The following is a 252,425-nucleotide window of genomic DNA, read 5'->3' as shown; positions in this document are numbered from 1 at the left end:
CCCTGCGCTTGGATTGGTAGTGCAATGCTTTAGCCAATTCCAGTTCCCTCCCTCCTGCCAAAGAAGCAGGGGGTGTGATCAAGGCTTGGTTTTATAAACAGCAGGAGAACACAGTGCCCTTTTCATTGTGCATCCTCCCCACATAAGGCATCTGAAGACAGATAGTCATTGAGACAGCATCTGGTATACCACCACCTCCTGCACTTGATAAATGTCCCAAGTGCCTTGTGAAGTCCAGGCTGGCTTCCAGGCAAGGAACTTACCTTACTTCAACTCACTGGAACCCCAAGCAATTGGATTCCGCCTTACAGTGCAGGGAGTCCCTGGCTGTTGGCTGCTTCCACCACTCATGTCCATCAGAGCAGCAAGGCTTTGTGCAGTATGGGCGCCTCCTCTCTCTGCTAGTAATCTGGAGGGTGACCCAAGATTATTTTGGAGCTGGGGGGAGGAAATCCAACCACACCCTTCCCCTCTCCTTCATCCTTAATCTCCTGTGCATGCATCACTGAGCAGAAACAAAAATGAGCCAGAGCTAAAGAGGAGAAGGATGAATGCTCAGCCCATTACAAGACCAGTGGTCTGCATTCTCAGGGAAGAAAGAAGAGCCAGCTCAGAGGTGCCAAATAGAATAAAATATGGGGGTGGGACGTAACAAGGTGCACCCACATCATTTGAATGGCAATGGCCTTCAACTTCGGGGGAGTCTCCGCCTCCTCAAATATTTTATTGTGGGGTCCAAAGGGACCTTGACCCCCTAGGAGTTGGCTCCTCTGGCCCTGCCTGATTAGACCAAAGGCCCTTCTGGTCTCACAGGGGCCAAGCAGATGTTCCTGAGAAGCCTCATCAGGAGGTCAGGAAGGCGGTTTCTCTCTGTTGCTGTTCGTCTCCACTGGTCGGTTTCCAGAGGCCTCTTCCCCCTCTGATCCTGGGGCTTCCAAGGGCAGGGAGGTGCACAGCCCCCAGGGAGGAGAGCTTTACACACACCCTACCCACTCCTTTCCCCTGGGACCAGAGCAGCCAGTGGGCTGGAGGTAGCTCCCCCACCCACAACCCCCCTGCAGAGCTGAGTCACACGTACTTCCGTCATCCTTGCTGGGCAGTAATCGGCACCAGATTTTCTCCGTTAAGACCCTTTCAAAGGCTGGACATTGTCTCCCTCCCCACCTCCACCAGTCAAAACCACTTCCAAAGAGGAGGAAGAGCCTCCAGCAGCTTTTATTTACTGCAGCTGGGGGGTTTCGAAACCTTTCATAAACATAGCTGTAAAGGTTATGGTGCCTCTGGTTGTGTGCAAAGCCCACCCTGGGTGAAAATGAGGCAAGAGAGGGAGAGGGTCCCAATAACAAGAGAACTGCTGGATCAGATCAAAGATGTTTCCAACAGTGGCTACCAGAGGCTTTGCAGATGAGTGAAATGCCGGCAGGGTTTCTTTGTCTCTTCTTTTAAACCTTTTTGGAATTGGTGTGTTTGTGTGTATGTAATGGATGCTCCTCGGTGCCCGTTGGGACTGCTGGGGTGGAAGGCAGGGAGGCCAACAGTAGGGGGCTCCAGAGCTAATGACAGGCTCGCAGAAGCACCCCCTGGACTGGTCCTGAGAAAGAATGCAGGTGGGGGGTGCTAGTTGAAGGCACAGTGATGCTAGTGGGGCAGTGCCCCATTTGGCCTCCTTAGATTGGCCGGGGGGGGGGGTGGGTGAGAGAGAAAGAGAAGAAGAGTGTGACAATGTGGTGATCTGAAGAGAGAATGTAGACAGTAACTGAACTAGGTGAATCAATGGACTGACCTGCTGTCTACACACCACACATTTAAAGCAAAACAATACTGGGAACTGTAGTTTGCCCTGCATGAAACTATAATTCCCAGAACTACAATTCTCTATTTTCTTTTTATTTTCTTTTTTAAACTTTTTTTCATTCAAAATTAAAACAACACATATCCAGAAACCTATCATCCTTATTCCCCCCCCCCATTTTTCCTCCCTCCCTCCACCCTCTCACACAAAACCCACCCACCCCCACCCCCAGCTTCTTTCAGTTCCAGTCATTGATTTCTCTAAGAATGCTGTTTTCTGCATGTTACACAGTTGTATAGATCCTCAAACTAGCTGATTATCATCAATAAAAAAGTTTGTGAATGTTTATTCAAAGCCAGCCAAGGATTCCAGTTCGCTTTGTTACGTCTTCAAATATTTTATAAAAGGTTCCCATTCATCTTTAAAGTCACAGTTATCCTTGTCCCTTAGCTTATACGTCAATTTTGCCAGTTCTGCATAGTCCATCAATTTTTCTTGCCATGATTCTTTAGTTGGGGTTTCTTCAGTCTTCCACCCTTGTGCTATTAGAACTCTTGCGGCCGTTGTCACATGAAGAAGAAGAAGAAGAAGAAGAAGAGGAGGAGGAGGAGGAGGAGGAGTTTGGATTTGATATCCCGCCTTTCACTCCCTTTAAGGAATCTCAAAGCGGCTAACATTCTCCTTTCCCTTCCTCCCCCACAACAAACACTCTATGAGGTGAGTGAGGCTGAGAGACTTCAGAGAAGTGTGACAAGCTCCAGGTCACCCAGCAGCTGCATGTGGAGGAGCGGAGACGCAAACCCGGTTCCCCAGATTAGGAGTCTACCGCTCTTAACCACTACACCACACTGGCTCACAGCCGACAACAACTACAATTCTCCATTTTCTTTGCAAGAAGGCATGTGCTTTAGATGTAAGGTACTTATACAGCTTGAAAGGCACCTTCCTACATCCTTGCTCAAGATGGCAACCCTGGGATAACTGAGAACGGCCTTGCAATTACAGTGATCTGCCCTGTCTTGGGCAGCGAGGGCACACAGAGGTGGCCTTGGCGCTAACCCACCATTGCAGAAAACCTTTCAACATCTTCCTTTGCAAGCCCTGTCTTATTTATTCTGGCTCTTGGAAGGTAGGGTTGAGCCAGCAGGGGTGAAGCTCTTACTGTGTTGCTGTGAGTCATGCTGTTGTCTTACACACAGGAACATCTCTCCATCGGCTTGGCAGAACCTTGCCCAGTGATGGGAGCAAAGCTGTCAACTTTCCCCTTTTATTGCGAGGAATCCTATTCGGAATAAGGGAATTTCCCTTAAAATAAAGGAAACGTTGGCAGCTATGGATGGGAGGCAATCTAATTTAAATGGGCACTTGGGCTCTTCCAGGTACCTGGAGAACCAGTAACTAACACACACACACACACACACACATTTCATTTGCCTGGCAGTAGTAAAGATTGTGGATGGAGCAGAGAGAGGAAGGAGGCTGTGGGAGGTCTGACAATTAGAACAATTAATTGTCCCTCTAAAGGGGGCCAGAATTTTAAAGAATATTTGGCTAAATATTCTAATATAAGATAAACAGAAATTTCTTGGAAGTAATAATTAGGCTTAGGGGTAGAATAAGAATACGTTGTTAATAAATATTAAGGATTAAAATATTAATAAAGGAGAAGAAGTTAGTAAATGAAAGAAGTTAATATTGTTAGAAATATGAATTTGGAGAACTGCTAAAGAGGAGATTTAATGAAATTCAGAAGAGATTTGAGGAAGTCGGTTATCAATGAAATGATTTTAGGATTTGGAAGTAAATAAATCTTTTGTGTGTGTTTTTTCTAAGTTGTTTTTGTGTATTGTAGTGTTTTTCTTTTTTCTTGTTTTTTCCCCTATGTAATAAATGTGAAAATCAATTTTAAAAAATTGGGGGGGGGAATAAAGGGGGCCAAGCATTGTTACTGGATTCCTCTTTGGAAGGTACACCACAAAATGTGGACTGCTACTGAGAAACAAGCAGATACGCCCTTGGACTTCTCCATACTGGAGATTACTGTGTGTGTGCAACCAGGGGTGGACTTTGGTAATATGGCAAAAGTTGACACCCCCCAAAAAAATATCTTCACAATGATTCCCTTTGGTACAGTTGTTTTTAGGGATCTTCTCAGTAGGTACCCATATAAATATCGTTTATTTTTTTAAAATATATATATTAATTTGTGCCCCTTCAGCTTGGTGCCCTGTGCGGGGGACGGGGATGGGGGGTCTGAGAGAGATGACAGGAAAACAGTGTGTTTAGCAAGGTGTACTGGGAAGGGGGGGGGGAGAGACAGGGATCCATCTTGGGCAGACTGGCTGAAGGCAGGCTGGGAGAGATGCCTTGGACTCCAGCACTGCGCTGCTATTGGGAACAAACCCCTCTTGAGATGACCATGCTTTAAGAGCCGGACTTCCTCCATCTAAACTCAGGTGTAAATATGTGAATGAATCCTATCTCTTTATGCCATGGCAGCACCCGCCATGCATTCAGTTCTCCAAAGGAGCACAGACTCTGGTTGAAGGCCAAGACCCCTGGAACCCCATGCAAGGCTTGGCAAGTTGGCAGGGAATGGGGTGGCCAGTAACAATACTGACAGTTGGGGAGGTGCCCATAGAATCATAGAACAGGAAAGGGATCTCAACCACGGCCTAATTAATTCTGCTTAGTAGTACAGTATCCCTGATAGGTGTCCATCCAGCTTCTGCTTTAGGACCTCTAAGAAAGGAGACTCCAGGATCTCCCAAAGCCGTCTGTTCCACTTGCAACCCGACAACCTGCTTTTTGAGCATCTATCCTGATTTGTTTTCAGGGAAGTTAGGCAAGTGTCATCCTATACTTTCTAGTGCACTGTCCTATCAGTTTCTTCACTGCAAAAAGTCCACTGCCATTGCACAACCTGAGCTTGTTGGTATGCAGTTCAATCCCACTCAAAAGCAGTGACAGCCTGGAAGCGTCCACACTGTCAGGAAGTTCTTCCTAATGTTTAGTCTAAAGCCTTGTAATTTGAAGCCTTTGGTTTGGGTCTTACCCTCTGGAGCAAGAGAAAACAAATTTGCTCCATCCATCTATGTGACAGCCCTTCAGGTCATTAACTGCTGTGCCCCCTTAACCTGACTTTTTTCGTGCATTACTCAACCGTCACTCCGGCTAATCTTTCTCTACTTCCTGAAGTTTCTGCCTGGGCTTGACAGCCAGGCACTCCCAACCTATGTTTCCCTTCAGATGATCCCTCCCACCCCTCTTCTGCCAGCTTTTATGGGCTCAGGGCCTGGATTCCTGTGCTCTTACTCCTCTACAGCTACCTGCCAAAACCTTTGGCCCAGGGAAGTTGGCACAATAGCACTGGGTATGTTGTTAGACTATTACAATGCGTTGTCCTGGAAATTAATCAAGTCAAATGAATTTTCCATTGACGTTGCAAATCCACACTCTGGTCAAAATACTTAATGGGGAGGGAGAGAACAGCCCTCTATCTCTGCCCTGGCAGGGTGGTGACTGCAAAGCAGTGGTGAGCTGTCATCATCGCTGAGCAGTGATCATGCAGGCTGGGACTGGTGACAGAGCATCTGAAGGGCCAGAGAGGTGAGCCACCTCCGTCTTAAGACACACACACCCCCGTCTCAACACCTGGCATCTATTATTATGCAAGGGTGAAAATAACACTAACTCAAACTTGACTTTACAGCAGCGGGGGCTACCTGCCCCCCCTGCATATGGTGTTGGACCAGCCTCAGGGATGATGGGAGCTGTAGTCCAGCAACATATGAAGGGCCAAAGGTTAGACACCCTGAGAAAGCCCCACCAGCTGACTGGTGCAGTTATTGCTGCAATGAAGGGCACAAGAACAATCTGCCTTTAGGTCAGTTGGCAACCCTACTCTTTATTGTGCCTTAGTCTTCCTGTACTAGTCAAAACGCACACACAAAGGGTTTGGGGTTTTTTTTAGGTTTGTTGAATGGCTTGTTGCCAAAGGTGGAGTATCTAGCTGGCTAAAAAAGCAAACCCAAACAAAGAAAGTCTCTTGCATTTGAAGCCTTTTGTGCATCCTGAAAGGAAAATTTCTGCCAGCTGGGCCTTCCTGCCTGCTGGGCTTCCCGTATGCCCTTCTCCTGCTACCCCTTGTGTGAAGCTGCATTCTGCAAAGCAAGGGAGAACTGGGGCTGAGAGGGAGGTCTGACGGCCATTGCAGGGCCTCCACAGAGGCTCCCCGTGAGCAGCAGACAGGCTGGCTCCCTCCCGCGCGGCAGCGAAGGCCACAAGGCTGGCTCTGTGGCTCCTTGTCGGCATGAATCCCAGCAAGGAGACAAACCTGTGGCCCCAGTTTTCCTTCCCATGCCCTCGCCTGCTTTTCTGCTTCTCAGAGACCCCGGAGAGCAGCCAAAATCAGCAAGTGGAACCTACTTGCTTATATAGAGACAGAGAGTTTCCTGTGGGGAAGGAAGGAAGGATTCGTCTGTGTTGTGGCCCTGAAGTGCTGCTTTCTGAAAGGCTGCTGGCTGCTGATTCTGCAGATCAGGGAGCAATAAATTCACTGCTCCCTGTTTGCAGAATCAGACACACCCATCCCCAGACTTTGCACATGCACATCAGTGGAGACTGGCGCATTAGGGCACATGGGGCAGCGTCCCACAAAGCTTTGCTCTCAGCCAGCCTCCACCTGCCTGCCTGCTTCCTCACAATCGGTTTAGGGTCAGCACTGCCTGTCAGCCTCGTCAGTCTCCAGCTATGTGCACATCATGCATTTAAAGCACACACACACAGAGAGAGAAAGAATAATGGGAACTGTAGCTAGGGAAAGGTGCTGGGAATTGTCGCCCCATGAGGGGTAAACTACAGTTTCCAGGATTCTTTGGGAAAAGTCATGCACTTTAAATATATGGTGTGTACACTGCTTGTGTTGCTTTTGTTGAATTCAGCAGGGAGGAGGACAAAACCAGAATTAGCTAGCTCTGCCTGCCATTGGCTCTGACACCACCTGATCGTAGTCTCCCTGCCAGGGAACTCTGGATGCTGGGATTCTTCTATGAGAAACCCTTAGGCTATGCAGGGTCACGACCTAAGGGTCCCTCATAGGCTCAACAGCCAAGACCTTGTATGAACCAAATGCTGTGGAATCCTTTGCAATGCACAGAGCCATCCAGAAAGCCGTTCCTCTGAAGCAGGCAAGTTGAATGGAAGACTTGAAAACCATTGGTCTAAAGGAAAGGTGGGGAACTTGTTGTGGTGCTGCTGGTGCTATTCGACGACAATTCCCATCAGTCCTGTGCGAGGCCACCGTTTCCCCATCCCTAGCATAGATGTTGCAAATCAGTTTGGAATATTTCCTGAAATTTCCTGCAGCGTCAGGAGGGATCAAGCGTGGTTTTCCAAAAGCCACCGATAAACAAACAACCGTTGAGTTGAGCAAAGTTGATTTGGTGTGAGCTTGGCTGCCCTTCTCCTGTTGTGGAGCAGTTTGCTATTCCAGCTGGACGAAACAACCAAACAGAATCACATGACTCCAGATGTGACTGCGTTAATGAAGACAACAGGGCAAAGAGCCATGGGATTCTTTGGGGCAGATTTAGAAATATGTGCTGAGAACTATGCAACCAGAATGTTCTGCAAAATCCTCTGTAAACAGTTTGCCAGAAACGGCCTATTTTAAGGGTGAACTCTGGACGATCTTGAACTTGAGACCCGGCTCCATGATGAGACCCATCTCCTCCCTTCCTGTCTCACCATGGCACCAGCAGGGACTTTGGGATTGGTTCAGCACTTCTGAATCTTATTTGTTGCCTTGTTTTCTCTTCTTTGAGGTTAGGCGGTGACTGTAAAGGCAAGCACTCCCCCCCTTGTGCAATGACAATGAACAGACGGACGCCTGGAACTTGGTAATAAGCTTCTATCCTTAATGGCCAGGCCAGCCGCTATCCGCCTGGCAGGCAGCAAATCTTAATAATCTGATTGGGAAGCTATTCTGCTTGTTGTCGATATCCGTTTCATGTGGGCAATGTCCCACAAGACGCGGACACTGCTGAGTGAAGTAACATTATTTTGGTCTCAGAGATGACCTTCAAAGTAGGTAGTTTATTTCAAAATATAACCTGAATTGAATCCACCCCACACCGTCGCTGATCCCTAGGGGAGGGCAAGTCTTGCTCTGCTGGCAGCGTTGGCCCTCAGGGACAAGCAGCCCATCAAGAAAGAGGTGGTCTCAGGAGCCCCTCTTGAGGGTGGCCAGGGCCACTGCGTGGCTGACTCACCTCCTTTCATTCTGATTTTTTAATCGTTTTCTCCCCATTCAGGCTCAGCCTGAGTGTTTGTGATAAAATTCTATGAGTGCCAATTTATCTCTTATACACTTCAGACCAAATGGCACCTCATGTATGGGGTCTTTGTTGGAGGCCTCCCTGCCTGCTACTCCCCAATTCCTTTGTTCCAACTGCAGAGCACCTTGTTTTTCTTCGATTGCTTTTTGCCACTCACTTTACAAGTCTGACGCATGAATTTGCATGCACAGTTTCCCCAATTCCCCCAACAGTGCACTCACATTTGTGGGCCTGATCACAACCCCTCACATGCACAGCCAATTGTCAAATGAATATCATTTATTACGGCCATAGGCCCATACAGGTAAAAACAACACATAAATAACAGCTTGTGCCGTAAGGAGAAAAAAAAGCAATCGCTAAAACACTACTATAACAATAAAATACTATAAAATGGAAAGGCATACTACGCCTTAATTAGCTTGTAGAGCTCCTTGGCGTCGCTTTTGGGAAAGGACAGCAACTAGGAGGAGGAGGAGGAGGAGGAGTTTGGATTTGATATCCCGCCTTTCACTCCCCTTCAGGAGTCTCAAAGCGGCTAACATTCTCCTTTCCCTTCCTCCCCCACAACAAACACTCTGTGAGGTGAGTGGGGCTGAGAGACTTCAAAGAAGTGTGATTGGCCCAAGGTCACCCAGCAGCTGCATGTGGAGGAGCAGAGACTCGAACCCGGTTCCCCAGATTACAAGACTACTGCTCTTAACCACTACACCACACTGGCTCTCCTAACTAGGAACCTAGCCACCTTCAGGGTCGTGTGGGTATCCTTGTCCTGCAAGATTTGGGCAAGGTGGAATTTTGGTGGGGTACCCTCTAGTTTCTGTATGATTGATCCCAACAAATTTGCCCGTAGCACATTAAACAAGGGGCAAGTGAACATAATGTGCTGGAGCGACTCCGGCGACACCTTATCACATTCGCACACGGCGGGGGCTTGACCCTTTGAGAACCTATGTCTCAGGACATTGGAGGGAAAAACGTTAAACCTCGCTTTGGTGAAGGCCAGTCTATGTGCAACAGTCGAAAGGGAGGAGAGGTATGATGGAACGCAGTAAGTTAAAGTGATACCAATGTTCTGGGGCGAACAAACACCTCCCCCCAGCGTATAATTTCGCTGTAAATCGATGTCATCCAGTCTTTGGCGGATCAGTCTCTGAGCAGTGATTTGGTCTAGTTTTAGGGAATCTGAGGGAGAGATTCCATAACTCAGGAGTTTGGCATGAATTCTGCTAGTCCAAAGGCTGGAGAATTCATCTCGCCATAAGCATTGGGCAAGGTAATGGTTTGGTAATCTATGCCACAATGATAACCAGTAATTGAAGACTTGCTTCCACAGGCAAGTTTCTAGGGATGCGACCTTCAATTCTAGTCGCATGGCTGCGTTGCTTACGCACAGGGGGAGCATTAGGAGCCAACGTAGGAATTGGCTTTGCAGAGTCTCAAGGGGAGCAAGATCTGTCATCACGGCCCAGAGCGGGGCAGCATAAGCAAGCACGGCAACCACTTTTGCCTTGAACACCTTTAGGGCCGAGGGAACATGCAAAGCTCCGTCCGAAAAGAAGAATCGGAGGAGCGCATATGACAAGGTTTTGGCCTTATTAAGTAGGTGTTGAATGTGAGCTTTCCACCCCAAATTGTATTGAAAAATGACTCCTAGGTATTGAAATTTTAGGACTTGCTCTATTTTTGCCCCACCAAGCTTCCATTTGTATAATCTCCGGCTTCTGGAGAAGATCAGGATCTTGGACTTGGCATGGTTGATGGTTAATTGATTGAGTTGACAATACGTGGCAAAGATCTTCAGAGCTCTGGTTAGTCCAACACGTGTATAGGATAGAATTACCGCGTCGTCCGCATATAAAAGGAGTGGGCAGCGGTAATCCGCTAGTCTAGGCGCGTGTGTACTTGGAGATGAGTTGACTAGGGGTGCTCGCATGTCGCTGATGAATAGGTTGAATAGGCAGGGAGCCAATATACATCCTTGGCGCACTCCCTTGTTTATTGGTATCGAGTTTGTAAGGTCGCCCGCTGGAGTGAATCTCACTCTGGCAAGGGTACCTTCGTGGAGCTGGCTTATGAGCCATAAGAGTCTTCTATCAATGCCCTGTTTCGCAAGTTTCTCCCAAAGAATATTTCTAGGAACGCTGTCAAAGGCTGCCTTTAGATCTAAGAAGGCAGCACAGAGGTAGCCCCGGGGGGGGGGGGAGTACTTCCGTGCCAGATGATAAAGAACTATCGCATGATCGGTTGTAGAGCGTTTAGTTCTGAACCCTGCTTGTTCATGGCCAATCTGGTTAGTCTCATCTACCCATCGCAATAATTTAGTCATCAAAAAGCTGGCATAAATTTTCCCTATAATCGAAAGGAGGCTGATGTTACGGTAGTTTTCCGGCTCCGTTGGAGAACCTTTTTTATGAATTGGTACAATAATGGCCTCCTTCCATGTTTTGGGGATGAGACCGGAAGCGTTGATTGCATCGAAGGTTTTGGCCAAGATGCCGGCCCACCATTGTGGGTGTAGTTTGATGGCTTCAGCAGGGATCAGGTCGGGCCCAGGGGCTTTGCCCGGTTTCAGCTGAGCTATTAACTTGGCTATTTCATCAGGATCGGTGGGAGGCCAAATAGGTAGGTGGGTAAACAGGTGCATCAGATGGTCGGAGGGAGCATCTGCCTGTGAGAAGCATTTCTTCAGGAACCGTTCCCATGTCGGTGCAGAGATGACTGTCCTTGGGGAATTCCTCCCCCTTCTGTTAATCAAAGACCAGAATTCCCTGGATCTGTGTGGTTTTGAAGCAGTAATCAGAGCCTGCCAACGATTATGTTGCCACTCACGCTTGGCAATTATCTGCGTGCGTTTGTAAACTTGCTTGGCTTGTGCATAGCTAGCTGGCAGAGTAGATGCATCAGAGGTCTTGTATGCATTATATATAGCACGGAGGCGCTGTCTTGCTTGTTTGCACTGAGAATTATACCAGGGAGCACCGTGAGTATACTCGTTTCGATTTAAATTTTTGGGTGGTAACCTGAAGAAGGACGTAAGATCAGTCATATGATGGTAGAAGCGCTTCAATACTATGCTATGCTCGTCTGAGGCAGAGCCTATGTTGGGATAGGGCCCGAGGATTTCTTTTTGAAAGAATTCCAGGTACTTTTGAGCCTGTGTCTCCGACCATTTGATTCCTCTTACTTGGAAAGATTCGTTGGTTACCATCTGAGTCGCATGTCTATGAGCCTCCGGCTGCCAGTTCAGGGAAAGCTTAGCAACAAGGGGAAGGTGATCACTAAATTGTACATTCTCGATCTTAAAAGTGGAAATACACTTAAATAGATCCCTAGAGACCAACAGGTAATCGAGGACGCTGTTTGATTTAACGCTCAGGTGGGTGAAATCCCCTGGAATATCGGGGAGGCATGTGCCATTTAAGGGGACCAAATTCAAACGGATGGCCATTTGATAGAGGAGTACTCCAGCCTCGTTTACTCTGTGGTCCTTAGAAGTTCTCTTCATGATGTGTTCCAGGTCATAATTATCAAGGTTTGGGGTAACCCACCATTTGGCTTTGGTCAACGAGTCCCAATTTGCTGCCGTACGGGCATTAAAATCACCACCAATTATGGCCGGGGTGTTAGGAAACTTAACATAGCATGAAAGCAAATGCTCTTCTAGCGAGCCCCATTTAGAGCCCAGTTCAAGGGAAGAACCCCCAGGTGGCAAGTAAACATTTGTAACTAGGAGCGAGATCTTTTCCCCCGCAATCAGCCCGGTAAGGGCGTAGGGAGGCAAGGCCTGTACAAGAGTAAATTTGGAATGTAGGTTGAGGGAGATGCCTATTATTAGGCCCCCTTTAGGGCGGCCTCCTTTCAGGGAGGGGCAGGCAGGGAGTTCTAGAAGCTCAAAGCCATTTAGCACAATTTTTTCTACTTCCCACGATTCTTGGAACAAAATGATATGAAACCGATTGATATACTCCAAGAATTCTGGCTCATGTTTTTTTCCCCTCCAGCCCGCAATGTTCCAGCTGAGGACTGATAGGGGGGAGTTCCTGTTGTGTTCAATTCGCTGTCATTTCGGGGAGAGAAGTGGGTCCTTTGGAGGCAGGGCAGACCCCACAAAAAAGTCAGTTATTTTACTTTGCATGGCAGGCACCTGCTGGAGGTACCTAATCTTGGAGTTGGTAGTGGGGTGTTCAGACTGGGACAACAGAGCGGGTCTCCCGCTGGCTAACCCAAGGGTGGCCACTTCATTAGGAGGCTCCACAGGATTTGCAGAGACTGCCCCACCGCGAGGTCTGAAGGTCGCCAATGAAACCATTTGATTTATATGTCCGGCCGGGTCTTCAGTCAAATCCGGATCATTTTTTGATGTAGGTGGAACGCTCCCCTGACCTGATGCTAGCGAAGGTACAATTGTCAAATGGGCGCTGGTGCAAGTTCTCCCAGCGCCTGCAACGCAAATTTGGGGGATTTCAGGTCCGTGTGCAGCTGCCTGAAGGTAGCTAGAAAGTAGCTTAAGTTTAGAAGGTGGAGTCCAGTTCACAAAATCTGAGACCCTCTCTGGTGCAAATTAAATCCAGGTTACAATGGCTTTCTGTGTGTGCCTTTGTGATGCATTTTGAGCATCCTGTTTTTACTGGTAAACCCCCACTCACCTCCAACCTCAAAGGGCAACCATACCTTCCACCCAGCATATCACTTGGGGTGTCATTTCTTGCTACACCTGGGAGAATATTTGCTCTGCTCTGGACTATATCATGCCATTTTTATGCTTAGGAGTAAAAGAAAAAAACCCTGTAAAGGAGGAAAAAGGGGAGGACGGCATGTCAGGAGGAAGACTGGGAGTCCGATGAAGAACAGGATAGAAGCAATGAAGCAAGGGAGGACGAGGATTCAGGAAACAAGCAATTTTATAGCTATGAGAGCAGTGTGGTCCCAGTCCTCAAGAGTTGTTAGATTCTGGGGCTTGGGGGAAATGAATCAAACCCAGAGGGGTGAATAGCTCTCACACTGTGTGGGTGGGGGTGAGAGAGAGTGCACATTAAACAAATACTACTGGCAAAGATATCTAGTTGGCTCCAAGTAATGCCCTGTAATTGAACTGTTGTTGAACTGACACTGTCATAAGGCCCCTGCCCCGCATTATAGTGTGGTAGACTGGTTATGGATTCTTTTTTTTAACATTAAACATTCATAAATTGAATGAATGAACGAAGGAACGAATGAATGAATAACAACCTCAGAGCAGGCTGGGAAATGCTGGCATGCTAGATATAAGCTGTTTGTCTCTGGTCTTTGCTGCCCTTGCTTTGAGCCGCTCTTAGAAAGAACCTGCCCTCCTTTTGCAAAGCTGCCTTACAGCTCCACCCTTTCTCTGTTCTGGGTTGTGTGGGTGGCTAATCCCCAAAGTGCTCTGCTCATCTTTCTTTGGCACCTGACCTGGCCCTTAATCCTTTTGGTGCTGTAACCTGGGGTCCTTTTTCTTGCCACACCTCTTCACCCAGAGTGAGCTGGTCATTCCCAGGGTAGGTTTGTTACACATCCTGACCTTCTGTATCTTCTTCTGTATCTTTGATAACTGCAAAGTTGTCAAACAACAAAAGTTGTTTTGTATCAGATGGGCAAAGCTGTGTCTGGCAGAATTTCCCCTTCTGTGCAAGGCTTAAGAGATACAAGAGCCTCCTGTGGGCCTGGACTTGGCAACTTTCATATTAAAATACAGTGGTACCTCTGGTTACGTACTTAATTCATTCCGGAGGTCCGTACTATTTCTGGGTTAGCGGAGTCTGTAACCTGAAGCGTCTGTAACCCGAGGTACCACTGTACTTACCTTTTCCCTATATGATGCATGCATCCAGAAGGCTTCTTCTTCTTCTTTTGTAGGTGGTTTTGTGCTCAGTTACAAGCCAGAAAGTGGGAAGCAGGGAAGCTGCATCTTCAACAGGGCAGAAGTTGGCACCTGCCATGCTTGGGCAGCGGCTGCCCACCGCCCATCAGCCTGGCAGGGCCTGCGGCCGAGGTCTGTGCTGCGGTTGCTTCCAGAGGACTTATTTATTGAGCAGTCATCCCTGATTTGTTTGCAGAGAGGCAAGATGCTGCTGGCTAGTTAGTCAGCACTCATTTTGGTCTGGTTGCAGGGAGGTTATGTGATGTTGGGTCAAAGCTATTGTTATCCCACACTTTCCATTGCACTTTCCCGTCACTTTCCCTATAATGAAAAGTTCAATGTCTTGTGGGGGGGGGGGGAAAGCAGGTTACTTTGGTGCAGAAGAGCACTAAATCCACTCCACTTTCACAACCTGAATTTACTAGGCATGTGATTGAATCTCACCCCCCAAAACAGTAACTGTCTAGAAGTGCCGCAAGCCTCTCTATCTGTTCTTCACCTTGCCTAGTGTTCTAAGCAGCACCTGGAAGGTGGGTCTAGGTGTCATTCCATTTCCCGCAATGCCTCTGCTGTTGTGTCGCTCTGAGGAAGTGTGAGTAATTGTATGCAACCTGCCCTGGGACCTTGTGATCAAGGGCGGGTTATAAGTTCACACAATAAATAAGTTTAAAATTAATACGCCAGCTCTCAGCTGCCGTTGCAGTCGATCCAGTGGCGTAGCGTGGGGGGTGCAGGGGGGGCCGGCCGCACCGGGCGCAACATCGGGGGGGGGCGCTCACTGCCTCCGGAGACGCCGAAGAGCCTCGGGCGCAGGCTGTAGCAGAGCCCCATGTCTCGCAGAACCGACGAGCTGTGCGCGCGTCCAGGCTGAAGGCGTCCGGCAGGCAGCAGCTCTCAGCGCTCGCCGCGGTCCCCGCGCGTCAGGGCCGCGGAGGGCACGCCAGGCAGCCCCTCCTCACAGCCCCGCCGCCGCCGCTGCTGCTGCAGCTGCTGGGCCATGTTGCATTTTCCTCGCCTCTCTGCCCTCCTCCTCCTCCGGGCAAGCGGCGTCGTTTGGGCAGCAGCGCCAGCGGCAACTCGCCTCAGATCACCTGACACAGACCCGCCGCTGCCGCCGTGGCTACCTTACCGTAAATACCCCAGCCCAGGCAGCAGCAAGAAGAAGCTGGCAGCGGCGGCAGGTTAGGGGTTAGGGGGCGCAAATTACTTGCCTTGCCCCGGGTGCTGACAACCCACGCTACGCCGCTGAGTCGATCTGCACTGCTTCTCTGGGCTCCCTTCAATACAGACCTGGCCCAGGTCTAAGGCATTCTCTCCTCCTCCATTTGTTAAACTTTTAGTACCTTGCATTTAAACTTAATCTGGAGCATGTTGCATTGTTTGGATGCTCCATTTGACTGTATGGTCCATCCCGTGTCATGTCTGGCGATACAACTAAGTGCATGGATCCAATCACAATCACTCATGTGCACACTGTTTGTTGAAGAGACACTAATGGTGTACATTTTCATGGGCATGAGTGCGCACACACACAAGCTCCCCTAATGCCACCAAAGCCCATAATCAGGTCAACGCTGCTAGCTTTGCAAGTGAAGATGAACAGTTGGTACTATTGATTTCCGTTGTTGAGCCTCAGACTAGCAAGCACCAAGCCTAATGCTCCTCCTCCCCCTCCTGCCTGCATTGTTGCCTGCCATTCCAGGTGGGGTTACCTGCCCCTAATTACTTGCCTGGGTGGGAATCTTCCTGGGAAGCAGCAGGTTTGTGGGAAGGGCCATAGCTAAGTGGTAGAGCACCTGCTTTGCATCCAGAAGGTCCCAGGCTCAATCCCAGGTAAGGCTGGGAGGGATCCCTGCCTAGAGAGCCCCTGCCAGTCAAGGCTCATCCACACTGACTTTTCCTCTGCACTTTCCAGGCACAGTCCGCACTTTGAAGCTCCATGTCTGAGCCCTATTTTCTTTGTTCCACAGCTTTCCCTGCGAAAACCCGCTCTTTATCACCCAATAGGAGATAGCTCAGTTGGTAGAGCATGAGACTCTGAATTTCTGGGTTGTGGGTTCAAGCTCTATGTTGGGCAAAAGATTCCTGTACTGTGGGGGTTGGAATAGATGACCCTTGGGGAAGTGGCGGAGCTTCATGCTCCAGCACCGGGGGACGGAGAGCAGGCGGGGGTGGGGCTGGCACGCGTCCTGGGGGTGGGGCACGCTGCCTGCAGGGGTGTGGCGCCCAGCGCAGGAGGGGGGCAGCTGCAGTGGCACCCCACTGGGATCGCGCTGCCCCCGCACTCCTCTTCCTCCGCCAGTGCCTAGGGGTCCCTTCCAATTCTACAATTCTGCAATCCATGGAAAACCCAAATTGCCATTTGTTGCACTTCAGATTTAAGGAGCAGGTTTTTGCAAGTAAAGTTCAGAGGTGAAAGAAAGGGTGCTTGGACACAAAGCTTTGAAGCATGAGCCTGTACCTGGAAAGTGTGGGGCAAAAGGTCAGTGTGGATAAGCCCTCAGTGTAGACAATACTGGTCTAGATTAACTAATAGTATGACTTGGTATAAGGCAGCTTCCTATGTTCCTCCATTTCCCTCTCTGCTGAACATCTGATCCCCTAAACTTGGACTATCTGAACACATCCTGAACCACCTGCAGCATTTGGCAGAGCTCTTTGCAAATAGCTCTATAGCTGTGCATGTCAGCTCCATTGTCAGAACCCCCAGCCCTCTAACAGCTGCACTGTCCCCGGTGGGATGTTGCTGCTTCCTCCTCCTAGTCAAGTAAGAATTTGTCACTTGCAAGCCTGGGGATGCCTTTGTTTGTAATGGTAATTAATACTTGCCTTCCCCCTTATTGCTAGGGACATGGTGGGAGGACAGGAAGGATGTCTTTGGATAACACGCTTTTAAATGCAGTATTAACTTCGGCTGAATTTAATTAACACCCAGTGATATCCACTTGTAGATTCCATGATGTGCATCTCACAGGTTGCTTTCCAAATTTCCACATCCCCCAAATTAAAACTGGAGGCACGTCTCAGTCTTATGTTCAAAGTTAGTGTGTCTGGGAGCTGAGTTTTGGCATAAATTGCTGTTCTAGGGCATACCTCAGAGGGCAAGCAGTCTGCTGTGTCTCTCTCTTTCTGGAGCAATTGAATGATCTAGTCCTGGGTTAGGCAACCTAAGGGCCGGGGGCCGGATGTGGCCCAATCGCCTTCTCAATCCGGCCCACGGATTGTGTTTTTACACACACACAAATATAGTCCAGCCCTCCCCAACTTTCCTCCAAAGAGCTCAAAGTAGGGTAAATAGTTCTCCTCCTCCCCATTTTATCATCGCGATAATCCCCTGAGATGGGTTAGGCTTAAGAGTGAGCGACTAGCCAAAGGCCACTCGGTGGGCATCATGGTTCAGTGGGGATTTGAACTCAGGTCCTAGTCTGACATGCTAACCCATGAGTAGGCAAACTAAGGCCCGGGGGCCGGATCCGACCCAATCGCCTTCTAAATCCGGCCCACGGACAGTCCAGGAATCAGCGTGTTTTTACATGAGTAGAATGTGTCCTTTTATTTAAAATGCACCTCTGGGTTATTTGTGGGGCATAGGAATTCGTTCATTCCGCCCCCCCCACAAAAAAATATAGTCCAGCCCACCGCATGGTCTGAGGGACGGTGGACCGGCCCATGGCTGAAAAAGGTTGCTGACCCCTGATCTAGTCACATCTGATGCAGAGACAGAGGAGAATTATTCTCCATCCCTCCACCAGAGGCTCATTGCAAGAAGGTATGGCCAGAGAGCACCGGTGAATCATGCAGGGAGGCAGCCGGCCCCCTCCTCCTCACAGAAGCCAAAGTTCAGTTAAAGAATGAATTAATTCCTACCTGTGCACAAGTATGCCCTGTTGCACAGCTTTGGTATCACTCATCTAGCCCCATCTGTGTGCTATGTTTTGAGTGACTTGTTTTTGTCTGGAATCGTAAATCCTAAGAGCGAGCTCAGTTCTTCAAGTGCTGCCTCTTATGCAGCCGAAACACCCAAGAAGGAGTTACTGGCAGACTAGGAAAGAGTTCCAAGGTTTGGAGAACCCTAATCACACTCATCCTAAAGCTGGGGAATCTCCCAAACAGCCCAGTGTAAACTGAACACACTTGGTGGCCACGGGAGGCTGGCAGGCTATTGGAGAGGGGATGGAATGGAGCCTCTTAGGGGAAAGATTATGGCAGGCTGGCTGGAGCCCTAAACAAGGGCACTCACACTGCAACATTTTGTTACAGGTCCTACTTGTGCTTATCATTAGCAAGGGAAAGGCACATCCGTGACAGAGGAGTAGAGTAAGAGAAAGCCTGGCAAAGAGAGACAGGAAGTTCACTCCAGGTATGGTTGCACATGCATATATTCCTGTTTAGGAAGTGGAAACCCAACTGCTGTTGCTGCTTTTTCCTCCCCCTCCTGAGATGCAGGCCCTGAAGCTGCTGACCCAGAGCACCAAAAGCTGGAAGGAAACAGGATACAGATCTGGCTGAATGGTACACATGTCTCTTTGTTACTCCAAAGCTGCTCGGGAGGGATTTTCCAGGGGATAATATGTTTCCAATTATCCCGTTACGCTCTTTGGAGTGCATGTGTTCTGACAAGGCATCCTCCCCATTTCCAACAATATGTCATCTCCCCCTGCGTTTCCCTCTCCGTGTTATTCCATGAAAAGGTTATGACCTTCTTCTCTGTATGTGCACACACACACACACACACGGCATACTAATCTACCTACAACTCAGGGGGCTCCACTTTGCCACCTGTTTACAGACCCAGTTTTGCAAACTCACACAGCTTCATGTGGCATGGCTAAGTTTGCTCTGGCACTGAGCTAAATATTATTAAGACTCTGTGTGTGTGTGTATGTGTGTGTGTGTGAGAGAGAGAGAGAGAGAGAGAGAGATGGAGAGCAAGGGGGTGGAAAGAGTGGGACAGGGAGGAGGAGTTTGTAAGGCAAGGCAGTTCTAAAGATCCAGAGAAGGGGGGGAAATACCCACAACTTTTGCCGGAGAAAGAGAGAGAGGAAGCAGAAGGGATCGTATGGGCTGGGAAGGAGGGTCCGATTGTTGGGGAACGGATTGCTGCTCTGCACCCCGGGGGAAAGGGAGCCCAAGAAGCGCCACAAGAATGCAGTTGACCAAGGTGTGTTACCTAACTCTCTCTCTTTCTCTCTCTCTGCACAGGCAAGCATGGAATTACAGGCTGCGTCATCTCATTAAAATTATTCAGCCAGAGACGCTGGCTGTTTTGTGGCATACGATGGCAAGGGGCGTGAATGTATGAGTGTCTAGATGTGTTTGTGTTTGACTTTCTGGCTAGAAGCATGGATGGAATGAATTCATCTCCAAAGTTTCATAGAGACTAGAAGCTGGGACACTTTTGTCTCTGTGCAATGCAGTCTATTCCGTTCCCTACTTCTGCCTCCTTGCTTCTTGTATTCATTTATGCCTCTCTCTTTTTGCTGTTCCTGAATCAGGGTGTGTTAGTAAACAGTTCCTAAGAGAGCTTTAGTCAGAGTGACTGAACCCTCACAATGGCTGTGATTGTGCTTCTGCTAGAATAAAGCACTTAGCAGTTCCTGGCAGGGTGGGTGGCAGGGAAAAGGCGCACATCGGTGCTAGTGTCCATGTGCCGGCCGTTTTTGTGCATGTGCACTAGAGTCAGTTTTCATCCCACTCCCACATAGTTTTAACTTCCAGAGGCCCAACTTGAGCCTGAGACTGCAATCCTCAAGTCTTTCTGGAATAAATGGGACTTATGCTCAGAGTAAACTTGCCTAGAATTACATTGTGTGCATATACACACACACACCGTATTTTTCTGTGTATAAGACGCCCCTGTGTATAAGACACCCCCTATTTTTAGGGACACCAATTTAAGAAAATAGGGGGGAGATGGCCCAGTGTATAAGATGACCCACAGTTTTTCACATAATTTTAAAGTAAAAACTAGTCTTATACATGGAAAAATATGGTATATATAATATGTATGCATGCAAATAAATAGTTAGAAGGGCATCCCCAGAGGCTAAGTGGGAGCTCTGTATTCTGCTCTTCTCAGAGTGGGTTGTTTGGACAACTATTCTCAGTTGTGGACACCACACATCAGAAAGTCCATTGCCTCCAGAGGTTGATGTTGATCACAGGGGCATGGAAACCTATGATGTATGATTGAAAGAGCTGGATATGTTTTAGTGTGGAAAAGAGCAGATTAAGGGGAGGCGTGATAACTGTCTTTGAATATCTGAAGGGCTGTCACATAGAAGATGAAGCAGGCTTGCTTTCAAGAACAGGGTGAAAGCAGCAGAGTTTGTGGAGCAGACTTGCATCAGGAGGTGAGGGTGGGCTCTCCACAGCTGGAGGTGCTCAAGCAAAGCCTGGACAGCTCTCTGCCAGGGATGCTGCAGTTGAGCAGGGTCCCCTTCCAATTCTAACATGCTGTGGCAGTGCTTCACAAGGAAGAGGTGCAAGAAAAGAAGGACTGGTAAATGGGAACAAGTGGGTTGTATGAGAATCCCTCCCTACCCTGCCCCACAACCCACCCACTCACCCCAGAATTACAGTATAGTGGTCCACTCACTGCATCTGACAGGAGACGACAGCTCTCTTGCTTTGAGAGAACAGCTGAATCTGCCACTGTGTCCCATGTGTGTGAAATGAGGTTTCTGGTCAAAAGACACTTTTTAAAGATCATTGCAGACAGCTTTAGGAATGACAGGGGCAAAGCTTTCCTTAGCTGTGCACAGTCTTGACCCATTAAGAAGTAACTGTGCAGCAATTGCAGTTTCCCTTAAAAAACAAAAAACTTTTTGCTGCTGCGTGTGGTGATGGGGAGCATCTTGCAGCAGTTGACAGCCAGTGGCTACTGTTCTGCTGACCCACCCTTGCCCCTAAATTACCCTAAAATGGCACTTTCCAGAGGGATGTTGAGGGAGAGGGGGAAATGGTACCTGCAGAATGGAAGAGCTGTACTATTAAAGGATGTGGCAGAAAAGAAAAGGTGCCACTGCAGTTATGAGGGCTGTGTTCCACCTCCCCTGTTGGGGGCAGTATGCCTCTGAATCACAACTGGAGGGAATGCTTTTGTGCTCAGGTGCAGCTTGTGGCTTCCTCTGGGGCTCTGGCTGGCCACTGTGAGAACTGGAAGCTGGACCAGAGGGACCTTTGGCCTGACCCAGCAGCCAGGCTCTTCTGATCTTCTTATGAAAACATTGTCTCCTGGAACTTCTGAAATCAAATGCTCCCTTTTAGCCATATGTGAATCAGGGTGAATTCAAGGAAGGGAATGGGGGAGAGATTTCATTTCATCTCTAAAATTGTAGATAGCTGTCAGTTTTATTTGCTTGGTGCTGCTGTTTTGAACATGTATCAATATGGGGTTTTAAAATTATAAATAAATACATGAAACCAAAAAGTTTATATGTTGCCTCTTGGCCCTAAAGAGGGACTTCGAGGTGCTTTACAGCAATTGAAGACTAGTTACATTAAAAAAATAAATTCACAGCATTAAAACTGGTAAGACCAAGGCAGTATCCCACACCATACATTTACAACACACTTAAAACATATTTCCCTCCCTCCCTCAAAAAGAATCCTGGGAAGTGCCGATTAAGAGTGCTGGGAATTGTAGCTCTGAGTGGTAAACTACAGTTCCCATGATTCTTATTGGTGGGAATGTGCTTTAGATGCACCGTGTGTATGCAACTTCTGGTAAGATTAGAATACACTAAAAGCTGAGTGGAATACAAATGCCGCAACCAATTCATTAAAAAAATTGCAGAGAAAGGGACCAAATTTCTCTGGCTTGATTCTTAATTTTTGGTCTTAAAAAAAATAATGTTCTGCTATTTTGAACTTTGATGCAGAAATAGAGTAAATTATTCAGGGTGGTGAACATCAGCCCCAAGGGCCAAATCTGGCCTTAGAAGAAATATGTGTGAAAATGTGTATGAATTTCCATCCAGACTTTTTTTTTTAATTGCATGTATCTTTGTTACATTTCTAAACCTAGGATTAAAAAAATTAGAAACTGAGAGAAATAAAAATTGAGACACTGGCCATCCCTACCTGGCACTGTAAAACTCATCAGACTCAATAGGGCTTATTTTTTAGAAGACCCCTGGAAGAGATTGCACTATATTACCGAGCAAATGAAGAGCCTTTGGTGATGGGCAATAAACAGAGGGGAGGGCAGGCAGGAGCTTAGCAGTGATCTTCAAGGTGAGAATGGAAGGTTTTCAAGCGCGCAAGAGTGTCTGTTCAGCTGTGAAATGTGGGAGGCTATGTAATTGGTAATAGGCTTATAGGCAGGCAGGCATCCCAGGAGTTCCCTTAAGGGTGGGTCACAAGGCCACTGAGATTGCGGAGCGCCAGCAGCCCAGTTGCAAGTCTAGCTTCTCTGACCCCTTTGTATTCAGGTCCAGCCCAAGGCCAGCCTGAGGAAGAGCAGCAAATCCCTCCCCCCTCTTTGTACAGTACATAAGGTGGATCAACTTATTTTATCACCTGAAGCAGAAAAATCTCACAAGCACCTTCTGTCTCTCTGGCGGTAGAACAAACCCAAGTGATTGAAAAAAACACTTACTGACTTTCCATGACTTCACAAATCACAAATCAGAGGCAACAGCCTTTCTTGGCCCCTGGTTCTGGGGCTGGAAGCAGTGCAGGGTGGAAAGGAACCAGTAAGAAGGTGCTGGGGGGGGGGACTACGTACACATCATGCATTAAAAACACCCCCCCCCCCAAGAATCCCAGGAACTGTAGTTTGCTAAGGGCATTAGGAATTGTAGCTCTGGGGGGGGGGGTACACAGCAGTTCCCAGGATTATTTTGTCAGGGTGGGTGTGTTGTGTGCTTTAAACTGTATGCAGAGAGATATTTAAGGCATGTAACACCAAGATGTCTTACCTGTGTTTATAAAACAGTGAGCAGTTTACGCTGGAGATGTAAAATACTCAGTGCTGACATCTTACATATTTTCTGGACCAAATAAGGAAGCTTTGGATTGATGTTATTAAAGGAATTGAAACAAGTACGGGACATATATTACCAATGGACCCACTAGCAATTTTGTTTGGTTATATTAAAGATGTAGGGCCAATGGTTGGTAGAGAGATGGCCCTTTACTTATTGACTGCAGCCTGTATAGCTATTGCTTATAACTGGAATAAATTTGATCTCCAACCCTGGATGATTGACTGGCTAAAGTTTGGCATATACGGTAGCTTCCATGGCTAAACTGACTAAAATGATTCAAGGTCAAAGTGGGTAGACAGAAGTATGATAAATTTCTTTTAAAATAGGCTGATGCAACAAAGTACAAGAAAACCTAAATCCACGTGCTTTGTTGGGAATATTGTGAGATTCTGATGTATGGATTTAGAAAGGTTTCTGGAATAGTAGGATGAGAGTCACCTAATTAACCCCGTCAGCAGAAGCCTCTCCCCACACTCATGAAATTGGCTCCAGGGGGTGGAGTCAGAAGGAACCCCCCCCCCAACAGCATGCTTGTGCAGATGGAATATTTGTAATAGTGCCACACTGAATTCCACCCATGGTTAGCGTTTACCTTGTTTAAATGTACTCAATTTTTTTCAAAATTATTATTAAATGTTTCTCCCCACCCACCTTTGCTTGCATACTGTTAAATACAAAAAAAAATGCCCTCAAAAGATACAGAGAGAGAGCAATTCTGCTGTCAGGGCAGGCAAATAAATGGCTTGTCAGACCAGAGCCTCTCTTTCAGCATCTACATTTTCTTGCCTCCCTTCCTGAACTGGATGTGTGTTATTTTCTCTGCCACCCCTCCCCACCCATCTTGCTTGCTATAGAAGCCCCTCTCTCTCCCTTCCTTCCTTTCTGTTCCTCTGTGCTTGTTGGCTTAGTCCAATTCAGAGGACGTTCTTTGCATTTTTTGAGGTTAAAACTTCTGGTGGGGGGGATTTTTTTGGACAGAGCAAGGGCAGCAAGTTGGGTATGAGCACAGCTCAGAAAGATTGGCTCAAGTGGCGAAAAAACAAACCAACCCACAGGCGCCTAATCCATGTGAATGAGGAACAGAAGGAGCCTCTGGAGGGGCTGATTGGCAGGGGAAAGAGGGTTTTTGAGAAGATCGGTGTAGGGATCAGTCACTGTGGCTACTGAAGAGCATAATAGCATAAAGCAGCTTTCTCCCAGTGTGGTGTTGTTGGACTCCAACTCCCATCAGCCCCTGCCATAAGAATATAAAATGTGTCCTGCTGAATCCAGCCAATGGGCCATCTAGTCTAGCATCCTGTTCTCACAGCGGCCAACCAGGTTCCTGTGGGAAACCCACAGGCAGGACCTCTCCCCTCAGACAGTTTCCAGTCCTGCTTCCAACTGTGGAGGCAGAGCATGGTCCTTGTGGTGAGGAGCTGTTGATGGCTTTACCCTCCATGAATTGGTCTAATCCTCTCTTAAAGCCATCTAGGTTGGTGGCCTCCCATGTGAGCGAGTTCCGTAGTTTAACTGCGCTGTGTGAAGAAGGACTCTTGCATTCTGGAGTAAGAGGAGGAGACTTTGATACAGAGAAGCATCCTAATGCCACATGGAGCATCTTGTCTTGTCCTGACAATTCTGCGTCACTTTGTGGATTGCTTACATTGTAATATGATTCTCCTGAGTCGGCTGGACATGGGCTACTACCATTTTATAGTTCCCAGAACTCCATCTGGGTAGTTAGCAAAGCAGTGTGATATGCGTGTGCATTTGGCATTTCCTCTCTTTAATCCTTTCTGTCACCCACACACCCAGACTCGCGTGCTCTGTTTGCTGCCTGCTTTGTGGGATTCTGACTTTTCATGCTAATCGGTTTTTGGTTACATAGCAGAGACGTGGTTACTCAGTTCTGGTATATGATGTCATTTATGACTTGCCTCCTGCTTTAATTAAAAAGACCCAGGGGAATAAATATATGATCTCATTATCAAGATGGGACATTTGAAGTTTTCAAAGATGAGTAGCTGTTTTTATTTGTGCCATGCTCTACTAATGGCCCCATAGGAATCAGGCAGACCACTCCACGGAGCAGAAAGCCTGGGCACCTCCCTTCAGAAGAAGGGCCACAGCTCAGTGGCGGAGCACCTGTTCTACAGGCAGATAGTCCCAGGTTCAATCACCAGCATCTCCAGGTACGACTGAGAGACAACCCGGCCTGAAACACTGGAGAGCTGCTGACAGTCAGTGCAGACAACACTCGGCTCAAAGGATCGATGAGATTAGGCAAATTCCTATGTTCCTGTGCAGTCATTGCTCTGCTGCGAACTGCACCTTGATTTCGTTCAGACTTGGTTTTATCAACCAAAGGACCCTTATGCAGCAGGGGTGGGGAGCCTTTGACTCTCCGCTGATGTTGGACTCCTTCAGCATACCGCACAACTGTCCTGTTTTAAGTGGGACATCCCAGAATTACAGAAGGTGCCCCGGCTTCTGAGTGTATCCTGGGGTGTCCCGTTTTGGCTCCCATGCTCTGACACACGTTTTTGGTCTCACACTCTCACCTTGTGCTTGTGTGCCACCTCCTCCTCTTCCTACTTCTGGAAGCTATGCCAGCTTCCAGAAGTACAATGGTGGTGGGCGGGCAGTCATGGGGGGGTGAGAGGGGATGGGGCCTCCATCAAGGTCATGTCCCAATTAGCCTCACCAGGATGTTGGAGGGTATGCACCAGCCCCAGCTGATGGGCTCTTACTGTTACTCTGGAGCAGCCAAGGGGAGAAAAGGAGGAGGCTGGGCTACTTTAAAGGGTGTGGCGCACTGTAAACTCACTGTGTTGTTCCATCTTGGACACTTTGAAAATGTTTCATTAAGAGACATTTAGAAGTCTTGAGACCTCCTTCTTATTGACTGCCTGAGCCCAAGCAATAAAACATTTGCTGAAATACTCTTTATTTTGCTATGTATGCTATCTCTGCTGCTTCTCTGCAAGAAACTACCTTTATTTTGTAAGAGTTTTTTCCTAGAGACTGTCTAGACACAGGGGCGTTCCGAGGCGGGGCCGGGGGGGCGGTCCAACCCAGGGGCCATTCCAAAGGACGGGTGACAAATGATTGGCGGCATCTCCGGGACATGCGTCACTCACCGCACATGGCCCCTGGGACACGCACCATGCCCCCTGGGACGAGTGCCACTCCGGGTACCAGAGCAGGTTGCTCTCCCTCTGTCTAGACTGCTTGCTAATATGCTAAGCTGGGTCAAGAACCCTTTTTCAAGAAAGTGAAGGGAGCCAAGCACCTTGAGTGGAGCAGGAAGGGGAGTCCCGGGCCTTAAAACAGTTCACAGAATGGTGCTTACAAGATGCTAAAGCTGAAAATGAGAGGTCTTATTGCTGGAGGGACCATGTGCACGTACGTGCCAAAAACAGTAAAAAGGGGAGAATATTTTTAAAAAAAACAAAACAAAACCCTTTACATCAAAGTTGAGAACCATATGTTGTTGGACTCCAACTCCCATCAGCCTCAGCCAGCATAACCAATGATCAAGGATGATGAGGTCTGTGTAGTCAAGCAACATCTGAAGGGCCATAAGTCTCCCATCCCTGTCAACCCAGAGGCTCTATTTTACAGAAAAACTGCACTGGCAGCCCTGTTTAATTAAAAGGGTTGCTAGTGTGTCTGCGTGTGTCTGTGTGTATACATATACTGCAGGTGACTCTTTATTTGCATGCTAATTGATTATAAAGAATGCAAACCTGAAATCCTTCAGCTGTCATGTACTATGATGGGCATTTGCAAGTTGGAGAATTGTGTGCACCCATCCAAAAGCAACTTCCTTTATCTTACATAAAGAACGGTTGTTTTTCTAGTTATACCAGGTGTCTAGTTGCCAAAGAAGCCTCCTTTGGGTAGAACTGGATACATTTTGTGTAAGATTTTTAGGAATATTTAATAGTGGACCTCAGTTCAGGATGGGTTTCCTCCTTCTTTCTCCTACAATCATGAGATGTCATAAGGTTGTCATGTGAGTGACAGGTGGGCAGCACCCACAGCTCAAATTCGACCTGTGATGCCAATCCTGATAAGGATCTGGCCCATGGAGCCAAAAAGGTACCCGCCCCTGTCCTGGATCTTGTGAGTTACTTCCCGGGCTGGATACACTCTTGTGCTGAATCCAGCTAAGTCATTGCGTAATGGAGCAACTTCTGCAAGCGCAGTGGAGCTTTGCCCTCCTTCTCCCCGTGTTCTTATACAATTTAGGAACTTTCACCATTTTGGAACTAACCTAAGTTTTGCTTGCCTGTGTCTTCTGAATACTGTATGGAAAAGCACATGAAACCATTTTTAACCTACAAAACATGTAGTCTTTTTCTATGCTAAAGGAAGAGGAGAACTTTGGAAGAAACTCACAAGCGCATATTTTAAAGGTCTAATAGCCTGCATTTCCATGCTGTACTTGGCTGCATGTTTTGTGATTTTAAATCTCTGCTGGGGTTCTCTCACCAAAGAGTACTTGCTCCAAACCTGGATCATCCATGGAATTCTCCTTTCTATGTTTTAATTTTTCCTTACCAACCAACACTGAGGAGAGGAAGGGGCAGCTCCATTGCGCTCATGGAAGTTGTTCTGCACATGCAGTGATTTAATTAGATACAACCCCATGATTTTCTGAAAAATAATATTTTTAGGGTCATCGAATTCTACAATAAAATCTGGCCTCCTGTATACGTTATGCAAGTTAAGCAAAGCCACATGATCCACAGCAACTGTACCTGTTGACCTGAGGCAGCTGTTAACATAGTCTGTAATAAGAAGATTAGACAACTTCATAGTGGATAAGGTGATCTGTGATTACAACTTGTGATGGCTCTATGACGCCTCCGAGAGCAGAGGCAGCGTGCCAGTGAATACCAGTTGCTGAGGAAAAACAGCGTGAGGGGGCTCCGTCGCCCTCATGGCCCACCAGGGAAATAAGATGCCTGGTAGAAGGACCCTTGGTCTGGTCCAGCATGGAAACTCAGTCTCTTGTGTTAATGAGAAACTCTGGAAAGGTAAATGTCAGGCGTCTGGGAAGCCAGCTTTGGCTCCTCCTGCTGTTCTTAGCTGTATGGTTTTAAAGCTGTACTATTAGGTCTAACTTAGCCAAACTAAGGGGCTAATGGAGAGGGAAGCTGTGTGTGTGTGTGTGAGAGAGAGAGAGAGCAATTTGATTCCAAGGGAGCCTCTCAGGACCTGGACTGCTGCACTCATTTTCCCAGTCTCATTTGTCTGAAGTAGAAAAGGAGAAATTGGAAATGGAATTCCTGAGGCCTTGTTTCTTATTGGAATTCAGTCGTGATGAGCAGCTCAAAAACCCTCCCAAACGCCAAACTGCTGCTGCAACCCCCTGCCTGAGACAATGGAAAAAACTGCAATATGCACGGCTTGGACTGTAGCCCTTGACTGGGAGTGAGTGAACCAAGCGAAAGATTTGCCTGTCCCTGCTGTGAGACGTCTCCGTCAGCCAAACTAGGAGTCATCCAGTCCTTGATTCCTCAGTTCAAGGAACCAGGCCCCCCCACAAGCCTCTGGCCATGGATCTTGGCCTTTACCCAGGGAGGAGGTACGGAGCACTGACACATTTCAAACATGTGGCTCTCCCCAAAGTACCCTGGGAAATGTAGTTTATCCCTTACAGAGCTACTATCCTTGGCACCATAAACAAACTTCACTTCCCAGGATTCAGGAGGGGGAGGGCAAAGTCATGCGCCTTAAATATGCCTTAAATGTACAGTGTGTGTCAGAAGCAACACCTTCTCTGGGGGATTAAGATTCTTCTGAAGTTGTGCAGGGGCCCCTCAGAACACCGAGGGGCCCCAGCCCCTTCCAGGAAAGGTTGGGGGCCGGGCACAGGGCCTTGTCAGGGTTACAGAGCAGAACAAAAGCAGAAGCACATTTCAGCCCACAGGAACATATACCGAGCATGTCGTAGCCTTGAATTCCCGAAGGGTAAGGGTCCTGTTCCTCGAGTCAGTGTGGCGTGGAGCACAGAGTGCTGGACTTAGGGCTAAACTAGGCATTTCTACGTATACCTGGACCTGGTGAGGAAAATCACCACAGCGCTTCTGACTTTCCTCCTCATTGCTTGTGGAAAATCTACCTGGTGGCCTGACTCTGCAACAGTCAATATGTTTCCTTCCTATCCCTGCTTCCCCTTATTTATTTATTTATTTATTTATTTATTTATTTATTTATTTATTTATTCTTTACATTTCTATCCCACCTTTCCTCCAAGTAGCTCAGGGTGGTGTATATAGTTATCTCCCCTCCCCATTTTAGCCTCACAACAGCCCTTTGAGGTACTTTAAGCCGAGAGATGGTGACTGGTCTTTGTCCAGCCAGCCCAGGACATTTTGGCACCTGAGGCAAACCACAGCATGGTGGTCCCCTTCTCACTCAGGAAGAAACAGGGAGTGAAGACCCACACCAGGAACAAAAGAAAAACAAAGATCTGCTTCAGATCCTGCCGCCTGAGGCGGTCACTTTACCTTGCCTCATGGGATCAGTTCATGTTCTAGAATCTAGACATTGCTGAGGGTAGGGGCAAATTTACGGGATGGCGTTTGGTTTAGCCTTTGGTCTGGGGAGACTGAGCTTTAGCAGGGTTAGCCTATAACATTTGGCTGCCTGAGGCGAAGGAAAAGATGGCTCCTCTCTCCATTCCACATACAGAAGCAGACCCTGCTGGCGGTTGAATCTTACTTCAACAGTGGCCGTGGGGCACCACCTCTGATGCTCCTGAGGGCCAAGGGCTACCTCAGAGAAGACAAGGCACACACCGCTCTGTCTGTTCCGACCCCTCAGCATATGGCACCTGAGGCATCTGTCTCCTCTGCTCAATGGCAGGGCCGGCCCTCAGCTTCAGATCCCTGCTTGGCATCGGTGGCCCTTGCCCAGATCTCACAGGCTGACAAACCATAGGTTAACAAGCAGAGAACAGGCTGTGTTCCCACATGCTTCCTCCTCATCTCATCCTTCACACACCTGGCTGCAGCGCTTCTACCTGGCTTGTTAGGCCACAGTTGCCCATGGCTCTGTTCCCTGTCTTAAAGCTGACTGCGTTTTTTCCGGTTTTATAACCAGAAGTTCAAACTGTGTGCCATGTTAGTCTTTTTCTTAGCACCTCTGAGTTTTAGCAGCTATAGAAGGGCTTTTTGTAGATTGTATGTGTCTTGACAAGAGTTGGTGAGGCCTCTTTAATGGTTTGGTGCTTAAGGAAAGACGGTGTTGAGTCAAGGAAGGAGAGATATCGTTGAAGAATCACGACATAAGTAAATTCTTCACATTCTCATGAAAAATTGTAGAAATATCATTTCAGGTTCACATTCAGGCTATGATGCCTGCGCACCCAGCTGCAGAATGATCTGCCTGAGAAGACTGTGGAATAATCTGAGGAGAAGTCTAGGCCAGGGGTCAGCAACCTAAGGCCCATGGGCCGGAAGTGGCCCACGGAGGTCATTTGGTCGGCCCACAAGCTGCCCCTGAACTGAGATGCCCGCTCAGGCGCTGTGCTAAACTGGCACAGCATGGCACGGGGACTCGCTTCCGTGGTGCCGAAAATCACATCTGTGCAGATGCCAAAAATCGCGGGCGTGATCCAGCCCACAGAGGGATCTCTGTGGGACCAGCCCAGGCAAGATAAACCTTGCTGACCCCTGGTCTAGGCAGTGCCATAAGACCTCTCAGGACGCAAGTACAGGGGATCCCTGTTGCTTCCCTAGCGTGCTAAGTAAAAAGCAGTTACCTTGCCCTGACAGAAAGGTTTAATACAGTGGTACCTCGTGTTATGTACCATCCTCCTTACGAATGCTTCGGGTTATGCGCTCCGCTAACCCAGAAGTAGATGCCCCTTGTTGCGAACTTTGCCCCAGGATGCGAGCGGAAATCACGCTCCGGTGGCATGGCAGCAGCGGGAGGCGCCATTAGCGAAAGTGCTCCTCATGTTACAAGCGGTTTCTGGTTACGAACGGACCTCCGGAATGGATTAAGTACATAACTGTACTGCTGTTTCACTGCAGTATGGGAATATGGGATAGTCCCAATTAACAGTAGCACACTTGAGCAAAAGTGTCTGAAATATCATGCCATAGGACATTTCAGGGCTCCTCCAGATGCCCTGTTTATTGAGCATTTATCTTGATTTACTTCCACAAGCATATTTGGCGTGCAGGTTAAATTATATCCTGTCTTTATTGAGCATTGATCCTGATTTGCTGGCACAAAGTTTATTTATGTGGAGTGGAGGTTAGATTATATCCTGTCTTTATTTGATTTGTTGGTGGGTAGGGGTTGTTATATGAGAATGAACATTCATTCTGATTTGCTTGCGGGGTGTTTATACATCTTCCCATTAATCATGTCTTCATTCTACAATTTTCAAGGGATTAAAGCACTCTGTCACTTAGCACGACAAACCTATTTTTAAAGCAAACAGACTTTTTGTGGTTAGGAAATAAATGGCAAAATGCACCAAAAAGTCTAGGATGAACAAAGGATTAATGGGAAGACTCCACAAGCAAATCAGGATGAATGCAGGATGAATCCTCATTCTCTTTGTAAACAAATGAAAGCAAAGGCTCAGTGTAGACTGGGAACAGTCTAACTACCACATAATCTTTGGGATGAATACTGAATGAACAGGTTGTCTGAAGTGGCCCTAAATATCCCAGCATGTGTTTGAATTCCTTCCTGCCAAAGACTGAGTTCAGAGCTGCCCTTAGCCTTCAAGGGGACACAAGACACTTTGTGTTTTTCAAATGGAAAGTCCACGGCTCATCAGTATTACATCCAGTCCAGATGCATTGACATCATAGATGGGAGATATTGGAGGATAAGGATGGGCCAAGGCCCACTGGGAAAACTATCCTGCTCACCTTTTGACCTCCCCTCAGCTGGCAGAGTTTTATGACAGAGTAAAGGTAAAGGTAAAGGGACCCCTGACCATTAGGTCCAATCGTGACCGACTCTGGGGTTGCGGCGCTAATCTCGCTTTATTGGCTGAGGGAGACGGCATACAGCTTCCGGGTTATGTGGCCAGCATGACTAAGCTGCTTCTGGCGAACCAGAGCAGCACACGGAAATGCCGTTTACCTTCCCGCCGGAGCGGTACCTATTTATCTACTTGCACTTTGACGTGCTTTCGAACTGCTAGGTTGGCAGGAGCAGGGACCAAACAATGGGAGCTCACCCCTTTGCAGGGATTCGAACCGCCGACCTTCTGATTGGCAAGCCCTAGGCTCTGTTGTACTAAACATATATACTTGCAATTATTATTTACTTCTGATAAAGCATTGTTATTTGTTTGCCTCACTCTTCCTTCAGAAGGCAGTAAAGTCACTAATCCTTCATCTGTCTCTATCCTAACATACTCATTAAGCTCTGGTGTGTATCTCATTCCAAATCCTCGAGAGAGATTCTGAACTATCAGGAGAATATTTCAAGTCATTGGCTCTTATTGTTCAACCAATTGTCCTGGGCTATTAACATGTTTTTTTTCTAGTTAAGTTTTTATCAGCCTCCTTCACACCTTCTTTCCTATATGGTTTACATAAATTATTTACAATGTTTTTAGCTCTTCCTGGAAAAGAGGGTAAATCGGGCTAACAAGAAATAAAGATTAAATCTAAAAAAACATACATGATGATTCATGGTTAGCTATATACAAAGGAATTTCTTCTCTTCCTGTCAAGCACTTCAGGTCATTGCAATCAGTGTCCCAAGACCAATAAGCTTTCTAAAGAAAACATTCCCTTTTCAGGCTATTACATGCAATAGTCACCATTTGCAAAACAAAAGGCAACATTTAGTCTTTTATACGAAGCTTTCTGTGCCGCTCTCCTGTGTGCACTTGTTCACAGGATAGACATTCTTCTCCACAGCTCACAAATACAACTAAGAATTTCCTTGACCATGGTTCCTTCCTGGTCCTCAATTAATAAGGTTGTTTGCTGAGATAGATAGAGTTTTATTTTTAAAAAAAAAATAATAAAAGATATTTAAAATATATTTATTAAAGTTTTCAAAAAATAGAGAAAAAACAAAAAAAATTAAAAAACACACACATAGAATTTGCATTCCTTACTTTCAATAACATATTTCCCTGACTTCCCCACACCTCCCCTTCTTGTATTCCAGTTCAATTTTTAGTTCAGCAAGTTCTTATCCCCAAATTTTACCTTATTATATTTAATTCATTTTAGTTAACCAATTTTAACATGAACCTCAGTCTTTATACGTCAGTACTTATTCTTAATATCTTTTTCTAAGGTCGACCCCAATTCCCTTTCACGAGTTCCCCATTTTTATATAAGTAGCAAAACAAAATACAAAGAAACAAAGTATAATTGTACACCCTTTGGATTCCCAAAGCCCCACTCCCCGCCTTTCCCGGTTTCGAACCCCAACAAATGTCCATCAGTCTATCTGCTGTCAGCCTGGTGACCTCACGTCCGAGGCTCTTAATTCTCTCTCAATTCCTCTCTGCCGGTTTTTTTGATAGTCCTTTGTATTGGACACCAAATCTCGGAGAAGCTCTGTCCCAATAAGGTCCATGTTTCTTCCAGCCAGACCTCCATATTTAAAAGTGTAGCCCAAATCTTGTTTCTTACTTCTTTTAAGTCCAAATGTCCCAAAAATTCCAGCTTCCACTTTAGTCAAGTTTGTAATCCATAGGTCTTCAGATCTCCACATGAGGAGATCTCTCCATTCCTCATTCTTCAATTCAGACCAGATTTTCATGATCCCATTCTTATTTTCCTTTATATCCATCTTAACAGGCCTCTGGCTTTCCTTAATCATCTGCGGCATTATAGCTCCTCCTTCCTTTCCCTCCAAATCTTCATATATCTCTTTCCCCACTTTCTCAAATTTCTCAGATTTCTTTTCTTGTTCAGCTGCAAAGATTTTTAGTTCAGCTACAAAAACTTTTTGTTCAGATGCAAAGACTTGAGTCAAGTCCCTTCCAGATTCAGCAAGTTTATTTACTGTTTCATTCAATGTTGTGACATTTGTAGCCAAAACATTACTTTGTTCTTGTAACTTTCCGAAGAGAAAGAAAGCCCTCTCCAGTTCAGTCAGTATTTTTCCACTTGCAGCCATTCTTGTAATGTCCCAGAGCCCCCTCTAGAGGAGTTCTGGTTACTTAGTATTCCTTCCAGTTCCAATCCAAAAGTCAAATTAGCTTTTTCTCTTTATTTTCAACAATTTATTACCTGAATGTAACAAATATAACCAGCAAAGACAGCAAAAACAAAGTTCTCTTTTTTCCCCAACTTTGACAGCTAGTTTGACAGCTGTCAAAATCTTCTATGTCTCTTCAACAGGCTCTCTCACGGATCGCTCCCGGGTCCTGGGGGGGGGTGACGGTTCCACTCTCAAAGTTAACTCTTATCCTCCAGCAAAATCGCTTATACTGCCAAAACGTGAAATTAATTACTTTTATCCTCTCAAGAAGAAGGTGTTCTCTCAACCTTAGTTATCTAGTCCTTGCTTTAAAATGTTTACAAGGCGGGGAGACAGACTTCCTCTTTGCGCCTTCCCCGATCGTGCCTAATCCAAAAAAGAAATTTTAAGTCCAATTTCCGTATTACTCACGGGTTGTTACTTTTAGTCCAAATGTTCAAAGGAAGAAGTCAGCGCTCTCCGACCATGGCATGCGACTTCACTCCGTAGGGGAAGCAGTCGACTCACAGCACCGCGCCGCTCCCTGTCCCCCGTTCCGAAGCCTTTAAAAAGGCTCCTTCGCGGGTCGGGGGGCGCAAATGGTGCCCGCCGAGTCACCAGGTCCACAGGCTTCAGCGCCTGTGGTTTCTGAGGGTCCCCGCGTCGCCGCCGCGGCAGGACCCGTCCCCTACTGAGCAGATTCCCTCCGGAGCTCGGAGGGAATCCGCCATTAGCCGATTGCGCTAACCCAGAAGTCCGATAGATAGAGTTTTATTACGGTAGGGCCAGGAATGTGTGTTGGACCATCAGAGCTACATTTCAGAAAAGAAAAGAAAAAACCTGTTTCACCTAAGACTGACATTTGCTAATATGGACCAGTGGTTAATCGGGGTGCTGGACTTAAGACCAGGGAGGCCTGGGTTCACATCCCCACTCAATCACAAAGGTCACTGAGTGAGCTGGGTCAGTCACTCTCAGCCACTTCACCGTGCAGGATTGTTGTGGTGATAAAATGGGGGCGGGGGACACGTGTATCTCTGAGGAGGGGGTTATGCATGTAATAAATTTATAAATAATTTTTCATTTTTTCCAGTAGTCCAAACACCTACACTCAAACATTCTTGCTGCATTAAAAACACATTTCCCAATACAGATGAAATATCCTCTCTTGGCACAAGGACACTTCCTTCCTTGGACTTCCACTCACTAGGATAACGATAACCTCTTTGTGGCCAATTTTATTGCCAGCCTCTTAAAAAAGGTACTTTCCCCACTAAAGCAGCAGTCCTAACTGTTATGTACTGAAGTTCTCACCCTGGGCCAGCAGGGGGATACTGTAGATAGTTATGCAAATGAAGGATCGAAAGTGACGTTCAGTGATTGGATAGTTTGTATGCAAATGAAGGATTGAAAGTGACGTTCAGTGATTGGCTAGTTACAGAAAATGGTTACTGTTGCATTCTAGTGGAGCTCTATATAAGCAGGCTGACTGAGCTCCTCAGTTCAGTTCTGTTCCAGCTTACAAATAAAGAGCTGCTTTGGAAGAATCGCTGTGTCGTCTGATATGTTCGCCCACAACCTAACACTAACGTGTCTACTCAGAAGTAAATACCATTGAATTCAATAAAGCTAAGGGAAAACCTAACAACATGGTAGCAGGGCCGGATTTAGATGGCGAGCGGCCCTCGGCTACTCCACTTGTGAGGCCCCTCCCAACCCCCCACCCTCACGACAAAACTGAATGAAGCCAAGGATGATGATGGGCATTTAAAATCCTGCAATTCACAATTTCTCCTCTAAAGGACATCTGAAAACTTCATCAAAATTTGTTTGTCTAAGTTTGTCACTTTCAGTGTACAGAATGCTCAGTGCGGACAACCTCTCTTGAGACATTGTGGCCCTTAATTCATTTTTAATTCTTTTGAGTCTTGAAAAACTCCTCTCTCCTGAGCAGTTAGTGACCATAAGGCTAAGAAATAGCCGCAAGATTGCTTCCACATTAGGAAAGGCCATCTGAATTTTTTCCTTGTATATAATTTGATAAAGGTCTGTATGAGACAGAGAGTGCTCTGCTGTAAGCCTATGGCTTTGTGTCACGTAGAGGTGAAAGTCCAAAAGTTCATCACTAAGTTTCAGGTCAATATCTTCTGGGTATGCTTCCATCAACAATTCAACACCTTGCTTAATTTCTTGGTTAGATGCTGTCAAAGTAGCAAGAATGGCAAACAATTGTGCAACATCACTGTACACAGTACTTCTTCTTTTTAAATTGGCTTCAAGTGCATCTAATATAGGAATAAAGGATTTTATTCTAAACCTATCTCTTGGAAGATAGTGCATCTAAGGCATCAGGTGCACTTCTGCCATTTCTTTGCCGTTCCCTCACTCTTTGTCTCCTTGTTTCATAGTGGACATTTGGCAAGGTGGCTTTTGCTTGTTTCTCAAGCTCATCAGACGTGAACTGTACAAACTTGCACCAGAACTCAATAACAGGCCTGATTTCTAAAGGGCTTTGCTGACCTTGTGAAAATGACCTAGCACACGGATTTATATCTCTAAGATTTTGCAGACTTTGGCTATGAACTGGGGCCCCACAAAAAAATTTCAAGGTGGGCCCCAGAGTTTCAAATTGGACCGCACTGGCTGGCCCTGAGTCTCATAGTTGCTGGGCCCAAGTTGCCCTGCCATCGCATGAAGTCTTGGGTTTGCAATTTGGGGTGAGAGGGGACTGCCCACTGTGGGGTGGGCAGGCTGGGGAGGCCCCCTAGATTTAGAAGCCCAAGGCTTCAGTCTACTGAGCCCTTACATAAATCTGGCAATGCATGGTAGCTATTTAGTGCTGATAGCACAGCTAAGGGTGCTTCCTGGCAACCTATTTATTGCACATTCATCCTAATTTATTTGGAGGGAGATTAGATGGCCTGGGTTATTTAATTGGCAGCGGCAAGAGTCAGTCCAGTACAGTCAGTCAGTCAGTCATTCATTAAGTCTCAATCTCTAGCTCCTGGATGCAATTAGTCCTGCTCTAGTTAACTCCCTCTTGAACACAAGCCTAGTTGCATCCCTCATGTGTGGGTGTGGTTTTTTTGGCATTTTCATAAAAAAACTCAACAGTTTTGGGGTCTTTCTAAAGATAGCTCTTTCGGGGGGGGGTTGCGATTTTTACTTTGTTAGCCTAATGACTGTTGGGAAGAAAGTTATTAGATGCTCAAGCAGCACAGCAGAGGCAAAGCTGCTGCAGCAGATTGAATAGGCTTACCTGCAGGAAGGAGCCCCAGATCACTGGCGTGGTGGCACATTCATTTTTATCACAGATATCCTCCCCATAAATGACAAGTTCTTCCCCAAATTTATAGGCTCTTCTTAACCTCTCTCCAAACTTTCACATAATTGTCTTTTAAAATATTGATATTCCTCAGTGTTAAACACACTCCTAAATATTTAATTTTCTTTTCAATCATTAATCCTATTGATAATTGTAGATCATTTTTTATCTGGCAATTCATATTTTTCACCATAATTCTTGTTTTATTTTTGTTAAGTTTGAAAAGTTTGAAACCTGTTTTCTCTCTGAATTCAGAAATTTGTTCTAAATCCCTTGGTACACTGACCATAGGTTCCTCTACTGCTGTCATCACATCATTGGCAAATGCCTTGAGTTTATATGCTCTCTGCCCCACTGTTATTCCTTTGATCTCTTCATCAGATCTATTTCTTCTAGCCAGAACCTCCAACACCAATATAAACAATAATGGTGACAGGAGGCAGCCTTGTCTTGTCCCCTTAGTGAATAATGCCTCAACAGAAAAATTTAAAATAACTATCAGCATAGCATGTTGATTAGAATAAATTGCCTCAATTGCTTTCAAGAATATATCTCCACAATTTATTTTTTCTAAAGTTTTTGTCATAAAAGTCCATGAAATGTTATTGAAAGCCTTCTCTGTGGCTTCCTGATTTGTTTCCCTGCTAAAGCAATGGGAGGAACAAAGTGCTGATTGTTGAACAAGGTTTGCTGACCTGGCAAGATCTAAACAGGCAGGAGATCTTCGGTCATGATTCATGATAAATAGCCCAACGGCGTCATCAACTCCTTATGTGGTGGCAGCGGGAGGCAAATGCATTGTTGGGGATTGGTAGGAATGAGGGGTTAAAAAATGAATGGTATTATAATGCCTTTATATATATCTATGGTGTGGGCACATCTGGAATGCTGCATGCAGTTCTGTTGTTGGTTTGCTGCATAGACAACTTTTTACATGAGGCACCTCCTCCTGCCACGCCACGCAGCAGGCAGGCATGCTTATCTGTGAGGTAGGAGGAGACAAAGGGTGCTTCAGGTCTCCTCTATTTTCAGGTGGGATTCAACCACTTCCCCACAAAACTGGACTTTTAACAGAAAGTGACAGGGAAACTGGAGTGGAAAGGGTGTGGCAACACTTGCTTTGAAGCAAAGTCATCCAAGCTGTCCACAAATAAATCAGGATGAATACTCAATAAACAGGTCATCTGGAAGCACCTGCAAAGAACCCCCCCCCCAAACCTACATTGCCTCTATGTGTCCCTACCACTTCCTTGCCCTTCTTTTTTATATATTAAAAATACCCTCTTTTTGGGTGTGGAGATCTGTCATCCCTAAACCTCTGACTGCTCTCATACCTACCTTCCCTCCCTTTTACTTCAAGGGATAGAACAGATTAAAGTTCCCTAAGAAAGCTGCCCTTTAAAAAAATGGAAAACAAAAATCCCTGCAATTAATTAATTAATTAATTAATTGTGCCAGTCAATCAACCCAACGAACCAATCATAAATGATACTGACAGTGCAGCCAGACCACTCCAATTTTTCCTCTCCAGAGAGTTTAATCTCCCTCTTCTGGACAGAATTTTATAGGCGTAGCCAAAATATTGTCCTCTTGCCAGGATGAGACAGCATGGGGGAGGTGGAGAGAGGCCCCAGCAGACCCATTTTTGCTGTTTAAAGCATGTGCCTGGCATGCAGTGCTTTTTTTCTAGAAAAGAGGTGCAGGAACTCCCACTATTTTTGACGGACAACCCTAAGTTCTTGAGCTTTTTTTAGGGGGGAGCCAAAGCCAGCCGTGCCACTAAACAGCTGCCAGTAAGCTACAAAGAGGTGAAAAAAGCCCTGCTGGCCCATCATCACAGCATACGCACCAGCTCAGTATTGTGAAGGAAGAGGTAGCATTTTATTGAGAGTGGGGAGAACTTTGTTTTTTGCTTTTGTTTTAATAAATTTTTATTAAATTTTTCCACCATAATAACACAAGCCACAAAGCAGAATAATACACAGAAACAGAAAAGGAAAAAAAGAAGAGGAAGAAAGAAAAGAAAAAAAGGGGAAGGGAGGGGAAAGGGGGGAACAATAAACAAATAAACAATAATAACAAACTTAATTCTTCACAAATCCAACTTTTTAAACATCTTGATTGACTTCCTCAAATCCCTCCCTTCTGAGTTTCCTTGTAATTTAAAAGTAACAGCTTTCCAATATCATTATTAAACTAAAACAATTTCCAATTATAGTCATCTTATTCACTTTTCTTGACATTCTGAATCCCATTTATTTAATTATAACTTAATTTGTCCTAGGCCTATTTGTTTCTTTCAAGTAATTTCTAATTTTTTATATTACAATATTTGTTCAAATAGTCTTTAAATTTCCTCCAGTCCTCTTGAAACTCCTCTTCTTTCTGGTCGCGGATTCTTCCAGTCAGGTCAGCTAGCTCTGAAAAGTCTATCATCTTCATCTGCCAATCTTCCACTGTTGGTAGTTCTTGTATTTTCCAATTTTTAGCAAGTAATATTCGAGCGGCCGTTGTGGCATACAAAAATAATTTAACATCTTTCTTGGGCAATTCTAAACCTGTTATTCCAAGGAGAAAGGCCTCTGGTTTCTTAATAAATGTATATTTCAACATTTTTTTCAGTTCATTATAAATCTTCTCCCAGAAGTCTTTCACCTTGGGACAAGTCCACCACATATGGAAAAAAGTACCTTCTTTTTCTTTACATTTCCAACAAAGATTATCACTTTTGTGATAAATCTTTGCTAATTTTACAGGGGTCAAGTACCATCTATACATCATCTTCATAATGTTTTCCTTTAACATCGTACATGCAGTGAACTTAACCCCTTTCCTCCATAGCCTCTCCCAGTCCTCCATCATTATATTATGTCCCACATCCCTTGCCCAATCAATCATGACCGATTTAACTTGTTCATCCTTTGTATGCCACTCCAACAACAAACTGTACATTTTAGACATATTCTTATCATTAGTATCTAACAACTCCGTTTCCAATTTGGTTTTTTCTGTTGCAAAACCATTTCTCTTATCCATCTTATATAATTCGTTAATTTGATATTATTGCAACTAATTCACTTTATCTTTAATTTGTTCAAATGGTTTTAATTTAAAACCTTCCTGATTCTCTAACAACAAATCTGAATACCTCAACCATTTGTTTTCCATATTTAACTTTTTTGGGGCCTGTGCTTCCATTGGTGAAATCCATTTTGGTGTTTTTCTTACTAAGAGATCTTTGTATCTAGTCCATACATTGTATAATGCCTTTCTAATTACATGATTCTTAAAACCCCTGTGGGCCTTTACCTTGTCATACCATAGATATGCATGCCATCCAAATTGATTATCCAGTCCCTCCAAGTCTAACACATCATCATGGTCAAAGGCCTGGAAACGATGCCTTATGAGGAACGGCTAAGGGAGCTGGGCATGTTTAGCCTGGAGAAGAGGAGGTTAAGGGGTGATATGATAGCCATGTTCAAATATATAAAAGGATGTCACATAGAGGAGGGAGAAAGGTTGTTTTCTGCTGTCCCAGAGAAGCGGACACGGAGCAATGGATCCAAACTACAAGAAAGAAGATTCCACCTAAACATTAGGAAGAACTTCCTGACAGTAAGAGCTGTTTGACAGTGGAATTTGCTGCCAAGGAGTGTGGTGGAGTCTCCTTCTTTGGAGGTCTTTAAGCAGAGGCTTGACAACCATATGTCAGGAGTGCTCTGATGGTGTTTCCTGCTTGGCAGGGGGTTGGACTCGATGGCCCTTGTGGTCTCTTCCAACTCTATGATTCTATGATTCTATTATCATTCTCTAATTGAATCCAATCCTTGATCCAGCAGAATGCAGCAGCTTCAAAATATATCTTCAAATCTGGCAGGGAAAAGCCCCCTCTTTCTTTTATATCTGTAAGTAATTTATATTTAATTCTAGGTTTTTCCCCCGCCAGATAAATTTAGACAATACCTTCTGCCATTCTTTAAATCATTTGACATTATCGATGATTGGTAAAACTTGAAATAAGAACATCTTCGGCAATACATTCATCTTAACCACCGATATTCGGCCCATCAATGAGAGTTTTAGATTTGACCATACCTCAAGATCTCTCTTAATTTCATTCCATAATTTTTCATAGTTATCTTTGTAAAGATTCAAATTCTTTACCGATAAATTCACACCCAAATATTTAACTTTTTTCACCGAAACAAGGCCTGTCCTTTCAAAAAGGTTTTTTCTTTCCTCATTATCTAAGTTTTTTTTCTAAGACTTTGGTTTTGCTCTTGTTTAATTTAAATCCTGCATTTTATTGCGAGTGGGGAGAACTTTGTTGCTTTGGCGCGGTACAGTGGTACCTCTAGTTACAAACTTAATTCGTTCCTGAGGTCCATTCTTAACCTGAAACTGTTCTTAACTAGAGCATAGCTGTCAACGTTTCCCTTTTTAAAAGGGAAATTCCCTTATTCCGAATAGGATTCCTCGCGAGAAAAGTTGACAGCATTGAACTAGAGGCGTGCTTTCACTAATGGGGCCTCTTGCTGCCCTGCGCTGCCGGCACATGATTTACGTTCTCATCCTGGGGCAAAGTTCTCAACTCGAGGTAACTCTTCCAGGTTAGTTTGTAACCTGAAGTGTTTGTAACTTGAGGTACCACTGTATTTGTATATATCTTTCTTCATCAACATTTCCTACCTAGCAATTTTCCCTACCTGAATAAGCATTCCCTCCAGGCCAGCCATGTACACATTAGTGTCTTGAAACACATCAAGTTCATCCCTCCTTCCCCGGCTGTCTTTCACATCTCACTCTTATGTTGCTGTACAGTCCAGGAAGGGGGCGGGGGGGGATGGCTGCACATGTGCAATGACTGTCTCAAATGTACACACCTCAGCCTAACTTCCATTTCCAAACTGATACAGTGGTGTCGGGGGGGCAGGAGGCCAGGGCCCCAGATGCAGAATCTTGGGGGGGCACTAACCATGTGCATGCAAGCACCCACCCATCAGCTGATGGGTGCTGGGTGACCGCAGCACCCGCCCCACTTCTGCCCGCCAGCTACAGGCGGGTGCCCATATGCTGGGTGGGGGCAGGATGCGGAGGGTGAAAAGCAACCTCTGCGCCCCAGCAATGGCAGGGGCTTGGGGAGTGCAGAGGGTGCTCTTCACTCTCTGTGCTCCCATCCCTGCGCCCACCTGGCATGCAAGCGCCTGGCCGCCAGCTGTCAGGCTGGGGCTAGCGTGCAGGGCAGGAGCGGGGCACAGAGGGTGAAGAGCACCCTCCATGCCCACCCTGCCCTCGCCCCTGCCTGTCAACAGCAGGGGCTCCCTCTGCACTCACCCAGTTTCCGCCACTGATGGGGGGCGGCGGGCGCTTGCGAGCCAGGCAGGGACAGGGCACAGATAGAGTCAAAATGGTTTCAGGATTGCTCTCCTGTACTATTTCAGACACGTGGTTTATATACTTATGTATGTGTTTGCCTTGTAAATTTATGAACATTTAATTTATATATTTGAGATCTTACATTCTTATAACAATTGCATTTCCCCATTGGTTTGCGGGGATGAACAAATGACTAAAGGCCTCACAAGCAAATCAGGGTGAATGCAGAACTAATGTTGATTTTCATATAACTGTGCTGCTATAAAGAAATCAGAACCAGTGAAGACCAGGCAGATTCCAACCACCATGTACACTTTGCATAAGCAAATCCGGATGAATGCTGAATGCTGGAGGTCATCTGGAGCAGGGGGAACAGAGCAGTAAGACAAGCACCACCAGATCAGACCAAAGGAACAGCTCAGTCAGTAGAGTATGAGGCTCTTGATCTCAGGTCAGGCATTGGGTGAAAGATTGCTGCATTGCAGGGGGTGGACTACATGACCCTCATGGTCCCTTCCAACTCTACAATTCTATGCTTCTAAGTCCAGCATCCTGCTGTCACAGGGGCCAGCCAGATGCCCATGGGAAACCCACAACTGTAACCCCCAGCAACTGGAACTTGTGCATAGTTCCTGCGGTGCAGTTTCCACTCCCACCCCACTTATTTCCCCCCTTCCCCTTTCCCATTAAGAGGCCTGGGAAAGAAGTAAGTGACTGCCCCAAGCCCCTAGGAGCCATTGTCTGCTTGGGGGGTCCTGGAATCACACAGGGCTAGGAGACGTCTATGCTAGACAGTTGGAAGCTGCCAAAATATCCCCCCTTCCTCCTCCTTCTCCTATCACAAGGGAACAGCCAGAGGTTAACTCTCCATTCACCCAAATAGCTGTGTTAACCCTTTAGCAGCCAGCACCATCCCCATCACCAGACTCTGTGCATTTAGTAAAAGGTTGTGGTTTAAGGATTAACTTTAGAGCTCTGAGGGTAAGAGTCAATTCAAATGTGGATTAAAATCTTCTTCAGCCACCACCAAAGATTAACTGGGAAGGGTAATAAGCAGAAAACATTGGGGCTCTTGATCTTTTGAAGTGCCCCCATAGCTAGCCGGCCACACAGAAGTGATGCTCTCCTCTCTCTTTAAGAATGCACTTGAAGGCAGATTTCCCCTTCCACTCCATAACCACAGCCAGCAGAAGGTTTGCCTTAGGCCCAAATGGTCAGGGTGGCAACCCAATGGTCCCTTTAAATGAGGAGAGTGGGAGGCAGAGGAGGGAGGGTGGGTGCAGGGAAAGACTTAATTCTGCCCTCCTCCAGCTTCCCTTCTCCAAGTTGCTCCCCCCCACACTGCACAGTGGGAACATGGGCATAGCCAGGATTTATGTTAGGGGGGGGCAGGCTTAACTAACTCAGTTAAGTATTTTTATTTATTTACTTGATCTTAGGGGGGCAGCTGCCCCTTTTGGCTACGCCCATGGGTGGGAAGTCCTTGGCAGTGCAGTTTGGAGGGGGGCAGAGCAGACAGGGGGAGGGTTAAGCACTCTTCCACTTCAGCCTCATGCACTGATTCCGCCCCCCCCTCCACACACACACCTAAGCAGCTTTCAAAGCATAGAAGCGAGCATCTGGCTGCAGATAAAGAGATAATGGAAGATATCATTTCATCATTTCTCCCGAAATAGAAGTTCCTTCTGGGAAGCAGACCCACAACCAGTGTTGTGAATGACAGGGCGGAAGGCAGGAAGGTCAAGGGAGGTGGAGTCAGAGGCACTGGCAGTAACAGCAAACATATTCTAGCTCCATAAAAAAATAAAAAAAAATAAAAATTGTCTAGTAGTACCTTATAGACCAACTAAGTTTGTTTTGGTATAAGCTTTCGTGTGCATGCACACTTCTTTAGATACTCCTTCATGCAGGGGAGGGGCTTGGGGAGAGAGGGGGAGAGAAAGAAGTCCCCTCTGCCACGTGCGTGTGCGCAGTCCAGCCCGCCACTAGGTCTGGGGGATGGTGAACCGGTCCCTTCCATAAAAAGTTTGCTGACCCCTGCTCCGGATGATCCCGTTGTTAAACATTCATTCTGCTTTGCTCTCACAAAGCTTACACTGTGGTTAGACAGTACCCAGTCTTTATTGAGCATTTGTTCTGATTTGTTTATGAGCCAGTTATATGACTGTGAGCATTCATCCTGATTTGCTTATGGGGCATTTATACATCTTTCCATTAATAATCCATACACTCCAAACTTTTCAATGCATTTTCAATGCCTCAAAAAGTCATTCTTTTAAAAAGTCAATTTGTTGCGCTAGAGAGACAGGACACTTTAAGCCACTTAAAATGCACAATCCTAAAGTTCTGGTTTGTGCTTGAATCCTTCCTGCAAAATAGTGGCATGTATCAGGCCTTCTCAGACAGAAACAGCTCAACATTTCAAATTAACTGCTCAGTCCTGTTGCTGGTCAGATAGCTTGTTAACACTACAAGATGAATAGCTGATGTTTCATCAGTGGGAGCTAATGACAGGCGATATTCTCTCTCCAGCTTTTTGAATGTGATGCTCTAGGAAAAGGGAATCTTTTTGGTTCCACAATGACAAATATTTATCAGGATCTTCCTTAAAGGCCAAATTTGACAGATGGGTGAGTCCACTCACCTGTCAATCATATGATGTCACAAATAATGCCAGGGGATTTGGTGCTTTGAGGTCGCAAAGTTGGGACTTCAAAGCACCAGCACACTTAGCATTGGGTTCAGGTGCAAAAGACTCATGTGTCCCTAGACCAAAAAGGATCACTATCAGTGAGATAAAAACCAATTTTGAATATATGGGACAACTAATAATTAGGCTTAAATTAGGAAATGCAGTAAAGATATTACTAATATAAGCAATCTGATGGCAAATCAATATAAGAAAGGGAGAGGGAGGTCAAAATGGGGTATTGAAATCTGATGTAAAACAATATCTTTTTTGCTTGATTTAAAATGGAAAATGATAAATAAAATTAAACAAACAGGTTCACTATCCCTTCACATCTATCAATACTGGGGCAGGGCATAATCTTGCTTAGTGCTGAGCTCCTGCTTTGTGCAGCACTTGAAGGACTCCTGACAGATTGCAGGGTGCCTTGGAAGTTGCTCAAGTGGGCTCTGGAGAACCTCTGCCCTTTGGGCCATGCTCTGCCCTTAGCATGTAGGACATCAGGTGTAAGGGGGTTGGGCATAGCTTGCCCAGATGGTCTCATGGGCCAAATGGGGAAGGCTGGCGGGTCAAGACTGAGAGGCTGATGATTTTGCAGGGACTGGTTAGCGGCTTAAATCTGTGAATGTTTGTAACAGTTTTTGGCACTTCCTTACAGTGCCTCTTGTGGTTGGTGGCGGCTGTGTGTGGTGCTGTGGTTTTTATCCCTGTTTGCCACTGTACAGTCATTTGCTGCTTGTGCACTACAAGCTGAGTTTATGGCCAATCAAACTTCATTCTGGATGTGGGAACCTGCACATAGCTACTGTTTGGTAGATACTGGGGGTGGTGTGTAGCCTTTGTAACAATACATTACACTGATGATGATGTTATAAGACTTTCTATTCTCAATGCCCAAGACTGGAGAGTAGAAAGTGGGGGAGCTGTCTATATATTTGTGCTCCCATGTTTTAGTGCAAAGCCAGCATGACATCACTACATCTTATTTTTTAAAGAAGCAGACTCCAGCTATAAGGAAGGGTGCAACCCCAGACGCCACCTACGACTAATGATCTTCCATCACCCCCGCGGCCACCCCCACTGCCTGGACCAATAATGCATTGCCACTCCAAAGCTATTGTGTTCATCATTGCAGAAATGGCTACAAAGCTGGGTGGGAAATACTGTGCAATGCAGCAGTCTGATAGTATTGCCATCTGGATAATAACTGAGTTGGACAAATGATAAGCATTCCAGAGAAGACAGCTAGCACGGAAAAAGCGTTCTCTTCCAGCGTCATTTATTCCCAGTGCAGTTTGGTACCTGGCCAGAAGGTGGCGCGCTCTGATTTCCACAAAGGCATTCATGATCTCTCCACAGCAGCTGTGAGAGGATTCCGTCTACCCCTTTGGCCATGTTCAACACTAGAAGTTAATGGAGATGAATAGACTCAATATACACTGATATTTGAGAGGGGAGTTTGGGAAAAAGGGGCAGTATTCTTTCTGTTATAAGCAAATGAAGAGAGTACTGTACTCTTCACCTAGGAGAATGTAGCAAAAACATGGAATTTACTGTATTACCATCATGGAACAGAGCAGTGATGGCAAACCTTTTAGAGACCGAGTGCCCAAACTGCAACCCAAAACCCACTTATTTATCATAGAATCATAGAATCATAGAGTTGGAAGAGACCACAAGGGCCATCGAGTCCAACCCCCTGCCAAGCAGGAAACACCATCAGAGCACTCCTGACATGGTTGTCAAGCCTCTGCTTAAAGACCTCCAAAGAAGGAGACTCCACCACACTCCTTGGCAGCAAATTCCACTGTCGAACAGCTCGTACTGTCAGGAAGTTCTTCCTAATGTTTAGGTGGAATCTTCTTTCTTGTAGTTTGGATCCATTGCTCCGTGTCCGCTTCTCTGGAGCAGCAGAAAACAACCTTGCTCCCTCCTCTATGTGACATCCTTTTATATATTTGAACATGGCTATCATATCACCCCTTAACCTCCTCTTCTCCAGGCTAAACATGCCCAGCTCCCTTAGCCGTTCCTCATAAGGCATCGTTTCCAGGCCTTTGACCATTTTGGTTGCCCTCCTCTGGACACGTTCCAGTTTGTCAGTGTCCTTCTTGAACTGTGGTGCCCAGAACTGGACACAGTACTCCAGGTGAGGTCTGACCAGAGCAGAATACAGTGGCACTATTACTTCCCTTGATCGCAAAGTGCCAACATGGCAATTTAACCTGTATATCTCATTTTTTCTGTGAGTTTCACATTTCTTCTTTAGGGCTGCTGTTGCAATAAATAACCCTTCATAAAAGTTATTGCATTACATTCTTCATTAAATTATCTTTCCACTGATATATAATTTCAGTGCTTTTTTTCTAAAAAAATGTTTAGGGGTACTCTCATTTTGGCTCAAGAAAATCACCACCAGGGAAAAATAAATAAAGTTCAAATTGGGAAAAATAAATGTAGTGAATTTCTTCTCCCGTTAAATTCACAAAATATTTAGGGGTATGCGTCCCCCTGTGTCCCCACAGAAAAAAAGCACTGGTATTACTCCCAAACAAAGTGGTGTTATGGGCCATCAAATCTCAGAAATACATTTTTTTCCAGCAGGTTCCACAATTTTGGCCACTAGTGTACACTGGAGGGCTGTACTAAGAGCCACCTTCTTCCAATTTTTAATATGAGATAGTGATTGTCTGCATGTGCACATACAAATAAATAAACACAGCCAGATGGACAGGGTATAATTATAAGTAGTAGTAGTAGTAGTAGTAGTATTATTATATTTTGCTGTTTCTTCGGCTGCCATTTGATCGCAGGCTCCATGGAATGAATTTCTCTGTTGGCTTCCGCGGGAAGCCCAGCAAACATGCAAACCCAGCAGCCCAGTCTTAGGTTGGCGTCTTTATATGCTTACTGACCTGGGAGTTAAGCCCTGCTGAACTCAAGGCGGCTTACTCCAGAGTAGGAAAAAGAGACTGGCAGGAGGCCCTGCCGCATCAAAAGTCATGCCTGCTCAGCCCCTCGCTCGCCCCCAGGCCCTGGTGCCGCAGGCTTTGGACAGCACACGAGACCCCTCCTCTCCTCCTCCTCCTCCTCCCCCACCCCCTGCTGGGGCGATGGCGCACGTGCCCACTGTTATGTACTGAAGTTCTCACCCTGGGCCAGCAGGGGGATACTGTAGATAGTCCACATATGCAAATAAGGGATTGAAAGTGACATTCAGCGATTTGATAGTTACAGAAAATGGTTACTGTTGCATTCTAGTGGAGCTCCATATAGGCAGGCTGGCTGAACCCTTCAGTTCAGTTCTGGCCTGTGAATAAAAAGGAGCTGTTTGAAGAATCGCTGTGTCGTCTGATATGTTCACCCACAACCTAACACCCACAGAGAGGACTCTGAGTGCCCTCTCTGGCACGTGTGCCATAGGTTCGCCACCACTGGTATGGACACATGATTTGGGCTTTTTCATGCATCATAATGGAATTGTAGAATATCCACACCAGAAATTGGCACTGGGAACAAAATTCAGCATCTTGGTAATCTAGTTTGATTTTAAATGAAAAAAGTTTCTGGTCCTTATTGAATTTGTCATAAATTTGTAGTGAAACCTGAAGGCAGAGCAGTAGTAGGAGAAGATTATTAACATTTTCAGTGGTCAGGGTAAGGCTTAAGGGCCATGTGTAGCTCATTCCACCTCTGTATGGTAATTATTCAAAGCAATTAAGTGCCTGCAAATGTGCTTATGCCACAAAATTCTGCAGGCTTCAGTAATTGTCTTTCCTTGACACACAATTTCAATTTCTTTTTGAAGACCTTGTTAAACATAGGGGAAGTTTTAAATCCAGTTCATAACCCACACTATGTGTGAGAGAAGTCCTGTAACTATGTTAAACAAACCCTCCCTTGCTCCTATTTCTTTATCAGCAGAAGGTAGTTTAAAGAAACCCCCACTATATTTATATAATAACTAATCCCCTCCAAGTGATTTGAAAGCAGATTAGAAAGCCAACATCACACCGCTAAAATGAGCCGGATTTTGTTTCTAAACAAGAGAAACAGCAGCATAACATCTTTGTTTACCTTTGTGCTATGAAAAGCCTCCTTGTCTAATGTCTGCAGATCAGGATGCTGTTAGAGGCACCAGAGCAGGCTGGGCTTGTTCTTTCTATCAGGTGGCAATACTACAGGTATAGGAAGAAGGGAGGAAAAACTCAGCACTCCAGTCTATCTGGGAGCCCCAATGTGAATGGATACTCCCAGTAGTTAGTGACTGATGTTGAAAAGAAAGCACTCTGCACCCACTCCTAAGAAGAGCTCTGCTGGATCCAGCCAGTGGCCCATCTAGTCCAGCATCCAGTCCGGTTCTCACAGCGGCCAAGCAGGTGCCCCAGTGGGAAACCCACAAGCAGCAGCTGAGTGCAAGAGCCCTCTCCCCACTCAGAAACACTTCTGTCCATTAATATTGAGCCATGATGCTGAAACTGAAAGCAGTCCCTAGAACCATTCCCTGGTCCAAATGAAGCCCTGGTGTCCCTTTAAAAGCAAAAAAAATTGAGCTGGCATGCTGGTCGCTATAAGAACGCAGTATATGAGCATAGAAAATCCACAAGATGAGCAAGGCCAGAGGCAGCTTTCTCTTGAGCCCTGCAGTTGGGAACAGCTGTTGACAAGAGCTGTGACTTAGCCTTCTCCTTCCTGACAGGGCTCAGGCCTTCAGCTTCCTGGTTCAGCTGGTTCTGGACTAAGGATTCAGGAAAGGAGGGGAGGACTCTGCCAAGGGCCGGAGCCCAGGGGAGGAAAGGGTGTGGGTCTCCCGAGTGCTATCAGCACTTCCTTTGCCTGAGGACAAGAGGCCAGGCTGAGGATTGGAAGGCCACTTGGGAGTCACAGTGAGCACCAGGCATGTTGCACTGGTAGTGCAGTACTGAAGGGTCCGCATCTGTCGAGGCGGCAGAGAATTCAATGCAGGTAGGTAGGAGATGGGTGGGAAAGGACTTGTTCATTCACAAATACAAATGGAGCAGACAGGAGAGAGAGAGAGACCTGTTAGACACCAGGCTGTGTACATACCAGATATTTAAAGTGCATTCAAAGCACCTACATACCCACACCAAGAATCCTGGAAGTTGTAGATCGCCCCTCATAGTGCTACAGTTCCCATCATCCTTAATAAACTTCAGTTCCCAGGATTCTTTGGAGGGGGGTTGTTTTAGGAGTTAGCGAAATCCAGGATCTGATTAAAAGCTGCTGTGGCTGTGCACCAGTGATTATGTGGGGGAGGCCTTACCGTATGCTGTAAAACCTTTCAGTTTTGTGGTATTTTAATGGGCCCAACCCAGACTTCTGCTACTTTTAAAAAAACACCAAGAGCATTGCTCAAGGCTGGTTTGCAAGCTACAGAATGCCACAGGGAGGCTGCTTTTAAGTTGCCCTGGGAGGCTCCATTTTAGCACAAGGGAAGCTGTTCAGTGTGCAATTACGCATTGTGCAGCAGGAGAAATTTTCCTTATGTCAGCACCAAAGTCCCCAAACATAGACTATGGCAACCCTGGTGGGGTCCATTAAAATACTCCATGGATGTGCCACACTTCTCTGGATGCTGTTGGATTTTTTGTTTTTTTAAATGGTACCTAGAAAGCTGTATTATACTGTGTCTGGCAATTGGTCCATCCAGCCCAGTATTGTCTACACGGACTGGCAGAAGCTCTCCCAGATTTCCAACAGGGTTTCTCTCCCAGCCCAAACTAGAGAGACCTAGGATTGAACCTAAGACCTTCTGTATGGAAAGTGGATGTTATTCTATATGCAATTGCTTGTGTCCTACTTGCTTTTATTTGGCTACTGTTATTTGAGAAGGATTTGTGATTGTAGGTAATGTAAAATGAGAAGCATGACCATTCGTTCTCAACAGCTGAATTTGTGACCTTTGGCTTTGCATATGGGAGACCTGGGTTAAACAGCTGCTTAGCCCTGACAACTCATTGGGCAGCCTTGGATCAATAACAATAAAAATTAAGCATTTCCACAACTAAATCTTAACCCCAACAAAAACCTCTACACCCAGCAGCCTCTAAGCATTCTGGTTAGCTGGTCTTGCAAGACTCACAGCAAAGCTGATCTCTGGACACTTAAGCTCTAGCAACAGCTAGTCAGTGAGGTCCCCGCCCTCCCAAACCAGGTGGAAACAGATGGGCAACCCAGGGAACGAGTCTTGCAGGACTTACAGCAAAGATGGTCTCTCTGTGTACCGTATTGCGTTAGATACACCAAGCTGGTCTGATTCAATAACAGGCAGCTTCTCATGTTCCCCATCTGAAGCCTCAACCTGTCACCATTCAGACATGCTGCCTATCACCTTTTCATTCCTCTTCATGCCTATCAGGGTCACCAGAGCCTTGGGGAGAGGAGGCGGTAGAGAGTATATGGGCTCTTCTCTTACCTTTGAGAGCTCCTTGATTCCCAAAATTAATAAGGTTGGCCTCATTGGCAGAGTAAAAGTTTTAAAGCAGAGTGGGGGAACCTCTGGCCCTCAGATATTGCTGAACTACATCTCCCATCCACCCAGGCCAGTATGGGTCCTAGTTAAGGCTGATGGGAGTTGTAGTCCAGCAACATCTAGAGGGCCATGGGCTCAGCCCTCCTGTTTCAAAGCATGAAGAACAGTATTATCACTTCTTAATTGCTATAGCTCATGCAGCTGGTAAAAGTGCCAGACATGACATGGTCTAATTCAGAAGCAGGCAATTTTTATTGTAGCAAGGGGTTGGTATGCCCTCTGTACTGAAAACTGAACCTTTTGCACTAATGTTATCCAAACTGAACCAGAAAACCAAATTGTTCAGCCTGTATAGATTTGACAGACTAGCATCCATTTGATAGTTTCAGACAACCTCTTCAGCTTTTGCTCATCGGGGATCACTAAAGCTTTGCCTCTGACCAACAGAAATTTATCTCTCTTCCCCAGCTCCCTGGCTTCTGAAATTTCAGTGGGTGTTGCTTATATACTTTTGAAGTCCCCCTTTTTTGCAGCTGTAAGGGCCACAATCTTACTTTTATTTTTAAAAAGTGAATGGGTGTGGGACAGAGGGAGTTTCTCAGGATGCTGAATGGAGTGTACAGCCCTTGTACTCGAGTGTTGGGGGCATATGGAGGAAGCATTGCATAGAAAACACTGGTGTATAGAATCATAAAATTATAGAATCATAGGACTGTAGAGTTGGGAGGGACTACAAAGGTCATCTGGTCCAGCAGTGAGTTTGGAAAGTCCTTGTTTGCTGGAGAACAAGTCTGTTCCTAAGTAAGTCCTGCTATGGTCAACAGAGTTGACTCCCAGGTCACAGCAGACTTTAGCCAAAATCTAGGATGTCCATCCAGCAGCCCATGAATTGCCTCTAATATACCAGAGTTTATTCTGCCACCAATCTGAAAGTGTTTTGCGCCCACCCTGCTTCAGAAGCTAGCAGGCCTGCCCTAAATCATAACCATGTAGGCAATCTCCCCAACCTGGCCCCCACGTGGGTTAAATTGACTGGGAGCTTAGATCCTACCAAAGCCACTTAAAAAATAATGATCAGGGTTCAGCCTTGAAATGAGCAAGCAAAGTAATAAAAATGCAGAGTGCTTTGCAGAATGTATGAAGTGCCTTTTCCTTCTACACTGAACAAGCCCAGTCAGACCCACCCAGTTAGAGAAGAGTGATTTCCAGACATGGTCAGCCCCCTTCCACCCCCAGACCCTTCTGCTTGGTTAACGGAATCGGCATGGTTCATCTGTGCGTTATATGCGCCGCTGCTACACTGACTGACGCAGGGCTATCAACTCTCCCTGCTTTCTGCAGCAGCTGTTGACTCGCAGAGCTGATTTCCCACTCTTTCTTCCTCTCTCCCCTCCCTTTCGACGAGATTTCATACTTTCAGCAGGAAACGCAGTTTGGGGGTGGTCATCACTCCCTGCATTAGGAGGGTAGGGAAAAGGGTCCGGGAAAAATCTGAGAGGGAGGGAGGGAGAAAGGAAGGAAGGGAGGGAAGAGAGAAAAGGGAGGGTGTGTTTCTGCTCAGGCTCAAGAGACACTCAGGTTTCTTTACTGCAAGGAAGTTTGCAGCTCCCTTCTCTCTCAGTAAGAATCGGGCAGAGGGGTTTTAGATGGAGGCCAGCTCAGGGGCTGCCACCAGTTTTGCAGCGTATTGAGATGCCAGCCCCAAATCAGACACCATCAGAATCCATGAAGGTAAGCTGGGAACTTTCCCCTTTCCTTCCCCTTACTGCTTGTGACACCGGGTTAGGGGGAGCAGCTTCTTGCAAATGGGCTCCAATGGCTGGAAACACAATCTTCTCCCAGTTTTTTAAGGCTGTGGCGGAGACACAGGATTGCTCCAAGAGTGGGGGCGTGGATGGACCAAATAGGCTTCAAAGGCAGCCACAGGAAAGGGGAAGAGGGGAGCTTTGATGGGATGCTGGCCTTTTGGAAGGGCTTGCTTCTGACTTCACTAGACAGCTTGGAGATGTGGCTTTTGAAGGATGGCTTGTAATATTTTACAAACAAAATATGCTTTATCTACCTTATATGGGTCTGCAGGGGGCAAGCAGCTCATTTCACTTTACAAAAAAGCCCATGCAGAAGCCAGTGCTTTAAATGTGAGTATGTAAAAGCAGCCCTGCTGGATCAAACCACGAATCTGCTTAATCCAGAATCCTGTTTCTAACAGTGGCCAGCCAGGAAGCACATGAGCAGGCCAGGAAGGCAACAGTCTCTCCCCCACCCTCGCCGCCCATGTTGTCTGATGTTCAGAACATGGAAGTTTCACTTACTAGCTGTCCATGGCTAACAACCTGGGATGCACCTATGAGTAAAATGGGAGTGGGTGGAGCTCAGCCTTGGCGAGGGAAGGCAGCCCTCTGAGCTTTTCTGTCTAGCCCTCTGGGCCACATGCTCTTTCCCTGGGCTCCTCTCCCAGGCAGCTCCCCTCCCCAGGCCTATTCTGCACCCTTATGGAGTGCCTTTTGACTGGGAAGCGTCCACAAACTCTGCTTGCCTGGATGGAGAGGGGTGTGTACTCGGAAACCTCTGACTTTCGTGTGGCTGGAATGTACAGTGGTACCTCAGGTTAAGAACTTAATTCGTTCCAGGGGTCCGTTCTTCACCTGAAACTGTTCTTAACCTGAGGTACCACTTTAGCTAATGGGGCCTCCTCCTCCTGCTGCTGCCGCCACACGATTTCTGTTCTCACCCTGAAGCAAAGTTCTTAACCCAAGGTACTATTTCTGGGTTAGTGACCATCAGTATTTGGCAAATGACTAAGCTGGGCTATGTTTGTGTGTCTCCCCATGATAGGGGATTTCACAGTTTCCAAAATATTGTACCAGATTAGCTGCCGCTAAGGGAGGATCCAACATCCAATGCAATTTTGACACTTTAAGAGGGCTGCCAACTGAACATGGCCTTGGGTAGGGCGCCAGTAGCTGTGCACATGCTGTACATTTAAAGCACATGCCCCCCCACAAAGCATCATGGGAACTGTACCAGTCACAGACTACAGTTCCTGGATTCTTGGCAGGGAGGAGCTCCCTATATCAGCCATGTATTCTTGCCCTGTACAGTGGTACCTCAGGTTACAAACACCTCGGGTTACAGACTCCACTAACCCAGAAGTAGTACCTCAGGTTAAGAACTTTGCCCCAGGATGAGAACAGAAATCACGTGGCGGCAGCGGGAGGCCCCATTAGCTAAAGTGGTGCTTTAGGTTAAGAACGGTTTCAGGTTAAGAACGGACCTCCGGAATGAATTAAGTTCTTAACCCGAGGTACCACTGCATATGGCCAGAGTTGTGAGGGGTTGCTTGTAACTTCAATCTTTGCTCAATACTGATCTGAACCATCCAGGAGACGGCATTGCTTAAGACGCCAACAAGAATGTGTGTCTTGCATCACAATAAATTAATCCTACTGATCAAATAACGGTGCATATTTATTGAGTTGTTGCCTCTTGCTTCATTAGGAAAGACAGTTTACAAAGTCCTGAGCTGCAGCCACCAGCCTTGGCTTGTATGATTGGAAGGGAACAGCTTTCACTGTTCAGTCCCCCTGTGAAGCCATATCATTTCCTTCTTGCCTCAGCAGATATGCTGAAACCCAAGCTGGTCTAGTTTCACTTTTGTTTAAAATGATATTATTATTTTTAAAATGATATGACTATTTAGCAGCCCTGTTTGCGTAAGAGTGGCACCATGTTGCTGTTTTTGTATCTCTCTACCAAGAATTTTTAAAAAGGTGGTTCCCAAGATTCTCTGGCACTCCAACATGGCCAAGAAACAAAACTCGTACGGGGGACGGAGCCACGCTAAGTAGGTAGTCTAGGCAGATGCACATCATGCGTTTGAAGCACATCCCCCAAAGAATTCTGGGGACTGTAGGGTGCTGGGAATTGTTGTTGTGAAAGGGGGAAACTATAGTCCCAAACTTTTTGGGGAGAAATTATGTGCTTATGCATTTGTTGTGAATTAGCCTCTACTAGGCTTGATCCTCACATAGTTGTAGTTTTGTCCCCTGCTTTGTTATGAATGAATTTGTTCCTCTGTTATCACAATATCCTGTCAGCAGAAGCTAGGCCACTCCAGGCTGGAGGTAGTGGATGGACATGCAATGCATTGCCCCAAGTGCACACCATCACTTTCTGACATATAAATGATTGGCTGCCATGCTCTCTTTGATGTGCTTGCGCGACAGTATAACCATGAGAGCAGACCCTGCCATCCACCCCTGACAGTGGGAAGCCTGGATCTCATGGCACGGGACCCTCCCAAGGGGTGCTGTTCAGTGGAGGTATATACAATTATGCATGGTGGGGAGATGTGGATATAAAACGTTCCCCCCCATGTTTCTAGAACTCGGGGACATCCAATGCAGCTGAAAGGTTAGAAGATTCAGGGCAGACAAAATTAAGCACTTTTTCACACACCTTGTACTGTGGAACTTGCTCCCCCAAAGAAGTGCTGTACTGATTGCACCAACTTGAATGGCTTTAAAAGAGGATTAGACAAATCCATGGAAGAAAAGGCTATCAGTGGCTACTAGCTATGCTAGCATGCTCTCCTTCCACTGTCAGAGCCTGTATGCCTCTGAATACCAGTTGCTGGGAACTGCATGAGGGGAGAGGACTGTGGCTTGTGGGTTTCCTGCAGACATCTGGTTGGCCTCTGTGAGAACAGAATACTGGACTAGATGGGCCTTTGGCCTAATCCAGGAGCACTCTTCCTACGTTCTTATGTGTCTGAGTTTACATACCCTGCAAACATCCTTGAAAAACTGGGACATCTCATTTCCCCTTGCGAGAGCATGGCAGCCATTTTGGGCACTGTGATATTGTGCAATCGTGATAAGCGCTTTTGGGGGGCTGTGATCTTGTGCAGCACCCCAAACACGTGTTTTTGGGTGCTGTGAGGCATGACCCCAAAAAAGCATGTCTTTGGAGCACAGATGAGAAGATGCAACATGTTGGAGGGTATGAGTATATAGTACATTTCACCCCCAAAAAGGTCCTGTCTCTACACCACATTGCAATGGTGGGTATTTTGTTACTGATCTCTCTCACAGAGAGAGACACACACAGACAGTGCCAGCTGCTGGCTTCTGTCACTTAATCACGCTGAACTTAAATGTGTGTGCATTTTCAGCATAACCAAATCCACTGATAAGCCAGTGTGTGGCAGAAGAGGCAGCCAGCCAGGCCAAGTGGGCCCACTGCTTGCTTTCTCGCCTCAGTGGCACTTTGGCTTGTAACAACCTTGCCCCCACAGCTGCCGCTCGCAGGCCGTGGCTGACTCATCTCCATCTCTCTGACCTGGCAAGGCCAAGCTAAGAGTAGCAACTGAGTCTCTTGCTCACTGCTTTTGGCCTGCTCACCTGGTCGGTTTGCCCTCCCCAGCTGTCAAATAATTAGATGTGCTTTTTATTAGCTCTGAGTAATCCCTAAAACGCTCCTTAAAAATGGGAGGAATGCTTTACAACCCTTTTATAGTGGGTGGCTAATAACACTTTCATTTGAGGGCAGCAGGGAGATGGTGAGTTGACTCAAGCGGATCCTGGCATTAATGGTTGGGTAAACACAAAAAGTTGTAAGTGGTGGTTGTGTATATCAGGGCAGGCAGAAGGCCAGTTGGGATCTGATAGAGATCTACTGACAGATCTCTGGGTGATTTGTAGTAAGAGGTTTTGATTCCCAGTTGCTTCACAGTGGTAGCAACGAAATGACGTTTTCCCCACCTAATTTATGCTGCTGAAATGAAGACAACTAACTTGTAGCAGACTTTTCTGCAATGGGATAGTAAGCTGCTCGGTTCAGTTTTGGTGCTGAAGAAAATCTCTAGACTCAGACTATGCTCAGAGGCCACCCTGTTTTTCAGTTCTAATTATAATGTCATTTGTACCGGGCTCTCATTAGTAGAGATTGAGGTTCTATTAAAAATAGGGCTGATCCAACAAGACTTGATGTCTGCCCACAACAGTGTGTACAATTTGTGTTGCTATATAAATGTATGTACAGTGGTACCTCGGGTTACATACGCTTCAGGTTACAGACTCTACTAACCCAGAAATATCACCTCGGGTTAAGAACTTTGCTTCAGGATGAGAACAGAAATCGTGCTCCGGTGGTACGGCGGCAACAGGAGGCCCCATTAGCTAAAGTGGTGCTTCAGGTTAAGAACAGTTTCAGGTTAAGAACAGACCTTCAGAACGAATTAAGTTCTTAACCCGAGGTACCACTGTGTATGAAATCTGCCTCAAGGTAATGTAAGTTCTGCAGCAAGAAAAGCTGGGTGCTGCAGCCTGAATGGCTTGTGCAGATCTGCATATATTTTGCTTATTTTTTGTATAATTTAGTATTGGTTAGTGGTGGGGAAACGGTAAATAAAATGTTATCACGCTTTGACTGATGGAAAGCCTGCCCAGGATCACACACCCCTCCCCACACGCATTTCTAATCAGAAACGTGTTTATCAGGTGCTGCCCATCTGCTGCAATGTTTGTGTTGTTTTTTTAAAAAGAATAAAATAATTCTGTCCTGCAGTAACAAGGAGGCAAGTAGAAGAATCTTAGATGAAGCTGCAGCTGCATTGTCTCCTGCAGCCCTCTCACATTTAAAGATGGAGTGCAAGATTGTGATGTTGCCATATGGTAGGGTTGGGGGAACCTGTGACCCTTCCAGATATTGCGGGACTCCAACTCCCTTCAGCCCCAGCGGACATAGCCAATGATCAGGGATGACGGGAATTGTAGTCAGGCTTTCCATCCTTGCAATATTTATTATTTTTAAAATGAAATTTCATATACTGCCCTTCATCCGAGGGTCACAGGGAGGTTTACAATATAAAAACACAAAAATACAAAATATGGTGATCATGGTTCAGAGGCACTGGTTGCTTCCAGATGTCCTGCTTATTGAGGATTCACCGCAATTAGTTTGCACACAGTTTGGAGGGGAGGTTAGATGATGGTGGCTTTTTATGGAGCATTTGTTCAAATTCCTTTGGAGGGAGATGATACAACATTGCACCAATCAGAGTGGCTGGGTATAAATAATAAAAATAGTATTATCCCTGTCACTTTCCTTATTGCAAAAAGTCCTCTGTTTTTTAGTGTGGGGTGTGTGCCTGTTGCAGAAAAGCTCCAAATCCACTTTCATTGTGCAACCTGAGTTTTGTCAGTATATGATGCTAGGAATACATGCATACATATATATACATAATTTTATTTGTGCGCCACCTTTCCATAGTTAACAACCATGTTCAAGGCGGCTTACAACATGAAAAAATTACATAATTACAAACATAACAAAAGTCATAAACAATAAATAAAACATAAAAAGTACACAACCAAATTAAACAATTTCCACATAAATCACAATAAGATCTAAAATAAAGATACAAAAAATCAATATCACAAACAGCAACAACCTCCTCCCAAACAACCCACCCCTAAGCAATATCCCATTGATTTGGACTTACTAGTCTTTTACAGAAAGGTAGCCGTGTTGGTCTGCCATAGTCAAAACAAAAAAAATTTTTTTCTTTCCAGTAGCACCTTAAAGACCAACTAAGTTAGTTCTTGGTATGAGCTTTCGTGTGCATGCACACTTCGTCAGATACCATTCGTATCTGACGAAGTGTGCATGCACACGAAAGCTCATACCAAGAACTAACTTAGTTGGTCTTTAAGGTGCTACTGGAAAGAAATTTTTTTTTTTTTGTTTTTACTAGTCTTTTGTTACCTAAGGAGGACTCCAGGCGTCTTACATTTAAAAATGTAAGGGAAAGAAAATCGAAAGAGATGAATGTCATAAGCAGATTAACATTTTTGTGATTCCAAACAGCCACTCCCAACAGAACTGAAACCCACCCCAAAAATATTAATATTATTACATTTATATTCCACTTTCCCTCTAAGGTGCTCAAGGTGGCATACAAAAATCTCCCCATCTTATCCTCACAACCCTGTGAGGATATGAGGCTGAGAGGCAGAGACTGTTCCAAGGTCCCCCAGTGGGCTTCATGGCCAAGGAGGGATTTGAACCAGGGTCTCCCAAGTTCCAGTCCAGCACTCTGACCGTGACGCCACACTGACGCTCATGGACACCATCTGGAAGTGCAGTGAGAAAGAGCTTTCAGAGCAGCAGAAGCAAAGATCAAAGGCTGCTGTGGGTCCCACTAGAGGTCAAGTGGTAGAAAAGCAACTCATTTTAAAAGTATTTATTGTGAGTATTAAAAAAAACTTTTTAAAGTGCCTCAACATTGCTATAGCTGTCAAGTCACCAGAGGAGGAAAAGGCATCGTTTGTACAATGCAAAGCCTTTCAATGTAAGACAAGAACTCTTTCAGCCCATGCAGCACGTGAATTGTCCAAGGAGGAGAGACACTTCTGAAGGACAATGAGCACATTTATTTTAATGGAAATTTCTATCCCACTTTCCGCTCCAGCAGCAGAGATGCTCAAACAGTTCACCGTGTGCAGCAGATATGATCAAAAGAAAAAAAAGAGCAGTAATCCCCATCAGTTTAAATAATGAAATAATAACAATTTACCAGACTTTTAAAAAAGCATTAAAAGAACTCAGGAGAGGGAAGGTAAGAGACAGTAACGTAAAACAGCAACGGAGTTAAAAGCTTTGCTGGAATCAAATAAGAGAGCTCATCTGAGAGAGCTCATCTTGTCCTGCGCTTTCCAGGCACAGGGCAGCACCTTTAAGCTCCGGGTCCAAATGATGTTTTTATCCGCGCGCCCCCCCCCCCAAGAAAACTCATGTGTTACTGCTGAATCAGAGCAAATGTCAATCCATAGAAAACCCAATGGCGATTTGCTCCAATTCAGCAATAAGACATAGGTCTTCCTGAAGAAAGTGCCAGGATACAGATCCACACACACAACCAAAACCACAAACCTTTTCGGACATGGAACTTTAAAGCCCGGACCTGACCCTAGAAATGTGACACAAAAGGCAGTCTGGGTAAGTCCAGAGTCTGGGAAGCATGTGTGTGTGACATAGATACTGTGACAGTCCCTTCCAACCCACACCCCATTGGTGGGACCTCTGGCATAGCATTGGGCTCAAAGCTTCACCTGCTCTTGCTCTACCACGGCAGGTGATGCCCCAAATGAGCCTGACTCATTTCCCTCTTCACTGGTGGGACAGCTGCTAATTCAGTGGTGGCTTGTTCTGGCCTTTGGGTGAATTTGGAATGCAATCCTTGCTTTGCCACAGGCTTGGCTCTGGACCTTGGGCATGGTTAAACTTGGATGTGTTTTTTCTATAGGCTGCGTCATGCTAGAATTTGGGACAAAATATAATTACGCTGTTACTTTTTTTCTTTTTCTTTTTGCTGGTTGTTATCCAGGGTTGGCTACAAATAACACCCAGAATTTATAGCTCCATTTCAAACTGGTGTTTGTGTGTTTCATTAGGAAACTTGAAAGGAGGAATGGGTAGCACTGGAGCCGCATGGACGCAAGCTTCTGGTGTGCCAAGAGGGTGCCATTTGGTTATGGAGGTCCGTGGCACTGCGCTTCTAAGTAAAAAGTTGTGAATGTCATGGGTGTGTCCCCCCCCACCTCTCCCCTGCATTGTGACCACATCATCTGTGCCATACTGGCTGCATCCATTTGACCCAGTTCCATGGCAGAAGTTCAGCTTCCTCAAGGCAGCTCTGGTCTGACTCACTTTAACACCCACCCACGGTTGAAAGAGGCCAGCAAAGAACCTTGGAAACATGGAAAAGGCAGACTCTCTTCTCTGGGCAGTGTCTGGTCAGCAGTGTTCTGCCCAGAGAGGAAAAACAGGAGAGAACAGAACTCTTTGCTTTCCCAGTGGGGTATTGTAGTAGTTTCTAAAGCAAAAACCCCTCCATATTATGTGGCCATTGCTTCTCTATATGGAACATTTCCACATGGTCCATAGCTAAACTATGGAATTTGCTGTGATGGCCACCAACTTGGTTGGTTTTAAAAGAGAAGTAGGCAATTTCATGCTGGATTATTCTATCAATGGCCTCTAGTCACAATGGCTTTGTTCTACCTCCACCGTCAGAAGTGGAGGAGAATTCTCTTGCCCTCATATCTTGCATAAGGGCTTCCCATCAGAGTATCTGGTTGGCCACGGTGAGAGCAAGATGCTGATCCAGCAGGGCTCATCTTATATTCTTGCTATTTAGCTATCCGTTACTTATGGCTGAATGCTTCAGTGGCTTACAAGTGTCTCAGCTAAAGGTTTATCAAGCAGCCTTATCTGGGCCTCTGAGGAGCACGGAATGGTCCCTCTATTGACAGATCAGAAGAAAAAGAGGCTTTGTGGAAACGAGAGTCAGTGCTGAGGCAACAGGGCTTGGTCTTTGGGACAGCTGGAGTGCACAGGCCTCGCACTTTCTGGACTGTCGGCTGAATCTCCCTTCAGCATTGTAACGGGTATAGTGTAAGTGTTGGGCTCGGGGCACTCCAGCCCTCCCAAGGAGCAAACCGATGCCTTCAAATCAGAACCTGTTGGATAGTTCCACACTGTGGCTTGCTTGCCTCTGGTTGCATCTGCATCATACATTTAAAACACCTTTCCCTCTCCCCCACCAAAAATTCATGGGAACTATGATTTGTTACGGGTGCTGGGAGTTGTAGCTCCGTGAGGGGTCAACTACAGCTCCCACAATTCTTTGTGCTTTATATGTATGGTGTGCTTAGTAGCCTCTGCCCCTTTTGAGTGCCTCTGCCAGACACTTTCCCATCCCTGGCTTCAAGGGGTGACCTGGGCTCCTCTGTTTCTCTGCCAGGCCCAGCTGTCCCTCCTTCCCGGTCCATCCTTTTCCATTACCTCCGCGCAAAGGGAAGGAGCTATTGTGTGGCAGGAAACAGCAGCTCCCTGCCTGCCCGCCTGATCTCGCAGCCCAGCCTTGGCTCCTGCCTCATTGTTTCCAGCTCCACATCCTCCTCTTTCACACACTCCCAAGGGCTGAGCTGGTTTGGGAAGCTGGATAAAGCAGATCCACCACAGCCACGGATGCCGTGAGTCGGGGCAGACCCCGTCCCTCTCATGCGGATTTGTTCTCAGCAATGCCGACCTGACAGTGTTTCCAAGGCAATTGTGGGATTAATGTGCCGTCACCATCATCTGTAACCATGAAGCCCCGAAACACCATGGACACTCTTCTGAGAGTGCTGGGAAGAAGAGAGAGCACCCGAGTACCAAGTGGCCGCCGGGTAGGTGTACAACAGAGACGGAGGGTAGACACTGCAAGGGGAAGAGAGAAAAGGCGAGGCGGGCTTTTCTTGCAAGCTGTCCAAAGTCTCTGAGGTCACTTCCAGGTGGCCCATTTATTGAGTATTCATCCTGATCTGTTTGCATAAGTTTGCGTAGACTTAGGCTGTGGATACACCATGCATTTAAAGCTCATGGCTTCTCCCAATGAATCTTGGGAACTGTAGTTTGTTAAAGTGCTTTAAATGTATGGTGCATATGCTGCCTTGGATTATTTATTGAGCATTCATTATGTTTTTGTTTCCAGAGAGGTTATATGATGCCGCATCAAGCAATTATTACCACACATTTTTCAGTGTGTTTCCCTATTGCTTTCCTTATTGCAAAAAGTCAGGGTGGGGGGCAGGGTTGTTGCACAAGCATGCCAAATTGGTTTTAATTGCACAACCTGAATTTGCTGGCATGCCACTGAATTCTACCCCCCAAATAGCGACAGTCTGGAAGCCCCTGTTGTGCATCTGATGAAATAGGCTGCAGCCTGCGAAAGCTCATGGCAGGGTGAATCAGTTAGGGCCAAACAACACATTTTAATAAACTTTTTAGAAAGCATACTTCTTGAAGAAAAAACAGCTTCAGGGTCCCGAGGGGCAAGGTTCAGCTTTGTGGTGGGCACTTGCCCTGCATACCCAGGTAAGACTAGGAGTATTCCCGGTCTGAAACAGTGTAGACTGTGCTGGATGACCACTGGTCTGACAGTAAAAACCAACTTCCTCTGTTCCCCGCTCCAGAAGGTGCTCCTGATCTAGGAAACCCCACACTGGTTTCCTACAAACACCCCCTACCCCAACTTCTGCTTTCCCCCATGCAGTTTGCTGCAAAAGAATTTCTGTCTCTCTCTTCAGAAAACTATGAAAAGAATCTGTTTTGCTTGTTTTTTCTTCTTCTTCAGCTGACTTAACGTGACTACTCTTCTGGAGTATGAAGAAATATTTCCCCCTTCTTAAAATTAAGGGCAGTTGACTTTAGTTTAATTTTTTGTTCTCCTTGGTACTGCAAGGGACCTAATGAAACTAAATTACTGGGGGCTGAGAGGTTTGTCTGATTGATAGTGCTCAGAAGCTTAGGAACCAATTTTGACATTTGCTTTTTATTGACACAGATCTTAAAATCCCAGATGCCAGATGGGTGAGAGCTGGTTGGCCAAATACCACAGCAGCCTGTTTGAGCCATTTCTGAACATGCATCTTCAGCATGGAGCAGCCCTGTTTCCTCTTTCACTCTCTTTCTAAAGTGCTCTGGGAGGAGGCAGCTTCCTATGACCCCATGTCTGATTTTGAAGTGCGTACTCTGGCATGGCAGTGATACAAAAACAGCTCTGGTTCAGTCACGGGATTTCCATGATGCCAAGCGATGATGGCTTGCCCACACTGAAGGCACCATCAGAGATCAAATCCCCGCAGGTGGGACACAGCCCCCTCTCACCTTTGCAAACACAGAATTAGTTCACGCTGCCAGTTTGCACATACACGTGCAAGCCCTGAAGTGTAGAGAAAGCAAGTGATGGTGTGTGTAAACCATCCCTAGGATGTGGGTCCTGTGTTGGATTTGAGGACACAGCTACCACCTGCCCTCACACACCCCATTTTTTGCCTAAAGTACACAGGGACATCGGAAGTTGCCTTATACAGTGGTACCTCGGGTTACAGACACTTCAGGTTACAGACGCTTCAGGTTACAGACTCCGCTAACCCAGAAATAGTACCTTGGGTTAAGAACTTTGCTTCAGTATGAGAACAGAAATCGCGTGGCGGCAGCAGGAGGCCCCATTAGCTAAAGTGGTGCTTCGGGTTAAGAACAGTTTCAGGTTAAGAACGGACCTCCGGAACGAATTAAGTACTTAACCCGAGGTACCACTGTACTGAGTCAGACCATTGATCCATCTTGTGAGGGGCTGAGGAAGCAGCAGCAGCAGCAGACATTTTGTTCACAGGCTTATTTTAAAATGTTTTTCCACCAAGAGTTCATTAGGCATGGCCTTTCTCCCCTGGCAGGGAAATCTTCTAGCCAGCGTTCCAGAAGATCTGGGAATGCTGAGTAAACAGGAAATGAGACTGCAAATCTAGGCTGGTTTAGCTCCTTCTGAAATGACCCTAAGGGCGCAGCCATCCAATCACACACACACAGCAGTTGCTTTTGGTTGACCATTGGTCAGCTTTGTGGCCCTTTGTGGAGAGGCTATGTGAGACCTGAGTGCAGTTTTCACAAGTGTGGCTACTGTGAATGATGCAGCTGTGCCGGGGCAGCTCCCGTGTGCGAGGCTTTGCATGAGTCAGTTGTGGCAGGTGCAGGATGGGAGGAGGAGCCCAACCCTCTCCCTGTCAAGAGTCCCCCTGTCTTTGCACTAGTGCAATATTGTAGTTAGGTGCCAGCTGGGTTCTTGGATCAGAGGAGCTAGTGGTAGGGACTCCCAGCTTCTTGGTGTCGCTGTAGGAGCTTGCAGAAGGAGAAAGCTCCTGGGCAGCTATCACTGCTGATGGCCAGAGTGTCACATTGCAACTACCAGTTTGGTTGAGGTCAGATGGCACAAGGGGACAACTGGAGTCGTGGTTCCAGGCAGCTGCAGATTCTAGCATGACCCCTAAGACTGAGCAATGACCTAGGCAGAGGCAGAGGTTTGCTCCTCTGTGCCTTTTAATGCATATGTGCTTGGCTCCTTACATACAACCTTCCTGGGTTTCTCCAGGCTATTGGCTCTGACAGTTGCAGCCACAAGATTCAAGGATTATTCTGGGGAAAGGAGCACTGAGGGAAAACTTGTATGGGCTGAGCAGACTTAGGCCATACATTTTAAGCATGAGGCTTCCTGCAAAGAATCCTGAGAACTGTAGTTTGTTCAGGGTGCTGGGAATTGTAACTTTGTGAGGATCTACAAGTAAACAAATGAAGCAAAGATGTTCCCTGCATGTTGATGCTAAGGCTGCCAAATGATTAAATATATTTAATCTTCATGGATGAATTGAACTGTTGGCTGATTAATATACATTGCTGCATATTGCAAGACCTCAATGAAGATGCCTTTGGTAGGCCATTTCATATTTTAGCATGGCAACAAACCAGGCTGCATTTACCCCTTGAGTGTTCATTTGACAGAGTGCAGCCTGTCTTGGCTCTGTGGTGAGAGTAGGCCCAGTGGCCCATTGGTTAGAACTCAACACCACACAAATGTTCCATCAGAGCAAACATTGCAGTTGCTAGATGCAACAGTCCTCCTCCTCCCTCGGGGAGTGCAAGGGGAGAGGAGAGAAGGGAAGGCCCATTTGTGAGCTGGAGTCCCTGTGCAGAACTATCACTGATGGGCTGCATTAGGTGAATCCCACTCATTGTATGTTAGAGTTATGATTTTCATCTTTTAAGTGTATGCTTATAAGCCATATTATGTGAAGTGGGAAGTATGCCCTTGGAGAACCTGCAAGAAGCAGTTTCTCTTGGGCTGAAAATGCTGACATTTCATAACTTTCATTGGCTGGGTTTGGATGCAGACCAGAAGGGAAATCCTTCTTTACATTTCTTTTTCAACTGATCTGGGACAGGAAGGCTGGCACTGGCACAGCTGTGTGGCCAGAGCTGCTGGTCCGGGGATTTTTGCTTCTTGTCAGGTTTACCAGTTAATTGAGAGGGTGTGTGCGTGTGTCAGGATTTTAATCTGTGATTAATCGATTAATGTTGTAATCCTAAACATGCTTATTGGAACTCAGTGACACTTTAAAAAAAAACATGCATAGGATACTGCTACCTGGTTGGAGTCCTATGCACACCTCCAGGCAGCCTGATGAATTCAGCATTCATTCTGATTTGCTTCCACAAAGCTTATATGGTGGTTAGACTATGGGGCTGTCCATACCTGGGTTTAATGTGGTTTGGGAATGCCTTGTATCTCCTTTAATTTTCCCTCATTCATGTAGACCACATAACACCAGTCTTGAAAGACCTACATTGGCTCCCAGTACGTTTCCGAGCACAATTCAAAGTATTGGTGCTGACCTTTAAAGCCCTAAACGGCCTCGGTCCAGTATACCTGAAGGAGTGTCTCCACCCCCATCGTTCTGCCCGGACACTGAGGTCCAGCTCCGAGGGCCTTCTGGCGGTTCCCTCACTGCGAGAAGCCAAGTTACAGGGAACCAGGCAGAGGGCCTTCTTGGTAGTGGTGCCCGCCCTGTGGAACGCCCTCCCACCAGATGTCAAACAGAACAACAACTACCAGACTTTTAGAAGACATCTGAAGGCAGCTCTGTTTAGGGAAGCTTTTAATGTTTGATGCATTACGGTATTTTAACTTTTTGTTAGAAGCCGCCCAGAGTGGCTGGGGAATAATAATAATAATAATAATAATAATAATAATAATAATAATAATAATTATTATTATTATTTATTATGCTGTTCTCATCCAGATATTGCTGTCCTTCATTTTCTACTCCCTAAATCCAGAGATTCCCTATGCTTTGAAAAATCTGACTAAGAAAGCTACATCAATTGCATAGGGACACTCCAGATTTGGGGAGGAAAAAGTAGTTGGAGGAAAATGTCACATGGAGATAAAGGAGACACAGATGGTTCACAATCCACATTAAACCTAGCTATGGATGGACCCTTAGTCCAGTATTTATTGAGCATTCATCCTGATTTGCTTTCAGGGTGTTTACACATATTTCCATTAATTATTCATCCCACACTTTTCAGTGCATTTTCCAGTCACCTTCCAAACCACAAAGGAGCCCTCCAGGTTACCTATTTATTGTTTGCTTGCCCTGGTTTGCTTGCAAAAGGCTTACACAGAAATTGGACTACTGTATATCTAGTCAATATTGAGCATTAATTTTTATTTGTTTGTGGGACAGTTATATGACAATGAACATTCATCTTGCTTTCATCCTGATTTGCTTGTGGGATGTTTGCACATCTTCCTGTTAGTCGTTTGTTCATCCCATTCTTTTCAAATGTGTTTCCCTTGCAACTGTTGTTGCTTTCCCAAAAGCCAGGTTCTTTTTAAGCAAGTGGATTAGTTGCCCCAGGGCCACAGAGCGCTTTAATCTACTTTAGATGTGCAAACCTAATGTTCCAGTAGGTGCTTGTATTCTCCCTGAAAACATGAGTAAGATTGAGCTGGAAAGGTGGCCAGCCCGACTACTTATTACGTATTGAAATTGTAAAATCCTCTCACCGATCACTCTGCCATTGTGGTAGCTGTTTCTGAACAATTATGTTGAATTTCCTGGGAATGTAATTAAAGTGACAGTCTTTCAGACAGACTTCCAAGGCTTTGATTTAGGCTTCATGTGCAAAACATGGGGTTTTGCTTAACCAGCAATTTGATGCATAGGGTTTTGAAGCCAAAGAAAAGAAGACATTTCCAGGTTCTTAAAGACATTCCCACATGCTCACTAGCTCATTCCAAGCAGTGCTGGGAAACCTACACCAGGGGAAAGAGGTGGGTGGGTGAGAACCAGGAAATGACAATAATCATAAAGCAGGAAAGGGAAATGGACTCTCTTGGTTTTCCTTTTTTGTGATGAGATATATGGGGGTGGGGTTATTTCCAGCAAACTGATCTGCAGGGCACAATGAAGCAAGCAGAATTTAGTTTTGTTCTCAAACTGTCAGCTGTGCTGGGGAAGCGGTTTTAAAAGCACTGATATCTTGACAGATCCTTAAAATAAATAAAAAAAGTCCTGTTCCTGACCTCTGGAGCCCAGCCTGCTATTCTTAAGCCTTGACCAATTCCCATCTGGTTTCCTGAGTTATGGAACACTCTGTTCTGCTGGGTGGGAACCTCCCATCCCTTGCAAAGCTCTGCAGCAACGCAGAAGGAGGTCAGAGATAATGTGCTGTAGGTCCCCATGAATTAGCTGATTGTCATAGATAGGACATACGTACATAGTCTTGGCTCACTCTGCAGCAGGAGCTGGGGACCTCAGGCCTTGTGCAGGATTATGGTCAATGCAGCTCTCTTTTTCTGGCCCCCAGGATTCTCCCCCTCACAAGCCCTGCTCTGCATCCTCCCTGAGTTTATTTTGCCTGGCTGGAATAAGTAATTGAGCTCTGATAAATGCCTCTTGTTTGCCTGGATGAAGAACTGTAAGAGTGTGTGTGTGGAACAAATCAACAAAGTTAAACTTGCATAGCTGTTGCTCTACTCACTTTTGCCTCTGGCTCCTTCCATCGCTGGCATGGATGTTGCCCTCAGGGTAAAAAAGGTCTCCCCACCCCTGCTCTGGAGGATCTGTGGCTCTGGTCAGCAACTCGGTTTTTTGGAAGGCTACTTTGAGAAGAGCCCATCTCCCATTGTGGCCAGATTGCTCACTGGGGCAAGACGGTTTGAGCATATTACCCCTGGCTGCCTATTAGTTTCCAGGTGCAATTAAATGGCTCCGAACCGCTGTTTCTCAAGGACTGCCTCTACCCATATAAACCAACCTGGACTCTGCATTCATTATCTGAGGCTCTTCTTTGGGTGCCTCCTCCATGTGACATCTGGATGGCAGCAACACGAGAACGGGGCTTTTGTGTAGCCCCCCCCCCCCCCCCAGTTTGTGGAATGCTCTCCCCTTCATTATATATCTTTAGGTGCCAGGCATACACGTTCCTCTTCAACCAGGCCTTGGGCTGATTGATATTCTATAGTCTTTTAAATGTGTTTGTGGGATGGGGAGCTATTATTTTGTTGTTTTAACTATTTATTTGTGCTTTTAACCTGCATTTTTACCATATGAACTGCCATGAGATATTGTGATGATGGGCGGTATATTTTATTTTATTTTAGTGGTTGCCAAGCAAATCCTATCTCTATATAACTGCCTCACAAACAAATCAAAATAGTCAATTAAGTTGAGATGCAGTCTTAAAGGTAAAGGGACCCCTCACCATTAGGTCCAGTCGTGACCGACTCTGGGGTTGTGGTGCTCATCTCGCTTTATTGGCCAAGGGAGTCGGCGTACAGCTTCCAGATCATGTGGCCAGCATGACTAAGCCGCTTCTGGCGAACCAGAGCAGTGCACGGAAACGCCGGTTACCTTCCCGCCGGAGCAGAACCTATTTATCTACTTGCACTTTGACATGCTTTCAAACTGCTAGGTTGGCAGGAGCAGGGACCAAGCAACGGGACCCAACATCGGGAGCTCACACCGCCGCGGGGATTCGAACCGGGGATTCGAACCGCAAGTTCTAGGCTGTGTGGTTTAACCCACAGCACCACCCGCTTCCCTTAAGAGATGCAGTCTTAGGGGTGCACAAAAATCATACCTCTCCACTCTGGCTAGAAGCCAAGGCTCCAGTGGGCCACTTGGTGGAGGAATCTGGTTGCTGGCAAGGGCCGTCGCAGCAGTCCTGCAGGGGCCCCTCAGTTGGCCAGGCAAACTTTTTTAGTGTCTGGTCCATGGCGTCTCCTGGCTTCCGAGGTGCCAGTCCATCTACTTGCAAAGGGTCAAGGTTGCCTAGGTCTGCCTCTGCCTCTACATGAACTTTTGTGCAAGCTAATCGGGATGAATGCTCAATAAATTGGTTGTCTGGAGGAGCATGAAGTGAGTTTCTCAGAGGCTTCTGCAGCTGGGGCCTCAGACAGCTTCCAGACAGTCACTATTTTGTGTGCAGGATTCAAGTCTCATAACAGCAAGTTCAAATTATGCAATTAAAACAGATTTGGCTTTCCTTCGTAACAACAACAACAAATTATTATTAATAGTAGAAGTAGTAGTAGTAGTAGTTACTTATATCCTGCCCATCTGGCCAGGTTTCCCCAGCCACTCTGGGTGGCTCCCAACAGAATATTAAAAATAGAATCAAACATTAAAAACTTCCCTTAACAGGGAATCTGCCTTCAGGTGTCTTCTAAAAGTCAGATAGTTGTTTATTTCCTTGACATCTGATGGGAGGGCGTTCCACAGGGTGGGCGCCACTACCAAGAAGGTTCTCTGCCTGGTTCCCTGTAACCTCACTTCTCGTAGTGAGCGAACCACCAGAAGGCCCTCAGAACTGGACTTCAGTGTCCGGGCTGAATGATGTGGGTGGATACGCTCTTTCAAGGTATACTGGGCCAAGGCCGTTTAGAGCTTTAAAGGGCAGCACCAACACTTGGAATTGCTCGGAAATGTACTGGGAGCCAATGTAGGTCTTTCAGGAACCATGTTATAGGGTCTTGGCGGCCACTCACATGCTATTTGTAGTAAAGAAAGTGGGATAAAGAGATGCGCTGCAAAGTGTGGAATAACAATTGCTCAGTTTGATGTGTAACCTCCCTGCAAACAAACCATGATGATGCTGACAGTGGTGTTGCATCCTTTGCTGGTGCCCGGGGTGTGCATGCATACATGTGCGCACGCTGGGCAGGACTGGGGGCAGAGCATGGAGGGTAAACAAAATCCACCACGCCAGCCCAGCCCTTGCCGCCAACACTGCAAGGTGGGCACTGGGCCTGGAGGGGTCACGGGGCTGCGCTACGCCGCCTGCCTGCCTGCCTGCCTGCACAGGGGGGAACCCAACTGGCTGGCGCAGCGCTTGGCGGCTGCATCCCCCCCAACACTGGCCAGGTGGTCATTCAGTGAGTGGGCCGGGGGTGTGGCAGCAAAACCAGACTGGGCTCTGGGTCCCAGAGACCCCTGCTAGCAGATAGGGCAGGGCGGGGTTCCTTGTGGGGGGCATCAGGTTTGCAACCCCTCAAAATTCTGTGCCTGGGGCTATACCCCCCCTCCCCCTTCCCATGCTACATCCCTGGATGCACTCATGTGGCTAGTCTGCTAGAGAAAAATTAGGGGCCTCCAGACACCCTTTCTCTCGTGCCTTCAGGATTATTTGTACTCATTATGGGGTTGGGGGGTCATATGCAACCCTGCTTTTGATCCTGTTTACGCCTCTAAAATTTGGTGGGCAGGCATACTGCTTCATTTCCGCTCAGGGCACGTCCTGCGGCTTCCTGCTGAAATCCCATCACTTCTCATCCCGCAAATGTTCGTTCTCTCTCTCTCTCTCTCTGTGTGTGTGTGTGTGTGTGTTTATTTTTGTAACACTTTCGTTGTACTGTAGTGCAAAGGTGCCCCTCCTGATGGCAATAATATGTAACACTGGAGAATCATTGCAGAACTAATAAAACAGAATGATGCATGGATGGTCCAGAATAAATTCATCACTGATGCATCCACTGCTATTGCATCTGTGACACGTAGAATTATATACTCAGCCTGGAGGGCCCTGTAAAAGAAACCAAATGCCACCACCACTCCCATGAAATGTTTTACTGGGTGGATAAAGAAAACACCAGCTAGATTTCTGGCGTCTGCCACCTTTTATTCCTTTGATAGGTTCAGTATTGCTCTACTTTCTATCCTTCCTGACTGCCTGGGGGAGGGGCAGAGGAAACTGGAGTTATTCACACGTTTAAGAGTTGTTTGAGCATTGGGTTGGTTTCAGAGTCCTCATCCCGCACACATCATTTCCGCCAAATTTCCAATTCCTTAATTTGTGCCCTTTGCACTAATCTTTCTTGCCCCGAGGGAAGAAGGGCGTGCACAACACAAGTCAGTCATGTGCTTTTGCCCTCAGGCCCTGCTTGTGGTCTTCCCATAGGCACCTGGTTGGCCACTGTGAGAACAGGATGCTGGGCTAGATGGGCCATTGGCCTCATCCAGCAGGGTTTTTCCTTCTGTTCTGAGGAATCCGACCGTTGGTTTCCTCAGGGCATTTGCCGTGCACTTTGAGTGGCAGCCGCTCTCCAGGGTCTCAGGTGGAGAAGGTTCTCCCCAGCACTGCTACCCAACGTACTTTTAACTGGAGATGCCAGAGATTGGACCACTTACAGTTGAAACATGCGCTGTACCATTGAGTCACCTCCCTTGATGCCTTCCTGCTTCCATCTATTCCCAGTCTGAATAGCCACCTCCATCCCCTTCAAAGCTCACTTCCTGAGCCTTGCCATACCATTCTGGATTCTTAATAATAATAACAACAATAGGATTTTCAATTTTCAATTATTTTTCTAGGAAATGCATTACAGTATAACAATATGAACAATAAAAACATGAGTCATGTGAGTTACAGAGTCAATGTGTTGTCATATTCCCAAATACGCCTCCAGAGTTTAACTCGCCATACAATGAAAAGGTTCTGCTAAGGCTGTCTTTTAATTTCCATAACTTACCCAGAATGTAAGATTTCTGTTCCTTTGGCACCAGATTTGGATTGGTGTGCATAGCAGTGTAAACACAACCCTTCACATGACTGGGATGTTGTGTAGCTGGGGAAAGCACCTCTCAACTGGCACACAATAGCGGGCAGTCATTGCGCGGCACTGTGTGGCTGAGTCAGTGAGTAAACATGTTGTTCTGGACTCACTGAGTGCAAGGAAGGAGGGGGAATGGATGCTGCAGCAGCTCCTTGTGGGCCCTGATTATGTAAGAGTCACTGCCCAGCCAGTTCCTGCTTTGGTGAACCTCCTTGCCCGCCGGCAGAGGCTGTGGCCAGGACCAGCCCACCATCCAAACAGATGGTTTCCTTCCCCAGCTTGGTGCAGATTTCAGCATGTTGGTAAGAGATACTAGGTACCTGATTTTGCCATTGCAAAGATGCCTAGCTGTGTTGTGTGTGTCTGTGTGTGTCTGTGTGTATGCGTTTGTATATGTGCATATTAGGATGGAAGAACCGGCCCATTTTGTTTTTCTGTGTCTCGTTTTCCCAGTCTAAAGTTTGGTTCTCCACATTTCTGCAGCAATTTGTGATTTATTTATTTAATTTTCATGAGCATGAAAAATAAATAACCAGCATTTTCGTGCAAATTTCTTGATATAAACATTTTTTTTTGTATGTGGTTTGATGTACACCCTTGTGCAAACATTTTCCCCATGTATATGCATTTTTGTGACAGTGGTTGGACAAGTGCATTGTAAAGTTCAGACAAGTGTGCATGTCGGGAAGTGCAAATTTGGAAGATTCTCCTTTAAAAATGAACGGAATTGAATCCCCCCATCTCTAGAATGCACAGTTTCCGCATTTTAATGACGCTTTCAAAGGTTCCTGACCCAGTCCCTTTGGTTCACTTTTTGCACTTGTGTGCACACTGTAAGGGCTGTTTAGTCCATTACACTGAGGAAAAACCAGAAGATGTACCAGGGCTTAATTCTTCCAATGGCAGAATTTTCATTCCATGAGTTCATGGATGAATGGATGCCAGTTGCAAAGGGTGGCATCCAGCAAAGTAGTTGCACCAGCGTAACAACTTCTGCCCATGCAGGGGAACTTCCACTCTCCCTCTTCCACCCTGCATTGCCCCTGCACCTTCCCAAATCTGCTCTAGAAGGTTGGAAGAACACCCAGGGAAGATTTGGGAGGGGGGTGTGGAAACCAGCAAAGGTAAAAGGTGCTGCACTAAGAGGGAGAGGGGAGGTTTGGCACTGTGCAAATGCACTGGTGGAACCAATCTGGTTCTCCTGCTGGTGTGTTTGCACTGCGCCAATCTCCTTGCCCTCTCATCCCTCCTCTTCCCAGTAGGCAACAGCGACCCACCTGCTGTGAAGCAAGTGTTTCAGCTGCATGCCACTCTACCTGGTGAGCCACCTCTGTTTAACAGGAAGGCATATAAACACCTGCAAGCAAAGCAGGATGGTTCTTAGTTGTATAACTGCCTGCAAACAAATCAGAACAAGTGCTCTATGAAGTCCAGATATAGTCTATCTGCTGCATAGGTTTTGTACAAGCAAATTGGGTTGAATGCTGAATAAGCAGGTCATCCAGAGGAGGCCTTTCAGTTGTGAGACACACAGTTCTAGCTTCACCAGAACACCTGTGCTCCCAGCGCATAATTTGCTATGGGTAAATTATGAATTCTAAACCGTGTTCGTGATGGTGTTCACTGGCAATTATTCCAGATTAGTATGGAGATCGTGTGTGGTGCAGAAGAGGTTTGGTTTTATTTATAAAAAAGGAGGTGGGTCATACTTAAGGGCCTGGTGCATTTGATGCATTTCAATGTATGCCTGGTTTAGGACCTTCCATTTTGCAGGCTTGTGAGGGCAAATGGGGTGGGTGGTGGAGGAGGTGATCTATGCATCCAGCATTGAGCTCCTTTGGGGGAACGACAGAACATAGGTGGAAAAAATGAATTTAACTTTGGATGGGGTTCCATGTGACTCGCTTCCTATTTTGGGAACTCCCTGCTTACCATCTAGGAAATGCCTCTGAAGGGACAAGGGGCTTTCTTGGGAAGCTACACATCAGGGTCCAGCCCAGCCCCCGAGGTCTCCATAACCGGCTTCCAGTGTCACAAGGACACTCCCGCCTGGCCATTTTCTCCCCTGTGAGCCAAGAAGGCAACAGCAAAGGGGACTTTTTCAAGCACAGCTCTGCCCACATTAACAAGAGCAGAGGCTGGTAAGCATTTTCTCTTCTGTGCCCCAAGCAGGCACAGTGGAGAAAGTGAAGTGTGCATGGAAAAAACCTTGGCAGAGCCTCTGGGACTGACCCAGCAGAGGCAGCGACAGAGGGGCAAAGAGCCCTTTGCCTGCGTTCTCAGGTGAGCCTGCATGAGGAAGGGATGGAACTGCGGCAGGAAGGGGTGCACTTGTGTTGTTGGGAAAGAGGGTGGAAAAGCAATTTGCAGCTTGGGTTTTACAGGAGGGAAGGCGGAATCAATAAGTCTCTTGGGCAAATGAGTGCTCCTAAGGGCACATCCGCTGAGAAAGCAAATGCAGGGGCAGAGAGTATGGAGGGCAGGGCATTTGGAGGGGAGAGTACGTTGCCGGAGGCAGAACTTCCCACAACCAAATCCCTCAGGTGACACAGAAAATGCTCTTTCTCGCTCGCTCTCCACACCGATTTACTCCCAGCCAGCTTTATTCTGGTTTTGGAGCTCACCTGGAGATGTCAAAGGGCTGGGAACAAACGTTTAAAAACAGCCTTGCTGAAAGCTTGCGACAGATTATTGGTGGGTTTGGGAAAAGGTGAACCCAGCCTTCACAGACTACAGCTGCCATCATGGAGGGCACCAGGTTGGCAGAGGCCGGGTGAAGATGTTTGTGCTTGTTGACTGCATTGACCGGGAGTGGAGAAGCATCTGACCATGTTGCCTGCTGATTTGGGCCTTGTGACTCTCGGCCTGTCAGTTTCGACACAGGGCAGGTCCTTCCTGCTCATCTGTTAGGAGTTCAGTTTGTTTCTTTACTTTTTGGGGAGGGGGGTTGGAAGGAGGCCTTTCCCCTGGGAGCTTCAAACAGCCGCTTCTTGCTGGGCTCCTGCCCCCTTGGCCTCTCACCTGGGCTGGCCAGCAGCTCCTGCGTCTTGCCCTTTTAAACAGATAACTTGTTTTCACAGTTAAGAACCCCGGCAACAAAGCAGGCGATTCATGGTTATTTATAGCCCCGCCGGCCATGCTGTGGCCCAGTGTGAATTGGCTCATTCAGTAGGGCTTATGTACACACGCTTTGAAACAGAGCCCTCTTCAGCTCTCCTTGAAAGAACTACATGTCCCAGGAAGCCTTCCTTCTTTGCAAGGCGGGCTTGCAATTTGGGCAGCTTTGCCTGTTCCTCCTCTTTCGGGCCTCATTTAAGCAGCGTGCAACTCCCACCACCGCTAGGAGCTGGGTGTGCTCTATTTCACCCCCACTTTACAAATTCTGCAGCCTGACTAATCCTTTTCTTGCTAGGAGTAAATGTTTCTGCTTTTAAGATTCAAGTCCCTACAGCAAGCCTTCCCCAGCGGTTGCCTTCCAGATGTTTTGGACAGACTGCAGTATTGTTATAGAAAAAATAGGGGGTTTGGCTTTTGCTGTCCAACTCCCCAAGGGATGTAAAATTCCCTCCGGATGGGCATATAGGACCCCCCAAAAGAGGACATGTCTGGGAATTCCCAGATGTGTGGCAACCCTACCATAACACTGCCCTGTGTGAAGAAGACTTTTTGTAGTTTTCCCTCTAAATCTCCCACTGCTCTGTGATGTAGGATGACTTCAGGTTCTCGTGTGATGAACGAGTGAGAGAAACTTCCAGCCACCTTCTCCACACCATGTGCAATTTCTATAAACCTTTATTAAACCTCTCCTTATTTGCCATTCCTCCCCTGAACCAAATATGCCACTTTTCCTTCTAGGGAAGTTGCTGCAGTGCCCAGTTTTATTGAAAGATTGTAGTCTTTCTTTAACCAAAGAAAAACCACGGCCGTAACAGGCCACAACAGAGGCCCCATGGTGGAAGGACAGGCCCTAGTCCAGTTGCCTCTGGAGCACCGGAGGTAATGCAGCAGGGTGCAGTGGTGGGCGGTAGGGGGTGCTGGCAGTGGGGGGTGGAGACCGGGCACCCACAGCAAAAGCTTTGTGGGGTCCCAAGCCCCCAGAGCTCTCTGGAGATGGTGCCAGTGGGGATGGTTGTACATGGACCTGCTTTCGATACTGTTTGTGCCTTCAGAGGTTTTGGGGCAGACATGGCTTTCTTTCCAATCAGTGCATATCCTGTAACTTCCTGCTAAGATCCTGCAACTTTTTTATACCACATATGTTCCAGGATTATTGCTGTTGTTTGTTGTTGTTTTGGTCTTGCTTTAGAGCTCCACAGTGCAAGGCTTCTCCTCCCTCCAACTGCAATAACGCAGTAACATTGGGGAAGCATCGCAGAGCAATTAGATAAAGTGGAATGAAGTGCGGATGGTCCAGCCGAAATCCACCACCACTATTGTGTCAATAATACAGCCAAAAACACACCCATCTGGGGGGCCCCATTGTAGCATAAATGAATTCCAAATACATCAGCAAAGCAAATGAGAAAGGAGCCTTAAGCAACATGCTATAGCAGAGGGAGGTGCGGTTCGCAAAGTGATCTGGGGCTGAGAATGGAGGTGGGTGTCAATTTGCAATCATGTCCCTATATTCCTCTGACGTGTCAAAGGCACAATGCAATTGCTTGGCTTATTGTAGCTGCAGGCAACTTTAACGGCAAGAAAACTTAGTAGCTGGTGAGATTCCTAAGAAGAGGTATGATTATGATTTCTGAGTACAGATCCCAATATCTGAAGGTGTGTTTGTTGTGACATCTCTCACACACGTGTGTATACTGCTCGGGTTGCTCATATTCTATAATGCACCACATAACATGCACACTTTCCTCCCTGCATCATATGGAGATGTGTGGGAGGGAAAGGGAAGCTCTGCTGGTAATCCATCCATCCATCTCTCTCTCTCTCTCTCTCTCTCTCTCTCTCTCTCTCTCTCTCTCACACACACACACACACACACACACACTGCCCAATTTGCATGACTGGAATGCAGCTCCATTTCCGGCAGGACAGCTGTTGCATTTCTGGGTAATCCAAGCTTCAGTGCCCTCAGAATCCAGGAATGGGGATTTTGAGGGGGGCGCTGAGAAGGGGAGAAGGCTAGGGAAGGTCATTTGTAAAACTTGTCAGCTGAGGAATTCCTACTGTCATGGATGGTGCTTGTAAAAAAAAAACAAAAACCCTCTCTCTTTACATAGTATTCTCTAGACTCAGGGCTTTTTTTCAGCTGGAACTCTGGAACTGAGTTCCAGCACCTCTCAGATGGGCACCATTGCCATTCTAAGAGAATGAGGGAGGTGTTCATGGTGAGTTCCAGAACCTCTTTTTCTAGAAGAATAGCACTGTTCAGTCCAGGGGTTGTCAACCTGGTCCCTCCCGCCCACCAGTGGGCGTTTCAGGATTCTGGGTGGGTGGGAGGGGGTTCTACGGCACAAGCTGAATCCTCCTTCCATCAAGCACCGGCGGGCAGTAAGGAAATTTTCCCATCAAGAAAGATGCATTAGTGGGCGGTAGGTATAAAAAGGTTGACTGCCGCTGGTCTAGACTGTACTGTTCTCTTGAATATAATTTGCTTTAATGCATTTGAATATTGTATTTTAAAATTGTTGTAACCTTCCCTGGGACTTTGTGATGAAGCGCGGTAAGATATCTAAACAGCAGCAGCAGCAGCTGTCAGGGAATAGGAATACTTTCCTTTCCTTCTTATATATATTGTTCATTGCTAATATTTATAAATCGCAAATCTTTGAGCAGAAACAGTCTCTCTTACTGATGAATTGCAGTGAAAGTATTCATTCCTTCTGATCACTTTTGGAATTTTCAGAAATAAACAAGCTGAGTTTAACTTTCAAAGAATATGAGTGTGCTCAGTTCTGAACAACTGCAGATAAACAGCAGAATGTGATACTGGAAACAGAATTCAGCTTCCTGAGAAACTCATACTCTTTTCGGAAAGATGAATGGAATCTTTTCACCCATTTCTCATCCTTCAGGTTTCTAGCTCTCTTCATTGCAAATATATGCTTCAAAGCATTTGGGCAAGGCTGGGGCTCCAAAGCTTAGAGACGTTGCGCAATACTATTTCCAGTTGACAGCGCTTGAGCTTCTGTGCCTCATGGCTGACCATGATTAAGAGATGCAGAATACTTATTGTTTTAATGAAAATTAACCATTGATTGTTTATTACTGGAATAGGATGCATGCTTCTACTGATGTAAACCTTGTAATTAGGCTGCAGCTTATGCAGTTACCTTGGAGTAACCCCATTAAATACCATGGAATGGACTTTTGTGTAGGCACACAGAGGATTGCATAGTCTTATTACAGAATGATGATTATATGTTATGGTCAAGGAAATATTTGCATTCATGCGACTGTAATTACCTGTACATGCCATCATTAAAGTAAAATGTTTCAGAATAAATTAAAATGGAACAGAGAAACATGAATTATGCAAAATAATGGAAGAACAACAATAAAGTAGACACAATTGGATTCGGATAATTTATATCACAGAATTTCCTTGGAACGAATATGTTGCTTTAAAGAAGGGAGAAGGAAGGGCATTGTATACACAACCATCCACATCAGCCCAAGAAGGTGAATCTGATAAAATTGCAAAGCAACTTATGGTGTATTCAAATTGCAGCTTAGTACTGTCATATCTTGAAGTATGGTATATCACTCAGGGATTCCTCAAACCAGCTTTCAGTTCCTACTAATGTGTAGAAAGGAGATTCACTTTTGTTTATAGAGCCAAGAATTGTGATAGTGTGGCTGTTCCAGTTTATTTAAACCGGAGTAAAATATTGTGATTTTGTTTAAGTTGCTCTTAAGCATACCCAGATGACTATTTCTCTTCAAAGCAGTTATTCATAAGAATGGTAAGGTTGCAAGACCCCTAAAAGGCCACCTAGTTTATCCCCCTGCCATGAGTCAGAACTCGCCGTCCACCAGCATCCCACAAGAAAAAGCAAACTACGCCATTCAGACCACAAGGCGAGCAGAACACATCTCTTGCAGAAAGCTGATTACAGAGTGAAATAGCCTGGCCCAGTGAGCCAAGTTTAAAAAACAAAGCATACAGGGGCACTGCCAAACTGACCTGGGGAGAAATTCCTGTCATCCCCAATGTATTTGTTTGCTTGCTTCTATGTATACATTTAGATGTCTTTTTTCTGCCAGGGGCACTCAAATCAATTTACAATGAATCCGTAAAAAAAAAATACCACCCCCCCACACACACCTGAAAGCCATTGTAACAAAAGTTCAGCCTCCAGCAAAGTCATAGGAGTAGTAGCTAAAACAAATAAGCAAAAATAAAAGCACCACTGGAAGCCAACTAAATCGTGGAATTATAGTTGGAGGGGGAGGCAGAGGGCATCTAGTCCAACCCCCTTCAGTGCAGGAATCATTTGCCCAACATGGGACTTGAACCCACAGCCTTGAGATTAAGAGTCTCATGCTCTACCAATTGAGCTATCCCAGCACTCATGTTTTTTTTTAAAAAAAGATATATCTTGTAAGGAGTAAACTACATGCTGCAGAAAATGTGGCGCTGCAACTGATAATGTCTGGTATAGACTCCCAACATTATCCCACTGTGAATTTCTCTGTTGCTTGTGGTGATGGGAAAATTGCTTTGTAATGACCATGTGTAAGTTGAACAAGACGTTTTAGAAAGGGGAGGAGACTCTACCCCGTTCTGCCGTTTTCAGCATAGGCTGCCTTAAACTGTGCAAGACAATTGGTCCATCAACACTGACTGCCAATGACTCTTTGGGGTTTCAGACAAGGAGTGCCCCCCCAGCCCCACCTGAAAATGCTGGGGATTGAACTCGAGACCTGCTATGCGCAAGGCAAATGCTCTAGCACTTAGCTGTGGCCCTTTCCAATCGAGCCCTCACTCATTTTAATGTGCAGTTCTGCTGGAAATTGTTCATCAGGGCAGGGGCATGGTGTGGGGAGGACCAGGGGGGCTGTAGCCCCAGGCACATGGTTTTAAGGGGGCATGAAGCAGGTGCCCCCCACAGGGATCTCCCCCCGCCTGCCACTGGGGGTCTCTGGGCCTCAGGGCCCAGCCTTGCTGGTGTACCCCTGGTTCCCTTGCCAAGGGTCGCGTTGGCCGCCCGGGTTCCGCCCTGCATGGACAGGTGGGCAGGCAGTGCATCGCGGCCCGGTGAACTGTGTGCCCTGCGCCTGGCAGCAGCGACAAGGGTTGGGCTGGTGCAGTGGGCTTTGTTCACCCTCCACGCCCAGCCCCTGGTCACTTTCAAGGTGAACGTTGTCATCTGCTCTTCACTCTAATTTCAGTTAGCGAGGGAAATCACTGCTATCTTCCGTCCGTGTAGTCAAGATTATACATTCCAAATGAGTGTAGGTATTTCTTCCACGTTCCAGCAGAACACTGAACATTGACCTGGCACCCGCCATTCCAGGAAGATTCATCTAATGGACCCTTAGCATGCACATTCCTTCTATCTGTAGAGGATTAGGCTGGGCCTGCAGCTTATGGAGGAATGTTCAGCAAAGTTCTGCGTGTGTCACAAAAGTTCATTGCAGTCATTGGACTTTTTTTGGGGGGGGTGTCCTCCCCAAAGGAGTGGACTGATTTTGTTCATGTTCTTCAGTTCCAACTCTACAGTTCTTTGATTCTATAATTCTATGATTCTAAGAGTCTGGGCCTTACACACACACAGAAATGCTCTCCTCCCCAGCAGGAATGTCTGAATGTGATTAATTCATATAAAGATGGTCTTGCTGGATCAGATCCATCTCTAGTTAGTTGAGAGCTGCAACAGTTTAACTTGCTTGGAAGTAAGTGTCATTGAGTTCTGCGGTGCTTACTTCCTTGTAAGTGGGTTTAGCTTTACAACCTTTGTTGGTTAGATCAACCAATTCTAAAAGATTGTTTTCATTCACTAAAGAGGATGCTACCCTTTCCTTACAATGAAGTGAATTATTTGTTAATATAAGACGTATAAAAACTGCAGATGTCAGGTACCATCTTAAGAGGCTTTCCCCCACTAATACATTCATTTTAATGCACAATTTCTCCTAACATATGCATTTTGTACATAGTACATAGCAGAATTTGTAGAAGTGCTAATTTCGAAAAACAGCTGTGTTCATGCATTGTTTCAGGAAGTATTAATTATTTAGCTTTGCATTAAAAAATGAACCAACAAAATTTGCATGGAGGTTATATGATCCAGCCATCAAGTGATTGTTATCTTGCCCCTTCCACTTTAGTCTTCTGACACTTCTTTCAGTAAAAAAAAGTCCTTTGTATTTATTTATTGGATATGGGTTTGTTGTGCAAGAGCACACTGTTTTGTTTTGCAAAGGGTGTATGCCAACATCTACCTGAATGTGTAAGGAATTAGTGCAGAAGTGTGACAGTGAGTGTGAGTTGTGCCTGTTTCTAGTGGTGGCTGGTAGGGTGGGAGGCCGGCAGACTAACAGTAGGTGGAGCCAGCCAACTAGGAGACAACTAGGTCTAGACAGAGACAACTAGGTCTAGCCTTGGTCCCATCTTCCTCCCTGCTGAGTTCTACAAGAGCAAGACTGAGACTGAGGAGGAGGAGGATGAAACTGACAGCCATGACCACCCCCTGGACTGGAGGCAGGTGGGCACTTGCTGAGAGGAGACTGAGGTTGGTGGGGCAGTGGCCCCTTTGCCCAAATGGACCAGCCCTCACTGCCTTTTGCATTGTCCATGGTATCTGTTTGTGCAATGAACAGATATTCCCCCATACTAAATCCCTGACCCTGTGTTTGTCATTTCAGCCTGGGAAGGTGTCCGAGCCTCACACCTTCAAAGAGAAAGTATTTAAGAAGAAGAAAAAGGCCTGTGTTGTGTGCAAGGAATCCATTGAGACCCAGGGTCTTGTTTGTAAAGGTAAGAGCTGTCCAGATATTGTCCTCCCAGTCTTCCTTATCTTTCATAGCAGAGAAGCAAAAGGCCCAGTCAATATGAATAATTCTCCATCTATTTAAAAAACACAGAAGCCAGGGTTGTCATTCAGTTAACAAGAGCATCCAGGACAGCAGAATTAAAAGGAAGCCACGTGGTGATTAAATAACCACACAGTGCTCTTCAATGTGCTTTACTGTTGTACCATATCCCTTATTGTTAACTGCACATCAGAGAAAGTCCATCTTTAAGGTTACAAGGTGTGCATCTGGAATAGCTTTTCTGTGTGTGTTTTTTTCTTGCAGTGTGCAAAGTGGCAAGCCACAAGAAATGTGAAGCCAAGGTAAGCGCAAAGAGGAGTTTGGTAGAAAAAATAGGGGGCACGGTGCTGTTTAGTGGCATATAATAATCACTTCAGTTTGCATTCTGTGCACATAGATGCGTGTTCCTTGGGAGTTTTATAAGCCTACCCCACCCCGTCACAAAGGCCCTTCAAGTGTGTGAAGGAGCAGCAGCAGCAGAAACTCCCACAGCCCAACATTCCATTCCATTCCTTGCTATGTGTGGGTCTTGTTAGCTTAGTGCTGGCGAGTGCATGCCTCCTCTATGAGGTCACCACTCTGTCCTATGTTTTGACTGTTTGGTGTCAAAATGCCCTGTTTTATAATGGAAACAGGGTGCCTTTGCCTGTACTTGTGAAATGTCAGCCACCTGGGTGGAAAGATCTGAACCATTTTGGAGTTGCCGTTCCCAGTTTGAAGGATGGTATCCTCATAATCACCACTCTTTATATGGCACCAGCCATATTCATGGCGCTTTACAGAGCACAAGAGGGCAAGTCCCTGCCCTGAGGAGCTTCCAACCTGAAACTGACACACAGGAAGCAGAACCAGAAGGGGGTGGGGTGGGCAGAGTTAAAACAAGGTAGGAATCTGTGGTTGTTTCCGTTCTATGTGCTTAGGATTGGTTTAAGGCGAGGGTGAGGAGTCTGTGGCCTGTGGGCTAATTGTGACCCTCCAGCCGCATGGGGCTGCCAGGAATCTCCCCATGTCACACCCTTCTCTGGGCCTGCTCCCCAGCAATGCCGTGTTGCAATCAGTGGCGTAGCAAAGTCAGGTGGTACCCAGTGCAGTAAATTTCTTGTCACCTGCCCCCGCATTGAAATTATTAAAAGAAGGAAAAATAAGATGCTTACACTTGCAAGTGTTATTTTCTGGTTTTTTTACTTAACATTGTGAGCATAAGCACTTAAAACCGTTTTCCCCCTAACTTTGTTCTCTGCAAATTTTGAAATCACATCATCAAAATCAATTCCTTTTGCTACTTTGTTTTCAGTTGACAAGATGGCCAAGCCAGAGAGCCGAGCTTGACGCATAGTGGACCTAAGACAACTCTTGATTAATTTTAGTTTTGAAAAACTCCTCTCACATGATGTCTAGCAACGTAAACCGAATTTTAGAATAACTATTCAGAGATTTGAAATAAGGCTCAAAGCAAACAGGAAATTGCTCTAAAAATGGCAATATAGACATATATTTGTGTTTACCTTTTAGGCTGTGTCCCTGTTTCAGCAATTCACATAAGCCTCTAGTAAAAATATCATTTATGGAAATAGCAGGAGTTATATAATCAGGTCTTACTCAAAAATGTCAGGAAGCTACTTTGCAACTACTCACTTTTAACCTAGGATTGCATCCTCTGCAAGGAGATAGAGCAGTTTCAAGCCTATCTGCCTAATGATAGAACCACCTTGTGCTAGTTCATGTCACCCTGTACAGCAGCTGCACCTTGTGTTCATTGATAAGGTGCTGAAACCCACAAAGTACTTAGTACTTCAGTACTTAGCAAGTGAATATAAAGTAAATCACCAGGGACTTCATGCCTCTGTAGACTAATTGTCAAACCCAAGGGGGGGAAAGTAGTCTATACATTTACTTGAGAATTGCATGCCTAATAGCACCTGTAGCATAATTGCTTCTAATTTCTATTGCTTATGAGGATGACTTTTCTCTATACTTTTCATACACAGCTATGCTGCCTCTACAATACAATACAAAAAAATCACCAGTATGAACTGGTACCTGGCACCGGTTCATACTTCAATGACTATTTCAATGACTAGTTGGGCTTGAGACCCAACTAGTCATTGAAATATTTCTTGGTAGTGGAACGCCCTCCCATCAGATGTCAAGGAAATAAACAACTATCTGACTTTTAAAAGACATCTGAAGGCAGCCCTGCTTAGGGAAGTTTTAAATGTTTGAAGTTTTATTCTGTTTTAGTATTCTGTTGGGAGCTGCCCAGAGTGGCTGGGGAAACCCAGCCAGATGGGCGGGGTATAAATAATAAAAGCATTATTATTATTATTATTATTATTATTATTATTATTATTATTATCATCATCATCATCATCATCATCAAATAGATTTCTAGCAAATACTTCTATAAAACTTGAGCAAATTATGTCATATTATTTTTTGTCATCTGAATGAACTTGAGAATGGTAGCTACTCCTAGTTCAAACTTCATGAAAAATGGCACCTAGAAGGACATATCTAGTTTTTAAAAAAATACTATTAATGACTCTATTGTTTCAATTCATTTTATGCTCCTTTACATCCATGTTTCTAGCTTTCATTTCCCTCCTCTACTCTTTCCCTGCTCCATATCATAAACCCAGATAGCATAACTGCATAGTTTTACATATATTTATTGATTGCATAGCATGATCTATTGATCATTCACATTGTCAATTAATCTTGGCTCTGTTAGCCTATGTTTGCAACTAAGGCTGTAATCCACCTGTCCCATTCCGCTTGTCAGTGGGAGATGGAAAGCAGAGCTCACTCCATCAGCTCTGCTGTGACAGACCTAGCCATGGCTACTCAAAAAGCAGTTCCATTTAATTCAATGAGGTTTACTCACAGTTAAATGGGGTTGGGATTACAGTATAAGACTGCAATCCTATACCCACTTACTTTGAGGCACATCCAGCTGAACTTGGGTGGGAATGACTTCTGAGTAGATATGCATATATTTCACTGTAAAGTAGGATCTCTCTACAATTGCAACCCTGCCTCCAGTTACTCAGGTATAGAACTCATGCATAATTAAGGGCAGGATTGCATCTGCAGCTATCACACAGAACTACCCCTGGGGATGCACACACGCCATGGTAATTTCTCTGCTCATAGAATCCTATCCCGAGAATGTTAGGCTACAGTCCTACACACACTTACATTGAAGTAAATCCTATTGAACTGAATGGAATTCCTACTAAGGAAACATCTTTAAGAATGCACTAGTAGTTTCACTCAACATTAGCTGTGATGTGATCCACTTGTCCTATGGATTTCAAATGACCAAAATGTAACTTTCTCCAAATTGGGGCCATAGAACTGCCACATATTAAATGTAATTAGTACAAACTCCTTCATGACAGGAACATTCACCTGCACATACACACCCAACTCTACAGATCAACCTTTCTCAACCTTGGGTTCCCAGATGTTGTTGGACTACAACACGCATTATCCTAGCTAGCAGGACCAGTGGTCAGGGATGATGGAACCTAGTGGCAAGAAGCAGGGGGTGGGGTGGTCGGCGAGAACTTTAAAATAAAGAGGTGCATCTTGGCCATCAAAGATGACGGTCCCTATTCCACACAGAGGAGGGTTTGGGGGTGTTACAATCTGAAGGTGGTGGGGCACGGAAGGAGAGGAATCAAATGCAAGCATGAAAATGATGGTGTTGGAACTGACCTGTTTGTGTGTGTGTTTAGAGGAGGCATGGGTGGGGGCAGAATGGAGAAGATCGAGGGGAGGAGGATCAAGGCCCCGGCAGCTCCCACATAGTTTGGTGCGCGTTGATGAAACACGCTCCATGGTGTGTAGGAGGGAACGGCATGAATGAACAGGGGAGGCAAAGAGGAAAAGGAAGGCAGCAGCAGCAGCCACCGCAGCTCACTTGCTTTGGTGCACAGGTGCGCAAGGCTGGATGGAGGAATCGCTGCCCTCCGAAGCCCCTCAGAGTGACCTCTAGGGGCAGAGCCTCCTTAAAAGGGCAAACAGGATTCTCTGGGTCCCACCAGCCTTTATTTGTGCAAAAGGGGTTTGGGTTCAGCCGGCATTATGACACCCAGGGCAGACTGCACCCCACACCCCTTGGTTGCAATGCAGAATAGTGCCTCAGTGGTAGGTTTATGTTGGACTGTCCATACTTCAGTCCCACCTCCCCTTTTAGTTTTCCTGCGATGTTTCACCAGTGTTACCACATTATTGCCACTTGGAGGGGCGCTCTTGCACTATAGCACGACAAATTCGGGAAAAACTCCACCCCACCGCTGCCCGGAATATGTGCGATATAAAAATAGGTCACAGCCGGTTTCAGCAAGAAGCTATGGGACACTGCAAATGCAGCAATATTTATTTATCTGTTTCTTAAAATTTATATACCGCTTGATTGTAAAAATGAATCATGAATGCACTACAGTGGTACCTTGGGTTAAGAACTTAATTCGTTCTGGAGATCCGTTCTTAACCTGAAACTGTTCCTAACCTGAGGTACCACTTTAGCTAATGGGGTCTCCCTCTGCCGCCACCACGCGATTTCTGTTCTCATCCTTAAGCAAGTTCTTAACCCAAGGCACTATTTCTGGGTTAGCGGAGTCTGTAACCTGAAGCGTCTGTAACCCGAGGTACCACTGTATTTATTTATTTATAGTCTCAATGCCTTCATTTATTATCTTATTTTTACTTTTTAAAAAATATACATTTTTATTAGTTTTTACATATATTTTCCAAACAGAACATTTCATCTCATCTCATCTTATATAACATTTTGGGTATTTTAGCCTGAGACTTCCATCAACCACGTCTAATGATTTTCAGACCTCATCTCTTAATCTTACATTTGTTATCCTAACTATTACTTTTAATAATCCATAACTTAAAATCCATTCTCATAAATCTTTTCTGCAGTATTTCATATAGTTCTCCTTACAAAACTTCTTGTAGTCCTACAAGCATAGTTGGTTGGTTACAATTGTCTTTCAGATAACTTGTATATTTACTCCAGTCTTTCAAGAAGTTCTGGTCCTGCTGGTTTCAAATTCTCCCTGTCATTTTATCCAATTCTGCATAGTCCATCAATTTCATCTGCCATTCCTCTTTGATTGGTAGTTCTTCCTGCCTCTATTTCTGTGCCAATAATACTCACGCTGCAGTTTGTCGCATATAAAAACAGTTTTTTATCTTGTCTTTTAATGTCAGTGCCTACAATACTAAGTAAAAATGGTTCTGGGTTTTTTTATAAATGTATATTTCAACATCTTTTTCATCTCATTATAAATCATTTCCCAGAAGCCTTTCACTTTTTTACATTCCCACCACAGATGATAAAAAGTGCCTTCCTTTTCCTTACATTTCCAACATTTATTACTTATTTTATACATTTTAGCTAATTTCGCTGGTGTAATATACCATCATTTTCATTACATTTTCTTTCAAAGCATTACATGCAGTAAATTTTGTTCCTTCTTTCCATAATTTCTCCCGGTCTTTTAGCTGTATATTATAACCAAAGATGAATGGACTATTTTTAAGGCCATCTGCAGAGGCCCTTTGCCTCTCTAGACACAGTAGCACATGCTACTTTCAGCCCCATTTCAAGCCCTGGAGCATCCCTGAGATCTGAGAGGAAAAGAAAGTTGCCACGAATGGGAGATGGAGGCTTCCCCTGGCTCTGTACTGTCCTTTTGTGACTTCTCTGTAGATAAATGTGCTCTCCGGCATGCCAGTGGAGGCTGCAGGAGTCGGGGAGTTGCTGAGGAAACACAGGTTCTGGCTTGAGCCTGGCCAGCTTCCGGGAGGGAAGTGTGGGGTGTGTGGCAAGGGGCTGATCTCATAAGGGCATATAGAGGGGTGGTCAGAACAGGGGCAGCTGCAGCTCATGGGGGGGGGAGCCAGGTTACGGGGAAAGGGTCAGAAGGCCTGACCTGAAGAGGATCCCTTTGGGGTTGCATGGCTACTTTTGAGCATAGCTGGAGCCTTTAGTTCTATGGACAGGCCTACAGCTATGGAAAGAGAAATCTAAAAACAAAGGGGGGGGAATTATTTTAATGATCAAGTGGAGCAAATGCAAAAATGGCAAAAGATTAAGGTTTTCATTTGGGGGTGGCAAAGCTGGCTTTAGTTTAGGAGATGGAATGGGCAGGGCAGGGCCTTCTCTGTTGCAACACACATACATCCCAGTGGAGTTAGTTACGACTTGTTACTATAGATATTTAAAAAGTGATGGCAAGAGATCTCCCTCCGCTCTTTGGCTATGGTAGCAAACAGGGAACAGGGAGGGAGAGAACCCCTCTCCACTGCCCTCTGGCTCTGCAGTCTGCTGGGCAAAGCCATAAACAGCTCCTCAAAAACTGAATGGGTTAAGTTGATTTAGGAGAAGGGCTGCAGCTCAGCTGGTAGAGCATCTGCTTTGCCTGCTGAAAGTCCCGGGTTCAAGTGCACAGCGTCTCCAGGCAGGGCTGGGGCAGACTCCATCTGCATCCTGGAGGGCCACTGCCAGTCAGTGAAGGCATACTGAGCTAGATGCTGCAATGGCAGCTTCCTGTGTTCCTAAATCTTGCAGTCTTAAAAAGAAACAGAACCAAACACGTTTATTACTGACAGCATATAGAGTTCCCGCTTGGGCACCCAGTCAGGCCCTGATCTGCTTAGTCTTAGCAAGGCATTGTGCACCTGCTTTTCACTGGGGCTTCCAGTGACCTCCTTTGTGGGTAGGTCCACATTGGCCACACTCCTGTGCACCATTATCCAGGCATGATGAGCCCTGGAGGCGGACCCTGTGACTTCTGTGAGATCCAGACCTCTGGCCCTTTAAGCCTGCACGGGGCCGCTCTTCTGAGTTGTGTAATTATGGAGCGGAGTTTGCCTTGGACCTGGGCCAAGGGCTGCAGCTGGAGGAGAAGCCACTTAACTCCAAGCTGCTGCTGTTCTGGGACTAGTCCTCCCCCCGCTCCCCTTTTCTAAATAGCGGGATCAGTGGCCGTTTCTGCAAACACAGCTCTGCTCTCAGGAAAGACGCGACAGCAAGTGGGAGAATGCGGGGAAGGGAGGAGGACAGCTAGGAGGCTGGAGGGTTGAGCAGGCTTAGTCCCTCATCCATGGGACAGCTGGGGCCTCTGGTTTCCTCTGTGTTGCTGGTGCCTCTTTTGGGAGGCTCCCTGTTGGGCAGAGAGAGAGAAGAAAAGCCGGCACCGATCGCTGGATTGCAAGCAGGGAGAAGAGCTGCCGCAGCAGACCTAGTGCAGAATTGGTATCTTCCAACAGGTGGGCTGGAGGCGTGCACGGTTCTGCTAGCAGAGGTGTGTGTTCTTCCCTCGCCACAAGGGGGCAGTAGTCCCCGGAAGGAGCACTGGTCAATGGACACTGTTTCAGGTGAGGGATTAAGGATGAAAAGGTGGGTAGAAACCCCCATTGCGGCCGAAGGGACCAAACTTATTTATTGTTATTTATTATTTTGTTATTTATTTATGCATTACATTTATTCATTTACTTGTTATGATGTATTCATTAATTAAGCTATACACTGCCCACTGACCAGGTTTGAGCCACGATAGGTAAATGGGAGGCATTTGCTGTATTCTTTTGTTTTTTATGGGTGGGATTCAACTCACCAGCCCCAGGAGTGGAAGCTGCAACAGGACTTCCTCGGGGATTTTGCCTCCTTTCCTCCCCTGTGCAGCCCGTGCTTGGTGGGAGGGGGTGTTGAGAGAACCCCCAGGACAGCAGACAGGGAGGGGGAGGGGAGGAGAGGGATTTGCTCCGTCTGGCACCTGAAATGTTTGCCCTGATGGAACGATTGCCACAAAGCTGCCTTGAATTCCTCCCTATGTTTATAACCTGCCGTTCCTCAGGGTGACCCAAGATGACATTTGTGGTTCTTCCATGACTCCTCTTTGTCGCATCCTCACAATAACCCTGTGAGATGGGTTAGGCTGAGAGAGAGAGTGTGTGTCACAGGGCCAAGGTCTCTCAGCAAGCTTTGCAGCTGAGAAGAGGTGTGAACCTGGGTCTCCAGAGTCCTGGCTCAATGCTCAAACCACTACACCATCTTGGGCACCAGATGCTGGGGATAAGCAAGGAGAGAAGGCCACTCTTGCCTTCATGGCCTGTGGCCTTCCAGATATGTCTGTCTACTGCTGGAGACAGATTGCTGGACTAGGTGAACTTTGGTTTGGATTCAATAAGGGAGTCCTAACATTAGTATTCATTAGGTGCAGGGCAGTTTACAACCACAGTGTACATTGGGTTGGATCCAGACTTTGCCTCCTGTGAAAGCAAGGGCACTTTCCAGTCACGGAAGAATCCTACTGGCAGAACACGGAAGGAGCCGATTTTTGCTGAATCTCCTCTTCTCCTGAAGCCTGCTTTTTCTCCTGAAATTTGGCTTGGGGGGGGCTCTAGAGAGTGTGGGTCTTTCCCCCCTTTCTCTTTCTTTCTTTCTTTTGGAGGAGAAGACATTCTCAGCTGCTCGGAAGCAACCTCTGTTTTCCCCTCCTATGTTGCTGGCCTGTAGCTCCAGCCTGCATGGCCGACAGTCAAGGTTGATGCAAGTCATAACCCAACATTTGGACAGCACCAAGTTGCGGGAGGTTGTTCTAAGCAGAACCTGAGAAGCGGGGTATGAAATGCATAGCTCTTGAAAAGAAAAGTTCGTAAGTTTTTGCCTCTGCTGTTTATTTGGAGTCTCCCCTTCTTCTCTCTTTAAGTTGCCCACGATTCCCCAGCGGCATATGGCTTAGATCTTGCGTGACTCGTCCAGAGCAATTTGTTCTGCAGCCTCCTCCCTGGAATCTCTCCCCCTCCGCTGTTCCCCTGGTGGGGAGAGTTTCATCCTTGGACTCTGGCTGGTGGGAGGCCATTCAGGGGAGGCATCAGGGACAGGAAGAAGGCTGCCCTGCAAATCCCTTTGGTGGGCTTTCCTCGCACACAGGGCCTGACAGATTAACGTACTTGGAGGTGGTGTGGATTTCCACCCCTCCTGCAAGCCACAATGCCCTTTTTGTCTTCCCTTATGTCATGTTTTGCCTTCCCCTATAGCGAGTGGATTGGCTTGCATCCAAAAGTCATCTGGAACTGCTTTGCCCTTGTGAGCTCATGAGAGGTACCGCCTTGCCGGATCAGACCAAAAGCTGCATCTAGTCCAGAATTCAGTCTCTGTCAGCCTCTGGAGAGGGTGAGCAGAGTGGGTGGGGCACATTTTTTGAATGCTTCCCTAGCTAGCGAAAACAAAAACTCCCTACCAGTAGAAAAGCAGTGCATCAGGAAGATGGGATCAAGCTCAGCCTGCTCCTTCCTGCGCTGATTTTCTGCATGCAGGGAGATTTTTGTTTTAATTCACTTCCTTTAGTTTAAAGTACTCGTGTAAGGGTTCCCATCACAACCTACTAAAGGTGATATAAAGAAAAAGAAAATACACTTCAGCAGGAAAATGGCCACAACTTAAAACTCAGCTTGCAGTTCTTTCAATTGAAACCATCAATTTACTAATTAAAGGGCCTTTTAAAAAGTTGATAAAGATGGGGCTAGACGTACTTCTTCTGGGGGAGAGTTCCAAGAATCCAAGGCCACCGTGGCAAAGATCCTGTGGCTCCTGCCTGTCAGCCTGACGGAGGGACTGAAAGCAGAGCCTCAGAAGCCGTCTCAAGGCCTAGGCAGCTTCACGTGGCTGCAAGCCGGCCTTCAAGCAACCTGTTTCCAAACCCTTTATGCCACGGGCAGGGAAGCTTTCAGCCCAAGGGCCACGTGTCAGTGGTGGGCGGAGCAGGGGTGCAAATTTTACCTTTGTCCAGTAGGCACGCTCCCACACACCCCTCTCTGTCCAGGCAGGCTAAGGGCATTTTCAGAGTCCCAGGACATGTTCCAGCCAACCCAAAACACTTGGGCCAGTGACGGGTGTAGCCTGGGGAGCATTCTGAGAGCCAGCTAGAGTGGCCTCATGGTCCACATTTGGGCCCCAGGCCTGAGGTTCCCCTTCCCAAGTTTATGGCTTCAAAGAGGGAGCCTAGAGCTTCCAGTCAGACCTTTTATATTCCTTTAATGTAGAGGAGCATCAAAAATGTGATCCCCTGCAACCTCTCTAGCATCACCTCCTTCATGCATAGGTCCTTAGAAGAGGCATAGGGAAGGCTGAGATCCAAGGCAGCCCAGGTTTGAAGACTGGTGCATAAATGGACCTGGCTAAGCTCCTTTCCTGCTCTGTGCCTCACCCCCCCCATCCCGCTGCTGCCTGTGGCATCTGGAAGGAGGGGAGTACAAAGCCCCCACCCCTCCAAGCTCAGAGGCCTGTCTATCCTTTGCAGATGTGCCATAAAAATGCAATGTCTTCCTTTTGCTAAGAAGCAGCCCAGCTCATCCGGCCGTGAAGCCTGCTAGCTGTGCAGTTGGCCTGTTGAGATGTACAGCCTAGACTTCCTCCTAGAGTTTCCCACATCCTGGCGACCTCCCCTCTGCCTCCCATGGGCTGGTCCAGATGTTTTCCCAGGCCAGGGCTTGCTGGAGGGATCAAGCCAGAGGGCTTGGGAGGGGGAGGCAAGAAGCTTCCTCCAGAACAGCGTGCGCGCGCACACACACACACACACACACACACACACACATCTGCTCCACATCCCAAAAGTTTCCCACAACCGAACTGCAGGAGAACATTCAAGATTGGAGGCCGTTTGTGTCTGAGAGAGGGCATGTGTATTTGGGGCAGGGTGTGGCCATGAGATGAAATGGGGCGTGAGCAGCAGAGAGAACCCCAGACTAAAGACCCAAGTGCATTTGCAGAAAGTGGGAGAAAACTGGAATATGAGTAGAGAGATTAGTAAATGAATGGTGAATTATCCTGAGTTCTTTTCAACTACTCAGGCTACCACATCCCTTTAATCTGCTTCCAGTGGGTCAATGCATGCATTAATTGTGTCCTTTTGAAACTGCAATACTGAGGTTTCAATCTCATGCACGCATGCTTGGGATCAAGGGTGCCAACTTGCCCCCCACATTGCGGAGGCCTGGCGTCATGTGATGTCATATGCACATCATGCGCAATGGGGGGGTGAACCAGGCGTTTACTAGCCTGCTGGCCCACACATTTCTCTGTTAAAAATGATGTGTGGCTGAAAGCAAAGACACACTTTTTAAAAAGCTTTGGATACTAGGAAGCTATTTCCGGCCATCTTGGTGATGACTATTTATAGGTCTGCCTGCGAGTAAAAATTACATTTGTTGGACTTCGTTCTGAGGGCCAAATTAGACATGACATGCCCAACGTTTTCCCCTCCACGGCTAATCATAGTTCCAAAGTATGTGTGTGTGATCTGGATCTGGGCCATGGCAGGGGAGCAAGCATTTGATGATCCCCTCATTCATGCCTTCCTCCATTATGCTGATCTAACCCTGTGGCTGCTTTTAGCAATCAAAAAAGGTAACTGGAGATGCATTCCTGTGTCTCTGCTGTTAATTTCTCCCCTTTCTATGCCTACATGTATTCTTATCAGTAGCAGCATTTGGTGGTATTCAGCTCCTGTGTCGCATTAGTGCAAGGATTTCCACATGCACTATGGGACTCCCCCCACTTCCCCCACATGTACCCCAGAAACACCTAGGACAGATTTAAGGGGAGAACAGGAAGGAGAGGGAGAGAATATTCTATTGCACAAACAGAAATCCTTGTGCAGACAGAATGTTCACCTAGCACTGTGTTTAATGTATTTTTAATCTTTTAATAATAATAATAATAATAATAATAATAATAATAATAATAATAAATTTTTATTTATATCCCGGCCTCCCCAGCCGAAGCCGGGCTCAGGGCGGCTAACAACAATCAAATAATCAAACAATCAAATAATCCAACATTCTAAAAACATTTCATTATAAAAATTAATTAAAATCAAATTAATGGCAACCGTTAAGCAAAATTCTGTGCAGGTTGCCAGAGGAGGGAGTCAGGCTGGACCCTGACCAAAGGCCTGGTGGAACAACTCTGTCTTGCAGGCCTTGCGGAAAGATGTCAGGTCCCGCAGGGCCCTAGTCTCTTGTGACAGAGTGTTCCACCAGATTGGGGCCACAGCCGAAAAAGCCCTGGCTCTAGTTGAGGCCAGCCTAACCTCTCTGAGGCCTGGGACCTTCAGGATGTTTTTATTTGCAGACCGTAGGTTCCTCTGTGGGGCATACCAGGAGAGGCGGTCCCGTAGGTACGAGGGTCCTAGGCCGTATAGGGCTTTAAAGGTTAAAACCAGCACCTTAAACCTGATCCTGTACTCCACCGGGAGCCAGTGCAGCTGGTATAGCACCGGGTGAATGTGATCTTGCAGCAAGGACCCCATAAGGAGTCTCGCTGCAGCATTCTGCACCCGCTGGAGTTTCTGGGTCAGTCTCAAGGGCAGCCCCACGTAGAGCGAGTTACAATAATCTAGCCTGGAGGTGACCGTCGCGTGGATCACAGTGTCTAGGTCAGGGCGAGAGAGGTAAGGAGCCAACTGCTTAGCTTGGCGGAGATGGAAAAATGCCGCCTTTGTTATAGCTGCAATCTGCGCCTTTTTGTTGGAAGCTGCCCAGAGTGGCAGGGGAAACCCAGCCAGATGGGTGGGGTAGAAATAAATTATTATTATTATTATTATTATTATTATTATTATTATTATTATTATTATTTTGGATACTTAGAATCATAGAATTTGAGGGAAGGGCCCAAAGCCTCCCCCCTGCAATGCAGGAATTGCAGCTAAGGAACCCCTAACAGATGCCCATCTAAGTTGTTGTTATTGTTATTAGTATTGAATCACTTTCCACATAAATCTCAATCCTATAATAAAAACAAAGTAGAACAGTTTGAAAAACAATGCAAATAATTACCCAAAGCAGAGACCTAAAAAAAGGTATTCAATTGTTCCTGGAAATGTGTCTGTCAAATCTGAAGAGGAATGCTGTTCCACAAAATGGGCAACCAAACTGAAAGCCTTTCTCCAAGTTGTTGTGGAGCACCTGATGGTTCCTGAAAGCTTTTCCTTAAGTTGGGGCTTATCCACACTTCCTCTGGTTCTGCTGGGAGAAATCGCTCTTTGAGCTCAGCTGGAGCAAACAACAAATTGATTGCCATTTGTTCCGATCTATCGCTAAGAGTGGGTTTTAACTTGGAAAGGAAGGGGGCAAGGGGTAGACCACTTGGACCTGTGTCTAGAAAGTGCTTTCCAGGCATGACACAAGCAGAAGTTTGGATGAGCCCTTAGTCTTTTAAGTTGCTACAAGATTCTCTTTGTTTTGACTATTAAGCTTTTCTCCTGTTTCCCGCTCTTGACTTCACTTCCCATCAATAATGGTGTAAAACATTATTTCAGAAGGTGTGGGGAAGGGAAAGAGGGGTGGATGAGTCATTGATTCCTAGGTCTCTTATTCCAAGTCATAATCCTTACCCCTTTTTTTCAGCCTCTGAAGCAGTAGATGACTGTAAGAGAGCAGGGGTTGAGAACTGGATCATGGTGGAGGGCCCGATCCTTCCCTTCCTCCCTCTCTCCCTGTAGGCCAAGTTTGACAGTTGGTAGCAGTCACCTAAATGATAAAATTCCACAAGAATGCAGCAAATACATAAAAATCCAAAAACTGCATTCATTCCATCACTGCAAAGAATGTGCAACAGAACTTTTCCTCACTCTCCTCCACTTGTCTGCACCCTGAACCTTCCTCAGATCTGCTCAGGAAGGTTGTGGAGGGGAACTCAAAGAAGATTAATGTGTGTGCGATGGGAAAACTCCATTGCACAATTATAAACCCTTGCTCTAACTGAACAACTTTTACTTAGAGTTACATTGGATTCAACCCATAATTCACAGCCCTGTAATTTCTGGAATTGGGATTTGAAAGTGATAGGACTACGCTATTCAACTCTGGTTCCATTTTGAATGTTAACCCAGCTGTGAACCACCAAGAGGGTGCGCAATCAGCTGTATAATTTTATTCCACCAGGTAGGTGTGTCCTACCCCCAGGATTCGAGATGCCTGCTCGGCCACAAAACAAAATCTGTATATTCAGAACTCTCAAGCTTTGCTTCAAGAGGCAATTTAGATGAAGGATAGGGAGAAAGGGTGGGGAATCCTCTTTCTGCCCCAAAAGGCAAGTCATTCAGAGGGCAACAGCTGGCAGGTCACAAGGACCTGATTAGATTCAAAATGCTTATTGATTGTTTTTTGGAGCGCTAATAACAATCTGGCAAATTAAACTGTCCCCCCAAACTCCCCCAGGCTTCAGAAGAGAAGATATTCTCCATCCCACTTGGTGTTTGTTTGTTTCTTTAATTAAAGGCACAGGTCACAAAAGAATACCTTGCGTCATGTGCAACAGGCACCTCTTTTGTCTGTTTACTTAATTGCACCCTTGTTCATGCACAGTGTAATTTCAGTTGTGTTGATAGTTGGTTTGACAAAGGCACTCTGACCTGCCACTTTGCACCACATGATGGGACAGAGGCAGGAGCTGCAACTAGCTTTGACACCAAGACAAAACTACTTGGTTTGATTGAGCCCCACAGCTTTCCAGGTCTGAAAAAAAACATAGGACCCATTGAGGCAATATGTTTTGCATTTAAAAATAAAAATCTCATGAACTCAGTGGACAGAGCATGAGACTCTTAATCTCAGGGTTGTGGGTTTGAGCCCTAGAAAGATTCCAGCTTTGCAGGGGATTGGACTAGATGACCCTTGGGGTTCCTTCCGACTTTACAGTTCCATTATTAGTATCATAGAATTGTAGGGTTCGAAGGAACCCTGAGGGCCTTCTAGTCCAGCCCCCTGCAATACCTCTTCCTCTTGCGCAGCACATTCTTGTGCAGAGGGATCAGTTTTGTCCTGCAAAGGAGACTTGGCTCTTTCTGCCAACAACCAGAATCTTTGCCTGATGTTAGTTTGGAAGTTGCTTTGGAAGTTTGATTGCAGTGCAACACGGGAGCGTCTGACTCTTACCTACCTAGTTTTCATAATGTAGCCCAGGAGCAGAAATAAACTCTTCTTAGTATGGAGTGTGACCAAGATGGGAGTTTGTTTTTGTAAGGGAGCTTCTTAAGGAAGGATGATGGGCTCCAACACATAAGCACAGGGTTCATGTGCATAGTGGTAAAATCACCCTCCCCTTCCCCCCAAATGTAGCCGTTCCTTTCCCGTGTGTGACTCATGGAAAAACTTTACACATGTACACAAGCATCCCAGCTACTGTTTGTCTAGGTAGGAAGGGGAATTCTTTTTCTGTCAAAGCCACATTGCTTATGGGGGCAATCTGTTGGGGGCTGCTAAGTTTATGTGGGTGTGCCTGAATCCAGCAGTGGGCACAACCATAGCCCAAAGTGGGCATGGCCCCCTACTTTTATTTTTCCTGACATCTCCTGTCCCCCCCCCTCTCTCTCTCTCTCTCTCTCTCTCACACACACACACAGAGTTTCTGACACCCGCTTCGTTCTCCCCATCCCAAGGGCTTCCTGCCTGTGGTATTTTGAAATTAGGTTGGAAGCCTAAGAGTCTGATCTGATTCTACATCATTTTGGTGATTTCATCACTAAGTGATTAATGATATGCTGTCACGAAGAGGGCAGCTGCATAAGGAAAAATAGATAAGGGGTATTTACAGTGCATGTTAAAAAGGATGCGGGTGGCGCTGTGGGTTAAAGCACAGAGCCTAGGGCTTGCCCATCAGAAGGTCAGCGATTTGAATCCCCGCGACGGGGTGAGCTCCCGTTGCTCGGTCCCTGCTCCTGCCACCCTAGCAGTTTGAAAGCACGTCAAAGTGCAAGTAGATAAATAGGTACCACTCCGGTGGGAAGGTAAACAGCGTTTCCGTGCACTGCTCTGGTTTTGCCAGTAGCGGCTTAGTCATGCTGGCCACATGATCTGGAAATACTGTCTGCGGACAAACGTCAGCTCCCCCGGCCTGTAAAGCGAGATGAGCACGCAACCCCAGAGTTGTCCACGACTGGACTTAACTGTCAGGGGTCCTTTACGTTTACCTTTTTATTTACATGTTGCAACTCCAAAACTCAGTGCTCATACTAAAATTCTCAAGTTTAACAAAATGAACACACATAAGCCTATCCCTTCTGACAGTTCTGAACCTGGTCTTTAAAAATTTGCAGAATCTGTTTGGAACTTACAGCAAAGCATGGCATTGTGGAGGGTGGAAAGGTTAGAATTAAAAGGCTGTGAGAGATGAGCTGGTAGCTCTCCCTTGCACAACACAAAGACTTTTCCTACTAAACACAACCTACATATTACTCAAACAAGTCTTCAGAAGCAAGAGATCTAGGAACTTTCTTATATGATCCCATGGCAGAAGCTTGAGAATTTTAAGACTTCAAATGCTGTGACAGAATCTGTACAAAATTCTATATAGATGGTGTTTCATTTGCCTGTTTCGATTAGCAATTTGATTCAGTTTTGGAGATTAGTCATTGCTGATTTTACGAATGATGCTTACAGAACCTGTTGATTGAATTGTTCTTTGGGAGTTTCAAGGCTCTACTTTTTTTTCAGTTGCAGTTTACATACCCTTAATTTAATATGAAAGATGACTTGGGTGAATTTTGATCTGGAGAGGTGGCAAATAAATGATTTAAAATAACTATAATAAATAAATGTGCTTGTTGTGTAAAGCAGGGATGTGGCCTAACCCTCTTTGGACCAAGGGCTGCAATCCCCCTTGGCCAACTGGGGGGGGGGGTGAACGCCAGGAGTGGGCATGACCCAAAGTAGGCATGGCCACCCTTATCCCCCCCCCATGACGCAGCCTCTGCTCCGCAGCTGATCTCTGCTGTACAGCTGAGGAAGGAAGTTGGTGTCTGCTCCTTGCTCATCAAATGATCACTTTGATTACTTGGGAGGGAGCAAATTGCATCCCCATCAGGTAGGGGTGACAGGATCCCTCTGTTTCTCATTTCCTCATCTTAAAAATACATATCCTCATGAAAATTCCTCAGCATTTTGGTGCAAATTTCCTCTAAACACATTTTTTTGTCTGCAGTTTGTACACATTTTTGCAAGCAATTTCTCCTAACATAATGCTTTTGTGTGATATTGTCAATCTGTTAATTTTATACACATTTCCCCTTAATATATGTATATTTGTAAACATTAGTTGATTGGAGCACTAAATCGCAAAATTCAGTTAAGTGTGAATTTTGAAGGATGGCTGTGTATCTGTTCTTATATTGTTTCAGGAAGTCCAATTTTGATAAATTCAACTTTAAATGCAAACTGAGATGAATTTCTCCCCATCCCTACCATTGAGGCAATCTCTCCCCCAAACCCCCAATCATACCTTCTTTTTTCATTTTGCTGCCACTGCCAAATGATGGGGTATTTGGGGACCAGCAAAATTTGCTTGATCAGACCTCCAGGACAGGGGTTAGGTACCCCTGCAATAAGGAAGCAATATTTCTGAATAATATCTGGTTTGAATCCATCTAGCAGCCAAATTCATCAAAGAATGTTGGAAAATCAAGCTGAAAAAAAGCAATCTATAAAAATAGCTCTTAGTTAGAGTGGTATGTCTAATATCAAAACATAATTCATTTGGGGAGATTTAATGGTATAGGCACATGGTCCCTCTTTCTGTCCTCAGGGTGTTAAATAAAACCTTCCCTGTTTTCTGCTTCAAAGGGCATTTTACATGAAAGGAAAGGTGAAACAGAATCTTCCTATTTACAGGAATTGGTCATTTATGTACATCTCTTAAAGTTTGGCGTTCTTATTAGGAAAGCAAATGAATCCTCTCAGTAGAAGTGTTTGCTTAGCTCACAAATATTCTACTTAGAACTTCAAAAAAATGTAGCATTATCCTATTTCAGGTTCACATTTTGATTTTTGTACGCCCTTATAAACATGTATCTGGAACAGTCTCTGGGGCCTGGGGGGGGGAGCGGGGAAAGTGGCAGGCAAGGAGAGCATTAAGCATGCTGATGTTTCTCTGTTCCAAATTGCCCCCCCCCCCAAAAAAACAGCTTTTATCTAACAAAGTACCACGGCCACTCAGGATTATATTTGTCTGTCATGTTTAGCTCTACTCTGATGTTCAGTTTTTATTTGCTCAAGGACACATACATGCACATTCATGTGTGCGCGTGTTGAGTGAAAGCCAGCAGTTGAACAAATATTAATAAATTCCGACTCAATTATTTGTTGCTAGTAACATCCATGGAGGAGCAAGGCGAGCCCCTTGCTGACGTGGCCTCATCCCTTAGACCAGGCTGCCAGGGGAGGTGGGAGTTCTCTGTCTCCTGAAAGCAGCAGTGCCAGAACCTGTAGAAGATGAAGGAGACGGCACTTGGTCCCTCCCTCTTCTCTCATAGGTCACCCAGGGATGCAGAGGCAGCTTCACCAGGTGAGATGGGAGAGTGGCAGGGCTGAATAGCCTCCCTGTGCTCCCCTCCTGGGTGTGGGGTGCAGCCTGTTTACATTTCTCTATATATAGCAGAGCCCCCACCCCTGTGCTGCCCGCTCTGCCTCCCAGCCGTGATGAATTGCTGCCTATGTGTGCGCCGTCATTGGAAGGGACCAGCCAGGCCAAAGCAAACACCCTGATGGGAAAAAGAGGCAGATCCTGCCTCATAGAGAGGCAGTCCGAGGAGCCGAGCAAGAGTCTTTCTCCACTCCCACCACTCCTGAGCATGGAGAGAGGAAGGGGTGGTTTAGTCATTGCAAAGCCCTGTTTGTGGGGAAGCTGGCGATCTGGGAGGCCTCCCAGCTGAGCAGCCAGGGATGTGCAGCCGGACTTTTCATTCTCTGTTTCTTCTCATTTCCAGGTAGCATCATCCTGCCAGCCCCTCCCTCTACCTGAACTGGTAAGTGTGGGTGTCTAGCCGTCCACTGTATGTTTTATGCCTTCCCTGTGGCCTTTCCCCATCCCCTACATAGTTGCTGTCTGCTGTGTTTTAGTTCGGTGAGGTTGGGGATTTAGCACAAAGCATGGCAGCATGCAGCTGTATTTCTAAATTCATCATGCTTTTTTGCCTTTCACCTGGCTTCACCTCTGCAAAGGTTTTGGCAGGCATATGCATCAGCAAACCAAACACTGATTGAGTTGTCTGTCTTGCACACTCCCAACCAATCTAACATTTGTTTGGAACTTTTAAAATGATGATAAACTAATTTATGTTGACAAAACTGCTACCAAGGATGAGGCAGGAGAGGTGTATGTGATACCAGAAGCCCCCAGTCAGCCTGTGCAATGCATTGTCAGATCCTGCCCCATATCTACTGTTCCTTTTTTTTTAAATGATATTTTATTCAAATTTCAAAAAAGAGTTTACAAAAATAATAAGATAATAAAAAAGAATACAAACAATAAAAAATACAGAGTAGGAAAAAAAGACAATAGAAAAAACAGTAAAAAAAAATAAGTCCATCTTTCAATGTCTTATTTTTCATTCACTTGTTTCCCTGACCTCCTCACACCTCCCTTTTTTGTATTCCATTTCGAATGGTTAATTCAGCAAATCCTTTCCCTCTTTGTTTTTATCTTAGCTCTTTATCTTGACATATTGTATCCTTATAATTTCATCTATTTAATAAATCATTTTTACATACTCCTTTTTAACATTGTTACTAAAACTGTTTCGTTTCATTCCAGCATCATTTTAACATTCATTAATTTTTTTAATTTTTTTTAAATACATTTTTATTAAAGTTTTACAGAAAGGAAAAATAGAAATTCTCAGAATAAAAAAAAAACATAAGTTACAGAAAAAAGAAACACACAGAGATACAAGAAAAAAAATCACAACTAATTAAGAAAAATTAAATTTAAACAAAGAACAAAAAAATAAAAACAAATCCATTATTCCCAATAACCTCAAATTCATATGCTTATGTTCTTGAACTCCTCACGCCTCCCCCCTTTTGTATTCCCGTTTAGATATTTAATTCAGCAAATTCTTACCCTTTTTCAAATATTTAAACTTTATACCATGACACATTCTATATCGATATTTTCAGCCAATCATCAATGCCTTTTTTTTTTGGCATAATCTTATTTAACTTTTATCACTAGTTACCACTTATTACCAACCCAAGCACAGTTTTAGCATTCATTAATTTTATAGTATTTCTGAAGATAGTCTTTAAATTTCTTCCAGTCTTCTTCCACCAACTCTTCTCCCAGGTCTCGGATTCTGCCAGTCATTTCTGCCAATTCCATATAGTCCATCACCTTCATCTGCCACTCTTCCAGGGTGGGTAGCTCTTGTGTCTTCCAATACTTTGCGATAAGGATTCTTGCTGCTGTTGTTGCATACATAAAGAAAATTCTGTCCTTCTTTGGCACCAATTGGCCCACCATGCCCAGGAGAAAAGCCTCTGGCTTCTTAAGAAATGTATATTTAAATATTTTTTTCATTTCATTGTATATCATCTCCCAGAAAGCCTTAATCTTTGGGCATGTCCACCAAAGGTGAAAGAATGTTCCTTCATTTTCTTTACACTTCCAACATTTATTGTCGGGCAAATGGTAGATTTTTGCAAGCTTGACTGGGGTCATGTACCACCTGTATATCATTTTCATAATATTCTCTCTTAAGGCATTACATGCCGTAAATTTCATACCTGTGGTCCACAACTGTTCCCAGTCAGCAAACATAATGTTATGACCAACATCTTGAGCCCATTTAATCATAGCAGATTTAACCGTTTCATCCTGCGTATTCCATTTTAGCAGCAAGTTATACATTCTTGAAAGTATTTTAGTTTTGGGTTCTAACAACTCAGTTTCCAATTTTGATTTTTCCACCTGGAAACCTATTTTTTTATCCATGTTAAAGGCTTCTCTTATTTGAAAATAGTGTAGCCAATCTCGCACCTTATCTTTTAATTTCTCAAAACTCTGCAATTTCAATTTATCTCCTTCTTGTTCCAGTATTTCCCAATATTTCGGCCATTTGGCCTCCATATTGGACTTTTTGAGTGCCTTTGCCTCCATTGGTGACAACCACCTTGGGGTTTTATTCTCCAGTAAGTCTTTATATCTTAACCAGACGTTAAACAATGCTTTCCTGACAATATGGTTTTTAAATGCTTTATGTGCTTTAACCTTGTCATACCACAAATATGCATGCCACCCAAAAACGTTATTAAAACCTTCTAAATCCAAAATGTCTGTGTTCTCAAGAAGCAGCCATTCTTTCAACCAGCAGAATGCTGCTGATTCATAGTAGAGTTTAAGGTCTGACAGGGCAAATCCACCTCTTTCCTTTACATCAGTTAATATTTTAAATTTTATTCTGGGCTTCTTGCCCTGCCAGACAAATCTAGAAATATCTCTCTGCCACTTCTTGAAATAGTCCATTTTGTCCCAAATTTGCAATGATTGAAACAGAAATAACATTCTTGGCAATACATTCATCTTTATAACAGCAATTCGACCTAACAAGGACAGCTTCAAATTTGACCATATTTCTAGATCCTTTTTCACTTCTGACCAACATTTCTCATAATTGTCTTTAAATAAATTTAAGTTCTTAGCGGTCATATTAACCCCCAGATATTTCATTTTCTTAACCAATGTTAAACCTGTCTCCTTCTGAAACCTCTCTTTCTCAATCAGTGTTAAATTTTTCTCAAGAACCTTAGTTTTTAACTTGTTCAGCTTAAATCCTGCCACATGACCAAATTCTTGAATCAATTCCAATACTCTTTTAGTACTAGATTCTGGCTCCTGTAACGTCAGTACTAAATCATCTGCAAAAGCTTTCAATTTGTACTGTTTGGCTCCGACCTGTATACCTTTAATCAAACGGTCCCTTCTGATCATATTTAGCAAAACCTCCAGGACCGAAATAAAGAGCAATGGGGAAATTGGGCAGCCTTGTCGTGTCCCTTTCTCTATCTTAAATTCCTCTGTCACCACATTGTTAACAATTAGTTTAGCCTTTTGTTCTGAGTAAATTGCACCTATACCGTTTTCAAAACCTTGACCAACCCCCATCCCCTGAAGATTTTTCTTCATAAAACTCCAAGAAATATTGTCAAAAGCTTTCTCCGCATCTACGAATATTAAGACTGCTTTAGTGTTAATATTCACTTGCAGTTTCTCCAAAATATTAATTATATTTCTCGTGTTGTCAGACAAGTGTCTACCCGGGAGAAAGCCAGCTTGGTCTTTATGTATCTCCTCCACTAATACTTTTTTTAGTCTTTTAGCCAAAATGTCTGCAAAAATTTTGTAATCCACGTTAAGCAGGGATATGGGGCGGTAGTTCTTAAGTTGTGTCTTTTCAGACTCAGTTTTCGGTATAAGTGTAATATAAGCTTCCTTCCACGACTCTGGCGCCTTTTCCCCCTCCAAAATTTCATTACAAACCTCCTTTAGTGGTTGAATTATCCAATCTTTCAGAGACCTATAGTATTTTGAGGTTAAACCGTCCGGCCCTGGAGATTTGCCCAACTGCATATTCTGGATGGCACCTTCTACCTCCTGTTCTGTGATTTTATAGTTCAACATTAACTTGTTTTCTTGAGTGATTTTTTGTAGTCCATTTGTTTTTAAGAATTGGTCTATATCGAATTCTTTCTGTGGCCCTTGTGTATATAACTGTTTAAAATACCTCTGGAAACATTTTCTAATTTCCACTGGATTCTGAATGTTCTTTCCTTCCACTTCCAAGTTGGTAATGGTGTTAAGTTTTTGTCTTTTTTCTCTAAGTTCCAGACAGAGATTATAGCTAATGAATACAAAATTCTGTCTAAAATGTACAAGATATTGTTAGAATGGAACACGAAAGATGAAGAGGTTAAATCTGTAATGATACAGTGGGCCAAAGATTTTGGATATAATATTCAATTTGAAGAATGGGAAAAATTATGGAAGGAAAGTTTAAAATTTACTGCATGCATGGGGTTGAAGGAGAATGTCATGAAAATGTTTTATAGATGGTATATCACCCCGGTAAAATTGGCAAAAATGTACAAAACATGTAATAAATGCTGGAAATGTAAAGAAAAAGAGGGAACATTCTACCATATGTGGTGGGAATGTAAGAAAGTGAAAAGCTTCTGGGAAGCAATCTATAATGAACTGAAAAAGATGTTAAAATATACCTTTACTAAGAAACCAGAAGCCTTTCTTTTAGGGATTACAGGAAAAGATATAAGAAGAAAAGACTTTAGACTCTTCCAGTATGCAGTTACGGCAGCAAGAATTCTTTTGGCCCAGAAATGGAAACAAGAGGACATACCGACGATTCAAGAATGGAGAATGAAACTGACTGACTATGCGGAACTGGACAAACTGACTGGGAAAATAAGATATGTTCGAAACCAAAAGTTCATCGAAGATTGGGGAAAATTTGTTGATTATCTGAAAAATGTATGTGAGGTGCAAACAACGCTAGTGGGGTTTCAAGAAGCACTGTAAAAACTTTTAAAGAGGTATTGCTGAAAGTAAATAGAAAAAGGAGGGAAGACAAATGGCAATGCTATTAAAGAAATGCGCATTAAAGGGTAAAAATGGATGATTGTCAGGGAAGTTGAAGGAAGTCCAAAATATGAATTTTGTTAAAATCTGGTAAAATTTGGATAAATGATTTGAATGTATGGAAAACTAATAAAAATCTATTTAAAAAAAAAAAGTTTTTGTCTTTTTTTCATTTGCCAAGCTAACAGTTTTCCACATTTATTGGCCGATTCAAATGTCCTTTGTCTCATCTGTTTAATTTTCCATTCTATTTCCTGATTCATTATCTTCATATATTGAACTTGATATAACTTTATTTCTCTCAGAATCTCTTGTGACTTTGGTTTCGCTCTCAGTTTCTTCTCACCCTCTTTTATTTTTTCTAAAATTTTGTCCTTTTTCTCATTTTGAGTTCTCTTCTTTATTGCATTCTGTTGAATTAGAAACCCCCTCATAACTGCTTTGCTTGCGTCCCAGACTACTCTTTTTTCAGTAGTAGTGTTCATATTTATCTCAAAATAGTCTCTCGAGGTTTTTTGGGCCTTCTTAGTAACCTCTTCATCTCTAAACAGGGTGTCATTCATCCTCCATCTGAAGGAACCAGTTGGTGTTAGTTTCATCTCCATTTTCACAGCATTATGGTCAGAGCAAGTTTTAGGGCAAATTTCCACTTTTCGAGTCTTAGGAGCCAGTCCTCTAGTTATCCAAATTTGGTCAATTCTTGTCCATGTCATTTTGGCTTCAGAGAAGAAAGTTCCCTCTCTACCCAAGGGATTCTTTATTCTCCAAATGTCAATTAAGTCCATATTGTCAGTCATCTCAAAAAAGGTTTTTGGTAGTCTGCCGTCTTTAGTAACTACCTGTCTCTGTGCCTTGTCCATGTTCGTGGATACCACTCCATTCATGTCTCCCATCATAATAATGTTATAATCCATGTAGTCCAGCAATGTCTCATGCAACTTTTTTAAAAATTCCGATTTCCCCTCATTTGGTGCATAAACTCCTACTATCAGAAATTTCTCTCCTTGTGCTTGAATTTCAATTGCCACAAATCTTCCTTGTTCATCTTTAAACATAAATTTCGGTGATAGGCTTTCTTTTGCATAAATCACGACTCCCCTTTTTTTAACCTTATCCGATGAAATAAACTCTTGACCCAATCTTTTATTGATCAATACTTTCCTGTGCAGCCTTATCACATGTGTTTCCTGTAAACAAATCAAGTCCAATTGTTCCTTTTTCAATAAATGAAAGACTTTTTTCCTCTTCTCCGAGGAGTTAAAACCATTAATATTCCAGCTTAATAGTTGCAGAGCCATGGCGTGGTTACTTTGCTTTTCCTCCAACTGCACCCAGCAATTGTTCCTGGTCTGTCGGTGGTATCACTTTCTCTAAGTTTTCCAATCCAAAGGATAGTGATGATATGTCTAATATTCCTGGTTTTAGTGCTCTTAACTCTTCTTCAAATTCTTTCTGCAAGTCTTCTCCGTGATCTTTCAGAAATCTTTCTTTATCTTCCACTGATCTTATTTTTAACTTTCTTACTTTGAAAGTAAAAGATAGGCCCTGAGGGAATTCCCACCTGAAGACAATACCGTTACTTCTCAACAGGTTCACCAGGTCTCCGTAGTTAGACCTAAGATCCAGGAGGTATTTCGGAATGTCTTTGAATATCTCCACTCTTGATTGATGTATTTCCAAGGTCTTCTGAAAATGCAGACTCAATATTTTGTCTCTCTCCTCTTTTGTTTGGAGAGTAATCAAACAGTCTCTCACCCTGTTCTTTCTCCCCCCTCTTCCGAGCCTGAAGGCACTTACTATCTTAATATCTTGCTTCTCTAAATCTAAGTTCCAGAAGTCTGCAAATTCATGCATAAGAAAGTCACTTAGGTTATGTTTCTCAAGTTCAGGTACCGCCCTGATCCTTAAATTTGTCTGTCTTTCCTTCAGTTCAATCATAGATAGCATTGACTTGTGATCCTCGAGTTGCCTACATATCGGTGGTATCTTTTCCTCAATGGCCAGTGCTTTTTCCTTTGCTTCTTCAGCTGTCTTTCGAGTCAAAGTTGATTCCTGCAGCAATTTCTCAATAGATTCTGTGTTAGAATTCACCTTCTGTCCCAAATTATTGATGCTTGTAGTATTCTGATCAATTTTGGTTGATGCTTCAGCTACTTGTTTGCTCAGTTTTTCCAAAGATTCACTAATTTTGCCTAATGCCACAGCTAAAACATCTTCAGATGCCATTCCTTTTGGATCAATTTGAACAGGTGCTGCCCCTAATGGTGCAGAAGGGCCAGATGCTGATGCTCTTTGCTGCTGCCGAATTTTCCCAGATCTTGTTTTTTTTTCCTGCGGCAAGTTTGCCATAACACTTTATCTGAAGCTCAAGGTCAGTCCCACGGCCGAAATTTGTTTTACTGTGGAAAATTCCCCTGGCCAATTTGAAGTGGAAAATTCCCTGGCCTGTTGTAACAATTACCAAGTTCCTCTAGGGGGACACAGTAACAGTCAATTCTTGTTGCATTAAAGTAACTTTTCCAAATCCCCCATTTAACAAAGTAAACAACCCTTTCAATTTCAGTTTCAGTTACTTTACAGTTCCTTAAAGACCTTAAAGTCCGGAGAAGCCAGTCAGAATCAAAAGTATCTCTCTTGCAGAGTTAACTGTCAAAAAGTTACAATGTCTATAAACAGCGCGATTCACGGTACGGCAATCTTGTTAGCACTTGACAGCCCATCCCAGGCATTAAAGCAGTGGTCTTTGTTTCCTTTTCCTCTCTTTTTGCAGGCAAAAATACTTCTCACTCTTCCCTCCACTCTCCTGCAATTCAGGGAGGGAGATATTTTGTCTTGATGTTAGGATTTAAGTCCTTTTGAAGTAATTTTCCAGGTCTTAGTTTAAATAGTCTTTGCTTTGATCTGTTTACAAGAAACGGAAGGTGGACTTCCTGTTTACACCTTCCCGTTCTCGGTACCAAATTAATGCTCTTTCTTCCCTTATTTTCAAATCTTTAAATTCAACCTACTCACGGTAGTTGTTTTGATAGCCGAATTGTCACAGGAAAAAAGTCAGCGCTCTCCGACAACAGCTGTGCGGCTTCACTCCACGGAAGAAGCAATTGACTCTCAGCACCGCGCCGCTCGCCCCGTTTCACTCCGGAGCCCGGAGCCGGGTTCCTTTGCGAATTGAGGGGGCGCTGAAGGTGCCCGCCGAGTCCCACGGTCACAGGCTTCACCCGCCTGTGGTTTTTTGGAGGGTCCCCGCTTCGCCGTAGCGGCAAGACCCGATTTCCGCGAAGCTCACTCCCTCCGGGTTAGAGGGAATCTGCCATTGCCGATGGCGCCGACTCCGGAAGCCCATATCTACAGTTCCTTCATAGAATTATAGAATTCCCCAGGAGTTCCTTCCTAGAGAGAAGATTGTATATGAGCAAATCACAGTGGGTGACTCCGCTACTTAAAGCAAGGGTGGGGAACCTGTGCCCTCCACATGTTGTTGAACTAAAACTCCCATCAGCCCCAGCCAGCGTGGCCAATGGCCTCAGCGATGATGGGAGTTGGAGTCCAACAGTTTATGGGGGGACAGATGTTCCACAACCAGGAAGGCTAAATACTGGCAGGTGGGTGGATTCCAGCCGCCGCCACCACCTGCCATTGATGAAGTAGTTCTCTGATGAGCTATTCCTTATGAGCCAAATTACAGTTTAGGTTATAGGTGGGTCTTTCCTGTGGAGGTTTGTGAGAGTACTCAGTAAGGAAAGTCCTTTCTTCAGAGTGTATAGATGCGTGGATGGGAATATGGAAGGGAGAGGTGGTTTCCTGGGTTGAAAGCCCAGCTGAGCTTTGGATTTGTTGTTTACTCTTGGACACGTTCTGTTTCTTGGTCTTGGCAGTGGGAACCAAGGCCAGCCCAGCCATTAGGCAGGGTGAGGCTACTGCCTCAGGTGGCGGAAGCTCCTGAGGCAGCATTTCCACGGGCACCACACCACCTCCACCAGCAGCAGCAAAGAAGTGGCGCCAGCATTGGCACCAGTTTCAGCCAAGATCAGGGCTATTTGGGGCATGATCTTGCCTGAAATTGGTGCCATGATGGGGCTGCTTCTCTGCCCACAACGGATGTGGCAGGGCACGTGGTGCAGGCAGCAGTGACAGATAATTGTGGTGGCAGGAGCGGTGGCAACAGTAGGACAGGGCAGCACTTCCTGATTCACCTCAGGTAGTGAAATGGGATGCACAACCTAGTGGGAACAGTATTAGCCCGGCTGAAAAGCTCGTAAGTGCTGCTGTGAGAATGTGAAACAACAACTGCAAGGAACCAGACCAGATTAATGGTAGCAGGAAGCAAAATCTCCCACTGAAGAGGGAATGAAAGAAATGTTAATAATGCAACTTGAGAGGATGCATTCCCTTGCTGCTGACGTCTGATGGGCCTGTTTTCTCTGTGAGGGCCAAGACAGGAGTTGCAGCCTTCCCTGTGAGCTAACCTGTTAGCAACTGGGAGGCGTTCTATGCCACCCAGTGCAAGAAGGGCCAGCTAAAGGCACCATTGTTAGCACAATGATTTTTTGGCTACTGTCTACCATACAGGAATGTTTCACAGAAATGCCAAGATACATATAAGAGGCTGTCTAACTTGCTTGCTCCAGAGGGCCTTGCAGACCCCCACCCCACTCCCAAATTGATTGTGACCTTAACTTGCCTTGAATCTGGGATCAACAAAGGTATTCTAGTGACCTCACAGGTCAGGAAGACTCAGGAGACTCAGCTCATAGCGGGTTTAGTGATTTAGGAGATGGATGGTTCCTTGACTTTAGCCTTGCAATGGAGGCTGAATGTGGCTTCATGTTAGTTTTTAGAGAAGTCAAGATAGTAAGAAAGCTGTATGTGATACTAATTATCTGTAGCTCCACTGTATTGTTTACTTTTCTCTCTTTTATTCATTGTCCTTTCTATGCTTTTCCTTGTTCTATTTGTCCTTTTTTGAAGTTTTAACTGCTTTCTCTGCTTACAAAACAAAACAAAATAAAGGCATATCAGGTGGCTTGCCAGCTTTTTGCTGCAATGACAATGAGCTTGAAAGAACAGGTGTATCCTCTCTAAAGTGCAACCAAATGTCCACCGCCTCTTCCCAGTCCTGAGGGCAGGCTCTGTTTCCCTCGCAGGTTGTCCCAAATTGAACAGACAGTAAAGGAAGTGAGAGACAAGTAGTCTCCAGGAAATGTAAAGAGGAACCAGGCTGACAACTTATTAATAGCTGTCCATTCAGTGACCAAGGTGTGGGGGGAGGGCAGGAATTGGGCCACATGGCCATTTTCTCAACACAATGAAATTGTAAGTCATTTGTGTTTGGCATGGCGAGACATTCTTTTGGCTATGCTGACATTAAAAGATTGCGACCTGCCTTTCTGGCTGCAATAATCCATGCGAAGCAAAGAGTTCGTAAGCAAGGGTCAACAATTTTTGGCTGAGCTTGTTGACCAAGCCAAAAGTGGTAGTTTCAGCTCCTAGCAGAATTTCTCGAGGGGGAAGCTGGGGGAAGCATGCATTGTTGGAGAACCTCCCACCCCAAGGGAAAAGCAAGCTTGCCAGAGGGTGGTGCCACACTCTGTGTGGTGAGTGCATTTGTTGAAACCTGTTGCCAGGACATGGCAAGCTGCTGAATGCCCTCACCCCATCAAAACAGTGTGATCTGCTTGGGCCATATCAAGCTATCGTTTTATATCAACTTCACTACCTTATGATCAAGGAAAGAATGGTCATGTAAATTGCAGAGATCACAAGGATGTGTATACTGTACTTGTTTCTTTTTTAAATTGTGAATTTGCAGTTCATTTAGGGAGGGTATGAGAAGTTAAACTTAGGGTCTGCCACTGAAAATAGTACTCCCGTATCAAGTTTTCCCTCTTCCCTTCTATAATATGTTTTAAAAACCACTCCTGTGTCGTGACATCATTGCTTTCCCTACTAGGTGTCGTGGGCAGTAGGGCTGTGGAAATGCACATTTTATGACATCAGAGGGGGGTAAGGCTAATTACACTGTAGCTGGGGGGAGAATTTGACATGAGGAAGCCATTATCAGTAGTAGCTCCATTTCACTCGCTTTTTAGTGGTACCTCTAACTCCCATCAGTCTCAACCAGCAAGGCCAATGCTCAGGGTTGATGGGGGTTGTAGTCCAAAACATATGGAGGGCCCCAGGTTGGCAAAGGCTATCCCAGTAGGAAGGTGTCGTGTCGCTGTTGCCCCTGCGTACCTCTCCTTTGGCTCCGGTTTGAGGATCAAGCCATCAAGGAATGAGCTTCAGGCCCCCCACTGCAGCTGGGGAGAGTCCCAGGCATAGAAGCTGAATGGTGCTGTCTTGCATTTAATGCTTGTCTTTGTGATTTTGTTTTGCTTTCCTAAACACTCTCCTTCTCCCCATTCTTCCCCATTTGTCAAGAGGAGGAATACAGCTCCAGTCCGGCGTATTGAGCATTTGGTAAGACTTTGCTTTCTCTAAACTCTCTTAACTCTGCCTGCGGGGCTTTCCAGTCTAAAGTTTGATTCACTAGCGACTGAAAACTGTTTCTAGACACCATGCTGATATGTAATCAGGAAGGGCATGTAAGGGCATTTTCTTCTGCTGCTGCTGCTTGTAATTACATTCATTTTTCTACTTAAAAGGTCTTTATTCATTTCATGACTCGTTCGTTAAAATCGCATTAGGTTCAGTGCACATTAGTCAAAGACACATTTGTTTCATAACTTGAGTTCATTTCTCCCTCTCTCTAACTTCTTCTAATCTCCCTCTCTCTTTTTAAAAATGCTGACGTGGGAAGATAGTTGGCTTTGCAGGCGGCCTCCGTCTCTTTCCTCCAGGTGCTCCAGAGTTCCCTGCAAAGACAGATCGATGGCTAAACCACTCTGAGAACTGTAATGCTGTGAGGAGAACAGAGGCCTCCTAGCAACGCCCGACACCCTTAACAAACTGTGCTTCTCGGGATTCTTTTGGGGAAGCTAATTAAAGTGGCATTCTACCACTTTAAACATAAATTATTATTATTATTATTATTATTATTATTATTATTATTATTTAAATTTGTATATTGCCCTTCATCCAAAGATCACAGGGCTGTTCACAACATAAAAAAAACAAAATGAGAACACAAAATACATAATAAAACAAGAACAGACCAATAACTTGCCCTCTCACAATCACATTCAAAAGGCCATAGAATGTTAATCAGCCAAAGTTTTGGTTGAAGATAAATATTTTTGTGGTACATCTTCCAGCTCCTGCAAATTCCTGACATATTTTTATTAGATATGTCAAAAGTGAACCTGTTAAGTTCACTTTTTAAAAACCTTTCTATCAAGGTGAGTCAATTAAGATAGAAGGGATGAAAACAAACTTCTCACTTTCAAAGATATCTATTTATTAATCTATGCATGCTAATCTGAGTGAGGGAAAAGATTAAGATCATTATATTTTGTTCTTAAGAGGCGTAGCCTGAGAAGGAGAGAGCCCTAAACCTATTTGCTTTTTCTACAAATCTCATCCACCAACTCAAGGAGACATTCTCAGCCCATCAGTCTTAGTAATGGCAATGGTTACCCTGTTATCTTCATATTATTAGCCCTTATATTGCAGGTGGGGACCTGAGGCTGAAACCAGTTAGTGGGTTAATACAAGAAGCATGATTCAGAACAGGGTTTTCTCATTCACAGCTCTGAGACAAACTACATCTTACATTAGTTGTGCTTTTGCAAAAGGCATTATTAAGCGGGCTGCTTTCATTTTGAAAGAAAAACACCCATGTTGAGCCCCATCCAGGAACAGCCATCCAATTCATCTTTAGGGGCAAATAGCAGTTGGCTAGTTGTGGTAAGGGTGACTAGCTTAAGCACACTTTAAAAAAACATGAATAATGAGCACAGGAACATTGGAAACTCCCTTATATTGAGCTAGGATGTGCTGCAGTAGTGAGATGAGACACAAACCTGTAGACTTCCTTCTGCTTGGGGGGATGGGGGGGCACAAGCCTACGACAGAGGGAGGCAGCAGTGCAGACGCCTTCGCTCCATGGCAGAATTTGTAGATCTGACATGGGATGACGACAGGAGCAGCAGAAGTGGGGGGAATGTGGGCACAGTACCGTGGTGGGTGGGGCTCAGCGCCCCTATGGATATGCATATTGTTCCTTCCCTGGTCATCAGATCAGTCCTTTGATGAGTGAGCTAAGGTGGGGAAACTGTATGCCAGTGTGCAAATATATGAAGGTGTGTGCCCCCCTCCCCCATATGTGGTCCACGTGCTCACTACTGGCATATGGACCCTGGTAGGCTGGCCAAGGGGAAATGCAGCTCTCAGGCAAAAAAAAAGTTTGGCCACACTCCTGCTTTAGAGCAATGAATAGAAATAAATCTGTTGCTCTGTTTCCTGCATGCTATTCGTTGCTCTTTTCAGTCAGAATCACTCTATTCTTGCTTGCTGTTTTGCTTTGGAAGTGCTTTTTTGATGGCTTTCCCCCGACTTCCTCCCTCCCCACATTTATTTTTCAGGGCTCTACCAAGTCCCTCAACACTGCTAAGCAACGGAACACGCTACCCAGGTAAGGGGTTTGCATTTAGGTTTTGCATTCTTGTCGCGCTGACTTGCCTTTGGGACCTATAGTTATCCTGTAACTTCTGCAAGCAGCAGATTTGTGCTTTGCAGAAGGTGGTAATTTAAATACCATTCCGTGATTACAAAAGGCATGTGTCTGGAATGCTCCAACCAATTCTGATTGGCCACATTCAGCTGGAACAAAGACAAAGAGAAACTATAATGTTTATGGGCCCAGGAATGGCCCAGCAATAGTTTTGAGGTACACCTGCCCTGGGCAACCCTGTCTCCCCCACCCCCTTCAACTTTTGGTGGAACCCCTCCAAAATCAGCACCCAAATAAGAAGGCAGTGTAATTTCTAAAGTATCTTTGTTTTTGAAGTGTGGCCTTATGATCTCTTGAGATCATATTTTCTATGAGGTTGTGGTGTTTGTCTCAGGAGCCTTGGCTCAGGGGTGGTTTGATATACAATAATATTGATAATGTTCAGTAAGTCAAGTCCCAATTATGTAAACTCATTTCCAATGCAAACTATAGTTGCAGTTGTTCCACATGTCAGCACAGTGCCTGTATTTGAATAGATCCCTGCTTAATTCAAGCTTAATTCATTGGGGATGGCGTTAACATATGGTAGACTTCTGCTTCATCAGTGGAACTTCAGAAAATGGAGATTGGTATATCTCACCCACATCACCATCTAATCCCCACTCAGCTAAATTCTGTGAGGCAGGAAGCACTTCCTTTTGTGCCCTGCTTCCTAGGCACAGGTCTGGGATTTCTAGGTCTGCATCCAAGTGGGTGGGTTTTTTTATCCCACCACTTTTCCTGGGAAAACCCACTGTTTACCACTGAATTGGAGCAAACGTTGATTAGGTTTTCTGTGGATTGCCACTGGTTCCAATTCAGCAGTAAACAGCTGGTTTTCCCAGGGAAAACAGCACGACAAAAAACCACCCACTTGGGAACAGACCTAGAAATCCCAGACCTGTGCCTATAGTCTGAAAAATGGACTATACGGCCCAAGCGAAACCACAATGCCTGAAAGTGCCATTATACTGTTGTGCACAAACATCATAAATAACCAGTTGGCAAATTAGAAAACATGTTGGGACATCTTTTCTGAAATCCCCTCTTTTCCATCAACATTTATTCTATTCTTTGGTCCCTTCTGCAGTGTGGTAAGTTGGGCCTGTGCGGATTAGAAAACAACCATGGCTTGCTTTCCTCAACTCTTCCTTCCTTCCTTCCTTCCTTCCTTCCTTCCTTCCTTCCTTCCTTCCTTCAGGAGTTTCAGTCTAGACCACGTGATGGAACGCAAGTATGACTTTGACCTCACCTACATCACTGAGCGCATCATCTCTGTCTTCTTCCCCCTGGCCTTGGAGGAGCAGCGTTACCGTGGCAACCTTCGGGAGGTTGCCCAGATGCTAAAATCCAAGCATGAGGACAAGTACATGGTAAAGAAGCCAAGGGAAGCCAGGGGTGGCAACGGGTAAAAAAAATCAATTAGGGGGCCATTGAAGGGTGGGCACGTGAAATCAAAAAGTGAGCCATTCTGGATACCTGGGGTTGAGTGAGTGTGTGAGGGATGCCTGCTTCTTAGAGAGATGGGGAGCAGCATACCATGTAGACACAGGATGCTCAGCACAGGAGCGTAGGGATCTTTCTTATACTGTGCCCAACCATTGGTGCATCTAGCTCAGTTATTATCTGGCAGTGATTTCAGGCAAGGGTGTTTTTCAGCCCTATCTGAGAGCCAGTGTGGTGTAGTGGTTAAGAGTGGTGGACTCGTAATCTGGGGAACTGGGTTCGCGTCTCCGCTCCTCCACCTGCAGCTGCTGGGTGACCTTGGGCCAGTCACACTTCTCTGAAGTCTCTCAGCCCCACTCACCTCACAGAGTGTTTGTTGTGGGGGAGGAAGGGAAAGGAGAATGTTAGCCGCTTTGAGACTCCTTCGGGAAGTGATAAAGCGGGATATCAAATCCAAACTCTTCTTCTTCTTCTTCTTCTATCTGGAGACACAGGGGGTAGGAGTTAGGACCTCCTGCATGAGAAACAAGTGATCTGCCCCTGAGCTACAGCTCATCCCTTGGAATTCGTCCTGTTCTCCCTGTTCCTCAGTTCAGTCTCCTACCTGAAGTATGGCATTGGAAATCTGCAAGCCGCCAATTCAGATACCCTTATGGGTATTCTTCTTCTGGGCTGTACAGACACACTTCTGCGTTTTGTAGGCTTTGCAAAGGAACAGGGAGCACAGAAGATTGATGGAACTGGTCTGGGGAGGGGGAGAAAAGTTGGAATGGGAGGATGGGGAAGGGTTGCCAATGTTTTAATTTAAAAACAGAGTCCCTGGGTTGGTGGGGTTTTGCAGCTCGTGCTGGTGAGGGGCAGAGAAATACTGGCATGATGAGTACAATATTGGCTGGCTGGTAATCGTGCCAGGGGGTCACTGTGAGTAACAGAGGCCAATGAGATGTCTCTTTGTGTCAACAGCTCCTCAACCTGTCAGAGAAGCGGCATGACATCATCAGGCTGAACCCCAAGGTGAGGGAGAGAAGGGTTGGGCCTCAAATGCTTATATTGACCTGGGGACGGAGTTTTGTGGTGGTGGATCTTGAAAATTCTCACAATGGAAACTTGCAAAATAACTGTCTGTGCCTTTCCAAACACAAGGTAAACAGATAGTGAGTCAACCTTGCAGCCGTCACTTTTGGCTGTATGCAAATCGCACATTTAAGGCACATGACTCCCCCAAATAATCCTAGGAACTTTAGTTTGTTAAGGGTGCTAGGAATTGTAGCTGTGTGAAGGGTAAGCTACAGATTTCTTTGATTTGCATTTTCATAATTAAACTTGGGTTTCCAGTAGCAGGATATAGGGAACGTAAGAAGCTGCCTTGTGCTGAGTCAGAGTGTTGGTCCAGCTATTTTCTGCATTGACTGGGGTAGCAGATGTTGTGGTGGGGCACTGCTGCTCACCAGTTGGTCATATTGTTGTTGCTGCTGCTGCTTTTTAGTGGGATTGGAGAAGGAGGAGGAGGAACAAGGTGGCAGTGAGGTCAACGTGGTACAAGACCACTGGATTGGCTCTGCCAGTGCACTTGCACTGCAACAACTCTCCTCCTGGAGGTCAGATGTGTGATGCCGCTCCACTGTCCACTCCTGCCCGGTAATGGCTCTCCAGGGTTACAGACCAGAGTCTTTCCCAGATGCTGGGGATTGAACCAGGGACGACCTGCATGCAAAGCAGATGCTCTTTCCCATTGTTCTGTAGTAAAAAATAAAATACAACCTGACTCTCTTGGCTCTGGTTCCATTTGTTCTGCCTTCGTATACGCACGTGCCTCCTTAATGCCCATGCTTCTCTCTCCTTCCCGGCACAGGTGCAAGACTTTGGCTGGCCAGACCTCCACGCCCCACCTTTGGACAAAATCTGCTCCATCTGCAAAGCCATGGAGACCTGGCTGAACTCAGACCCACAGCATGTGGTTGTGCTTCACTGCAAGGTGCAGAGGGAAATGCCCTAATTTCCCTGGCCATTATAGATGGGCATTTAGCGGAAGTGGCTGTGGATGGTGGAGATAGAGGGGACTGCAAAGACACCAGAGACTGAGGAAAGGGCTTTTGACTTCTGCAAGTCATGATCTGTGGGTTCTCACAGTCATTCCTCTGTCTCTCCCCCTGCCTCTGAGTTGGTTCCCATAGTTTTTTGGGAAACTTCTTGCACTCCTAGGCTGATGGTGCTGCTGCATTTTATGGTCCTAGCTCCAGTGTTTAATGCCTTCTCTCTCTCTCCTTCTCCCTCTTTGTGCCAGGGCAATAAGGGCAAGACCGGCGTGATCGTAGCAGCCTACATGTACTACAGCAAAATCTCTGCAAGGTACCAAGCAATGTGGGGAGGGGGCTGTAGTTGTGTGTGGTAGGCTGTAACTCTACTTGGCTTCTGTCTTCAGCTCAAGACAGAGACTCCTCAGGGGGCAGCATGCAGGCACCCACTGGCCTCTTTCCTTTCTTCCTTCCTCAGTGCAGACCAGGCCCTCAGCACGCTGACCATGCGCAAGTTTTGCGAGGACAAGGTGGCTGCTTCTCTGCAACCCTCCCAGAAGAGGTGAGGCCTGCAGCTTCACCCCCACCCCACTTTCCCCTCTTCCTCTACTGTCATGCATGTGAAAATAAACTGCAGGATGGGTGGGAAATGCACCATCTCAAGGCTTTGCAGGGGTGTGCTGTGAGAAACTTTAGGAAAACACAGAAATGGGGTGGATGTGTTTGTGTGCATGTTGCACTAGATATGAAGCCCTTGTGCCTGAAGACCATTCTGGCTATCCAGTGTGCCCTTCTACTCTCACAAATCCACAAGATCCTCAGGGAGAGAAAAGGTGCTGGTGGTGTCAGGTGCAATAGCTAAGGAACAAAGGAAAAATTCAATTCAGTTCACATTTAAAGACAAATCTACCTGGTTTGCACTTTCTGGAACAATCCACAAACCGAAACAGCCATCCTTCAAAAGTTGCAGTTCTCCGAATTTTGCAGTGCAGTTCTCCAGCTAAGGGCTCATCCATACTTTAAATTGCCCCATTGCTTTCTACTGGGAAAACCTGTGGTTTAATGCTGAATCGGAACAAACGGCAATCTGCTTTTCCACAGTTGTTGTTTGTTCCGATTTAGCACCAAAGAGCAGATTTTCTGGAGGAAAGTAGCAGGGCAAAGGCGAAACTGCTTGGATGTTTGCCTAGATTGTACGGGACAAGCAGAAAGCGGCTTGGACCCGTGCTTGCAAGGCATGGGACAAGTGGAAGTGTGGATGAGCCTGTGTAATTTGTTTTTAAAAATGCATATACTAGGGCAAACTCTGCATAAAAATGCATATACTAGTAAAAATAGCATAAAAATGCATTATATTTGGGGAAATTGCTTTGCTAAAATGTGTATGATAGGCAAAATTGCATACAAAAATGTGTATTAGGAGAAATTTGTATTAAAATGCTTATGCATTTTCATGAGGATTTAAAAATGGATTTCATGATGTGGAGACTTGAACTTAAGAATGGAAAAATGAGAAACCGAGAAACCAAAAGTGATAGATTTGCCCATCCCTCAGGACAGCCCACTCCCAATGCACCTGCAGTTAACAGGGGCTGCATAGCTGTTATCCTCCCACCAAGCAGACCTGGTCATCTGGACAGGTGTAGTAGCTGCTGCGCTGTGTTGCAGAGACTTGGAGATGGAGAGTGAAGATGGAAGAGTGGCAGTGATTCAGGGGGCTAGCTGTAAACCTCCTGTTAGCCTGATAAAGCCTGGAGGCTTTGAAGCTGTCAAAGCCAACTGAATCATCTGAATTAGCACCTGGTACAAGTGAATTTTCCCCCATATACACATAAAAAATCTCCCTATACAGAGGTAACTAGACATTGGGGAGCTGGATTCTAGCCAGCTTTTCTCCCCAATATGCTGATTTTCTAATTGTGGAGATGTTTTCTTCTTTGGGACACTTCCCACCCCATGGGCTGTCAGATGTGGTACGACACAGATAGGGACTTCCCACCTATCGGGGCTCTCGGCTGCTATTATGAAACAGGGAGTTTAGAGGCTAGGGGGTAAAGGAGGAGGTAGGTTTGAGACCCAGAATTTCTCCTGGAATCCTGTTGGTAAGCCTAAGAGCTTGTGGCTGACCCTTCTCTCTTTTCCCTGTGGACAGGTATATCCAGTATTTTAGTGGGCTACTCTCAGGCACCATCAAGATGAACAGCAACACCCTGTTTCTGCACCATGTTCTTCTCCCAGCTATCCCTACCTTTGGGGCTGGAGGAGGTAAGTGCTGCAGGTGATGTCCAGAAAATACATCTCCCCATTCAAATGCAAGATTGGCATGGGCATGGCTTAAAAGCCTGCTTGCACCTCCCGTCTGTTCTTGCACACATCTGTGCATAGCACTATTTCAGGTCAAACAAGAGTGACCAAAAGGGTGAGAAAAAGCAAGAGGGAGAGAGGGGAACTGACCTGGTTGGGTTTTATAAAATTAAGAATAGCATGGAGAGCACAAATAGGGAGATTTTTCGCTTTCTCTCATAACACTAGATCTTGAAGTTGCTCATTTACGTTGATCGACAATTCTTCATGTGTGGGACCTGCAACAAAATGTTGCAGTGTGACACACACACACACACGGTTCCTTTTTCCATTCCCTGTGTCTGCAACCCTACCCCACCTCACCCTGCAAAAGCTGTCAGCAGTCTGTGCCTGCTGGGCCTGCTCCATGACTTTACTGGTGGGCTGTTTTAACCCTCGCCTTTTAGGGTTCCCCTCCAAAAGATTTCTTTGTACTTGGGGTTTTCTAATTGTGTTGAAACCTCCCTTTTGCGGGTGGGGGGCTACCTAAACAATGGCACTTAAAGCCCAGTGAAGAGAGCAATACACTATAATAAAGTTAGGGAATTCACTGCCACCAGATGGGGGGGGAAGGGGGTGTAGGTGTGTAGTACTGGTCCTAGAACTGAAAATCAGTAGAGTCACCAAATTACATACACATGCCCAACTTTCCTTAGGAATTGAGTTTGTTGGCCTGACCCATCAGGCTTCTCTTACGTTCTCATCTTTCCTCTTCCAGGTTATCAACCCTTCTTGAAGATCTACCAGTCCATGCAGCTGGTGTACACATCTGGGATCTAGTGAGTATGAGTGGGTTCTGCCTCGGGCAAATGCCTAGGTCACCCTCCAAATTCTTCATAGATAAGGGCCAATCTCCTTGTAGCTTCCTTCCCAGCTGTACTTCTGTTTCTTCCTGTCTTACAGCAGTCTTCATGGTTCTGGTGGAACTCAGAAGCTCTGCATCAGTCTGGAGCCAGCCTTGCTCTTGAAAGGGGATGTCCTGGTGAGTGCTGGCAGGAGCTCAGGATGTAAGGTGGGAAGGCTGGACTTGGTGGGCCTCTGATCCAGCAAGGCGCTTCTTTATATTCTTAAGGAAGAATTAAGACTCAGAAACACAATTATGCCGTAGCTGGTAAAGAGATCCCAAGTATGCTCTCTTCCTTGTAAGTGTCGAACATGCTGTTACATAAGGGGTAGTGAGATTGGGGGCCTCCATATATTATTGGACTACAACTCCCATCATCCCTGACCATTTGCCATGTTGACTGGGGCTGGTGGAAGTTGGAGTCTAACAACTGGAGGCCCCCACACTGGATACCCCTGTGGAGATTCTGCCATCATTATTTAAAACAAACAAATGATCCACTCTGTCTCTGTTTTTTCCAGAGAAGGTGACTCAGAAGTGGCTCACCTCACCTTTGCCTCTGGTCAGCAGGTTTACATATTTTAAAATAATGTCTCCAAAAATTATGAAATCTGTTTGACTGGAGATGACTGAGGTAGGGGGAGTGGAGAGGAAGTGTGGGGCTGTACCCTGATGTAGCGATGACTCTGTCTCAAGCAATTTCCTTTAAAAAAAAAATTACATAACAAATTTCAATTTAAACATTTCAATCACATTCACATTTAGGATTCTCCGAATCCCTTGACTTCCCTCCGCCCTTCCATTATATTTTGTCTTTTACAAGTATTACCCTAATCCCACCAAGGTTTTTAGTTGTTTACAATGTTCTCTTAAATAAGCTATAAATTTTTCCCATTCTTTCCTGAACTTCTTCTCGTCCTGGTCTCTGATTCTCCTGGTCAATTTTGCCATTTCAGCATAGTCCATCATCTTCATCAGCCAGTCTTTTCTGGTTGGAACCTTGTCTTCTTTTCATCTCTTTCTCAAGCAATTTCCAACACTCCTAGGAAACGCTGACAGCCTTATTAACTGTAATTAGCCAATTCATCACTTCATCTGTTTCCCACACTCTTAGAGTTTCAGTTTTCTTCCAGTTTGGCTGAAGACAAAATAAGTTGATGCATAAAATAATTGCTACTGGATCTCTAGAGAGCTCATCATCCAGCATCTTCAGTCTGCATGCAGGCTTCCCACAGGCACCTGGTTGGCCACTGTGTGATCAGGAAGCTGGACTGGAAGGGCCGTTGGCCTCATCCAGCAGGATCTTCCTATATCCTGAATCAACTCAAGTACTTTCCGTCAATGTTCCTTGACCATGGAAGTAATGGTGCCACAGTAAATGTGTACAAAATCTGTGGGCTTGGTGTATGTGAACGTTTGAGCGTGCCCAGACATCTGTGTATGGTGGGTAGTAGCAGAAGCCTGCTTGCCAGCTGGGAGAGCTATGCCTCAGGTGATTATTATGTTCATTTCCCCTCCTTTTTCTTAGGTGAAATGTTACCATAAGCAGCTCCAGGGCACCGAGCGTGATGTTGTGTTCCGGGTCCAGTTCCACACCTGCACCGTCCACAGCACCCAACTGTGGTTTGGTAAAGATGAGTTGGATGAAGCCTGGAGAGGTGAGAGCAAGAGACCTAATCCTTGGGCAACAAGAAATCAAAGCAAAAGGGTGACATTCAACTCAGAGCTGACCTGTTGAAATCAATGGACCCAACTTAGTCTTGTTCATTAATTTCCCCAGGTCTACTCAAAGTCTGGTAAGGTTACTTTATTTCAGCATGAGTTTTTGTAGACAAGAACCTATTTCCTGCCACAAAATCTCTTCATATGCTTGCTGCAGCAGACCAAGGCCTGGTCTGCATGTTCAGCAAAATTCCATGGTAGAGTCCATCCCAGGCTGTACCACTTCGGACTTAAAAGAGGAGTCACATTTTGAAACTGTCCCTGCAAGTGAAAAATGTGCTGCACATGGACATTGAGGGGGAGGGTAGACCAGAACCTTTTCTCCCTGGTGCGTTGTTTATCTCCATGAAGGAGTTTTTTATTTGAAGGAAGCATTCAGAAACTGAATTTAGCCTTAAGTTGTAGAGGCCAAGATTTTGCTGAACATGTGGCTCTCCTAGAGTCTAGTTCTGCAAGGTTCCACTACAGGACGCACCTTGAGAACAACCTCAGGCTTTAGGCGAAGGGGGTTGCAAGTGCATTTCAGACTAAAGCCAGTGTTTGCGTGAACATGGCATGTGATGCAGGTAATCACTCCTGCCTTATAAGAGCCCAGGCGCAACAGTCAGGCTATTCACCTCATATCTCTGTTTTCCTTCCCTAGATGAACGGTTCCCATTTGAAGCAAGTGTGGAGTTTGTCTTCTCTTCCAGCCCCGAGAAAATTAAAGGTGGGTGGATGACAGAGTTGGAGGGATATGGTTGCAGTACCATGAACTACGCCACAAACACCTCCTGGGTCGTTCCAAAAGTCAGGTCTCAGTGCATGGCCTAAAGCAAGAATGGGGAACCTCAGGCCCCTCTGGCCTCTCTAGTCTGACCCTTGCTCCATCCACCTTTGCCTTTGGCCCCATCCCCACTGGCTTGTGGCAGCCAGAGGTGGGAGTCTTGCTGAAGCTGAGCAGGTCTTGATCTGGCTTAGATGGGAGACTTCCGGAGACCCCTACATGCACTGCCTTGAGTTTTGTATAAGAAAGGTGAGATGTAAATGTATTAAGGAAAAGAGCAGGGAGGAGGGGGAGAAGGACACCAATTTGAACTGGAACATTTGGGAAACAAAGCAATCCAGGCAAGTAGGAATTTGCCTGCTATCTGTTGTCAATGTTTGTGAGTGTGGGGGGGGGGTCTTCAAACTAGTCTGCAGAACATTGCACTGCCTTCTTGCTTCTCCAGTGATGTGGCACCAGGAAAGTGCCAGATCTGTGCCCACCCACCTCAGAGCAAGCCCAGCCAAGCTGACAGCACCACCAGCCATGAAGGGCAGCTCAGCTCAGCTGTAGTTTTCCTGCAAGATGTAGGGATGGCCACTAACCTGGGTGGCTTTAAAAGAGGATCAGACAAATCCGTCTATGCTCTACCGTCCACTGTTGGAGGCAGCATTCCTGGACATCACAAGTGGGGAGAACGCTGTTGTGCTCAGCGCCTGTTTGCCGGCTTCCCATAGGCACCTAGTTGACCACTTTAAGAAACTGAAATTGTGGCAGTTTTATGAAATACATTTTATGAAGTAAATAAAACCAGAACTTTCTTTGGTCTGATCCAGCAGAGATGTTCCTATAGGTTTTTTATTTGTTTGCTTCTCTCTTGGGACTGCAATAATTGGGGTGGTTTATCAAGCATCTTGGAAGGCCACAATTTATGGCTGGCGAAAGGAGGTGTGTTTGGTGCGTTGTGCTGATCTGCCTTTAGAGAAATGGTGTCATTTGAAAGCATCTTAAAGTACCATGACACTTTGGGGGGGGGAAGCGGGGGTGACATCTTCCTTGCTTAGAGTGATCCTTCCCCTAGACCACCAGACCAATAGAAACACCTTTTGTCCTGCAAATATTGCCGGTGGTGAAGGGGGGGTGAGCAAGCATCATCTGTCGATGGAGATCAAAGCATTTCCTTCTGCCATAAGTTCTTTAAGCTTCCCATTTCCTTGTATGGTCAGGGCTGTGTGTTTACCATGATTGCAGGAGTGAGGGTGGGCAGAACTAGGCAATGAAACCCACAAGGAAAGAGGCAAACTGCAAGAAGACCATGGAGTGGGAGGTTTATTGGAATGAAAACCATAAGAAGTATAGTTTCGATTTCAAGTCTTCTGTTGGCCAGCAGGGTGATGACTATGGGTCTTCTATTCTTTCGCTTCAAAGATAATTCATTTGGGAACCTTCTGCCAAAACTGTAGCATTTGCCAGAGTAGCTGCCAGTGGTCTTTCATCCAGGTGCTGATGAGATCCACATTTCCTTAGCTTCTGTAAAGCTTCAGAATTGGAGGGAATCCCTGACAAACCAATGTGCAGATGGAGAAAAGCAAGTTCAGCACATCAAGCCTTTATTTTACTTATTAATTTTTGGCATTGGTAAACTGCTGCTCCAAAATGGAATCCAGATGGCTTGAATTTACTGTCACTAGAATTGAAACTGAAAACCAGTGGTCAGTCAACATGACATTCTGATCCGTCTGTGATGACCCCAATGCTTTTAGGGTATTTAGGTGCAGATGTCCCATAAGGTATAGTGGTTGGAGAGTTGGACTAAGTCTAGGGAGACACAGATCCCCAAATTCCCATTTAGTCATGATGTTTGCTGGGTGACTGGGCCAGTCATTACCCCTCAATCTAACCTACCTCACAGGGCTGTTGTGAGGATATAATGGGTTTGGAGAAGCAGGTACACAGCTTGAGCTTATTGAAGGAAAGGCAGAATAAGGGCACTAAAAACCACCTTACTGGGATATATGGGAAGGGGCTGGAGAGCATTTGTACAATGCCAGTCTCTGTATGCTCTGCATGCTGATCTATTTGTTTATTTAAAATATTTAAAATACATCAAAAAGAATTCCACGGCAGGGTACAAGCAGAATAAAATATTGAACTTTAAATCTGTAAATGCATCAAATTTCGAAACAACATAAATGACAGCAGAGAAAAGAGCATCATTCTTCAAAGGTGCAGAGTGACTTCCTCAGTCCAAACAAACTCACAGCTGATATTGCATAAATGCCTGGGTAAATAGATGCACTTTGAGCTGGCAATGAAACAGGGGGGGAAGAGTGTCAACCAGACTTGAGTGGAAAGGGCTCATGTCCCATAACCAGGGGGCCACCACAGAGAGAGAGACCATAATTGCACACCCCTTCAGGATGCTGACCAGAGACAGAGGAGAACACCTGGTCTCCGGGGTAGCCAGATTTTTACCTTTACTTCAATGCATTCCCAATGATAGTGTTTTATTTTTCCCGTTGCAGTGAAAGGTAACCATTAACTGGCATAGTAGAAAATGAAGAAATGCACTCCTTACATGGGGGCTTGACGATCTATCCTCATAGGCCCATCTTGGGCAGAGTGACAGAAACATGGGAATCCAGTTTTTTAAAAACCCACAGATTAGGCTTTTTAAAAACATTGTCAGTCATGCTTGAGCCTGTTGCAGAAAATCCTAGGTTATACAGTTAAGTAAATATGCACATCCACAATCCTTTTTATAACTCTGCTGACTGGTGTGCAGCCATTGGAATATGCTATCCATTCCATTCCATACGTTATCTTGAAGACACTTAATCCTTCTAATGCTGAGATTCTCTGGCGCTTCCTGTCTCTTTCCCAGGCCGCGAGACCTACAGGAACAACGCTGCTGTTGCAGTAGATTACAACATCTCCAATCCCATAGTGCGCTGGGACTCCTATGAAAACTTCAACCTGCACCATGAGGACAGCCTGGAAGGTACACAGGGAATAATAATAATAATAATAATAATAATAATAATAATAATAATAATAATTTATTTGTTCCCCGCCCATCTGGCTGGGTTTCCCCAGCCACTCTGGGCAGCTTCCAACAAAGACATTCCTGCAGTCTCTTCCTCGCACTTACACCCTTATTGCCACACTACTTGGGCAAGACTGGGTATGTGTGTGTGTTTTCTGCAATTCCTCACTTGGACCCAGGATTTGGTATTTGCAGAACTGAGATTTTCTTGATGCAGAAGTCTGGTTGTCGTGGCACAGAATTTTGCTGTTGCATTTTAGGATGTACAGTTGAGTCACATCATGCACTGGGGTTATTTTCCAAGGGTAGTGTGCATATGCAAAAATCGTGTGCAGTGGTACCTCAGAATGTGAACGGGATCCGTTCCGGAGCCCCGTTCGCATCTTGAAGCAAACGTAACAAGCAATGGCATGTCTGCGCGGGTCGCGTTTTGCTGCTTCCGCACATGCGCGCGACGTCATTTTGAGCATCTGCACATGCGTGGGTGGCAAAACCCAGAAGTAACGCGCTCTGTTATTTCTGGGTTGCCGCGGAGCGCAACTCGAACACGCTCAATCCAAAGCACATTCAACCCGAGGTATGACTGTATAGGCAAAATTGCCTTCTTCTGGTTGGCTGCTGGCTGACAAGGCAGGGGCACAGAGGAGTCGGGAAGAGCCTTGTGGTAAGACCTTCTTGGTGTCTCCACTGCCTCCCCTCACTCCGCCTGTGGAAGGGAGGAGGAGGAAGGTGGTCCGAGAGATGAAGGCAGATCCGTCACAGCCAGAAGAAAAACTCTGGAAGGGACCCTGGACTGGAGCTGCAGCCAAATGCATATAGTTGAAATCACATAGGATTAATGCACATAAGATGTGACTCAGCCGTACACACATGCTTATATCTAAGCACCATACATTCTGCTTATATCTAAAAGTGGACAATATTGAGATTAGTTTTTGTTTTCACAAGGATGCTTCAGGCAGCTTTCTGCTGTTGGCTCTAAGGCTTCTTTCGAGACTGAGCTGTATACATACCACAATTCAATCAGCCCATCTTAACTTCCTGCATTGGTTACACTTTGAGTAGTTGAGCGGAGCTCAAAGTTCTCCCTTGATTTTTAAAGAAATTTGGTGTTTCAGAGTTTGAAACCCCAGTCTGGAAAGGATGATGGGGCTCCTCCCCAGCACAGACACATCTGGACTAAAGTGACTTTTTTGCCCCTGGGAGCTGTAATCCCAGCAGCTGGTTTTTACGCAGTCAACCCTGATTACAGTTTCCTCCTAACATCCACTTAAAGTAAACTCGTTAAGAACTAAAATAAATAAAATACCGAAGGGAGTAAGCAAATGGGAATTTAATAGTTGTGGCACGTCTGCCTCAAATGCCAGAAAAACGTCAACAGGATGGAATAAAACTCCTTCCTCCTTCCCAGCAAGAGCTGATACTTAGAGAAAGGAGGCCATCTTCTGCAATGTGTGTGTTTGTGGAGAAAGAGTGCCATAAATTTGGAAAATAAAGTATAACGATGAGTTGGATCAATGGATGGATGAGTAATGGCCTCTCGAAAGGTGTATATATGAGGAAGAAATGCACCCTTCACAGGCCCCAGTGGACCCCCCCATACACACGCTGGACAAGGCCTGATTCTAGTTCAGCCATGTTCATTAAACCAAAACTATGGCAGAAGTGAGACAGAAGTTTTTAAGAGAGGTGAAGGTGATTTCAGAGAGAGGCTTTGCTTTCTGCAATATTCACATATATTTCTTTTGACTCGCTGTAGCTTCTGGCCAAATTGGTTTTCCAGGATTTTGAAACAAAATAAAGGAACCTAGAAAACCTGATTACCAGAAATAAAAGCCGGATGCAGCCCACAAAAGGCACCACCAATTTCAACCCAGTTTTAGCTCTAATCATCTGTCTCCAGCAATGGGATGAAGATAGGCTTGATGCTTATTTTTAATTTTTTTACTTTTAACTTGTTTTTAATTTTTTAGATTTAACTGTATGTATTGATATTGTTATAAACTGCTGTGATATATTTTAATGACACAGCGGTGTTTAAATTTTTTAATAAATAAAAAATAATTAAAAGGATTTTAAGAGCGGCCAAAGCAGGTTCTTCATCATCGAAGGAATCTGGTTCCATAACTTGTACAACAAACAGGCACTAGCCAGTCAATGCTCCACTCTTTGCACATCAAGTGTGCTTGCTCACCTTTTTGTCACTGTTTTAAAGAAACACATGTAGCCTTTCTCATTTATACACACTTTGCCCAATTAAATAAACAAACTTCCTTTTAAAATAAGTTTTTTTAATTACTTGAGGAACTGGAGCACAAACTCATAGTCACAATAAATATTTCACTACTTGAACCATGCTTTTCTGAGGTAGATGGGGCCAAGTTTTTAAAGGTGCAAGGTTGTTCTTGAGGGTGGTCAGTTCATGCAGTAGAATATCTGGTCCCCAGTCCACTGTCTTGAGAAAAGAAGGCAAGAGCTGTCAAAAATATAGATTCCATAGGTGATGTCATCAGGTGTGAGGCAGGTGAAGATGCTACTGCCAATGCACCATCAGAAAGTGTCTCCTGAGGGTGCACTGGCAAGGGAAAGCAGACTTTGTCTCTTCTGCCCATCATCTGATGGGCTGTTGAGCCCAAATCTGGATCTGATGTGCAAGGGAGAGCCCCATGGGGAACTTGCTCACACACCTGATGCCTGAGCTGAGTGTGGTGCTTTGAAGTTCTGAATGCAGAACTTTGAAGCACCCAGTTACTTGGTGGGCAGCCCTACCCACCTGTCAAATTTGGCCTGCAAGGCTAGATCCTGAGAAGAATCTGGCCTGCAGAGCCAAAAAGGTTCCCCACCCCTGATGTAAAAGTTACCCATCCCCAGTACTAAACCATGAGCGTAGAGCGTGAGGCACCTGGACAAACATGTTCCAGGCACACAGGCGCAAGCCATTGACTGGGGAGACTCCAATCTCACCTACTGCTCTGCATCACCCACAGCCTTCCCTGAGTAGTTGTTTCCCTTGTCCTTTGCAGATGTCTTGCACACTCGGGGCCCTCTTGATGGAAGCCTTTATGCCCGGATCAAGAAGAAAGGGGACCTGAGTAGCTTCTCCTCCTCCTCCACCAATGGCAGCCCCGGCGGACCAGAGTCCCCTCCGCAGCAAGGTGGCCGCTTCCTGTCCATCAGCAGCGACTCGGGACACTCCTCCCTGCTGACCGAGAAGGCGGACGAGAGCACGCCACCGTCCAGGCCGCAGCCCACAGCTGCCGAGAAGGAGGAGCTGGACCGGCTCTTGGGGGGCTTTGGTGTCCAGCCTCGGCAGCCGAGTGAAGGGAGCTGTCCCCATGCCGTTTCCCCTTCCCCTACCAAAGAGAGAGAAACTGCCATTTTGGAAGATGAGCTCTCAGACATCGGTCAGCCAGGAATCCACTTTTCCTACCAAGCTCAGCGCTCTGGCCTGGCCCGCCATTGTTCCTGCCGCCTTGGGTACCGTTCCCACAGCCCTGAGAGGCCTCACAACGTGGCCTACTACAGACCAGATGGCACTCTGGAGCGGCGACAGCCCCTCTACAATGGCGGGCCCTCTCACACGCATCCCGAGGGGTACGAAGAGAAACGGCGGGTGTTCCGCTCCCTGTCCGAGGGCATACAGCCCCACGCCTACCCCTTCGGCCATGAGCCACTGCCGCCTCACAGCCCCAGCCGGCGGGAGCATGAGGAGCTGCTCATCTTGGAGGACCCACCCACTTTCTTATGCCCCTGCCAAGATTGCCAAGAGATGGCTCGGGAAGAGGCAAGGTTGCCCACGGCTGCTTTCTACAGCCTGCGCCTGGACCGGGACCCTGATCTGTGGGGGGTGGAAAACACAAGGCCGCCGCTGCTTCATCACCCGCTCCACCGGGAAGGGCAGCCAGTGCCACTTCTAATGCCCGCTACCTATGGGCACCACCATGGGCAACACCAAGCCTTTAACTTTGAGCCCAAGATGGTGGCAGGGCACATAGGTCACGCTTACCCAGCCCACCAGAGGTCCAAAATGATGGAGGAGAATGCCGAGGCGTTTCCTTACCCCCGCTATGGCCCCCCTTACCCTCCAGGGCCATCCTACGCCTACGGCCGGGGCCCAGCCAAGGCCTGCCTTGTCTCTGGATACTCTGGATCTCCCCACTCCATTTCGCCAACCAGCCCCCTGTATCCACCAACCAGGAAGCAGGGCTATGAGCCCCCAGAGAGCAGCGACGAATTCCTCCCGCCAGCACCTGCGGAAAGGCAGCGTGGTGAGTGTGACTCTCATGGAGGGGCTCCATTTCCAAGCCAGCGCAGGAGGCATCCTGGGCATTCATAGCTAAGGGTTCTTCCCCCCCCCCCCGCCACCGCCAAGGATTTCAGGTTCAGCAGTTATGGGTGCTGTATCACGTGGCTAGAGAGGAACCAGGGGTGTGGTTCTTTGTGCTAGGAAAAGGGCAAGGGCGAACATCCAAAAACCCTAGTGCAGGGACAGGGAACCTGTGGCCCTCCAGATATTGCTGGACTTCACCTCACCATGTTTACCTTGTCTGTGAATGAAATATGCAGAGTAGCAGGACAGTAACTCAGCTGCTTCTGTATACTTATATATACATATATTCTGTATATCAGTTTATCTGCACACCAGTCACCAGACAGTTTCTTTTGAAACTGTGTGTGTGTGTGTGTGTGTGTGTGTGTGTGTGTGTGTAATCACTAATTTGAGGGGAGGGCAATAGAGAACATTTTTGTGCATTAGTCTGAAAATATGCCTGCCTATTTGTACAGACAGCACAGATGATGTCATTGCGCAAACTGCTATGTACAAAAGCTCACTGTGAAAAAATGTCCCCTGTGCATTTCAGAAACCTGCTTGTATATACAGCTTTATTGCCAAACAGGTAGACCTGGTATCCAGACATTGTGCTTCTACATGCTGCTGAAACCCTCAGTTTTTTCCCTGGCCCCCTCCAGCCTTTAAGGCTATGTACACATGAACAGCTTAGAAGGCAACCAGGTGGTTCTTTTTCTAAATTTGGATTGAAGCTGGTGGGGGGGGAAGCGCATCAAAACAGATGTTTTATAAGGCAAGTCAGGATAGATACAAGATAGATATAAATGGCAGCTAATGTGCACATACCACTTCCCAAACCTTGGGGGGGGTCGGATCCCAGTGGGTGCAGAGTAAACAGGATTGTCTACACAGCCTAATTAATCGCACTGCTGCTACAATCAGCTTCACAGCCCTCCCCTTTCTTTTTTTCTATTTTTTAAAAACCCAAACCTAGGTAGCACAACTGGACTGCATTTCAGAGTTATTGTACACTGTTGTGCAAACTCCCCCCTCCCTTTAGCACAATGGGCATTATAATACTGGGTTACTTTGCAGGGCTGGTGTAACTTGTGGTTTTTTGGGTATAATCATTTTAGACTTTCATCTGCATTGGCATTAGGAGAATAATTTTTAAAATGTTTACAGACTCTGGGGGGAGTATGTGTATGTTTGAAATAACAGAGAGATTGTGGACCCTTTGCTGCTGGCTTTCATTTTTGAGTTGAAAGGTGAGCCATAATCTCCCCAGTTCTCAGCAACTGGCTCCTTTCTCCCCTTCCCTGGATACCCATGAGCCCAGCATTCTAACCATTACTCCATACTACTAAACATATCTAAGGGGTTCCGTGCAAGAGCAGAGGCAGCTATCAAATGCTGGGCTTTTGTTGCCACAATGCCTATGCAGGAGAGATCCTATGAAAAGCGATCATTGTGCCCAAGGCCCTGGAATCTGGGACCCGTTCCCTATGAATGTGTCGGCTTTGTGGTATTCCAACAGACCGTCTGCATTTCCTCTCCTTTCCTTTCCACAGAGCTGCAAGACTGCAGGGATGGCATGATGGCCTGGCATGACGGTCCCATCTCCCTTCCGCAGCATCGTCAGGAGGTACGGGCTCACTGTGCAGACATCTCTGGCTCTCCCACTTCCTTCCACACCAGCAGTCCAGTATTCAGCAGTGACAGGTGGGTGCACCACAGAGAAGCCGGCACACATTTCCTACCTGTGGCTCTTCCTAAAAGTAATCTTTCTGTCCTATTTCAAAGTCAAAGCCAGCTGTCAATCATCATCCTGTAGAGCGACCTGTAGAGCCATTGTTTGAACTGTGTTCCAGAAAATGTGTCAGATTTTTTTAAGCATATCAGGGGTTCCTTGGTGAAAAGGTCAGGAATGTTCCCTAAAAGACAGTCTAGTATTCCCTTGCAACTGGCAGCCACTGTGGCAGTGCTGTCTCTGTGTGCGCCAGGGCATGTTGTCAGGCGGCTCAGGCAGAGCATCTGGGCTATCAACCTGGCTCTGAGAAACAAGGTGCTCAAGCTGAAGTCTGGTGACTGGTGTGCAGATAAACTGGTCAATGGGTATTAATGTTTCTGGTTAACTCTTCTTATTGCAAGCAAGTCAGCAACAACTTGCCAACTCCTGATAAGTTCAGAACTGCCTCTAGGCAATGGGGCAGAAGAACTGTGCAATCACTGAGGTGGTTGCTCAGCTGAGCCAGTAAAACAATACTGTGGGCCAGTCAATCTTGTGTGCATTATGTGAAAGGCTGTAATCCCCCCCCCAAAAAAAGCCACCTTGACGATTCTCACTGGGCAAAGGCAGTACCAAACTCAAATAAGGGCTTGTCCACACTCCCGTTTGCCACTTGTTTTCTTCTGTTTGCCCTGTGATTTCTAGGCATGGGTAAGAGAGGTTTTCTTTTCATCCTTCTGCTTTCCCTGGACCCCCTGCAGTTTACTACTGAATCAAAACAAACATCAACCTGCAGAAAATCCGACTGACGTTTGTTCTGTCTCAGTGGAAAACATGGGGTTTTTCCGGGGAAAGTGGCAGACAAAAGAAGAACCTCTCAGACCCCTGCCAAGAGATCAGTACAGATCTGTGGCCCTTGGATACACTTGGGTCCCTCCCAGCCAACTACCAGTTTGAGCGGCTGTGGCTTTTCCCCTGCTTGCCAGCATGGACATCTTATTCTGGGCATGCTAGATGCTATTGTCAAGATTTATTAATGATATGCTTTCTCTCTCACAGCCCTGGCACCTACAAGCACAGCAACAGGGCCACCAACCCCCCTGAAAACGTGCTGCGGCTGAGCCCCGAAGAGCTGGCTTCTCCTGGCTGGAAAAGAGGCCCAGAGAAGATGGCTTCTTCAAGCAGCCCCACACAGATGCTCACCCCAATGCAGGCCTTCACACACCTCCCCACTTTCCGCCCACAGGCTAATGGGACTTCTCTGAGACCAGGCCTCCAAGCACCACAGCTGTGCCCACGCACCCACTGTTCTTCCAGCCCTCCACACATCACCCCCTCACCCACAGCCAAACATGGCGTCCCGGCAGAGGACCAGCCACACCAGAACGGTTCAGAGAGCTCTAGCCTCCAGGCCACGACAGTCTCCTGCGAATCGTCTGCTGAGGGAGCCTCACGGCCTCAGCTAAGCCCCGTCATGGAGAGACCGGCCCTGAGGAGCAGCTTACGGGTCCCTTGCTACAGCCAGCCTCCTCCCGGCTGCAGAACTGTGTCCAGTGCCCCAGCCTCACCTCAGATCCCAGCAGCCTACAACGGGCAGCTGCACTGTGAGAGAAATGAGGCCGAGGGGAGCCCCCTTCTCCGGTGCCCCAACAGCAGCCCCTCTCTCGGGCCCTACCCAATCAGTGTCCAGCCGCCAGCCCCTGGCTACGGTTTCGTGGACATGCAGGGCTCTCCAACCCCGGCCTTCCCCATTGCGACAGCCTACTACACAGGCGCCGAGAGCAGCCTCTCCGAACGGGACCCGCTCTGCGAGCCACAGCAGCCTCCGCTGCCTGAAAAGCATCACATACCAGCAGCCAGGACCTGGGAGAGGAGCTCACCGCCTGGCCGTAGCCCTGGCTCCGCTCACCATGTCACATTTGCACCTGGCGTACCTGATGGCAACACACCTGGCCCAGCTAACAGCTCCGTTCTTAGAACAGGTATTTGGTGTGGCGTTTGGCTCCATTGTCTCATTTTTAACCCCTTGCTGTGGCTTCCTAAATGCCCACCCTCTGCTCTGCAGCTCCCTCGAGTATCTCAATAACTAATTTGGATGTAGGACACTGAGGTGGTCCTCATTCCCTGGACTGTACCAGTTCAGGATGCAGGTGGGGACCGTGTGTTTTGAATGCTCCTGCCTGTGAAAAAATACCATGTGCATCAGGTTGAAGGCTATCCGTTAAGCCCTGCTCATGTGTTACTTACCTGCAGGGGGTTAAGTGTGAAGTTGGCTTCTAGGCTCACTCCTGACATCATCTTTCAACAGCCATGCGTTGTGTAAAAAAAGCCCAGTGTGTGAGCTGCTGCTTGTGTGTAGGGGCTTCACGCAGTCAGAATCAGGTGTCCCAATCACATAGAGTAGCAGCTTTCACGTTGGGTTTTCTTTCCACACAACTGCATGCAACACATGGTTGTTGAGAGAGACTAATTCAACATCAGGAGTCAGGCTAAATTCCACATTGGTGCCTGACATGTGAGTAACACGTAAATAGGGCTTATGAATCCTTCTCCCTGACAAGCCAACTTTCTGTGTAGAAGAGCATTTAGCTAGGCAGTCCGGCACCAGCATTCTGAAATGGTTTCTGTTGTGAGGAAGGCTCCGACACTTGGTTTCTCTAACTCGACAGTAGAGGCCTTGATCTCAAAAGTAATTAGCTGTAAGGAGAAGCAGGCTTCCTTTTGAACCAAAGTTCCCTGGGGCTTAGCCCTGAAAGCCAGGGTCCAGACTGAATAAAATATGGCACTCCAGCAACCTCAAGAATCTAAGTCCATTTTCCTCATTCCATCTAAAGCTGTTGGCTGGGATTTGTTAGGTTTTAGTATTCTGTTGATGTTGGTTTTAAATGTTATAAACTACTGTGTGAACAGAATCATAGAATCTTGGAGTTGGAAGGGTCCCAAGCATCATCTAGTCCAACCCCCTGCAATGCAGGATTCTCAGCTGAAGCATCCATGACAGATGACCATCCAACCTCTGCTTAAAAACCTCCAAGGAAGGAGAGTCCACCACCTCTCGTGGGAGACTGTTCCACTGCTGAACAGCTCTTACTGTGAGAAAGTTTTTCCCTAATGTTTAGTCAGAATCTCCTTCCTTGCAACTTGAAACCATTGGTTTGAGTCCTGCCCTCCAAAGCAGGAGAAAACAAGCACCATCCCTCCTCCATATGACAGCTCTTAAGTATTTGAAGATGGCTCTCATATCTCCTCTCAGTCTCCTCTTTTCCAGGCTAAACATACCCGGCTCCTTCAAGCGCTCCTCACAAGCCGCAGACCCCATTGATTTGGGAATAATGAGGACATGAAGCTGTCTTGTGCTGAATCAGGCCCTTGGCTCATCTAGCCCCATATTTTCAGCTCTCTGGAATCCTTACCTGTCCCCTGAGATCCTTTCGAATAGAGATTGGACTTGGGCCTGTGTTCTACCTATGACCCTTCCCCATTATAATATTGTCCTAAGAGTCACTTGGAACAGGTATGGGAAACCTGTGGCCCTCCAGGGGCTGTTGGACTCCAATTCCTACCAACCTCAGCCAGTATTACAGACGATGGTCTGGGATGATGGGAAATGTAGTCAGGCAGCATCGGAGGGCCATAGGTTCCCCATCCCTGACTTAAGAATAATGTAAGTTAAGCATGTCAAACACTCTTAATGGGCTGCAAAAAATGTTTTGTGTTAGTATTAATGTTGCACATTTTAAAAGCCATTCCTAACACTGTTGCTTGTCTGCCTTTTGTAAAGAGAGCCACACTATCTTCCATTTTCTTTTCTTCCAGATTCGCAGCAAGAGAACCAGGTTAGCGTCAAATTTGTCCAAGACACATCAAAGTTCTGGTACAAGCCTCATTTGTCCCGGGATCAAGGTACACAATTCCCAAGCAGTTTTGCCTAGTTTGGATAGGATTTAACAAAATCAGTATTTGACACATTCTCTAGAGCAGGCTCTCCCAACCTTGTTTTTAAAAAGCACCAAACAGCGCTAATTCAAGAACTGCTCTAGATCTCTCTTGCAACTCAGTTAATCATTGTGAAACATGTGTCTGCTTGAGTTGTGACTCTTCATGTTCCCACTGGGTGATCATATTTAAAACGTCTCTGCACTGTAATAGCATATGTAATCAGGGCCATAGCTAGGGGGTGGTGAGGTGGGCCCCTGCCAGGGGCGCAGGCGGGGGGACAGGACCTAAAATTGGCTGCCAAGACCCTCCACCAGGCACCCTGTCCGGCCAGTGCTCCCTGCCCACAGCCCAGACAGGGCGGGGAAGAGGGCGTGCTGGGTGGCGCCTGCTCTTGGCTGCCCCCCTCACCCCTTGGCCCTCCTGGCATCTGGGTTGGCTGGGCAGTCTGGCGGGGAGCCTGTGTGCGCCCCAAGTACCCCATCCTGTTTGGCTGTGAGGCGCCGGCTCTGCCTCTCCTGGACTTTGCTCAGGGTTGGGGCTGGGAAGGTCCACCAGCCTTGTCCCCTGGTGCTGCCCGGCCCACCTCACTGCCCGCACCCCTGCCTCTCCAGGCACCAGGGGAGAGTCGCCAGCTTCAAAGCCTGCCTACTCCAGAGTCACTTCTTTTGTCTCTCTCTCTCTCCTTTCCCTCCCTCAAGGGTGCCAGCTTGAATAAAATATATGGGGGGGGGGCAGGTAAGCACCGCCCTGCATAATCGAGATGGATCATAGAATCATAGAATCATAGAGTTGGAAGAGACCACAAGGGCCATCGAGTCCAACCCCCTGCCAAGCAGGAAACACCACCAGAGCACTCCTGACATATGGTTGTCAAGCCTCTGCTTAAAGACCTCCAAAGAAGGAGACTCCACCACACTCCTTGGCAGCAAATTCCACTGTCGAACAGCTCTTACTGTCAGGAAGTTCTTCCTAATGTTTAGGTGGAATCTTCTTTCTTGTAGTTTGGATCCATTGCTCCGTGTCTGCTTCTCTGGAGCAGCAGAAAACAACCTTTCTCCCTCCTCTATGTGACATCCTTTTATATATTTGAACATGGCTATCATATCACCCCTTAACCTCCTCTTCTCCAGGCTAAACATGCCCAGCTCCCTTAGCCGTTCCTCATAAGGCATCGTTTCCAGGCCTTTGACCATTTTGGTTGCCCTCCTCTGGACACGTTCCAGTTTGTCAGTGTCCTCCTTGAACTGTGGTGCCCAGAACTGGACACAGTACTCCAGGTGAGGTCTGACCAGAGCAGAATACAGTGGCACTATTACTTCCCTTGATCTAGATGCTATACTCCTATTGATGCAGCCCAGAATTGCATTGGCTTTTTTAGCTGCCGCGTCACACTGTTGGCTCATGTCAAGTTTGTGGTCAACCAAGACTCCTAGATCCTTTTCACATGTACTGCTCTCAAGCCAGGTGTCACCCATCTTGTATTTGTGCCTCTCATTTTTTTTTGCCCAAGTGCAATACTTTACATTTCTCCCTGTTAAAATTCATCTTGTTTGTTTTGGCCCAGTTCTCTAATCTGTCAAGGTCATTTTGAAGTGTGATCCTGTCCTCTGGGGTGTTAGCCACCCCTCCCAGTTTGGTGTCATCTGCAAATTTGATCAGGATGCCCTTGAGTCCATCATCCAAGTCGTTGATAAAGATGTTGAATAAGACCGGGCCCAAGACAGAACCCTGTGGCACCCCACTAGTCACTCTTCTCCAGGATGAAGAGGAACCATTGATGAGCACCCTTTGGGTTCGGTCAGTCAGCCAGTTACAAATCCACTGAGTGGTAGCATAGTCAAGACCGCATTTTACCAGCTTCTTTACAAGAATATCATGGGGCACCTTGTCAAATGCCTTGCTGAAATCAAGGTAGGCTACATCCACTGCGTTCCCTTCATCTACCAGGCTTGTAATTCTGTCAAAAAACGAGATCAGGTTAGTCTGACATGACTTATTTTTCAGAAATCCATGCTGACTATTGGTGATCACAGCATTCCTTTCTAGGTGCTCACAGACTGTTTGCTTAATGATCTGCTCCAGAATCTTCCCTGGTATTGATGTCAGACTGACTGGGCGGTAATTATTTGGGTCCTTCTCTTTTCTCCTTTTTGAAAATAGGGACAACATTTGCCCTCCTCCAATCTGCCGGGACTTCGTCTGTTCTCCAGGAATTCTCAAAGATGACTGCCAGTGGTTCTGAGATCATATCTGCCAGTTCTTTTAATACTCTTGGATGCAGTTCATATGGCCCTGGAGACTTGAATACATCTAAACTAGCCAAGTATTCTTGTACTATCTCCTTAGTTATTCTGGGCTGTGTTTCCTCTGCTGAATCATTTGCTCCAAATTCTTCAGGTCGGGCACTGTTTTCTTTATCGGAGAAGACTGAGGCAAAGAAGGCATTGAGGAGTTCAGCCCTTTCTGTGTCCCGTTTGCATTTCACCATCTTCTCCTCTGAGTGACCCCACTGTTTCTTTGTTCTTCCTTTTGCTACGAACATACCCATAAAAGCCTTTTTTGTTGCTTTTAACCTCTCTAGCAAGCCTGAGTTCATTCTGTGCTTTAGCTTTTCTGACTTTGTGTCTACACATGCTGGCTATTTGTTTGAATTCCTCTTTGGTGGTTTCCCCCCTTTTCCATTTTTTGTACACATCCTTTTTTAATCTTAACTCAGTTAAAAGTTCTTTAGATAGCCACCCTGGCTTCTTTAGGCACCTTCCATGTTTCCGTCTCATTGGTATTGCCTGAAGTTGTGCTTTTACTATCTCCCTCTTAACAAACTCCCAGCCATCATGAACTCCCTTTTCTTTTAGTATTACTGTCCATGGGATCTCACCCAGCACTTCACTAAGTTTTATGAAGTCGGCTTTCTTAAAGTCAAGAAATTGAGTCCTAGTATGCTTGGCTGCTCCTTTCCGCTGTATAGTAAACTTCAGAAGAGCATGATCACTCGCGCCTAATGATCCTTCCACTTCTATCCCACTAACCAGGTCCTCAACATTGGTTAGGACCAGATCTAAAATGGCTGTTCCTCTTGTTGCTTCTCCCACTTTCTGGACAATGAAGTTGTCTGCAAGGCCAGTGAGGAATCTGTTTGACCTTATGCTCTTGGCTGAGTTTGACATCCAACAAATATCCGGGTAATTGAAGTCCCCCATTACTACTATCTCCCTTCCTTTTGCATGCTTGGCCATCTGTTCCAGGAAGGCATCATCTATGTCCTCCGTTTGGCTTGGGGATCTATAGTAAACTCCCACAATGAGGTCACTGTTATTCTTCTCTCCCTTAATTTTGACCCAAATGCTCTCACTTTGGCTTTGAGGTTCTAAATCTTGGATCTCTTCACAGGTATACACATCCCTGACATATAACGCCACTCCTCCTCCTTTCTTGTCTGGTCTGTTTCTCTGAAATAGATTGAATCCCTCCATTATTACATTCCATTTTTTTTTTTAAATATTTTTATTCAAGAATTTTTTCATATAAAACATAACATACATAAACATACAAAGACAAAAAAAAAAACAAAAAAAACATGTACCATTTCATATCCTAATTTCTTGTACCTTACTTCCCCGACTTCCTCATGCCTCCCTTTTCTGTATTCCAAATTCTTATCGATTACTCAGCAAATCTTCCCTTATTTTAATTTAGATTTAAACTAATCTTCCTTATTCTCCTTGTCTTAACCATTGCTAATAGTAACCATTTACTTTCCAGTCCAACATCATTCTAACTTTCATTAACTTTGTAATATTTCTTTAAATAGTCCTTAAATTTTTTCTATTCTTCTTGCGCTGCTTCTCTTCCCTGGTTTCGGATTCTGCTCGTCATTTCTGCCAAGCCCATGTAGTCTATCACCTTCATCTGCCATTCTTCCAGTGTGGGTAGCTCTTGCGTCTTCCAGTACTTCGCAATGAGTATTCTAGCTGCTGTTGTAGCATACATAAAGAAAGTTATATCCGTCTTTAACACCCCTTGGCCGACAATACCCAAGAGAAAGGCCTCTGGTTTCTTGGAGAAAGTATATTTAAATACCTTTTTAAGTTCATTATAGATCATTTCCCAGAATACCTTAATCTTCGGGCAAGTCCACCAAAGATGAAAAAATGTACCTTCAGTTTCTTTACATTTCCAACATTTATTGTCAGGCAAATGGTAAATCTTTGCAAGCTTGACTGGGGTTATGTACCACCTATATATCATTTTCATAATGTTTTCTCTTAAGGCATTACATGCCGTAAATTTCATCCCGGTGGTCCACAACTTTTCCCAATCAGCAAACAAAATATTATGACCAATGTCCTGAGCCCATTTAATCATGGCCGATTTAACCGTTTCATCTTGTGTATTCCATTTCAGCAGCAAATTGTACATTTTGGACAAATTCTTAGTACTGGGTTCTAACAGTTCTGTCTCCAATTTTGATTTTTCCACCTGGAAGCCAATTTTACTGTCCAGTTTAAACGCTTCATTTATTTGATGATAGTGCAACCAGTCTCTCACCTTCCCTTTTAATTTCTCAAAACTCTGCAATCTCAGTTTGTCCCCTTCCTTTTCCAAAATTTCCCAGTATCTTGGCCACTTGGACTCCATATTTAACTTTTTAACTGCCTTAGCTTCCATTGGCGACAGCCACCTTGGAGTTTTATTTTCCAGCAAGTCTTTATATCTAACCCAGACATTTAATAGTGCTTTTCTGACAATATGATTTTTAAAACTTTTATGTGCTTTAACCTTGTCATACCACAAATATGCATGCCACCCAAAAATATTGTTAAAACCTTCCAAATCCAAAATGTCTGTGTTTTCAAGAAGCAGCCATTCTTTCAGCCAGCAGAAAGCTGCCGCTTCATAGTACAATTTAAAGTCTGGCAGGGCAAACCCCCCTCTTTCCTTTGAATCCGTTAATATCTTAAATTTAATTCTGGGCTTTTTGCCCTGCCAGACAAATTTAGATATGTCTTTTTGCCACTTCTTGAAACAATCCATTTTATCAATTATTTGCAATGCTTGGAACAAAAACAACATTCTTGGCAATACATTCATTTTTATAACTGCAATTCGGCCTAACAAGGAAAGCTTTAAATTGGACCAAATCTCCAAATCTTTTTTCACTTCTCTCCAAGTTTTTTCATAATTATCTTTAAACAAATTCACATTTTTAGCTGTCATATTTATACCCAAATATTTCACTTTTTTAACCACAGTCAACCCTGTCTCGTTCTGAAACCTTTCTTTTTCTATCTGTGTCAAATTTTTCTCCAAAACCTTTGTCTTAGACTTATTCAATTTAAATCCTGCCATTTGACCAAACTCTTGAATTATTTCCAAAACTCTTTTCGTGCTAGCTTCTGGCTCTTGCAATGTAAGTACTAAATCATCTGCAAATGCTCTCAATTTATATTGTTTAGCTCCGACCTGAATCCCTTTAACCAACTGGTCCCTCCTAATCATATTAAGCAAAACCTCCAGGACCGATATAAAAAGTAGTGGGGAGATAGGGCACCCCTGACGTGTCCCTTTTTCAATCTTGAACTCTTCTGTAACCACATTATTTACAATTAGTTTCGCTTTCTGTTCAGAGTATATTGCACCTATACCATTCTCAAACCCTTGGCCTACCCCCATCCCCCGGAGGTTCTTCAACATAAAACTCCAAGAAATGTTATCAAAGGCTTTCTCGGCATCCACAAAAATCAAAACCGCCTTGGTATTTATATTCACTTCCAACTTTTCCAAAATGTCAATTATATTCCTTACATTGTCCGACAAATGCCTTTTCGGGAGAAAGCCCGCTTGGTCCCCATGAATCTCCTCCATCAAAACTCTTTTCAGTCTCTTTGCTAAAATATCAGCAAAGATTTTATAATCCACATTCAATAACGAGATGGGTCGGTAGTTTTTAAGTTGAGTCTTTTCAGTCTCTGTCTTTGGTATAAGTGTGATATAGGCCTCACTCCACGTATCAGGTGCCCTTTTCCCCTCCATAATCTCATTACAGACTTCCTTCAAAGGCTGTATCAGTCCTTCCTTCAAAACTTTATAATATTTAGAAGTCAGTCCATCCGGCCCGGGGGATTTGCCCAGCGTCATGCCTTGAATGGCATCTTCTATTTCTTGTGCTGATATCTCCTGATTTAAAATTGTTTTACTTTCCTGCGAAACCTTTTTCAGCCATTATAGATTGAATCCCTCCATTATTACATTCCAATCGTTGGACTTATCCCACCAGGTTTCAGTGATGCCTATTATGTCATATTTAGTTTGCCGTACCAAGAGCTCAAGCTCATCTTGTTTATTTCCCATGCTTTGCGCATTAGTGTACAGACATTGAAGTCCATTAATCATTCCCCCGTGTCTCTTATTTAAGGATTTTTTCCTCCCACCACTAGGTCTGCGTGCTGTTTGCTCCATTTGGTCTATGACATTTGGATGATTATCTTCATCAATTGATAGACTCCTACCTTCAGGAGCACTGTCTCCCTCCCCCACATTAGTCAGTTTAAAGCCCTCCTAATGAGGTTTCTGAGATTTTTGGCAAAAACATTCCTCCCAACCGTTGTGAGGTGCAGCCCATCACTTGCCAGAAGTCCATCTTCAAGAAACTGCAGTCCGTGATCTAAGAATCCAAACCATTCCTGTTTACACCATTTGCGAAGCCAGCTGTTCACTTCCACTATTTTTCCCTCTCTCCCTGGGCCACGTCGTTCAACTGGGAGGACAGATGAGATGACAATTTGTGCATTTAATTGCTTCAATTTCCTGCCCACAGCCTCGTAGTCTCTTTTGATCTTCTGGAGGCTATTGCTTGCAGTGTCATTGGTTCCCACATGAACCAAGAGGAAGGGGTATTTGTCAGTGGGTTTTATGATTCCTTGCAGTCGTTCAGTTACATCTTGGATCTTAGCCCCGGGGAGACAGCACACTTCCCGAGACATCTTGTCAGGCCCACAGATCACTGCTTCTGTTCCCCTCAGTAGGGAATCCCCTATCACCACTACACGCCTCCTCTTAGGTCACATGCACACTATTTGAATGGCAGTGCCCATTAACTGGGGGACGGACGGCATCTTCATAATATTTTTGGGAGGGTGAAGGAACCTTGGCCCCAAAGAGTTGGCTCCCATGCCCTTCTCCCTGTTAAAGTGGGGTGCTCCCCACTTTATGCGACTTCACTTATGCACGCAGTGGCCTGGAACGTAACCCGTGCATAAGTGGGGAGACACCGATGTACCATCACGTAGGTCAGCCTTCCCCCGTCTTGGTGTCCTCTCTCTGTTTTGGCCTCCTTCAGTCAGAATTCATTACAAACAAGAATTCATTACAAGGTGAAGTGCATGAGGAATTGAATGGGTGGAGGGGGGTGGAGGAGAGGCGGAAAGAAGAGCTAATTTGTCCGTGGCTAAGGGGCGCTATCTGGATGGTTCTCTCAGGGGTGCAAGATCACCTATCTACGGCTCTGTATGTAATGTATGTACAGTGGTACCTCGGGTCAAGTACTTAATTCATTTCGGAGGTCCGTTCTTAACCTGAAGCACCACTTTAGCTAATGGGGCCTCCTGCTGCTGCCGCGCCGCCGGAGCACAATTTCTGTTCTCATCCTGAAGCAAAGTTCTTAACCCGAAGTACTACTTCTGGGTTAGCGGAGTCTGTAACCTGAAGTGTCTGTAACCCGAGGTACCACTGTAATAGCAAACACTTGACTTTTTTTGTATTTGCCTGTGTTTGGGGGAAATGGTCACTGCTGCTTCCGGTCTGCTGGAGAGGAGGCAGCCATCATAACCTGCGAGTAGCAGGTACCTTTAAAGAAGTGGGTGTCCATTTTACACAAGGAAGTACCCAGGACCCCGGTTGGTACTGGGCCTCATTCTGAAGAATAATGTAGTGTGATGGTAGAACTGCAGGCTTCTGCATACACAAGATTTGATGCACTTACATTTTTGCTCCTGAGCAGCCATTGCCCTTCTGAAGGACAAGGAGCCTGGGACCTTCCTCATTCGGGACAGCAATTCCTTCCAGGGGGCCTACGGCCTGGCTCTGAAAGTGGCAACACCTCCACCCAACAGCATCAACCACTCCACCAAAGGTAAAAGCAACAAACCAACACTTCCTGGCTTGCAGCAGTAGCTACAGCCCCATGCGAGAGAGTGCCTGTCTCCCAAGCAGTCGCTGCAGTGTTAGAAGGAAAACTCTGATCCTAAGCCTACACTGCCTCACGGGAGACCTTCGGGAGAAGAAAAGGCTGCAGAGTAAACCTCTACTCAAATATGGAGTTCCTAAGATGGTTGGTTGGTGCCTTGTAAGCCTCCTTCCGGCAACTCCTACAGCCCAGCTGGTGCCAAACATCTTGCTCTGCTTTCCTTTAAACCACATCTGTGAGGCCAAGAGGGCGGGGCCTTGTCATTTGGACAAACCTTTCCAGCCTCCCAATACAAAGAGTGATAGGCAATTTGCCCATTCTTGTCCATTGTCCTCTCATCTGTGACTGACAGACAGGCACGCTACACCCAAGGAGTAAAGCCTCCTCTCAGTATCGCACAATATGAACACAGCTGCTTCTGACATTCCCGTGCCTCTTAGCCATGTCCTGGCCATGTCCAGCCGAGAAGGGAAATGCGGAGGGGTAACTGAGAAGGCTGCTAATAGATTTCCTTCCCTCCTCTGCCCATCCCTCCTCTTCAAGCTACCCAATTCCTTCCTTAGCCTTTTATCCCATCAAGAGTGTTCTGAATTGCTGGCTCTTAAGCCACAATGTTTTATGTGATCTTTGTCCTCGTATTATGTGTTCCTGCTCCCCTTCATAGATAGGTTTAGTTTTTATTGTATTTGTGCTTTCTTAACTTTATGAACCCCCAGAGGATGTGGTTAATTGGAAGATACATAAATAAGTAAGTTTCCATCCCTGGCAAATTCTCTCTTTGCTTGAGAGAGGTTGGAAGAAAAAGTACCGGTATATAGGAGAGACCCTTGCAGCCATAACTGATGAGTACTCTGCTCTTCCTGAGAGCATGTTGCATAGGGAGAGGGTAATAATAATAATAATAATAATAATAATAATAATAATAATAATAATAATTTATTATTTGTACCCTGCCCATCTGGCTGGGTTTCCCCAGCTACTCTGGGCGGTTTCCAACAAAGATAAAAAACACATTAGAATGTCACACATTAAAAACTTCCCTGAACAGGGCTGCCTTCAGATGTCTTCTAAAGGTTAGGTAGTTGTTTATCTCTTTGACATCTGGTGGGAGGGCGTTCCACAGGGCGGGCGCCACTACCAAGAAGGCCCTCTGCCTGGTTCCCTGTAGCTTTGCTTCTCGCAATGAGGGAACTGCCAGAAGGCCCTCGGCACTGGACCTCAGCGTCCAGGTAGAACGACGTGGGTGGAGAAGCTCCTTCAGGTATACTGGGCCAAGGCCGTTTAGGAGTAGGGATGGACAGTTCATCCTATTTCTGCACAGTGTCAGTTTTGCCTGTGTTTATTCATAAAAGTCCATTCCATCCCACTTTCAGACTAATCTGTGAGTTTCATACAAAAATTTGTATGTAAGTTCATATTTCATATCCTTGTACACATTTCTAAATATATTCTGAATGTTAGAAATATGCACTTTTGAAACATTTTTTGATACATTCATAGAACTGAGAACTGCATTGCAAAATTTAAAGAAGGGCAAAACCTAAAGGATAATTACATTCTGCTTCATATATTTGCTGAGGAGATGCAAAGTAGTTAAGTTCACTTAAGAACACAAACCAACCAAAATTCTTCTCCATCCTTCCATAGGCGATCCTGCTGAGCAGCTGGTGCGTCACTTCCTGATTGAGACAGGACCTAAGGGGGTGAAGATCAAAGGCTGCAACAACGAGCCCCATTTTGGTGAGTGACTGGGATAAAGAAAAAGAGGTGGCCATAACACCTGGCACATTCTCATTTATATTTTGCAATGTAAAAAGTTATTCACATACATAAGCAGATAAGTTTTAAAGCCACCAGCTTGGAGTCTTGAAGGGTAAAGCTATCACTGGCTGCCAGCAGGATGTCTGTGTTTGCCTGTGTATGCCACAACAGTTGAAGGCAGTAAGACTTCTGAAGTCCAGTGACCGGAAGGAGCAGGAGGGCAGAGTGCTTGGGTCTTGCTTGTGGGTGTCCTACCAGCATCTGGCTGGCTACTGTCAGAACAGGATGCTGGATTAGATGGGCCATTGGCCTGATCCAGCAGGGCTCTTTGTAATGTTATGATGTACCTTGTGGGGCAAGTGGGTGCTACCTCCAGGAGCTCCTGATAACCTCATCTAGAAAAATTATGTTATGCTTTTGCTAGGGAGGTTAAGCAGTGCTCCAGGCTTGAGGGAGGAAGAGGGTGCTTGCTATGTGCAGGGGAGGAGATACTGTCAGGAGGCTGTGCAGGAGAAGCAGTGCTGTGCCCCATGGCTGTTCCTCTTCTCCTTGCAGGCAGCTTGCCAGCCCTGGTGTCCCAGCACTCCATCACCCCCATCTCCTTGCCTTGCCGTCTCCGTATCCCAAGCAAAGGTAAGAAGTGCTCAGGAAGCTTTCGGGAGTCAAATGATCTGGGAGCAGTGGGGACATAGTTTGGCTATAAATCTTGAAACAATCAAATATATGCCTTGTATGGCAGTTTCCCCACATTAAAGGAGAAAGGGGCATGGGTGTGTGTATTCCAGGCAAGTCATTATCTCTGCTGCTTGGGTTTTATCCAACTAATGTCTATTCAGAGTAGAACCATCAAAATTAATGTACAAAACTAGCAGGTCCATTGATTTCAGTGCTTCTACTGTTAGCAGGATGTAGCCAAGTTTTACAGCTCCTGTTTCCCATGCTGGTATAAGCAGTGTGATGGCTCAGAGATAGAGCTGTGGATCAATAAGTCTTCAGGTCAGATCCTGACTCTCATGAATTTACCAGGTGGTTCTTGCCACTCAGCCCCACACCTTTCATGTACCGTATTTTTCGCCCTATAGGACGCACCGGCCCATAGGACGCACCTAGATTTGGGGGGGGGGGAAATAAAGGGAAAAAAATTATTTCCCCCCCCCCAGGCGTGGGGCTGGGGCGGGGGAAGCCCAAGCTTCCCCCTCCCCCAGCCCCCAGAACGGGACCCAGAGCCATGCCGAAGCTGCGCGGATTCTGGGGGCGGGGGAAGCTCGGGCTTTCCTCTTCCCCCAGCCCTGCAAGCTCCCAGAGCGATGCCAAAGCTGCGCACAGCTTTGGCATCGCTCTGGGAGCTTGCAGGGCTGGGGGAGGGGGAAGCCCTCCGCCAGCCTCCAAACCAGGTCGGGAGACAGCGGGAAAGGCGCGCTGCGCCTCTCCCGCTGTTCCCCGAGTTTGCGGGGCTGGCGACGGGGAGGAGCAGGCTTCTCCCCCCCGCCAGCCTTCTAACAAAGTCGGGGGACAGCGGGATGGCGGCGTTCCGCCTCCTCGCTGCCCCCCGAGCTTGTGGGGCTGGCGGTGGGGCTCTCCAGGCTTCAGCGAAAGCCTGCATTCGCCCCATAGGACGCACACACATTTCCCCTTCGTTTTTGGAGGGGAAAAAGTGCGTCCTATAGGGCGAAAAATACGGTACCTTACAGTTGTAAGGATTACAAGATAATAACTGCAAAGTGCTTTCCACCCTTGGAAGTACTTCATTAAATGCTAAGGTTTATGGCAGCTGTTTATGGCAGCTTCATATTTACCACACCTGCAACCGACCTTTCTCTTAAGAAGCCCATGGCAGAAATTTAACTTTACAGCCACCCTGTAGGTTGGGACGAGGGACACTAATCTTTACAGCTGAATGAAGTTTTGAACTTTGTTTCACTACATGCAAGCCCCACATGCTGTAACCACTGTGTGCATGTTAGACAGTGTTGTCTCTCTCTTTGCCTCCCCCTCTTCAGATCTTGTGGAGGAGAGCGCAGAGCTGGCTGTTCCCACCAACATGAGCACAGCTGCTGATCTGCTGAAACAGGGAGCAGGTCAGTACCAAGGCAGAGAGGGAGGGCAGTGTGTGTCATTTTTTTCGACCAGCAGCAGTTTAGAGAATTCCACTTCTGATATTCACAGGTGAAGGGATGCATAACCACACAGAGTGCTAAAGCCCCATTATTATGACTTACTTGCATGAGATCACCCAATGTGGGGCTCGAACCCACAGCCATGAGATTAAGAGTCCCATGCTCCAGTGGCTGCGCTATCCTAAAAAATAAAGGTGGTATACAACTTAAAACTGAAAAATAGAAGTAACAAAACCTTGTTTTTTGTTCTTCATGGAAGTTGAGATTCACAAGAAGCTGAATATTGCACTAGATGTCAGTGTCACTCAAGTAGGAAGATATATTAGGCTATTTTTGTCACAAATAGGTAAGGAGGTCTGTAGGCATTCAGCAGCAGATACAGCTGTGGAGTCCTGGTCAGTTTGAAAAGCTGCAAAGCAGCAAGGAGAGGATGAAATTCACAGGGCAGAAGAAGTGATTGAGGGAAGGGTTGCTTAACCCTTTCCCTGTTTCCCACTTCCCACTGCAGCCTCTTCCCAACTATGGCTCGCTAACATCTAATTCAGACTTTGGTTTCAGCAGCGGAAAATCAAACAAGGATGAAATGGAAGGGATTCTCTTAAGTGTTTGGAAGCCTGAGCAGATGGGGAACTGGGTGGGGTCCAAGCTGTGTGGTTATGGAAGGTGCAAAGTTTGGACAATCCATCTCTTTCTCTCTCCCCCACCTCCCCTCTTCCAAATTATAGCCTGCAGTGTGCTGTACCTGAGCTCTGTGGAAACAGAGTCCCTGACAGGCCCACAGGCTGTGGCCAAGGCAGCCACCAGCACCCTGAGCGCCACTCCTCGTGCTTCTGCATGCGTCGTGCACTTCAAGGTGTCAGCCCAGGGCATCACACTCACAGACAACCAGAGAAAGTGAGTCACCCTGCCTCTGCTCTAGGGGCACCAGGATACCTGTGGGCCAAGCCCCTCCTCTCCTCCTAGTATGCTGTTGTCTTCCCTGCCCATCTTGATACGTTTTGCTCTTCCTGTGTATTTTCTTCTTCCTGTTGTCATTAGAGAGACCCACAGTGGTTTTTGCACCTCTCCTCCCTTCTTGATTCAGGAAAATTTCCTTCTACCCACAGGCTCTTTTTCCGGCGCCATTATCCTGTCAGCAGCGTCACTTTCTGCAGCACAGATCCTCAGGACCGCAGGTAACCAGCAGCTTAGCCTGGCTTTGCCACAGGCTTTTGCTTAGCTTGTGCCTTACTCAGAAAAGGCCAGTCTGCTGTCAGTGTTCTCTCTAGAGCCTTTACAGCTGTAGCTTTGAGGTTGTGGAGGAGCTCCTATAGAGGCTCGTCTGTGCCTCTTTCCTGGGCCTCTGGGGAAAATGTTAGCAAGCTGTAAGTTGAGTTCTAAGAAGAAGCTGTTGTGTAGAGACTATGGCTGTATCAAAAAAAAGTTTCAGGAAAATGCACTGTAAACCTCACAATGGGAAATCACATTGCTGAAAGATGGAACTCCACAGGGCCATCTGGTGTCACAGTGTTATAGCACATTTAACATTATTTTTCTTTACTGATGTCGCTCAGTCCTATATTTGCATTTCCTACTTTGGTGGGCTCACAAGGTTCTAATTATAAGTGGTTGTGGGGTTTTGTTTGTGTGACTAATAAAATGACCACGGTTATGATAAATGAGTTTGTGCGCATGTGCAGGAGGAGGAATTGTATGTTGTAAAGACCCCCTAGGGTGGAAAGTGCAATCACCTTGGTTGAGAACAGTGGTTGGGAGCCTTCAACCCACGAGCCGGATCAGGCCCACCAGGCCTTTTCGGGCCAAACATACCCACCTTCCCTAGGCCTGTTGTCATTGTGTTGATCGTGGTTTCTAAAGCCCTGGGGTCCAGGTATCCGAAGCAGCACCTTCTCCAAGGCCAGCCGATGTGATTCCTAACATTGGTGGAGTGGGTTTGTCTCTGCTTATGGTCCCCACTAGGATTCATGGTTCGAGATTGGATAGCAAGGCCCCCCGATTCTAGAATCATGACCCCCTGGAGTTAGGCTTGCCTTCATCGTTATTTGCATTCAGGTGTCTGTTGAAAATGCCTTTGTTTACCCAGTCCTTTACAGATCAAGCTTTTATTGTCTTATGCCTAACGTCAGCAAGTGATACTATGTTTTAATAATGCTATTTCATAGAGATTTGGGGATTTGTAATGTGTTTTATCTACTTAAGTATTTTGTTGTTTTATCTTTTATTGTACATCACTCTGGGCTTCTTTTGGAGGAAGGGGAATTCATAAATCTAATACCTAAAAACAAATAAAGACCTCACAGGCAGTTTCTTAAACTTCTGCCCTTTTAAGCTGAGTTTAAATATTTTGTGAGGGGGCTCCTTGGCATTTTTGGAGCGTGTTGGTATTAACTAAACAGCTGCATTAAAGCATGTTGTGTTATTATTCCTTTTATTCCTTTAAATTTATGTGGGTGGGAAGATGGCATTACTTAAACTGACATAAAGAGCTGCTCTAGTTAAAAGGCGATCAGCTTCCCAAGGGCATCCTGTGTGTTTGCTTTGAGTGGCCACCTCTTAGGGGGTTGTTGAAGGCTTGTCTCAGAGGATGATGGTAAATACACTTTTTCTGAAATGATATTATTCTGTCTGTCTCTCTTTAATTGCAGGTGGGCTAACCCAGATGGCACCACATCCAAGTAAGCATTGGGGAGGCCAAAGGTCATGTGGCTAACTTTTCAAAGGTCTTTGTCAGCCATTGTTTTAACATCCCTCCTGCTCAAGAGAATTTGGGCAGGAATAGAACCCCTCTCTGTGTCCCAGAGACTGTGGTGATGATGATGATGATGATTATATTGCTATTATTACTATTACTATTACTACTGCTATTATTATTATTATTATTATTTACAGTGTTTTACAGAGTACAAAAAAATATGTAGGTGTTTTTTCCTCCAAAACTCTTTGGTTTTATTCTGGTCCTGAGAGCTGAGCCCTGACTTTCCATTTTTGATGCTGCATCCAGGTGCCTTAATCAGCCTGGAGTTGGGAAGGAGGGAGAATCAGTTAAAATGGGTACCAGGACCATCTCTCACGCATGCACACAAATATTCAGCAGTGCTTTTCTCTTCCAGGATCTTTGGCTTTGTGGCCAAGAAGCAAGGCAGCCCATGTGAGAACGTCTGCCACCTCTTTGCTGAGTTAGACCCTGAGCAACCGGCATCGGCCATTGTCAACTTCATCACAAAGGTTATGCTGGGGACTCACCGGAGATGAAGGGACACTGCTGCAGATCTCTCTGCAGGCATCTTCTTCTTCCTCCTCCTCCCCACCTTGACCACTGATTTGTGCTGCTCATGTAATGCGGGGAGAAGCTGTTATTGGGCAGGTTGGCAGGCCCAGGTGGAGTCACTACTAGGGAGTTTTCTATTCCCCTGCCTCTCTCCCACCTACTGGTCAGCAAAAAGGGCTCTAGGGGGAGTGGATGTCAAGGCTGCACTCACTTCACTGGACCCCAGGAGTCTGCATTGCACTGTGTTTTTTTACTAGCAGACAAAAGTGCCAATGGATGACAACTTAGAAAAGGACTGTACAGCTTTAAATATTTGGCTGATTTTTTTCATAAGCTCAGACAAGGCTCTGCAGCACAACAGTAACTGAAGGCGTCTGGAAGCAATGACTATGTGGAACTGTCTGCATCCATTCAGAGGCAGCATGTTGTACCATCCTAGTAGACGAAGAGGTTAGAATTACTCTGGGCAGGCCAAGGGTAGCATAAGGGCCAGCTTGCAAACACCATGCTGGGGAAATCTGGTTCTTGCTTCTCCGCTGCAAAGCAACAGAAGGCGGGTGGTTCTGTTTGCAGGGTCAAAGCCCCAGCAAAGTGAGAAAAGCACCTGGGAATATGTTTGCCAGGGTTGGGGTTGGGGAGGAGACTAGTGGGCAGGTTAAGCTCTCCCCCTACTTGCTGTTTCCCCCACTCCTGCAAATCCCTTGCATATGGGCATGTGTGCCATTTTGCGGCACAGAACCAGCAGCCAGAGGTCCCAGCCCCATGTCTGCTTCTGATCATGCAGGTCAGTCCAGCCTGGCTATAAATACCCTTTAGACTTCTCAAGTACTAACCTTGTCTTCCATTAGTGAGGAAAAGTGCTCAACATGGTAAGATAAGTGATCCATTTTGGAAGTTTTAAGCCAGGTGGACAGCAGTCAGTTCTACTGTTAGCTTTCTGGATGTGTTGAAGTAGATAAGCAAGTGTTTGTGACTCCCAAGTTGTGACAACCAGAAAATAACACCCCTCCCAGTGTTACATTACTGAAACAAAGGAGATGGGCAGGGGGCTACCCAGAGTGTTATTTGTGTGTGTCTGAAAGACTGTGAAAGTGGTTAGAGGGTCTCCGGGTTTTAGTAAAAAATGGAAGTAGATCTCATAAGCCTGAAGCCTGTCCGCCCTGTTTTAAAGACTCAAGCTATGGCTGCAAAGCTGGTCTTGGGTGTTTAAGAATTCTATTTTTATTTTTTTTAATGCCCCTCCCTTCCTTTCATCCTTTGCTGTACCAATATATTTTATCAGTCTGGCAGTCTTTCTCACCATTGGCTCTGATGCTTGGATGTGGGTTTCAATTATTTCCCCACTACTTTTTGCCATTTAGAATGAAGGCCTTGCTTTCTGGATAGGATTCTAAGGCAACAACCCTTCAACTTATTCCAATCTACATCTTGAATAGAATTGAGCAGCACAAGAGGGGCAATTCACTCACACCTCTTACATAGAGAGTTTAAGCTATCGGGTAGTATTACTGGACCCCCAACTCCCATCAGCCTCAGCCATTACAGCCAAGGGGCAGGGATAATGAGAGCCGTAGTCCAGAGATATTTGGAGGCTCATGGGATCCCTACCCCTGATGTAAACAGCATCCAAAAGGACAGAACCCAGACTGCAGTAGGGAAACAGTAGGATTTGTAAATACTCAAAATTATTAACACGGGGTGGGGGTGGGTCACCATTTTAGGCCATCAGTGGGAGAAAGATTTGTAATGCAAATCAACACTCTGACCAAAGCCAGTTTTGCATTCACATTGCAGCAAGGGTCATGCATGAAAATGCACTGAGTGTGTAAATGGAGGTGCATAGTCCATAACGTCTCTGGTGAGCTACCTTTCTCCTAGTTCTATAATGGAGCAGCATTTATGGCATTAGGCAACTGTATGTGATAGAGGGGTCAAGTGGGAAGCAATGGAACCTGTTATATTGCCTGAGTAAGGATGCTTGGTCTTCAAATTACCTTGTGGCAGGAGCTGAGAGTGGCGGCAGCAATGTGTGCTGAACGGACCAGAGCACAGTGAAGAGAATGGGACCAACTGCTCTCATATTCTGATTAAAATTAAAGGCAGCAGTAACCTGGGGGTTAGCAGAGTGACGAACCAGGTTTTCTGAATTCTGCTCCTAGCTCAGGAGTGCAGAGAGACTGAGTACATGGATTTATGGCTGGATCATCTGGACCTGTCTCTGTGGGTGCTTCCGGCCAGAGGCTTGTTATTGCAAATAAGTAATTTGGGTATTACAAACAGCCAACAGGTGTGTTTTTTAAATCAGATTTTCTGCAAAAAGGAAAAAAAAATGGATCAAAGGCAGGGTGGGGGGACTACCGCTTTATTGCAGCTGCTACAGAACCTGTGCATGTATGGGCAGTACCAATCCCATGTAAGAACCTGTCAGGAAGCACCTTTTGAGTTCAGTTTCCAGTTCTCTCCAGGGCACAGTTGTAAACAAAGTGCTGTTTTTCCCAGTGAAGCAATGAAGAGAAAATTGGAGTGGCCATTTATGGACCAATCAGTTGATATCTTTGAAGTTGTATGTGGTTGCTTTCAGATGACCTGTTTATTAAGTCATCGTTTGCATGTTTGCAAATGTTGGCTGTTTTACTGAGCATTTCTTCTAATTTCTTTGTGGCGAGTTCACGTGACACCGCAACAAAGAACTGTTATTCTACCCTTCCCTGTGTATTTTCTCATGACTTGCCTTACTATGAAAAATCTGGGGTGTTGTTTTGTTCTTGGCTTGTTGTGCAAGAGCACAAAAAGCCACTTTAATCAAGCAACCTTAATTTGCCAGTATGCAACTGAATCCCACCTGAAAGTATTGACAGTCTGCAAGTGCTGTATGTTTTTGAACACAAGATTCTCTGCCAGATTAAGGAGCACCTACTAACTGTATATGCACATTTGCAAAGAGGAGCAGGGGGCTCTGTTCAGCCAAGGTCTTGGGAACACCTTAAAAAGCTGTTGAATGGGTTACAGAGAGGTGTCTTATCACATGCATTCCTCAGAGCTGTGTTGCAACATTGTGTGAGGATATTCCAAAGTGTGTTTCCTTTTCAGAGAAGCAGCAGCGTCTAGTGGATAGAGGCAGCCAGAGAGAGAATGCTATACAACAGCCTAGTCTTGCAATGTTAGCACAAGCCAACTTCTGAGGAGTAAGTGTATGTGAGCCTTTGAACACTCCTATATTCAAACCTCGCCTTTATTCTTCTTTCACTTACTGTCATTTTCATTGAGGGTAACAGGAAACCCTGCCAGGTGTGTTTCTTCCCCCTAATGAAAGGCATGTGTGGCTTCTTCCCTCCATAAGGAAATGTGCAGCCATTCCTCGCAAAGGGCGTTTGTGCCTCTTCCCTTGTCCGTGCTTTATCCTGGTTTCATTAGTGCACTAATTGAGAAGGGGCTGCTATACATGTAGCAGTTTTGCTGAAAAGAAAACCCCACTTCTTGTACCTTTTTTCCAGCACTGGAATGCCATGACAGGAGAACACGCATCTGCTGAAATGCTGCTTTCAGTGTCTCTCCCAGAGGCTCAAAGCCCTGTGAGACAACTCATCCTTTTGACCACCAAGTAACTTTCAGGTTGCTTTCCTGTGACGTGTGTCTAGCTAAAATAAGAGCAGCTGTTTACTTTGCATTATATCACGTTGTTTCATGAGAACCTAATGGAGCTGGAACTAAAACGGGGGTTGGGAACTTGGGGGAGGGAGACCCCAATATTGTTGGGCTACAGTTCCCATCATCCCTGGCCATGCTGGCTGGGGCTGATGGGAGCTGAAGCCCCCTGGAGGGACACAGGTTCCCCAACCCTGAGCTACAAAGGTGGTCATATTTCTTTCGCTGTATCACAGCCTTCCCCAACCTGGTGGACCCCAACTCCCACCTGCCCAGGCAGCATTCTGGCTGGAACTGATGGGAGGTGCAGTTCAAAACAGCAAAAGATGCTGCAATGGGCCATGAAGAACCTATTTCTGGGATGACTGAAACATACTTACTTTAAATTAGTCTGTCACTATAGCTTATGATAGCATAAAAATATTAAATCATGACCTTCTCTGGCAAACTGCCTAATCTCTCTATTTTATAAAGGTTAAAAAAGGGGTTACAGAAGGTGTCTCATCACAAGCATTCCTCAGGGTTGTGTTGTTACACTTTGGAATATCCTCACACAATGTATCTCCTTTTCAGAGAAGCAGCACTGTTCAGTCCAGGGGTTGTCAACCTGGTCCCTCCCGCCCACCAGTGGGCGTTTCAGGATTCTGGGTGGGTGGGAGGGGGTTCTATGGCACAAGCTGAATCCTCCTTCCATCAAGCACTGGCAGGCAGTAAGGAAATTTTCCCATCAAGAAAGATGCATTAGTGGGCGGTAGGTATAAAAAGGTTGACTACCCTTGGACTAAATGATCCTTGTGGTCCCTCCCAACTCTGTGATTCTATGAGAAGGACCAGGATTATCGGTCACAGGGCAAGGAAAGTCTACATGAAATACATAAAACCTAAGCTAGCAAAGGCCCTGCTTAAAAATAAGCAGACCACAGCCTGAATTGTTCTACCATTAATATGGCTAGAAAACTTTGAATGATTCTCCCCTCTAAAAATTGGGAATTGTATGATGCTGCATTAATAGCTTGGACAATTGCTGCCATTTTGATTTCTAGGCTGCTTCTTAGGTGCAATCCACTAAGCCCTGCTGTTGCTCATTGGTGGGTGCCATATGTAAACAAGTAAAAAAGAGCAACAGCTGAGCTTGGTTCTGTGTGTGTGTGTGTTGTGCTTTTTTATGCAACAAAGCAAAGAAGCCACCATTATTATTAAAGACGGCACATCAGTAGAAGAGGAGAAAATGGGGCTCAGTTAGCCCCCAAATCTTTGAGGGGGGGTTGAGTTTAGTACAGAGATCTATTTTTGTCTACTAAAGAATTTATATATGGATGTTAGCCAGAGATGTCTTGATAATATATATCTATATATAAGGGGGGAGGGGGAGCTGCAGCACTAAGCTTGGTTATTTTTTATATCTGTATTTTTCTTCTCTGTGTATAAACGGCAACACACCTTTTGTTTACTTCTTAAAATTAACACCCAACGGGTGCTTGCTCTACTTTTGTTATTTGGCACCTATGTCTGTCTTTCAATCATTGTCTTGTTTAGCTTCTCACTTTGGGAAGGGGAAAACAAAGGCTGCAGCAGGCAAGGCCTGGAGATTCTCCAAGCAGGAGTCCTTTGTTGCAATCTGAATTTCTTATTGTGCTTTTAGCACCAGAAAGAGGTCATGGCCACACACTGGATGTGCTCTAGCTACAGTTACAGGAACTAGTCACATGCAACAGCAGGTAGCCCTAGCTTCAGACGTTCCAATTCCATACACAGAAACAGATACAGCTTGCCACTTCAATATCATCATGATGCACATTTGCCACTGTTGGGCGGGGAGAAGGCCACTTCCACATGCAGCGCACACTTAAAATCACAATACTGTAGACTTTGAAGGGCCCCAAGGGCCAGCTAGTGCAACCAGTGAGGGCACTGTGAAGATATAGGGTCCAAACAAGGGAGAATGGGGCTAGGATGTAGTGAAGCATTATAAAAATAACACAGAAGCCTATTCCAGGGCTGGATAAATATGGACATTTCAACTTTATTGAATGTATAAAGATTCTTTCTACAGCGATGCAGCAGGAACCGGTGCCATGCAGAGCTGGAGAGGAGGAGGTTCTGTTCAGACCAGACAACCGTCGGCTCACACAGCCCAAGAGCAGGCTGCACAACAGGGTGCAGGGTGACAGTATTTTGGCTCTCTCCAAGGACTGCAACAGCAAAGCCTGCTAATCTCTCTCTCTCTCACTGGCATCCCACTCAAGTATTAGGTTATTTTGGTGATAGGAAGCAGCCACCAGTGGAAGTCTGCAACAGCAGCATGGATTAAGGTTGAAGATGGAGGTGCTGTCACATTTCCAAAGAGTCTGGGGTGGTTGCTGGCACAACATCAACATTCAAGCAAGAACGAACCACAAAGGGATGCTTATGTTCCCAACCCACCTATTAAAAACAGTACAATTGCAACAAAGCCAGGTAACTGGACCACAAGAGGGAGCCAGTGCAACTATTTGCAGGACCACCAGCTTCTGAGAAAACTAATAGCAGCAATAGGGCCAGGGGGGCTGGTGTAGGAGCCTGTCCTTCCCCTGTCTACCGCCCCCAAGGATCTCCTGCCATAGATTAGCCACACCTACACAAGTGACATCATGACAGATTCTTACAGTTCTGAACAGCCTTTGAATAACCTCAGAGCCGAAACAGGTAAGCTTACAAGACAGCAAGCACAACGCAGAGGACAAGGGCAGGCCTACACATCAAGGGCCAGCCCTCATTAACTTGGAGGAGGAAGAGAAAGCGCTTTACAATCAAACTGCAGGGCCCATTTCACGCCCCGTGTCTCTGCTTGCTCCCACTTACAAAATGGCAGGAGCAGCAGTACAGGTTTGCAGCAGCCTTGCGCCCAGGACAAGCACCACCCTTCCAGGGTCCAGCATCAATTATCTGAGGGATCTCAATGGCTCAGGAAAGGGAGCTGGGAAGAAGGCAGGGTGCCCTCACAACACACCTCCAGACTGGCACTGGGAAGAAGGCAGGCTAGCACAACGGCAGGAAGGGCGTTCAGCATGGATGGAAGGCCGCCTCCTTCAAACAAGTGACGTGACAGGAAGGTGCACACAACACACAGGGAAATAGTCAAAGAAAGATTTTCACCATCTGTATAACATTCCCTCATGCAATCCTCAAAATTGGTACGGGCTCCTCTCAAGCTACGTTTCAACTGGAGGAGCAAGAGTACATTAAAAAGTGGCAAAGGGATTTGCAGGGAAACCAGAAAGGCAAGATGTTGTGGGGCTGGCCTGCAGCTGGGGAGGGGCAACAAATGCCTGGTGCAATATGGGGCACAGGAGTGGTAGAGAGCCGCTGTGCTGTTACATCACAAAACGGGGCCCGTTGCATTCAGAGTGCAATGAGGCCAGGCCACATCCCAGCCTCCCTTTCAAAAGCTGAGAAGCGAGAGCCACACAGACTCGGAACATTGTGATTGGGAAGAGAGTGGGACACTGTCCCAGTAATTAATCCCAGACCTGCTTGGGAACAAGAGCCTCAGGATTGATCCAGCATCCAGCAATGGTACAAGGAGCCCAAAAGTATCTGCAATCACATAGGGGTTTTTTTTGGGGGGGGGAGACCAAGATAGGTGGCCTCAGGTGGTGTTAAGCTAGACAGGTATCTATATGATCTATATGGCCCCACAGACAAAATGCTGCCCCTGGAGGCAGAGGCTGCAAGTCCAACAGAGAACAACCTGAACAACAGGCCAGTCCAAGGAATGGCAGCAGGAAAGAGAGAGGCTCCCCACACCCCTTCATTCTCAGCCGCTGAGTGGGTGCAGATCTACCTTGACCTTCTCTCCACTGCTCAGCATCCCAATAGTGGGATAAAAGCCCCCAGACGGTACCACAGCATCTTTCTTGCCAATAATCTTCCCATTGCGCGTGAAGAACACCTGGGAGGGAAAAGGGGTGGGAAGAGAGAGAAAAGAAACACAAGACTTCAGATCAGATCAGTGCAGTTTAGCTCTGCAGTTGATTCTCCTTCTGCAGAACCAGGCTCTGGATGAAATTTCCAAAAGGCAGATTGATTTGTTATGTGCTTAAGAACAATGCACAAAATTAGATCAGCTTCTACAAACTCAGTTGACTAAAAAGGTCAATATAAAAATCTGCTTTAAAAAAGTAATAATTAAAGACTACAGGTGACAACCTAAGACAGTCAACTAAAGTCTCTTATCCAGCTCTATTCAAGCTTCCAGGCGGTCAGAGCAAAAGCAAAGTCCAGTGTCCCGCCCAAATCTATTAATAGCTATTTGTAATCCAGGGTTTCCTATAAGGCAAGGAACCAGTTCTTAGCAAGTACAAGCCCAGGGAATCTCTGAGACAAAATGCATGAACAGCTACCTTAACCTGATATGTATCTTGCTGGACTGCACCACTTCAGGCTGCAGATGGGAACATTAAGCATTTGAATGTTCAGTTTTAGAAAGGTCTCCTTCCACATACACAGCTAGAGAAAAGGTGCTACTAACTCAAGCATTAGCTGATTTGCTAGATTTGTATGTGCACAGAGTTCTGTTCCCCCTGTCCCAAAAAAATCAGGGAACATCCAGAAATTGACACCCCCTCCCCACCCTCAGTCTGAAGTAATACAATCTATAAAGAGATATTATCACATGGCATTGCTTATTACCTAATTCACTGTTCCCATCTTGATCTAGACAGTGACAAACCAACATTACCAGCAGTGCATGTCAGCAATGGGAACTTAAATATTAGCACAACGCTGGGATCTCAAGTTCTTTGCGACCCCAAATCTGGGAGTAAAGCCACCCTGGAGCATTGCTAATAGCAGCCACCAGGGGAACCTTAAACACAATGAGAAAACTGGCATAAACCAGACCAAGTGATGACGGACAAGATGATAATCATAGAGCAACGGGAGCATGACTTTTTCTCTTCCCTAGCATATACTGGGAACAGAACCGCAGAAACTCCTGAGGGGCTGACAACAAGCTAGCTGCTTTACAGAGGCCTGTAACCTATCCCTTGACAACACTGGTAGACGTATGAAACAGCTGCCAACTTAAGTGGCTGAGCTCCTGCCTGGTAGGACCCTGCCTTCTGACTGTGGACTAAGATGACAATAACCATGTGGTTAACTATGAAGTGCAGCCAACAATATTCCTCTCAACACCACGTTCAGGGAGCAGGATCCCACATTTTGCACTGAACTGTCCAGGGAAAGGCAGCTACTAGATCCTCCAGAACTGTGTCAGGGAGCACAAAATTTAGCATCCTGGGAGACATTTCATTACACTATAAGGAATAAAAGATTCTAGCCTCTATGGCTGCAAAGCTAGACCTTCTGGTACCTCAGAAACGTGACGGGGGGGGGAGCTAAAAGAAAAAGCTCCCAACTCTAAAATGAGATTCTGTGGCCTGAAGACATTTGCTCAATGCAAGTAGTTTTTCTCTAGCTACACATTATGAGAAGCAAGTCATGAGAAGAAATGCCCAGATCATTGAAAAATGTGCTTATTCTTTCCTCCCTGCTTTATATTTTAGAATTTCAAAAGTTATTGCCACATATTTATGTTTGCAGCCATTAAGGACTAGAAACCATTTTGAATAAGAAAACAAATGGAAGCCAAGAGCTGCAGGTGTTAAATGTTAAAGTGAGATACCGATACTCACATCCCTATTTGTGATCAAGTATCTTCCAAAACTCTTGTATTACCTGCTCAATAGTGGAAGCTACTTGTGGAACCACTAATATGCGGAAAATAAAAGTCAGAATTATATGCTAAGGGAACCTACATTCTGCAACCAGAATTATTCAAGTCACCAACCAGGAGGAAGGGGTACAAGCAGAAGGGTAATGAACACTGGTAATGTGCAAGTTGCAAGGTAGCCTTCCCCAAGGCCGTGCCTTCCAAATCTTCCTGGAGCACAAGCCCCATCATTCCTGAACACTCGCTGTGCTGGGTGGAGCTAATGGGAGGTAAAGTTCAAAACATCTTGAGGGTGCCCTGTTGGAGAAGGCTGTTGCAAGGGTAGGGCTGAACCAATAAACCTGATGCATGCATTTCCTAAGGGAACTTAGGCTGCTCTGTTTCTTGCTTCCAAATAGAAGCCATTCTACTTTCTCAAGCACTTCCTGATTTGGGAAAGGGACAGTTCCACTCTTCTAAATGATGTGTTTTAATTCCATTTGATCTTGACAGAAAGAAGTTAGTCTTATCAGTAACTCTTGCTGGCACTTACCACCACTTTCTTGCCTTCATGTTCTTGCTCCATGTCTTCCCCATCCTCCTCCTCCTCCTCCTCCTCTTCAGCTTCCTGGTGCAAGTAAAGGACATTCCTCACGCCTCGCGGTTTGGCCTGGATAGCCACCGTGTCACAGCTGTCATCACTGTCACCTGTAGGGCACCCACACCCCTATATAATTCTTGCCATGAATTTATGCACGCCAGTCAACTACTACAGGAAAATTATTCCAAGGGTAGGCTTGACAGCCACAAAACTGCCTCTGGCTCAGATCTACAGTCACTAAGGAAGCTTCCTCCCCTCAAACCCTTTAATGGTAAGCACAGCTTCCCTGCCCTGTTCTCTGTCTAGCACTGGCAATGAAGAGCCTTTAGAACTCTTGCTTTTAGAGAAGAGGGTGGCAGGAACACTCGGCCATCAGAATCCTCAGGGAAGAGTTCCAACTTCAGGAACATGGCAACATTGGTCACCTTGCACAGTAGAAGGACCAGGTGAGGAAAGTACGAAGATACGTTATCACAATGCCACCATGCCGGTTTAATCCAGGCTTGTAAATGAGCCAGCTGCCTTGCCACCAGTGGAACTAAAAACTGCCTCTAAGTAGCCAAAAAGTGAGTCTTACGGAAGTTAGGTTTTAAAAAACCCACCACCCCAATCTGCACACACACAAAAGTTTAGACCATAGATGACCAATATAAACATGCTAAGATTTCAGCTTGCTAACATGTCCTATTTGTCACAGTGGTATTATACAATGTACTAGAGAAAATAGATTAGTCCTAACACTACTACTACTACTACTACTACTACTACTACTATTATTACTACTACTACTACTACTATACCCCACCCATCTGGCTGGGTTGTCCAAGCCCCTCTGGGCAGCTTCCAACACTTACAAAAACATCAAACATTAAAACTTCCTGATACGGGGCTGCCTTCAGATGTCTCCGAAAAGTTGTCTGTAGAAACTTGCCAATGCAAATCAAGCTCTGTTCACACAAGCATGTTCTGACTCAGAGCCGTCCACTGCGATGTATTTATTGCTTGCTTTACTTAGTATCATGATTCACCAAGTTCTAGACACTCACCTTCGCTGTCAAGGATGTAGTCACGCGGGAACATGATCCCACAGCCCATAATGTCTCCCTTGTAGCAGCGAGGCCCAAAGGGGTCGCCCACTCCACTCCCATGAAAGATCTTGCCATCATCTGCAAAAGAGAAAAGATGCACCATTGATAAAGTCTAGGAACAAATCTGGAAGAAAATGCTGACCTCAACCAGCACATGAGACTTATGGGTATTCCTGCCTGCCCCCACAATACCAGCAAAGCAAAATGCTGATGTCTCAAAAGCTCAGGTGGAGATGCCACAGGTATCCCCTAAGCCACACTGTCCAGCCAAACCATACCTCATCGCTTGAGCTTGGAGGGGGGTGTTATAGAGCATGTATGTATGAATGAAAGAGAAAGAGAGCATATCTATATATACACACACACACACACACACACACACACACACGGGTGAGCAACCTGTGGCCCTCCAGAAGTTATGGGACTCCCAACTCCCATCAGCACCAGCCACTATGTTCCATGGTTAGGGACAATGAGAGTTGATATAAAGGGACTCTGCCTAACTTTCAATTCACTTGGAGGCTTTCCAGTGTTTACTCAGACACGCTCAAGGATTGCATAACTCTCTTGTTCCCAAGTCTTGGGAGCTCTGCTGAGCTGTGGACTAATAGCTATGGGAGTACAGTATTCTGGAACCTGAAACATCAGCCTCAGGGTTTTATTGTGATTAGTATCCAAAACATGGCCAAAAATCAGAGAAACACTTAAGATTTTCATGCAATTAGATTAGCTGTTTTAAGAAAGCTTCTCCCACCACAAAAGTTATACAAGTTCAGCTCAGCTCTATTTTCTAGGCCGTTTTATTCCAATGCCATTAAGGATACTGACAGTCAGATGCTAAGTACAAAAGGTGAGATGTAGAGAATTAGGGTGAAAGTTCACCATTTCTACATTAAGCAAGCAACTGGATGGTGACTGAACAGTGCTGATATGCAATGTGGGGTCTTGTTTGTCATCAGAGATGGGAAATCCTTTCAGCAAGACTGAAACTTCATTTAAACCATGGTCACCTTTGAGACAACAACCCCACAACTCACTTTATGTTTTTTCAATTTTTCATTTCATGTTTCATGAATTTTACACATTCAAAGGATGAACCAGAGGTAGATGCAAGCTAGAAGTATACACGGTTCTTAACATGATCAGAATTTTCTTGACTCAACTATCAAAAAACCCTAGCATGACATTCATAACTGAGAAATGGTTCCAGGAAGCAATCTGGGATTCCTTGTACATGAAGTCAGGAGTGTATATCTCAGGGTAACAGCCCTGAGGTAGGTAACGATGAATCATGATTTGTGAAGAGCCTGGTTTCAACTCCTAAAGCACATTTGGCATGATGGCTGAGTATGCCTCCCCAGGGCTTGAAGTGCTAAGAAACTTTCCCATAATGCCTGTTCACCATGCAGTCCCTCCAGGGCCAAACAAACTGGTTCATTCAATCAGGCACACTACCCTGCCAGGCCAGAGAGGGCAAACACACTATTCGACACCCATGATCAAAGACAGGCAAGTTCTGAACCTGGTGGTCCAAACAGTTCCCTGCCTCCAGGCAGACAAGAACAAAAGGGAGAAGGGAAGGGGGGACCCAGACCACTTGAAAGGCCTTGGCACTCGCTTTGTCTCTCCAAGTTCAACTATGCAGCGGATGCGGGCGCCCGGAGCAAAAGGCATGTGGCCAAGGTCCTTTGTCTCCATGAAGGAGGGAGGTTTGTTCAGCAAAAGGGCAGTAAATATTTTCCCATGTTGCCAAGGAAACTTTGGGAATAATGTTGTGTAAACATTCCAGAGTGTGTCTAAAATAATGAAGGCCGTCCAGCAAGAGTGCCTTTTAGGGAATCCCCCTCTGCTCAACAGGCACAGGCAAGGAAATCAAAACAGCAGGCTGGAGAGGGAAACGCCTACAGGGCAAAGAAGGATGAGGGATGGCCTTACAGGGGAGGAGGCGGAGGTTGAATGCACCTTCTCTCGCTAACGCTGCTGTCTAAGCACTCCAGGAAGGAGATGCAGGCTGCCTTCTCTACGCAGAATAAAGTAGTATAAGATGCAACTGGTTCAGAGGACTTCAGGCTGAAGGTGGGAATATTATTTTGAATGCTCCCTCAAACTCCCACAAATAACTAGTACAGTCAAACCTCAGTTGTCGAACGCAATCCGTTCTGGAAGCCCACTCAGCTTCTGAAATGTTCGAAAACCAAGGTGCAGCTTCCGATTGGTTGCAAGAGCTTCCTGCACTCAAGCGGAAGCCACATCGGATGTTTCAGCTTCCAAAAAACGTTTGAAAACCAGAGCGTTTACTTTGGGGTTTTCGGCGTTTGGGAGCCAAAATGTTCCAAAATGGAGGCGTTTGGGAGTCAGGACTGTAACCCAGCTCACACTTTGCAGTGCTGCTTTTCTATTTGTGGGGAGCTGTCTTTGTTTGCTTTAACATGGGGAGGAATTTAAACAACATGATCCTCAATGTACCATCTGATATGGCACTGTCCATTCTAACTCCCTATTCTGCCGCATGCATGGATCAGTTCATAATGGCTTAAGTGCACCACCCAAACTGGGACTCGGACTTACACTCATTCCTTACTAAGCTCAATATGTAGTCAGTTTTTGTTCTAGGCTACAGCTCATAGAAAGTGGAGAGAGAGCTTAACCGATAGTATTAGTTCATAGGATATTCTGAGACTAACTCAGCGCTGTGAATGCAGCACAGTGCAAGAGCAAAAAGGACTGGAGAGGAGCAAAAGCTCTTTGTGTTTGCTAAGCCATTCTCAGTTATTACACTGAGCAGGAACTTGTAGAGAGGTATCTTGAACTCACATCTATCTCTATTTCCCCTCCCACTCTTCGAACCACGTTCAAAGGGCTTCCCAGCATACCAAGATCCCAGTTTATTTTAGGCAAACTATTTCCCCTAGCAAGGCTCTGGTTATTCAGTAGCAGCAGTGGGATCCATCTCAAAAGTCTGACCAGGAATTAGGCGTGAAGTAACAAGCCAGCTGAGAGCAGAACCCAAAGACACTGCAGCCAGCAAAGTGATTAAGGAAAGGGCAGCTGGAGGTAAGGAAGGCATGTTCAGCAATGGGTGTGTGGGTGGCTCTCCTGGTCTGCTGACCAGAAGGGTTTGATTGTATATGGCTTCTTAGCCATTCAGGCTGCGAGCCAGTCAGGATATAGGATATCAGGAAAATGGCAGAGAGTTTGGTATAGGACTGGTCCATGAGCTCTGGTAAACTAACACACTTCTTAATAGTTTTTTGTTTGTTTGTTTTGAGGGGAGGCAAGTAGGGGGAGGGGGGAAATGATGGAGGTGTGTTGTTGTTTTTGTTGTTGATGTTCATGATGTTATTTTATTTGTACCCCACCCATCTGGCTGGGTTGCCCCAGCCACTCTGGGCAGCTTCCAGGGGATACAAAAACATAATAAAACATTAAAAACATCCCTGTAGAGGGCTGCCTTCAGATGTCTTCTAAAGGTTGTATAGTTACATATCTCCTTGACATCTGATGGGAGGGTGTTCCACAGGGTGGGTACCACTGCCGAGAAGGCCCTCTTGGTAAAATTATGCTTTCCGTGGAGAAAGTATATAGGGAGTTTTTCTCCCTCTTTCATAATAGCAGAACCCAGGAGCATCCAGTGAAGCAGAATTGCTGGATTGAAGCTGAATTGCTGTTATTCTTTGCAGATAAGAGTCAGTCCAGGGCAGCAGAAAAGTTTCAAACTGCTCCTTTACCAAAGCCATCCTATCCCAACAAAAGAGGGAACTGCATTGAACATGTGGCCTGCATGGTGTGCTCGCTCACATATATACAGCCTCATGATGGCCATGAAGTTACAGGGCAAGAGAGTACTGAGGATAGCACCAAACTCAAAATCAGAAGAGGGAGGAGGCAAGCTCAATACAGTAAAAAGCAGCAAAAAGTAGCAGTTTGTTTAGTATGAATGTACAATGCATTTCAACCATGGATCATCCTCAAGGCAAATAATTTTCCTATCTTGTTCTTGGAAAAATAGAGAGAGCATGCTCAATAATATGCTTTGAATACTCTTGGTGGGCTCCTTTACTGTACTAGATAAAGATGTTGATAGGCTCCAGCTCCCATCAGCCCCAGCCAGCATGGCCAATGGTCAGGAATAATGGAAGCTGTAGTCCAATGGCATCTGGAGGGTCACAAGTTGGCCAGTCCTGCAGTAGCTGAAGACCCAAGAAGACCCTTTACCACACAGAAGGATGAGTGGATTTTATTAATCCAGCCTAGAGATACCTTAGTACAAACACATTAAGCACTCTTCATGACACAAACTGCTATTTTATCTCGTATGCTTGCCTCCCAACTCTTCCTCCACTCTTATGAAGTCATGGGCCACTCCTCACAAGGCAGCCTGAGCACGAATGTTGAAGCTCCCAAGTGTGCCCAAATTCACAGCTCTCACCACCAACTTCAAACCACTTAGACTGAGGAGTGAAATCAAGAGTGCATTGAAAAGGAGAAAACATTCGGTTCAAGGATACACAGAAGAGATCACAGGCCAAATCTGCGGCAGATGGTCAAGGCTAGAGAAGCTGAGATGCTTCTGGCTCTCATAGGAAGCAAATCTGCCTCAGCCAGCTGGCCACAGAGTCTGTATCTGAGGAAAAGGCAATCTTTTTACTTTGGTTTATAGCAACAAATCTCAAATTGTGAGAAAGGCTTCTCAAAGAAGTGTGGACAGTTGCCAGAGGCGCCAATTGTTTATCCGTCTTGTATTCTTTTTATAGTGACAAGCTTTAGCAATATTGTAAGCAAAATTATGTACATTCTACCATCTGTTTCAAGAGCAGGAATCACTCTAAGTGAAGAATTCAAATTCACAGGAATCGCAGCTTTTCTTTTTTTAAGTTTCTAGCCCTTCAGCCTGGTGAGATCACACAGGCACGGAAGAAGGGAATGGGAATCTGATAAGGTTTTCCAATTGATGGAGCTTCAGTCTCCCACATTTATTTATTTAACAGGATTTCTATACTGCTTAATTGCAAAAACCTCTTAGCAGTTTACATAGCTCTTTGCCTCTTCCCATGAACAGTTTATCCAATCCACTGCTCTGAGTCATATAGGTTCTTTTTTCAGATAATTATTTTCTCATTGAAACCACCCTGTGCAAACATAACACTTAACCATAGTTCATTGCCTGTTAACCCCGGCAAAGATTCCTGATGATAGTGAAATCTCCTACCAAGCTAAGTCCTGCTCATAGAGATCATTTAGATGGAGGGATCACTAAGGCCATCTTGTCACTTTGCAACCAAGAGGCTGTAAAGTTGGGGGAACTACGTTAATCATGGTTTGATCAGTGCAGATGTAATACAATGTCTAGCCCTGGTTTGCATAATATATTATACAGATGCATGTACTTTTTTACTCTCTGCGATAAATGTATACTGGTCATAGAATTTTGGCTGTAATAAAATGGGAATAATCTTTATTTCTCTATTATTATTTTCTAAGTGCCAAAGGGTCTAGGTACTATACAAGTGCAGAGAGTACACAATCCTGCCTAAAACATAAAGCTCACAGGTCGATAACATTTCCTTCATACGTCCAACCACCTAGTGATGTGAGTTGTTAGAGAAATGGGTAACCTATGGGTCACAGCACAGCTGGGATTTGTCCTGCTTAGTGTACTATCCACATATTCTCAAGCATATTCACATCCTGAAGGGATACCTTCAAAAGCAGTTGCCAAGATCCCCAAGATGCTCAGTAGTTCCTATTTCATGCTTGTGTGATGGAGAATGTGTATTACACCAAAACCTGGTGGCAACTCAAATGTTGCACTTTAAAATCCCCAAACTGCTTAGGGCCTATCTCCTTGTGGCTATGCCTAGTCTCATAAAACAACCCTCTTTACACTCCTGGATCATTGGGGAGAACCTTGATCTGCAGGTTTCATATATTTGCTTTCATAGATTCACTTGCTGGCTGTGCAGAACAAGGGCCTCTGAAGTTGTGACACCACATCTCTGGAACTCTCCCACTCATGAGCTTTGCCTTCCTCAATCCTCAATTGCCCTTCAATCAATCAATCAATCAATCAATCAATAGCTAGCGAAGTCTTTTTGAGGAAGGCATGTGGAGAGGAGACAAGATGCTATTTTAAATATGCTGCATTCATAAAATTTTATTGAACTTGTTATTATTGCTGATTTAGACACCTGTTGTTCAGTTTCCTACTTTCAGAAAAATGGAGGAAGGAAATATACCAAATAAAGTATATCAAGAAACATCATTTAGCCACCAAACCGCTCTTCCCAATGTGCCCTAAGCTTGGCCGTTGGTGCTGATCTTCACTCACCTGCATGGTAGGCCACAGATCCCCTGCTCCAGCCAGGATGCCGGTTTTTCGGGTAGTCCTGGAACAAGAGAGAAACAGAACAAATAATGCAGCGTTACAATTTTATCACTGAAGGTTCTTCCAGCAGAAAAATGACAAGCTGTTAATGCTGTATTTTAAAAGGGGTTTCCACTTGAAAGGTGCTTGATTCCTGCCTCCCACCCACCGCAGCTGCACAGTTCATAGAATCATAGAATTGGAAGGGACAGCGAGGGTCATCTAGTCCAACCTCCTCCAATGCCCAATGCCTCCTCCTCCTTTTGCCCAATGTGGGGCTTGAACCCACAACCTTGAGATTAAGAGTCTCATGCTCTACCAAGTGAGCTATCCCAGCTTCAACATCTTGTTTACTCTCTTCAGCACCAAGATGTGATCACTAAGACATGGGTCCATGCTGAGTCAAGATTCCCCAGAGCATTACCTCAGTACCTCAGAGGGGCACATCCCAATGCTCTGGGGAACCTTGACTCAGCATGGACAGGGATTAGACCCACAAAGCTTTACGGCCACAAAACTGAGGAGGAAGAAAAGCCCTTACTGGAGTAGCCAAAACTCACAGGGTTCCAGCCTGCAGGGCATTCATTAGGGTGACTCAGCAGTACTTTATGGAGTTCCCTGAGCTCAACAACCAGGTAGTGCCTCTCTCACTAGGCTGGAAGGGACAAGAAAAAGACTAAGAAAAGGTTCAAGGAGTCTAAAGAAAAGATGCTGCAAGATCTTCAAATCTAACCACACCATGCCCTTTAATTTAACAAGTATTAGCATTCATTTAACGTGGTTTCTTATCACACTGGAAAGCTTCAGGTGGTACAAAACAAGAGCACTGCAGATATTTTCCTTCAAAGCCCTCATTGACCTGGGACCCACCTGAGTAATTTTACCAAAAGCAGACGACAGCAGACCAACATGCCTTAATTTTATGCCTTTCGTAAGAAATGTATACTTTCTTGTGTGCTCTGCAATTTCAAATGCTAATCTTAGACCTAGCATGTCTTAAGCAGCTCCAGCTCTACAGGAATTAAGGCAGCTAAGGCAAGAGTTATGCCACATCTGCAATAGCTGTGCTTGCAGCTCCAATCAAAAAAGCATCTCTTAAAAAGATGGGAAGCACAAATACACATCATTACATGTGTGTTTTAAAACACAACAGTGTTGGTTAAAAGTTGAAACACCTTAACTTTTTAACAGAAACAGCCACACTGTGTGCCAGTGTGCCAAGAGAAATAAGCATATCCTTGGAGCTCATAAAATCCAGGAAAGCTGCTGCTGCTGCCGCTGCTGCTGCCCATTGTGTCTTTGTGTGATTTACTGCTCTGGTCTTCCCACCGCCACTGTAGGCAGATCCTCCCCCATCTGTACTCCTGATGCCCGAAGTGGCAGAATTACCTACGATCAGTGAGCCATGCAGAAATGTATGCAGTGGGCTCATCTAAGGCAGGTAATTCTTACTATTTCATGCGCTAAATGCAAAATCTTTCTGGTGAAAATCTGAGGTGCTTCCAATTTTAATTCAGGAAAAAAGAAAGTGCTTTAGCTAACAGAAGTTTGGAAACACTTGTATAAGAAAATGAGCTGCACATTACTTTTTAGCCATCACACCCTATCGGTTGAGACTCATAGACTTGGCATGGTAGTCCCTGGGTTCCAGCTGATCTGGAAACAAGTCTCCTACAAAACAGCTTCTGGTGGTCACACAAACACACCCACACCAGATGTAGAATCAATAGATTGTTTAGGGGATAAGTTGTCCTCCTGTAGGGACAGGAACTCAAGGGAGGGTGAAAGGAAGTTGATCCAGTTATTTTTTCTTTTCTTTTTCTTTTTGGATCTTGTATGGCTGCTGGGATTTGCTTGTTCGCTGTAGCAAGATGAGGAAAGAATGGAATGGTGTGGCCTTGAAGGCCAACCCAGCCACGTGAATCCAGACCATGTGTTGAGGCAAACAACAGAACCAGATGGCCACATCAGACAGGAAAGGAAGAGGACAGACGCCAAACCAGCCCCAAAGAACAATCCTGCCTGCTTCTAATTTGTTATCTGGAATTCAGCAATAAGAGAGCCTGGCTCAGAAAAATCTTTGTAGCAGAAGTTGTGCAGGAGAAAGAAGCATGAAAAGACAGAGAACCCCAAGGCTGGGAGGAACCAAGTAATGATCTAGACCCTTGGGGTTCTCCAAAGCGGTTGTCCCATGGCAACACACAAAACTGCCAGGGGTGCCACAAGCACTTGTTTGATATCATGTGGCTTTTTGCACTGAGGAATGTCCTTAAAAGGAGGAGGCTAGCTTAGAGATCTAATTCTTCCCTCATTTATGCAAAGATGAGTTTGCAGGAAAATGCCACCATACCTGTGCAATATGACCATGACACCAAGACTGTGTGAAATGGCTTCTATGTGGCAGCTGAAACATGTAGAGCGCCTCACCACACCATATTGCATGCATAATTTCTATCAGCCGCTGTGTCATTCCACCTCACAAAGAAGCCTCAAACAGACCAAGTTAAAGCCAGCGTTCAAGTGCACCCAGTGAGGTATCTGCTTCAGTTTTTTTCTAACTTCCAACCATTCTTTGTTTTGCAAAAGACACCAGGCACTGCAGAGCTCTTTCCTGGGACTATGTTAGAACTAATAATTTTTCTAGTTCCAGCCTGGTGTCATACTGTAACCTCATTCACATAAGACTATGTGCAAGTGGAAATTTTCCATTGAACATGCAAGTAATCATGCATGCTACACCATTCTTAAGCAGTCCCCAGCCAAATGAGATGGCATCCTGAGCAGTGCATTTGAAGGGGCTCTATTAAGCACACAACACAGCACACTCTTCCCCCCACCACAGTTTTACCTTTCGAGCCAAGCCCAGTGCAATGTAGCATTTCTCTCCTGGATCTACGATCTCAACTTCAAAGTAGTGACTCCTGGTACTTAGTGGCTGCCGAGCTTGGGCTAGACCCACGTCAATTATGCTCTTCCCCTTCCCCACGTACTCCAGGAGCTGCAGAGAAAAGGATGACACAATGATCGGCTGTCCAGATCAGACCTGACAGTCCATCAAGCCCAATGTTGTTTTCCAGGAGGATCACAAGTAAGGCATGTTAATACCCATCCACTTGTTAGTTAGCACCCTCCACTCCAATCATTTGGCAGATTCTGATGTTGCCTTAAAAAGGGTGGGGGAATGCAGTGAAAATCTGCACTTTTCATTTCTGGGAACAGAAACCACATTTTCACAGCTGATGATAATCATCCAGAATATAGCATCATGTTTCCAAACAATTATCATGGATACATGAAAAGAATAACAAAAGGGGTGTCATTCAGCTAAGCTAATTTCACAGAACGGAGAAAGGAATGCAAGTTGGTCGGCAATGGAGAGAGAACTATGAGGAGCACAAGTTACTGGTTGAATGGCTGCATGATAGATAGCTAATTGGTGTGCCTTTAAAACATGTACAAGCAGTTCAAGACAAACTAATGTGTGAAACCATGATATGGAAAATCCTATCCCTGCAAATACTGTATATCCACTTCTGTGCATAAGCACCTTAAACATGCAAGACCACTTTTCTTCAACAAGTTGAAATATATCCAGATGAGGCAGCCTTTTTTTCCTCCTCAAATTTTAGACATATGAACAACAAATGGATTTTAATTCTACATTGTAGCTGTTTTAATTGTGGTACTTTTTATAAACTGCCCTGCTGAAGAGTGGGATATTAGTACAAACAATAAAGAAATAAATTAATTAAGTGGGAGTCCAAGACATGCAGTTGGCAAACATCCTTATCTTATTTTGCAAGTCTCCAGTATTCAAGGTATTTCAGTACTTTAGGAGATCAACATTAAAGAAAAACACTGAAATGTTTTTAATACAGAAAACATACAATTATGTTTATAGCCACAAAGATATTCCATTGTTCATAAATCTGGAAATCCAGCAATACCCCACCCTGAATCTGGCATTACAGGTGGAAAAAAATCAAGGATGGATGGAATCATTTTGAAAACAAAGATATACCATAAGGAAGCAATGCCATGAGCAGCAAAATTGTGAAATTAGATAACATAAGGAAAATAAATCATTATGCATTCCTTATTTTAGCATATTGAGCTAGAGAACTAACATTGTTATTTAACATATACAGATACAGTAAAAGCAAACCATATTTTAATAAACAAGACCACCTTCTCCCCTCTTTTTCTACCCAAACCTTGTCTGCCAGGTACATTTCAAACTTTCGTACACCAGTTTTCAAAGCAGAGTCTTCTGCACAGGTTTCAAAAGTGCTACAAGTGCTAAAAGGGAAGAACTTTTTTCACATATCTTCTCATTTTGCATAATTTATTCTGCATGTGCAGTGAGCGGCAAGGAGGCAAGATGAGCAGTGAAGATCGTGCTCAGTTGCCTCCAGTGTTCCTCTACCACTTCAATTTTTAGCAGAGAAGGAAACAAAGAGTTGAACTGAGAAAATATATGGTTGTATTGAATTCCAGGATATCATGCACCCCCTGGTATTATTGACACTGCCAGGTGTTCCATCATCGAGCTAACACTGTTCTACTAGGAGTTCTATAGCTGTAGTTGCAGCAATGATGTGATCAACAGCTACTGCAAACTTGCATGAAGTATCTTAGTCCCAAGGGCATGGGTGTGCATGCACACAGACACCCCTCATGAAGCACAACCACATATTGAACTAATCTTTCCTGGCTCCTACAGCCCTGTGGAAAAACAGACCATTGACCCTTTCCACTAGCTTTCTGCACTGCTGCCATAGGATTCCAAGAACCACTCATCCATCTAAGCACAAAGCAAACATTTCAAGCAGCTAGAACAGGAAGCAGCTCGACATAAGGAGTGACCTACTCTGACAACGATCTATCCTGGAGGAAGAACAACTCTTAAATGTGATGTTCTTGTGCAAGTTTCAGATGATGTTATTGTTATTAGTAGTTTTATTGAAGGTGGCTTTATGTACAATTTAAATAAAACAATTTAACAATAAAAAGAGATGCCAAACCAGACTGGGGGAGTGAGAATTCAAATGAGAGGGATGGGAAGCACAGGAAATTCAACCTTGGTCTGACTTGGCTATTGATACTGAACTAATGTTCTTGTCCTACATTTCCCTTCCAGATGGTACATATTACTGAGTGATTGGGAAAGTGCCTCTTATGGATGCATCTTGTCTGGATTAAATACAAGCATCTAGCTTATTCCTTCATCTATACATGACTAGTCTTAACTGCTGGTGCTGACTTCTCTTCAAGCCAGTGGACAATTTTAGGGTGCTATTCAGCTTTCTGGGCAAGTGACTATCACTGCACATATGAACTGCATTTAGGGACCATGCTTAGCTCCATGTCCCAATAATACAGCTGGTATACTGGTAGCGAAGTTTCTAGTACAATAGTCATTCTTATGCATACATCTCCCTATAGAATGGGGGACGCGGGTGGTGCTGTGGGTTAAACCACAGAGCCTAGGACTTGCAGATCAGAAGGTCGGCGGTTCGAATCCCCGCAATGGGGTGAGCTCCTGTTGCTTGGTCCCTGCTCCTGCCAACCTAGCAGTTCAAAAGCACGTCAAAGTGCAAGCAGATAAATAGGTACCGCCCCGGCAGGAAGGTAAACGGCATTTCTGTGCACTGCTCTGGTTCACCGGAAGTGGCTTAATCATGCTGGCCACATGGCCCGGAAGCTGTACGCCGACTCCCTCAGCCAATAAAACAAGATGAGTGCTGCAACCCCAAAGTCGGCCACAACTGGACCTAATGGTCAGGGGTCCTTTTACCTTTACCCTATAGAACAGAGGTAGCCAATGTGGTGTCCTCAAGATGTTGTTAGACTCCAAACATCCCTGACTATCGGCTAAGTCTTTAGGGTTGTCCTAAAAACCACGTTTCAGTTCTGGATCTAGGCATGTAATGCAAATAAAGGTGAACTTATTTTCTGCCCTTTAAATTATACTTCAAAATCTGCCCCAGTGGCAGGCCATCTACCATTCCATAATGGGCCAGCCCCAAATCAATCAATGAGAAAGTACATGGGACGATCGGTCTGCTGAAACTAAGCAGGTCTGGTCTCGAGAACCATATGTATGTCACTTTAAGTTCCTTGGCAAGATGAAAAGGCGGGATATAAATTTAAGAAAATAAGAAAGATGACCAACTAGGGCAGGAACAGGCATATATCCAGGAGCCCCTTTGGCTATAGGCAAAAGAGCAGACAAACAGGGTAAATATGCAAGGTGTGTTTACACCTAGCCCTGATGAATCACTTGCCAGGGCTGTCTTTAGAAAGCATTTAATCCCCTTTTAATGGCAGGCCTTTTAAGAACTCCATTCAGTCATCAAAAGTACAGAAGGCCTGAAACAGGAACAGGCTTGGGCCAGGCAGCCCCACCCCACCTGATCTTCATGGCCCCAAGCTTCTATTTTGTGCTGCCCTGCCACCCTAGCGCTGTGCTGAAATATGTCATCCAGTTTCTCAAAGGTTTTCTTCCCTTGCAAAAGAGGCTTCAGCTTTTTTCTGCCTCATTCTCAGGACACTTCAGAATTTCTTTAGGATTTTGGTGGGAATGCAGTCTTAAGCTTATTGTTGTGAGGTGGCCAAGACTGGGGTGGGGTGGGGGTATTTCTTCCCAGTAAACAATTATCCAGCACTCTGCAGCCCCCCTGACTGGCTGCACTTTCTCTCATCTGAAAAGCCCTGGGCAGGCAGGAGTTACCTGATGAGGGCTTTCCCTGGGCCTTAACTGAAGCACAGGCATTCGAGAAGCTTGCCAGGTGCGGAATACAGTAGAGATGATTTGTAGAACGAAATAAATGGCACAGATGAAAACCTGTTGTACACCTCATGTTTGACTGTTTCTGGGTTTAGATAACAAATGAAGTACCGCAATGCTCTCTACATGAGGTGTCCCTTGAAGACACCTTATACTCTGGAAGCTGCAGCTACAGCAGAATGTGGCTTAGCAGCTGCTGAGCAGAGCAGCTTAAAATGCTGCAAACTACTGAGCCCTTTCAAGGTGTTGGCCTTCATGTTTAAAGTTCTAAACTGCATGTGGCCCAAGTACTTAAAGAGGAGCCTCTTCCAGTACTAGCTATCCTGTCCCTTCAGATCTGCGATGGAGGCCCTGTTCATGGTACAGCTAGTAGGCACAGGACAGAGTCTTCTTTGTGGTGGCCCCTGAGTTGTGGAACTCCCTCCCATAAAAGTCCATCTCCCACTCAACCTGTCACTAATCAAACATATTTTTGAGACACACCTTTGTAGCAGGGGATTGTTATCAATCTGATATCCCTTACCTGCTGTAGGTATCCAAGAATTTTTAGTGCTATATTACTGTTATTGTTGTTTAAAGTTGTTCTGATTTATTATAATGATTGTATTTGTATTTTATTGTATGCCATCCTGGGCTCCTTTCAGAAGGAAGGGCAGGATACAAATAACAACAATCCTACTGGTACTGTTGATACAGTCACTGTGCATAGGTTTCTGGAAGCGAGAAGGAAAAATGACCTGGTGTCAAAACACACTATATGAAGCGGACCTGGACAGAGACATGGGCTGATAAGGTGCACTTCTCACAGAAAAACCTATGAAGGTGAATGGCGTCTCCACAAATGTGACATGCAAGTATAGACTTTTGAACCTGACACAAGATTAAACATCCTGGGAGTCTGTGTTTTTATCTTATTTTATTTTTAAAAAAAGTTTCTAGCCCCTATCATGTTGAAAATAAAACTTTAGACCATATAAAGGCAATGTCTGTTGTCATGAGGTGTGTTTTGAAGAGGTGAAGTGATTCAGCCTCTGTATTGTTTCCCTTCTCTCATTATAACCAGAATGGAAATTGTACCAAATCAGCCAGAAAACTGAGAATTTGCATAGTCTGTTCAGGTCACAGAACTTCACTTTCCTGGCAGGTTTAAGGACTTTTTCCTGAAAAACAGGATTCTAAAAAGGCATCCGGGGTGAAGGATTTCATTAATATTTCAAGAAAACATATGAAAGAGCCAGCAAGTTCCCAGCGGCCTGAAGAAGAACAGACTGTTAAGCAACACTGTCATGCCTTTCATAGCAGCACAATAAGCAGAAGTTCACTAGGCAATGTTTTCCAGTCTTCTTTTCCTCATGAAAAGCTGCACCTGTAAATTATTTGTCATGCAGCTGTTAAAGGCACAGATATAAGCTCCCTAGAAAAAAAGGGTGACAGTTCCACAAAAAACGGCCAGCTGCCACCTTGGTGCAAGAGGCCAGCACAAAGCGTGGATGGTGACTGGCCCTTTAGGAAACAGTTTCCATGCTGGCTTTCCTGAAAAGACTAACTGAATGCCTGAGGCTGCTGACTTCTGCCCTCAAGATCTGGTGATGCTGACTTTTACCTCAGGGCTTACTTGCTGGGGACAGAAAACTCAGGCTCATGAAAAGAACTAATGCTGCTGGATTTCTTCAGTCAGAAACACACTGAAGTGGGACGTAATGCAATATACAGGAGAAAATGCTTTTTTAAAAAATCCAGAGGAAATTCCTAGCTGAGAATAGTGTTGTTCAATGACCCCACCAAGTACAAATTCAAAAGCTAGTTAACCAAAAAAAAAAAGAGAAAAAGGAAAGAAAAAAGAGACACACTTCTAATACTACAGGAGGGTGACCATAGGAAAATAGATGGCTTCGGGCTACTGAAACTCAGACATCCAAAATTCCAAGACGACCAGTTTTGAAAAAACAGACACACACTCACTTTCAAGAGACGCACAGCAAATCCAGGCCTACCTCCCACTCTGCCAGCGTGCCGAAAACCCACGCCCAGCCTTTGAAGAGTGGGCTTTTAATAAACAAAATATTAAGTTGTCCAAAGGAAGAATGCAAGTTATGCATTTTATTTTTCCATCAGGCCAGGGAAAGAGCCAGGAAAGGGAGGGAGTTTATGTGGGTGAATTTGGCACTGCAATTCAAAGGACAGAAAGAGGAAAGAGGTTGTCCTGGAAGGATCCAGCAGTCCTCAACCCGTTTGGCTGGGTCCAAACTCAGGATAAGCAGTTCTGTGCATCTTTTGAAAGTTCAGGGCTTCATCTCAGAGGACTGCTTCACACACTAGAACAATAGGAAAGGAGCGCTTCTGCAAATCCCTTCTGTGGTCTGAAAATGTCTCATCTAAACACCCTTAACTAATTCCAAATCACCATAAGCAATACATGCTTTTGGTGTTGCTCCGCAATCAGGATGGTGTGGGTTTATACATTGCTAAAGCTGCATTGTGGGAAGCTTCCATGGATGGTTTTTGTCTATCCAGGATCAGAGTGGAGAATTCTCCCACAGCCTAGAACGGCTAACAATTCTTCCACCTATGCTCAATTCTCTCCCTCCCCCCCCCCCCATACATTTCTCAGCTAAAAATAAAGTACAATTATCTGAGGGCACATGAGATACCTTCCCCTTAAATCAACAGTGCAAAGGCTATGTAAGTACCAGAATACAGCATTTTGGGGGAGGGTTCTGCAGTCATTAAGCTTACTCAGAAGAAAAGGCAATCATCCATTTTAACCATGAAAAAGGAACCTAAATCTTGAATGGCAGAAGACCCTAGGAGTGAAAACAGCTGCATAAAGTGGGGAAAGGCAAGGGATAATTTTGAAATAAGAGAGGAAATGTAAATGGTTGGCTTCCCTGTTCTTGCAGGGAGCGGGGGGAGCCGTCTGGGTCAGGGAAGGTCCACATCTCAGACTGGGACAGGGGATAGGCATGTAGAAAACAAGGGCTTATGTAAGGCCTCTGTGGGCAATGGCTTCCATTTCAGGCATAGGGTTAAGAATGTGCAAACAACTCTGCTGGATCATACCACAGGTCCACCTAAGTCCAACATTCTTTCTCCCAGCCAAATATCTTTGAGAAGCTCAGACTGGGGCATAATGGAAATATAGTGGCACTCTGTCTGCTCCTAGTATCCGGTAAGTTGAGGATATACTAGTTCTGAACATGGGAGGATCCGTTATTAAGCACCCCAACCACTTGTGAAGCTACACACAAAAAGGATTTGTTGAGCCATCAGAGGCCTGTCTCTCCTTTAACACTTAGCCCAAAGTTGCACCTCCACCAGACTCACAATTATGAAAAAGAAATTCCACCCAGAGCCCTTCCTGATGGCATTTTACTTCAGACCATAGTTTATAAGGGGAAGCTTCCAGCAGATGAAGGCAACAACATGTTGGCCAAGCAACGAGAGCATCCAAGACAAACAGGTGAACCTCTTAGATAAGCACATGTAGGCCCCGCTCTTTCTGCTGGTCACATGAGCCGTATGCTCAGCCAACAACAGCTGAAGGAACTTAAAACTGGTAGCACATTCCAGATTTAGGCAGAGCAGAGTCTACAGGGCAGGCCGAGAAAAATTCGTCCTTAATAAACCCCAAGTTTATTCCAGCAAAGGCCATTTTGTGGTGGGGTAGATGGAAGCAAGGAATCCTGAATAAGACAGGCCCAGCTCCAAGCCAATGCACCATATATTATGGTGTTGCTGAATGGAGAGTCTTTCATAATCAAATTTGCAGAGTTTGGAGTTACACTTAACTGTTTAAAGCCAACTTACCATCCCCATAGTCCTGACCCTTCATATCAAGACCATTGATCTGGGCCATCTGCGCAACAAACGTAAGCTTGTGAGACTTATTCTGCTGAGTCACCTAGGTGAATCCAGTTATTTCTATTCACCTTTGTTAGAAGGAAGCTATTCTTCTCTGTGGCTGCCATCACCTCATAAATGACCAATGTCAAACCTCAATCCCGTGCAAAATGTTTCAAAGAACACAACAAACACAAAAATATTGTACTTCCACCAGACTTCTGAGAATCAGAGGTATTGTTAAAAGAAAAATAAAGAAGTTTCTAGTTCTTATTATTCCAGATTAGAATTTTTAGAGGTATGGGTATGCTAAAGCACCAATGACAGAGGAGAAGAGCACAACTCTTTCTGTGCCTGCTCTCATGAATGGCAACAACTTTCCCCACTGCAATTCCTGGCACAGGTGGTGCTCTGCCAAATAAACTACAACCGTCCAATGCAGTGCACATCCGCAGTCACAGGTTTGCTTTAAATATTATATTGCTCAATCTTTTATTCTGTGTGTGTGAACATTTGACATTTTCAATCACAAGATTTTGTTTTTGTTTTTTACTTCCTTGAGTCGGTTTAGCCAACAAAGGTGGAGAAACCAGAATGCTGGTGATATCAGAGTGGTTACACTGAAGGTCAAAGGGCCTGGAGAACCCTGTCAAAAGGCCCAGTGCACATCGGACCAAAAATTGTCCTGACACTAGTCTTTCTTCTGGAGACACATTTTATTTTTTAAAAAAGCAAATGAGTAATAACTTTAAAGGCAAATGGATCACTGAATTATTTTGTAGTACCAGGCTCCTCAAAAGTAGAAGGACTAGTCTTCCTGATGTGCACAAAACAGGGCATGTCAGTGAATGTACTCAAAGACCCCAGGGGCTGATATGAAGGAGTTGAAGGATGGACCATTAATTCTTGGGTCAATATACAGTCCAAACAGCAGTAATAACAACAAAAATCCTGGAGGGAGTCTTAGCCAAACTGATGCCAATTCCAACTGTGGTGGTGCTGGGAGGCAGTCTAAACAAAGTAACAGATAGATAATAGTGGAGCCTGACTGACGATAGTGGGACCTGAATGACAATCAGGACAGCTCAAGAGATAAAGGGGGGGGGGACAACAATTGGGTAGGAGCACACCACAGTTGGTATTTTGCTATATCTAAGCACCCCAGTCTCAGCAATCTTGCAACTCAAATGACAGGAAGAATTCCAAAGAACTTCCAAATAAACTAAGAACACTGATTTAGGATAGCTATGTATCAACGTCTCATTAGGGCAAGTACTGCAGCATATTGCTGGTTTGAAGCTACACCCAACAGCATTAGATAGCTAGGATAGCTCAGTCAGCAGAGCATGAGACCTTAATCTCAGGGTTGTGGGTTTGATCCCCAAATTGGGCAAAAAGATTCCTGTACTGCAGGGGGTTGGACTAGATGATCCTCATGTTCCCTTCCAACTCTACAATTCATTGATTCTCTTTGACTCTCAGGGACCATTATTCCCAAAGACTTGAAACTACAACCCTGTTCTGAGAGCACTGAAAGCAGAGCTCAGAACTGGAGGCAACCATAGCTCACTTGCTTGGGATGAATAGTAGTTATCAAAATGGTAACTGCTATTCTGAAAAAGGAAAATTTGTAGTATGGCAAGAACATCAGAACACCTATATTCATCAAAGCTGTTAGTTTTCTGTTGCAACATAAAATAACAAAACTACTTTAAATAGAAAACCAGAATACCCTCAGCTATTAGAACCCCAGGAATCAGCTGAACTTCAGAGTAATGCTAACACAGTTTTTAAAAAATTTATTTAATCATTTTTGCAACAACTGCAAAAGACACATACAACAAAAACCATAATAACACTAATAACACAATTTGACAATTCAGATTTGAATACTGATATACCTAGACAGCATCTTAAAAAGCAGAGACATCACCTTGCCAACAAAGGTCCGTATAGTTAAAGCTATGGTTTTCCCAGTAGTGATTTATGGAAGTGAGAGCTGGACCATAAAGAAGGCTGATCGCCGAAGAATTGATGCTTTTGAATTATGGTGCTGGAGGAGAATCTTGAGAGTCCCATGGACTGCAAGAAGATCACACCTATCCATTCTGAAGGAAATCAGCCCTGAGTGCTCACTGGAAGGACAGATCCTGAAGCTGAGATTCCAATACTTTGGCCACCTCATGAGAAGAGAAGACTCCCTGGAAAAGACCCTGATATTGGGAAAGATGGAGGGCACAAGGAGAAGGGGACGGCAGAGGATGAGATGGTTGGATAGTGTGCTCGAAGCTACCAGCATGAGTTTGACCAAACTGCGGGAGACAGTGGAAGACAGGAGTGCCTGGCGTGCTCTGGTCCAGGGGGTCACGAAGAGGCGGACACGACTAAACAACAAAAACATACCTATGACTACACCTTTTTAACAATTTTTCCCCACCTCTCCTCCCCCTACTTCCCACCACTGTCTGCCTTATCGCTTAAATATTCCTTCCAGATTTCTTCATATTTATCTATTCTTAATTTGTGTCGACATGCAATTTGTTCGTATGTAGCTAGTATGTCCATATTATCAATCCATGTGCTCAATGGAATCTTTTTGCGGCTCTTCCAATTCATCAATGCTAACACAGTTAACAACCCCATCCCCAACGACCAGTTCAGTGTCTCTGGCCCAATTCCCACATGTGGTTAGATATATCCCCCAACCCTTATCAGAAGATGCTACACAACTGAATATCTGAACTGCCTCTGCACTGACCACAGGTGGTTGCTTAGTTACATCTCTCTAGCCCTAAACCACTTAGGACCAATTGGTAACTTAAGGACAGCTTTCTCCTACATAAGCCTGCCTCCACATTAAAATATCCCTCAGAGGTCCCTATTCTTGTCCTACCACAGTAGAAGCAAGATAGGCAGCCAACAGAAACAAAGAGGTTCTTGGTGGTAGCCCCTCCAACACACACACGTGCACTTTGGAATTCTGTCCCGAGGAAGGTTTGCAACATGTGCTTTAATTTCTGCTGGGGAAACAAAGTGGGAGATAATCACAGTTCCCTGTATTTGGTGCCAGTTGTCTAGCTGCTGTATTTTCTACCAGTTCCCTAGTGTATAGTTTGAAAATATTAAGTTAACAACACATTTCTAACTACTGTATTGGCCTAAATATAAGCTGCACCTGCAAATAAGCTGCACCTTCAAAATTCAGAGGGGGAAAGAAAGAATACCTGAATATAAGCCGCTCCCTTAAAATTCTGCAGGCACTCACACCCATAAATGGCAAATATAGAAGAAAATCCTACAGGTACCATTCCCCCGTGCTCCTGGGCTGCTACCTGGGGGCGGGGGAGCAGCGCTGCTTTGCTGGCGGCCTCCCTCCCCCCCCTCGTTCCGACGTCTCGGGGGAGGCTTGGGAGCGGCGGGCGAGCTGGGCGCCATTGCTCTGTGCTCCTGGGCTGCTTCCTTGGGGGAGGGGAGCCACGCCGCTTTGCCAGCAGTGTAAGGTCACGAATATAAGCTGCACTTTAACTTTTCACAGTTGGAATTGGGGGGGAAAGTATGGCTTATATTTGGGGCAATACGGTATGTCTACTCAGAATTAAGCCTTACTGAATTACATAGGGCTTATTAAGTGTTGTTAGGATTGTAGCCTAACTTATGGAAGTTCATGAAAAAAGCATTACCTGTTGTGCAGGAGGTCCATCCCGACCATTCAGGGATGCTTGGGGGGGGGCACGAGAAACTTTCTTTCCATGAACTTCCTTAACATATTTAAGGATCCAAGCCAGTTTATGTGAACATTAAAATGCACTCCAATTTCTCTTGGATAGAAGGACCAAGCTTATAGAATAAAGGCACTCAGTGTGGTGGTCATGACTCAACAAACATTTTTCATGTGTTGCTATCTATTTTATCGCTGTTTCTGTACTGTTCAAGAGATTGGGGGGAGGGAGACAAGGAGGAAGAACGCAAGCCAAAAGCATCAAGGCATTTTAAAATACGAAGGGCGACAGATCCCATTAACATGGCCACACCCTACCTTTCCCCTTCCAGCTCTGTCTAACAGAAGAGTACAATGTTCAGATATTTGTGGTATAATGCAGCAGCCAGACAGTATACAGGATAGAGTTCGAAACAGCAGACAACCCAGAGTCTTGGTTGGGGCAAATACATCAACCAAAGCAGTATTGGCTTTAAGGGGCTGACCTCCAGTCACCGTTTTAATCTGCTGGTGGAACAGCTGGCTCTCTTTCACGAAAAGGTCTGGAATGTCTCTTTGGCATGTTCTCAGATGTTCTCTACTGAAGAACACCAGATGAGAGCCTGGGACAGCATCTTGTTACAAAGGAAAAAGCTGCAGTGCCTTCACCCCACTGTGAAGCTTCTTCATTTCCAGATAACAGCTTTGGGGGCCTCTATAATTTAAGCCTCGGGGCAGAGCACATGCTTTTGTCACCATGAAGCCTCCTGGAGGTACACAGCCCAACCTGGCTGTAACATTCATCACTATTCACTGTGCAAACTTTGCCCTCAGGGTGTGAGTCTCCACCCCTCCGTGTTCCAGGCTGACATGGGGGGGGGGGGAGGAGTGTGTTAAGATCCAAAATGTAATGGCATCCATTCATGTGGCAGTGACCTGCATGTGCTACAGCTGGAAAGGGGAGTAACTTGCCACAGGAAGGCCCTTTTTGGTGGCATCACTCAACCACCACAGAACATGTCATGCCTGTCAGGTAAGTTTTAATCCTACATGTTTGGAGGGCTTTAACAGCAGGCTATCTTACATGAATTTGTGGCTCTTAGTAATGATGTTTGTGTAATACCTCCATATCAGAGGTAACATGCCTCTAAATACCAGTGGCATGTCCTGTTTACAAGATTGCAAGGGGCATTGGGTTGGCCACTGCGAGAACAGGGTGCTAGATGAGATGAACTTTTGGTCTGATCTACAAGGCTCCTATGTTCTTATGCTAGGGTAGCGGTGGCCAACCTTTTGGATTCGTGAGCACATTTGAAATATTGAGTGTACTGTGGGCATCACCTTGAGGTGACTCCTTTGCTCTCCTCATAAACTTGTATGGCCACTCATGTTCTTTGCTTTGCAGAGGTCTGGAAGACCCTTCCTCCATGACTAGCACACACCCCAGGACATTCACTTGCATGCACATAAATCTTTGTACCCTGGGAGAGTTATTAAATGCAGGTTGGCACCAAGCTTCTTGCTATGAGTATTTTTAAAAAGAATTTCCCTGCATCTTGCAGAAGTCAATCTTATCACCTGCATTCAATGTCTGGGGACATATGTGATCAATATCTTGGGTGCAAGGCTACACATGGAAACAAATGAGCTTCCGGAAAGACCACTTTAAGAGGCAAACTGTTAACAGTCCTTTGCAAAAGAGTTAGCAATACAATAAATCTACACCCCATTAGATTTTTTAAAAAAACTTTCATTACAGATGAAACTGTCTGAACAATGTTCTTCTGTTAACCACACCTTGGATTAAGATTTAATGGTGGTGCTGGGGGCCAGATGCAGCCTGCCTGCCACTAGTTTATCATCTCTGATTCAACAGAAAAGAAAAGCTTTTGAAGAGATCCTGCAGAAGGGGCCTAAAGAGTGCCGGGATACAGGAAGTGGGCAACACACAGCCTTCAACAGAACCTTTTGAAAGTGTCACACAAACAAAAAGTAGTATAGAAACTTGCAGATTTATAGAACTCTCGTTTCCTAAAGATCAGCCCACAAGACAAGAATCCTCAGTGTGTGTTATTTCCATAATGCATTCCCTGTCTCACTAGAAGTAATGCAGATGCTATATCTGCAAAAACAAAAAAACCCTGCATTGCACAATGGTGGGAGGAAAGGCTTTATAAATTTTGGAATTTTGCCAATATGCATAAACTTATCAAACAAGTTCAAGAAGCATGAAAACTTGAGAAATTAATGTCCATCAATCATTTGCGTAAGCAGATATTGATGCCTAAGATAGAAATGGAAAAGGTTTCTTATATTGCTTAATTTATGGACTCTGCATTATATTAATATTGCATTAAATCATTCCATGTTAGAGATGAAAAGGCTTTTTTGGTGTTTCTCTTATTACCTTGAGAATTTTAAGTGATGATTTCCTAGTGAGTCCCAGAATTATGGTTTATTATGCATTTTGCAATTGTAGTATTCCTGTTTCTCCAACACATGCTTGATATATATCAAATACATCACTTTCTGAAATTGTTCAATAAAATATAATTTTAAAGGGGGGAAGGAAATATACTTTATGCACATAATGCATGTTATCCACCAGCTCCCCAACCATGACTTATTTCCAAGAATAAGAATACTATCAAGGTCAGAAGAACTTGGTGTTCTGAATGCATAGAAGACTGCAGGATTCAGTAATACACGCTGGGCTGCTGAAGGGTGTGTGGGTGCCAAATGGCTCCCTTACGGCTGCTATGGGAAGGACAGAATGAGAACAATTTTAAAATTATAGATGGCCCTTCCCCCACCCACCCCAAGTTATATTCTGTTAACAATGACAGCATTAGGCAACAGGGCAACTTTAGCAGGCAAGATAAGCAAATCTATCACTGGAAGCTTTCACAAATGAAGCTGAGTGAACATCTGGCCCAGATGGTTCAAGGCCAAGAGTGACAATGGTCAACACTGACAGCCATGCAAGAAACATTCCAGTGTGAGACAATCGTTTTCTGCACCACTGCAAAAACACAGAAACTTGCTCTAGTTAACTCCTGAGGACTCCAGTTTCTGGCATCCAGCAGAAAACAAGTCTGTATGATTCTAGCCCTCGTGTTGTTGGGAAAGAGATTTGAATGCAAGAACAGTGACTGAAATATGCTGATAAACCCAACTCACATGAACGTCAATATCCAGGACTAGGTGTGTGCTACAATTCTTTAAGTAATGGAGGTATGGGGAAGTCGTTGAAATAAGGTTTAAGAAAAAAAGGTTATGGAATGATACGTGTTTATATGTTTGTTTGTTAATGTGTTATGTTGTGAATTGTTAGTTTTTGTCTGTTAATATATGTTGTAAAACCAATAAAAATTTATTATAAAAAAAAAGAAATGCATATTGTTGGACACAGGGTTCAACTCACAACTAGAGCTTACAGCAGCTGGAATGTGAGAGGAAGACTTAATGTTTTCTCCCACCAATGGAAATCTGTAACTCCTTGCCATTCCTCACTACTCGCAAAACCAGTAGCATTTTATAAAATAGTAATATCCATGCAGAGGTTCTCCATTTGCAAAAACCGCACCAGTTGCACAAGTCAGCTTTCCCTGGTGCTTAGGCACATTATTTTTTGTGGCCAGAGTAGACATTGCCCTACCAATATCCCATGTGAGACTTGGGGAGCGTCAAGTTTGTGTGCTGGTAATATTACATTTTTATCCCACCCTTCTTCTAAGGAACTCAGTGTGAGGATCATAAGCCTCTGTCCCATTTTAGTCTGGCAACAAGCTTGTGAGGTATGTTAGGCTGAGTGAAGGGAACTAGGTCAAGGTCACCCAGTGAACTTTTTATCTTGAGTTGAGATTCAAACTAGTGCCGTAGAGCAAGATTCTAGGTGGCACAACATCAAATCAACTAGTAACTGATCCAAGGCTTCAGGTTCTTAAATAGCCATTTAAAAATGACTCCAGTACAAAACTTTGATATAATGCCTGCTTGGCACCCAAGGCCACCTCTTCATCCTAGGAACATTCCGTGAACTCAAAGGCACATACTGCAAGATTATTTCAGCCTAATTCTCACAAAGTGATTTTAATAGATACAATAAATAAAATCCTCTGCACACCCCCAAGATTCTGTTTTCTATATACAGGGAAATATTTGTTTTTAAAAACTTTTTTTTGTATGGAGGTAGACTGGACCATACAGATCTGCATCACACCAACAGTCAGGTTTGCCACCACAGTGAGAGCTAGGCCTTCATTTGTTGAACAGCAAGAAAGCCAGATGAGAAATTCTGGGAGAAAATAATAGCACAATCAGCATTAGCAAGGGATTAAACCAAAACATCTTCACCAAAGCCTCCTTTTGCAGCAGTAGAACCAACAACAGACAATGTGCATATCCGCGTCACAAGGAGTCACCACCATTTAGCACAGGGGCAGAGCATCTTTGGCCCTCCAGATGTTGCTGGACTACAACTCTCATCTTCCCTGACCACTGGACTATGCTGTGTAGAGATTAAAGAAGCTGGAAATCCAACAACATATGGGAGAACCACGGGCTCCTCACTCTGACTTAGTACAACAGGCTGCAGCATTACATCTGGGAGGTGCCCAGCCAAAAACAAAGTGAAAGAATGTGGTGTGAACACAAGGAACAGGAGCTCTGAAAGCAGAGCTCCCAGAATGGGTCAGAATATATGAAGGGGAGAGTGCTACTGAGAATATGAGGCATGTGCTCAAAGTATTGTTGAGCAGACAGTTGGACCCCACTTCCCAAAAAACTAGGACTAAAAAACACATCTCACTTTAGACATAAGGCTGTATTCTTCCTATCCTGGCGCCCCGAGGGAGGGAAGGCTGGTGTACTCTGCCCAGCCCTTGGGATTTCAGCAGATTCTCTTCATATGCTGCCAAGCATCAATCTGAGCCCACAGGAGACAGAAAAAATGCTTCTAAAACAAGTACACAAGGAGTCTCAGGACACCATGTGCTTAGTCAGGGTCCCTAGAGAGGAGAGCAAGCAAGAAGAGTGCTGCTGGGTTACTGGGCTGCTCACCCACTCTGCACTGGAGGGAGATGCAGAGCAGATTCAGGCCCAGACGGCTCTATTTTGGATTTCTAGAGAACTGATCACAAACTAAGAAGCCAGTCTGAAAATTAAGCAGGAAGGAGGGAAGACAGGTTCAAGATCCATCACTAAATCCATATAAGTCCATTATTTTGTCAGCACCCTTAAGCCCTGTACCTGCCTCCAACCCACACGCTCCCTTTTCCAGCACTCCCATATGCACAAGCTTTCCTTCAGCACACACTTCAGCATCCTAGTTATTCTGCTCTTCTACATCCTGCACAGCAATCAGTATATACTGACGGTATATGCTATCTCATGAGGAAATGAGGCCACTTTTGGAATAACAGAGAATTCAGAGGAGCAAAGCCACACACTCCAGGCTTTAGAGCAGCGGTTTTCAACCAGTGTGTTGTGGCACCCTGGGGTGCCTTGAATTATCATCAGGGTGACATGGGCAACACTGGCCTCTGTCCCTCCTTCCTTCCCTCCCTCCTCTGATGCCCTCTCAAGACTCTGCTTCCCAAAGGCTTGCGTGGCTGTTTGTTGCAGCAGCCCTGGCTACAAGCTCCACAGGCAAATGATGCCTATGGGCCTGGCCAGGGAGTGCTGGTTGCCAAGAATTGAGGCAGCTTTGGAGTATGCAAGCAAGCAGGCAAGGGAGCCCAGCCAGCCAGTCCGCCAGCTCTTGCTGTTGGGAATGGACAAACAAGTCCTAGGCCCCTGTGGGGCAGTGTGAGGAGACAACTCTCTTTGGGGCGGGGGGGGGGGCAGCAGCGGCTGCCCAGAGGACTCCCAAGGAGAAAGAAGAGAAGAGAAGGCTGAAGGAACACTCCACAAGGGAGGGTGTTCAAAAAATGGCGAGAGGCTGCCAGCTCTGCAGGCAAGGGATGACATTCCTGGACTCCTGAGCCCCACAGGGGTGCTGCAGAAAAATGAACTTGGTCAAAGGAGCCATGGACTCAAAAAGACTGAAAACCTCTGCCCTAGAGCATGCTTTGCTGAATGGTTAGTGCAAACTGGCTTTAGGCCAAGTGCATCTTCTCCTAATACACAGAGACATGGCATTTCAGCTTGCACTGAATCTCCCCCACCAGTCAATGAAGCCGAGAGGTACCAGCAAGAGTTATGATCTCCACATGGTTACCTCCCCAACATGATTGCAGATCTTCTTCACCAAGTGAAAAAAGGCACGTGTCTTTTTCATGTAAGTGAGCCTGCCAGATTAAGGCCAACAGTGCATCTAAACGCTTCTGGCATTCTATTACCAAAACTGGGACCCTCATAAAGCAGGACAGTAATCACACCCGTCCCCCTGCCAATTTGTCCTCAACAACCAATAATCAAAGGTACATACAGAGAATAAAAAGTGGAGCCTGCAACAGAACTTTGCAACGCATCCTGATCCTAACAAGCTATTGAGGGTTCTGGCCAGCTTGGAACTTGTACTATTCAGGGAAGTGAGTGGGAGCAGGGAGATAAGACACCTTGATTGTCCTGTCCTGCGTGAGTCCTTCCCCTGCTGTGCTATGAAGACGTAGAGGGATCTGATTTAGAGCTGTCTGACAGCACTGAACTTGGGGTGGTTATGTGTCTGTGTTTGTCTGTGTTTGGGGGAGGGTGGGTCTGGAGAGGCGAAAGGAGTCATTTTTCCTTTCCTGACTCCTGACGTTCCCTGTACGGTGCAAGGAAATATACTTTTTTGAACCATCTCCCCCAACCGTAATCCCCTCTTCAATATACTTACAAAAAGCTATTAGGGACTTAGGGAGGCCAATTCCCTGTTATTCCTTCCTTTCTCCTCTCCCACACCCTTAAACTGGAACCTCAACACCCCATGATTCCTCGAGACTCAGCATTCTTTACCAGGTTGTTTAAGCAGCTTTAAACATAGACAGTTAAACATTTACTGTATATCTAGAGCAGGGCTTCCCAAACTTGGGTCTCCAGCTATTTTTGGACTACAGTTCCCATCATCCTTGCCACTGGTCCTGCTGGCTAGGGATGATGGGAGTTGTAGTCTAACAACAGCTGGAGACCCTGATCTTAGAGTGTCCCCCAAGTATAAAGAAACAACCACCCTATTTTTGGTTGGCGTCACTTTGTTTAAGAACTGAGAGGTGCTTGATAACCCAAATTTGCAGTTGGGATGAATGACAACTACTCATGGGGCTGGACAAGTCTACAGAGGATAGGATATCCCTCCCTCCCACCCAGATACACACTCCAGAGAGCAAGTAGCTGTTCTTGGGGTGGGTCTTTGAGGCTTTCCCCCAAAGCACAGGTGCCTTACCCAGGAGATCCATCACACCCCGCCCCTCCAAGAGATGCTCACTCACTGTGCCACACACTTTCACATCGTGCAGTCGGCCCCATTCATCCTCATAGCTGTCCACCATCATGATGCTGTCATCCTCTTCTTCATTGCCCAGCTCCGCATGAAGATGGAGTCTGACCTCTTCCCCAAGTGAGTGCATTCCCACAGCTGGGAAGAGCCCCTCTGGGGAAAGTGGCATTATAGTGGAGCCCACCTGTGGGAGGAAGCCAATCTCTCCGTTATACATAGCACTGCTTCTGTTTTCCAGAACACATCAGTGTAGCGAACTGGCCAAGAACCATTCTACAGATTGCACAGAATGAAGTGGCAGAGTGAGTTGGCAGAGTTCTTGGACTGTACCACTTCAGACTGTTGGGATGGGGGAGATTTTTTTTTTTAAAAAAAACACCCCTTTGTATTCCGATAACTAGCAAGGTGGAGCAAAAGGTACAGCGTGGGTCTCCCCTTGATGTGCTAAGTTCTCTACACGCAAGGAGGGGATTATTTTACATGGGGAAGAGTTAAAAAATGAAATTCCACTCGCAAATCAAGGTTGGTACAGTCCAGGATTCCATCGCCTCATTCTCTTTTAATATGTGACAGATGACTCCAAGTTTGTAAGCCAGGAGTTCCCTGGGTCAAATCTCATTTCATTCATCAACTCAATAGGTGGCCTCGGGGAAGTTCCTGTTTCTCTGGGAGAGGAAAATACTATATTTTCTGTTTCATTTATATATCCATGTTTCTTCCTTGGGGTTCCATGGGGTTACCAGGAAGCCACCCATTCAGGAACTGACCAAACCCAGACCTGCTTAGTTTCAGCAAGGCTGCTACATTATGTGCCTTCAGGATATGCCCTGGGGCAATGCCTCCTTTAACCCCCAACAAATAAGCTACCAAACTTACCCTCTTTCCATTTTTGGTGAAGAATATCTGAGCTGTCTGGACTTCAAAAGACACTGGCTCAATCCCACAGCCGATTCGGTCCCCAGAGCTACATTTTGTCCCAAACTGACGGCCCTTGGCTCGGCCATTGTAAAGTCTGGATGGGTAAACACAGAAGCAGATCTTGAAATAAGTTTTAATGGACAAGATGTGTCATTATCCAAGGAAAAATGGACAATATTATGATGCACAAGACTAATAGGGTAACAGTAAACAGGTCTATAATCTTAAAGAACACTCTTTGAGTTTGGGAAGCCCACAGTTTAAGGTTTCACGCTAAGTTCTATCAATTTCCTCACCAAACAGAAGAACCCAGAAATGTCACAAGTGATCCTTCTAAGTTCCCTTGAAAAGAGGGAATAGCCAGAATCCCAGTCCATTATCTTATCTGTATTCTAGAATTGGCTACTTACACATTGGTATCAGAAAGGCACCAACATCCTACAGCAGACCACTGCTAGAGTGGGAGAAGACTGATTCAGAAACCACTGGCCACTGTCTATGCTGGCTGATGGGAGGTGTCCAACAACACCTGGAGGGCCAGAGGACAGCAACTCCTAATCTAAAATAATAGGTGCTGAAAATGGGGGAGTGTCAGGCCCTGCAAAGCCTTCAAGGTTGCCTTCTTCAGGGTTTCTCCTCACACGCAACTACCTCTGGTCACTCTCCCTCCTCTCCCCTCTGTGCTGCAAAACACAGAATAGCAACCCCATGAGCTTTCAAGCACAAGAGTAAGATCTGCAAGCAAGCAAGAATGGCTGCTGTAGGAAGCAAGCCAGATTCTCTGAGAAGAGTCCCGTGTGCATGCAAGCATGGACACACAGTCCTCAATACTGAGGAGCCACAACTCTTCAAAGCTTATGATGTAAGGGGAGGAGAGTTATTTCCCATGGAACTTAAGCCCTGGCAGCTCTTTTTAAAAATTGTTTATTATTTCTGAAACATATACCCTCAGCCTTCAATGGCCAATCAGCATTCCTAAGGCAGCTTTCAAAACAGTAAAAACCAACAAACCACAAGTCATCTAGAAGAAAAAGAAAGCAAAGTACAGTATACAATTCCAAGCAATGGAACTCACAACAACTCAAAAAGAATTAGAAGCTTTATAAGTTAGCAATGTTAACAACCTGGGAAAGGAAAGGTCTTCGCCTAGGAACAAAATGAAAGCAAAGCAGACACCAGACCTGGAGGGAATTTCACAGGCAGGGCATCACTCTCCAGGGGCCACCAACTATCCTTCTTATGGTGGTAGGTGCAGCAGGAGAAGACCTTCAGATGCAACTACACACTTAAGAAATGCACATTGTCACCAGGAGAAGCAGAGGGGGAAATAAAGAATGCACACCACCATGTGTGAACATTGCAAAATGTGGGTATTTTACCTACTGTAAATGCACTGGAAACCTGCTTCTAATTCCAGTTTCCCTCACATAAGAGCATGTGTGCATGTGTGTGTCAGATATACATGCAATTGTTACACATAAGAGTTCACATTGAATTATTTCAGTGGCTGCAATGTTTAGCCAACTAAAGGATAAGATAACTTGCTTAAGCCATTTGATCTACAAGGTGGGCGGCCACTGAATGAGATGATACATTTCAAAGTAACATTTTAAAATGAAAATCTAAGAGTTTGCTTCATCTTAGAACACGCTATTCCATCACATGCAGGAGAGAGCCAGCCATGGCACATGTGCATCACCTAAAAACAAGTAAAAGTATGGTTTTTATGAATGGCAAATTGAAGCAACCAAATTCTGCTGAATCAATTGACAGCCATAGTCAGTGTTTTTTTCTAAAAAAAAAATGTTTGGGGCACTCTCATTTTCCTACTCATATTGAAAGACTGCCCCTCAATGAGGCCAAACTTAGATTCACAAAATGTTTAGGGATATGCGTCCCCCTAGAAACAAAGCACTGGCCATACTTATTTCTTACACCCATGGAGGAGGAAAAACATGTAGAATGGCTCTTAAGCTCCTGAAATGTAAGCAGTTAACTCACTTGCCATCATCGGCATGGTAGGCAACTGAATCTGGTAGCCATCCGGGTTGATGGTCCAGGCTATAATACTGAGGCACCAGCCCCACTGCAATGGTCCCTCGCACACCGCTGTCCACAATTGACACCTACGAACAAGACAGAAGAAAGAATGCACCAAGACAATAGTACTTTCCTCCAAGGAAGAGGGCCCGTTTCCTGCCTGGTATATAAAGGAAACATGAGTGGGTTGCTGAGCAGATTTTAAAACAAGCTGACTTTGTGCAGAATGTAACAATAAATAATATTGGGGACTGGAGGTGAGAAATGTTATTTGACATGACAAGATAGCAGAGTCACTGTAGCATATGAACTAAGAGGAACAAGTTCCCGGCACAAATCTCTCATACAAAAAAATTATGTAGGTGACTTAAGGAAGGTACTAATCTCTTGACTTCAAATTTGCCATCTGCAACATGGACATACTACTGACACGATATAGGGTTTGTTATGAAGATTACAGACATAAGACACAAGAGCATTTTAAACTCCTTAACACACTCTATAATGGCTAAGAGCAGGGGTCAGCAAGGTTTACCTCGCCTGGGCCAGTTCACTCCAGTGGAGATCCCTCCGTGGGCCAGATCGCACGTTTTCCCTCCCGAATTTCTGCATCTGTGCAGATGCGATTTCTGGCGCTGCAGAAGCACTACGCCAGTTTAGCGCAGCAGTGGGGCCTCACCGAGCGGGCGGCTCGTGGGCCGGTTAAATGACCCCTGGTGGCTGCTTGTGGCCCATGGGCCTTAGGTTGCCAACCCCTGGCTAAGAATGACTGGATTGTATCCAACTGTGTATAAGCAGAATGGACATCCCCTTGAGCAACATGACTTCATCTTCCTCTCCTCTTTCCTGCCCATCTTCAAAATCTGTTTAGGGGATTAGGGGACTCTCCAGAGCAGATCTGGGGAGTGCAGGGGAAGTAGAGAAAGTTGAAGTCTGTTCACACCACACTTGATTCTGCCCACTATTTCTAAATTATCTACCTTCCAGGACCACACACCTCTCTGCTCACGAGAATGTGGAGAATGGGTCAAGTAGCTATTAAATATTACAAGTGGGATCTGCAACAAAATGTGGCAGTTAAGAGTGCAAGATTCTACCAACGCCCCTTTTCCAGGAAACTCCATGGCAGACTTGCTCCAGGTTTCTGCTCCCACTCCACCCCACAAGTCTGTCAGCATGAAGAATGTTCAGTCATCATTCGGCTGTGGTATTTGCGGGGGGGGGGGGGGACTCCTAAGGATCATTTAGTATTTCTGCAATCCTTGGGTTTGCCCAAGCCCATTGATCAGTTACTGCTCTCCCCTTCCCACTAACTTGCTAGTACAATGACCCCACTAGCAATGAATCCCGCTGAGCCAATGGCGTAAGGACATGACATGGCCTTAGCATCAACTGCCAGCTTCTCTACCCTGCACAGACTGTCAAAGGCACGTTAAAGGCTCTTAAAAACAGTTCTCCCCACTATGTATGGAGGGTGGCTTCGGAAGGACGCAATAAGCATACGCCCTGCCATCCCTGCGCCATTTTGCAAGTCTCACAAAATGGCACTGCACTCGCAGGGTGCTGTGAATGCACCCCTCAAAGTAGGGTGGTGTCAGCAGTGTCGGCCAGCCAGGCTCCCCAAGGCATGGCCAGGCAAGTGGCGCAGCGCAGCACCGCTAGCTCCAGTGGGCAGGCATCAATCTGCCGGCGTGCTCCACCCACCCCAGGCGCCAGTGAACACCACTGTCACTGCTTGAAGCACTTAATATGCTTAGCAGCCACTTACTGTGCCAGAGCCTCAACTTACCTAGAATGAGTTTTTACACATTCCATGACCCATCAAAACAAATGCAGTCCTGTCAGCCGTATATTATGGTCTGCCAGGTCCAGGACAACTCTGTGTTTACAGTCTTAGACAAGCAGCATTGAGAAATGGTTTAAAGGTCACAGTAGTAGACCACAGTAGATCACAATGCTGCTGGGATATACTCAGCTTGGTGGTTCTAGGAAGTACCATCGCTGATGTTTGCCATCATTAGCAGCTCTTCCCTTGACCCAACCCCCACTATTATGTTTGTCATGCCTGACTCTTCCCCTTTGATGCAGAAATCATGAAACTACAACATCTCTAACAAATGGCTGCCTAGGCTCTCCTTAAATACATCCAAAGGAAGGAGAACCTCCTCAGCCAGCCTGCCCCACTGCCAATCAGCTCTTACCATTAGGAAACGTCACCTAATCTTTTGCTAAAATTCTGGTCGTTTGGTTCTAGCCTGACCCTCAACAGCAACAGAAAACAAAACTGTTAGACACAAAAAGTGAAAACCATGGAGGATCCTTGGTGTTAACAGCATTTTGATAACTATTGCTCCAAACCCGCTGCAAAAAGAAAAAAAGATGCCTCCCAATTGTCAAGAGAGCTGAGCAAGTTACCTCAAAATAATTGTTGTCTTTGGTCAGTGGGCGAGGAGCAACGTAGCAGCCGACTTCACCAGAATTTCCATGGTAACTGCAGAAAAGATATGAGGTCAGCTTCTCCACTAATCAAAGTACAAAATGCAACCGCTTTAGAAGCAGCAGCAGATAAGAAAATTCAGGCCTAGATATCAGGCCACAACAAAAGAAGCAAGGGACTATCAACAGTAAAGTCCTAAACTTCAGCAATCACCTCCTTCCTGGAGCAAGATCTATCTCCACACTGCTGATACAGTAGTTCTTCATGGCACTGACTAGGCCAGAAGCCACCCGGAGACAGAATAACTGAGCCAGAGGTAGCCAACATGGTGCCTTCCAGATGTTGCTGGACTATAGTTCCTATCATATCTAACCACGGGTACATGCTAGCTGAGGCTGATGGGAGGTAGTCTAACAACATCCAAAGGGATTTGGCTACAACTGACCTAGGCAAAGGTGTAGAATTCAATGCTTTATAGAGACCTTCAACATTTGTTTTACAGGGCAGGCAAGTTTAAAAGCCACAAAAGGAATTAAATGACCCAGACCTCAGTTCTCCAATTTTAAAAAACTTATTTCTTTCCCTATAATTCAGGACTAGGGAACCTCGGTTTTATTTTACAACTTAGAAATATTTTCTTTTTAATATGTTGTCTGGAGAGCCACCAAAGAGATAAAATTGTTTTATTGTTAGGTCTGACCCACTCAGTCAGCTGACCAACCTATTCTAAATGACAGCAAAGTTGTTGCACCAAGTGGGTCACTAAAGGAGGAGAGGGAAGAGTGACCTATGAACTTTTTTCTTTTTTTCTTTATAAAAAGGAAAGTCAGCAGTGAGGTGGGGCTTAAATGCCATTAAATTCCTGGTGCACACAGAAATATTCTTAATCCAGTACAGCCATTCTGGGGTTTAAAACTTTTGGTGCTCTGATTGTTTCAACAACTAGGCCATCTGTCTTGGAGATCTGAGTTTATTCCACATATTTGCTATTTCCCATCAACATGCATTTAAAGGGATTAAATCCTCATATGTAAGAAGTACAAAATGTTGAAGAGGCGGTTGGAGGATGGATGGTGGTTAATAGATTAAGGTTGAATCCTGACAAGACAGAAGTACTGTTTTGTGGGGGCGGGAGACTCCCTGGTCCTGAATGGGGCAACTGTGCACCTGAAGGACCAAGTGCGCAGTCTGGGAGTCATTTTGGATTCACAGCTATCCATGGAGGCGCAGGTCAATTCTGTGTAAAGGTTAGCTGTCTACCAGCTCCATCTGGTACGCAGGCTGAGATCCTACCTGCCCGCAGACTGTCTCACCAGAGTGGTGCATGCTCTAGTTATCTCCCACTCGGACTACTGCAATGTGCTCTACGTGGGGCTACCTTTGAAGGTGACCCGGAAACTACAGCTACTCCAGAATGCGGCAGCTAGACTGGTAACTGGGAGTGGCCACCGAAACCACATAACATCAGTCTTGAAAGACCTACATTGGCTCCCAGTACATTTCCGTGTTGGTGCTGACCTTTAAAGCCCTAAATGGCCTCAGCCCAGTATACCTGAAGGTGCATCTCTGCCCCCATTGTTCAGCCCGGACATAGAGGTTTAGCACCGAGGGCCTTCTGGCAGTTCCCTCACTATGAGAATTGAGGTTACAGGGAACCAGGCAGAGGGCCTTCTCGGTAGTGGCACCTGACCTATGGAACGTCTTCCCATCCGATGTCAAGGAAACGAACAACTACCTGACTTGTAGAAGACATGTTAAAGGCAGCCCTGTTTAGGAAAGTTTTTAATGTTTGGTGTTTTATCGTGTTTTTAATATTCTATTGGGAGCTGCCCAGAGTGGCTGGGGAAACCCAGCCAGATTGGCGGGGTATAAATATTAAATTTATCACCATCATCTAATAAATGTAAATTGTGCTTCTTCAAAAGTCCAAAATAGATTCCTTGGCTTTCTCAGCACCAAAAATTACCTTAATGTGTCTCCATCAACAAGGATATGTTTGAATCTTTCTTGGTAGCGAACAGCTCGCACCTCTCGGATCTCCCGGATCCTTCTCCTCCAGTTCAGAAATCTGTAGTGCAGGTTTAAATCATCCATTATGGCTGTAAGGATCTACCTATGGGAGAAGATCATGTTCAAAAAGAAGTCTATGTTGAACTGAGTAAATGCCACATTGCCAAGAACTCAGAAGTTCCAGGGAATATACTGTAGGCATCAGTTCTGCTTATTGTGTTTAGCAAGCAGCCATTACACACATCATCATCACAACAACAGAAATACTGTTACTAATAATGGTTAACATTTCTGCTCCCCAACCCCTAGTGGAACAAGTTTGGACAAAATAAAACAAGGTTCAAACCCTCAGCTGGTCATGAAGCTTCCAAGACAGATATGAACAATGTACTAGAAAACCAGGAGTGCGATACTTGGGATAACCACTTTCCAACAGTTAGTGATGTTATCTCAGCAGCATCCATTTCAACCAAGTTGCTCCAGCCATTGCAGCAAACTGATTACCATTCCTTAATCCTACACCAAGCAGTGTTAACTCAGAATTACACAATCAAATGCCAAGTATACATTTGCACAACTCAGTTATTAAGTTGTCAAGTTGACAACTACTCAATTTCCCACAGAAAGAGGCACATGTGACAGCTAACGCATGCACCATTTTCGGTCCCACAACAGGGGCAGAACAATGTCTCAGAGCCAACCCCTATGCAAATGTGGAGTTGCCTGTATGCAGTAAACCAAGTCAGTTAAAAAGCATGACATTTAAAACAATAAAATCCAAAGTACAGGTTATGGGGAAATGCTTGGCTGAACAGGTGTGCCTTCACACCTGTTCTGCTAGTGGTGCTTGCTTAGAAACTGCTCCAACTTTCTTGGAGCAGCCACAACCCATCTACGGTCTACAGAAACCTCAAGATTCCAGTGGCTGGAATGCAATCTAAGAGGAGCAGTGTTGGAAACTGAGATATGAAAGCTAGGAACTAAATGGCACCTTAAACCTATATTATGGGTGCAACAACAGAATGTCTAGGCACGATTTTTTAATATCAAGAATACAAAGCTGAAAATGAATGAGCTGCAGCTAAAATATTATGTTCATTTTTCACACAGTCTAGTCCTTCCCCTGCCCACCCCCCTAATATTCTTGAGTGGGGAGGCAGGAAAAAGTCCTCCTTTCCCAGAGCTCAGAAAACTGTTCACGCTAATGATATTCCTGTCGCAAAATGCACCTAGGACAATGGGAATTTCAAACACTGAAGAGGAGACCCACTGGATCAAACCAGAGCCCCATCTAATCAATGAGACGCCTACAGGAAGTCCACAAAGTGCGGCAGCACCTTTTCCACTTGCAATTTCCATCAATCTGTGGTATTAGGACATGTCAATTTAGGGGATGTCTTACTTAATGTCTACAAATTCCTTCAGTGAGGGGTCTTCAAAATATGTTTTTAGCTGCGAGGAATTCAAATTTGCTCTTTTCTGTGTGGTTGGGCAACATTTAGCTTGATATGTTTGATGAAGAAGTACATTAACTGCTTTTGGAAGACCCCAAAATAATAATTTTACCTTTTGAAAACGTCAAGCAATGCTAAATAATAACTATTAATATATAATGTAACTGCAAGTAGTTGACAATCATTTAAAAGCATTTCTATGTAATTCTACACACAAAACTAAATTACATTAATTTAACCAAAGTATCTTTGGAGCTGCCAAGTCCTTTTACTACTTTTTAGCACCCCTCCTTTTCGGAATTTGAAAGTTGGAACACCCAGCAGGCCCTGCTGAGGCATCCCGAGGCCCAGCCTCTCCACCCCTGGGCAGACCTCGAGGCAGAAGCCCCGGAGCCTCCCCAGCAGCCAGGCCGCGTTCCCCACCTGGCGGGGCGGTTGTGGGGCGACATCGCCGCCGCCTCGGAAGCCCTTCCTGGAGGGAGGAGCCAGGCGACCAGGGTTCAAACAGGCTCCTCCCCCCGAGGAAGGGGGGCAGCGGCAGCAGCAGCAGTGCTTCTGAGACACATGCAGAGCGCCTGCCCTTCGCCCCTCCCAGGCCAGGGCGCCTGGCGCCCGGAAACTCACCCGGAGTTTCTCCTCAGGGAAGCGGCGAGCTGCCTCCCTCCCTCCCCCCTCCGGGCCCGGGATGTCAGCGGGGGAAGGGCCCGCCCCCCCCGGCCGCCCTTACCCCGAGAGGCCCCGGGTCTCCCTCCATGGGCCCCGCCCCGCCCCGCGCTCGCCTCTCCCTCCGGCCGCGTCCTCCTGCCGCCCCGCCAACATCCGGGCTCCGTGGCGCCGCCTTCCCTCTCGCCGCGTCGCAGAGCTCCGCCCCGCCTCGCCCCGGCTCCTCCAATCAGGAGCGGGGGCGTGGCTTCTGCGCTTTCCGGAGCCGGCGAGGCAAAGGAGGTCTGAATGGGGCCGCGTGACGTCGCTTCCCGCCAACGTGGGCGCCGTTTTTGAAGAAGGCTGAGCGAGCGCGACTGTGACGTAAGCAGGTTATTTTTGCGTCGTTGGCGCGGGAGACTCGTGCAGCTGGACGTGGTCCCTGCGGGGCGGCTTTCGCAAGCCCTTGGCCGTGCAGGAGTCTGGAGGCGGGGGATCGAGCCCTTGGCCTTATCGCACGGCGCTCGACCCCGATGAGCGGCTGACACATCTAGCCCTGCGCTGCTGACCGAGCTGTCCGGGCAGTGGAGGGATTTTCTTTTAAATGGCCGCTCAAACGCACCAAATCCCTAATCACGGTGTGGTGCATCTGTAGCAACAAATCCAGACACCTTCCTCTGCCCCAGCTGCAATAAAACATGCCTCTCCTGTATTGGTCTCTAGAGCCACAGCAGGGGCTGCAACAGTTTGACCTTATCTCTGATATTGCACTCTTCCATTGCTGAGACACAGACAGATAGCCGTCAGTTACAGTGGTACCTCGGGTTAAGTACTTAATTTGTTCCGGAGGTCTGTTCTTAACCTGAAGCACCACGTTAGCTAATGGGGCCTCCTGCTGCCGCACCGCCAGAGCCTGATTTCTGTTCTTATCCTGAAGCAAAGTTCTTGACCTGAAGCACTATTTCTGGCTTAGCAGAGTCTGTAACCTGAAGCGTATGTAACCCGAGGTACCATTGTATATATATTGCTACAAATGTTGGGCACCACCCCCACGCTCTGCCAAGTGGTAGCAAGATTCACAGGGGGGTTGCAGGCCTCATCCAGGGCTTGTGCTGCTGTGGAGAATTGAAGACATGGTGGTGTGTGTTATTCACATACTTACAGCTTCAGTCTGCATGGAGGGAGCCCAGATCTTACAGCATGGTCATTTCAAGAGTGGCTTGTTCCTCACAATAGTGCAGCATTGGGAGTCAAAGGCATCTCTCAGCCAGACTGTCCATGATCAATGTCTGTCACTGCCCTCACCCTTCTTCCCAGCACTCCATGTTAAAGACACTCTTTTCCTATCTCCTTGGCAACCTCTGTCTGCCCAGGCCCAACACCTTTGCCATGTTAATGCTTCTATCGCAGGTGAGGCCCTGGCTTGGAAAGGAAGCTTAGCCTGTATTTTTCTACTGGCCTCCAATCTTCCCTTCAGTGCTTCAAATAGTCAAAATCTACCATTTACCGGTACTCATTTCTAGGGTTTAGCGGGGGGGGCACCTCAAAACTATACAGTGGTACCTCTGGTTAAGAACTTAATTCATTCTGGAGGTCCGTTTTTAACCTGAAACTGTTCTTAACCTGAGGTACCACTTTAGCTAATGGGGCTTCCCGCTGCTGCACAATTTCTGTTCTCATCCTGAAGCAAAGTTCTTAACCCGAGGTACTATTTCTGGGTTAGCGGAGTCTGTAACCTGAAGTGTCTGTAACCTGAAGCGTCTGTAACCCAAGGTACCACTTTATAAGGCACACACACACACATGGCCAGCTCATCCATGAGGCAAAGTGAGGCACCCACCTCAGGTGGCAGGATCCACAGGGGCAACATATTCAGCCTCCAAGGACTGCATTGCCTGCTACTGGTGCCACAGTGGCAATGAGAGGTGCGGCAGGCAGTCCCCCACCCCCAGAAATGCTGCCAGTGATGGCTGGTGTCAGCTGTGGTAGTTCCTAAATTACCAAGCTGAATAGAGCCTAGCTGCCATATTAGGGGGCTACAGTGGCCTCTTGGCAAATAGGAGGGGCTGCTGGTCTCCTCCCACCCTTGTTCCCAATGTAGATCATTATTCCCTCCCCCTTGTTCCTGATGCAGATCTTCACGCCCTCTTCCCTGCCAGGGAGGGGGCACCATTTTGTAGTTTGCCTCAGGTGCCAAAATGTATTGGGCCGGTCCTGTGTGTTTATACACACATAACGATATCTATAATCTATATCTATATAGTTCTAAAATTAAACATTGATAGAATTAAAATCCTCCCTCTCACTTTCTCTCTCCATTTATTAGTTTTCATTCTACCAATGTTTAATTGCTTTTATTGAGAGGCTTTTCCCTGTTTCTAGCTGTTGTTTTTATCTGTAATTCGCCTTGATTCCCTGTTTGGGGGAAAGGGGGGCAGTCGTCCTCATCCTCATGCTCCAGATATGATCTGGCACATCTACATGAAAGATTTGAACTGGTTTAATACTGATTCCTGTTCCCTAGGAGGACCCTAGGATGGGAACTGTAGTTCTGTGCAGGCACAGGATTTCCAGAGAACCATCACAGAACTTTCACAAAAGTGCAAAGCTCAGTCTGGGTTCTCAGGGGGAAGGGCGGGGGGGGGGGTAGAGAGGAAGGTCCTTTATAACCAGTTGGATCACCGGCTCATCTGCAGGATTTTAAGCAGAAGTTCCTACCTGCCAAATAAATACCAGAGATTGACCCTACGAGTTTTTGTATGCAAAGCATATGCTCTGTCACTGCCGATTCGCAAAAATAAAATTGATGTAAAACTGATACTTGTGGGGTGGACATGCTGTAAAGTGAGGAGAAAATTCCAAAGGAAATCTCGGTAGGCCCTGTTCTGAATACTATAAATACTGAATACTATAAAAAAGTACAATTAAGCCTGTTTTCAAGATGGTAGGTAAAAAGCCAAACATCTGTTTGTTTAGAGGTGTAGTCAGGACAGAGTACCGGTCCATCATTTTCAGCTTCCCAAAAGCCTTCTACTTGCAGCCTTCCACAGTAAAGCACATTCAGCCATTAAACATTGATGAGGGTGGAGAGAAAAGTAGATTATGAAACTTGGCAGCAGCTGCCAGGAAGTTGTTTTTGGTTTCTTGGAGGCTGGGGAATTGAACAGCACTGAACAGGAGCAGTCTATCTGAACTTCAGCAGTAGTACACTTGAAGCTCTACAGCCGTTTTTAACTCACCAAACCTCAGAGTCAAGGATAGCAGAATTGGGAGCTTATCCTGGGTACAGGAAGGAAATGTCACAGTGCAGCAGAGCTCAGAAAGTGCAAGCAGCATAAGGGGACCCCAGTTCCAAAGTTTAGAAGCTAGATGTGCACCATCTAGCAGCATAAACCTGGGGAAAATTATTTCACTGAGGCAGCAGCCTTTATCCCTAGAGTGCAATAGCTGTCAATAATTAAATAAAGGGTCCAATCAATAACTGCTGTTCGTTAACAGCACCTCTTCCAACTGCCCACTGGGAGGCTTGAAACAGATGAAAAGAAGGCCCTATAAGATGATGGGAGCTGTAGTTTAACAGCATCTGGAGGGAAACAGGCTCCCCGCCCTTGAACATCCTTGAGGATACAAAAACAGACATCCTATTAAAGTGTGATAGATCACCAACCCCAACAACAGTGTTGCCACCAATCAGCAGGTGAAGAATACTGAAGTTGGAAGACCAAGGGAAAGTATGAGTGCATGCGGAATAAATTGTGAGTGCAATACACGGTGGAAGTCATCGTCAACATACTGTGGAAGTGAAGGTGGGCACCTTAACTTAATATTTCCATGCTTTCTGGTGCATAAGTGAATTATAACTTAAGAGGGAGGGAGGGAGGGAGGGAGAAATGCTCATATACTGCAGAAATGAAGCCAGACTCATTACAAGCAGGTAATTTGCTCTATTTTCAGCTCTTTTATGACCTTGGGTCATTTCGCTATACTTCTCTGTTCCTTGGCTTTCCGCCAGAAATGCAGAAGGAATATTTTTCCCATGGTTGCTTCTGCACTGTAGCCCTATCTTTACCGCTAATGTAGCATTGCTATTCTGTAATTTGCTCGAAGTACAATTAAAATGGAGGTTTCACAGGGTGCCTAATATAGTGCTGCATTGTCCAGCGATGCTCTTCCACATAACCAAGATCCTTCTTTAATGTTTACTTTATGTATAAGTCCCCTTTCCAATGTTTAAGATTTCCTGTTTGTAGGGCCCGCCTATCTTGTTACTCCATGTTGACTTCATTGGGAGACTTAAGTAAAGAAAACTGTCTTAATAAGACACTTCAAATGCCCTATTATGAGATTCTGTTCTAGGTGCAGGAGGAGTAGAGACTTCATCACTGGTTTCCTTCTATTATTTATTTTCATTTTAAATGGAGAAATAGTGCTTTTTCACTTCTAAAAAATGAAAATAATGAATGAAAACTAGCTATTAAAGCCCTCACCCTCATGGTAACAGAAAATGACACACTAGCTATTAAAAGAGAACAGTCAGGGCAATTCATAACTAATCTCTTGCGTATCCATATCAAGAATAAATAAAATTGGCTGCACTTGAAAACAGGAAGTGTTTAACTAAGGAGACAAGATTCCTTTGCCCAGAGCTTTTTTCAGCCAGAACTTGCTTCAGTTCCAGTACCTCTCCAGTGGGTGACACCACCATTATAAGAGAACTAGGCAGGCGTTCATGGTGAGTTCTGGCACCTCTTTTTCTAGAATAGCACTGCCTTTGCCTCAATAAAGGCTTGCTTGTCCACGCTTGGTCAGCCACCACCCTGGTGTAACTTCGTTTTATTACGAAACAGTGCCTAAAAGCCTACTAACCAATGTCTTTGAGGTGGTTAGCAGGTGTGAGCAGCTTCCTAAAATGGCGCACCAGGAGACCAATTTCTGATCTCAATGATCTGGCAAGTTTAGGTTTCGACCAGAGATAGCCCATGTAGTGCTGATGGATTCCAACACCCCTGCCATCCCTGAATATTTGCCATGCCGGTTGAGGCATGTAGGACTTGGGAGTCCAACATTTGGATGGCACCATGCGGGCTACTTGTGGGCTACACCTTGCAAACATACCCTCATTGAGAATGATGATAATTTTTTACTCAAGCTTACTAGCTTTCAAAAAAACCATGCAACCCTCTGGCAAGCAGTCTGAAGTGCAGGTTCTTGAATATACACACACAAAGAGAGAGAGGAAATTGCCCAGAAGCTAAAAGAACAGGACAAGGCTGTGTCTTTTTTGGGGAGCATGTCTCCTTCTGTAAGAAAGTCTTAACTGTTGGCCACAAACCGTCAGCAGCCCTAAACAGGCCAAGTCCCAGAAGTGTGAAGGATCACTACAAAGCAGCCATCCCCAACCTGTTGTCCTCCAGCTGTTGCTGGACTAACACTCCCATCATCCCTGACCACTGGGCATGCTGGCTGAGGCTGGTGGAAGTTGTTGAACAAACATCTGGAAAGCACTGGGTTGGGAGATGCTGCTACAGAATTCCTGATGAGCTTCCAACAGAGCCTTGGCACCACCCACCTCATGTACTTTCCCCAGCACTTTTTCTCCTGGGCTCAACAACAAGGCTGCCACTCCACCAGGGGAGGGCAGAGGCTGCCATTCCAAGGGTCATTCCTGAAAATTACATCTTGTCTGCCTGCTCCCTTTCTGTGGGTCAGGGAGCATTCCATTAGACTCCTGGGAGCTGCATCTCCTTCGCAGTACATGGGCGATCAAGTGCCAAAAGTCAAGAGCAGAGATTCCTCTGGAATTTTGCCTATGGGAGTGCAAAAAGGCTGCTGCAAAGGTCTGTTCCAAGGCTATAAAAGGGCATGTGCACTCAAAGGGTTGTGATGATCTTTTCTGAATGTGCAAGAGCAACATGCAGAGTGAAAGGAGTTTGAAAGATAGCTTTAGCTTCAAAGGGTGCCATCCATTTGAGATATACCTTGCAGAGCCTATAGAAGGTGGCTGAATTCAGTAAAGGGCAGGCACCTGGACCTTTGGGCAGAAGAGAACATTTGGGTACCTGCAGCTTTTCCCGCTTCTGCCGAGAGGTTGCAACATGTCAAACTGTATCTGTCAATATTCCCTCCGCTGCACAAAGACTAGAGCAGGGATCAGCAAACTAAGGCCCAGGGGTCGGATGCTGCCCTCCAGGCTCGTAAATCCGGCCCACGGATCCTGCCATCTGCTCGGTCAGTCCCCGCACACTGCAGTCACCTCGTCACGTGGGGACTGACTTCCACAACACTGGCACAGCTTTGGATTGGCTGCAGGAAGTTCCTGCAGCCAATCCGAAGCCTTGCCACCCGTGGCTGAGGTAAACCTCTCCATGGATGGAGAGGCCGGCGGGCGGGCAGCGGGTCTGGGCCACACCATGGGCATCGTGACGGGTGCATTGTGGCACTTCACCTGGAGCTTGGTGCGCCTGCCTAGCAGAGCTACTCGGATGACAGGCTGCAGCGCATGGAGCACGCTACCTGGGAGCTCCACAGGGATGGGTCAGTGGGGCAGCTGCTGCTCTTCAACGACTCCAGTGAGTGGGTGCTGCTGAGATGCACTCCTGAGAGCGTGCAGAGTGTGTTCCTCCTCCAGGTCCGGAGGCAGCTGCGGGACCAGGTTGAGGGTATTTATATTTTTCAAAATATAGTTCGCCCCCCCCCCAAGGTCTGAGGGACAGTGGACCAGCCCCCCGATTAAAAAGTTTGCTGACACCTGGACTAGAGGTACTAGCACAAGGCTGCCAACTTTCTTTTTTTTAATAATATTTTTATTAATTTTCATCAAGAAAAATACATATCTCACCACATTACAACTTTAACAAATTTTTCGTTTTTGAACTTCCTTCAGCCTCTCTGACAATCATCCAAATTAACCTTTTTAATTGCACATTTCCTAAATTTGCTATTGCCTTTTGACATACCCTTCCACACCTGTTTTTCTTTCTTACAATATTTCTTAAGTTTTTACAGAGCTTCTTTAAATGCCACTAACGTTATTTCATTATCACTTATACATTCCCAATACTCGACTAGCTTCCTCCAGTCCTCGATGAACTTTTGATCTCGTAGATATCTGATCTTCCCTGTCATTTTATCAAGTTCTGCATAGTCCATCAGCTTCATTCTCCACTCCTCCAATGTTGGTACATGTTCCTGTTTCCATTTCTGGGCCAGTAGTATTCTTGCCGCTGTTACTGCAAAGGCTGCCAACTTTCAAAGTGGCTCCTGTAGCTGTCCCTTTAACTTGGGTAGGCAGTGTTGTGTGATTCTAACTCCCATCATCCCTGATCGTTGGCCATTTTGGTTGGGGCTGATGGAAATTGGGAATTCAATAACATTTGGGGTGCACCTTGTTGGTTATGCCTGCAGCTTGACCTGGAGCCATTCGCAAGTGATTTGTGTTTCATGCCATGAAAAGCTTAACCTAATTATTGAGAGCAAACCTCTCAAAAGGCACAGGAAGCGGCTGGGTGGATATCTAGCCAATTGGCAACCCTATTTTAGAGCCATAGAATCATAGAGTTGGAAGAGACCACAAGGGCCATCGAGTCCAACCCCCTGCCAAGCAGGAAACACCATCAGAGCACTCCTGACATATGGTTGTCAAGCCTCTGCCTAAAGACCTCCAAAGAAGGAGACTCCACCACACTCCTTGGCAGCAAATTCCACTGTCGAACAGCTCTTACTGTCAGGAAGTTCTTCCTAATGTTTAGGTGGAATCTTCTTTCTTGTAGTTTGGATCCATTGCTCCGTGTCCGCTTCTCTGGGACAGCAGAAAACAACCTTTCTCCCTCCTCTATGTGACATCCTTTTATATATTTGAACATGGCTATCATATCACCCCTTAACCTCCTCTTCTCCAGGCTAAACATGTCCAGCTCCCTTAGCCGTTCCTCATAAGGCATCGTTTCCAGGCCTTTGACCATTTTGGTTGCCCTCCTCTGGACACGTTCCAGTTTGTCAGTGTCCTTCTTGAACTGTGGTGCCCAGAACTGGACACAGTACTCCAGGTGAGGTCTGACCAGAGCAGAATACAGTGGCACTATGACTTCCCTTGATCTAGATTGCCATGTCTTCTATTGCATTCTATCTCCCTGAATCCAGCTGTGTGCTGCTCCCAAGGATTGCTACCATTTTGCTAGTCCCAGTTTCTTTAACAGCAGCCAGATGTTCAGGCAAACATTAGCAGGTGATAATAGTTAATCTCCATACTGCAAAAAGTTATGCAAACTGGTGCCTGAAGGTGCACAAGCAGCCAAAGCTGCATTTTCCTTATCAGTTGGCAACTTTAATCAGTGGTGAAGACTGCAAGATTCCCCTGGAGGCAGCACTCCACTGAATACCAAATGCCAGGTACAAAGGAGAGGAGGAGGGTTGTTTCTTTCATGTCCTGTTTGTGGGCTTTCCCCCAGAAGCATCTGGCTGGCCATTGGGAAGGAGGATGCGGACCTAGATGGCCCTTAGTGGGCAGACCACCAGGCTCTCCTTTGGCTATTTTACCAGAACCCCAAGATCCATCAACCAAAGCCAGGAGCAAAGTAGTGACTCAGGCAGACAAACATCTTCTGAGAATTCAGGAACAGGATGCAGCTGAACACAAGCTCACCCCAGGAATTTGTGATGGGTACCAAAAGAAACCAAGGTCACAAATCCTTTCACACAAAATTCCACTCCTGGTTTCCCCCCAAACATTCTTTTTTTCAGCAACCTAATTGATTGTGAGTCAGAAATTCTTGCAGATCTTATACACATTCTGCAGAAGGATATTCTCTTCTGCTCTAACAACTTAGCTTCATTCACGCCCCACACAGAACAGGTAAGGGTTCCTCATCCCCTGTACATTGTAAGCGCTTGCCAAGCAGGAACACTAAGTCTTAAGAGCAACTTTTCAAAAACAACCCAAGTGATGGATGTCATGTTTTTGGAAAGAACCAGCCAAGAAGGGAAATAGCTGGGCAATTGAATTACACAACAGAGATGGACTGGAAACTTTAAGTATTCCAAGCATTCTGCCTGGATCCAAACAGAATAAAATTTTAAGGGTGGGAGGAAGAGCCAATCTCTCTCAATCTCTCCCCCCACAAAAAGGGGACACACAAAAGGGCCCTGAGCAGGGAAGTTTTGGCTCATTGCCGGCTTTTGTTTGGAAACAGTTTCAACATCATCCCCAAATAATTACATTAAGTCAAACAGGAGGAGTTTGGGAGGCAGACGCCTCTAACTCTCAGCCTAACCTACTTTGCAGGGTTGTTGTGAGGGTAAAAGCAAGGTAACCCCGTGTATTCTGCCTTGACCTTCTTAGACAAATGAGTGGGTGCAGTGGCGTAGCGTGGGGGGTGCAGGGGGGGCCGGCTGCACCGGGCGCAACATCTGGGGGTTAGGGTTAGGGGGCGCAAATCCACGGGTTAGGGGGCGCAAATTACTTGCCTTGCCCTGGGTGCTGACAACCCACGCTACGCCACTGAGTGGGTGTCAGTTAAAGTTCAGCCCATGCCTAAATAGTTAACCCAGAAGTCCCAAGTTAAAAAGGGACAACTTTCACTAGTGTGTCTTAACCGGTCTTATGCACATTCCTGGAAGACCCAATGAACATAGTGGGACATGTCTGGAGGTAAATGACATCACATTACATTTACTCGGGAGTAAGCTCAACTGAACTCTGGTAAAGACTCACCTTGAGCAGACACACAAGCACTGCAATCCTAACCCTCTGATTTGGGAGTCAGACCCACAGACATGGTTAGGATTGCAGCCAAAGCTCCTGCCAGGTATTTCCATACCCAGAAGATTCAGCCTGATGTTAAAGGCACAGGAGCAGATTTGTTGTTAAAGGCACAGGAGAGAAGTGGTTTGCACAACTGCAGAGAAAGGAGCTGAACTGGAGCATTGCAGGAAAAGAGGAAAGAGCATGAAATAAAAGGGGGAGAAGTAAATTCGTTCAAGCCTTATGCTTCGATTTTGTGGTTGTAATACCCTGTTACCTAATTATCACCCTTCAGCACTCAGATGTTACAAGTGTCAGCAATTTATTCCCACTAACTGACGGTTGGTTATAACCACAAACAAGCACTCAGGGTGAAGCGCCTGTCTCTCTTCCCCAACCCCATGCATTTAACAGCTTGGTGACAGGCAGAAATCCAATAGGTAAAGTGTTCCTGATCACAGTTTGCAAGCTGCACCTCCTTTAACACACCAGTCATTCAGCACAGTTGAAGGCTCAGAAGTACCTCGACTTCACTGCCACATGACTTGAAAGTTGCAACTTCACAAAACTTTCATGGAGGAAAACAGAGCCTCTTGTTAATTTTTGATCATTTTGCATGTTTTAAGGTACAGGGGCTCATGGGGGCGGGGAGAGAACTTGGCAGTCCTATCATCAGATAAAAGTCAGTATTTCCCGATGGCTGATTATTGTGTTCTCTAACATGAGAAAACAAAACTCCCGCTTCAGGCAAGAATTTCCTCATTCTGTTTTTCCCACAAACAAAATGGGAATATTGCACTGCAATGCTATCCTCCTTTATCTGGAAAGAAAGTCCCATTCAATTTTGTGGGACTTACTTCTGAGTAGATAGCACTGTCAGTGTTCTAATCCAGGTGCTCAGGTGGGTGAGACAAACACCAATAGCATAATTGCTGAATTTGCATCTTAGCTTTTATTTCAAAACAGGCTAGATTTGGGCTTCAGGGTTTCTTCCACTGCGGCAAGTTATTTTGACTGCGACTTGAGACTGTTATCTTTGCTTTACTCTTCAAATTTAAAAAGGTTAAATGTGTGGGTGCATGTGGAAATGTTTGATAAAATATTCTGCTTTAAGAACGAGATTTATTTTTTTACTTTTCTTCTAAAAACCAAGCCGAATTCTGATTGCCTGGAATTCCAAAGCAATACTTCTATTGCATTTACCGATGATTAATTGAACAGAATGGGACTTTCCTGTGAACATGGGCGTAGCCAGTGTTTATTTAAAGGGGAGAAGGCTTTATGTTGGGGGGGGGGGGAAGAACCCAGACATCTGCAATGCAATCGGTCAGTTAAGTATTTCTAATTATTTACTTAATTTAAGGAGAGGCAGCTGCCCTCCTTGCACCCCCCTTGGCTACGCCCATGCGTGTGAACGTGCATGCACGTGGCGTCTCCGTGCTGCCTAGGTTCAGAAGTTGAGAAGTGTGCAGCAAGATTCTGTCCATGTTTACTACTTCGAAATAAGTTCCTGAAAGTGGGGCAGGCGACCTTCCTCCGGAGCAAGTGTGCAGAAGGACGGTGCTTTGCAGGCCCATCCTAAACACGGTTCCTGCTGATTTAACCATTCCATCCCCTCTTCCCGCCAGGTGGGCTGGGTCGAGAAAGAGCGCTTCGCGGCTTGTATAGGCAGGGGCGCAGCTGGCCGCTTGGGCGCCCTCGGGGCGGGACGGGCCACAGTCCCGGGGCCCGAGCCGCGCTCCGCTGCGGCGCCCTGCAGGCCCGCGTTGCTTTTTCGAGCGGCGAGGAGCCTGCAGGGAGTCCGCTCAGCAGTCGGGCGGCAGCCGGAGGGAGAGGCGGCGGGCAGACGCCGGCGCCATGGTGCCCTCTCGGGCCGCGCGGAGCCTGCAGGCGCCTCCGGGGGGGACGCGAGGCTCCGGTGCGGTAAGCGCCCCCCCCCCCCGCTCCGCCTCTGTCTACGGGATTCTGAAACCGCGGTCTTTCCTCCAGTTCCTGATTCCGAGCACTCCGCCGCGCAGGTTTTCCGCGGCTTGCTGGTCAGGCAGTTCCCAAGACGAGAAGCGGGCGCTTGGCGCACGGCGCGCTTCCTCGGCCGCGAAGGGCGCCTGGCAGCCTCCCGCCTCGGAGCGCGGGGCCCCAGCTGCCCGCCAGCTCGCGGTCGCCCGCAGCCCCACCCCGCGGGCTGGCGCCCTTCCAGCCGGGCAGGCTGCGCACCTGGCGCGGAAGGAGGCCGGCAGCTCGGGGGTTGGCGCTGCGCGCTGCACGCATTTAAGGGCTGCCGCGCGGCGCACAAGCCACTCTGTCCGCGGCTCCGGCACCGGGCGCCCTGCGGACCACCATGCTCCCGGCTTGCTGCTTGGAGACGGCGCTGCTGCTGCTCCTCTTGCTGACCGAGGCGGCGGCGGGTGGAGGGCGGCCAGGAGGCGGCGGCGCCCCTTGCGCTTCCCCGGCGGCGGCGGCCGGCCGCGCATCCTCTGCCCGGGACGCGCAGGCTCTCCGCGACCAGCAGGGCTGCGACGCGCGGGTGCTGGGCGAGCCGTGCGGCGTCTACACCCCGAGCTGCGCGCCCGGCTTGCGCTGCGTCCCTCGGCCCGGCGAGCGCACTCCGCTGCACGCCTTGCTGCACGGCCGGGGGGTCTGCGTGGCCGGAGGCGGCCGGAACCAGACGGAGGCGGCGCCCGCGGCAGGTGAGTGCCGTGGAGGAGCCGCGCCTGGCAAGCGTGGAAGCGGGGAGAGGGGGCGGAAGGCGGTAGAGAGTCCCGCAAGGGGGTTAGACTAGATGACCCTGCGGGGTCCCTTGCAACTCTTCAATTCTATCCTTCCATGAAATATCGCGGGGCCAAGATTGCCATGCAAGCGATCATAAAGTATGGAGGGTGAGGAAGTATAAAGGGGGGTTGGGAGCATATTGGATGCAGGAGATGACTGAACCTCCTTAGCCTTTCATCAAGATTCACATGTAAGATCCTCAGCGCAAAGGGAGCAAAACCCTATTGAACACTGTGGGATTTACTCCCAAGTAAAGAGCCATAGGATTGCCGGCAGTTATTCAAGTGTTCTTTCTTTACATTTCTTTAATTTTGTAAATACAGTAAAGACAAAAGGAGAAACAAAAGAAGCTCACATTAAGAATTAAAATAATTCACACAGTCTGATTTAAACCTATATAAGCAGTCCCTATGCCCCAAACAAAATTGAAGATTGTGAAGATGTACAGTCAAGGGCAGAAAGGGAAGAGCAGTCTTTCGGGCGCTGGGTAGCGAATGCTGGCTGCTTCTTTTTCTAGCCTTGAAGCATAAAAGTTGTAAGGGCTCATAGATTTTTTCCCCCTGTGCTTAAACTACAAAATTTGAATCTGAATTAGTTACTTGATTTGGAATCATGTTTGTGCAGGGGGAGTAGGTACTTTTGAAATGCGTGTGCTTTGAGTTCTTTGCTCAACCGTTCATGTTTTGTTCCAACTTTGGAAACATTTAATGCCTCTCTGGTAACTCGGACCTAACTATATGCATCCTGAGGACCAGAAGCCTCCATAGCCCCTCCAACCCAGGTATAAACACCAGGGATGACCCCTGAAATCGGTTAGGTCAGAAGGGTGTGAAAGGGCTGTTGTGAAAGCAGCTCCTCAGGTTTGGGAATGAATACCTTAAGATCAGAGAGGAGATGGGTGTTTGCTGTCAGGAATGTTTTGGGATGGGATGGGGAGAATCTGCAGTATCTTCTTCTGTCCCTAGACTTGTGTGTGAGCTGAACAGACGCCACTGCCACCCTTGATCTCTCATGCCAGGCCTGAGTCACCTTTTGCTCAGACTAGTAGTGGGTGCAGTGCCAAACCTTGTCTTGCAGGGAGAAGACTGCAAAATCATCTCTGCCCACCTGGAGCTGCACCTTCTCCTGTTCTCTCTGGGGAGGGTTCACAAACAGTTCTTTACAACTTCCCTTTGTAGACTGCAAGAATCCACTAGTTTGTGTGGTGGAGAGAGGAACCCTGGGAAGAAGAGCTTGGGCTTCAACTCTATAAAACTAATATACTGTACTGTGCAAGTAAAGTTTGGATCTGGCAGCTCCTTGTCATGAACCTACTTTATGAGTTGGATTTATGATTAGACTTAAGGACACTGTGCCTCTGAACTCTTGAAATGCTAGTACTGGTCTGTGGCAACAGGAGAGGAGGGGATGTGAGCATGTCTGGCAGCGTGTCCGACTCTGCACAGGAGCACAACTCCTGAAAACACGTTTTTGCTTGCTTCCTGGGCACTTGCTGACAACAGTCTGTTTTCTTTGATTGCATGAAATGAGCCACAATCTGCAAACTGGATTACTTGCAAGTGTCCTTGGTTTTGCTTTTCCTCTCCAGCAAGCTGAAAGGAGCCATTCTGCCAGATGATGGAAAGATGCTGGGCAACTCACATGGGTACTTATTTTCACCAGCAAAACTTGGCTATCCTTTGTGTTGTGACACAGAGCAGTGGACAAAGAGAGAAGCTGGCCCTGCATTTCCTTTTTTCAAAAATTTTGGTTATGCTTGGCTAGACCTCCTTGTTTTTTTTTTTTTGCCAGAACCAGTTGGGGTCTATAACTAGCCAGAGCAGAATCCAGATTTTGGTCTGCTATGGAGCTCCCAGGCTCCCTGGGACAACAAGTAAGCAGTTAATCTGGATCCTGAAAGTGCAACAGGGAAGAGGCTGATACTGTGCATTCTTAGTTCCTTCTGTTCCTGATGCTCTCTGAAGTTGAACACATCCAGTCCATGGAAACAGCCAAGGCTAAGTGTTAACATCAGGCCATGAGATTCCTGGCTTCTGTTGGCATCCATCTGTCTCAAGAGATGAAATCAACCGCTGCATTAGTAGCACGGATGTGACCTTCTCAGGGTGCAAGCCTGGGCAGTGTGTCTGGAGGTCTTGGGCAAACTCCCTCTCTGCCTCACTGATGTGGTCCAAAGGAAAGCAGAGCAATATGTTTGGCACCAGCTGGGCTGCAGGAATTGCCAGAAGGCATACAAGGCACCATCCAAATGTGGATTTCTGTAGGGGTACTCCATAGCCTTTTCTTCTTCTGAAGATATCTCACAAGCAGCGGCAGAGCGTATGCCTGCACTGCATGGGGTGTGCTCCCAGTGGGGCTGGAGGGTGCCCTCCCGGGTGCCACAGTCCAGGGGAGAAGGGGGGGAGCTGCTGCCCACTCTCCTTCTGCTCTCCTCCTCTGGGTCAGACCTGACCCGGTGGCACAGCTGCTGTGGCTGGGCACAAGGCGCACCGTGGCCAAGGAGGGTGGGCCAGCAGCATTGCTGCCCATTCTCCTGCTCTCCTCCTCTGGGTCAGGTCTGACCCAGGGCTGAGCTGCATAGAGGCAAGAGCGCCACAGCCAAGGCACAGCTGCTTCTTGATCAGAGTCAGGCTCTGATGGAGGAGCCTGCTGTAGGGTGCCTGTTGGTGCCCCCTCACAAAATTGGGCCCAGAGCCACAGACCCCCCCCCCATGCCTCTGCTCATAAGGCAGCAGAGATTTAGGATCAGAGTTTTCCTTCTCTTAGATGGGCTCCCTTCCAGGTTTGACAAACCCCACCTGCCCCTCACTTCCCTCTTCAGCACTTGCAGAAACTGCCTTCTTGACCACTGGACCAACTATCGGTCTCGTCCATTCAATCCACCAGAGCCCGTTTTCCCATGCAGGGGAAGTCCCTAAATTGCCAAGGGTCTGAGACCCATCGGCTCCCCTCACCTGGTTTAGCTGGCCAGTCGAAGCCGTTCCCGGGGTGTGGCTGCTGTCACCTGCTGACAGCTTCTAGGAGCCACAGGCGAGAGCTGAGTGCAGGGTGGGGACCAAAAGTGGGCAAACTAACTCAGAAGGAGCATGATGTGTCCCCCACCAGAGGTGCTATCCCTCTCCTAACATCCCATACACCCTGATACCTGGCATATGGCCCTGACATTGCCTCCGCCCCCCACCCTGTGGTCTTATTTATTAAAACATGTATTTGTTGCCATTCAACTCATTTGGATTTCAGAGTGGTATACAATCGGTTTATAGCATAAAATGATGATAAAACAAAAATTTAAAATGCCTGTGTGAATAAAAATGTTGGTTGGCACTGGAAAGACTGCAGTGTTGGTGGAAGCCAAGCCTCTATAGGGAGGGCATTCCATAACTGGGGGGCCACTGCTGAGAAAACCCTTTCCCTTACTGTTGAATAGCAAATCTCTGATGAAGGAGGCACCTGGAGAATGAACATCAGCAGAAGATTTTAAAGCACAGACAAGTTAATATGGGAAGACATGGTCTGTAACATTAAAAAAAATAAAGCATTGCAGATTAAAATCCTGACATTCAGCTGTTTGGCAGGAAAAACAGGAGGTCTGAATCCAATCTCTTTTGCTCTCCTGAACAGGTGATATGGAGAATTCTCACCTTTTTCAACAGAACTCCATAGATGCAGGGGCAATAATGGTGGCAGAGCAACCAAGAAATGCAGAACAGTTGGGGTTTGCCAGCCTCAGCAACAGCTGCCTCATGGACCACTCCTGTGCTGGGTGAGCTGAGGCTAGCGCTAGGATTGTACTAAAAGTCAGACAGTTTGCAGTGAACTAGGCCTATAAAGTCAAAAGGACAACGGAGAGAACACTGGAACAGAACGATGTCATACCAACATCATCTGGATTCTCCAACATTCCCAAGTGAGCAAGTTATGTCACTTCTGGAGAAAACAGCTATCTTGGTAGCCCTTCCAGTGCAATGGATTTCCAATGTAATGTCTAGTTATGCAGATTTTATGCAAATGTAATGTTAAGGTATGCAGATTTGAGCTTAGCTTGGCACTGAACATGCAAAACAGGTGCCCCAGTTACGCTGGCTGATATAAAAATAAAAAGATCTCTTAGTTTGTTAATATGGAGAAGATGAAAACCACAGTTGGCAGCAAGGAATTGTGGTCAGCATGTCCCACAAATGGCTTGTGCAATAAATTGTCATTCTCTTCTCAAAATAAAATCCAGAGGTAAGAAGGGATATTGGAGATGTGGAGATCATGCCAAACCCTTCCCTCTGCTGAGGGATTGTGGTTGGAGAACTGCTTGTGTTGAGCTTGTAAAATTCACTCCGCTCCTGATGACTAAGAAGCACTGAGTGCCACTGTCCTGATGATTAAGAAGCACTGAGTGCATCTTCCTCCACCTCCTACTTTAAAATATTTTAAATGGCAACCTTATTCAGGCCTCTTGGAGTGAATTCAAGTATGTGCATGCATGCAGTTCAACAAACCCAAAAATGAGACATCAGTTTTTTACATTACAAATGTAGCACTGAACATTGTTTCATGAATTTATGACAGCTTTCTATCCTTGTAATACACTTGTAGCCTGACATTGTAAGGAGGAGCAGCATCAAACCTTGCTCAGAAACATTTACTACAGCCAACATTGTGTGGAAATAAGAATAAACCTGCATTTGAAGCTGCAATCCTATGCACGCTTATTTGGGGAATAAAGTGTTCAAGGACGCTTATGTCCAAGTAAACATGCAGAGGATTACACAAGTAGTCAAAACCTAGGAACACTGGAGGATGCTGGTGGCGCTGTGGTCTAAACCACAGAGCCTAGGGCTTGCTGATCAGAAGGTCGGCAGTTCGAATCCCCGCGACGGGGTGATCTCCCGTTGCTCGGTCCCTGCTCCTGCCAACCTAGCAGTTTGAAAGCACATCAAAGTGCAAGTAGATAAATAGGTACCTCTCCAGTGGGAAGGTAAATGGTGTTTCTGTGCACTGCTCTGCTTTGCCAGAAGTGGCTTAGTCATGATGGCCACATGACCCAGAAGCTGTCTGCGGACAAACGCCGGCTCCCTCGGCCAGTAAAGTAAGATGAAGCGCCGCAACCCCAGAGCTGTTCGCGACTGGACTTAACAGTCAGGGGTCCCCTTTACCCTTTACATGAGTTGTAGAAGCTGGCTTAGAGACAGCAATATCCAACAAATTCTTTGGAATACTAAAAAAAATCCAGCTTTTTAATATCAAACTTTTAGACACTATTAGTGCAGAAGTAGTTTTTGAAAGATGAAAGCAGTGTAGAGTCTAGACCAGTTGTGATCTGGATGGGATCTTCAGTAACTCATGCATACATCTCTCTTCCTATTTTGCCATTTTACCCATGCCTTGTTTTTGTAGTTAGGAAAACACTTAACCAACATCTGCCTGCTGTTTATGCTAGGCTAAGTGGGGCTTTGTATCTAATCGATTGAACCTTGATTCCATTTGATCAAATGACCTGGGTAAAGGTATAATTTATCATGTGGATAACTTGCAGATTGTCAGGGACTGTCCTGAGGAGGGCTGCACTGAGGAGGAATGGTGGGAGCCGCCCCCCCCCCTCCTGATACTGAATCTTCCCAAGAGCAGGAGGACAGTATAGCTTTGGAACAGTGGTTTGCAGAGGGGCATAGTTCAGAAGGCAGAAGCTGGGAAATACTGGATGGGGAACAGCTAGCAGATCTAACACTAGAAAAGAGAGAGTTAACAGATTCACAGTCCCTGGGTACTATCCACCCCCTTCCCCAAAGTCCCAGAGAGCTCAGAAAGTGGCAGAACAGAAAGCACAGAGGCTACAATCTCAGATTACAAAACATAGGAGTGACGTAGATTAATAGGGACGGAGGGGGGAGTGACCTTAATTGGGAGCACTGCCATTCTGGTTAGAGGCTTTCTTTTGACCTTCGCTGTGTTTATTAAAGAAACTAACTGGTAAGAATTCCCTTTCGTTTGATCTGCTCATTTATGGCCACAGGGGAGGAAGCCGATCCCCCAAAGCCTGACACTGGTGCAGCATCCTGGATTTATCAATCACTGGTGAAAATGGTCTAGCATTTCACAGCCAGGAAGCTCCTGGAGTTTTCCAGGTTAAGACTGGAGTTCTACGCATCCTTAGATAAGAAGGCAAGTCCCACTGATCACACTGTGAATTGCTTCTGAGTTAAACATGTATGTGATTGGGCAGCCTACAAGCACCCTGAGTTTTTGGATTCATCATGCTCTCTAATAAATATGTATGTAGCCTCCAAAAAACATGTGAATCTTTTATGGCTGGAACCTGTTCTGTCTTTCAGTCCTGCATGGAACTTGTCATTATGGCCTACTAAGTAGGCTTTGCCCATCGTTCTTCCTGCTGCTACCGTTTCAACAGCTTTAAATGGTCTCTACTGAGCCAGGGCGCTGTGTGTACAATCCAGACTGAATTGGAGCTACAGTGGTACCTTGGGTTACAGACTCCGCTAACCCAGAAATAGTACCTCGGGTTACGAACTTTGCTTCAGGATGAGAACAGAAATTGCGCGGCGGCAGCAGGAGGCCCCATTAGCTAAAGTGGTGCTTCAGGTTAAGAACAGTTTCAGGTTAAGAACAGACCTCCGGAACGAATTAAGTTCTTAACCCGAGGTACCACTGTACTAGTAGTACAGGACCTCACAGGAAAGGGGTTGATGCAAGGAAGCTCTGCTGCCCCCTTGAGGAGCTGTGTGGAAAATGCAGAAGTCTCATGTGAGAGCTGAGCCAGTGGTCAGCTGTGGAGCAAATCCACAGGTTGTCAATGATCACAATCTGTAACGTGCTCCACATGTGTCTATAGACGTAACCAGTGATAATCTTCAGGTCCTCTGTGTGCTGCTGTAAGGGGTAATGTGTATATGATTGTGTTTTACCCACATCATTCATGTGCAGAAATTTTTAGCGGAGCTAATTTTACATCTTCATTATTGACTACTAGAAGCTGTTAATTTCACTTGGGTCTCATGGATGGTGGAGCGAAACAGTTTTCTCAACTAAACCTGCTCACTGAGCTTTCCTTTCTGGGAGTATACCTTTGTTGCTGGTAGGAAAAATCCATGTTCCTTCATGACTGTATAATTATTAAAACTGCCCCAAATGATACTAAAATCATCTGTCATGATTACTTTGACACACCTGGACTTGGTGAGTTTCTCCATTATTCCAGACTTGCTGATGCCAGTCAGTTATTAAATCAGCATGCAAAATTCTGCAGTCCCTGGATCAGCTTTTGTTCGAAAAACCCAATGGGACTTTTTTAACCTTCTTTCCCCCCAATACATTAAAACTGCCTGGGAGAAAAAGTCCCCCAACAAAAACAGCAAAAATATACTTCTTGGGTGGGTGGGTTGGTTGGTTTGTTGTTGATTTTTGTCTCAGGTGCTTTTTGTGTACAGAAATGCTCACTTAAATGGTAAGTGGCTGGAATTTGGGAACAGAAAGGCTGCATTATACATCTATTTCCTTTCTAAATTCTACAGTAAAAAGCACAACTGGGCTAAGGTCCTGAACATGCCCCCGCCCCCCCCGGAAAAGCATAACTTGACAACAATATATCTGGGCGTGAATTCAGCTAGCCTCCATTCTGATTGAGGTCACAAAGGGAGAACTGAAGTGTTCAACGCTTATTGTCCCAAGTGACAACATTATGGGGCTGGAGGAGATAGGGATAACTAGATTAGGATTTTTTATATATTAAAAAAATGGGAAATGCATGTGACTGTTAAGATTCCTCCAAAACTACATTCTGGAGAGTATTAGCTTTAAAAATTGTCCTTTGGACACTGCTAGTTCTTGGCTGGAGATGGACAAATGGTTATTTGAATAGCTGTTAGGCGAAACAGTGCTTTCCAGTCTACATTTCTTTCTTACATTTTTATCCTACGTGCCTTTCAGGGCAGTATAGCTTTATGGCTGAGGGTTTTTCTGGATGAGTTGCTTCTAATGTCTGTTTGACTAAGTGCAGAGTATGTCCCAGTTGCAGCATCTGGCAAAATACTAGGTAAGGGTAAGATTATCTGAAATGTCAAGGAGAAACTAACCAAAGTCTTTGGCTGTATTGCAAATCCCACCATCTTTAGAGAGGTATTGCTCACTGATCACAACTTTTGATACCTGGCATAGAGGCACGTTTACTTTACAATTAATGCTAGATGGGTTTCACACATGTATTTTCTTGGTGAGCTTCCAGAACAATGGGCAGATATGTTTCTTTCAACTGCAGGGCAGTTTAGTTAACATCCCTACTGTGTCCTGCTTCCCTTTTGCCCAGTTACAGGACTCAAGGCAGGGCTGGATTTCTGGGATCCCTCAGACCCCGTCAGCTGCAGCTCATGCAGTGCATCCTTAATCACACCCCCTGCACAGGGTGGGTGGTGGTAAATGTTACCAGTTATATTGATAGAAATAACAGAGGCTGACTGTTCCATTCATCTTCTGTTTTCATGTTCTGTTTGGAAGAGAATGTGGATGCACCCAATACTTCAACATTGTTCTCTGTAGAGTTTGGGAACTGCTGTCCTGCAGCTGGTCCTCCCTCCCTCCCCTTGTCTTCCTTAAGAAGGTGACTGAAAGGCTGAAGCCTGTTTCCATCTCTCTAGGTGATGGTTGGGAGGAGAATCACCATGCCGGTCAATCAACAGCAGAGCCTCTCCTGTTACAGAGCCAGGATCCACTGCAAGAGGTCACGGTTGGCAAAACCCAACTACAGCAGCTGTCCCTGGACAGTGATGCCAAACAGGAGCGTGATATGGTACGTGGAGCAAGCAGCCTGTACTTTCCCACCCAGAGAAAGAATAGAAGGGACTGCTTCCCTGCTGGCATTCTGGCTTCCTGCTCTGTATGGACCTTCCTGCACAGGAAAGTGCTGCTAGAAGAACTGAGGAACCTGCACATTGTTGCTCTTAACTGTCTGCTTCTATTTCTCTCTCTCTCCTTCTCACACCACCAAATTCCTACTTACAGAAAAGCATGAGGTATAATCTTTCTGGGATTGCATATGTTCAGTAAGCCAGAGAAGGATTTTGTAATTGAACACTTCCTCATGGTTTAACACATACAGCCTTCCTTCCTATATGGGAAGTGAGCATATCACTCCCTGCCATGCTAACACTTTTATACGGTGCCTTCTGTATAAACCATTGACTTGTAAAGCAGACCCAAACACTTGTATTTAAAGTACTGTTAAACCCAGGCTGACTCTTCTGGCTTCTGTCCACCTATGGGTATCATAGCTCTTTTGTCAATCCAGTAGCAGGGAACCTGTGGCTCTCCAGATGATGTTAGACTACAACTTCCATCATCCCTCTCCATTGGCCATGCTGGCTGTGGCCGATGGAGTGATCTAATAACATCTGAGAGGCCATAGGTTCCCACCACAACTCAACTACTGTCCTATTTCTGTTTGGCAGGCTCCTTGCCGCAGGCACCTGGCAGCCATCTTGCAGGAGTTGAAGGCCCCGCTCTACCAGAATGGTCAAGACATCTTCATTCCCAACTGTGACACCAAAGGGTTCTACAGGCGTAAGCAGGTATACTGAAAAGTTGCTTAGAGGCAAAGTGAGCTACTCTTGGGCTTTTATAGCAAGCCGTAACACTGAGTAATAAGCTGAGTAATTTCTCAGTTGGTTTAGTGTTCTGGTTCTTTTGCCTTCAACTTTCCTACCAGAATCTTATGTTAAAAATATCCAGTCTCTCCCACTGTGTTTACAGGCAACTCCCCATATACACAGAGGTTGTGCTTTGAGGCACTGTGTGTCAGTGGGATGCATGTAAGCCCACCCTACCCTGTCCAGCCCCATTGCAGAGCCAAAGTGGCTTGCGCATGTTGATCACGCACAAATGGGGAATTGCCTGGATCCATGGGCTAGAGAAGCTGCTGTTTCACAGTAGTCTTATCTTCCACTAACATCATTGCCCCCTACAGTGTCAGGCATCCAAGGGACAGAAGAGAGGCCAGTGCTGGTGTGTGGATAAGAGAGGCCGCCGGTTGGAGGGCATGGAAGAAAAACCCCTTTGCCTGCTTCCCAATGTCGACTGAGCGGTTGGGAGTAGAGTGCTCCAGCAGCAGAGATGCTTGTCCAGGAAGAATCTCTCTACTAGAACTGTTGCAAATATTTGCTTTTAACTTATTGTGCTGTTGCTGCCTTGCTGGGACCTTGCATTCCCTGGAATAACCTTGGAGCAGCTGTTGCATCTGATAATTTACAGAAGGGTGGAGGAGCCTGGACTGGCTGCATCACAACACGGGCCAAGAGGAGGCTTCTGACTACATGACTAAAGATGTTTTCTTGGATAAGCTATCAGTGGTTGCACTGCAAAGATAAGCTGGCACCTAAGCCAGCTTTACGTTTAGTAGATGTTGCGTGCATCCTATGTTCTAAGCCGGTAGGGAGACATGAGTAGCCAGATGCTGGGTGTGGGGAGGAGAACCAGGGCTGGTCTAAAGCTTTTTACCAAGCTAGAATAGGAAAAATGGGAAAGGAGACAACTTTGTAAAAACAATGACCATAGAGAGCCCGCAAGGGCACTATGAAATGGGAAAGGATGAGAACAGCAACCTCACACTATTACCAACACCTAGAATTATAATTAGATAGTGTGGAAGGGATAAATGGTACAGGGCACTGGGACACTCGTGGTTGTTCTTTTTCCCACTAACACCTGCTTGGTCCTTAGCCTGCCCTCTGTATCATGTTGCCTTACAGCTTCCTCTCAAGCAGATTGTGGGGAGAGCTACATGGAGGGGGTCTGTGGTTGCCTGGGTTTTCCCTATTCTCTGCCATGTGCTTCAATTGGGTGGGGGGTGGATTCTGTATGTTTCACTGGCACTGGATTCAATAAATCTGAGGACTATATAACATGCTTGCTATTAGTCCTAAAGACTGGTTTTTCTTTGGCTTCTGAAAATCTCCTGGCACCAACAATGAAAAGGATTCAGCTAAAGAAATAAACCTTGTCCCTAAGAAATGCTTGGAAAAGATGAAAAGGTCATAATTGCATCTGGTAATTAGAACTACACCAGCATTTTTGTGGGGGATTTTAACCGTTATTGTTTGCACCTAAGCATAACCTGCCACATTGTTTACTCAGGAAACCTGTCTGCTAAACAATTAGTAGCAAATAAAGTAAGTTTGGAGGCTACCATCAGTTCTGAGAGGTCCAAGTTCTACAAGGAGGAGCCCTGTGGATGCTACTTTACATAATAGCATTATCTGTCCCTTCATGCATTTGTGGCATCAGTCTCCAGTGAACTCCCTGAAAAGGAAGCTGAAGTCAGGTAGGGCTATCCTAAGAGCTTCTACGGTTACATGCTTTTCCTCTTCTCAGTAGCGACCACCCTTCTGCGTGTGACAAGACAGAAGGGTGTGGGATAGAGCTGGCCTGCTATCTACTCCTTTTCTCCCCCCGTGTGCTTTCTGATGTGGTTACTCTATATTACCTCACTTGTATGTTTTTTTAAAGGAATCAAATTCAACAAGTAAACACTTGTGCCTGACCTTCTGTTAGAACTGCATCTTGTCTCTAAGCTGAGTTGTTTAGAAGTTCTTTGTAGTCAATCTCTTCACCATGCTCTGAAAGCAGGGAAACTAGTCTGGGGTACAGAGTTCAGTCACCCAAGTTCAGTCTTGGGCTTGTGTGTGTTTTTTATAAAAAGCAAGTTTCTCGCCCTTAAGGTTAAACATGAGCAGATTTGACTAGAGGGTTGCTATTGCTACCCTTCCTTGGACACTAGTTGTGTGGGTGCCATTACTATTCTGCAAAACCCCTACGGCCTTGCATGCCTAAGGCACATTATTCCCACCGTAACATAACTCCAGAAATTACAGCTTGACCAGTGCCTTCAGCCCTTGGCTAAAAAATAATGTGTACAAGTTAGATCCGCATAAATTGCAGGCTTGCTATATAAGGAAGCATCAACCAGGCCTTTCTGATCAAGCAATAACAGCAATCACCACCTGCAAGAAGATTCTCATGTTTGGGGGCAGGTTGTTGTTCTTCAATAAAGCTTCCAACTCACAAGCGGTTTATTGTACATAATGCTAGAGAGCAGTCCAACAAGCAAATAGCTGCTTGGAACAATCAAGAGGCAATTTTAGACAAAAAACAAAGCAGAGGTTTCTACTAAACCTTCCATAAGAAGGTGGAAAGGTTTATCTACCCCTCACACCATCACAAGTTTCATTTTCTACCAAAAAAGACTTTATTAAAAATCTTAACCTTCACTACACAACTGAGAAAGCATTAATATGGCATATCAGTACATTCACAGTCAAAAGTAACTTTTTTAAAAATACTGACCACCTCGTAGGAGAAATAAAAGAGAAACACACACTTATTTAAACCTGTCTGTAGGCAGTTTGACCACAGTTAGGAGGTATTCCCCTCCACCACTACCCCAGAAATACGTAATGGCTTATATCCCCAATTTGCATAGATCAAGTGTTTTGCTTTTGTGACAAAGTGAACTCAGCATTTTGTATTGACTGTAACACTTGGAGGAAGACATTTTACACATACTGTTTCATAGAATGTAGAGCAAAAACCCTTGTTTTAAGTTTTGAACAAGTGAACTTTGCAATATACAAGGTCAGGTGCTTCTGTCTGATCAGATCTGTTTAGCTCTCAATATGGGGAAAGCGCATCAGCAATTTACCCCCCAGCCCTGAATTTGGAACTGAAAAAACTTAAGGCAGTGGCCAAGGCCAGCCCCATGACATTTCTTCTCTCCTGCTCTTCCCCATAGAGTCTAGTACAACTTGCTCTGGTCCCATTATCATAATGCTTTCCCATTTCCTCCCTGTGTTCCACATCACTAGCTGCAGCTAGTGGAGAAAGTACAGCAAAGTACATCAGGGCATGGGATAATTTGTACCATTTTGGAGAAAGGCAGCAGGATGCAGACAGGGGGTTGTGTTTTTCAGAGGTAGTCCCATGTTTCTTATAACACTAAATTCACTCAAAATGTATACCAACAGCATGGAGTTCTCCCCATTTTCTGATCAACTATATTGTTTTTATGATCTCTGAATATGGAGAAAAGGAAGAATTCCGATCCCAAAAATCCTGCTGACCAGGTTCTGCCAAATATACTGGGCAGCATTTGCACAAGTATCAGGCTACAGAGAAGAAACAGAATAGCCAGAACACAGGACATGACAGCTATTATCACCTTTTTGTGTTTGCTCATGTTGCTCCAAGACTAGGTAAATAAGGCACATATAACTAGTCAAATTCTCTGTCATATGCTGTCAACTATTTTGAGGGAGTTATTCCTGAAAGAACTTCATGGAGCCTAATGCCACCCACTCTTGGAAGATACAATTCAACTCTCTGGAAAAACAACCATTTTGAAAACGTAGGCCTTTGCTACATTTCTCTGTAGAAACTAATTTGAAAAAGGCTCAAGAAATATGATAATAAGGACCTACACCTAAGTGAACCGGGTTGCCATTATGTCTGTAATTCTTGATTTAGGAACTATCCCTGAAGTTAAAAAGGTGGTAGAATTTGACAGGCTTAGTCGCCTATAAAATTTAACAGCTCTTTATTAGATTATGCCAAGCTGCATCTGCTAAAAGGAACAAACCCCCGAGAACCCAACTTGGCTGTCAGAATTTTTAAAGCCAGGTAGTAACGAGAGGGCCAAACAGGTGCTTGAAAGTAGCAAGGCATAAGTTAAATCCTGTTATAGTACCTGTATCGGTTCGTTGGTCTTTTCTGACACCAAACAGCAGCTTCAGAAAGCTATAGAGGCAAACTTATGTTGGGAGGAGACTAGTTCAGAACAAACAAAAACATAGAAAGCAATAGAAAGCCACCCCAAAAAATTGGTTGCATCTTGTTTGCAAGCAGACAAAATCCTGTTTGAGCTGAAACATGCATAATGTGGGTCATCTGCTGTTCATTAAAGAACTGTGCCAAGCACAGGATCAAGTTTGATAGCATAAGAAAGAGCTGCCTAACAGATGATAAGCACAGGAGCCACCAAGGGGGCAGTATCTCTACCAACCACCACAGACACCATGAAAAGTCAGACCTCGGACGACAGCATTCTGGGCTTCCAAGAAACAAAGTATGACACCAGTTAAGGTACTTACAGCAAACCCTAACTCAGCTGGACATCACACACTGGTGTGAGCCCTTCCTCTGGAGCCCCTGTCTAATCAAGGCAAAATAATTCATTACCGGCAGGTTTTAAATAGATTGTCACAACTCCACCTTGCTCCCCAGTTGCCTAGCCTCATTCACTCACAGCCCACAAGATACTGAGTCCAGGACTCTGCCCCATGTGTAGCTCACTGCACGTTCGGTTCACTGTTTAGTGTAGGCAGCAGGGCTTTAATAGAACCCCAGCCCATTTGCGCAGTCTGCCAAGCATAGACACCTTGTTCTGTATGTGCCATCCACATAGGTATACATGTGCTCACTCTAACATGAGAGCAGCAACGCTGCAACTCCTACCCCATGTCAACAAGGGGCATTACCAACCAATCTATCTGCATGAATACTAGCCGGCTTTGTTTCAGAAACTCAGATGATTCTGGGGCCAAGCGGTGTCCACGCATTCCTCTTCTTCAAAGCTGTAGTCTCGCTCTCCATCTTCCTCTTCAAAGAGCTGATCCTCCAGAAAAGAACCTCCCAGCCCATATTCCTGCTCATGGACAGAGACCTCATTGGGGACCACATGCGAAGCACCTTCTACAAAATCAGCAAATCTGGGGACAAACCAGCAGAGAGCAGTGAGAGTACTGCAGCAACCAGCAGATGTCTATTATTTAATGGCCTGCCATGAAATGCATGTAACATGGGCCAATTAAACATTTGTCAGACAAAGTCCAAACTGCAGGCATGGCCAGGGGAATGGCCCCCATGTGTGGCACGCACTCAATAAAGCAATGCACACTTGGTAGTTTTTCCTGGCGTGTGGCCCTAGCAGAGAAGCCAGCTTCAAACCTGCATCTCATTCCCCCCCGCCCTTTCCTTAACTACCCCAGATCCCACCTCCCTCCTATAGCTGAGTTTGTAACCAGGCTGTCCTTCTGAAGGCTCCCAAAGGGTATAAGGATCCCAAAGCACCATGCAGCTTTCCCCTCCCATCTTCCAATCATCTTGGACAGTACCTCTTGGGAGACTGGATGCGGGAGACTGCTTTCCAGGCAGAGAATTCTGGGCTGCTGCAGTACTCCCGCAATTCCTCCAGGGCTCTGCGTGTCTCCACCTCCCCCTGTATCCGGTACTCCTCCTCAGTCAGCAGACGTGGTGGGCTGGGCTTTTCTGGGGCTGTGGAGACCTTCCTGCTAGGATAGCAATGACATTAGTGGCAGCTGCAAGTCTGAACATCAAAGTCTGGTGCCTTCCAAGAACCCTTGAGCAGCTCAGGAAACAGTGTCTACTCTTGAGCTTCACTAGAATAGGGTGCAACTGGGAGTCTGTACCAAAAGGGCACAAGACTGTGATTTTGGGCTAGGACTAGACCTTCTTCAGAAAGATTCTATCCCACTAGTTTTACTGCATTATCTTGATGGTTCTTCCCAAGACAGTCTTGTGATGCACAACAACTAAACACAATTTGGCAGTAATCGGAGTAGGGTATTCTTTGAATTAGAGAACACCAGGTAGACATTTGAACAGACCTCAGACCTATGTGTCATTTTCTTACATCAGACCCAAAGAGAGACCTTTTACAGACTGACTGTCTTTTTAGGGCGATTCGCTCCCAGCCTCAAATTTTATGCCTTGAGCAGTCTTACGTCTCTTGTGTCTTACTGCTGTAAAGTTCAATTGAAAAGAGGTTTGCCAGGTATTGTAAATATATATGTTCTCATATGCTATGTTCATAGGCCCACCTGACAGAAGAAAAGACACAGAGAGCAGGAGGACCCAGGCATCTAAACATGATGCTAGTCTTTAGAGGGAGATAGAGCTTGCAAAAATCTCTGAAGGCACCATCTAGTGGTATGTTTCAATCCAGCAACTGAAATCCCAATTTTAATGGTTTCAACACAATATCCATTTGACCATATTTGCCACTCAACATCCAGAGCAAGCTCACCAACAATTCAACCCAGCTTCCACCATACAGGCCGCAACCCAGGCTGCATGGAGCAAAAGCATACCCATTAATTGGGGGTTAAAGCATTAGGTTAGCTATTCCCCCTCCCACAACCTGTTTCCATCAGCTACCATTTCACCTGGCTTCACCTGAGAGAGGAAAAAAGAGATAATGGGTGTGTTCAAACATCACTGTAAACCATAAGTAATGGCTTACTGTAAATATGTCTACTTCATTCCTCCCCACTAGTATGCACAGGAAACAAACCACAATCCCTGGCTTGGCATCACATCTGAACTGGAGATCATGTTTTGTTTTATTCAAACAAACCATGATGAGAAAGCAAACTTTGGAACAAAACAAATCCTTGTTTGGACATAATCCTTGTTTGGACACAGCAGTAAGCCAGGATCATGGTTTGTTTCTGCCCCACCTTACGAAGGAGGAGAGAATCAGGGAGGAGTAAAACGATGGTTTACAGTGGCACGTGAATGCTGCAATTGAGGTCTGACTGAGCTGGTTGGGATCCAGTCAATGGGTCCTCCTTTTTGAACACTGTCCCCATAGCACCTATTTCAACTGGTCATTAGAAGAAACTTTACCCAATTACATAACTTGCTATAACTTTTAACAACTGGTACGTGAATTTGCCTGCTTTCCTCTTTCCTCTCCATTCCTTTACACTAGTATATTAAAGAAACAATATAGTTTGGGAATCTAATATGCTGCACAGCAGATTGCTGCACAGTGCCCCAGAATTTTAAGTGTTTAAATGATTAACAACAATCATCCCATTCTGAGCAACTATCCTCTACAGGAGTGTCTAGACACTCCCTGTATATATATGCAAAATATTCTCCTTCTGATTATCCAGATATAAACTACAGACTTGGCCAACACTGAATGAAATATAGCAAGTGATCTTTGAATAGGCAATCCTTGTTCTCTCGTACATGTTAGAAATTTCACTGTGTTTTGAGTACATACACACAGACACAAGCACACACCTTATCTTACTAGTCTATTAATGTCTATTATTGGATTGTGCCTTCTAGGATGAGCAATGCCCTGCTTCCCACCCGTCACCTGTAGATGGCATAGGCCCACATGACTGGGTACTCCAGGTTTTTAGTGCAGAATGCAATTACGACCAGTGCGATGGCGATCTGCCGTATCTGGATGCCTGTGTAGAGGAAAAGCAAGCCAAGAACCTGCAAACCCCAAGTGAGGAGATTGATGCTGCGTTCGTTCTCCAGGGGCCCATATTTGTAGCACACTGCAAAGCTGATACACCCTACAACGAGCAAGTAACCTGCAAAGAAAGGAAAGGAAATAAAGGAAGAAACATAAAGAGATACTCCAAGAATTATTTTTAATCTGGAGCCTAAACTATCCTCATGGTGAGTGACTTAATGAATGAAGCACCACCCCAGGAAGCAAAACAATGTGCTAAATCAGCCAGAAAGAGATAGAAAACATTGACTATTCCCTAACAGCAAGAGGATTAAAACATATTTCCAACAGCAGATTCCAGAAGGCAACAAAAGCCAAGAACTCAGGTCTTTTACACAGTCTGCTCTAGGAAGACTGGACCAAAAAGCCTTAAAATGAATGGGATGCTGATCTAGAAAGGTTGCATCATACCAAGTGTAATTAAATCAATGACTCCTGTGCTCACAGTGTGTGCTTCTCACATGGGATATTAAAAGGAAAAACCTCTCAAGATCAAAACCAAGTCAGGGTTTGGTACGGTCGACAAGGACTGCATAACTAGAAGCCTGAAACAGGTCGCTTTCAAGACACATGCAATACAGTGGTACCTCGGGCTAAGTACTTAATTCGTTCCGGAGGTCCGTTCTTAACCTGAAACTGTTCTTAACCTGAAGCACCACTTTAGCTAATGCGGCCTCCCACTGCCGCCACACGATTTCTGTTCTCATCCTGAAGCAAAGTTCTTAACCCGAGGTACTATTTCTGGGTTAGCAGAGTCTGTAACCTGGAGCGTATGTAACCCGAGGTACCACTGTATCCAGTAGTATAACTGATGCCATTATTTCCTTCATAACTCCCACCCCAGTGCCTCATCCCACTAGGAGTCACCATCCAAATACCAGTTTTACTTAAGTTTCTGTTTAAGTGACTCCAAATCATACTTGAGCAGAATTTGCTGAACACTTTTTAGCTGTCATTTTGGTGTGAACAAATATCAGTGCAGCTAAATTTGCCTTAATTAGATCTCTAGGTACTCTTTACTCAAGCTAATTAGGAGCTGAGGATGAAGTGTGGAGGCAATGCATTTCCTACATTGCAGGGGGTTGGATGACCCTTGGTGCTACTTCCAATTCTAAAATTCTATGATTCTATAATTCTAGATTCACTCAAAAATATGAAGAATAGCCTAAGGCACAGGCTTTGATGAAAAAGAAAGCACAGAAAGTCAAGAAATACTCACCCAACAGATATTCCCAGTACAATTTACAGATCTCCTGCAGGTTTCTGAAGACCAGTTGAATAAGGTAAACAGAAAAAGACCAGCCTCCCACTAGCATGAGGTAGATGGGACTTTTCTAGGGCACAAAAAGAACAAGCAAGCTATTTTCGCATTCACGACAGAGCAGACAATCCAAGCTTGCCCTAAATTAGGCATACAACACTACTAGGTTGTTACCATATGCAAACTGCACAATTTAAATTCTATGGCTGGGTTCTGGCAGGCAGGCATATTTCAGCATAGGCTGGCAAGATAAAGTTAGGCCAGATTCTTTGGTTGCGACTGATGAGAAGCATTTGGCCTAGTTCTCACAACAGCGTGTGGAGTGGCAAACCTGTATGTAGACTATCCTATGCAGGTTGCTGGTGGGGGCTCACACAACACAACATGCCCTACTAGAACCCTTCTTCCCAGCACTCTACATGCAGGGAGAGGGTCTATTTATTTTTAATAGAAGAGAATTAAATCATTTGATGGATACCACTGAGACACAGGTTTACCCATTTTACCCACTTATGAGAACCAGGTCTTAGAGTACAGTGGCCAATTTCGGTGTTGAATGAGGGATTGCAGGGGGCGGGCAGCCATGGCACTCTACAGAACTGTGTATCTGCACTTGACTTGGTCCAAACGCTTTCACAAAGGACACACAAACACTTTTCACAACTCCACAATATGAAATATGAAACACAATAAGAAACAGGCAATTTCAATTCAAGCAGCTATTTAACTATCAGATGAATAGACTTGTCCAAAGACGGGCATTTTCATTTGCTGAATGCCATTTTTTTCTCACAGGGAAATATACCATTTGAACTGTGCGGTTGATGGCATGGGTTTTCCTACATTGCAAAATACCACAACTGGGATTTTTATAAGTGGTTGCACAACCACTAACATTTGAATTTGCATATGGTAAGCTGGCGGAATGTAGTCAAGCAAAAATGGAATATACCCACTAACACATACACACACACTGCCAAAAATTATTTTTTCTAGTATATATGGCAACCACAGTACTAAAGCATTTATCATATTAAGTTAGTTCATAAAACGTGCACTGCAGTGCTTCTGAGCTACTATATATCAGGCAAGAGCCATATATTGAGAAGGGTGCAATAAAAATCCCACTCTGTGATGATGTTAGCCATGTTCATCTGCCCACAGCAAGCAAATGTTTCTCTTTTCCCTATTTTCAATTATTCCCCTCTCTGGGGTCAATGATTATTACGTCTGTCAGTTCCTCATTTGCAAGGGAAAGAGCACCGCTGTACATCCTGCTTCCTCTCCTCTTGCTGCTGCCATCTCACTCATTCCTCTTGCTAACTTACAACAGTGAAAGGAGGAATATGGACAACAAAGCTGTATGGAAGACAATCCCTCTAGCCAAGACTGGGTGGTCAATGTGTCCTGCATGTTCTTTAAGCCGTGGACAGTCTGAATAAGGCATTTGAAATTAAAGCTTAAACATTTTGAAAGATGAACTCTGAACTCGTGGCTTTCTGGATGCTTGTTGCCAAAGAATCTAGTATTGTCAATAGAACAGTACTTTCACTCACCTTGGGCACCATTCTGGACATTACATAGATGACAATTAGCAATGAACTTAGCACGCCAATGCTTATTCCAGCCGAATAGAAGAAAAGTGGACTTCTGCAAAGACAATTGTTACTTCAGTTGCTGTGCAGGAATAACATCTATACTTCCACACAGGTTGTCAGGAGCAGCAAATATTCAACACACGCCACAAGAACAAGGGGAAATGGCTGGAATACACCAAGAGCCAAAAGCTTTGGCTGGCCTTTGGGTAACAAGCCGAAGTTTACAGTTGCCATGTGGAGGTGGAGATTGTTCTCTCTGTTGCTTCTGGGAAAGCCCACAAAGCCATGAGTCCAGAGAGACACTGGAGGCAGCATAGCCATGATTTAGCAGAGCAAAAGGCAACTTTCTGTGGAACAAAGAAGCAGCATGTCCTTTGCTAGCCATGGCACAGTGGAGACAGGCAGTCCTGAGTCCCGGGTCTCAAAGGCCAGACAGAGAGCCCTGGGATGGGGGAGAATATTTTGCTCCTGAGTCTGAGGTTCCCCACCCCTGCATTAGCCTTCCATTATGAAAACAAAAACCATATAAGCTACTACCATTGCTTTAGACAGGAAAGATCAATCTGGTAGCTGTTACAGGCCAAGCAGATGGCTGCAGTAGATTATGTCTGGCATTTCTGCCGCCCATTACAGTGCTCACCTGCTCATCAAGTCAGCACAGAAAAACAGCAGAAGGCCCAGAAATGTAACCACGAAGAGCTTGGGATCAAATGCTGCAAGAAAATGAAACAGTTCATCCGTTGTGTTGAACTGACCTTTGAGCTGCTAAATCTTTTGGATTAGGGTGTAAGGTAACCTCAAATGCTGTCAGACCAAGTGCCCGTTTATGATGAGGCTTCATATAGCAATACTGCCAGACACACAACACTTGTGATGACCGCTTCCTGTCTTTCATAGGCATCATCCAAAACCACCCTATACTTTTGTGCAAATCTAAATTAATTCAAAGGGCAGAGTACAAAGTTCCTGTGCAGCAACATAAGAATGCTGATCTACTGTAGGAACAAGCACACTACATCCTAATGAAGGGACAGGTTACCTGGGTTTGGGTAACCTGTCCCTTCACTAACTTACCAAGAAGAAACAACACAGCATAGCACATAACTCATTCAAGCAGTTAATACTTTTCCTTAAAATAGTAGTTCTCACCATCAACATCCCTCCCAAGTAAAAGACAAAAATGAATTGAACGAAGTTTGACTTTACTCAAACTTTGGTACTCTGAGATAATACACACACAGCAGTTCACTAATTGCAAAAGGTGCATGCATACTGAAATGGCCAAGCTCCTGTGCAATATATACAGGATCAGTGCATATGTGTCATTCACAAGTGATGGGCATTTGCACCCAAGTATAGAAGAATGAACCATTAATTGAAATTTCACACTAAGCAATAGGATCTACTTTTAAAAAACATTTGGTATATGAGTGTCATGTGTCCATTTTGCAATAGAAAATATTCTAGACACATAGGTTTTCACAAGGAATGGTAAGAGATCACTAAAACCAGAAGAATACCATATAAGTCAAGCTTACATCTCGTTAAAAAGCTAAAAAAAAGAACTTTGGGTCACTGCGACTTATTTGGCCCTCACAAAATGAATCAACTTCTCCATTAACCTGACATAGTGAAGCCTCTGACATCAGCATGAAATCCTAGTATTCATCCTACTTATGGCACATGTAGTACAAAGCATCTAGATTACATAACTCACTTGCCCAGCTAGTGTCCTGATATTCGTGCCCTCGCATCACTACTACATTTCTGTGCAACCAGAAGGCCTGCAGTTCACAGTATCAGGAAGTAAGCAGCTTAATCTAATTCATTTAGCAGTACTAGATGCACAACTAACAGCTTCCCCAGTAAGCCAGCAACTAAGGTAAAAGAGGACATACTACGAGCAACGATGATGGTGTAGTTGGAGCCTTCTTCAAGCACATCAACTTTCAAACAAGTTTTATTACTGTAGAGACCTACAGTAACATAGGTGTCATTGAGTTTCTCTTTGAAGAAGGAGCCAATGTAGTTCCACACATTGAATCCCTCCAGTTCCTTAAGCTTTTCCTCATTTTCCACCTGGATGACTCGGATCATCTTGCTGCTTTTTACTCGTATCTGCAAAAGACAGAGGTGGGAAAGGGTTAGCCACAAGGGAGATTCCAACATTAAAATACAGAAAAATCAGAATATCACCACTCAAGTGGTATCTAAATAAACAACACAAAACTTGTGTGCCATTATGAAATGCACGCTACAAAGATGAATGACAGGCTGGTTCAGAGGAAAGTACCAAGGAAGAGAAAGGGGTTTTTGGAAAGCGTGCCAACAAAGGAAGCTGGTAAGATTGGTATAATGTACAATTATTATAAAGGAAAAGTAGAAGCATTCACTTGAAGGAACAGGATCAGAAAGGGAAAAATCAGGATCAGAATGGGGGTGGGGGCGGGGGCAGGGAGAGAGAATGAGGAGACAGATGGCCAAAGTTTCAATGCTGAACTTCATTATGCAAACAACTGAGCAGCAAAACAAGTTTACAAGAGACGGTGTGAGTATTCCATTCAATCAAGGCTGAGGGCCTTTCCAGACACCGTGGCTCAAGTGGGTGGGCAGGAGCAACAGTCACCACTAAATGACTGATCCTGCTGTTTCCCAGGACACAAGCAGTTAAGCACCGGTGATAGGAACTGCAATCACTGCTGCAACAAGTATGAACCTCCATTGTTCAAAGTGATGCGAGCACTTACTTGACCTTGCCTATGACAGCACAAGTCCCTTCCGCCTGGCTATCGTGCCATCTTCAACCAATCTTTTCTATTTTCCAACTTCTCTTCTTCAGCAGCTGCATAGTCAACCCTCTCCCACAAATAAAAAAGGCAACTACCCAGCAAGGAAGAAAGATTAACAGCATAATCCTAACCTTGTCTACTCAGAAGTAAATTCTACTGAATTCAACAGAGTTAACTCCCAGCTAAGTGGGATTAGGATTGGAGCTCAAATATGCAACATTCCATTACCTGGGTATAAGAATACTACTCAGCTTATGTAATGCTGGTAAATACTGTGAAAAGAATAGAGCTGCTCCAACAGGGAAAGCACAGACATCTGCCAACCATTACTGTAGTTGGGTAAATCACAAATAGTGTATGGAGAGTTTGCATTACCCACAGAGATAAGTAACTAACTAAGGGATAGGAAATCTGTGGCCCTCTAGATGTTGATGCACTCCGTATGCCATCAACTACAGCCAGCATAGTCAATGGTCAGGGATGATGGGAGATATCATCCAACGGTATATGGAGGGCTACAGGTTCCCTATTTGTCAGCTACATCAATCTGCAGCATAACTGGGGCTCCAAGAGATGACCTTGTCTTTGACTTTCATCTCCAACCATGATAACAATCTATTTTTCTCAAAGCCTGAACCTATGAACATCATTCTATAACACAGAATGCTCTTTTGAATAAAAGTTTCTTTTAACGACTGTATAATACAACTTAAAACAGAATGAGAAGGCACAGAGAAAACATTTGACTATATTGTACAGTGGTACCTCTGGTTGCAAACGGGAACCATTCCACAGGCCCGTTTGCAACCTGAAAAGAACGCAACCCACATCTGCGCATGCGTGGGTCACAATTCGCCACTTCTGCGCATGCGAGTGACATCATTTTGTGCGTCTGCACATGCGTGAGCAGCGAAACCCCGAAGTAGCCCGTTACGGTACCTGAAAACGCTCAACCTGAAGCAAACGTAACGTGAGGTATGACTGTATACAAAACTAGCTTCACAGTAACACAGTAGAGCACTTCAACAGTAATCATGGCTCCAATTCTGAGCCTTGAGAAATGCATTACACAGCACCCCATATCGTTCATCCACCACACACTCCCAACCAGTATGCTGAGAAACAAAAGACAATGGAGGTTTTTATGAAAGCTACATGTAGCTACTTAACAGAGATTTACATAATCTAGGATTAGTTCCCTTTAATTTTGTTAGCAAGTATGCAGACAGAAAGTTCGGCTGAGGTTCGTCAACTGCCAGAAACTTAAAGGACTCCATTTCTTACCTGAATTCTGGTCCATATGTCATGCCATTTTGGGGTCACCTTGTTTGTGTAGCAAAACTGCTTAGAGGAATTCTCTTTTCGCATGCGATGATCTTCAAGAGGCAACACGCGATCAACTGAGTTCAAACAATAACCAAGGACTGCGTTAAAGACATTTGCAAGATATTTGCCTGAAATCAGAGTTGCTGCCTGAGAATTGAGAGAACTGGGTTGTTTTATACAAAATGTAGATCAGGATTAGTCTATTCAGTAAGGTGCTGGAATGATGCTCTCTAGCCTACACCAAGAAAGCACTATTTCCGAGAGCAGTATTAGAAAGAGGACCCAAAAAATTCCAAAACATCACTATTCATTTTCACACAAGTTATACTACACCAATGAACTGCAATAGGCAACTTAAAAGCAGCCACTAACACAGGGTTTGGTGCCCCAAAATCTACACGTAGTGGACAATGAGAGGGAGCCTGCACATTCATGGACATGAATGTACACACGCACCTTCTACACATACCACCATGTTTTTTTCTCCTACGTTGAATTTGAAATTTTAAGATCCTCAGGGCAAGCACCTGATTGTGTAGATTCTGCAAAGCACTATAAAAATTATGTGTGCTTGGCAAAGAGGAAATTTCAAATAATTCACAAGCATGCAAAAAGTAACTTGTGAATCCTGGGGGGGGGGGAAATACTTTTATGACTACAGCACCCAACCTGGTGTCCTCCAGAAATTTTTGACTACAGTGCCCATCATCCCTCACCAACAGCCATGCAGGTTGAGGTTGATGGAGTTGTAGTCCAACAGCATGTGGATGGCACCAGGTTAGAGAAGGCTGCTTTGCAGAATAACTAAAAAGGTTCCCGTCTCAGGAAGTTAGAAACTAAATTTCACTATGGTGTGTGTGCATGCATGAAGGAAAGTGGCAAGGATTAGCAAGGGACAAACAAGCACAATGCAGTTAAATATACTTAGATTTTAGAGCCACTGGAGATGCGGATAAAGCTATTGTTTTCAATTGTTTAAAATCATACTCTGCGCTGATTTTCTGCGCCTCCAGGAAATGGCACTGCTGGGGGGGGAAGCCTTATCAAATTCAGCTGGACCTCCTTCCAAGTTAGCAGGCACAGGACTGCGCTGTCAGTGTCAGAAGTTTAGTGAATCCTGCCTTTTACCAACAATTTTCACCTGGGCTGTTCAAATATGACATTTGCCAGTAAACAAGTGCCATCATTTACAGCTAAAGGAAACTTAATATACCCCAAAATCATAGCCAAGCATTTCTGGCATTTCCAGTTTGCTCTCTTGAGACTTGCTGGTAAATAACAGAAACGTAGTGCCTGACAACATTTATGTTTTTATAAACAGTATGTTGGAAGCCGCCCAGAGTGGCTGGGGCAATCCAGTCAGAGGAGCAGGATACAATTATTATTAGTAGTAGCAGTAGTAGTAGTATCTTACCATACATAACAATTGTTATAAAGTTGTCTCACATAGAGCTAGGTCCCTCAGTTCCAATTCTTTGGTCAATTAATTATGAACATTTTGGGAAACACCAAACTAACGCCTCTTATGTCGAAGCCCAGGAACAAATCACGTCGCCTTTCTGCCTTCACTTCCCAAACAAGACCACGGATAAATTATGCTGTCTAGTTTTGGCTGGAATTTGCAGCATTTTAACGAAACTGTACATTTCGTGTGAATTATTTTTATTAGTAGTCATGTTCTCTGGCGCCCTTCACCCGAAGATCACGGGGCGGTTCAGGCTAGAAATGCAAAACCTGCCTTGGGAAGGGAAGGCGGCTTAGCCGAGATTCTGGCGTCCCTCGAGGCAGCTCTGCGCTCCTGCGATTCCACGAGCGGGGAAGCAGCTCCGCGCCTGCAGCCGCCCGGGAGAGGGGAAGAAGGGCCCGCCCGCCTCCCGCCCGCTTACCTGAGCCGCCCGCCGGCACCACGAGGACCACGGCCCCCAGGAGGAGCAGGAGGAAGCGGCGGCCAAGCCTAGGCCGCCCCGAGGCCGCGTTCGTCCCTCCCGCCATGGCCTTCACCCGCCGCCCATCCCGAAAGGTCGCTTCCTCGCCGCGGTTCCTCTCGCAACCTATCCGAGAGCGGGGCTCGCCGCCACGCGGCCTCCCCTGCGCATGACCGAAAGGGATATTAGCCAATGGCAGGCTGCTCGAGCGCGGCCGCTGTCGGGAGCTCCAACGCTCGAGGCCGCCTTGCCTGACAGTAGCGCTGAATGACGTGCCAGCAAGCCTATCGCCGCGGCGGCCTCTGTGAGGTAACGCCTCTCGGCAAAACGGCACATTAACTCGCTGGCTCTCTGGCCAACGACAAAGTCAAATCGCCCGACCTTGAGCCCGCCCCCAGACACGTATTGGGCTGCGGACGTCCCTTGTCAGCCAATCAGAGGAACAGTTTTTAAAGCTAAGCCCCCGCCGCCGTTTTCAAGCGGCAACGTAGCAACCAAGAGGGAATGTCTGACGTAAATCGAAGCGACTTTGGCTTCGCGCGCGCGCTGCGCAGGCAGCTGTTGAACCTCGTTGCTGAGCAACCGCCTGAGTGACAGGTCGCAGTTTCAGCTCTCGCTTTAGATTTCAACTGTTAGAATTCAATATCTCCAAGTGGAGGGAAAGAAAATGACTCCACCTTGTGGGAATGTTCCGGGATGCAGGAGAGGATATATTGATTATATCCTTTCCAACTTGTATTAACAAGTTCCACAATTTATCAGAGTAACATTCCCCTTTTTAAACTTGCACAGCTGATGCATTTGCTCAGGCTCGCTAAAGCCTCTAAAATACGATTTCCTTTTGGTAATTTCCCATTTAGTCCCTCATAAAAAGATAGACATGACACAGTCTTCTATAAAAGTATAAAAAGAGTTTACTCACACATTCTGTTCACAGATGGATCCCAGAAGGCAGACTTTAAATTACAAAAGTAATATACACCTGGAAACTATCCCATAAGGAGACAGCCCCTTTGTAAACCAATAAAATCTTTAATAAAAAGTAAGTTTTATAAAACTCTGTAAAGTATAATTACCACAAGATCTAGATCAGGAACAAGAGAGGGAATAAAGATCTGCATCAGAATCTGCTGCCCCTGTGGATCCTGCCACCTGAGGTACACTCACCCAACCTGTGATTCCCAACAATGGCACAATGGCTTTCAGTTGCAGAGAACATGGCATCATGCTTATCTTCCAAGAATTTATCCAATCCTCTTTCAAAGTTGGTGACCATCACCCTATCTTTTGAGAGCGAAACTGTGCAAAGAACAGATAAAGAAGCTCACTGCGAGCCTGGTTTCTCTCAGCTGTACGCCAAGTGTGTTGCCTGTCAGCTCCCTCCTAACATGTACACGTGATGGGCAGGATTAATATGTGGAGTCCCATCAGTGGAAGCCCTGCTCAAGAATATATGCAGGTGCAAGAAGACTTGCCCCTTTTTCTTACCCCATGCCCCCTGAAATTAGGTCTAGAACAATATACCCATATATAGTGTATAAAGTACATTTGAAACACATTTTCAAATGTGTTTGTTAAGGGCTGCTGGGATTGTAATTCCATGAGGGATACTACAATGCCCAGAATTCTTTGAGGGGGGAAATGTGCTTTGAATGTGCTTTAAAGGTCCAGTATAGTGTGTATGCAACCAACAAGTAGGTGAAACTGATGCATATGTTTGTGCAGGAGCATGACTTCCCTTTATACCACAGCTTTTCAAACTTTTCATATTGGTGACAGACTTTTTAGACATGCATCATTTCATGACCCAGTAATTAGGTTTTACTGGCAAACTGGAGGTTAAACTAACCCCTTTCCAGCAGGAAAGCATTTGCATGACACACTAATGTGTTGTGACACACAGTTTGGAAAGCTCTGCTTTATACCATAGACAAACAGGGAGGGTCCATATTTTTTCCAATGGCTGGATGTCTCCAATGTAGCTCTTAATATAACAGAAACTTCTATACATGTTTTGATGGGGAAGTTAGCTCACATCACTTAGGTTTCAGTTCTCATTTGTCAGCCAAGGCTGACATTATCCATTTCAACCCCCCAAACTCAATCAATATCTCACTTCCCTGTAGCTGTAATTGCCAGAGGAAATAAAAACGAGCACACTAAACTTAGAAAAAATAAAGTTCAAAATACAACAGAACATTGTTACCTAAAAGTGTGGTTTGAGGTCATAGGCACCTGGTCTTGAGTTCTCCAGCTCTCACCACATTTCCCATGAAGGGCCGGGCACCCGCAAATTTTTGTCCTGGGGTTGTGCACACCACAAGGACTTGTGCACCTGACGTCAGCATGCTTGCAGCAAGTGCATCCAATATCAGCATGCCCTGCTGATGTCACACGTGCACGTCAGTGGGTATACTGACGTCAGACGCATGTGCGCATGTGGCGTGTGTAGCCCCAGGCACCCACTGGCCCAGGGCCAAGTTCGGGGTCATTTAACACAAATGCTTCTGCTAGCCAGAGGCTATATCCAGGATTGTTCATTTTATAGTTTGGGTACACTTTATTGTTTTTCCAGAAATATAAAGAGTGGTGGTATACTCCCTCCAGTGAAGTAAAAAATATGGATGCATGATTGAATGGGGAAATTCCAGTGTTTCCTGCAGTAGGAGGAAGGAAAACACTAAGACGAATTCTGGAAATACTTAACCTGAAAGTGGGGAGTAAAAATGGCATTATATTAAACCATTAAATGTTAATGGGCTTTGTTTCCTATTGCTTTTGTAATCATTTACAATTGTAGAAAGAAATTAATAATTTTCTGATGCAATGCATTGTCATATTGTCAGAAGCTAGGGCAATAAAAAGACAAGGTTAGGAGTGGAGCAAAACAGTAACTGTTGCAATGTAGAAATAATAGCTTCCAAGAAGCCCAGCAATCCTTTGCTGCTTTCTCTAGTGCAAAGGTGGACTACCTTCATTTTGTGGGGGACCACATTCCCCTGGTGGTGGCAATGGCAGGAGGGGGGAGTAATCTCTGTGGGGCTGCATGCCAATGATGGATAGAATCAGAGACAAAAGTGTTATGGATTGACTAATCCGGAATAAAGATTGCCCTTTTCCAATTTTCCCCATTGCTATCTCAGATTAGAATTCCTGTTCTTATGCAAGTCTACTCAGAAGTAAGCTCAAATGTGCTTCATAAGACAAGCAGCACATGGTATTGACCACACAGAATTTTTGCATGATATTGATTGAGGCTCTTACACAACTTAAGAACATGATGGGATACAATATTTGTTTGTTTGTTTGTTTGTTTGTTTGTTTGTTTAGTAAGCAGTTATCCCACTTTCATGCTGCTTATCAGTTTGCAGGCAATTATTTAAGGGACTGAGTGCAATCCTTGTTTTTGTTTAGTCGTGTCTGACTCTTCGTGACCCCCTGGACCAGAGCACGCCAGGCACTCCTGTCTTCCACTGCCTCCCGCAGTTTGGTCAAACTCATGCTGGTAGCTTCAAGAACACTGTCCCACCATCTCGTCCTCTGTCGTCCCCTTCTCCTTGTGCCCCCAATCTTTTCCAACATCAGGGTCTTTTCAAGGGAGTCTTCTCTTCTCATGAGGTGGCGAAAGTATTGGAGCCTCAGCTTCAGGATCTGTCCTTCCAGTGAGCACTCAGGGCTGATTTCATTCAGAATGGAGAGGTTTGATCTTCTTGCAGTCCATGAGACTCTCAAGAGTCTCCTCCAGCACCATAATTCAAAAGCATCAATTCTTCGGCGATCAGCCTTCTTGATGGTCCAGCTCTCACTTCTATACATCACTACTGGGAAAACCCTAGCTTTAACCATACAGACCTTGTTTCAGGACTTTTTGGCGTAGGATGTGGGTCATAAATTTAATAAATCTAACCTGAGCTAACCTACTCAGAAGTAAACCCCATTTGATTCAGTGGAACATACTGCCAAGTAATTATGCAGCTTTTCAGTGAAATCCCATGTTTATCTACTCAGTACACCCCAGTGACTTCAATGGGTCTTACTTCTCCTAGGTAATTGGCTCTAGGAGTGCAATCTCAGTCTCTTTCATTTGAAAGGGAATTATCAAGAGAACAGTTCAGAGGCATAACTAACTTATTCACTTCAGGGTGAAATCTTCTCTTTTGCTTTGTTATGTTCATTGTCCTATTTTCATACCCTGTAAGTCTCCCCAGTAGGGATAATGACTGTCAAGGCTCTGTGAGAACAGCATGTTCACACCCACACTATCTAAAATATATGTCTATGGATAACCCTTGTTCCCGTGCCAAGGTCACATCGCTATCCTACCAGTCCAGCAGTCCAGAAAGAGAGAGACCCTGGCCTCAGAGGAACAAAACAGGATGGAAGTCAGATTAAGAGAGGAAAAGAGACCTCGACCAAAAAAAAGTGCTAGGGTAAGAGACGGGGATTCTTCCTTATTTTTTGTTTGCCTTGGAGCACAACAGACCTCACGAGAATTAAGAAGCACATTCTAGCTGAGAAAGGAGCCATTCAACCTGTTTTGATAGTCCAGCCTGATGTAATTCAAGATGGCTTTCTCAGAAATCCCTCTCTATAACTGGTTTGCTGGTTGAGTTTATTGCTGCAAAAAGTGACTTGACGAAAAAGGAGCTTGAGGTACTCAGTCTGGCACTTCATGAAACAGATACCTGCACTGATAATGATCAGTGGCTACTGTTACCTGAACTTTCTGCTGGTGCATCCCTTTTCCAACAAGAACATACAGTATGTACTGTAAAAGCAAATCTCTTCTTCAAAGAAGAACCTTCAAAGGTTGCTATATAAATGCAGGTGGTTGGGGAATAAACAGGAACCAGGCAAGATTAACATCCTAGTGTTAAGTGTCCAGTGCTGGCTGAGACACCTTAAGCAAGGACAGTTGTGCAGCTCAGGGAGGGCTGCCGTTGAGTATCAGTGCTCCTGCTTTAAATGCAAAATGTAGCTGAGTGTCAGTGCTTGGAATGCATCTCCTGATACACCAGAGGTCTGAAACACAAGAGAGCTGCTGCCAGTGTTGAAAACACTGAGGTAGAAGGGCTATTGATCTGACTCAGTACTTATAAGGCTGTTTATGATGTTTTTAACACTGGCAGCATCCAAAGTCCCAATGTTTTCCTCTGGGCAGCTGGAGATAGCTTTTCATGCAATGCTCATAACTGAGAGGCATAGGTACTCTATGGTGGGATGTAGTACCACCAAGGCATCACAATGTAGCATGCATAGATGGATATCTGACTTGGTTCTTTTGCTAAAAAGGTAGGCCTTTGTAGCAAGAGGAATAGCCTAAAGTGTGCCTGTGTGCGTAAAATTCATCAAAGCAAGAAAAGGCTTCTTTGTCTTTGGCTTCAGAGTGTGAGAAATTAAGCAAGTGCCTAAGAGCCTTTGTAAGGAAAGAAAGCAACAACCCTACTTCAGAACGGATCTCAATTGCTTTTCCTTTTTGATTCTCTCCGGGAGGCTCATATTAGTGGGAAGGAAAGGCTCGGGGGGTGGACGGCAGCCTTTTCAACAAGCCTATGTGGGATGCATATGCTTCACAATCCCATCCTTTCAACCCACGTGACCCGGCTCTTTAATGCCAAATATTTTCTTAATAGCATAATTGTCAAGGCCCTTCCCACGTGCTGCCCACTGCTCTGCACTTGGCTTGCTGCACCTGGGTAGGGAATTTCACACTCACGGCGAAGTGGGAGAGGAGGGATAGCTTGTAAACTGAGCTGATGTGAAGTGCTAGGACAGACCTATTGCACACCCCACTATTGGCCAGCTCTCACAAGAAACCATGAGCTTCTCCAACCTCAGTCTGACCTTAGTCTCTGAGCTCATCCACTTCTGTGTTACTCCGACTTGAGTTGCCATATACTCAAGCTTCTGGAAATGTGGCTGAAGTTGTTTCCTAGCTCCTTATTCAACACGGAGCTACTTGCATGAACAGCCCAAATGAAGAACTGATGTTTATATGCCCCTTCATCCTCAAAATAAACTTTGGTCTACCTACATCTTGGGTGCATCTCAAAAGGAACAGTTTCTCAGTAGCAGAGATCTATGACTGGCACTCTAAATTATCACTCTAATTATCAGCTCTAAAGAGTTGATAATTTCGGGGATAACTAACTAGAAACTAGTAATCAGATTAGTTGCTTTCATGATACAGTATTCTCAGGAAAGTCTTCATCTGACGGCTGGCCATTCAGATTAGTTTAGCTTCAGATGCGAACAGATCAGTTGGCATTACCTTAGCAAAGTTAACTGATTAAGTAGCTGGAGAAAGTACCTGTAAAGCATTAAAGTAGGCTATCCATGCAATCCTACACATTTACCCGGAAGAAAGACTCACTGTTCAATGGGATGCATGGGATAGCAGCTCTAATACATTGCCAAGTTGTACAAATTAATGTCCAAAACTCTTTGTCTGTAATTGTAGGATTGCTGCCCATATACAGTGGTACCTCGGGTTAAGTACTGTACTTAATTCGTTCCGGAGGTCCGTTCTTAACCTGAAACTGTTCTTAACCTGAAGCACCACTTTAGCTAATGGGGCCTCCTGCTGCTGCCACGCCACCGGAGCCCAATTTCTGTTCTTATCCTGAAGCAAAGTTCTTAACCTGAAGCACTATTTCTGGGTTAGCGGAGTGTGTAACCTGAAGCGTATGTAACCTGAAGGATATGTAACCCAAGGTACCACTGTACCTAACTACAATATGTGACAAGTATGACTCTCTGGTGCCACATATACACTGCACCTATTTATTCCATATTCATCCAGAATAGTATGTCAATCCACTTCTACCACTTCCTCCCCCTCCCCCACATTCTATATGAGTGCACGGGGGTGGGGAAGAACTAGCCACTTCTTGTGGGTAACTACTGGTAATCCATGGTTGGTCATCTTGAGTGGGGCAGAGAACACAGAAGCACTGCATTCCAGCTGTAAACATGAGGCATTTCTTCCTCAGTTAGAACTGGGGAAAGAACCCAAGGGTTCCTACATCACACACCCCTCTGCTATAATGTAGTAGGTGATGCTTCTTCTGAAGAGCATAGAAACTGCTTTATGCTGAACAGGCTTTATAACAGGATTGGGAACCTTTTTTGGCCAGATCCTTCTCTGTCCTCACCTCCCTGGGCCAACTCTAACAAGTGGGTGGGGAAAACCACCTGCCAATCACCTGACACCAAATGATTGACAGGTGGGTTCTCCCACTCACCTGTCAAAGCTTGTTGCGCAGCTCTTCCCAAGTGCCCAATAGCCACATGGATGCTGGGTGCCTGGGAACCGCAGCACAAGGGGTTTTGCTGGCCGTGTGCTTGGTGTTTCCCAAGCACCAAAAGCAGGGTTGGTAAAGTTGTTTTTTGCAGTGATCAGCTGCACAGCCAATCCAGCTGTGCCTCTTTCTGTCCCACAAGATGTCAGGTATGGGGAGGAAGAGCATGGTTTGGCAATAAATAAATAAATAAAGGCCTCACATGCCAAATTGGGATCTGTACCAGGGCCAACTCTGGCCCACAGGTCAGAAGTTCCCATCTCTGGTCTATACTGACCGGGATGACGATGACGATTTATTGAATTTATATACAGCCCTATACCTGGAGGTCTCGGGGCAGTTCACAGGATTTCAGGAAGGAGCTAACTAGCTCCTAGCTAGATTTGCTAGCTAAGGAGCCCGGGACCTTCTGCATGCAAAGCAGGCGCTCTGCCACTTAGTAGCTAGGGGGGCGGACCGCTCTGCTGGCACTTTTGGGGGGGCAGCACCGTGCAGCTTGACCCGGTCCAGCTTGACCCGGGGGTGGAGAGAGGAGAGTGGGCAGCAAGTTGGCCGTCCCTCTCACCGGCTGCGTGGCGCCCCGCGAGGATGCTGCCAAGGCAACTTTCTCCGGGTCAGGCGTGAGCAGAGGGCGCAGGGGGCTCCATCCGTGCCCCGCCCCGGGCAGCAGGAGGCTAAGCTCCAGGGCCGCCCTCAAAGCCTGCCTGCCTAGATGGTGAGCCTTCAGGAGCGGGGGGGGGGGCTGGGCTAAAAACCTCTCCTTTCTGCTGCTACTGCAGCTCCCCCAAACCTCCAGAAATCGGGGAGGGGGATCTGCAGGCCGGCTGTTGCTACTTGCTCGCTCCCCGTTTGAGAGTAGGGGGGTGGTCCACGCCTCGGGGCTCTCTTCTGGAGCGTGGGCGTCTCTTTCGCGCCCGCTCCGCCCCGCGCCAACTTCCCTGCAGCGCCGGGAGGGGCGGCGAGGGCCGCGCGTGGGCGCGCTCCTTTCTGCCAGCCCCGCCAGCAAAGCGCGCCGCGCGCCACTGGCCGCGTGGGAGGCAGGATGTGCGTCAGTCCCGCGCGGGGGAGGCCAACACGTGGAAGCGAGTCCGACCGCAGCGCTGGTGGGGAGGGAGGCGAAAAACAGGATTTCTCGGCTTCCTTTTTAAAAGCGCTCAACTTACCTGTCGCGGGCGAGAGCGGCCCATCGGAGGCGATAGAGTGGGAAATCCAGACCACCCCCCAATGGCGAATGGTTGAGTTTATAGTTAGTTTGTTTTTCTAACTGCACTGGAATTGGAGAATTCCTCTCCCTAATGTGATTGCCCTCCTGTATCGCGGTGGGAAGGGGCAGATTGAGAAACGTCGGGCCGAGGGAAGGCTGATTGTAGTTTACAACAACCCTGCACTGTCAGCCGAACGAGGACACTGTCTTGCTCAATTGGACATTGAACCTCGATTTAATGTTCTCTTAAGTTAAAGCTGAGTTTCTGCAGTCTCATTAAATTATGGGACTCTTCAGTTTACCACAGCATTTTCCAACCTCTATGTTCGCTGATCATCTACAAGTTGAAAGAAAAAGGTTAACCGGGGAGCTAAAATTATTTCAGGACAGTACTTTTAGAAATGCAGCAACTGCTAAGTGTTACTTACTCAATGATATTAAAAAGAAAGTGGCCCTCCCAGGGTTATTGTGCTCCTGCTGTCTGTGCTTGTGCACACATCTGCCTGGGGGTGGGGAGGCGCTAGTTTTTACAACCCCAACCTGTATTCCACCCACAGCAAAGTGCATCCCACACCACTATAGGGCGCTTTCTCTGCTGCTGCTTTTCAAACAGAAACAGTGGCAACAGCGGACTGTCCTTAAGGTGTTTCTGTAGTTGCAAGTTAAACCCCGTGGGATAAATACAGCCAGCAAGGGGCAGTTGCCAGAATGATGGTCTTGGACCTGGAAGACCAGGGTTCAAATCCCTACTCCACTCTCAAGCTCACAGGCTGGATCTAGACATGTCAAAGAAGCGATTCGGTTAAACTCCTTGTAAGCTCATGCAGGGTAACCTGATAGGAAAAGATGGGACTCCACAGCACCAACTGGTGTCAGTGTTATATTGTATATGCAGCACATATAAAACGCTTTTTCTTTACCAATCTAGACTGTGGTCTCTCTCAGCCTAACTTACTTCACAGGGTTGTTGTGAGTATAAAATGGAGAATGGGAGAACCACGTATGCCATCTTGTAGTCCTTGGAGGAAAGGGGGGGATATAAACCTACAAATAAATAATTAAGCAGCTACCTTCCAGAGTCTTGTTTCCACCCAGAACATGGCCAGCTGCAAAGCTTTGGTACTTGGCTGAGTCACTGATTCATAATGATGCCACTTAGGTTGTTGAACTGGCACTGTTGCACACCACCCCAGTCTCTGACCAGTGTAAGATTCCAGGGGTTCCAGGCACATTTACCCAGGGCCTGAGTTTCCTTTTGGAAATGAGGCACAACAGAGTCTGTGGTGTCTTTATGATATATGGTTTATATAATACACATATTATACAACCTGAGCCTATAATGGAGGGGCTCCTAGCATTCACACGCCAAGAGGGTCCTGCTTCTCCCACAGCTACAGCCCTGGATTCAGGCAGACATCAGCCATGGCTCTGACCCTCTCTCTAGCTTGCTGCGTTTTACTGACTGTTGCCTTTACCAGACTGCAACTGTCTACTCCTATCTTCCATCATGGCCAATGTTGAAAACCCAGTCCTAAACACTACTCTACTTCAAACTCTGAGCTTGGTCTTTCTAACTAACTCAGAGCTGGAGGAGGGTCTCTTCTCCTTGGCTTACTTAAAGGTCCATTACTTGCCCTTAGTTCTTGGTTAATGGCTCATCTCCCAGGTGATTACCTCATGAGGAAACTGGTGTGGCTCATATTTTACCGCAAACAATCCAGGAATTCATTGTCCAGCACTCGGTTTAATAACAAGCATTACGTTCTAAATCTTACTGGGCCCAGGAATTTGGGGGAGTTTGGAACCCCCTGAACTCATATTGGTATGTTAACTCAAATGCAGGTCCTCCACTGTCCTAGGGACGTGTGCATAGAATCGCAACCCAAATCCTGTTTTTTCCCAAACACCTGCTTGTATGAATACGGCTTGCAATTCTGACCTGCAGCCTAGCTCTGTAGCATTATTCACAACTGGTTAAAGAATTGAAGCTGGTGTTAGTTCAGCCCTGGCTTGTGTGTGAGGAGCCCTGGTGGCAGATAGGGATTCAGAGCCCCTGCAGAGGTTGTGGGACTCAAGGATGGGATAGCTTGTGGGCCAGCTTGAGGAGCATTAGCACTTTGAATCTGCCCCCACCTGGGTAGATGCTGTCACCATGCCCGTGGGAGGTTGCACAGTAGGAACCATATGTTACTGCTCAGGCCTCTCTGAATAGAAACCTTTTCTCAGCAGCTAAAGCTGGTCAGGAGGATCCGGCCTCCACAGAGGCAGCTCCCTGCCTACGCCTTCCTTTGCATGCAGGGAATAGCTCTGACTTCCCTGGGCCTCTGTTGCTTAGAAGCTGGGAGGTTTCTCTGGGCCTGGACACTGCTGAAGGAAGGCAGAAGGGGAGGGCCCCCCAAAATGCAGTGAAAGGGTGGCACAAAAAGTTGCTGAACTTCCGTTGCTACCACACCCACAATGGACATTTCCTGTGCTGCAAAGAAGATGCAAAAATAAACCCACAATCAATTCCCAGCTGCATGGAGAAAATATAAATTTAGCTTTGGAGGGAGGTGGTAGTCAGAGCTGAGAGGCCAAAGCACGAGGGAGCTTATAGCTGGGGTGGCAGAATAGGGGAGGGGTGGCACAGCATTGGCCTTGCATGCAGGAGGTCCTCAGTTAAGCCCCAGGTATGGCTGGGAGAGACCCCTGTCTAAAATCCTGGAGAGCCACTGCTAGTCAACTTGCTGAGTTAGATGGACCAACAAACATATTGCGCAGAAGGCATCTTCCTATGTTCCTATAATACTGTTGGTGGGGTATTTTATTCTGATCATCCTTTAGATGCAACTTTTGGGTCTTCAAGTTGTTTCTCTCCTTTTGATTCTTGGGGTCATCTCTATTGCCAAGTTCTCCCCCAGAACCTCTGTACATGCTCACCCAATTCAACTGAGCTATATTTACACAAATGCACATTCTTTTCATGCCATGTGGAACAGGCTGAGATGCTGAAGTGAAAGGGCAGGATTTGGCAACTGGCCAATCCCACCCACACTTTAGGTACAGCGTTCCTCTTTTTGGTGTGAGTACATCTGCAGTGTAAAGATGCAGTCTGCAGGAATGGGGGCCTATTAAAGTGGCATTTATGCACTAAACGCATGTGGATATACAACCCATCCCTCTATGTTCTATGGACATTTCCTCTATTTACTGAACCCAATACACTGACTACTCATAAGTGTGAGTAGTCAAAGTGTCAACATTATAGCCCCTTTTACTGCAGCCCCTCCATCCTAGCCCACAAACCTCCAGCAGTTCCCCTTGGGTTTTCAAGTCTGTAATAGCAGAAACTCTCCTTACCTGTAGTGAAGATGCTTGCTTTGCTCATTTAATTTTAATTTAGTATTTAATTTAGTATTTTCACTTTGCCCTGTGAAATGAAGCCCCAAATAGGTCCAAGTGT

The 252,425-nt window shown here is 45.7% G+C and overlaps 4 protein-coding genes across 21 annotated transcripts; 2 read left to right on the top strand and 2 right to left on the bottom strand.

The window, feature by feature from the left end:
* Window positions 1–18,990: 18,990 nt before the first annotated feature.
* Window positions 18,991–158,238, top strand: TNS2 (tensin 2). Of its 6 annotated transcripts, none has more exons than XM_083599725.1 (30): window positions 62,873–63,299; window positions 83,387–83,498; window positions 83,819–83,856; window positions 90,848–90,955; window positions 102,343–102,381; window positions 113,427–113,465; window positions 115,529–115,578; window positions 116,858–117,029; window positions 118,066–118,116; window positions 118,955–119,077; window positions 119,387–119,451; window positions 119,596–119,679; window positions 121,270–121,382; window positions 122,179–122,239; window positions 122,364–122,442; window positions 123,833–123,962; window positions 124,670–124,735; window positions 127,656–127,772; window positions 130,841–132,085; window positions 133,680–133,830; window positions 134,897–135,819; window positions 137,654–137,740; window positions 145,776–145,907; window positions 147,609–147,701; window positions 148,278–148,355; window positions 149,723–149,800; window positions 150,565–150,733; window positions 150,946–151,014; window positions 152,485–152,514; window positions 152,950–158,238. In XM_083599725.1, exons 8-30 carry the CDS (start codon window positions 116,880–116,882, stop codon window positions 153,089–153,091), a joined length of 4,236 nt encoding a protein of 1,411 aa, XP_083455851.1. In that variant the 5' UTR covers window positions 62,873–63,299; window positions 83,387–83,498; window positions 83,819–83,856; window positions 90,848–90,955; window positions 102,343–102,381; window positions 113,427–113,465; window positions 115,529–115,578; window positions 116,858–116,879; the 3' UTR covers window positions 153,092–158,238. The 6 variants fall into 6 exon arrangements, with proteins under 6 accessions (XP_083455849.1, XP_083455848.1, XP_083455851.1 ...); XM_083599726.1 differs by lacking the exon at window positions 62,873–63,299 and adding an exon at window positions 73,676–73,866; XM_083599723.1 differs by lacking the exons at window positions 62,873–63,299; window positions 90,848–90,955 and adding an exon at window positions 18,991–19,172.
* A 504-nt stretch (window positions 158,239–158,742) lies between these two features.
* SPRYD3 (SPRY domain containing 3) lies at window positions 158,743–201,926 on the bottom strand. Of its 11 annotated transcripts, none has more exons than XM_083599787.1 (11): window positions 201,831–201,926; window positions 199,606–199,752; window positions 197,618–197,693; window positions 195,164–195,288; window positions 193,121–193,256; window positions 192,237–192,428; window positions 173,346–173,495; window positions 170,462–170,519; window positions 164,092–164,211; window positions 162,998–163,152; window positions 158,743–160,683 (listed from the first exon to the last, which is right to left on the bottom strand). In XM_083599787.1, exons 2-11 carry the CDS (start codon window positions 199,731–199,733, stop codon window positions 160,549–160,551), a joined length of 1,275 nt encoding a protein of 424 aa, XP_083455913.1. In that variant the 5' UTR covers window positions 199,734–199,752; window positions 201,831–201,926; the 3' UTR covers window positions 158,743–160,548. The 11 variants fall into 11 exon arrangements, with proteins under 11 accessions (XP_083455913.1, XP_083455917.1, XP_083455918.1 ...); XM_083599791.1 differs by having other exon boundaries at window positions 192,249–192,428; XM_083599792.1 differs by having other exon boundaries at window positions 192,249–192,428; window positions 201,883–201,916.
* An 11,253-nt stretch (window positions 201,927–213,179) lies between these two features.
* On the top strand, window positions 213,180–225,155 carry IGFBP6 (insulin like growth factor binding protein 6). The gene is made up of 4 exons (XM_083599815.1): window positions 213,180–214,171; window positions 222,893–223,044; window positions 223,703–223,822; window positions 224,218–225,155. Exons 1-4 carry the CDS (start codon window positions 213,823–213,825, stop codon window positions 224,329–224,331), a joined length of 735 nt encoding a protein of 244 aa, XP_083455941.1. The 5' UTR covers window positions 213,180–213,822; the 3' UTR covers window positions 224,332–225,155.
* Window positions 225,156–226,475: 1,320 nt separating this feature from the next.
* Window positions 226,476–240,749, bottom strand: NEMP1 (nuclear envelope integral membrane protein 1). 3 transcript variants are annotated; one of them, XM_083599795.1, is made up of 9 exons: window positions 240,440–240,749; window positions 238,512–238,627; window positions 236,337–236,556; window positions 235,079–235,151; window positions 234,397–234,490; window positions 232,799–232,913; window positions 231,433–231,658; window positions 229,415–229,591; window positions 226,476–229,009 (listed from the first exon to the last, which is right to left on the bottom strand). In XM_083599795.1, exons 1-9 carry the CDS (start codon window positions 240,543–240,545, stop codon window positions 228,817–228,819), a joined length of 1,320 nt encoding a protein of 439 aa, XP_083455921.1. In that variant the 5' UTR covers window positions 240,546–240,749; the 3' UTR covers window positions 226,476–228,816. The 3 variants fall into 3 exon arrangements, with proteins under 3 accessions (XP_083455921.1, XP_083455919.1, XP_083455920.1); XM_083599793.1 differs by having other exon boundaries at window positions 229,415–229,588; XM_083599794.1 differs by lacking the exons at window positions 238,512–238,627; window positions 240,440–240,749 and adding an exon at window positions 236,977–237,108.
* Between the last annotated feature and the right edge of the window lie 11,676 nt (window positions 240,750–252,425).

This window comes from Podarcis filfolensis, assembly GCF_964270895.1.
Source record: "Podarcis filfolensis genome assembly, chromosome: 2".
Lineage (NCBI taxonomy): Eukaryota > Metazoa > Chordata > Lepidosauria > Squamata > Lacertidae > Podarcis > Podarcis filfolensis.
Note: the sequence above shows the minus strand (reverse complement) of the source record. Positions and strands in the feature narration are given on the sequence as shown.

What these genes read in the sequence shown, in the direction of transcription:
- TNS2 (XM_083599723.1), top strand. Translation starts at nt 19,071, where the DNA reads ATGGGCTGGGAAGGAGGGTCCGATTGTTGGGGAACGGATTGCTGCTCT. An exon ending in CCAGGGTCTTGTTTGTAAAG is followed by an intron (nt 83,499 to 83,818) that starts GTAAGAGCTGTC and finishes TTTTTCTTGCAG; the next exon opens with TGTGCAAAGTGGCAAGCCAC. An exon ending in CCAGTATTCAGCAGTGACAG is followed by an intron (nt 133,831 to 134,896) that starts GTGGGTGCACCA and finishes TCTCTCTCACAG; the next exon opens with CCCTGGCACCTACAAGCACA.
- SPRYD3 (XM_083599782.1), bottom strand. Translation starts at nt 200,541, where the DNA reads ATGGGTTGTGGCTGCTCCAAGAAAGTTGGAGCAGTTTCTAAGCAAGCA. An exon ending in AAGACAACAATTATTTTGAG is followed by an intron (nt 195,289 to 197,617) that starts GTAACTTGCTCA and finishes TCTTGTTCGTAG; the next exon opens with GTGTCAATTGTGGACAGCGG. An exon ending in ATGAAGGCAAGAAAGTGGTG is followed by an intron (nt 160,684 to 162,997) that starts GTAAGTGCCAGC and finishes TTTCCCTCCCAG; the next exon opens with GTGTTCTTCACGCGCAATGG.
- IGFBP6 (XM_083599815.1), top strand. Translation starts at nt 213,823, where the DNA reads ATGCTCCCGGCTTGCTGCTTGGAGACGGCGCTGCTGCTGCTCCTCTTG. An exon ending in GGAGGCGGCGCCCGCGGCAG is followed by an intron (nt 214,172 to 222,892) that starts GTGAGTGCCGTG and finishes CCATCTCTCTAG; the next exon opens with GTGATGGTTGGGAGGAGAAT. An exon ending in GGTTCTACAGGCGTAAGCAG is followed by an intron (nt 223,823 to 224,217) that starts GTATACTGAAAA and finishes TGCCCCCTACAG; the next exon opens with TGTCAGGCATCCAAGGGACA.
- NEMP1 (XM_083599795.1), bottom strand. Translation starts at nt 240,545, where the DNA reads ATGGCGGGAGGGACGAACGCGGCCTCGGGGCGGCCTAGGCTTGGCCGC. An exon ending in GTACTGGGAATATCTGTTGG is followed by an intron (nt 231,659 to 232,798) that starts GTGAGTATTTCT and finishes CTTTCTTTGCAG; the next exon opens with GTTACTTGCTCGTTGTAGGG. An exon ending in CGCATCCAGTCTCCCAAGAG is followed by an intron (nt 229,010 to 229,414) that starts GTACTGTCCAAG and finishes GTTTGTCCCCAG; the next exon opens with ATTTGCTGATTTTGTAGAAG.